At 44.0% G+C, this 288,358-nt stretch overlaps 6 protein-coding genes across 8 annotated transcripts; 4 read left to right on the top strand and 2 right to left on the bottom strand.

Moving 5' to 3' along the window:
- Window positions 1-12,924: 12,924 nt before the first annotated feature.
- Window positions 12,925-17,654, top strand: LOC134398240 (GTPase IMAP family member 1-like). The gene is made up of 3 exons (XM_063125492.1): window positions 12,925-13,078; window positions 16,831-17,054; window positions 17,374-17,654. Exons 1-3 carry the CDS (start codon window positions 12,925-12,927, stop codon window positions 17,557-17,559), a joined length of 564 nt encoding a protein of 187 aa, XP_062981562.1. The 3' UTR covers window positions 17,560-17,654.
- Window positions 17,655-122,004: 104,350 nt separating this feature from the next.
- On the top strand, window positions 122,005-158,343 carry FERMT1 (FERM domain containing kindlin 1). Of its 2 annotated transcripts, XM_063125860.1 has the most exons (14): window positions 122,005-122,201; window positions 125,407-125,640; window positions 132,456-132,596; window positions 134,988-135,201; window positions 137,119-137,221; window positions 137,551-137,658; window positions 139,380-139,511; window positions 140,247-140,296; window positions 148,895-149,019; window positions 150,216-150,322; window positions 152,923-153,144; window positions 153,999-154,123; window positions 157,044-157,185; window positions 157,859-158,343. In XM_063125860.1, the coding sequence occupies exons 1-14, from the start codon at window positions 122,051-122,053 to the stop codon at window positions 158,030-158,032; spliced, it is 2,028 nt and encodes a 675-aa protein (XP_062981930.1). In that variant the 5' UTR covers window positions 122,005-122,050; the 3' UTR covers window positions 158,033-158,343. The 2 variants fall into 2 exon arrangements, with proteins under 2 accessions (XP_062981930.1, XP_062981931.1); XM_063125861.1 differs by lacking the exon at window positions 152,923-153,144.
- Window positions 158,344-169,914: 11,571 nt separating this feature from the next.
- LRRN4 (leucine rich repeat neuronal 4) lies at window positions 169,915-179,913 on the top strand. Its single transcript, XM_063125859.1, has 5 exons — window positions 169,915-170,065; window positions 172,062-172,799; window positions 174,670-174,874; window positions 175,860-175,997; window positions 178,511-179,913. The coding sequence occupies exons 2-5, from the start codon at window positions 172,100-172,102 to the stop codon at window positions 179,802-179,804; spliced, it is 2,337 nt and encodes a 778-aa protein (XP_062981929.1). The 5' UTR covers window positions 169,915-170,065; window positions 172,062-172,099; the 3' UTR covers window positions 179,805-179,913.
- A 2,435-nt stretch (window positions 179,914-182,348) lies between these two features.
- LOC134398096 (DNA helicase MCM8-like) lies at window positions 182,349-221,439 on the bottom strand. 2 transcript variants are annotated; one of them, XM_063125308.1, is made up of 23 exons: window positions 221,295-221,439; window positions 221,027-221,101; window positions 218,210-218,292; window positions 215,824-215,973; window positions 213,599-213,702; window positions 212,308-212,506; window positions 211,672-211,757; window positions 210,798-210,949; window positions 208,675-208,873; window positions 207,054-207,084; window positions 206,295-206,435; window positions 205,929-206,070; window positions 203,713-203,908; window positions 203,229-203,448; window positions 201,721-201,930; window positions 201,128-201,204; window positions 199,949-200,138; window positions 194,022-194,159; window positions 192,582-192,711; window positions 191,472-191,557; window positions 187,442-187,510; window positions 185,696-185,787; window positions 182,349-184,684 (listed from the first exon to the last, which is right to left on the bottom strand). In XM_063125308.1, exons 1-23 carry the CDS (start codon window positions 221,437-221,439, stop codon window positions 184,597-184,599), a joined length of 3,003 nt encoding a protein of 1,000 aa, XP_062981378.1. In that variant the 3' UTR covers window positions 182,349-184,596. The 2 variants fall into 2 exon arrangements, with proteins under 2 accessions (XP_062981378.1, XP_062981379.1); XM_063125309.1 differs by lacking the exons at window positions 182,349-184,684; window positions 185,696-185,787; window positions 187,442-187,510; ... (1 more) ...; window positions 192,582-192,711; window positions 194,022-194,159 and adding an exon at window positions 198,091-199,291.
- Window positions 221,440-225,373: 3,934 nt separating this feature from the next.
- Window positions 225,374-241,437, top strand: TRMT6 (tRNA methyltransferase 6 non-catalytic subunit). Its single transcript, XM_063125307.1, has 11 exons — window positions 225,374-225,496; window positions 231,471-231,598; window positions 232,264-232,373; window positions 232,977-233,068; window positions 233,160-233,243; window positions 235,409-235,533; window positions 235,910-236,262; window positions 237,757-237,842; window positions 238,852-238,954; window positions 239,032-239,118; window positions 240,553-241,437. Exons 1-11 carry the CDS (start codon window positions 225,390-225,392, stop codon window positions 240,715-240,717), a joined length of 1,440 nt encoding a protein of 479 aa, XP_062981377.1. The 5' UTR covers window positions 225,374-225,389; the 3' UTR covers window positions 240,718-241,437.
- A 3,751-nt stretch (window positions 241,438-245,188) lies between these two features.
- Window positions 245,189-271,542, bottom strand: CHGB (chromogranin B). The gene is made up of 5 exons (XM_063125306.1): window positions 271,418-271,542; window positions 256,158-256,204; window positions 255,022-255,115; window positions 250,653-252,394; window positions 245,189-245,593 (listed from the first exon to the last, which is right to left on the bottom strand). The coding sequence occupies exons 1-5, from the start codon at window positions 271,470-271,472 to the stop codon at window positions 245,510-245,512; spliced, it is 2,022 nt and encodes a 673-aa protein (XP_062981376.1). The 5' UTR covers window positions 271,473-271,542; the 3' UTR covers window positions 245,189-245,509.
- Window positions 271,543-288,358: the final 16,816 nt, after the last annotated feature.

The following is a 288,358-nucleotide window of genomic DNA, read 5'->3' as shown; positions in this document are numbered from 1 at the left end:
AGGGGATCCCGGGAGCAGGGAGGGATGATCCCTCCCTTTCCCAGGGATACGGCCCTACACTTCTATCCCAACTTTTCCTGTGGTCTCAGGATGATCCCAAGGCCATGGGAGGTGTGGGCCACCATCCCAGCAAGAGCAGGTTGTTGTTGTTGTTGTTTAAAAAACTTACTTTGGTGTTCTAGCACTCGTGCACTCATTTTCAGTTTTAAAAAAATGACGGCGAAGTCCTCCCTCGTCCCAGGACGTCGAGCGCCACGTGGAGACTGAGGGGGAGGATCTCACGATCAGCATATTGTGAGATCTTCCCCCTCCATCCCTCTGGTCTAGACATGCCCTTCGATGCACAGGAAGGATCCTGGGACAATCCCGGGGGGAAAGGCAGGTGTATAAACGGCCAAGGTGTATGGTGAAATGTTCTAGAAGTGAAAGCAAACTCCTTGCACACAGGACACAGCTCTCTTTGGTAGAACAACCCAGCTTGGGCCATTTCTACACCAGCCCGATAGTCCAGGCTGGTCACGGCTGAGTCCCTGTGCGTCCAAATGATGCACAGGGACTCCCGGGGGCAGGGGGGATGGGCATGGGTTTTCCCAGGGATAAAAAAATGCTGGGAAAACCCGATTCTTCCCTCGGTTTTGGGATCGTCCCAAGTCCGCGGGAAGTGTGTGCGCCCGTCCCGGCTTCTTTCCTCCTCCCCTTAAGTAGCAGGGGTCAGCAGAGGGAAGGAGCCGGGCCAGGAGAAATGCAGGGACATTGAGGGGAGTGGGGCTTGCCCTTTTCCCCCCTTAGTTTTCGCTGGAGCGCAAGCGTGCTCCAGCTCATCTTTTTTTTAAAAAAAAAGGTGGCTGCAACAGGCGCAACGCCCCTACCCCCCTTCCGGGATGTCATGCTGGCAACTGGATGCCCTGGGACGATCCCGGAAGCAGTTAAGTCTGGGATCGCCCCCCTCTCTCTACACCCTTATGTATAGAAAGGACCTTAGTAAGAAACCACCTATTAGCTTCCCTAATCCAGAATGCATGTTTTTACTGCACAGATTCCCAGATGTGGGTGGCTTTAGCAGATACAAGGAGCACAACGTCAACATCTCCCGTGTTCTCTCTGGTCTAGCGCGCTGTTCCTTTCAGGTATTGTCCAGTGCTTATGAGCTGGGTTATTCTGGTTGGGTTCATGTTTTACACAGCATCAGATTTAGGCCTGGAATTAATATCCTGACACTGCCCACTTAATATATGGTAGTGGACTGCCTTCTGATTGGTGTATTTCTCTAAAAGAACATAAGTAAAGAACATGCAGGATGAGACCAAAGGCCTACCCAGTACAGTATTATGTTTACACATTGGCCAACCAGATGCCTATGGGAAGCCCACAAGCAGAACACGACCACAATAGCACCCACCTGTTCATGTGTCCCAGTAACTTGTACTCAGAGGCATACAACCTCTGATACTGGGCTAGTATATAGCCAAAATGAGTGGTAGCCATGGGCAGCCTTATTCTCTTGAATGAGTAGTGTTAAAATCTTAAACATTGGTCACTTGCCTGTGAATTCAACATGGCAGCTGCCACAAGCGCACAATAATTGAAGGAAGGAGAATATTCCTTTTGGGGATAAGACCCCAATAGAGGAGGTGAGCAGCGAAAAAGAATTGACATTAAGAATAGCCGCATTTCAGTCCAATGTGGTTTCCCTTGTTTATATTGGTCTCCCCCAGCTCTGACTTCTCATCCTAAGGAGAAATGAGTCCATTAATAAGAAGGCCCAATAAGTTTCTTTTGAGCCAACAGATTAACCAAAGGCTGAAGGGTCAATACATATGTTGGTTCCACTTATTTTCCCAAACGAATTGGTCCTTAGGGTGTGCAGTTGGGATGTGGATCCAGAATTGATTTTCACCTCTGCTTACTGAAATCGTAGCCCTAAAAACAGTCTTTCCTGTGGAAGGGGGCGGGACTTCCAAGCCCTGCTTCTCTAGGAATGCATGAATAACCTGGGTCAGCTGCAGACCTACACGTATGGCATTTCATGTGTTGCCTGTGCGGCACTGTGAATGTATCAGATAAAAACACGCTAAATTCTGCCCTAAGTGTGTGCCCTACATACCACACCCTTGTCAGGTCACAGGAAGTGGAGAAATATAGAAGAAGGTAGCTTAGGGAAAGTGGAAGGCAAAAGGAAGAGGGGCCAACCAAGGGCAAGATGGATGGATGATATTCTGGAGGTGACGGACTTGACCTTGGGGGAGCTAGGGGTGGCAACAGCTGACAGAAAGCTCTGGAGTGGGCTGGTCCATGAAGTCACGAAGAGTCGGAAGCGACTGAACGAATAAACAACAACAAGCTTGGTAAACTGGCTCAGCTGATCCACTGAGGGCCAAATGAGATTCATGACTGGGGCAGCCATGGGTGACTGGGTGGTTCACTTGCCTGACCTATTTATATATAAAGTGGGAGGGGTCAAAAGGGATGCATGGATGAGGATACACCCTCTCCCTGCTCCCTTCTTCTGCTCCGTCTCACAGAGACTTTGAATTCTCCTTGCCCAGATCCGATGCCAGAAGTCTTTGACGGACAAAGTAGACATGATGTTAAACTGGTCACTTACAGTTGAGTTAGTTTTAAAAACAACAACAAGGCAGTGGTGGTTGATTGGAGTCTTTCATAAGGACAATGTATGGGCGTTACTCTTTCCTTGCCCACTAGAGTTCCAACGCCTCCAGCCCTGCTATTTGCTATTAGCACAGCTGCAGTACCAATGGAAGTTTCACTTCCAGGGTTAATAACAGCTGGGGGGGCGAGCGTAATTTTTATTGGGACCATAGTGGGGGGGGGGAGGGAATGGCTAAACCCCTCTCCATATGTCATGCTCCTGACAAAAATTAGTGTCCTGTTTCCCCCCCTCCATGACTGCTATTAACTGTTGGTTGTTGTTGTTGTTGTTGTTGTTGTTGTTGTTGTTGTTGTTATTCTAATGCAAGTGACAGGTTTAGCATCCCATCTAGGTTGGCTGTAAGTAAAGAACAAGCTGAAGAAATCAACCTTTCAATCTTCCTGTTTCCTGTTTCAGTTCATTTGCATGAACATTAGAACATTTTGAAGATGATGATGATGATGATGATGATGATGATGATGATGATGATGATGATGATTTATTGCATTTATATACTGCCCCCTAGCTGAAGCTCTCTGGGTGGTTTACAAAAGTTAAAAACACTGAACATTAAAAACAAATAGACAAAATTTAAAACCATAAAAAACATAAAATACAAACAAAAACAGACAATATCCATTGTTTGTTTAGGTAACATCTTGGACCGTTTCACACAAAGTAGGGAGGGGGGAAACCTTAATAACTGAGGTCCAATTAATGGATGTAATTTATCTATTAGCTGTGAAATTCACTTTTAGGAGCCAAAAAGATTATTTCAGGAAATTAAAACTGCTTCTGTTCTCAGAATGGAAATGCTGGTTATACTTTCAGAGATATTAGCTAGCCTTATGTGGAATGTTCAAAGGTGCCCTGAGTAATGTAGATAACTGTTAGAGCCTTGTATCTAGGTAGATAATCCTCCCCTTGAAGAAGTCTGCTGTCAAGACACTGTTTCCCATAATACCAAAGAATCTGTGGTATCTTAATTGCTGATAATAAGAATTTAAGTTCTGCAATACCAACACCGCCCGTACCAGCTCCGGCCCTGGATCTGCTGTGGCAACACTAAGAAACTAATGACTCAGTCATACTAACAAGGCCTCATTCATCTGTACATCTTCCAGAAACATTTATATTAGAAGGCATCTTACCTGCCAACAGTCAAACAAGACAGTCAAACAGGAATAAATTCAGGGTTTGGTATACTGGATGTATCTCTAAAATATAGCTTGCAAAATCTAATTTTAGCATTGAGCAAGCTGGCTTCTGTGACAATGTGACATGTAAAAAATTTCAAAGGAAGCAAATTTGCATATTGATGCCTTGCTCCATTTCTGCTCATCGGGAGGGACGAACAGCTATGCAGGACATAGACCAGGCCCCCATCTTGATGGTGGTGCATTGGTGCCACAAGGCCTTGGGCTCCTGCATTTGCACTCCTTCCCGGCATCTGCACGGGAAGGAAAGCAAGTGTGGAGTTGCCACCACAGCTGCTGCTGCACTGAGCACCGGGAGGGATGGGGAGGAACAAGGCATCCAGAGGAGGATGAGGAGAGGGACACAGGGTGCCCAAACCCCCTCTCCTCCCTTTGACCAACCACTAGCTGCTTGTTCCTGTCCCCCCCCCATTTTTTTTATCTGTATCTGCAAAGCTTCGCAGATTATATCCCAGGGGGGAGGAATGGGCCCCATTCCTCTCCTCCCCCGTTTTCTTTCTTCTTCTTTTTTTACAGGGACACACATGGGGCTCTCCTGAGCTCCCAGAGATCCACCCCCTTCCCTGTCCAGGTGATGGCAACCAATCAGAGGGCGCCATCAGTTGTGACATGCCTCCGCAGCCAAAAAAAAGTCAGGGTAAGTGCCCAAACTTTTTTCAGCGGAGTTTCTGGGGTTTGACCCTGGATGGCTTTGCAATGGCGGCTGCATCATGTAGATGACACTCCAAATCCACCCTGGGGCGAACCCTTCGTCAAGACAAGCCCCAGAGGAAATCCTGTTCAGTCCCCTCCATCCCCTGCTTCTGGAATTGTGCCACATATCATCACCCACCCATTTTCAGTGGTACAGTGGAGCCAAGGCACCTGGGGATGAAGCACTGGAAGTTTTTCCTTATCGGGGTGTTGATTTCATCAGCTACCCCAACTTAGCTGGCTATGGGGGCTGTCATGATGAGAGCCTGTACTTCAAAACTTACTACTACACCACTGCATGCTTTCAAGTTTGTAACAGCTCCTGGTGGTTCCACATAGACCCATCCTCCGATTGGAGTCCACCAGGGGAAGAGCCTTTAGCGTGGTGGCCCCCCTCCTATGGAATTCCCTGCCTCTGGAGGTCAGGCAGGCGCCAACTTTGTATTCCTTTCAGCACCTCCTGAAAACATCATTATTCCATGAAGCCTTTCCTTAATGACCAGCCACGGTTCACTGTACATTTTGCTTCTTTTAAAATCTGTTTTAAAGGGTTTTATTCTGATTTTATTTTATCTTGTACACCACTCTGAAATTTTAATGGGGAGTGGTATATAAATCTTGTAAATAAATAAATAATAAGCTTACAATGCTCTTTTTAAAAAATAGAAAATAAAGCCAAACTAAACTTTGCATCCAGTAACACATTGCACTCTTGCACAGTGAAACTATGGGCTTGTGGAATTCAAACAGCTTTTCACAAATTTGATCTTTTGTTTTTAATTTCTCTATAAAATAAAGAACAAGTGAGGGACGTGTTTCAGCGTTCATGACCCATCTGTTTATCACCCCGTGATTACTATACTTAAGCCCCCATTTTGTTTATGTGTAAACAAAATAATACAAAATTATTATTTTGTAATAATAACAATTATAAGGCAGTTCAATCAAACAGATTAATAACGTCAATTATACAGGGGTTCAATCAAACAAGCACTTCAATCAAACAACGTAGAATAGGGAGTCAAAATGAGTTCCCAAACATTACATTGACCACAAAAATAACAGGAGTCCGGATTCGCGTGTTTTTTCGTACGTACTACTTCTTTAGATATAAAGTTGTTTAAGAGTCACCTGTATGAGCATAAGCTGTATGGGTGTAGGCTGGAGATGGCAAGTACAAATCTCCTTTTAATTATCCAACGCCTTCCTTCTACAGGAATTTCTCTTTTGCCCCGGCTAAGAATTTATTAGCTTCAAGTCGGCGAAACATCAATTGGCTTTATTGATCCTGGTCCTAAGCCACTGGAGGTCAAAATCAGCAGTTTGAATTTCACTTGGAAATTGCTTGGAAGCCAGTGCAAATGATGTACTGGCATAATATCATATAATTGCTAGGGCCAGCTCAATACATTTTGCTGCATGAGTCAAAGGACAAGATTCCGCCTACGCCTTTCCACTTAGGCTTGGTTCACATGTCACAACAATTCCTGGTTATTATGAACAGAGCAGCTGCCTGCTTGCTCCTGCTGCAAGTAGGAGTGGCTAAATAACCCAAGGATGTTCCGTCCCTTGGCTATTTGCCATGATATGAGAACCAGGAACTCTGGGTTGTATCTCCCCTTAACCATTGTGTTCCAAGTCTGGCTCACAGGTGACAGTAAACAACCGATGGACCAAGTGTCCCTGGTTTATTTTACTACTCCCACTTGAAATGGGATTAATTCTGGGGTGGGAGGAACGAGGATTTTTTAAAAAAAAAACAACACCTAAACTTTTGCGCACGAGTGCTCATGCACCCTTCTCCAATTGAAAACAAAAAAATGGCGGGCGCGACGTCCTCTTCCTCCTGGGACATTGCACGCTGCGTGTAGACGAGGGGGACGATCTCGCGATCATAAAATTGTGAGATCATCACCCTCAAACCTCCTCGTCTAGCCATGGCCTCAGATTCAGAAAAATAAGACAACCTTCCCTCCGTTGTAGGGTACTCTCTTCCATTAAACTAGGGGTGCACAACTTCACCCTGTGGGGAAGAAGATGCGAGGGAGACTGGAGCAGGCAGGGACCATCAGAGCCTGCTTCAGTTGGACACACACACACCCAGGGCTAACTGCCATCTTCACCCTGTGGGGAAGAAGAAGGAGCTGTTGGTTTGCCCCTCCATTGGGAGATGAGAGTGTTAGAAATGGATAGATATGTTACTTTTTCAATATTTCAATGCTTGGCATAAAGAAGGATAAGATAATTAATAGCTGATTAGAAATGCTTTAAGTGTATATAATTAATGGCTGATACGTTATTAAAGGTCAGCTCAAAGCAACATTATATGCAGCAGTTGTAAGGACTTTTTTTTAGTTGAAGTAAAAAGAACAACACGGAACTTGTGGTTGGACTTGTGGTGAGAAGAGATGATAAATAGAACAAAACTGAAACACACATCTGTTGTTTCTAAACTCATGACCTTGTGGTTACATGATGGGAGGGGGGATAATAAAGAGTGATTAAGAAGGTGTGCTCAGAGGAATCAAAACCAAATATGGACACAAGTAAATACAAATGGGTGGACTATCAAATGAGAGGGGCATAGAGGTAAACAGGGGAGGAGTCAGCAGGCGTACCGGGATAGGCTGTAACACCTTGAGTCTCTGACCAATGGAATGATAGGGGAGGGACCGCTTCGGCCGGGCTAAAGGATAAAATAGTTTTGCTCTAGCTGGTAGGTGTGCCTACCTGCCTAGGCACCCAGACTTGCAAGTTTGCTCAATAAAACAGAGTGTTTAAACTTTCACCATTTGTCCTTGAATCTTCATTTCAAATTGTGTTTCTAACAAGAGGATGGAGCAGGGCCTTCCCACCAGCCTAAACAGTCTCCTTAATTTCTTTTTATTTTCTCCCTTTTCCCTCCCCATCCACTTTTCCTTGTGTGTCATGTCTTTTTTAGAATGTAAACCTGAGGGTAGGGACTGTCTTCTTTATTGATAAATTGTAAGCCGCTCCGAGAGCCTTTTGGCTGAGGTGCGGGATAAAAATACTCTAAATAAATAAATAATAAATAAATAAACTAATGGAACTAGGGGTTGTGGCCACATCTGTTGTCACCATGAACCCGGGGGGCACATCTGCAGGCACACACACCTACAAACACAACAGGGATGGGGGAGGCTTTAACTTCTCCCCTGTCCCATGACTCCTGCAGCAAGATTGCTGGGGTGGGTCTTTGAAGGCTCCCTCATTGGAGAACCCCTCATTTCACTGAGATCCCCATATTTGTTACATCTATGTTATATTTAACATTCCCTTTTTCAGGTGCACTTTTCCATATTAAGTAATGTTGGTTTCACTTTTCATGTGCATTGCATTCCACCAGTTCCCCTCATTTGTTATAATTAAAATTATGTTTAAATATGTACTTTTAAATTGGTTTCCCTCCACCATTCATCCCAATTAGGCAATTTAAGCTAATTTTCAAAGATAATTCACATTAAGGAATGCTTCTCTCAGATCCCCCTTCTCCACTCCACTCTAGTATGTAGATTACTTTTAAAGACGGTTGTCTGTCTCCAGCCAGCAGCAGTAGCAGCAGTCAGAGCTTCTGACAGAGAGCAAAGAGTCATAGAGCCCTATAACAACAGCTGCCAGATAGCCTTCTAGGAGACTATTTAGCAGCTTCTCATAAAGGGCTGGATGGTTCCTGCCCTCTGGGTGTGGAACCCTAGAGTGTCCTCTCAGAAGCAGGAAGATGCTTCAGAATCATAGAATCATAGAATAGCAGAGTTGGAAGGGGCCTAAAAGGCCATCGAGTCCAACCCCCTGCTCAATGCAGGAATCCACACTAAAGCATCCCTGACAGATGGTTGTCCAGCTGCCTCTTGAATGCCTCTAGTGTGGCATTCAACCTCCCTAAGTAACTGGTTCCATTGTCGTACTGCTCTATCAGTCAGGAAGTTTTTTCCTGATGTCCAGTTGGAATCTGGCTTCCTTTAACTTGAGCCCGTTATTCTGTGTCCTGTACTCTGGGAGGATCGAGAAGAGATCCTGGCCCTCCTCTGTGTGACAACCTTTTAAGTATTTGAAGAGTGCTATCATGTCTCCCCTCAATCTTCTCTTCTCCAGGCTAAACATGCCCAGTTGTTTCAGTCTCTCTTCATAGGGCTTTGTTTCTCCAAGACCTGGAGTAGACCCCTGATCATCCTGGTTGCCCTCCTCTGAACATGCTCCAGCTTGTCTGCGTCCTTCTTGAATTGTGGAGCCCAGAACTGGACGCAATACTCTAGATGAGTCCTGACCAGGGCCAAATAGAGAAGAACCAGTACCTCGCATGATTTAGTAGCAAAATAGCATTTGCCTTTCTTGTAGCCATATCGCACTGTTGGCTCATATTCAGCTTGTGATCTGCAACAATTCCAAGATCCTTCTCGTTTGTAGTATTGCTGAGCCAAGTGAAAGAGGCAGTGTGGTGTAGTGGCTAAAGTGTTGGACTGGGAGTTGGGAGATCAGGGTTCTAGTCCCCCCTCAGCCATGGAAACCCACTGGGTGACTTTGGGTCACAGACTCTAAGCCCAGCCTACCTCACAGGGTTGTTGTTGTGAGGATAAAACGGAGAGGAGGAGGAGGATTATGTACACCGCCTTGGGTTCCTTTGAGGAAAAAGGTGGGATATAAATGCAATAGATGATGATGATGATGATGATGATGATGATGATGATGATGATGAAGAAGAAGAAGAAGAAGAAGAAGAAGAAGAAGAAGAAGAAGAAGAAGAAGAAGAAGAAGAAAGGAGCAGGGAGGTGGGGGGGATTGACAGCAGTGTGGGAATTTCTCAGTGGCAGCGTCAGTGATTGCTTGGTGATAGCACAGTAGTCTTGGCAGCAATGGGTGCTCTGTTGCTGCTGCTGTTGTTGTTTTTCCTGGCTGCACCGTTTTGGTAATGGCAGGTAGTGGACTTGGAAGGCCACATGAGAGCGTTGGGGCGGCGTGGGTTGTGCACCCTTGCATAAAACTAGTGCTAGCCCCTTTTCACTGAATTTAACAAAGCTGACTCCAGAGACTTCTTGCTTTTTTTCACCTTAAGGCCTATACTGGAGTTGTCCAAGGATAGCCCTAGACCTGAGGGTAGAATTGAAATGCCAGGCAATGGAGAGACACGTTCTCTAGCACTGTGGGAGAAGGGTGTTACTGGGGGAGGGGAGAGTACTGGGAAGGTAGATTTATGAGCTAGTGGTGCTCAGGCCAAGGTGAATTCCATTACAGCAGCTTGGCTGGGTGCCTGGATGGAAGCTGAGGAGAGGTAGAGAAGGAAAGATGGATGTGTTGAACCCTTGACTGAGGCCTGAGTAGGGAAGTCCTGGTCCAACACTCCTGTGCACTTTGTTGAATCCTGCCACAATTCCACTATAAGAATTTTAACTGAATTGCTCTGTTCCATAGAAAAGTAGACAAATCAGTTGGTTTGTCTGGATGAGTTATGATGTGGCTAATGCCTAAAAGCTCATAATACATGTGGAATACACAAGTGGAACCATTTTGCTAACCCTAGGCCGTTTTCTTAGTAAATGTAATGCATAACTTCATACCAACATTTAGAGAACAGCGGATGACATCAGGACTTTCAAGAAGAGATTGCCAAAAGCAGTAATTACTTTTGACTTGCACAATTCCAAAACTAATTTTTCAGCTTGTTTTTTTTTTTTTTTTTTTTGCCTAAATATGGAAACGGGTCACGAAGTGTTCTTCTCTTTCGCCATTGTATCATGAGGTTATGAGCAGACCTGGAGACCTTCAAGCTAATTAGTGGTCACTTTTTGCCCTGGTCAAAGGTTTGTGGCTGTAGCGTGTGGGAAACAGGAAAGACAAATGAAAAACTGAAATTCAAGTGGTGGGACTTGTGGAGAAGGGCTACATTTTGACAACTCTTGTCTGTGAGAAAAAGAATTTGAGATGTTGATGTTTCGTGCTCTTGGAAACAAATTGAACTTCTGAATATTTGTTCCAGTTGTAGAAGTGCTGCACAAAGTGTTTGTACAGTCAAGCATATTAAAACAAAAGCACTGAAATAATATAACTCTACAGCTGCACTTTAACCGGGATATACTGTTGAGATCGGGGGAGAAGAAGGAAAGTCATTGCATGCCAAAACATCTTTGACATGTATTTTGATTAAATGCTATTTTGCTAACTTTGACTTAGTCTCTCTCCTAATGACAAATCAGCTTAATCTTTTGCTGCCGGCTCTGCTTCACACACTTATCTTTGCCAGCATGCAGGATTCTTGTCAATGAGTCGGCAAGCACAGATGCTAATTAAGTTTGACAGAAGGCAGATATTGAATGATGTAAGAGCCCATTCCCACATTATGTTGACCACTTGATTCCTCCTTTCTCCCTTCTACACACAAAGAGACACACACATGGATACATTGCTGCATTAGTGACACAAGAACATAAGAACACAAGAAGTGCCCTGATGCTGGATCAGACCAAGGGTCCATCTAGTCCAGCACTCAGCTCACACAGTGGCCAACCAGCCATCGGCCAGGGATGAAGAAGCAGGACATGGTGCAACAGCACCCTCCCACCCATGTTCCCCAGCAACTGGTGCACACCGGCTTATTGCCTCAAATACTGGAGATAGCACACAACCATCAGGGCTAGTAGCCATCGATAGCCTTTGCCTCCAGGAATTTATCCAACCCCTTTTTAAAGCCATCCAGATTGGTGGCCTTCACTGCATCTTGTGCTAGTGAGTTCCATAATTTAACTATGCGCTGTGTGAAGAAGTTTTCCTTTTATTTGTTCTGGATCTCCCACCTATCAGCTTCATGGGATGACCCCGGGTTCTAGTGTTTTGAGAGAGGGAGAAAAATGTTTCCCTGTCCACATTCTCCATACCCTGCATAATTTTGTACACTTCTATCATGTCTCCCCTTAGCCTCTTTTTTCCAAGCTAAACAATCCAAGTTGATGTAACCTTCCCTCACAGGGGAGATGCTCCAGCCCCTTAATCATTTTAGTTGCCCTTTTCTGCACTTTTTCCAGCTCTATAATATCCTTTTTTAGGTGTGGTGACCAGACCTGTACACAGTATTCCAAGTGTGGTCACACCCTTGTATAAGGGCAGTATGATACTGGCCGTTTTATTCTCAATTTCTTTTCTTATAATGCCCAACATGGAGTTTGCCTTCTTTACAGTGGCTGCACACTGGGTGGACATTTTCATCGAGCTGTCCACCACAATCCCAAGATCTCTTTCTTGTTCAGTCACCGCCAGCTCAGATCCCATTAGGTTATACTTGAAGTTGGGTTTTTTTGCCCCAACGTGCATCACCTTACCCTTGCTTACATTGAACTGCATCTGCCATTTGGATGCCCACTCTCTCAGCTTGGAGAGATCCCTTTGAAGCTCTTCACAACCCCTTTGTGTTTTAACAACCTTAAATAATTTGGTGTCGTCGGCAAACTTGGCCACTTCACTGCTCACTCCTAATTCCAGATCATTAATAAACAAGTTGAAAAGAATTGGTCCCAATACCGATCCCTGTGAGACTCCATTATTTACTTCCCTCCATCAGGAGATTGACCATTTATTCCTACTTTCTGCTTTCAGTTCTTTAACCAGTTACTGATCCATAAGTTACCGAAGAAAGGGGCTTGCATTTACAACATCCATTCCTTTTGGAAGTGCTCCATTGTGTTTTCATATACTTTATTATTTGTTCTTCTGTATTGCCTCCAGCAGTGGTCAGCGAATGTTCACTAGTTCCAGCCACCACTGTGGAACAATTGAAAGGGAGGAGAATTCCGGCCCTGGCCAGCTCTCATCAGGAGCCTAGGAAGCCGCCTTACAGCAGGTCAGACTATTTGTCTGTCACCTACCTAGGGTGGCCACTCCTGAATTGCCAAAAGAAGAGGACATGCATCACCAAAAAAGAGGCCAAAAGTTGGTGGCAATTTGCATAAAATTTCCACATGCTAATTTATATGCATAGATGCAAATTTTAAAACAATTATTATAGTGTAAATAGGACTCTTGGTCACTCATCTTAGCATATTGTGGAAGGCTGTGTCGAGGTGACCTATGTGCCGGCCTGCTCAGTCTGCTGTCCAGGCACTAACTGTTGATGGGCAACAGCAGTCCTGGTGGTTCTTTCTGTTAAAACCCAACTTAGAGAGGACAAGCCTTCACACAGAGGATGCTTTCATACAGAAGGCAGTTCTCCAGCAGACCAGCAAAGAGAGGACTGTCCTCTGTAAAAGAAGACACCCTGCCAGTCTACAATCTAGCCCACTATTGCCTACACTGACTGGCAGCGGCTCTCCAGTGGAGGTCATTCACATCTCTTGCTACCTGCTGATTTTTTAACCAGAGATGCCAGGGACTGGACCTGGGACCTCCAGCATGCAAAGCAGGTTCTCTACCATTGAGCTCTTGCCTCTTGCCACGCACCGGCACCATGCAAACATGCAGTTGCTGACTGGCTCGATACCCCTGGTGTGGGAGCGGGCTCTGGATCTCAGCAAGGGTAGCTGCCTCATCAATAATCACAAGTTTGCCTGTGTGATTATTGAGGTGCTCCCTGCCTCCTTGGTGGCAGTGAGAATTCCCCTCCTTCCACTCAGTGGTGGTTGACAGCATATTCTTATGAACCACTGCACTGGCTGCTGTTAACTCTCGCCATGCAGATTTCATGTTAAGGGTTCTGCAGCTATGAGGCTCCTCAGTCTGGATCCAATAGCAGCAAGGGGGCGGGGGGCTCAGGTGTTGTTAACTCTTCCCAGCTATTCTGTTTTCCTGCTGAAAATCAGCCATGGAAACAGGTTTGCCCCAGCTAGAACAATGTGTGCTGCCCTATGTCTGTTTTGCTTTCCAAAGCATGTGTCAGAAAGGAAAATCATGGGATTGACCATCCCCATATCATGGGCTTCATTTTCTTTCAGACATTAACAAGTGGGGAATGCAACGAAGTCTATCCTCCTCCCTGCGCCCCCAGCCCTCCCAAAATGTGCTCCTGTTCCAGCCAGCCATGCCTTTCTCGAGCAGGCCATTCCACCCCCTCCTTGTTTCAATTTTTCTTTGTGCATGTCTATGTTGGGGTGAATTTTCTCCACAGAAGAAAGAAAGGACTTTAAAGAGTTAAAGTGCTTGGCAGATTTGTCTCTGGACTGCAGCAGGTGTTCAGACCTGGCGGTTTTTGCCTACGTGCAAGACCTGGAGTAGAGACAATTGGTTAATTGAACCAAAGGAAAAAGTATTTAAGATGTCCCTGTTTAAAGGCATCTTGTTGTCATTTTGTGGTGACTGTTGTCACTGTTATCTTTGTACTGTCTGCTGCTGTTGGTGAAGTGTGCTGTATATATTGATGACCATATGCAAAGGAAAGTTTGTTTCAGTACAGTTATTCTTACTGACAAAATCTGTGAGTATTGACTTTTCCTCAGTAAGTCTCTCAAGTCAGAAACTTAGAGCCCGTCTACACTTGTCTAGATGAAACGTAACAAGTTGGCAGAGATGACGTCAGCAGTCACGTGATGCTGTTGTTGTTACGTTTCTTCTGACTTTTAAAACCGTTCCACTTTCTGTTAAAATCGTTTTAAAACTAACAATGTGCTCCAACCTCTCGTTGTATTCAATGCCGTCTTTCAAAGTCATGTCTCATGACCATGGTCTTTGCTTCCTGATTAGGACAAGTGAGGGCTTTTCTAGGGGAGGGAGAGCTGGCACAACGTGACGAGGGGGAGGGGGAGGGGGAGGGAGGGCGGTGAAAGAGGGGACAGAGGCTTAATTTTTTTAAAAAAAACGCTTATCTTTCGGGGCGCACGTGGCCCCTTTAAGACGCTGCAGGGCTTCCCTCGTCCCTACGCGTCTCCCCGCCTCCCTGCCGGCTTATCCCGGCAGGTCTAGCTCAGAGTCACCGGAAGAAGGAGGTTTACTTCAGAGCCGGTATGAGCATAATGAAGAACGTTCTAAAGAAGAGTGTGCCGGGGTAAAACGATAGAAGAAAAGGTATTTCGATTGACTGGGCTCAAGTTGCATTTTGTAACGTAGCAAGGGAGGACGCAACAATGCACTTAAACAACGGTGTAATGAATAGTGTAGATCCTGCCTTAGTGAACCCAGCTATCGCATGTGCTACGCACTCTGCAAAGTGTTCAATTCCACAACTGTCTAGACAATGCCTTATCCTGGGAATCTCCCCAGGATCATCCCTGTGTGTCCACATGATGCACAGGGGATCCCAGGGGCAAGGAGGGATGATCCCTCCATTTCCCAGGGATGAGCAGGACGGCTTTTAGCCAGATTTTTCCCGCGGTCTCAGGATCGTCCCAAGACTGCAGAAAGTGTGGGCAGCCATCCCGGTTTCGTCCCGGCTCCTCACGAGTAAACGTGAGGAGCCAGGAACCAGGCACGGGGCACAGAGCTCTTCAGGCACTCTGTGCCCATTGGGGGAGGGGAGCGGGAGTGGGGGGTTTTGTTTGTTTTACCTTTTAATTTTTGCTGGAGAACTCGTGCACTCCCACTCTTGTTGTTGTTGTTTTTTAAAATGGCCGCCGCGATGGGCGTGATGCCCGGGACATTGTGCGGCCCATGTGGACTAAGGGGGAGGATCTCCCCTGGTATAGACATGCCCTTCCTTTCTTTCCAGTTCATATTCAACATTCCATGGCAACTGAACATGCTTGGTCCTCAGTGGACTGGTTTTTGTTTGTTTCTTTTGCCCTCTTGGAAGGAAAGGAACCTCTCGTGCAAGCACTGAGTCATTACTGACTCTTGGAGAGACACCAGCCTTCACTGACATTTTCTTGGCAGGCCTTATAGCGGAGTGGTTTGCCGTTGCCTTCCCTGGCCGTGATTACCTTTCCTCCAGCTAACTGGGTACTCATTTTACCGACCTCGGGAGGATGGAAGGCTGAGTCGACCCAAGCCAGCTGCCTGAAACCAGCTTCTGCTGGGATCGAACTCAGGCCGTGGGGAGAGTTTCAGCTGCAGAAACTGCTGCTTTAGGGTTCCCCCAAGTATGCTGATACCTCCCTTGTCTTTCTCAGTAGCCCTGTTTTGCCTCCAATCCTATCGGCACCTACCACCTGAGTTCACTATTACTGGGGCTGATACTATTACCCACCTCAAAAATAAATGTGGTGTGTAGCCATGATTTCCCTCCTTATCTAAGGTTCTTGCCTGGGAATGGGTTGAATGTGAGATTCTATACACTTAAAGCAGTTGACCTTGTGATGGCTTGCAGAACTACAGTTGGCAACCTACGCTTAACCGTGATAGAGACAAAGCAAGAGAAAATAGACTGAAACAAAGTGCCGAGTGTCCTAAATGCCTGAACAAGGCCACAACAAGATTGCTTTCCCCCCATCAACAAAAATGTACATGTCTATTTTTAGCTAGACCTCTAAAAAAAAAACGTTTTTGGTTTGCCAACCTGGAAATGAGGCTAAATTGCATTGCTGCTTGAATAAAATTCCCAAAGAAACCCTTCAGAACAGAAAACCAAACTTTATTTTTCTTGCTCCCTTCTTTTAATTTTGGTCTGCTTTAGTATTTGTGTGGCGCAGAGCGGTAAAGCAGCAGTTTCTGCAGCTGAAACTCTCCCAACAGCCTGAGTTCGATCCCAGCGGAAGCTGGTTTCAGGCAGCCGACTCGGGTCGACTCAGCCTTCCATCCTCCCGACGTCGGTAAAATGAGTACCCAGTTAGCTGGGGGAAAGGTAATAATGGCCGGGGAAGGCAACAGCAAACTACCCCGCTATAAGGCCTGCCAAGAAAACGTCAGCAAAAGCTGGCGTCCCTCCAAGAGTCAGTAATGATTCAGTGCTTGCACAAGAGGTTCCTTTCCTTTCCTTAGTATTGAGTCTACCTTCAGTAATATGTTTTTTTTTAATGTTGGCTTTCTGCATGCCCTACTGGCAAAGAACTCTAGCTGAGCCAAAATTGGTGTTGGAGGGAAGACCTGGTTCCTCCTAAAACATTCTGGCATTTTTTTTTCCACCAGGGACGAAGATGGTGGTGAAAATATTCAATTCCTTTACAGTGGCTGCATCATCCATTTTAAAGGAGGGTGGTGCTGAGCCCCATACCTGCCCGCCTCTTGGCAAGAGCATTACCATGACAGGGGGGTAGATACAGTGGAAGTTGGTTCCTCTCCATCCCTCCAAAAAATCTTTCCCCAAAACGGCACATTTTGCTGTAGGGGGTGGGGAGATGAACCTTGCATAAATTAAGCACTGCTGTAGTGTGACTTCTCCCGTATTTAAATATAAATGCTAAGGTTACCTTCTCACAAGAAGAGAGCTGTTGTGCCGTGAGATCAAGCCCCTTATTGACCTCTCCAGGCCCAGCCCTCATGCGCTGGTGTCCGTGACCCAGGTGGGCTGCTTCATGAAGGAAGACGAGGCGGTGGTGAAGCACGTCCAGGATGTGTTTGGAACAGAGGCCACTAAGCACATGATCGTCTTGTTCACCCACAAAGAAGATTGGGCTCATCTACACCAAGTAGGATATTCCACTATGAAAGCGGTATATAAAAGTCAGGAGCCACACTACAGCTTTATAGTGAAATTGAAGTGCACTGTTTTATAGTGCGCTGACAACTGTTGGGGCCCATGGCGCGTCTACACCAAGCAGGATATAACACTATGAAAGAGGTATGAAAGCAGTATGTGGTCCGTGTCATGGGACCCAACAGTCGTCAGTGCACTTCAGTACCACTATAAAGTAGTAGTGTGGCTCCTGCCTTTTATATACCACTTTCATAGTGGAATATCTGCTTGGTGTAGATGAGCCCTTCGAAGAGGGCTTGTCCTTTCTGGAGGATGTCAAAAAGTCAGATAACAAGGCTCTCCTGGACTTGATTAAGAAATGTGGGGACCACATCAGCGCTTTCAATAACAGGGCAGCTGGAGAAGAACAGGAGGGGCAGGTCTCTTTGCTGATGGAAACAGTCCTGAGAATGGTTCATGAGAATGGAGGGAGGCATTATGTCAATGAGTTGTACTAGGAGGAAGTACTTAAGGGATAAACACATTAATGTTATATGGCAGAGAACAGAAAAGCCAGAAGAATGGCAGAAGGTGCTTGGTCTTTGAAGATGAAATTGTTGTTGTTGTTTTCATAGAATCATAGAACAGCAGAGTTGGAAGGGGCCTAAAAGGCCATCGAGTCCAACCCCCTGCTCAATGCAGGAATCCACCCTAAAGCATCCCTGACAGATGGTTGTCCAGCTGCCTCTTGAATGACTCTAGTGTGGGAGAGCCCACAACCTCCCTAGGTAACTGGTTCCATTGTCGTACTGCTCTAACAGTCAGGAAGTTTTTCCTGATGTCCAGCTGGAATCTGGCTTCCTTTATCTTGAGCCCATTATTCCGTGTCCTGCACTCTGGGAGGATCGAGAAGAGATCCTGGCCCTCCGTGTGACAACCTTTTAAGTATTTGAAGAGTGCTATCAGGTCTCCCCTCAATCTTCTCTTCTCCAAGCTAAACATGCCCAGTTCTTTCAGTCTCTCTTCATAGGGCTTTGTTTCCAGACCCCTGATCATCCTGGTTGCCCTCCTCTGAACACGCTCCAGCTTGTCTGCATCCTTCTTGAATTGTGGAGCCCAGAACTGGACACAGTACTCCAGATGAGGCCTAACCAGGGCTGAATAGAGAGGAACCAGTACCTCACGTGATTTGGAAGCTATACTTCTATTAATGCAGCCCAAAATAGCATTTGCCTTTCTTGCAGCCATATCGCACTGTTGGCTCATATTCAGCTTGCAATCTACAGCAATTCCAAGATCCTTCTCGTGTGTAGTATTGCCCATCTTGTAACTGTGCCTTTGGTTTCTATTTCCTAAATGTAGAACTTGCATTTATCCCTATTAAATTTCATTCTGTTGTTTTCAGCCCAGCACTCCAGCCTATCAAGATGACAATATCCATTTAAAAGTGATAAGTGATCTTGATAGGCTGGAGTGCTGGGCTGAAAACAACAGAATGAAATTTAATAGGGATAAATGCAAGTTCTACATTTAGGAAATAGAAACCAAAGGCACAGTTACAAGATTTTTATGCTTTTGCTGGTTTTAAATTTGTGTATATTTGTTTTTAATGCCCACTGTTTCTAACCTTTGTAAACCGCCTGGAGAGCTTCGGCTATGGGGCGGTATATAAATGTAATAAATAAATAAATAAATAAAATAGTCATCTCTATACACTTTCAGAGAGACAATGAAAATGTAGAACAAATATGTACACTGAAAGAGGTGAGAGAAAGTTCTTGCACTCTTAAAAGAGTTAAAGCAAAAGCTTTTTTTTTAAAATTAAGAATGTGGCCTATAAACATTTTCAAAGGGTGGTTGTGGCACAGAAGCAGTGACTGGAAAATCTGTATAAGAACTGTTGTCATAGTGGATTCCCATAGGGATTACTTTAATCTAGGGAATCCATTAAAGACAGTGCCCTGGCTGGAGAACCTCGGCCTCTTTTTCTCCAGACACATACATCAAACTCTATATTAGGCTGTCATATTATCTGCAAAGCTTGTTGAAGGTCTGAAAGAAAACATTTGATATTGCCTTGTGAACTGTTACATGTTATCAGTATCAAGGCATTAACAACCCAGTAATGAGCACAAGACCACAGTAGATAATTATTCCATCCACCTCTCAAATCCTTGAAAATGTTGCCAAGTGCTTCACATACAGCAGCCAGTGTCCATAAGGTACAAAGGCATGAAGTTTCATGGCCAACAAAGGAGCCCACCTTGTCAGGAAGGTCTCCTGCACAAGCCCAATTGAATGTGTAGCTTTCATTCATTTCAGCGTGGCTTGCATGGAAGAAACTCCCCATTGAATTGCACCCCAAATGTATGTGTGCAGTTTCACAAGTTCACACTTGCAAATATAGAAGAATAAATAAAGTTGGAGGCTAATTAACTGTAGTTTATATGGACTGGAGAGGCAGTCATATTTTCCAGAGTAAGATCTGAAGTAGCTCCTTGATTTGTGGAATACCCTTCCCAGGGCAGGTGCTGACTTTCTGATCTTTTCCGTGACTGTCACTGGTCAGAAAAACGTTTTGATTTTGATTTTTTTTTTTCAAATTGGCACAGGCATTTTAAGTCATTGTGTGGGGGAGGTACATTGGCCAGACTATTTCTTGTTTTAGCTGCCTATTATAAAGATTTTGTTTTATTGTTTTACGTGTAAGTTAGTTTAGTATGACTTGTTTGGGTTGTTATTTATTTATTTATTTATTTACAATATTTATATACTGCTCCCCATTCAAAATTTTGGAGCGGTGTACAAGATAAAATAAAACCAAAATAAAACACTTTAAAATAGATTTCAAAAGAAGCAAAATGTACAGTGAACCGTGGCCGGTCATTAAGGAAAGGCTTCCTGGAATAATGATGTTTTCAGGAGGTGCTGAAAGGAATACAAAGTTGGCGCCTGCCTGACCTCCAGAGGCAGGGAATTCCATAGGAGGGGGGCCACCACGCTAAAGGCTCTTCCCCTGGGGGACTCCAATCGGAGGATGGGTCTATGTGGAACCACCAGGAGCATGCCTTCAGATGACCTCAGGTTGGTAGGGGAGAAGGTGCACTCTCAGGTATCCTGGCCCCAAGTTGTTTAGGGCTTTCTACACAAGTACAAGAACCTTAAACCTGGTCTGGTAGCAATAGGCAGCCAGTGCAGCTCCCTCAGCAGAGGAGTTACATGCTGGAAAGGGGCAGCTCCAGACAACAGCCGAGCTGCAGCATTCTGTACTAGCTCCAGCTTCCGGAGCAGCTTTAAGGGCAGCCCCACTTAGAGCGCATTACAGTAATCCAATCTTGGGTTACCAATGCCTTTACCACTATGGCCAAGCTATCCCTGTCCTGGAAAGGCCGTAGTTGGAGAACCAACTGAAGCTGGTAAAAGGCACTCCAAGCCGCCATGGCCACTTGAGCCTCCAGCGACAGAGATGGATCTAAGAGTACCCCCAAACTACGAACCTGATCTTTCAGAGGGAGGTATCCAAAAACTGCCCTGGTATTCATAAAGATGAAGGACAGTTTGAAAATACTTTAAATAAATAATAAATAAGTAATAACAATAATAAATAATTAAAGGACAAACATAAATAATTAAAGGACAAACATATGTGGCTTTATTTAAGAAATCGTATTTTTCTTAAATAAATTCATAATTTTTCATAATTTTGTCAAACGCGCTGTCTTGATCAATATTGCCTTGCTTTTCCTTCAGGACCTGCCACATCTGGTACAATTGCCCTGGCTATACACTGTCCCAGGAGCTGCCAGATCCAGTTGGTAAAGGTAGGCCTGAAATCTACAGCTTTACAACTATTTATGCGTTATTGTACCTTATGATTTTGTAATAGGACACAAGAAGGAGAGATTGATAAGGAACAAAACACACCTGCTTTGTATCCTGACTGGGTATCCTATTCTGAGGGACACAGGAAGACAGGCCACAATAGGGCAGGGCCTACCAGTACTACTGCCCCAATCAAATTGGTGCACATGCACACATGCACACGCACATGCACACCCAAACAACCTATGGTCACTAGATGCAAAAGAGGACATGGCTCCTGCACTGTTAATAGTGATGTAGAAGCTGGAATTTCAGTAGATGTAGCTTGTCATGATGAAATACCCTCTCCAAATCACAACTATTAAAAATGCAAAAGCCCCACCCCTACACCGCAGCTCCATTTGTAAAAGACAAACAAACCCCAAAACATTGGGATATCCGAGTCACAGATCTCCTGCAACATGTAGTTTGGCCCCAAAGCCCATTGCATGAACTTCTGAAAAACCTCCACTCATTTTAGCCTCAGAGCCAAGGCATGCCTTTAAAAGAGATGAATGGAAACCAGAGGAATCGTGAGCTTCCCATTCACTTCTGCGTAGCTGGGACTTTAAGTAATGTGCCCATTTTCTCTCAACCATTGTTCCCTTAAAGGCGCCAGTCAGTAGTGCTGCATTCATCCCATCACACCTCTTCCCGATGTCAAATTCCTTGAAATTGGATTTTCAAGAAGGTCGGGTTAGTGCAGTGAGAGGGTCTCTTGTTTCCCAGCCATGCCCAGTCCCTCTCCCCTTGCCCCTTCCATTTCTAACATTTTCCAGCTGCAGTTGCTACAAACTGCTGAATATTTGAACACTCTGGAACAAAGTTGCTGTAACCACAACTCTTCGAATTCCATATACCTCAGGACTCTTAACAGATGAACTTTGTTTCGTTCATCCTCGAGGGCTGAACAGCAAACCAGTTTGAAGCTGTTAGATTCAAATACTTGCATGAGTTCAGAGATTCCACTCCAAACATGGTGGAGTATTATTATTTTTTTGAAGATCTCTACATACTAAATACCAATTCTCAACCCACTCGCCTGTGCAGATGGGACGTTAAAGCACTTACAGAGGTCACAGAAGGACCACAGCTTTGTTTAAAACCTCGCTGCCTGCAGTTGTTGTTTGGGGGGGGGGGTGAACTAAAGAGATAGTAAAGGAAAAAGGAAGGGCCATAGTTCAGTTGTAGAGCTTGGCTTTAGCTAGACCTACCGGTTAGCCCAGGATGGAGGAGGGAAGATTTCCCGATGTGTTTATCGCAAGATCCATCCTCTGTTTACATGCGATGCGTGACGACCTCAGAAGGAGAGGCATTGCGCCCGCCATTTTTTAAAACTTAAAGCAGAGCACGAACACTCGTGCTAGCATTTTGGGCCCTCCCCTTTTGTCTTTGCCCACCCACCACTGGAATGCTGCCCACAAGAGGTGCTACGGATTTGAATTCAGCCCTCCAGCTGAAAGAGGTTCAAGACACATAGGCAAGATTGAAAGGAAGTAAAACTTAGCTAGTGTCCTGTAGTGTGAGCTTATTAGAGTTGTAGAGGGTTACACAACAAAAGGCTGCAATTGCCGTTCTGGCAGAATGGAAACTCTCAATGAGAGATCTGCATTGACCATATCAGACACACAGTTGCGGAATGCAGTGTCATCCGCAACCTAGAAGTGTATCCACGGGGCTCACAGCAATTTTGTGCATGATAAACGAACTCAAGTCCTGCCCAACTGAGTAAGCCAAAATTCAACATTAATTTAACAGTATTTTTAAGTGGTCTGGAAACATCCCAAATTTAACTGTTATGGCTAATACAACACAATTATTTTCAGGGTGGGTTTTTATGGCTATTATACGCAGAGGCAATATATAAAGCTAGGATGAATTAAATGCCCCAAAACTAAAGAAGTTTAAAATGGAGGGATTCTTGCTCTCAGTCATTAGCACAGTAGTCTGTGCATCAAGTTTGCATATTAAAATCATAAATGTGCTACAAAAGTCGAGAATTAGGCATGTTCCACAAATGGCCCTCCTCCACTTTCTCATAAAAAAAAATTGCATTGATTTTAGTTCAATTCATGTGCACTACTTCATTTTCACATATTACTTAATTAACATGTCCTCCCCTCATTTAGTAAAGAATGTGCTTATTTCACTGTCTTCTGCCTTACCAGTTGAGACAGCGTACTTGCCATGTTGTAGAAAGGAACATATTTTATCCGTTGATTTAATTATTTTCCTTATTATCTTGCCTTGCTTTCGAGCCACTGTTATTGTTACAAAAGTGTAAATCCTACACAAAGCCTTTTCCTTTTTAGAAGTTACAAATCTCCAAAGGCTTGTAAGCCAGTGTGAAATACTGGTTTAATTGAGCAGTGTACTTTTGATTTACTAAAGAAGCACAAATCCTCTAATTAAACTGACACAGAGATTTTCCAGAGATTATCAAATCTAAAATTCATTATATTCCAAGGGGCTAAAACCGTTTGACTGTACTGACACTATACATAAGTGTGTGTGTGTGTTTGGTAGAAGGAAAGGGAGGAAGGTGGTGGTTATCATATAGTTCTCTGAACATCTCATAACTCCTTTCCTGTCTCCCACAAACAAAAAAGATTCACTAGGGGACGAATCCTATGCATGTTTAGACAGAAGAAAATCCTACAACCCCTAGCATGCCCCAGCCATGCATAGGATTGCACCTTAATTATTTGTGTAAACAGACACTATATTTTCATTGGCCACAGCACAGATTTATGAGTTTAGGCCCCTAAAACTATGGGATTTAAATGCACCTAACTGGATTGTGGCAATGGTTGTGAGATGTCACTGTGGTTGTTTATTTGTTTTATTTCTATAAGGCCCCATTCCTTTTTTTAAAAAAAAAACTATATAGCTGGGATGGGAGGCGGAATTGGCAGAAGTAGCTTATCCCATTGCAGTGTTCCAGTAAAGGAAGAAGGAACATCAAGTGAGCTTCTCCCTTTCTTGCAGCCATTAAAGACAGGGGGCAACTTCACAAGAATTGTCAAGCCTATACTTAATATAGTAATGTTAAAGTTTCCCAATTATTATCAGAAAGTGGGATAGTATGTTCCAAAGATTTTAGGGCTTTAAAGGCCATTGCCAGCACTTGTGAGCCAATGGAGTCTGAAAAATGTCAGACTAATATGGTCCGAATAACTCACACCACTGACATACTCTCAAGTTCAGTGTACCTAGGACTGCAGCGCAGCCTTAAGAATTGCTGCAAAAGCTGCTTGTGGTCTAACTATAGTATGCATGTTAATCTTATAGCTGCAAAGGCTTATTGCTTCATCACACCTACACATTTGTCCTGGTTTTCCCTCGAATTATCCCACTTCGTTTCCATAGCGTATGAAAGCTTGCAAACTTACACCTGTGCACTTGTAAGTCCTAAGCCTCTTTACACCTCTCCTGTAGCGCATTGCTGTTATCCCACTGAGGTCACTCCCACATGCCATCACCTCCACCCATTGATCTCCTTTGTACCTCCCCCTACAGTTTATTGGTTGTTGGAAGTTGGACAACTCCCCCTCCATTCACCTTTGGAAAACCTCTCTCCCCCCACCCCTTCCATGAGCTTTCACATTACCGGAAGAACTGGACTTTCCACGCACCAAAATATGTCACTAAGAGGGTACCACAATCACAGCAGGACATGGTCGGCATCATCGGAGTCCTTTGCATGCAATTCGCCGTGACAGCAGACTATAACTCTGGTGTGATAGAGCTCATAGATGCTGGGAAATCCCAGTACCAGTTTCCAGCTGAATAAAAGTCAAGATACCTTACTGAATCATATGAAGTTATGACTTGCAGTATGTCATGAGAAAGAGCTGTAGTTTAATGGTAGCAAAGCAAATGACCCCAAAGCAAAAGAGCAGGGAGAGGATGTGTGTGCATACACAAGCCCCATCGCCAATGACCCCACATGCCTGGCTGCCATCTAGATCTTCATAGTTAGTATGGGAATGGGAAGACCCAGGTTCAAGTCCCAACTCAGCCATGAAGCTCACTGGGTGATTTTGGGCCAGTCACTGACTCTCAACCTAACCTACCTCACAGCGATGTTGGGAGGATAAAATGGAAAGGAGGATTATGTATGCCATCTTGATCTCCTTGGAGGAAATTGCAGGATATAAATTTAACAAGTAAATAAATAAACATACTCACAGAATTCCTGCAGTTGGGAGTCCTAATAAGGCAGGTTTCCCGATCTGTGCCTCTGATACTGATGGTGGCATGTAGCCATCAGGACTAGTAGCCATTGATAGCCTTCTCCTCCAGGAAATTGTATAACCCCCCCCTTTTAAAGTCATCCAAATCGGTGGCAGTCACCACGTCTTGTGGTAGTGAATGCCACAGCTTAACTCAGTACTGTGTGAAGAAGTACTTTCTTTTATCTGTCAATTTTACAACATTAGCTGCACTGTTCATAAGAAAGAAAGAAGTAGAGGTACGATCTAGATGTAAAACTATTTTTCCTTTCAGAATAATAGCCATTGCCCTGGAATACCCTCATCTAAAAAACGGACCAATTCCCAAGCTTGAAGCACTTTTCAGTCTCATTTATTTCAATAGGAACTATTTCAGTATGTGCTAAATCAACTCTTCCATTGAAATAATGTGATTTAAAACTGCTCCCTTTTGGCAGGATCGTGCCCAAACTGACCATCAGTTTGACTTCAGGGTGACAAGATTGCCTTGAACCTTGGGCTGTTTAACTGTAAATGAACAGCAACACAATGGTGTTTCAAAATCTAGTTTTAGAAAATAGTGTGTAGGCCAGTCACTATCTCTCAGCCTAATTTACCTCACAGGATTAAAGATTAAAATGGGAGGTGGGAAATCGTGTCCGTCACTTTGAACTTCTTGAAGTAAAGGTGGGATATCAGTGTAATTAATAAATAAATAATTTTTAAATCTAGTAATTCATTCAGTACATACATATATACTGTTTTTCAGATACATGCCTTCATAAAGCGGCTTACAAACAAGCAAAGGCATTGGATACAAGCACATACAAATATACAAAGGCAGCATTATCCAAATTGAGGAAATTAAATCACGTTTGAGGTTCTTGAGAGCAGAAAGCATGCCAGTTTGAACAAATAGGTCTTTAAAGCTTTCTTAAAGGCTTGCACTGAAGGTGTAAGGCACAAAGCAGCAAGAAGGGAGTTCCATGATTGAGGGGCCACCACTGAGAAAACCCTGTCCCTTCTATTTGCTATTCTAGCTGGTCTAATGGGGGTGGGGAGGTGGGATGGCACATGTTCAGAGTCCCTGACCATGACCTAACTGTATGGGCAGGATTGTATAGGCGAAGGCAGTACTTTAGGTAACTTGGTCACAAATTAACAGACTATAACCCAATTTAAGCTAAGACCCATCATCTTTTTGCAAAACAATAGAAATTAGGGGTGTGGTCCTATGAACCAATTAGGTGCTCACAGAAAAGGAAAGGAACCTCTCGTGCAAGCACTGAGTCATTACTGACTCTTGGAGGGACGCCAGCTTTTGCTGACATTTTCTTGGCAGGCCTTATAGCGGGGTGGTTTGCCGTTGCCTTCCCTGGCCGTTATTACCTTTTTCCCAGCTAGCTGGGTACTCATTTTACCAACCTCGGGAGGATGGAAGGCTGAGTCGACCTGAGCCGGCTGCCTGAAACCAGCTTCCGCTGGGATCGAACTCAGGCCGTGGGGAGAGTTTCAGCTGCAGAAACTGCTGCTTTACCGCTCTGCGCCACACGAGGCCTTGCTCACTGAATGGGATTATGGAATGTTTGACTTTTTATTTTTGAATTTTATGTGGTGCCATGAACTGATTTTTAAACTCCCTTCATTTTGCTTGCAGCAGCCATCTGCCTTGTGTTGCTGTGTATGTGGTAGGGATGATGGTATTTCTGTTTGATAAAAGCAAGTCAGGTGCCCTCTTCAGCTAACAAAGGGGGCATAGAGCACTGAGAGTAAAACTCACATGCTGCATGTATGGAGACCCCAGGCTCATTCCCTGGCATCTACAGTTGAAGGATGTCATGTAGCAGGGATTGGCAAATACTACTGTTTGAGACCTTGGAGAGCTGCCACCACTCAGAGTAGACAACAAGGCTGGACTAGATGGGCCAACGTTCTGACTCAGTATAAGGTAGTTTCATACATTTACAGGCATAGTTTCATGGTTCATTGGATCCTCGCCTATATCTAGGTTCACGTCTTTTACAAAGGAAAATGAAACCCTTCTTCTTCCAGCTCATCTACACCAAGTAGGATATTCCACTATGAAAGCGGTATATAAAAGGCAGGAGCCACACTACTGCTTTATAGTGGTAATGAAGTGTGCTGACAACTGTTGTGGCCCATGACACATCTACCCCAAGCAGGATATAACACTATGAAAGTGGGATGGAAGCGGTATATGGTATGTGTTATTGGCCTCAACAGTCATCAGTGCACTTCAATATCACTATAAAGCAGTAGTGTGGCTCCTGCTTTTTATATACCACTTTCATACCACTTTCATAGTGGAATATCTGCTTGGTGTAAATGAGCCCTTCATCTTCATCATCATCATCATCTTCCTCCTCCTCTTTCTTCTTGCTTTATTATTTATTTATTTATTTATTTATTACATTTTTATACTGCCCAATAGCCGAAGCTCTCTGGGTGGTTCACAAAAATTAAAACCATAATAAAACAACCAACAGGTTAAAAACACAAATACAAAATACAGTGTAAAAAGCACTTTACTTGTTCAGTAGAAAGTATGCAGAAATGTGGAGGCCAAAAGACTTCCAACCGGTAAACATTAAGATAAGGCAGGGGGACATGTGTCTACGCAAACATGCATCTGAACATGGATCTACGCAAGGAATGGAGTAGAGGTACATGTAGGGAGAAAGCAATAGGCAATCTAGTTAAGGGCCACTCAAATAGTTACAGTAATTCTGGTTTAGGCTTTATTTATGCTGCCAAATTGTTTTGTCATACCAGATTATTTTAAGGTATTTCAGTTTTTGCTAATCTCTGGAAAATCTATGTATCAGTCTAATCAGAGGATTGGGGGATTCTTTCCTGAATCAAAAATATAGTGCTCCATTAAGTCAATATGTCATGCTGGCTTATGAGCCTTTAGAGTTTCAGACTTGTAGAAAGAAGTCCCCCCCTCCACCCCCCTGGTCCCCCTTTCATGTTAGAGTTAAGCTTCTCTAACCACCGGATTTAAAACAATAAAAGAATCTGTCTAAATACAATGGCATCCAAGCAGTTGGTTTACACACTGATATCTGAGATGCCCACACTCTTAGAACATAAATCCATTCACAAAAAGGCTATGCAACACATTAATAAATATGGGACACACCTCATGACCGCTTCAGGCAAAATGGGGGAAATGGAAACAGTGAATGTTTCCATAGTTAAAGCAAATCTCCAAGACTACAATGCTTGCTTAGCATCTGTTACCACACAACTATTGAAGCATATTCAGTGCCAGCCCTCCAAAAGGTCAACCCTGTCCAAATAGGGCGGGCATCAAGGGTAGGCATGGTTCGGCATCTGTCAAGGGTCCACACCCCAGCAGGGGCCCACTGACAAGAAGCCCCTGGAGTTATCCCTCCTCTTCACCATTACAGCCTGCTTGTTCACCTGCCTCAGACAATGTTGGTGGTCCTGGGCCGGATCTACACTACTGCTTTAAAGCGCTTTATAACAGTTTTATAGTGCTTTAAAGCAGTTAAAGCGCTTTATAACTGTTATAAAGCACTTTAAAGCAGTAGTGTAGATCCTGCCCTGGTGAGAAGGAGGAACAGCAAGAGGCCTCCTTGCTTGCTGGCTCTCTGCCTGTCGAGTTAGCAAGTGGTAGCAACATGGAGAAGGAGCAATAACAGCTGGTGACAATGGTGGTGAGAAGGTAGTGGCTTGCATCCAATCAGCAAAACAAGACAGATCCTACCCATAAGCTTACAATGTGAAAAGACACGACATACAAGAAAAATGGAATAGGAAGGGAAGAAAGAAAAATGGCCTTTCAGTAGAGCTGTGGTAATGGCCCTGCTTCCGTTTTCATCTCCCTCAATGGAGTCTGCTGGAATGGCTGGTGGTTGGGACCCTGAGGGAGGAGGGGCCTTTGCCCACTTATCTGGGACTAAGCCCCATGGAATATAATGGGACTTACTTCCAAGTAAATATGCGTAGGATCAGGCTACACAGAGTTACTTTTGGACTGAGCGCATCCCTTGAGGAGTGATTGGTAAAAACTGGGGCCTCAGCTAGACCTACAAGTCTAGCGTAATGGAGGGGTGAGGATCTCGTGATAGTTGTATCGTGAGATCTCCCCGTCTGTTTACACGTGGCACGCAACGACCTCGGAGGGAGAGGACGTCTCGGCCGCCATTTTTGTTGTTGTTGTTGTTGTTGTTAAAGAAGAAGAGTGCACAAACAGTCATGTGCAAAAGGTAAGGTTTTTTAAATTTTAAATTAATTTCCCCACTCCCCCCACCCCACCCCCAATGGGCGTAGAGCTCCGGAGGAGCTCTGTGTCCCGTGTGCGGGTCCCAGCTCCTAGTGAGGAACCGGGACAAACTGAGATGCCTGCAGACACGTTCCACAGTCTTGGGATAAGCCCGAGACCATGGAAAAAGCGGGCTCTAAGGGGAGGGCGAGATCCCGGCGCAAGGGAGGGATTATCCGTCCCTACTCCTGGGTTCCCCTGTGCATCATGTGGACGCACAGGGATGATCCCGGGGGAACGCCCGGGATTTTGCCCCATCTAGCTATGGCCTGGGATGCTCAGAAATTGTTCTGGGCCTTTAAATTCCAAATTTTCACCTCACAGATAGGCTTCTCTTGAAGATGTGGCTGAAACAAAAACTATCCATGCTCGCTGTTTCAGTCCAATCTGCAGTGATGAGCTGGCCACTGCCCCAAATCTCTGATTGTCTTCTTCCTCCCCATCTAGAGCATTCTAGGACTGTGTTAGGCTGCGTCCACAGAATGGTCTTTGGCAAGATTTAGTTGAGTGTCTGTGCCATTTGACACCCACTTGTGGATTTGAAAAAAAGATGCTTCTGACATTAGGTCAGTTATCTCTTAACTTCTTCCTGTGAAATGTCAACGGTACCTTCTCAATGTAGTATGACCCTGTTAAAGATAGGAGCTGTGACTTCTTTAATGGGCTATGAGGTCATAGCTCCTGCTTTGTAAGTAAGTGTGGGTGCATGCAGATAACTGTAGAGAAGGGCTTGAATAATTTTATCTTCCTAAAGAATACATATACTGTGAAGTCTGACTCTGTGTGTGTGTGTGTGTGTGTGTGTGTGTGTGTTTCTCCAAGTGTACACACAGTCCAGACCAAAAGTCCTTTCAGAACTAAACGTTTCAGAATGTCTCATCCCCCCAGTCTGAACCTCTGATGTCTGTGCCAGGTTTCCTCAACCTGATGCCCTCTGGATATGATGGACCACAACTCCCAGAATCCCTTAGCCAGCTATAATGGGGATTCTGGGAGTTATGAGCCATAACATCTGAGCACACTAGGTTGGGGAAGGTTGGTCTATACAAAAAGAGAGGGAAACAGCTGACAGGTGCTTGGAGCTTTGGAAAACACAAAGGTCAACCATTTATGAAACTTGGGCTGCCCTCATCTCCTTCCAGGCAGGGTGGGTCACAGTGGCAGCAACAGTGTTGGAGAGAGAGCTCCATGAGATTTTCAATTTAATTTTACTGTTTCTTGGGAGCTGAACATATGAGTCCCCACTTTTGAAAAGGAAGCCCTAACTTGGAAGTGACAAATGTTTAACGTTCTCTCTTGTGGGGGGGGACTATATATAACGTTGACAGCCATGTTTGTTTGCTCCTATGTCTCCCGCGTTTGCAAATATAGCTAGGGTGGGTGTGGGGCTACTTTTAACAGCAAGAAGGATTCTATGGGTGAGGAGAGCTGAATCCACCCCACAGCCCAGTGCCCAAATGCCTTTTTTACCCACCTTGTCTCCAATACTGCAAGTATCCAGGCTGGGAGAAAAGTGCCTGAAGTGTTGGATTATGGGAAAGTATGCTTTGGCTCCACCCCCACTCCTTTTGATATTAAAATTAGACTGTCACACTCTCTGGTTTATACATGAACAGGCTCATTGTGCAAATGTGACTACCTACCACCTCATCATGTCCAGTCTGGCCCATAGCTGGGCAAGTTGATATGTAACACTATTGCCTTAAAATCAATCAACACTGCTTAATGGTCTTTTTTTTTAATTAAAAATGCATCTGTTGAAATCAGATTTACAAAACAAAATTTGAAAGTTTAATAATTAAAATCCCAAATATGTGGTCAACTTTCAAATTTGTACCAAAAAAATGCCATGTTGCTGTGTAGGGTACTGGTCTATACATTTTCCAGATGAGTAACTGCATTTGTCTGTTGCAGCAAAAACAACTGAAGAGTCTTGTGGCACCTTAAAGACTAACGAATTTCTTCTGAATGAGCTTCCGTGGACATGCCCACTTCATCAGATGCATCTGATAAAGTGGACAGTGTCTAGGAAGGCTTGCGCTTTTATGTCTTTAAGGAGCCTCAGGACTCTTTCTTGCTGGTCTGTACGTGTGTTCAACATGTACAGGAACTGGATTTTCCCTTCTCGGGCAGGAGAACCCTATGTGGACACCTTTGAATTTGCTGCAATCCAATGCACATTTATGTGAAAGTAATGTCCATTAACTACTGCAGGACTTACTTCTGAATAAATATTCATAAAATTGGTCTCTGAAGCACTCAGGCTAAGAGATGAAAGCCCCTGATGAAAGGGACAGAAAATTGGCTAAGTGCATTTAGTAGATTGTCTACTTTTTCAAATGCTTTAAGGGTGCAATCCTATGCATGTTTAGACAGAACCGAGTCCTGCAATTCCCAGCATTCTGGGTGTTGTAGGGTTTTTTTCCTGTCTAAATATGCATAAGATTTCGCCTTTAAAGTATTTTAAAAAGTAGACAATCTACTAAATGCACTTAGCCAGTTCTCTGCCTCTAAAAATGCTTTCATCAGAGCTTTTCATCAAATATGCCTTAGATTGGGATAGAAGCAGGTTTTATTCTTAGAAAATGACACATTAGGGAAGGATCTACGCTACTGCTTTATAGCAGTATTGACAACTGTTGGGGCCCACGACACATTCCATATACCATTTTCAAAACATTTTCAAAGTGTTTATATACTGCTTGGTGTAGACCTGGCAAGGATGGGTTAGTTATCATCTATTCTTACAAAGCAATGTTATGTGGACTGATGATTTCAATCCACATTAATGAGTGAAAAAGACCATGTGGTAGTATTGACTGAATTCCATATTAATTAATAATAATAATAATAATATTTATTTCTTACCCGCCTCTCCCTTTGGATCGAGGCGGGGAACAACATTAGAACAGAAATCAATACATCTTAAAAATTCTTGATTTTACATTGATCTGGATAGGCCTGCCGGAAAAGGCTAGTCTTTAAAGCTGCCTTAAAATCACACAGAGAGTTAATTTTACGAATCTCCTCTGGCAGGCCATTCCACAATCTGGGGGCGACAGAAGAAAGGGTCCTCTGGGAAACTGATGTCAGCCTAGTTTTAGCTGACTGAAGTAAGTTCTCCCCAGAGGACCTGAGTGTGTGGGGTGGACTATATGGGAGAAGGCGATCCCGCAGGTAACCTGGACCCAAACCATTTAGGGCTTTAAAGGTAATGACCAACACTTTGTACTTTAATGTAATCTAATGTGTTGGGGAATGAGTGAGGAAGGGTGAGAGTTGGTTTGGGACTGTTCAGGCAAGAACTGATTAAGGATGCAGTCCTATGTATTTTTAGAAAAAGAAATCCTACAACTCCCATCATGCCCCAGCCACCTCTCTCTCTCTCTCTCTCTCTCTCAACATACATAGGATTGTGCCCTTGGTTTCTGATCTGGGAAACCGCTTAAAAAATTATCAACTATTTCATGTATTTTTTCAGTACAGCCAAAATTCAGCTCTGATTTTCAGAATGAGCTGAGCTTTTTTTTTTTAACCGACGTTACAGCTTGGTTCTACTTGTGACGAAGGATATAGCGAAGTGTAATTCTCATCTTTAACATACATGGACCTGATATTCAGTCCACAGATCACTCCCTCCATACTGGAATTGCAGCCGTGCTTCTGAAACGCAACGGACAGGAGGAGGGGAATTTCCGAAAGTGCAGGAAAAGGAAGCCCTTTTATAAAAAATCTCAGCTGAACAAGTTAATGCTTGACAGCTTGAATTTATGTGAGCATTAACAAGGCTGATAATTCAAACTCTTGTTGCCCTTGGTAACATTCCAGGAGTAATGTTTTCACAAAGATGAACTATTTTTAGACAGTTTCTCCAGTGTATGAAAAACAAACAGGCTTTCCCCATAAATTCAGGAAGGCATGTGTCCGCGTTTCAGTTCTTTTCAAATGGTAACAATATGTGGTTCACTCCAGCAAGCGATGCTGCTAATGCAACAGCCATTCATAGAATCATAGAATATGATTGGAAGGGGCCTACAAGGCCATCGAGTCCAACCCCCTGCTCAATGCAGGAATCCACCTTAAAGCATCCCTGACAAATGACTGTCCAGCTGCCTCTTGATTGCCTCTAGTGTGGGAGAGCCCACAACCTCCCTAGGTAACTGGTTCCATTGTCATACTGCTCTATCAGTAAGGAAGTTTTTCCTGATGTACAGCTGGAATCTGGCTTCCTGTAACTTGAGCCCATTATTCTGTGTCCTGTACTCTGGGATGATCAAGAAGAGATCCAACCCAACTCTATGTGACAACCTTTCAAGTACTTGAAGAGTGGCTAAACATAACCACAATTTTAACATGCTCACTAACCATTTGCTGTAAAAGGGTTAGTAGCTTAACCATGGTTTAGCATGTTGTCTGAACAGGCCCATAATATCCACAGCATTTCCACAGGGAGGTTACCCGATCAAAAAATGAGATCAGATCACTCTGTCAGGATTTGTTCTTGACAAATCCATGCTGGCTTGTAGTAATCACTGCATTGTTTTCAAGGTACTTATAGACTGGCTTCTTTATAATCTGCTCCAAAAATTTCCAAAGGACTGAAGTCAGACTAACTGGTCTGTAGTTCCTGGGTTCCTCCTTCTTGCCCTTTCTGAAGATAGGGACAACCTTAGTCCTCCAGTCATTTGGCACTTCACCTGTCCTCCATGATTTTGCAAAGCTAATAGACATTCACTTCACTGGGCCTAGTGTGCACATTATCAGTGGTATCCAGTGAAGATATCATCAAAAGAATGCAACAAACCTCAGTAGCAATAATTTCTTTCATTCGCTTGGAGGGTCGCTTGGCACCTACGTTATATGCTTTTAGACGCCAGGTGAAGACCTTTTTATTCTCCCAGCATTTTAGCAGTCTATAAATAAATTTTAACTTGGTGTTTTAAATTTGTAATTTTGCATTGCTGCTGTTTTTATCTGGTTGAGCTTTCATATTGTATTTTATATTATGGTTTTATACTGTTGTTTTATACTTTGAATGTTTTTTTTAATTTTTGTGAACCGCCCAGAGAGCTCCGGCTATTGGGCTGTATAGAAATGTAATTAATAAAAATAAATAATAAATTCTTTCATTTGTTATTTTCTTTTATTCTCTCTCTCTCTCTCTCTCTCTCTCTCTCTCTCTCTCTCTCCAGAGTCCAATGACTCTCTGTGGGAATAGCATTAGTATGCTGCTTCCTGCTGGAGAATCATGAACATAACTTGTTTCTGTCCTCAAGTCAGGTAAATTTGGTGACTTTATGAAAAAAATAATGATTGTTATAAGGGTCACTGTGTCATACACTGTACTCAACTATAAATATTATTTCAATTGGCTGTGCATAAATATCCATGCACAATATCACATGTCTCCATATCGGAAAATGATCCGTAAATTCTATAAATTTGGTGCTTTTCTTAAAAAAAAAAAAAAAGAACCCTAAAAAACAGATAAATTTGGTGCTTTTCTAAAAAAAAAGAGAGAACCCTAAAAAACAGATAAATGCATGATAGCTGTGAAAAGTTGAGATATGCTACTTCATTAAAGCCGAATCATTAACAACTCTGGCCTTCGCTAGTCCTAAGGATTATCCCAGGCAAATGGAGGCAGGGCCGGTGCAAGGCTTTTTTGTGCCCTAGGCAAGGTGAGCTGCTTTCACCACCACCACCACCCCACCGTATCCCCACCCCACCCCAGGTAGGCGGAGACAGGTTACCTGTCCCTCGCCCGAAGTCCTCCTGATTTGGTGGGACGCTGCGGTGGGGTGGGCGGGCAGCTCCATTTCCGTCTATTCACCACCGTCCCCCTGCCCCCAGCATCCTGGCTTGTCTTTGGCTCGGAGCTCCCAGCCGAAGCCAAGCCGGGACGCTGGGGTAGGGCAGTCAGACAGCTCCACGTTCTGACGTCCAGCGCGCGCTGGAAGGCAGAACGTAGAGCCGTTCCTTTCCCCCCCCCCTCCAGCATCCCTGCTTGTCTTTGGCTTGGAGCCCCAGCCAAAGCCAAGCCAGGAAGCTAGGGGAGGGCAGTCAGACGGCTCCACATTCTGACGTCCGGTGTGCGCCGGATGTCAGAAAGTGGAGCCGCCTGCACCCGCCCCCCAGTGTCCCGGGTTGGCTTCGGCTGCTGGCGGGCGCCCAGCTGAAGCCAAGCCAGGGACGCTGGGGGCGGGGTGGAAGGCTTCAGAACAGAGCGCCTGGAAGCTGCCCTCACTCAGCCAGAGCAGCTCTGGGAGTGGGAGGGTGACTTCCGGGGGCACCCCCTTACCTTGGCGCTCTAGGCGGCCACCTAACTGGCCTCTATGGAAGCGCTGGCCCTGAATGGAGGGGCTCCTGGGATGGCCTGTGTGTGATTTGGATGCACAGGGATGATCCCGGAATGATCCCAGGATATAGGCCTGGTCTAGCCATGGCCTCTGCTATAGTTCCACATGTTGTCTCATAAATGAATGCTTAACAGCTGAAGTCCCATCCGAGTCAATTAAAATTAAGTTGTAGTATTAAATATGCTACTATTATCTGAAAATATTTGTAATGGCAAAGGTTGGTTACTTGCATAAACCATGCCTGAGAAAATTGCCTGATTATGTGGTAGATAAGTTGTATCAGAGAGGCTAATTATAAAGCAGCTATTGAGGCTTTAAAGAACTTATCAGTAATTACAGCAATACTAGGACTAGATTGTGGACCACAAATACATCACCACTGTAATCATACTTAAAGTTTACATAGCACTTTCTAACTTCAAAGTGCATTACAGCCATTAACTAATTAATCCATAAAGTCTTATATCTTGCACATCTTTTGCTGACATAATATATAAACACTGCTTACACTGTCCTTAGGGAGAAATTTTCCTCCAAAACTACATTTGCAGGAACATTAAGGTGGGGCACTTTTTTACCTTTTTTTGTTGTTGTTCTCTGCAACTTGTTGAAATCAAAACATTGAATTGGTGAGATGATACTGGCCATTGCTAGACCAGGCTATATCCTGAGCTGATACCCGGGATCGCCCCTGTGCGTCCAGATGACGCACAGGGGATCCCGAGCTCAGGCAGGGATCAACCCTGCCTGGCCCCGGGATATAGCCTACCCCTTTCAGCCCGCTTTTTCCACAGTCCCGCTGCTTTTCCCAGCTATTTGTGGTTACTCACGTGTAGCCGGGAGAAGACGTGCATGGGCCGCAGCTCTCCCCAGGAGCGCTGTGCCCATCGGGGGCAGGGTGGGGGGAGCAAGAAAATTATTTTTTTTTTAAAAAAAAAAAACAACTTACCTTGGGTCACTCGTGCGCAGCAGGCCCTTTAAGATGAAAAAAAATGGCGGACGCAACGGGGCTTTCCTTCAGCCCATCGCATCTGATGTGTAGACTGGGGCAACAGCCCGCGATAGTTGTATTCTGCATATATCTGAAAATCCTCCTGCGTCACGGATTTTCAGGTAGGTCTAGCAAAGGCCACTGTCTATTCAATCAACCAGCATCTTTTAAAATGGTGGAACTTTCGACTTCCATAGAACTCTTCATATGGCAAAAATAAATTGGTGGGACAAATTTTAAAAATAGAATAAATGTGTATATGCCCATTTGATAGACAGTGGGGTCTGTTTCTACATACACAATCTAATTAGATTCCCTATTGGCTACAGAAGAGTGATTCATTACAGATTTGGGAGATTCTCAAATAAAACAATGGACTCTCCATTGTAGTGTTGATCAATCTTTTGGACTGACACACCCACTTCACTGAGACAGAAATCAAAGAGGCATATCTACCTCCGTTCAGTGAACTCATGATCACCTGTGGTTGTAGGCCCTGCCTGGGTTGGGCTTGGCTGATACAATATTTGACAGATTTCTTCCTGCTACAAAATTCTCATCTGGATACCTAAATGAGAAGGTCTCTTCCGTAGTAGATGAAACAGTTGATGGGCATACTAGGCCTAAAATGGATTCACAAGAGCTTATTCCGCTTCTGAATCGCACCCAATATTGAATTATGTGAAGCTTTCGGTGGGTGAAATCCAACATAAGTCCTACTTAGCATAAACTCATTGAAATGAATAAGTTAGTCATGGCTTAACTTATTAAATTAGTCAAGACTAACAGGTCCCATTCATTTCAGTGGTTCTATTCTAAGTAGGACTTACATTGGATTTTACCCAATATCTTTAAACTACACTTTGTTTCCAAAAGTGATATCTCATTGCTTTCATATCCCAGTTTTGCAGAGATTCCAATGAAGCTACTAACAGTTTAAACAAGCTATTAAAAAGTCCACTATTTTGTCGGGATTTATTTAACAGGTGAGGGGGCAGTACACCTAATCCTGTAGTTTTATACGTTTTTAAAAAATCAGACAACAACATTTGCATTCTACTGACAATCATTTCGTTCCTTTTCTTTTTTGGGGTTTTCCTTCTTACATGCATGACAAAATGGATGGTGCCTGCAGTGATTCTGCTCCTACCCTCCATGCTATGTAGTATCTGCAAGCAAAACATCAAAGATCTTAGTGTAATCCAGCAGTAGTACAACTCCGACAAGTATATGAAAGATCCTATTGTAATTTGTGGTCTTCTCTGTGTTCTTGTGCTGCAGAAGCTGATGACATGCCAGTGTGAGCCAGCTCATCAGATGGGCACAGATTCTCTCCTTTTTTTAACGTCCTCCGTGAAGGTGGCAGATAAAAAGTAGGGCATTCAAGCAGCTGACAGGGTAACCTGTAAGTGCCTGTCTTGAGCAATCTACTTGTCAGCTTTACTGGCTAAGAGAGCAAACACAAGCTTCAGCTGTCAGCTCTGTGTATTCCCTTCCCTCTGTCTTTCATCATTCTTAGTCCCATGAATAGAGGTCTTATTTGGGGCTTACTTAATTTATTTTACCCAATGCATGGAGCAAAGCTCTCATTCATCCTGTTGTTGATGATACAATCCCATGTAATGCAAAAAAGTTCGATTCTGGCAATCAGCCGAGTAAATCCAAATAGCATGTGTGTATCTACATCTGGGTTTGGGGGTGCAATGCCAACTCCCAAGTTTTTTTTTAAGGGCCATTGGGCAAGACACCCTCAATGGGCCTCCTCCCTTAGTGAGCTTCCATTCCTGTCACTATTGTCACCAGCTGCTACTACACCTCATCTTCTTCGTCACCCTTAATATCGCTTGGTTGCTTGACAGGCAGAGGGCCAGCAAGCAAGCAGGTCGTGGCATCTGCTGCTCCGCCTTCTCACCACCACCATTGCCTGGGCAGAGCCAGAAGAGAGCCAGAAGCTCATGAACAAGCAGGTTGTGATGGTGAAGAGGCGGAGCCACTCCAGGGGCCTCTTGTCTGCTTGCCTTTGCTGGGGTGTTAGCCCTCAGCAGATGCCCGACCATGCCTAATGTTGATATCTCCTGGACATGGAAAGCTTGGCCACAGTGGTACAGGAATTGGTAAACTCAAGTTTCGATTACTGCAATGCGCTCTAAGTGGGGCTGCCCTTAAAGTAGAGTGACCATATGAAAAGGAGGACAGGGCTCCTGTATCTTTAACAGTTGTATTGAAAAGGGGATTTCAGCAGGTGTCATTTGTATATATGGAGGACCTGGTGAAATTCCGTCTTCATCACAACAGTTAAAGCTGCAGGTGCACTGCCTCTTTTAAATCTGGTCACTCTAGTATAGCTCCTGCAGCTTTAACTGTTGTGATGAAGAGGGCATTTCACCAGGTTCTCCAGATATACAAATGACACCTGCTGAAATTCCCTTTTCTATGCAACTGTTAAATATACAGGAGCCATGTCCTCCTTTTCATATGGTCACCCTACCTTAAAGCTGCTCCAGAAGCTGGAGCTAGTGCAGAATGCTGCAGCTCAGCTGTTGTCTGGAGCTGCCCCTTTCCAGCATGTAACTCCTCTGCTGAGGGAACTGCACTGGCTGCCTATTTGCTACCAGGCCAGGTTTAAGGTTCTTGTACTTGTGTACAAAGCCCTAAACGACTTGGGACCAGGATACCTGAGAGAGCGCCTTCTCCTTTACCAACCTGCCCGGTCACTGAGGTCATCCGAGGGCCTGCTCCTGGTGGTTCCACATAGACCCATCCTCTGATTGGAGCCCACCAGGGGAAGAGCCTTCAGCGTGTTAGCCCCCCCTCCTGTGGAATTCCCTGCCTCTGGAGGTCAGGCAGGCACCAACTTTGTATTCCTTTCAGCGTCTCCTGAAAACATCATTATTCCAGGAAGCCTTTCCTTAATGGTTCACTGTACATTTTGCTTCTTTTAAAATCTATTTTAAAGGGTTTTATTCTGTTTTATCTTATTTTATCTTGTACACCACTCTGAAATTTTGGACTGGGAGTGGTATATAAATATTATAAATAAATAAATAAATATCAGCCCTGTGTGTTGATGTGTGTGTGTATGGAAGCAGATTGGAAGAGCGTCCCAACCGTTAACTTGTCTAAATGTCGTTATGCTTTTAATGATGTATTGTTTTGTCATATGTTTGGAATTGCTTTGGGATTTTCAAAAGGGGAAGTGGTATGTAAATAAATCATTCCTGAGGGAGGGTTGTCTGTAGCAACAGCAGTAATTGAACATAATACCCATATGTCAGTACACGGTCTACCAAATGAGCTCATGAGTTGCTTTCTAAAACCTTACTGGAGTGGTCTGGATGCTCCCACAGAACTGCTGGCAGTGTATAAACTGGATACAAATCACGTCCTATCTCTAATTCAAACCAGATCTCTCATGCTACCAAATATATAGATGTTTAATTTGTCTAAACTATCCCATAATGTACCTACATGCTTCACCTATATATGGTGGACAGGGGGGACGGACCTATGGTTAGCTTGCTCCATCCATCTCCACTTTTACTTCATACATTGCTCTACTGCAGATAAGATGCATGCTTGAAAATTATTCAGATAAGAGGATACAGGGGTAACAAATGGCCTATGAACAAGTCATATTTCTAGAAAGATGGCAAGTGTTCAAAAATTCATCTACATTTATTAAAGAAAATTATATGTTTCTGGAAGCTATTTTCAAAGAGGTAGAATGTGTCAGATATATATCGCACATTTTAAAACTCTTATCAAGTGAGCAAAGTGTCAGCTGTTAAGCTTACCTTATAAAAATTAATATTCTCTGGCAAACTTGGGAAGTAGTTACTTCTCATGAACATTATTTAAGGTAGGAAAAGATATATACATAAAAGTGACATTATATGAAGTAGATGTGCTCCCAACTAGAGCCAATAACATATAATACAAAATATTTCAGGATGAAGAAGAAGAAGAAGAAGAAGAAGAAGAAGAAGAAGAAGAAGAAGAAGAAGAAGAAGAAGAAGAAGAAGAAGTTGTTCTAGATCTCAGAGTCTCCAAACAACTTGATTTTATTTCCACATTATAGATATATGCATTTATTTAGTATCCAGCTTTCCTGCAACAAGCACAAAGTGGTATACATGCCCGCATCCATTTTATCCTCACAACAATCTTGTGAGGTAGGATAGTCTGCAGGAGGAGGAGTCTTCATGAGGGAGGTCTTCAGCAGGTTTGGTGGAATGGGCCTGCTCTCCCTCTCATCTCCATCAGCTGAGCCTGCTGGAATGGCTGCTGGTGGTGACATTTGAGGGAGGAGGAGCCATTATGAGGGAGGCCTTCAGCAGTGAAGGTGGAATGGCTCTTCTCTCTTTCTCATCTCCTTTTGTATGGACAATCTAATCTTAGTTTCCCATTGCCCTCTAAGGGAATACCTAGGGTGACCATATGGAAAGGAGGACAGGGCTCCTGTATCTTTAACAGGTGCATAGAAAAGGGAATTTCAGCAGGTGTCATTTGTATATATGGAGAACCTGGTGAAATTCCCTCTTCATTACAACAGTTAAAGCTGCAGGTGCCCTGCCCTCTTTTAAATCTGGTCACTCTAGTATAGCTCCTGCACTTTAACTGTTGTGATGAAGAGGGCATTTCACCAGGTTCTCCATATATACAAATGACACCTGCTGAAATTCCCTTTTCTATGCAACTGTTAAAGATACAGGAGCCCTGTCCTCCTTTTCATATGGTCATCCTAGAATACCTACCACCCTTCCCAAGTTGGCTCTATGATGGTTTCTCATCCCCAGAGGGTGGTTGCTAACTCTCCAGTGGCCCCCGTTTCAGTTAGTGAGGCCCGAGGATGTGGACAAGGTGCTTGGCCAAGTCCGGTCGACCACCTGTGTGCTTGACCCTTGCCCCTCGTGGCTCATTACATCAAATAAGGAGGGGATCGCCGGCTGGGTCCAGGAGGTTGTAAATGCCTCCTTGAGAGAGGGAGTGGTGCCGGCCTCTTTAAAAGAGGCGGTAATTAGACCACTCCTGAAGAAGCCTAATCTGGACCCGGAAGATGTTAACAACTACAGGCCGGTGGCTAATATCCCTTTCCTGGGCAAGGTGCTTGAGCGGGTGGTTGCAGGACAACTCCAGGCACTCTTGAATGAAACGGATTATCTAGATCCATTTCAATCGGGCTTCAGGCCTGGTTTTGGAACAGAAACTGCCTTGGTCGCCCTGTGGGATGACCTCTGTCGGGAGAGAGACAGGGGGAGTGCGACCCTGTTGGTTCTCCTGGACCTCTCAGCGGCCTTCGATACCATCGACCATGGTATCCTTCTGGATAGGTTGTCTGAGCTGGGAGTTGGAGGTACTGCGTTGCAGTGGTTCCGCTCCTACTTGGATGGCCGATTCCAGAAGGTGGTGCTGGGGGATTATTGCTCTGTGCCGTGGCACCTAAGCCATGGGGTTCCACAGGGCTCTATCTTATCCCCTATGCTGTTTAACATATACATGAAGCCGCTGGGGGAGGTTATCCGGAGATGTGGACTGAGGTGTCATCAATATGCGGATGATACCCAGCTCTACCTTTCCTTTTCATCAAACCCAGGTGAGGCAGTGGCTGTTCTGAACCAGTGCCTGGGCACGGTAATGGACTGGATGAGGGCTAATAAACTGAAACTCAATCCAGACAAGACGGAGGTACTGTTAGCGGGTGGTTCTTCTGTCCGGCGAGGTGATGTTTGCCCTGTCCTGGACGGGGTTGCACTCCCCCTAAAGGATCGGGTCCGTAGTTTGGGGGTGCTCTTCGATCCAGAACTGTCACTTGAGGCACAGGTGAACTCAGTGGCAAAGAGCACCTTTTATCAGCTCAGGCTGATATACCAGCTGCGCCCTTATCTGGACAGAGATAGCTTAGCTACAGTTATCCATGCTCTGATAACCTCTCGTTTGGATTACTGCAATGCGTTATACGTGGGGCTGCCTTTGAAAACGGTCCGGAAACTTCAACTGGTGCAAAACAGGGCAGCAAGGTTATTAACAGGGACTGGCCGGCGAGATCACATTACGCCAGTCCTTTTACAACTTCATTGGCTGCCAGTCCAGGTCCGGGCCCAATTCAAAGTGCTGGTATTGACATTTAAAGCCCTAAACGGTTTGGGGCCAGGTTATCTGAAGGAACGCCTCCTCCCATATGTACCTACCCGGACCTTAAGATCATCTACAGGGGGCCTTCTCCGTGAGCCCCTGCCAAAGGAAGTGAGGCAGGTGGCTACTAGGAGGAGGGCTTTCTCCGCTGTGGCACCCCGGTTGTGGAACGAGCTCCCCAGAGAGGTCCGCTTGGCGCCTACACTGTACTGCTTTCGTCGCCAGCTGAAGACCTTTTTATTCACTCAGTATTTTAACACTTAATTTTAACTTAAATTTAAATTTTACTGTTTTAACTCTGTATTTTAATCCTATATCAACTTTGCTGTGTGGTTTTATCCTGGTTGCGCTTTTTATACTGTATTTCGTAATTGTGTTTTAAACTGTTGGGTGTTTTACTGTGGTTTTAATTTTTGTGAACCGCCCAGAGAGCTTCGGCTATTGGGCGGTATAAAAATGTAATAAATAAAATAAATAAATAAATAAAAATAAATAATTCATTACAGAAATAATAATAATAATAATAATAATAATAATAATAATAATAATAATAATTTCTTACCCGCCTCTCCACTTGGATCAAGGCGGGGAACAACAGTGAATATAAAACACATAAAAACTTATTAAAAACATAGTATACATGATTAAAACATCCTAAAAACATCCTAAAATTTCACTGGATAGTCCTGCCAGAATAGATCAGTCTTTATTGCTTTTTGAAATGCTAAAATATTGTCAAGTTGACTGGCATGGCAAAGGCAGACATAGCATAGGAGGCACTATCAATGGTATTAGGGAGGAATTAGAGGGTAGTCATCTCAAAAAAGCTTTGGTGAACAGTGGGGCTTGTTTGAGGAAGTGCAACTTGCATTTGAGAAGGATGGGAGAGTAAGTAAGAAAGTTCAGAAATCCAGTCTGGTCCAAGGTGCAAAAAGCACCTTCCTCATGAAAGTGGTTGGCAATGTGTGATTATGAAGGGCAGTAGACTGCCCTTCCTTGAAGTGGGAGCAGTTGTGGGAGGTCTATTGGCCAGTTTGTCTTTCCTTTAACAGGCAGCATCTGCATGAGGGCACATTGGCAAGTCTACTCTTTATATGCTGGCAGCATCAGTGTGAGGCCAAATTACCTGGTCTCTCTCCTTCAGGCAGGCACCTCGCGTATGAAGCCACAATAGCCAGTCACTTTCCTTCAGATAGGCAGAATAAAGTCATGAATGACTTCAGCATGAAGTCACAACATGGACAATCTGCCCTTCAGGCTGGGAGCATCAGCACAAGGTCACAATGGCCGATCTGCCCTTCAGGCTGGGAGATTCCTCATGGGGTCACTATGGCCAGCCTCCCTCTTTCAGGTAGCCAGCATCAGTGTAAGGTCAGTGGCCAGTCTCTCCCACTGAAGCAAACAGCAGGCTGTTGTCACTGTGTTTTTCTCACTCCTGAGGCAGTAGAAGCAGAAGCATGTGGGCACAGTCCCTGCCACTGAGGTGGGCAGCAGCAGCATTTGAGGACAGCAGCCACTTCTGTGTCCCTCACTGAAATGGGTAGTAAATGGAAGAAACTTTGCAGGTAGGCACCTCAGCTATTACAGGGCTTGTACATACAACTACCCCAGCCATGGTTTGATGCCCAGAGAGGTAGAGATAATGGAAGCAAGCAAAGGAATGTTAGCAGCACCCCATGTGTAAAGAAGGGACAACTTTCAGAGTCTGTTCTAGCTGGGCACAGTTTGAGGGACAAACTGGCAGGATAATGAACAGCAGGCACTGGAATGACAACAGCGGGGGTTCAGCTTTCAGAGGGGTAAGTTAGGAAAGAGTATAGACAGGATGGCGCCAGGTGGGCACAAGAGTAGTAGAGAGAAGAGAGGAAGACTGGTAGGGGACAGCCTGTGTTTGGGCAGGAGGAGTTCAGAGGACAGAGAGAGGGCATATGGGCAGGAGTGTAAATATTCAAACTGGACTTGTGTGCTACATACACCTCATGTCTCCGAGCAGCTCAGGGAATCCCAGCAACAGAAGGTTAGTCGTTAGGAATACCACTGGCTAGGCAACGGAAAGGATTAGGAAAAACATATGACAAAGAGACTGGTGCCTTTATCCTGCAATCACCCTGACCTATTCATGGAATTTCAGACAATGATGTATTCAACTTGTAATTTTCGCCTGTTTTCCCATCTCTCCTTCCATCTTTTTTTTCTTTCCACAATGAGTTTGTTAAGAAGTGAAAGTTGCATGATGCCTTTTATTGGTTAGTGCTAGGAGCCTTCCATCTGAGACAGAGGTAATTAAAAATGAAAATGGAACGATGTAGTAAAAACAAAATAACACCTGGGTAAAACTGAGGAATAACAGGTGAAACCCAAAGATGAAATGGGAAGGGGGGGGAAACAAATGGATTTGGAATTTGGGAAGCAAACACTGGAGAGAAAAGAACTCCCCACGGGGTATTACCTAATAGGGAAGGGTTCACACAATATGACAACCCATATCCAAGGTTGAGTATGGGTTGAGTGTGGGTTGTCTTTGAACTGTGGGTTTTGAAACATGTTTTATGTTGTGTGAACCCAGCCATGCTAACAAACCATGTTTTGCTAACCATGGACAACCCAAGAAGAGTACCCATGTTTTCTTGTTGGGTTGTGTACTGTGGATTGTTCATGGTTAACAAACCATTATCTCTTAGGACAGCTGGGTTCATACAACACAACAATCCTTATTTCAGCAACAACCCACGATTCAACTACTGTGGGTTGCCATGTTGTGTGAACCAGTCAATGTGTATTGCAATGGAGCCTGATGTTGTGGGGATGCCTATCCTCATGGCCCTTGCTCTCCCCATCCCCTCCTTATCTCCCTCCCTTTGGCTTCAACCATTGGGCTCCTAGCCTTATGGCAGGCAGCTATTAGCTTATACTAAAAGTATGTTTTATTTGGTTTCTATTTAGTTTTAGTTAATGCAATCACTAAAGTGAAATGGACTAATTTAATTTTAATGACTGTATTAATTAAAACTAAGTTAGGTTTGAGAAAACCAGAGTGAAGTTAAGCTGGGTCTCCCAGCTTATGGGAGCTGGGAGACCCATAATCAAATCCTCCTTCAGCCATGAAACTCTCCATCTCTCAGGGATAAACTACACCCTGTGTTAAATATGTAGCATGCAGCTGCTCCTCACTTTCTTTTTTCTTTTTACCTCAGAATAAGTGTGTGCAGCTTTGGTACAGAATAGGAACACTTTGTGTGGGTTGAAGAGGAGGGGCCCCCTGTGTGTATGTGTTTTGGGTGCAGAGGGTATGTTTTGGTTGTGGAGTGTTAATGAGTTGTGGGGTGGGGTGCTCTTGAGAAAAATGGGTGCCTGGGTTGAGTAGATCTTGTGTATTGTGAGTGTGGAAGTATTGGGGATGGGGAATGAGCCTGAATGAGGACTTGGTTTGGGGCTCAGAACTCACTTCTGTTATGTATTCAGGAAGTTGGGCAAGTTATCTTTTAGCCTTACCTTCTTCTATGAGGAGAGTACCTGACAGACTTTCTGTGAAATGGGTGTTTTTGATGGGCTGTGTCCACTATGGCAACCATTTTGTGATGGTGTTCATGATACGTTCTCAAAATTGCAAATGTTCCCACCAGCCTAAATAGTTGGAGAGAGGCCCCAGCTATTCCAACAGCCACTAGGATTGCCTCTCCAGATTCTCAGGTGGAGGGCTTTCCAGACCTGCTACCCACAATCCTTTTCATTTGAATGTCAGGGATTAAACCCAGGTCCTTTTGTATATAACGCATGTAGCCCTTCCTGCTAGTATGCCTAAGAAACATTACTTTCTCTCTCCCTCTCCCTCTCTCTCTCACACACACACGGAGCTAACATGGGATTTGTGGAACAGTCTTGCCTCAGGACAAATGAGTGTTTATCACATGCTTGCTACTGCCCACTCACGGTTTTTCACACATCTTTAAGAGGATGCCGTCCACCTCCCGTGCGCCTTCTGCTCCTTCACAAAATGGACCCCTTTTAATCCAACTCTTTTTTAGGAAACAGAATGTACCCCCATTTCCTGCTGTGTGCAGGAAAAGCGGCACAATAAAAACGACCCCTGAATGGGCCATGTGGTCTTTGTTTACTTCCTTTTTCTTCTTTGGAAGAAATAGGAAGTATTGTGGGACAGGAGCAGGGGCAGAGAAGCAACGGTAGGGAACCGCAATCCCCCACCCCCACCCTGGTCTGATGACACCCTCAATGTGCCTTTTGGATGGGCTGCTCATGCCATCTTGGTTAAATATTCTTGGATACCATTAGACTAGCAGGAATAAGAAGCATATAGACAGGTATAGCCCCCATGTTGGTTGCAAATGTCAGCTCAGGCACTGCAACAGGGGGAGAGGAGGGCTTCTGTGTGCAAATTCCAAAACTGGTGGTGGTGAGAGGAGGATTCAGCTTTCTCCTTGGTGGCCATTCTGAACTGTTTTCACACTTGGCAGAGCACTTAAGATGGATCGCTTTATGGCTTGTCTCTTTTTTGTACTGCTCATCAAATAGCATGCTAATATCTTCTTTTTCTGAAGCGCCTCAAAGCAAATATTTCAAAGGCAGGAAGAAGGCAGTACCTGAAGCTGTGTAATTATAGAGCTGGAGCTATGTGTAGTGTAGACTATTTAAACAAACGATACAGATGAATTATCAAGAAGGGGAAAACTGGGCTGATAAACCATATTCAGGACACTAATCCTGATTGTTTGCTTGGCATTTTCGAACCTTTTAAAATGACAGGTTGTGATCAACAGCTTCCCCTTAGAGGCTGGCAAGGTTCCTGCACTAGCATTTAATGTCTGTTTGATGTTCTTGACTTTGTGTCAAATGTACAAACTACTGTTAAGATGTTGAGATATATAGCTGTGATTAAAACAATTCATCCATCTGGTTATAATTAAAGGGCCGAGTTAATTGCAATGATAACTGTATATAGCAAAGCAAGTTCTCATCTTTGAAAGGAGCCATGTACTGTCAACATTGTTCCTAATGGGTGATGGGCTATTACAGTACAACCTTTAACATGACAGGAAATTAATTGTCATTTGTTGATAATTAAAGCTCTTTAAAAAAAAAAAAAGAGAGACGGAGAAAAATGAAGAGTGAGAGAAGCATTGCAGTTGGCTAATTTCTTAACTCTTGTATCGCCACCACATGCAAGCCTTTACTAATTTTGAGAACTTCTGGATCTAATTTTCCCAATGTCTGACAACCACAATTGTGTCCTTCATAACTTTTGTAGCAACATCCTATGTCTAATGATATGTAATCTTATACTCTGAACAATTCCGTAAGGTTACACTGAAAGATAGTAACTTGCTGAAGGCCAACCAGTGAGTTTTGTGGCTAACAAATAATTTGGATTTGGGACTCTTAACCCAAGGTAAACTGGCTCCATGCTTGCCTAGGGAGACAAAAGAGAGAGTAAAATATAACTCTAATTCAAATGACAACTAGCTGAGACCAAGTGATCCAGTCATAAATAAGATTTACACCAGCCTTCCCCAACTGGCATGCTCCAGATGTGTTGGACTTCATTTCCCATAATCCTCCAACCAACTATGCTGGCTTGGGAATTATGGGCTTTATAGTCCAACACATCTGGAGGTCACCAGGTTGGGGTAGGCTGATTTACACATTCAGGTTCCTCAGTAAATCTTTGACTTACTATGAGTTTACATGCTGAAAATGTCTCCTTAACTTGTCTCATTTAACTTAATTCAGTTGATTACAATGACTGCAGTGGGATCCTATGTCCTGACTTCAAGAGAGGGAGAATCTTATATTAACATATATCATAATTAATTTTGCTGTATTATTCAGCCTTCTGATTGAGTTACTGTATTTCTTCGATTGTAAGACGCCATTGATTGTAAGACGCACACTAATTTCAGTACCACCAACAGGAAAAAAATCTAAGACAAACCCACAATTTTAAGGTGCACCCCATTTTTAGAGATGTTTATATGGGGGGAAAAGTGTGTCTTAGAATCGAAGAAATAGGGTATTTGGTCTTTTTAGTCAGTAACTATTCACAGGAACTCTTCTAGTGAAGATTAGATAAAGAAATGCCAACAACAGATAAATACTTAGAATGCAGTCAGGGCCTTTCAACTTTGATGTATCTATTTGATTTATTATACCCTGCCTTTCTACCAAAAATGGCACTCATGGCAGCTTACAAAAACAATTTAAAATAGATTAGAACAATAAAACACACTGAAAAACATAACAGAGAATAAAAAAACCAGCACCTAATCCATAAACCCACTTATAGGCCAAAGGCCTTCTTGAATAAAGTAGACTTTGCCTGCCGTTGGAAAGACAGCAGAGAAGGAGCGAGCCTAGCCTCCCTTGGGAGGGAGTTCCACAGCCCGGGAGTGGCCATCAAAAAGGCCCTATCTAGTGTCACCACCAAATGCGTCTCTGATGGCAGCAGTCTCAAAGGAAGGGCCTCCCCAGAAGATTTTAAGAACCAGGCAGGCTTGCATGGGAGAAGGCAGTGTTTCAGGTAGCCTGGACCCAAGCTCTACACGGCTTTATACATCATAAGCAAAACACTTTGAATTCTACCTGGAGACAGTCCAGTAGTCAGTGCTGTAACAAGGGAGTCGTGTGCTCCCTGTAACCAACAGTCAACAGTCTGGCTGCAGCATTCTGTACCAGCTGACATTTCTGAACAGTTTTTGAAGGCAGCTCCATGTAGAACAAGGCCACAGCTAGACCTCAGGTTTATCCTGGGAGCATCCAGGGTTCGCCCCTGCCTGAGCACTGGATCACCTGTGTGTCACCTAGATGAACAGGTTTGACCCCTGGACGATCCAGGGATAAACCTTAGGTCTAGCTATGGCCCAAGTTACCAAAGTCCAAATGGTGTATAACTAAGGCATGTTTGACCATGGCTAGATCAGATGTTTCTAGGAACTGATGCAGTTGGTGCATTAGCTACAGCTGTGCAAACAACATTCCTAGCCATCACCAAGACCTGGGCCTCTCAGTTCCATCTCAGGCAGATGCCCCAGAAGTATTCCATGATTGGTATTGCAAGCTACTGAAAGGTGCAATAGAACCAGTAAGGACACATTTCTCCTGATCAGTTCTAGTGTACATTATCCACCAAGGTGACCAAAACAGACTCTATCCCATAACCAGGCCTGAAGCCAGATTGAAATGGATCTAAATAACCTGTGTCATCCAGAAATCCTTAGATCTGAGAAGCCAACATGTGGTCCAACACCTTCCTCAAGACTGGAATATTGGAGACCAGCTGGAAATTATCTAACATATGGCGTATTATTATTATTATTATTATTATTATTATTATTATTATTATTACCACTTCCTTTAGTCATGAAGGAATCACACCTGTAAAGTGTAAAGAGATGTTCACCACTGCCCTTACCCACTCAGCCAGCTCCCACTGACTGCTTTTATATGCCAGGAAGGGCAAGAGACCAGGACAGAAGTGGTAGCCTCTCTTCTCCAAGGATTCTGTCTACATCCTCAGGCTGCACAATTTGAAAAATATCTATTGTAACTGGATAAGCAGGAGCCAATGTTACATCTGCTGAACCCCTGGATCAACTATGGCATCCATGTCTGTATGGATATGATCAATTTTATTATTATTATTTATTACATATTATTATTTTATTTTATTATTTTATTATTTACTACTTATCTGCACAGTGTCGCACAAATTGATCAAAGCAGGCTATTGAGGTACATGTGGCAGACATTCTCTTCTCCTTTAATATTTGAATGAGCTATAATCTGAAAGCAATTGTCCCAGTGTAGAGGAACAAATCTCCATGCAAAAAAAGAAGAAGAAGAAAAGGTTTCTGTGCTGAGATCAGCCACTCTAATACCAGAAATAGCTTCTGTTGAGGAATACATCTAACCCATGATCCAGCCCTAGGGCACTCCTGCACTGTGTACACACCACCTAACAAATTGCTGTCAGATCTGGCAGCAATGACCATATCTTTGCAAGAGGGGAATTCTGCAAGGAAGGAGAGTATGCAGACTTCTGTATTTATGCTTTCTTGATCAGGACCAATTTAGCGAAGGCCAGGCTAGGGTGACCATGTGAAAAGGAGGACTGAGCTCCTGTATCTTTAACAGCTGTATTGAAAAAGGAATTTCAGCAAGTGTCATTTGTATATATGTGGAGGGAACCTGGGGAAATTCCCTCTTCATCACAACAGTTAAAGGTGCAGGAGCTATACTAGAGTGACCAGATACAAAAGAGGGCAGGGCTCCTGCAGCTTTAATTGTTGTGATGAAGAGGGAATTTCGTCAGGCGATGCATGCATGCAAATGACACCTGCTGAAATTCCCTTTTCTATACAACTAGGGTGACCATATGAAAAGGAGGACAGGGATCCTGTATCTTTAACAGTTGTATTGAAAAAGGAATTTCAGCAGGTGTCATTTGTATATATGGAGAACCTGGTGAAATTCCCTCTTCATCACCACAGTTAAAGCTGCCCTCTTTTAAATCTGGTCACTCTAGTATAGCTCCTGCAGCTTTAACTGTGGTGATGAAGAGGGAAGTTCACCAGGTTCTCCAGATATACAAATGACACCTGCTGAAATTCTCTTTCCTATGCAACTGTTAAAGATACAGGAGCCCTGTCCTCCTTTTCATATGGTCACCCTAATACAACTGTTAAAGATACAGGAGCCCTGTCCTCCTTTCCATTTGGTCACACTTGGGTAGTATTTTCCTTTGTAAGCCACCTTCTATGGATCCTGAGCTCTCCTAACTAAGCAGGGCTCTTGACAAGATCTCAGCATAAACTATAATAAATTTGAGGTGCTAGATAGGGATGGGTGAATCTAACAGTTTCGGTTTCTCTCAGTTTCTATTTTTTCCAGTCATAAGTTTGGTTCATCCTAAATGCTGAGAATTTTTCAAATCTTAAATAACAGTTCATTTCTAAAGTTGAGAAAATAGTTTGCATGAAAATTCATACACATTTTGTGTACATTTTACACAATACATGCACTTTTGCACACAATTTTACTTAATATACATATTTTTGTAATCAGTGTTCCTAACTGAATACATCTTTAATGTGATTTACACTCATATATGCATTTTGTGTGCCCTTTTCCTCAATGCGGAATTTTTGTATACATATTTCGAAAGGAGAACTCTACTGCAAAATTTGGAGATGTGCAAATTGCAAAGGATAACTGAGTTTTGCTTTGTGTATTGGCTCAAAGGAGCAACATTAGGTAAGTTCATATGAAAATGCAAACAGAACGGATTTCTCCCCCAGCCCACCTGCTAGATAGTTGCACTCTTCTTACAAGCTGGAGACGCCTAGCACAGGCCAGAGTAGAAGAGAGGCTTAAATGTTCTGTTCAGCATTAAAGCACTATAATATGAATCATCTTTTAAAAATTCTTTGTAGTACATGTAGAAGTATATCATATTAATTGTATTTCAATTATCCTGTTTGCTATGCATTTATTTTCATAGGAAGCATAGGAAGCCGCTGTATACTGAGTCAGACGCTTTGGTCCATCTAGCACAGTATTACTAGTACTGACTGGCAGCAATAGATCTCCAGGGATTCACGCAGGAATTTTTCCAAGCCTTACCTGGAGATGCCAGGGATCGAACCTCAGACCTTCTGCATGCAAAGCTACTGGCCCCTCCCTGTGTTGAGTAGCAGAGAAATGGGCATGGAGCAAAACAAAAGGTCTACACTATGTGGCCCCAAATGCTGAACATGTCCTTGGTTCCTGGTATGTATGTGCGCATTTACAATATTTCTATACCATTTCCTATCCAAGGATTTCAGAGCAGTGAACAGATGAGGTAAAAGAATAAAAACAGAATAAAAACACATTAAAATACATTTTTAAAAGAAGCAAAGTGCAAATGAAACCACGGTTTCAAGAGGCGCCAGAAGGAACACAAAGTTGGTGCCTGCCTGACCTCCAGAGACAAGGGCCCTTTCTACACCTAAGGGTTATCCCAGGAAAATGGAGGGATCGTCCCTGCCTGCTCCTGGGATGCCCTGTGTGGCATTTGGATGCACAGGAACTATCCTGGGACAATCCCAGGATATAGGGCTGGTGTAGACATGCCCTTGGAATTCCATAGGAAGGGGCCCACCACACTGAAGACTCTACCAGGATCTAACCTTTCAAGGTGGGAGCTGATGCATACAACATTCTTCCCTGCTTTTTCATGGCTGGCACATGCCCAATAGTCATCATGTGACTAGGCCCTTAAAATCTGTGTCAATAAGTCAAGAAGTTAACTAAGGGGGCTTCCAAAGAGACAGCTTCTAGCACTACCAATCAAAGGGCGTTGTGCAGCTATTCCATCATTTCATCTTTAACCGATTCTTTGGTATTAACAAAAAAGACCAAAGAAGGAGTGGGAAAACACAGGGGGATTACAAAAGGAAAACCCTATCAACTTGATCCTTCGTTAAAATCTGTGTTTGAAGCAGGGTGATTGCACGATGAAAGCCTCAACTGGAAGCACCCTACATACACAGTGCGGTTCTCGAATAAATTTACTACTTGGATTGTTTTTTTAAAAAAAATCGTTCAAGATGGACAGCTTCAACCAGTTAAGAGAAACATTTTTTCCAGGGGATTAGTTGCTTAAAAATAGAACAAAAAACCTACATGCCTTTTAAGTGTTCCCAGGCCCCCTTGAGTCGAGACGTTTTACATTTCATGTGGGGAGAAAATAGGCACCATTCAGATGTAATGATATTTGGCTCTTCTAGTATTTAACAATGCTAAGTATATTGGAATTGACCTGCATATAATATTATATATATTTAACAAGCCAACAACATAGGTGCTAGAGGCTTGAAATAAAAGGTTTAAGGAGGACTTTGTTCATATAATAAATTTAAGCGTACCTTTTATAGCTTTTTCCCCAGCTCCCACCCACCCTTCTGCCAGTCCAGACAAGATCTCTGTACGCAGTGTACAGCATTTGCTACCAAGCTCTACTGGAAGGAGTCAATTAAGTGCTATTTTAAACAGTCTGATATAGTTAATATTCCTATGTTCAATGTGTGTGTGTTTTTCTTGTAACTCAGAAGACCACCTCTCTTGTTCACCCATTTTAATAAATTCAGCATGCTGTATGAAGCTTTTGCCAACGAAAGCACTGCCGCTCTCCTGTAGAAGGAGGGGGGGAATCCTTCCCATCGGAGGCTGCAAACTGCTGCCATGGAGGAGAAGGAGGGGGCCTTCCCAAGGCAGGTGAGGTGAGACATTGAGCTTCATCACACCAGCTTTATACTGTGCATTCACTGCAAATTACATGCAAAGGACTCTGATGTTTTCTGCTTTATAATCTGCTTTTATTGTGAAGTACTCCGATGCATCCTGCTGTGATCGCACTGCTTCCCTAAAAGAAGCACCAAAAATAGAATCGCGGAAAGAGCGACTCTTCTTACTCCCCCACAATCCCAAGGCTAATTTTAACATACATCCTTGTCCTTCTCTGAGCGGCCACTGGGGGCACAGAAGGATGATTTTTAAACTTCAAATTAAACAAATGCTTATATCTGCATAAGTTTTAAAGCTAAAGTCATCAAAATTGGCACAGTAATAGATATTAAGGAGGGCTTTCAGACTACCAAATTTGAATCGAATTGGGTCATCAGTTGATTTTTTATGATTTTTTACATTTACCCCTTAAACCCTTTTCCTGGTATGCAAAGGATCTTAGGAGCGCTGCCGCCCAGGTTGTGATTTAGCTAACAACAACAACAACTTTATGCTATGGGGATAATTTGAGGGAAACGGGTACGCGGGATGAAGCTCATTATACGCCTTAAACATTGTTTCTCTAAGTAATCCAGAACCCATCCATTTCTCTTTCTACAGATTCTCTGGGTGTTTCTCCTAAGCAGGAACCTCCAAATTTCCCCTTAGACTTTCACTTTACGTGAAATTCAGTGGCAGCAACTCTACTCTTAGACCTAACTGACATTGCCCCCTGAATGGAGACTTTCTTCACCTGCTTAAGGCTGCCATCCTATACACACGTACCCGGGTGTAAATCCCATTGAACTCAGTGGATGTTCCTTCAGGGTAGATGCATGTACAGGATTTTACTGTAACACTCCTAACAGGACATGAACTGCTGAGAGGTAGAGGATTATGACACAAAACAGCACAACTTGGTCTGGATTCATGTTTTCTGCGGATTCCTCTCAGTTACAGTTTTTGAGGAACATAAATGTTGCTGGTCTTAATCAAAGGTCTTTTTGCTTCCCTCAAAATTCCTTAGGCAGTCCACGCAAACAGAAATATAACACCTATAAAGCCTTACATGGCTTGGGACCACAATACCTGACAGAACACCTCTCCCAACATGAACCTACCCGTACAATGCGCTCAACTTCAAAGGTCCTCCTCCAAGTGACTACTCATAGGGAAGCTCGGAGGACAGCAACAAGAGGGGGGCTTTTCTGTGGTGGCCCCCCAGTTATGGAACAATCTCCCTGATGCCGACATTGTTACCTTTTTGGCGCCAGGTCAAGACTTTTCTCTTCTCCCAGGCATTTAGCAATATGTAATTAGCCTATGTTTGTTTTTGTGGTTTAAAATTGTATGTTTTTGTGATTTTAAATGTTTGTATATTGTTTTTAAGTGTTTTTATCCTGTAAACCACCCAGAGAGCCTCAGCTATGAGGTGGCATACAGATGTAAATAAATTAATAATAATAATAATAATAATAATAATAATAATAATAATAATCAGAATTTGCCTCAAAACTCAATTTATGGCAGAGGTGGGCAACAGATGGCAGGCAGGTCGCATGTAGCTACCGACCCACCCACCCCGCCCTCAAATTCGGCACCTGCAAAAATATGTCTTCCCAAAAAATGGTGGCTTCAGCACTATGGAGTGCTACAAAGATCAAATTTAGCTTTCAAGCAAGCTAAGTTTAACTCTTGTAGTGATCCACGGTACTGTGGAGTGATTTGCTGACCCCCCTTTTTTTTTTTTTACATTTTGGGGTACCCGCGTACCTTCTGTAGTTACTCATCCCCTTGTTAGGTGGTAGTAACTCAGATGGTTCAGGCAAGTTTTATTTTTAAACCAAAGCAGGACTCAGTACCATCGCTTTTGGAATGATCGTTGAATGCATAGACTCCCCATTCACATCGCTTTTGACATTGTTCGATTACTACCCCGCCATCCCCCTCAAAAAAAGAGACTGAAGAATTGCCTGCCTCAACGGTGAAATGTGGTGATGAATACCAGAGAAGAGAATGGGAATCTGACTTTTTCAGTTACTTCTATGCGGAACAAGGAGGGGATTTACACTAGTCAAGTTAGAACGTGTCTTACCGTTTTTAAGTGTGCGTTTGGTAGTATTTCGCCACATGATGTTCAGTTTGTGACGTTTTATTGTTGTCTGTTCTCTGGTTTTTATTTTGAACTTCTCTGAAATAAGTCATTCTATTTGGTATGATGTGGCTGATTTCATCGTATTAAATGGGTTTCCTGTAGTTCTTAATTAGCCAATCGCATTCCTGGGGGCATGTTTATGTAATTTCCATGCCCAAAGTTGGAGCTGTTTTTTTCTTTCAAGCCTCTTTTTTGCAGACACTTTTAGTTTCACTTTTGGGAGGCTGCTTGCTGGATCATTTGTAAGTGGAGGATTCTCGGAGAGAAGAGGAAGTGGGAGGGGAAATTGGAAGACGGGGAAAAAGAACAAACGGATTTATTTTCTTAGTGTGGCCAAAAAGAATGCATTCCCACGGAAAGAGAAAAGTAAGTAAACGTTTTAAAAACTGCTATGTTTTAAATCATTCAAAAACAAAACATTCAATGACTGTAAAAACAACGTTTCATATACTAGTGTAGATCCCCTCTAGAAAAAGGGACAGGGAAAATGTTTCCTGAAGTCTGTTTCAGCTTTATAAGAGATGGTCAACACAGAGTTTCAGACCTGAAATTAGTTCGTTTCCCATTTCTTTCAGCTCCTCCATCCCATCCCTTTTTCTCTCCCTCTCTCTCAGCCTGAGAAGGATGGCTGTTCCAGAAGTCTTTCAGCATCTCTTATCAACAAGGAGACAGGCCTACAGCTTATACACTCGGTATGTAGCCTACCAGAGGAATATAGAGAAGTATCAGCCAGCAACTTCATGTTTGGCTCATTTAAAAAGCCAGCCTGTGTTCTGAAGTGACTGGATAATGATACAGAGAAAGAATTCTGATGTGTTGGCTGGCTGTCCAATTTAAAGAAGATACAAATATTGGTGCATGGAAGAGAGGGTAGTATTCTTGATACTAAACCACAATTAATTCCATCAGTTGATGGAATTCAGCCTAGGTGAGTGCAGGTATCTATCTATCTTCCGTAAAAAAGAAGTCCATGGCTGCTCAGAAAATTACTCATAACACCATAATTAAAACTAGGTAAAGCAAAATAAGCTCAGCAAATATGTTACCATAAGATCAAGGCCAGTGCTACCATAGAGGCCACTCAGGTGGCCACCTAGAGTGCCAAGCTAAGAGGGGCACCGGGCACAGCGCAGCACTCACGCGCGTTGGCTGTGAGGATTCAGCTGGGCCTGGGCAGGCAAGATGGCGCCCCGTGCCTGCCCAGCTGAAACGAAGCCAGGGACGCTGGGGTGGGGGTGGGGGCGGCTCCACGTTAGGACTTCCGGAACACGCCCAGAAGAGAGAGAGAGAGAGAGAGAGAATGTATGGGTGAATGGGGTGCATCATGGGGTCTTTGAGTGAATGCATGTGTTCATGTGTGTGTTTGTTTGGAGTGAGTGATGCTCTGTGTGTGTGTGTGTGTGTGTGTGTGCGCGAAAGGGGGGGTTGGGAGGGATGATTTGGAGGTGATATTCCTCTTAAATAATGCATTTTAGACCCATAGACGTTCCTTTCCAATTTATTTGCTATAATTGACATGACGTATTTCTTGCACCTTAAAATAAATTTAGCAGTTTCAAGTTTTGTGCTTCTTATTTTTTCCAGGAAACATATGTTCTTAAAAATCAAAGTTGCCATTTTTTTGGAGGGGAGGGTGAAAGTAGCTCGCCTGGCCTAGGGTGCAACGTAGTCTGGCACCAGCCCTGCGTAAGATAGTCACAGCCAGCAATTGTTTGGGACCTTTCCATAAAGAGGGCTCCTAGCGCTACCAATCTACAAACATTGTGCTGCAATTCTATCTCCTCCCCGCAATGGATTTTTTTGTGGTACAATAAAAAGTTGGAAGATGCTTTGGGAATACAGAACTGGCAGACGATGCTGTGTGGACTGCCGCTACCCCAATATAATTCCGTGAACGAGGCAGTGAGATTCCACGACAGAAGTTTCATTTGGAAGCACCCTGAGAAAGTGCCTGTCTAATCAGAAACATTTTCACTTGCCATCTTTAATATATGGATTGTATTTATTTATTTAATCAATTTATAGTCTGCTTAACTATAGACATGGCTAGAAGGGAGTGATATCCCGGGGATTGCCCCGGGATCAGCCCTGTGCGTCCACATGATGCACAGGAGATCCCGGGAACAGGGAGGGATGATCCTTCCTTTTCCCAGGGATATGGCCCTACACTTCTATCCCAACTTTTCCCACGGTCTCGGGATGATCCCGAGACTGCTGGAGGTGTGGGCTACCGTCCCAGCTCCTCCAACTTCCCCCACCCCATCCTTGATGTGCACGGAGCTCTATTTGGAGGACTGTCCTATTCAAGTCTGTTTTTAAGGGAACGAACCCTAGGAAGTGAGAGCAGGAAGGGACCTTGAAGTTGCCCATCAACAAATAGGACTTGGGCAGCAGATCCAACAGGCACACAGGTCCCAAGATCATACTCTTCCCTACTAGGGTGAGATATATCATATTTCTATTTACATTCTAGTAATTATTTCTGTATTTGCATCCATATGTATTAATTAGCATACGCAAATTCATGTCTTCTTTTGTGTTCCTTTTCTTTTTCGGTGATACATTTCTTCTTTCTTGACAATGTGTAAGTGGCCACCCTACGGCTTATGATTCTGGCCTGTTAGGAAAGGAACAAGCCAGAGATCCTGGTTCATTGGTAATGGTAAACAAACCATGGATGAAGGTTTCCTGGGTTGTTTAGCCACTCCCTGCTGGCAGGAGGAGACAAGAAGGAGCGATCAAGCAGCATACACCAGAATACTTGCTTATTCATGGTAAGCCAGAATGCTCAGCCATTCTGGCTAACTGTGAGCTCCACCACACCAGCAATTTATCGCACTCTTGCCATGTCTGGTATGTGTTTTTGCAGCACAATACTCACATGACGTCATCCCTGTCTTGCGCTTATCTCACCTCTTCCCCTCCCTTTTCTGTCTTATTTTGGAGTGGGGAAAGTCCAGGTTTTTCCCTCCGTGTGCAATAAAGTTGCTCCTTCATGCCATGTGTTGCTGTCCTTGCGCTATATCAGGCCATCCTGTTTTTTGTTGGGGGGGGTGTCGACGGGCGGTGTTGCTGATGAAAGAGGAGGGCGGGGCAGGGCGGGGCGTTTCTCTGCTCAATGGCTCAACCATAAAGGGGGGGAGAGAGAGGGCTCCCGAACACCTAATGGAGAAGGCAAGCGAGGCCACTGCTAGCCATGTCTAGGACTCGGTCCCATTCAACGCTATGGTTCTTACTCCTGAGTAGGCATGCCTAGGTTTCCTAACCAGAACAATGTCAGCTTCCCATTGCCATACCGACATTGACCACAAACTTCTCCAAAAACTAATTGTAATACCTTCTTGTCATGTACATTGTTTACTATGATCTTAGGGGAAAGCATAGTGTGTTATTTTAGCTTAATTGTACAGTTTCAGGTTGCCGTACTATTGTATTTGCACAGGGGAAGGAGAACATAGGGGGCGGGGTGAGAGATTTTGCCAGCATACATTTTGTGGGCAAAGGGCCAGATTGGAACACCAAAAGGGCCAGGTTTGGCCCATGGGCCTGAGGTTCCCCACGCCTGAGTGATATTATAAAATAAATGTCAATAAGCAGAATTCTATTTAAGTCTTGTGGAACCAGTCAGGGGTTGTGGTTTGGTGGAGAATCCTTCATTGTAGAGGGAAGTTGTTCTAGTGCTTCAGTGCCACAACCATGGACAAAAGATTCAACAATATTTACCTCCCAAGTGCATACATTGCTCAACCAGCTGCCTCCTGCTCTGTTTGCTGAGGAATTCACTGATAGGTCCATGACCCTTCTCTCATCTGGCTTGTCAACACCAGGTAACTTGCCACTGTCCCTCCTTCCCAGATCCAAGTGCTAAACGGAGGCAAGCAGGAATTGAACTTTTGCTCTCAAGAGCACCTGGCTTTGCTATCTCTGGCGATAGAGGGAGCAACTACAGACAGTATCAGCCCGTGCCATGTCCCGACACTTGACACACAAAGTGGCACTGGTGTTCGCTCACATCCCGATGCAGATAGTGGCTGTCAGCAAGGAGCAAAGCAGGAATGGAAAGGAAATGGAAAAGGGTGCTCTCTGCTTTGGAAAAAAGTGTTTCACATGGCTCAACTCTCATTCTTTTCTCTCCCATCCCTTAATGCAACGTCTAAGATCTCGACCAAATTCTAAAGGTCTTTCTGTGGGGTCACGAATTAAAACCAAATGCTTCATTCAGATACCTGTTAAAAGCAGACTAGAATAGCTTATCACCCCAACTTGTTGCCCTCCTGTTGTTTGGGACTACAACTCCCATTGGCCATGATGGCTGGGGCTGATGAGAGTTGAAGGCTCCAACCACCAGAGGGCACTAGGTGGGGAAGCCTGCATTAATACATCAAAAAAACCATCACAGCCATCATGATTTAGACCTTGTAAGATTGCGGGCTTTTCTAAATGAGCGATTCATAGCACACTCATGACTGGCCACTCAGGGAAGTTTGGAGGTCAGTTTCATGACATTGTCAGCAAACAGGATGTCCCGTCCCCCCCCCCCCGTGTGTCCCCCCCGCACCCTTATTCTGTTTTTAAAAAGATTAGAGATAATCTGAAATAAACCCTAATGGCACAAAATTGGCAGTGTGTAAGGCTGGTATTGAGCTATGAACTTGCAGAGGAAGGACTTTCCCTGCTATTGGAGGGAGAAGAGGGTAAAATGCCTCCCTGCAACAAAGGGAGACTGAACTGATCCCCCACCCCACCAAGAGCACCCCTTTAAGTTCAGTGGGGGCTTACTCCTAAGTAAGTGTGCCACAAGAACATGACCCTTCATGCTAGATTACAGTTGTGCTAGGTTTAAATCCAATGTGATTCTTTTTATTTATTTATTCTTTCTGTTGGTTCCCCCACGTGTCTACTCAGAAGTAAGTCCCATTGTGGTCAATGTGGCTTACTCCCAAGTAAGTGTACTGAGGGTTGCAGGCTTAGGCCAGATCTACACCAAGCAGGATATAGCCCTATGAAAATAGTATGAAAGCGGTATATGGAGGCAGGAGCCACACTACTGCTTTATAGCAGTACTGAAGTGCACTGACAACTGTTGGGGCCCATTGACACATTCCATATACCGCTTTCATAGTGCTATATCCTGCTTGGTGTAGATGTTTCATGGGCCCCAACAGTTGCTAGTGCACTTCAGTACCACTAGAAAGCAGTAGTTTAGATCCTGCCTTAAAACAGATGAAAATCAAGCCTCCCCCTCCTCCCGACATGCCAAGGTGGGAGGGAGCAATTCCCTCGATTCAAACGTGTCTACTGTTTAAAAGAGCTCCGCCTTGTTACCCCTCTCCTCCCATGTAATGCACCCTATATCAACCGCGCCAAAGAACCAGGAAGCACAACAGCCCCAGGTAAACAATGCAATTTCCCTTCATGGTAGAGACACTCTGCATGTGCATCATAGTCTGGGCCATGAAAAATCTGCTCACAAAGAAAAGCTGAAGTACATGAGATCTTTGCAAACATATGCTCTGAAAGTCATGTTTCCCAAGATAACCAGGATCCAGAGATAGGAGGGACACTTAAAGGGAAGGATTGCTGGGAAAGAGATCAAGATGCTTAGCTTCACCTGAGCCCACCGGTCTCCCCTCTAAATGTCCTCTTGAGACTGTGCCTGACAGCTGCACCTATAATTTGGGAGCCTGACTGTGTGTGGGGGGGGGGGGTTTTCTAAAGCCTGGGGGAGGAATTTGCAGGAGAGAATTGGTGCAGGAGTTAAGCACATAGGAGCAGAGCCCTTTCTTTGCATGCAGAAGGTCCCAGTTTTAATCCCCAAACATCACCAGGAAGGGCTAGGAAAGAATCCTGCATGGAACCCTGGAGAGCTGCTGCCAGTCAGTGTTGACAATACTGGGCTAAGTGGTTCAAGGGTCTGATTTAGTATGAAGCTGCTTCCTATGTTCCATCCCCTTCCACTGATTTTGTCCTACTAGTGTCTCCCCTGGCCCTCACTACCTCACATACCTGGTTGTCTAACTCAAAAGCTTAGGATAATATATGTAGGGATGGATCCAGGATCTGCCTCCCATTAGAGGAAGGTCCCTGTCGCCAATCTGTGGGGATCCCCCTTGCCCACATCACATCTCATCCCATTCAGCAGGGTCTCCTAACTCAGTGTAGCACTTTCAGGAGGCTTGAGGGGCTGCCGTTAGAAGGAGGGCCCCGGGATGTCCGCTCCCATCAGCGCAGTTGATCCAGCATAAATCTGGATCCAACCCAGGTTTGGGAGCTCCCAAGGTCTAGTTCCACTCTCCGTTTCTCCCCGAAACACCATCATTAGGGTCTGCAATGTTGTCAGAGCGCCATGCCACCTGCTTGAGAACTTGGGGGTGGGGGTGGGGGTTCGGCTGCTAGTCAGAGTAGATCATACCGGGCCAGATGGCTCGGCTCGGCATGAGACCACCGTCCTACGTTCACGACGCGCTTCCACAGTAGTTGTTCCTGAACTGGCTCTGCCCCCTGACCTAGAAAGGGAGATGACCAGCCAGTCCCAAAGGGAAGCCGGAGCGCTGCGGCCAAAGCACCTGCTGCAGAGAAAGTTCCGTTCCCCTAAGAAGCCTCCAAAACTGTGGAGGCATTTAGTGGCTGCTCTTTTATCAGCGCAGCTGCAAGTGACAATTCTGCCTTCTCACTGGCCTGGGCCTTTGTTCCTGTGGAGCTCCCAATGCCCCCCAAATCCTTTCTTTGTACCAGGATTATATGCTTGAAAAGAACTGAACAAATTGCATTTAGAGTGATCCAAATGGTCCATTTCCCTTATTGTGCTGCCTTAAAAGCGGGGGAGGGGGAGGACTGACAGCACTTAGGAATCAGAGCATAGTTGGCAACTAACAGCATTAATGCCCGATAGAAAGATTGAATCAGCTTTAATTATCACATGCAATTACCAGAGCAGATTTCTCCAAAAGACAAGAGCCTGCTTTCCCACAACCTCCCCCATAGGCACATCCTTGGCCTCCGTGCAGTCACCTCCAGAATCATCTCACATGCCTCGGGACACACATTAATTTTCAGTAACAGCTTCTTTCAGCAGTTACTGTGGCATTTTCTAATGCCATATACCTGCTATACACAGGGAAGGCTTCATCGGAAACATGGCTCATTCATGGGCAAACACAAACTCATTTGGCCCATGGATACTCTCTCTCTCTCTCTCTCTCTCTCTCTCTCTCTCTCTCTCTCTCTCTCTCTCTCTCTCCCATTCTTTCAGAAACATCAAATAATGCATGAATGAAAAAAGGTGAGGTTTTCACGTCTTTGTAGTGCCAACATGTGAAGAGAAGGGATTCAAACCCTCCAGATGTTTGCAGGAACTCAGTGCAATTAGCTGTTTCCATTCCGCTAGCAAATGGACAGTCAGATTCAACTCATGATATCTGTCAGGTAGTGATCAAATTGATGTGCTAGTTCTCAGGGGTCTGTCTATATGGCTTATTTGCCCTGCGGTGGCTGTGCGGTGGCGCTGCACCGGTTATATGACCCAGCTCCCAACTCACAGCCACCACGGGGCTTTCTCCCAAAACTCTGCATTTAAAAAGTCAGGGACTTACCCTGACTTTCCCCTGTAAAGCGAGGTCACCACAGTCCTTCCACTGTGTAACCAAGCTCCAGCATTGGGCTCAAGGCATTCCCGGGTGGATGGTGACCGCGGATTGGTCGCTGGGAGCTGAGCAGAGGGCAGGGGTAGGCTCAAGTACCCAGATGGATGCTAGAAAACCCTGCCCTCCCTCCTACCATGGGGATTTCCCGCCCCCACCCTGCAAACAGTAGGGTTTTCTCTAAAGCAGTAGCAATGGTGCTGTGAAGGCAACCCCAGGGTGGTGAGACCATCTCTACGTCTCAAAAGCATAAGATTTTTGCTTATGTAGCCAAAACAGCACCTGCTCATAAGAGAGATGTGTCACAGCAGGCTTGGGGAACCACACGTCTTGCAAATACATATTCACACATACTTTAGGAGAAATAGCCCTAAGGAGTGGGGGGAAACAAAACAGGTCAATGAGGACTGGAGTGTGCAGGGCCAGTGACAGACTATTTTGCACCCTAGGCAAGGCAAGCTACTTGCACGCGCGCACACCCCGCCCCCCCAAAATTGCCAACTTCGATTTTTACGAACAGATGTTTTGTAGAAATAATTAAAAGCACAAAACTTGAACTTATTGTGTGTGTTTTCTCAAAACAGCTAATTTGTATAAAACTGTGACTCTTAAAGGTCAGTACTGCGCCCCTCTGAGGTCTGTGCCCTAGGCGGCTGTCTAGTTGGCCTGATGGTAGTGCTGGCCCTGGGAGTGTGTGTGTGTGTGTGTGTGTGTGTGTGTGTGTGTGTGTGTGTACGCATGCGCACGCGCAATAGAATGGGCTGACTGCAAAGTTGGAGCATCGTACAGCTCTGTTTCCTTCTGGGAATTCAATGATGTTTTCATGCTTTCCGTCCTGTCCAAGCTAGGTGATTCTAGAAAAAGAAAGGTACTTCCAGGAAAAGCATTTGTTGTGCCACCACCCTGCCTCCTTTGTGAGATTTTACAGGGGGATCCAGATGGTGCCCTCTTACCTTTGTAACCCTCCTATGTATTCCCATTACTCCTTCCATCTTTTTCTCGCCACTGAGATTTGTTAAGTCAGGAAAGATGGAATAGCTGCACAACGTCTAGCGCTAGGAGCACTCTGTCTGGGCAGCAAGATCTAGAAACAAATGCAAATGACTCCTTTGGGACATCTCCCTGAATCGTACATCTCTGACGTATTCAGAGTTAGGCATGCTGGTGAAATCAATGGGCTGAACTGTGTTTAACTCTGCATTCAATGGGAGTTGTTAGATGGTAGTCCTGTTCTGTCCAATGTAACAATGTCCTGAGCGCCAGTCCTCCATGTCCAATGTTAAGTAGTAGGCTGAACGGCAAAAGAACAAGGCTTTATTCTCACTGAGGCGTTCCACCTGTTCTGAGCTGTATCATTCCAAGGCTGCAGGTAGAGGCTGTCATGGATGAATGTTGTCCCATCGTTTTTCAATTGATCAGGCCACACAGAAAACCAGCAATGGTGAGGAGGAGGGTTCTAGCCTGGCCTTCTTCTTAATATACTAATCTTCTATATATGCAGGGAATATTCTTGTATAGAGGACTGTCCAGGGTGAGAGCCCTTACCTGCAGTCTCACAAACAAACATAAAATAAAAGGTCGTCGTGTTGACTACAAGGAAATTTCCAAACCCCATATTGCTGTGAGGCCAATCAAAAGTTCACACCAAAAATTGTGCAAGCTTTTGAGATCCCCAGATCTCTTCTTCGGGCAAGATGGTATAAAAAGTGGGATGCAGAGAGAGAGAGTGAATAGATGGTGAAGTCACAGACTGCCGGTTTACTCAGATGTGGAATGGGGAAATAACCCACTGTGGCTTATTTCACTCGCTGTGATCAAGTGAACCTGGGTATTCAAAGCCCCACAGTGGCTGCAAATCAGCACTGTGTCAGTTATATAACGCAGCCACAGACTCACAGCCACCATGGGGCCTCTCCGCAAAGCTGCGCGGTTAAAAAGTTGTGGATTTACCACAATTATTTCATTGGAAGCAAGATCACCCCGGTTTTAGAAATTATTCAGATGCCATTTTAACGCTTTACTTAGCATTACGATTAGAGGGATGAGACTAAGGCCAGCTATATGTTGGATAGCTTGGGACTGTAATCTAACAGCCCCGATTCTATGAAGGGTTAGGCGCCAGGGTGGCCACTTACATATTGCCAAAAAAGAAAAAGCATCACCAAAAAAAGGGGGGGGACGTTGATTAGCATAACATTTAGAAATGCTAATTCATAGATGCACATATGGAAATAGTGACCATAATTTAGAAATACATCACATCTCATCACAGTGGGGAAGACTGTGACTGAGGCCTTAGCTAGATGGGGTGAAATCCCAGGGTGATTCCCAGGATCATCCCTGTGCAGTCGCATGATGCACAGCGGATCCCGGGATCAGGGAGGGATGATCCCTCCCTTGCCCCGGGATCTTGCCCTACCCTTTGAGCCCAGTTTTTCCGTGGTCCTGGGCTGAGCCCGAGACCACGGAATGTGTGGCCGGGCTTCACGGTTTGTTCCGGTTCCTCGCAGTTACTCCTCAGGATCATTGCGCCCATTGAGGGTGGGATGGGGGGAGTAGGGATTTTTTTTAAAAAAAAACCCTTACCTTTTGCGCATCGTGTGCATCTTCTCCTTTAATGAAAAAACCCAAAATGGCGGGCGCAATACCTCTCCCTCTGAGGTCGTCGCACGCCGTGTGTGAACAAAGGGGGAGATCTTGTGATAAAAATATCACAGGATCTTCACCCCTCTGTCCCACTAGACCAGTAGGTCTAATTAAGGTCCAGGTGACCTGTGCGCCTTGCTCAGCTTGTTGCCCTGGTACTGTAGATGCCTTGATGGACAACTTCAAGTTTCCTAAGCTCACTGTCCCTTCTTATGGGGCTTTAACATTCAAACTTGGGCTAGGTAGCCTTTCCAAAAAATGATGTCTCTAAACAGAGGACTGTCCTCTGACAGCCTTTCAAATAAAAGACAGTAATATCGAACACACATGGGCACCTTGCGAGACACATCTAAAGCCATTGATTTCAAGGCTCTTAGTTACAGTATGCCTAGCTCTGCATATGACTGGGCTGTACGAATCAGGGATAACTCCAAAATGAAACATTTTCATTTATCCACCAGATCTTTTCACACCCAGGCTTACACTACCTCAGTGAAACTGGGGCCCAAATTATTCCACAGCGAGAAAGTAAAAACACCTAGCACTGGTCGTGTAAATTGCCTGTACGTGCCTCTTCAACTACACTCCCTTCTACTTCAAACTGGGGTAGGCTATATTCTGAATAAGCTGCTAGAAGTAACACATGAGCTCACATTCAGATGACTGCTTGTTTCTAGGGGATTTCCAGGAGAAGCGTATTTGGGGAGAGAACTCTCTACAGCAAGTGCCTGGGCAGTCTTCAGCTGGTTATGGTAGTGACTCCATTTCTGCAGGGAGAGCAAAAGTCTGTTTGGATAAGCAACCTTTTCCTCGTGGGGAAAACATTTTTTCTTGTCAGGTTATATCACACAACACGCCCACGGGATGCGCCCCGCTTCCCAAACCACCACTTTCCCCAACAGAACTGTTGATGTAAATTAGTTATGCTAACACAAGTGCAGGAGAAGGTTATGTGATTTTTGGACTACTTCTGAAGTGAGTAGTCAGTGATCCAGGAATGGAAAGGAGAGGGGGGGGGGAGAAACACTCATGCCCACTGTTTATTTACTGAAAATCCCTGTCATATTGCTGCCAAGAGAGGCTGAGCTCTGGTTTGGCAGATGATCAGCTACCTGTATATGCTAATGCCAGGGAGAAGGGCCGAGCGACTTCTCTTTGAAGTGCTCTGGTTCTGTTGAAGTGAAGGGCTCTTAGTTTTTCTGTTGCTGGCCCTCCTTTCCTCTAGTAAGTGTTGTCACGGGGGAAGGGTGGGCGAAGCAGTAAGCATATTTAATAGCCAGCATTCATTTTTGGCATAAGAAGTGATGCTCTACTTTCAAGAACATCACTGTGATTATGGGAGAGAAGTTCTTTCCAATTTTGCGAGGAATATTTGAGGAGGCTGTTGAAGGAGGGTGCGTAGCTCAGCAGGGCCCTTAGCTCAGTGCGATAGAGACCCTGCTTTGCATGCAGAAGGTCGCAGGTTCGATCCCTGGTATCTCCAGATAAGGCAAGAATCCTGACTGAAACCCTAGAGGGCCATTGCTGCCAGTCAGTGTTGACAACACTGGGCTAGATGGACCAAGTGAAGGGCACTCAGTATAAAGCAGCTTCTTCCTATAGTCCTATCTTCCAAGGAAGCCTTGCGGGCAAGGCAGCAGTGCACTAATTCCAGTGCTACTTATGAATCGCCAAAAAAGAGGCCAAAGGTAGATAATGATTTACATAAAATTTGCATATGTTAATTTATATGTATTGATGCAAATTTAGAAATTATACTTTAAATACAGTTTAACTCACAATAGTGTGGAAGACTGTGACAAGGTGAATGGTGGACCTTGCTCAGTCTGCTGTCCAGGTGCTGTTGATGGGCACCTTCAAGGCCAAGCTCTTTCTTCTGATGGTGCTTTATCTTTATATTGGACTTGGACTGGACATGCCTTAAGAACCTAAGAAGTGCCCTGATGCTGGATCAGACCGAGGGTCCATCCAGTCCAGCACTCTGTTCATACAGTGGCCAACTAGCTGTCAACCAGAGACCCACAAACAGGACACAGTACAACAGCACCCTCCCACTCATGTTCCTCAGCAACGGGTGCACACAGGCTTACTGCCTCTGATACTTGAGGTGGCACATAGCCATTAGGACTAATAGCCATTGATAGCCTTCTCCTCCAGGAATTTATCCAGCCCCCTTTTAAAGCCATCCAAACCGGTAGCCATCACTACGTCCTGTGGTAGTGAATTCCATAGTTTAACTATGCACTATGTGAAAGAAGTACTTCCTTTTATCTGTCCCGAATCTCCCACCAAAAAGCTTCATGGGATGACACCACTGGGCTCCTGTATTATGGGAGAGGGAGAAAAATCCACATTCTCCACATCATGCACAATTTTGTACACCTCTATCATGTCTCCTCTTAGCCTCCTTTGTTCCAAGCTGAACAATCCCAGATGTTGTAACCTTCCCTCCTAGGGGAGATGCTCCAGCCCCTGGATCATTTCAGTTGCCCTTTTCTGCACTTTTTCCACCTCTACAATATCTCCCCGCCCCCTGCACAGTACTCTAAGTGTGGTTGCAAAATAGAGGATTGCACTCAGTTTGACATTTGTCCTTCATTTTTAAAGTCAGTGACATTAACTGTAGAGTCCCTGAGCTATGGAAGATGTATGATTCACAGATCTGCAATGGGAGAGCAGTAGGATCACAAGATGAGATGTCTGCCAACAGAAAGGATGTGGCATGGATCTTCACAAATGGGCCAAGAGATGATGTATCTGTAGAAAGCTTCTTCCTCTCTGTTGACCAAAAAAAAAAAAAAAACCACAACCCTGTCTGTTGACAAAAAAAAAGATATTTCATGTTTCAAAATACTGCAGATGCAAAGTAAAATGCTCTTAAACTTTATTTATTTCTATAGGAGATATTGGGATATACTTTATTCTTTATCATTGAAATCAATGGGACTTCAGAGTGCTTAACTTAGTCTGGATTGTGACCTGACGTGTGTTTTTTAGGAGGGGAGGAGGAGGACTGGTGTGCCACAAGCTACAGTTGAACTGGCTTATCCCCAAAAATTTAAGCATGGTATTTCCATTTTTGTGTGCATTCCTTTTACTTTTGTTTTAATGACTTGGAGGCATTAAACATTGACATAGTCAACCTTTTCTTTTCAGCCACAAATGGCTTGGGCTATTATTTTTATGTGAACAATGAGATTCTTGAAAATGTTGGCTTTTAAAGAGCAGTAAAATAATGAGGTACACACACACACACACACACAAAGCTGCCAGAGTAAGCAACCTTGCCATCAGCTGTGAAGTGACTTCCAATTTGCCAATCAGGATGGGCTGGCAAGCTTTGCTCCACTTAATAATCTTCACCATTGTCCAGCATAAGCAATCAAAACCTTGATCCCAACTCAGCCCCCCTCTGCAAATGGAGCACTGCAGCCTAATAAGGGGAACCGTATTTAGGAAGCCAGTTCCTAACAAAGATACCATCTTTTCACTTTACCCTGTCAAGCTGAAGGAAGTTAATGCTGTGGAAAGCAAAATACAACCTGAATCTTGGACGTATGTATCAGGTATGCGTTGTGTGATACAAACAAGTTGGCCCAATTTGTGATTTATCAAGTCAAACATGACCCATCTGCCCTGTGTAGGAAGGCAGATGTAGGAGTCCCACCTGGGACTCAATGAGCCTGGCGTTGTTATTTTTTGCTGCCTCCCCAGGATTGTAAAACAGGGGAATTGTCAAGCACCTGGTAAGCCACCATACCCTGGCTGGTTGGCTGAAGTCAGGTTAGCAGATCAAAAATTGTGCAGGCATTATAGCAGCCACTAATGTATTGCCAAAAAAAAGAGAGGAAAACCTCCTCCAAAAAAGGTGGATGAAAGAGCACGGCAATTTGCATACAATTGACATATGCATATTGTGTGAATGTGCATGCATGTGTGCTCACTTGTGTGCAAATTTAGAAATAACCATCATTTAAATCGGGGGTGGGGGCAACTTGTGGCCCTCCAAATGGTTTGGCCTAGGGGTGTGCACGGACCCCCCACTCCGCTTCACTTTAAGATCCGCCATTTTCGGATCGGCCCGCTCCGCCCCGCCCCCACTCCGCCTGTGCCCACTCCGCTCCGCTCGGAGCTCCGGATCCGGATCGGAGCTCCGGTCCCCCCCCATGGGGGGGTTACCGGGCCCTGCCGCCATCGCCACCCATGCGGCGACGGCGGCAGAGCCCGGTAAGGGACCAAGGGGGAGGGGGCCTTACCCTCCCAGCAGACTTCCTGCTGGAACCACAGGCTCAATTGGAGACGCTGACGGACCGCGGACGGAGGCAGGTAAGGGAGAGGAGGGCGGGGGGCGTTACCGGGCCCTGCTGCCGTCGCCGCATGGGCAACAGCGACAGCGGCAGGGCCCGGTAAACCCCACTTACCTTTCCGGTGGAGCTCCGGATCGAGGCGAAGGATCCGCCTTCACCTCGATCCTCTTCGCCACGCTCCACCAGCCCCCCAATCCTCTTCGCCTCCGCCTTAAGGGCAGGCGAAGCCCCCCGCTCCGCTACTGCTTCCCCGGTCCGATTAGAAGCGGAGCACATCCCTAGTTTGGCCTACTACTCCTAACAGTTCTATATAGCCAATGCTAAGGGATGAAGGGAGTTCTAGGCCAAAAGATCTAGAGGTTGCCCAGTCCTAATTTAAACAGAAACCCCATAGTGGAGAAGACCCACTAGGTGACCTGTGTACCTGCTGCTCAGTCTGCTGTCCAGGTGCTGACTGTGGACAGGCAACTTCAAGGCCTCTGCTTGCTCTTCTTTCTTCTGGTTCTTTATCTTTAAACTAGACTTGCTGGACAGCCCTACACACAGAGGACACCTTCAAATTGATGACTGCCCTCTGCACCTGGCCACCCTCGATGGCAAACATGAATGGGATGAAACACTGGAAACGTGGGGTGTAGATTCTAGTTCTGCCACAGTGAGGGCTGGGCAGAGGGGGGGCAGTGGGGGCAGTTGGCATGGGCCTACAATTTTGAGAGGGCCTACTCTGAGTCCCCCTGGTAGAGGCAAAGGGGGACCCTTTCGTAAAGATTGTTACAAAGTAGCTCTCCTGTGAGAGAGCAGTACTAACTCTATTTTGAGACAGCCAAAAAGCCAAGGTGTCTTCATCCCCCATCTCCAGCAGAGATGAGACAAAAGCACGTAAAGCATTTCTGAATGTGAAGAAGTTATGTCTTATATGCATCTTGAATAAAAGTACTTGCCATTACCTTTTTAAATAAATCATGCTAGTTCATATGTATTTAGAACTGATTAAAAAATATTTAATAAGTAGTTTGAAATGGGGCCTGCATTTCCTATCTGGCCCAGGCCTATTACCAGCTTTGCCCGGCCCTGGCCACAGTCTGGCTTTAAGATCGATGGGCAAGTCTCTGGCCCTGTTCAGACATAAAGGGAAATCCTGATTTCCCATCATGAGAATGGGCTACTACAGTGAGCCTTGGGTTCATACACTTCCCAACTCCTTTGAGTGCGAGGGAAGGAAGTTCCATTTGCACTTTGGAACAATTAACAATAAGAAAACCAGGACCGAAATTAAACCAAGTGCCTGACAGTAGAGGAAGGTCTTAAACTGTCACTGAAAAGATAGCAGGGTTGGCACCACATGGGCCTCAGTAGGGAGACTGTTCCGTAATTGGGAGGCCACCACTGAGAAGCCCTTCCCCCTTGTTTCCAGCTCCCGTGTTTCCTTTGCGGGAGGCATCTGAAGGAGGGACTTTGATGATGGATATGGATAGTTTCATGCCGGGAGGGGTAGCAGGTATTGCAGTCCCAAGGTGTGTACGGTTTTACAGGTCAAAATCAGCACTTTGAATTGGGCATGGAAACATACAGGCAAGCAGTGCAAGTGGGTTCAGATCTATGTTCAGCTCTTCTGGCCCCTGTTATCACAAGCTTCTGAACTGACTTTAGCGGCAGTGCCACCTCCATGTTGCAATAACCTGACTTGGAGGTTACCAGAGCACAGCCTACTGAAGCTTGACCTCCTCACCTGTATTTAGGCTTTTACGACCTAACTATATAACTGGAGCTAGCTGTTTTCACAGTCAGTGCTGTTTTATCTCGTTAGTTCCTGGTTGTATTATTACTATTATTCCAATTTATTGCTCTGTACATATTTTTATCCTATTTTATTTTGAGCTGCAAGGAAACAGGTTATAAATATCATCAGTCAATTGATTCCACTGCAAAGGAGATGCAGGTTATAAGTTTACCTGAAATGTCTTCCTATGACGCTGGGAATTCCATAAAACGCTTACGTTCTGATGGCCATTTCTTGCTTACAATATCTTGAATGTTTGCAGAGGCGTGATTACGAATGACCAAATTGACTTGTATATATTTCTGGAATAGCTGGAAACAACAATGTCCCTGTTGTTTTGGGAAATACAGATGCTTGTTTAGTTGGCAAAGCGCACCACAGCGATCAATGAGAGCAGCTAAACAACTATGAGTCTGCAGTGCCACCTGTTGTTTGAGTTGGGTATTGCTGGCAATCTTAATCTTACTTGGTTGGAAGTCAAGGCTGTTATATCTGACTTAAGGGACCAGTAAACTAGGAATGGGGGGAGAAATTAGTTCCATTCTCATGTTTATGCAAACTGACTCATTCTGCCCTTTCGGACCACTGTGTGAATCAAAACTCAATTACATTTTGAAAGTTACGCTTCTCTGAATTTTGTAATGGGATCAATCTACACGGTGGGTTAGAGCACAGCGAAAGTGCATTGGGGTCATTGTGACAGGTGACGCTGTCGCCAACCCACACCAACCTCATACTTTACCTCTGGAAAAGGCACATTGTTGCAAAGTCATTTTTAGTGTGTTGTTTTCCTTAAATGCGTCTTCCACATGTTTCGGCTGCAGTGTGCCCCGTCCCCCTGAATTAACTCCTGGGTATGCCTTGGGATGTTTCTGTGATCTGGTCAAAGGGTGGGGCTGCCCCCCCCAATTCCCTCTTTTTCCTCATGCACAGTAGGGCACTTTTGGACACAAGATTTCCCCCCACAGCACTACTTTGCAGTAGCACAGTTTCAGCCTCTCAGTGTAAAGCAGTAGTACTATTTTAAGCTTTCACCATAGCACAGTAGCCTGCTTTACCCATTCACAATATGTAGCGTGGTTTTCCCATTCACAATAGAGAAACAGGGCTGGTTTAACCATTCACAGTAGCGCAATAGCACTGTTTTTAAAATTCACAATATCCTAGCAGCACTTAAAAAAAAATATTTTACAATATTGCAGTAGCAATCTTTTAACCTTTCACAATATCCCAATTGTGGACAGGGCCGGTGCCAGACTATTTTGCGCCCTAGGCAAGGTGAGCTACTTGCACACACACACACACACACACACACACACCAAAAATTGCCAACGTCAATTCAGCCGTTCAAGAAGAGTTTCTGAACTATTATATTTTCCTTTATGTTTTTTTCTTAAAACAGCTAATTTGTATAAAACTGTGACCCTTGAAGGTCAGTACTGCGCCCCTCTGAGGCCTGCACTCTAGGCAGCTGCCTAGTTGGCCTAATGGTAGTGCCAGCCCTGATAGTGGATGAGAGAGGAGAGGTGTGGGGTAAAATACAGGGGCTAAATTCAGTATTTCCATTAAATTTCCTTGACCAGAGGAGCGTTGACAGGGGCAGGGAACAAGCCTCTCTCATTCACTGTACAGCACCTACATGGTTGATTACCTTCAATTCTACTCACTGGACTCCACCCATCCAACCCCAAAGTAGGGCAGCTTCAAGTGTTATGTGACCCATGAATAAAACACAATATTTTTTTATATAAAGAAAAGAAAGAAAAGACTGCATAAATTCTCAAAGTTCAAGGTAAACCAAATTTAAGACTGGGAAAATGAGAATCCATACTACCGTATTTCTTCGATTGTAAGACGCCATTGATTGTAAGACGCACACTAATTTCAGTACCACCAACAGAAAAAAAAAACCTAAGACACACCCGCGATTCTAAGATGCACCTCATTTTTAGAGATGTTTATATGGGGGAAAAGTGTGTCTTCGAATCGAAGAAATAGTAGTAACCTATTATCCTCAGACTTGTTTTGAGGCTTGTAGCTTCATCCCACGTACCTGTTTCCCTCAAATTATCCCCTACAGTGCTAAGCTGTTGTTGTTGTTGTTCACACCCCCAGCGGCAGCGCTCCTAAGATCCTTTGCATACCAGGAAATAGGTTTAAGAAAGGAAATGTAAAAAACATTAAAAATTCAATGGATGACCCAATCCGATTCAAATTAAAGCTCTCAATATCTATTATTGTGCCAATTTTGATGTCTTTATCTTTAAAGCTTACGCAAAGTAGCTGGCTTGCGTAGCTAAGAGCTTTATCACACCAGCATTATACTGTGCAATCACTGCGAATTGCGTGCAAAGGACTCCGAAGTTTTCCAGCTTATAATCTGCTTTTATTGTGAAATACTCCCAGGCATCCTGCTTTAATTGTGCTTCAAAGGCAAAAGCCTCGTCGTATTTTGCTACTAGTTTTCGAGCGTATCATTTGTTGTTTTCCGAGCGGCCACTGGGGTGCAGGAACAGGATTTGAAGAAAAATTAAACAAATGCTTACATCTGCGTAAGCTTTAAAGATAAAGACATCAAAATTGGCACAGTAATAGATATTAAGGAGAGCTTTAAGCATACCAAATTTGAATCAAATTGGGCCATCCATTGATTTTAATGATTTTTTTACATTTCTCCCCATAAACCCATTTCCTGGTATGCAAAGGATCTAGCCGCCCGGTAGCAACAACAACAACGGCGACAGCTTAGCACTAGGGGATAATTTGAGGGAAACAGATACATGGGATGAAGCTCTAAATTCATCGATTCTTTTTCCCTTTATAGCACAATTAAAGCAGGATGCCTGGGAGTACTTCACAATAAAAGCAGATTATAAACTGGAAAACTTCGGAGTCCTTTGCACGCAATTCACAGTGATTGCACACAGTATAACGCTGGTGTGATAAAGCTCATAATGGGTAGATGTTAAACAATCACATCATGCTCGCACAACCCATGACCCAGCAATCCAAACACAGACTGTCAACTATGTTCTGTAGCCAGCCAAGGGCTTAGCAGCCCCACTGATTGGGGGACCTAGAACAAGCATTTAAAATTAGAAATGTTGCTCAAACCCAGTGATCATCCTGCAAAAAGCCCTGGAATTTTGTGTGTGTGTGTTAATCACTTGGAAAGACTCAGAGGACATTTTTTTTTTTTTAGTGATTGATACTGCTAAATCTTGCTGTTCCTGCCCCATCCCTGTTGCCCCCTTCCCCAAGCCAAAAAGGCTGATGGGGTAGCAGGTGGTGGAGATCTCCCCCCCCCCAAATATAGGAGGGGCCTGAAGGGGCCTGTCATTGTCCAAAACTGGAACATAGGGCACCTTCCCCACCCTGGGATCATAGGTCGTTGTGATCTCCATCAACAAAAACTTCTTTGTGAATCTTTGCTCCCAAGAAGAAGGCCTCTTAACTGCAAATGATGTGTAGACATCTTTTCTGCATGGAGCTTCTAGTCAAGCCCCATGATTCCCAGCATGAAAAGACAATCTGCTCTTCAGTTGACACCCAGAAAGGGGGAGGGGCTTCGGTTTGTAGAGCCTTTCACTAGATCAAATCCACATCTGCAAATAATGGAAGGACAACTTCAGTTTGTGAAAGGGCACCTTCGTATATTCACCACCAAATAATCCATTGGAACCTATTACACCAGTATTAGTATATAGGCCATAGCCTGGAAGATGCAATGGCCACTTACTTGAATCTACAGTAGGTCCAATTTCCAACACATCTTGTAACTTGTATTTCAGCAAGGGTCTATTGTTTTGCTGTATGGGATTAGCTATCCCCCCAGCAAAATTATAGTGGCTGCGTTCAGATATCATGCTCAACATCATGCTGTAGTTTAGTGTGATGAGATTAAGAGCTTTATCACACCAGTGTTATACTGCGCAATCACTGCGAATTGCGTGCAAAGGACTCCGAAGTTTTCCATTTTATAATCTGCTTTGACTGTGAAGTACTCCCATGAATCCTACTTTAATTGTGCTATAAAGCCGAAAGACCCGACCTATTTTGCTACTAGTTTTGGAGCGAATCATTTGTTGTTTTCCGAGCGGCCACTGGGGGCACAGGAGCAGGATTTGATACTCTTAAGCTTCAAATTAACAAATGCTTACATCTGCATAAGTTTTAAAGATAAAGACATCAAAATTGGCACAGTAGTAGATATTAAGGAGAACTTTAAGCATACAAATTTGAATCTGATTGGGTCATCCGTTGATTTTTTAATGTTTTTTTTTTTTTTTACATTTCCCCCCTTAAACCCTTTTCCTGGTATGCAAAGGATCTTAGGAGCGCTGCCGCCGGGGGTGTGAACAACAACAACAGTTTAGCACTGTAGGGGATAATTTGATGGAAACAGGTACATGGGATGAAGCTATAAGTCTAGCTTTCCCCAGGCTTGCATGTTCCCCCACCCACCCATGTCTCCTCTAAAGCAGCTGTGGGGAATAATTTGAAAGCCTTTACTTCCGGCTTAAGTTAACTTCAGCTTCTTGTGTTATCCAACTCAACAAACTGAGGTTAATCTTAACCATGGTTTATTTCATAGAATCATAGAATAGCAGAGTTGGAAGGGGCCTACAAGGCCATTGAGTCCAACCCCCTGCTCAATGCAGGAATCCACCCTAAAGCATCCCTGACAGATGGTTGAAACAAGCCAGCTTCAAAACATGGGTTATGAAGCTGGTTTGTTTAAATAGACCATAGTCACTTCAGCCTCATCCTAGGATGCGGTGAATTGAAGATGGAAGCATTTTTTTCTTAGACTGCTGTACTGAATAGCTTGTGATGGTGTGCGTTCTCACTCTTTGGTTTGTGCTTTCGCTTTCTTTCTCTCTCTTCTTAGGTTACTGAGTCACCTGACTCAGACTGCTATTATGGTTTATGGGGGGGGTGTATGGGTGTGTTTTACTGAACTGCTTTTTAAAACTTGGGCGTGGAATTTTGGCTGCTGGATTACTCAACTCATCCTGCTGCCATAAAAGCCTGTGGCTTGTGAGTGGGGCTGCAGTCCACAGCTGGGGTTACTCAGAGTAGTTGAGCTATGTAAGAAGTCTCTTTGTTTCCCAGGAGAGAGCAAGCAGGGATCTTTGGGTGGGACTGCTCTAAGAGGCCACTGCGTTGTGGCCTGTTTGAAGTTTGCTTTTTCCTCGGTCTTGGTTTAGGCTGCTGAGTCACCTGACTCATCCTGCTAATGATTCATCCCTTTCCTTGATTAGTCTGCTCACTCAAATCTGATTCAACCTGCTGGCTTTTTTTTAAAAAAAAAAAAAAGCTTGAGGATGGAGCGTTAGCTGCAGCAGCACCTTACTCAGCCAGCTGCTATTAAAGACTGTGGCTTGTGGGTGGGGGCATATTATACAACTGGGGTAATTGGAACAGGTGAGCTCTGTAGGAAGAGTTTCTGTTGTTTAGGAGTAAGTAAGGTGAGCAAACAAGGGGGCATGGGAGTTTAGTGGGGAAAGTTAAGGGGGAATCCTGAAAATGGCAGAATTCCCTCCTCCTCTTGTCCCTCCTCCGTTATGGACCAGGACTCTAAACCCTCATCTTCAGAGGACCCTCACCTCTTGTCCCCCAAGGAAGCTCCAGAGTTCAGAGATCAGGAAAAGGATTTGGTCACGGAAAGACATCACAAGGCTTACACGTCCCCAAGGCCAAGTCCCCCAGTAAGGCCCCAGGGATCAGCTTGGCTGTGGCCTCTGCCGTCTTCGGGCTCTGAGGACTCTAGCCATAAGGACATCCCCATGCCACATCCACTCCCATGACATTGCAGCTTAAGGCTAAAACAGGTCAGCCCCCTTTAAGGAACCAAGCCTCAGTCAATAAAGAGCCAACCAGCCTAAAAGCTCAGTTTTTATCTGCTGCTTCTTGGAGTAACATAAGACACCCCTGAGTGGCTTCCAGCCCCAGCACCACTCTGAACTTTCAGTGGTAATGGTTTCTTCCCATCTCGCTTCCCTAGGGTGACCATATGAAAAGGAGGACAGAGCTCCTGTATCTTTAACAGTTGCATAAAAAAGTGAATTTCAGCAGGTGTTATTTGTATATATGGAGAACCTGGTGAAATTCCCTCTTCATCATCACAGTTAAAGCTGCAGGAGCTATACTAGAGTGACCAGATTTAAAAGAGGGCAGGGCAACTGCAGCTTTAACTGGTGTGATTAAGGCGGAATTTCATCAGGCTCTCCATATATAGAAATGACACCTGCTGAAATTCCCTTTTCTATGCAACTGTTAAAGATACAGGAGCCCTGTCCTCCTTTTCGTATGGTCACTCTACGCTTCCCTGACCCTTGCTAACCTCCCCATAGCAGAACACTGCAAACCAGGCTATATCATCGAGCATCACCAGAACTCGCTGCCGAGAGGACCCTGTATGCCCTCAGGAGGAACTCTCAACCCTCTGGAGCATATCTTGAGGTTGTGAGAAAGAGGAATCAATTGCCCTTCCCGTTCCACCAGTGGAAGCAGTTCCATCAGTAGAAGGAGTTAATGGGATTCCACCAACAATTTCATAAACTTACGTCTCATTCTCTGAGACCAATGCAATTGCAACTATTTGGATCATTCAAAATCATGTCATGCTAACCAATAAGGCAAACTCCCCCCAAGTCTTATAAAATGAGAGGTGGGGACAGTAAGCACTCATAAATGTGGCATGTAATAACGTGTTACAAACAGGAGCAAGCTTCTACTAAGTTTTAGGCGATAGTTTCCCATTGGAATTAAGTTATTCGCCACAGAAATTCCTCATTTTTTGAGCATTCCGGGTCGCTTTTATTTTGTGGTCTTAATGCTACGATTGAATATTGTGTTTTAAGTTAGGAACATCGAGTCTAATCCAACACACAGCCTACCGAGATGAGGTCACTCGGTATTGGTTCTCAAACATTATGAGAGGCTAGCTCAGTTTGTGAGCTTGGTGTTTGATTGCATATTCAAAGCATCCATTTCCTTCCTGTACTAGCTAGAACAGTAAATAGTGGAAGTGAACTAGATTAACCCATATTTTCTTTCATTGGATTAAGTATAGAGATGTTTGTGTTCTCATGCTTTGAAGAAGAAAAACCAAAACGGAAGAAATTCCAACACTTAAAAAAGTGACTAGGAGTAACAGTAAGAGACTCCAGAGTTAAGGGGGAAAGCCACACCCCCATCACGGTATGCTGATTTCCTTTTCAAGTTTCCTTTAATTTTCACAACATGATGATTGCATCACACAATCAGGTTTGAACCATCTGAAATAAGAGTCTAATCCCCAGTCGTCTCATTGAAATGAACAGAGAGTCTGTCTTTCATTTCATTGGTGATCAGAAGGCTTAAGGGTACAAATGCTCCTATTAGGTGGGACCTCTCTACTAGAAGTCTGGCAGGGAGTTTAGTGGTCTCAGTGTCGGTAGCAAATTAAGGACGGTGACCAGCAGTTGTTCGTGGGGATCTTGTGGTTGCTGGGGCTTGCTGAGAGGCCCAGATGGGAAGGGAGGAGCTGAAAGCTACACTATGCTCGCTTTTTCCCTCTTGGTCACTGTTGTTAAATTTGACTTCATACTAAGGAACGTACTAGATGTGGCAATAGCAGCCATGTTCATGAGTCCAGCCTATCTATGTATAAAAAGGAAGGGGGTGTGTGTGTGAGAGTGAGTGAGTGATATTAACATGAAAAGGTGTGTTAGTTACACTCCCCCTGAAGACACAGGTCTGCAGATTGGGTGTACTTCTGGATTCAGCCCTGAGCCTGGATGCCCAGGTTTCGGTGGTGGCCAGGAGTGCATTTGCACAGTTAAAGCTAGTGCGCCAGCTGCGCCCATTCCTAGAGATGTCGGACCTGGCCACGGTGACACACGCCTTAGTTACATCCTGATTGGATTACTGTAATGCGCTCTTCATGGGGCTACCTTTGAAGAGTGTTCAGAAACTTCAGCTGGTTCAAAGAGCTGCAGCCAGATTGTTGACCGGATCTGGTTACAGGGAGCACACAACTCCCCTGTTAAAACAGCTCCACTGGCTTCCAGTCTGTTTCCAGGCACAATTCAAAGTGCTGGTTATGACCTATAAAGCCCTATATGGCTCGGGTCCAGGTTATTTGAAAAAACATATTCTCCATTATGAGCCTGCCCATGCTTTGAGATCTTCTGGAGAAGCCCTTCTTTCAGTCCCACCATCTTCACAGGCGTGCTTGGTGGGAACATGGGAGAGGGCCTTCTCGGTGGCTGCTCCAGTGCTCTGGAACTCTCTTCCCGGGGAAGCTAGGCTGGCTCCCTCCTTGATGGGCTTTCGGAAGCAGGCTAAAACTTTTTTGTTCAAGCAGGCCTTTGGAGAATAATCCAGCCCTCCATCTATGTTAATGTCTTATAATTTTGTTGTGTATTTTAAACGTTTATGGTTTTGTTCCGTCCCTCCCAATGTATGTTTTAAACTTTGTAAGGCCGCCTTGAGGCCCAGCATTGTGAGGAAATGAACCCTACTCCTATTTATTTTATTTATGTATTTTATTTTTTGGACCGCCTTCCTAGACCAATCAAGGGAGTTTATAAAAGATCCAAAACATAAAAAACCATAATCAGATAAAAACCTAGTAGAAGAGTATCCAGCTTTTACCCAACATCATTTTACCCAACATTAACCTACATTACCACCTTACAATAAGTCAATAAACTTTTTACTCATCTCCAATATTGGAAGTGAGATGGGCTGGGAGAAAATGGCCCTGTGTAATGGATCATGAAGAGGAGAAAATTCTGTCCCCCTCCTTCATATGCTCCTTTTGACGTTAACATTTGAACCCCACCCCATCTTCCTTTAAACATGAATGTGGTAGACAAATAAACAAATGTGGTATCCACAACTGGGTCTACTTTGGCTCTCAAACATTTATTGAAAAACATCCCATACAGACTGGATATTAGCACATTTTAAAGGTTCCTCCTAAACACCAGCCATAGAAATGATTGCCCATATGACAACTGCAAATATGGCAACTATGTGAGCCCAATGTTGTAATGTCAGTCTTTGAGCTGTCAAAATGGTGCAGAGAATCCATTTGCGCTAGTTGTGCGTTAACTTCCAGGAAGTGGTAGATAATTTTTAAAGGACGTGTCCATTGGCGATTCATACGTATAACTGTAAGTTTAGGGGCTAACTATTGATGTGCAACTTCAAGGCCCAGATCTTCCTTCTGATGGTTCTTTGTGTGAAAAAAGAGGAAGCTGTTTGTCCCTCCTGTGGGATAGAAGCAGGAGGAAAAGCGACGGTAGGGAAACATAATTTCCCCCATCTGATAATCCTCTTAGGCAACAAATACATTGCTCACTGAGGACTTTTAGATATGTTGGGTGAACCCCATCTTGTGCTGGTTTATTGTAGCTTGAGTGATGGCTGGTTTTGTTTTACACAGTTGTAAGCAGCCCTGAAATCTAATGACATAGGGTGACTTATACATTTTACAAATACACAAATAAACAAAATTCCTTGTGTCCTGGGTCCACAAATAAAGCATACAATCCCACCACCAATTATGCATAGGTAAGAAGAACCATTGGATAGAATCCAAAGAGCTATTTTAGGTGCATCCAAGATGCATCCCCAGTGAGATGATGATGATGATGATGACGATTTTCCTTTTTGCCTTTAATGAACAGCAGACCCCACCAAGCTGTGCTACAAGATGCCTTTGGAAGCCCCTTCAGTTTCAAAAGCAGTATGGAGGGACTGATGTTCAGGAACCGCAAGATCAGAACCCCTTTGTGTGCATGGAACTAATTATGTGGTTCCTTGGATCCTGGCCATTGTCTTCAGTAGCACACACACGCCCGCACACACACTTACATATACACATAAAGAAAGCAGGATTGCACTCAAACGGATTAACCACCTGCATTCTTTCAGGGCGCTCTTTACAGTTTGGTTGAAACAGCGTTTGCTCATAAAACCAACATATTACATTTCGTTGGCAGTATAACACACACACACATACACACACACACCACTATCCATATAGATGTACACCAGCAAACAGGCTAACCTCATTCTGGCATGAACGAAAACACTTTCGAAGTGGTTAGAGTTTCTAAAACAGAATCGACATGCCATAAACAGAACTATTCCAATGAAATTGTTTGCACATGTCCCTCTCTGCGTCCTTCCTTTTATATACCATCTTTGCTGCCAACATGTTACTCCGCAGCCCTTTCTGTGTCTCTATCTGTGATTTAAATGTATCATGACACATTTTCAAACAATAGCAGGAAACCTCACTTATTACTTTAATTATGAATATAATGTTATAAAATTATATCCACATTTTACCGTTGGCAATCTTGCTCCGACACGAGCAGCCCTCCCGATTTGCTCTTTGGACGATTTCATCGCTTACTGTGTGTAATGGATATAAAAACAAGAGGTTTAGGAAGCAGATATTGGATCATGTTAAAAGAGGCAGCCAAGCTCATAAATGCAATCATTCTGGCTATGTTACATGCCAAGAGAATTAATAACATACTTTGGGGAATAAGTGGAGGTGGTGGTGGGGAGAATCTGCGTAGCTTGCTACAATTTAAATACAGTCCTCCATGCCTGTGTTAATTGCTTGGCTTTTGTATTGATGCCTCTGCTACACTTCACAGCTACTTCCAATATTACTCTGAACACTGACATACAGTGGTGGCCAAAATGGTGGACACTTTTTGAAATGTTCACGTTTTGCAAATTTGCATGCTTATAGAAAATATTCTGTTTCACAAAATTCAAATGTTTATATATCAATTGAAAGACCTGATTCACATAATACAGCAATCCCGCTTCTTTTCCTGGATGTCCAATCAACTCTTTTCTTTGTTGCCATTCCTCTATTTATGATGTACGTACGTACACTTTTAATTTGAGAAATACTTCAAATATTCACACAATCTCCAATTGCGCTTCAGTTACGGAACAAAGAGCAAAACTAACTTTCCCCAACTTGAAACATGATGTATCGCAGCTACTGCCATGTGATTGGTCCCCAGAACAAGGACTGTGATTGGCCAGTAGGGTTTGCAATTCCAATCTGCTTCTTCACTCAATCACACCTGTGTTTGTTTTTAGACTAAAGTAAGCATAACTCTTTTTTTTGTACTGCAGATAGTTGCATTGTTTTTTGTATTGAATTCAGCATTAAATTCTCTTTCAATTGATATATAAACATTTGAATTTTGTGAAACAGAACATTTTCTATAAGCATGCATAGTTGCAAAACATGAAAATTTCAAAAAGTGTCCACAATTTTGACCACCACTGTATGTGTGTGTTCGCGCGCATGCAACTTTTAATTTTATATTATTGTTGTTGTTGTTGTTGTTGTTGTTGTTTCGCAAACATACATGACATAAAAGCATTACATAGAAACATTACATCCAGGGAAAAAGAAGAAGAGAAGAAAACACACACACAGGTTTATTATTATTTATTTATATAGCACCATCAATCTACATGGTGCTGTACAGAGTAAAACAGTAAATAGCAAGACCCTGCCGCATAGGCTTACATTCTAATAAGGTTAAGGTGTATGTTCAGCTCTGTACATGTGTCCGCGTCCATGCAACTTTTTAGTGCTACATACACGACTACTAATTCCTAAATCATAACCTGACTTTGGGCACTACCCTACACTGCCTTCGCACTACTGCAACTGACAGGAACTGCTAGTTCCAGATACACTAGCAGCTGGTTTCGCTGATGGAACAGAATTAGCGGAACCTCTGCAGCAGCATGGCATACTGTGTCTGTATTACAAAGAATTAGCACTAATACATTTAGCATGATCATATGAAGAGTCTTGAGTTCTCTTTTAAACAATTCAATGATTAATCATAGTAATTCCATGCTAAGTTTATAATCTGCCTTACTTGTAAGGGCTCAAAGTAAATTAGCTTTTAAAATAAAATAAAAATGTATGTATATAAATCATGGATTTAACTTCTTAAATACACAACTGATTGACATTTGTATAGCAAGCATAAGTTGCTAAAATAAGCCCTTGCCTATCCCTAGCCACTAAATACCATCCTAAATAATAAGGACTGCCTTTAATCCGACAAAATGTTTATGCTTTGGTTACTTTCAAGTGGAAAGGGAGTTCCAGAGCTAGGAAGCAATCACTAAGAATGCTTCTCTACACGTTCTTGTTTGAACTTGGCTCATGGATAACATTCTTACTAGGGTTCTCTCTGACAAAATCAGAACGACATATCCTTTGGGTGCGTAAGGCTCAAACTAAGGACCCAAACCATTTAGGCCTTTTCTGGCCCAAACCAGTGTGCTTTCAACAAAGTAAAAAGTTTGAATTAAACTGCAATTGACACATTAAAATAAAATTACAAGTGTAATTGTATAAAAATAACATGTGTTGTGAATAGGGATGTGCTCCGCTCCGCTTAGAATCGGAGAATCAGAAGCGAATTGGCCTGATCCGCCTTGCCCAGAGGCGGAGTAGAAGCGAACCGGGGTCCTGGAGAAGCATGGCGAAGAGAAGCGGCCATAGGAGAAGCGCTTCTCTTTTCGTGGAGCGATCCGACCACCATTTTGGATAATTTCACCCATAGGATTGCATTGTGGAAAAGATTAGGGGATAACTGTGTTGTTTTTAAAGCTATCTTTCTGAAATTTTGTGTGCTTAGAGAGTCGTGGCTGGGGGTCATTTTGAGCCTACTCTCAGCACTCTGCATAGTGCGGTTCGCTTGCTGTATTTTTTTAAAAAAATAGGGTAAAAAAAGCGGGAGAGGTACCTTTTTGATGTTCTGAGAGGCAGATTCAACTCCCAATCCTGATGAGAAGTGATGACCTCATGAAGCATCCCCCAATCCCAGCGTTGGAGGGGGGACTAAGGCAGAGCCACCCTGAGAGCTTTCTGCTTTGTGTCTCTTTGTGGGTTGGCATTCGTGGAGAGAGGAGTTGGTTATAGGTGCTGCTGCTGTGTTTGGAGTTGGAGGAGATTAGATTAGGATTTAGCTTGGGTTGTGTGTGTGTTTGTTTGCTTGTTTCTGTTTGCTTAGTTTGCTCTGTGTTTTTCCCTTACTTTGATTTTATATAAACTTTATTTTCAATTTTTGGAGTGGTTGGTTGGTTGGTTGGTTCTCCCCCCTTCCCCCTCTTAAAGCCTGACTGTGTTTCATCTTCCTTCTTTCTTCTACATAAAAAAAAATACAAAAAAATACACCAAAAAAAATATTCTCTATTTCTTCTCTGTGTGTGTGTGTGTGTGTTACTTGGACTGTGTGTGTAACTGTGTGTTATTGTGTGAGTGTGCTGTGTGCACTGCTTGTGGAGTGCAAAAAAAAGCCAATACAGTTTGAGCATTTCAAATCCAGTTTGGGCAAAGCATACACACTTGTCCCATTTCCCGAAATATATTAGTAGTATTAGTAGTAGTATTATATTATTATCATCATGAGAAGAGGGAGCAGGCGCACGTCTGTGGCTAGGCGTGCTGAAAGCAGTGGTGGTCAAGGGAAGGCTCAGACTGGCACCAGTAAGCAGGCCGCCTCTCCTGCTGTGAAAATCAAACGGTTAAGTCCGTGGTGGGGCATTTGCCGGGACTGACTCCCCCATACTAGATCTATGGCGTATCTCTGCCTGGCTCTCTGCCCGCCTGTCCTCCTCCCCTGCCCGCCTCACAGGGATGGTTTGTGTGTGTCTTGCTTTGTCTCAGGGGACAAATCGTTCCTGCGCTCACTTAGACTTTTTGAAGTTCCAAATCAATTTTTCAAGTGTGGAAGAAGATTCATATTTAGGGTTATCTACTCCCCAATTCATGGCATGTTGGGATTTCCTTTAAAATGGCCCCGTTGAGCTGTCTGCAGCTTTAAATCCCTGAGATACTGGGGTGTCCGATTTTCAAAAATTCCCCAAAAATCAGGGGAGGCTTGGATTGGCTTGAGTCTTGGCAAGCATGTGTATACGTGCATGAGGTGTCATGGTGCCGAACTTGAGCTTTCCAACTTGAAAATTGACGGAGATATAGAAAGGGGTGTGAATTGGGGTTAGGGGTGCTGCGTTAGAGGTTAAAGCCCCCCCAAAATCAGGGGATGATGGAATTTGCTTGAAACTTGCCATGAATGCGGATGTGCCTGCTTCCAAGTTTTTATCTGTCAAAATGTCAGAGAACAGTCCATGTCTGAAAATGGGGTGTCCGATTTTCAAAAATTCTCAAAAAATCAGGGGAGGCCTGGATTGGCTTGAGTCTTTGCATGCGTGTGTATACGTGCATGTGGTGTCATGGTGCCAAACTTGAGGTTTCTAACCTTAACAGAAAAAAAGTTGTAGGCTTTTTTGTATTTCAATTAGGGGTGTGCACGGACCCCCTGCTCCGCTTCTCTTCCAGATCCACGATTTGCGGATCGGCCCACTCCGCCCCGCCCCCGCTCCGCCTATGTCCGCTCCGCTCTGCTCGGAGCTCCGGATCCGGATCGGAGCTCCGTTTCCCCCCCCCATAGGCTTGCATTAAGCTAAAAAAGTATACAACTTTTTTTCTGTGAAAGTTAGAAACCTCAAGTTTGGCACTATGACACCTCATGGGGGTATACACATGCATGCCAAGTTTCAAGGCAATCCCATCATCCCCTGATTTTTGGGGAATTTATGAAAATTGGGCACCCCATTCACACCCCTTTCCATAGCTCCGTCAATTTGCACGTTAGAAACCTCAAACTCACCACCATGACAGCTTATCCAGGGATACATACGCACGCCAAGACTCAAGGCAGTCCCATCATCCCCTGATTTTGGGGGAATTTAGGAAAATCGGGCACCCCATTCACACCCGTTTCCATAGCTCCGTCAATTTGCACGTTAGAAACCTCAAACTCACCACCATGAAAGCTTATCCAGGGATACATATGCACGCCGAGACTCAAGGCAGTCCCATCATCCCCTGATTTTTGGTGGGGCTTAAACCTGCAGACATCTCAATGGGGCCATTTCAAAGGAAATCCCAACATGCCATGAATTGGGGAGTAGAGATCAACCTAAATGAATCTTCTTCCCCACTTGAAAAATGGATTTGGAACTTCCAAAACTCTAAGTGAGCGCAGGAAGGACTTCTCCCCTGAGTCAAAGCCACACACACACAACATCCCTGCGAGGCGGGCAGGGGAGGAGAGAGGGAAGGCAGGCAGGCAGCAGACATTTCTGGGGGCATAAGGAAGTGAGCCAAGGATAAGCCAGTAATGCATATAAAATGGAATAAATAAATAAACAAAGGAGGGGTGGAATTAAAAGCAGCAGTGTTGCTGAATAAACAACAAGAAAAACTTTTTTTAAAAAGGCTATATCTGTCTTTTACCAGCAATAGGGGGACGTGCCCAGGGGAGGGGGAAGCAGCTGCCAGTTCAACTCATGAAAGCCATTGCTTCACCAACAGCTCTGAGGAGTAAACGCTCACTTCAACTCATGATAGGCATTGCTCCACCACTAAGAGAAGTAGAATGCTCACTTCAACTCATGATAGGCATTGCTCCACTGGGTTACTCTCTTTGGAAGGCTCTGATGGCCTTCCAAGTACAGGAGAGAGTGGGGGCACGTCCACATGGGATGCCCTAGGGGAGCTCATCCCCTTGCACCACATCTTTTCAGTTGTTCCCCAAAGTTAGGGTGGGTAGCAGTGCTCTCTTATTATTGGCTTAGTATATGATTTCAGGTTGTGTTTGTGCATTTGGTGGGGCTACTGTTTTAAAAAACACTAGGAAAAGTCCGTTCAGACTAAGAAAGAGAAGTTCTCAGAATCCCAAGTTACCCATTTTGCCTATCCCCTCCTCCAACTTTGGGATCATGTGATCATGACCAGGAGTTGACTCTGCCCCTCAGCCCTTCGAAAAAGGTATTTTTCCCGCCGATTTTTTAAAAAATTCTAGCGCGCGACCCGCACCACACAGAGAGGTGAGAGTAGTCTCAAAATGACCCCCATCCATGACTCTCTGAGCACAAGAATTTTCAGAACGATAGCTTCAAAAACAACACAGTTATCCCTGATTCTTTTCCACAATGCAATCCTATGGGTGAAAACCGCCGTTTGACCCGCGCTGTCCCTGTTTGTAATGTTTGTTTACCCGATTTTTTAAAAAATATAGCACGCGAACCACATGACACAGAGAGGTGAGAGTAGTCTCAAAATGACCCCCATCCACGACTCTCTGAGCACAAGAATTTCCAGAACGATAGCTTCAAAAACAACCCAGTTATCCCCGATTCTTTTCCACAATGCAATCCTATGGGCGAAATGTTTCAAGATGGCGATCGGAGCGGTCCGCCTGAAAGAGGAGCTCCGAAAAATGGGCGCTTCTCTTCGCCTTGCTTCTAGCGGTCCGCGGTCCACTTCTACTCCGCCTCTGGGCAAGGCGGAGCAGGCCAATTCTCTCCTGCTTCTGCGCTTCTAATCGGAGCGGAGCATATGCCTAATTTCAATGCAAGCCTATGGGGGGAAGAGGAGCTCCAATCCAGATCCGGAGCTTCACAGTGAACCGGAGCGGACTATAGGCGGAGCGGAGCGGAACAGACCTGATCCGGAAGTTGCGGATCTGGAAGAGAAGCGGATCAGGGGGTCCGTGCACACCCCTAGTTGTGAATATCCAGAATCTTTGAGAGAAGGGTGGAGGCTTTGGAAGGGTGTATTGAATAAGGCAATCATAGACTTCCTTATAAAAATCTAATAAGTGTGGCGTGATTAACAGAGTATCAAACTAGGAGGTGTGGTTTCAAATCCTTCTTCAACCCTCATGCTGACTAGGTGACTAAGGGCCCAGTCATTACCTCTTGGCTCAACCTACTTTATAGGGTTGTTGTGAGAATAAAAGGGGGTGGTGAGCTATGTATGTTGCCCTGCACTCCTTCCAAGAAAGGTGAGATGCAAAAATTAATAATAATATGAGAAATAATATAATTTAAGAAGAAAGACAATTAAAAAATCTATGCCAACCCGCTCCCGTTTTGTAAGTGGTGGTGGGATGGGCTGTGCTCCTGTTTCACTGGAGAAGTGACTTGAACGGAGGTAAAATGGGCCTTTCCAGGGCAATTCCCTGGATGTGGGGAGCAGAGTTTGTGCCCTTGTACACTGATCATTATAAAAGTGTGCCATAGTTCTAACTTAGAAGTGAGGGCTCCTCTACACAAGGCTTTTATCATCTGCTCATGATTGGACACTCACAGAAGTTTGTGGGTCTTTTACATGATATCGTCAACCTCCAGTGACCAATATCGCGGCTTTTCCCTTAATGGAGAAAATCTGAGAAGCGCAACATTGCTGCATGTAAGTGTGCAATTGTGCTAAATCACAATGCTATCTAGTGGCTGTTTAATGAAATTTGTAGAACTTGCAGCAGATGGAATTGGAAGGGGAACAGCACCCTGTTGGGTACCGCTCTCAGGGCATGTCTGCACCAGCCGTATATCCCGGGATCGTCCTTGTGCATCCAAATGCCACAAGGAATCCTAGGAGCAGGCAGGGACAGTCCCTACATTTTCCTGGGATAACCCTTAGGTGTAGAAAGGGCCTCAGTCTTCAAAGGATTAGATCCAGACTTAGTCATAGGTAGAATTGAACCCATTTAAATCAGCGACTAATATAAGTCCTGTTAATTTAAATGTCTACTCTAAATCTGGATCCAATCCATAACCAGGGTTCTTTTTGTTTTGTTTTACCTCATAGGCTATATTTTTTCCGTTTTCTTTTCAAATCATTGCCCGTCTCAGTCTTGTGAACATGATGGGTTTGATTTGTCTTAATTTGATTTATTCTAATTTAAATCTTTTTATGTAGTTCCCCATAATTCAATTAGCCACATTTCCATTTAACAGGTTTATTATTATTTCTGCAAAACTGAAAATGAATCTGACAATAACATGGCAACTAAAAAGTCTGTGTCTCTTTTAGTCATGTAACTGACCTAGAGCACATGTTGTATTCACAACTAATCATAGGCTAAGCATCTCCAGTGTTGTGTCTGAAGTAGGATTCCTGTAAGGATTTTAAGCAAGAGAAGTGTCAGAAATGTGTCCTTTTTATACATGTGTTCCTATATATGTGTTTGGTGAAAAATGCTCTTTTCTCCAGAATTCCCATCCATCAACAGTCTTCTTTCTTCTTAAGTACTCACAATATGATGCCCGAGGGCAATGTACCTTGTCATATGAGTTATGGGCTCCCTGCTGGGGATGTATATAGGACGCTGGTGTGCTTTTTGGGTCAATAGGCTCAAACAAAATTTTGAGAGTGTCGTGGGCACTCTCACAACATGGCTGCCATGGAAGGCTCACTTATTCATGAAGTGGCTGCCATGGTGAGCATGGCCAGCATAAAAGACTTATTTCCCAGAGGGCAAATTGGTGGGACTAAAATAAAAGTAATTTGCCCAAGGACCTAAATACAAGGCTGAGGTGCAGCCTGAGCTCTAAGACAGAAAATCACTCAGCTGAACCCAAATAAAGATGGTGCTGGGGGACAGCACTTTGCTCTTCGGCATGGCAGTGTCCCAGGTTTTTTTTTTTAAAAATGAATTACTTAAGATATTAAATTAAAATTGGGGTGCAGAGAGCTTGATGGCTGTCACATTGATGTATGCCCATGAGCTTGATGGGTGCCCATGAGCACCACATTGGAGAAACCGGTCGTACACTCTAATGTGGTGATGTGGGTGGAGAAGAAGACGGAGGTGGCAGTAGTATTCTCCCCTCTCTATTGAGATCCGTGAGAGGATTTTTCATACGCTAGCTCAGCATAATTTTTCAGGGTCTGAAGGAATATAGGATTTGGTGTAATTCTGTTCCTCCTGTTTTGTCCACATTCCACCCATGTCACTGTTCCATAATGGCAGCTGCAGAAACAGTGGCATAGTGTTGTGCTAGCATATTTCCAGTGGCAGAAGCATAAATTGAGTTTTGTTGGTATAGCAGGTCTTCCACCATATCCTATGGCCATTTGAGGACATTTGCCCCCCAAAGTTAATCATGTTTCTGTCATGACAAAACGTGTTCTCCTTGGTGTGGGGGAAGGAGTTTCAGGCTATCAATCAGAATCAGATTCTGAAGCTGAAGAAACAGGACTAGAAACACCCCAGTTAACACAGGAATTGGGGCGGTGATTCTCCCAGGCTCTTCACAAGCCAGGGAGGAATCTTCACCAGACCTTATCAGTGAAAACGTTAACAACTCACAGTCTGTGGGAACTCAGGAATCCTCCAATGGGGAGGGGACTTCAGAACTGGCGGATCCCAGGGTCCGCTGTAAGTTCAAATGGGTGGAGCTAAAGGTAGGCGAGAGGCAGTCAGCTCAACTAGCCTCTCGCTAAAGCCTTCTTCCAAGAAATCCTTCTTGAAGTGAAAGGGTGTCAGGGAAAGGCCCTTCTTCCCTTTTCTTGAAAGAACAGTTGTCTTGCTTCGTTTAAAGTTCCTAGGCTTTAAACTCTCTTGAGGTGCAAAGAGATGTTTATTTACTGAATAAAGCTTGGTGGATTACTTGGCAGACTTCTTTATTGTCTCGTTCTTCAGCAGGAGGGCAAGGAAACCCACCAGTTTCTAAGACTGAATTGATTGCCTCAGATATCATTTTCAAGTGTCTCTGCCAATGCATATTTCCACTAATTATGAGCAAAATGTAATGGAAAGAGAAGATGAGGTGAAAATGGCAGAAGAAGACATGAGAGAGATTAAAGGAACTGAAAAGAAAGAAATAATTTGGCAGAGATAATGTTTGAGCTGAAGTTCTGAAACAAGCAGGAAACGACTTCAAAACAGATATCCCTAAACCAATCAATGATATGTACAAAGTAAGGGTAATGTATACGTCTCTTGACTTTAGGCAGAGTATAATTATTCCTAATCCCCCAAAAGGCAAATACAGACGAATTCAAGCATCCTAAAAAAAACACCCTACAAGCTTATGAATTTGTGCTTCAAAAATATGAAATAATACCAAAAAAGTGGAACTGAAATTAGATAAACAATTAAGTGACAATCAACTTGATCTTCGGTTTTCTTTGTTCATTTTTGTTTCCATTCTGATAATCCAAATATTAATAAAAGATGTATTGGGAAGGACACCAATTTATTTATTGTCCTACGGACAGCATTGACTGGAATAATATTGTAGAAGAAAGACTATTTCTTTTTCCTGCTGACCTTTCCCACTTCTAATTTTCATTATGCTATTACCTTTAATTTCCTGTTACAGGTATCTTATAATGGATTGCTTGAACTCCGACAAACTGCATAGATCTCTCAAACTGCATTAGCCCATATGGAAAGTATTTCCAATTTTTCACCAAGAAAATATAATTTCCCTTTCATTGAGAAAAGGACAATAACAGTACATAACTTTAAAAGTATTGCAAAGGCCTAAATAGAAAATCACTTCCAAATTTCATTCAGTAGAAAGATAAAACTGCTACTCTACAGTAAGGGGATTGTTCTAATCCCAATGTTTTACACATTGCCCACTTACCTTGCACAAACCCAATGTATAGGACTCAAGTGGTTAAAATGGTAAATTAAGTGAAGTGCATAAGTGAACCATGACTATAATATTGGCTGATAATAATGGCACAGTACACCACCTAAGAGCTTGGCTAGATCAGACCGAAGGCCTATCTATTCTTTTATTAATTCCACCTTTCCATCCAAAAATGGCACTCAAGGCATCAACCAATATTAAAACCGGGATTAAAAGGAAAATTTAATTAAAACGTAACATAAAAGCAAATGAATTAAAAACACAATTAAAAAGACAATAAAAGAAATAAACAGTATACAACCGATCTAGTCTGGTATTTTGTTCACACAGTGGCCAGCTTAGCAGCCACCATGGGGCTTCCCCACAATGCTGCGGTTTGAAAAAGTCGGGATTTACCCTGACTTTTTCATTCGGAGTGACATCAAGATAGTTCCGGGGCCAGCCCAGAGTAAACCCGGTGGTGGTGCCTGGTGGAAGGTGATCGCTGATTGGTCGCCTTCCACCAGGAAGAGGGGGGGCAGTTCCAATATCCACATGGCCGCCCAGAAACCCCGTGCTCCCTCCTAGGCGTCAGGATTACCCACCACTACCCCGAGAGAGGGGCAGCACCAACCTGGTGCTGTGAAAACAGCCCCAGCTCCCTTCAAGTTCACTGGAGAACATTGTCCCATCATTAGCATTGGAAACACATTCATCTGCCAGTCCAGTCAGCCTTTGTTCACGGAATAGGAGGGGGTGCCATTTTATCCTTCGCCTCAGGCAACAAAATGTCTTGGGCCAGCCCTGCATCTCAGCCTTATGGAATGTGTCCCCTCAGGGGCTCATTTAACCTGACTACTTGCCTGCTTCCAGAGGCAGGCACAAACATTTTTTGGCTTGCTGAGCTTTGAAGAGAGAAACCTCAGTTAACCAAAGCTGAGAACTGAATATCTGTCTGCTGCCATTTTTTATCTGTTTCACTGGATTGATTGATTTTGACGGATATTATGATTATTGCTATTATTATATATCTATCATCATCACCATAGTCATTGTTGTTGACATCATGAAATTAGTTGTCTTTAATACTGTAAACTGCTTTCTGAACCATTATGACAAAGGGGTATGCAAATTCCACAAATAAATAAATAAACCCTTGCCCCACATTCGATCTGAGGCCCAGAGAGGAATTCTTTCAAAACACCTCCACTGTCCTTCTCATATAGCAAATCACAACTCTGCATTTCTACATGGAAAGTAGCAAGATGCGCATAGCACAAAGATATTGGCACATAGGCTGGGATTCAAAGATCTACTTTAGTTTTGCCCAAGGGTTTGAATACGGCCACTGGCATTTATTTATTTATTTATTTTACTTTCCTTTTATGGAAAACCTTCCTCCCTCTTTGCATTACATCATAAATTTGTTATGAAACTGCCCTTGGTCTCAGACATGGCTTGCTCTGCGCCATGGGAAGTTGCTCTATGGAAATGCAGAATTAGTCGTTCCTTGGACCCAGTGGTGTAGTGGAGCCAGAGTTCACAGGGACACAGTGCTGGCACTTTCGGATTAGCAAAGATGCTGACCCCTGCTAATCTGCCACCCCCTTCAGCCTTCCCTGTTCCCTCTTAGCTTAGCTGCAGTCCTCACAGTAGCTGTGGGAGGAGACGGAATGAATTTCCCCCAGCAACTCTATGAGCTTTATCACACCAGTGTTATACTGTGCAGTCACTGCAAATTGCGTGCAAAGGACTCCAAAGTTTTCCATCTTATGATCTGCTTTTATTGTGGAGTACTCCCAGGCATCCTGCTTTAATTGCGCTTCTTAACCAAAAGAAGTGCAATATTTTGGTACTAGTTTTCAAGCGGATCATTTGTTGTTTTCCGAGCGGCCACTGGGGCGCAGGAGCAGGATTTGAAGAAAAATTAAACAAATGCTTACATCTGCATAAGCTTTAATGATAAAGACATCAAAAATGGCACAGTAATAGATATTAAGGAGAGCTTTAAGCATAACAAATTTGAATCGGATTGGGTCATCCGTTGATTTTTTATGATTTTTTTATATTTCCCCATTTCCTGGTATGCAAAGGATCTAGCCGCCCAGTAGCAACAACAACACTGACAGCTTAGCACTATAGGGGATAATTCGAGGGAAACGGGTACATGGGATGAAGCTCTACGTTGTTTCTGGTTGTAGTGCAAAGTATTTTAGGGTGGCTTGCTCTTGAACGAGCAATTAAAATCCATTAGCTTTACAAAAGGCCTGCTTCTGTTGGAGATGAAAACTGCTAGAACTGGTTTGCTGATATGAATCAACACAGCTGCCTGCATTTTTGGACTCTCTTTGGGTGGGTGCGGCTATGGGGACTTCACAATGAGCACCTGCACTTCGGAAATGACCACTACAATGCCGTTTGGATCTCAGCCATTGCATTTTGTATCATTCAGAAATAAATTACTTATGTGGAAATACTTGCTGATTCCTAAGGGCTGTCTATAGGTGTGGAAAGTCCTGTGGCAGCGGCAGCGGATCTGTGCTGGGTTGGTTTTAGATGCAGCCACAGCTTCACAGCCACTGTGGGGCTTTCCCGCAAAGCTGCGCATTGAAAAAGTTAGGGACTTAGCCCAACTTTTTCAATGGGAGCAACATCAGTACAGCTCTTCCGCTGTCTGACGTCACTTTGGGGCCAATCCAGGTCCCTGGTGGAAGGCAACCATCACTTGGTCACCTTCCACCAGGAAGAGGGGGGGAGTGAGTCCAGTATCCAGATGGCTGCTGGAAACTCCATGGCCCCTCATCACGTCAGGATTACCCAACACCACCCTGGGAGAGGACAACCGTGGGAATTTGGAGGGAGGCGGTGCCAACCTGGCACCGTGAAGACAGCACCCCCCCGTGTGGGTAGAGGCAAGAGGTTCCCATCAGCACTACTGCCTGTAAAGTAAAGCTGCACATATAATTTGTGACATAAAAGTCGTCATCACTATTGCGAACTGTGCCAGTGGGAGGCAAAGCTGGCTGCGTTCTGATCAGTTCTGTGATCCCACTTGTATACTTTCAGGTGGGAATCTCACCAAATATTGGCATGCCACAGCAGCTTAGCCCTGATTTGCCTTTACTCTATTCAGACAGCATCCTTGAGATGGAGTGGGGGTGAGGGGGAATCCCCAACACCTGGAGAATGACTATATTGTTTACGAAGGAAGCAGAAACCAAATGCACAACAAGAGGGCTGTGAATCAGTACTACTGCTACCTCCCACTCACACACCCAAAAAGCTGCTAAGTGTCTGGGCTTGAAAATGAGGCACATGCATATGGTGGAAAAAATCAGAGAATTAACATAAGGAAAGAGGCACTTTTAAAGGGGAGAAGGCAGGGAGACTTAATGCTTTGTTTATCACCTTCCACCCTTTTCAGTCTGGTTTGTTTTAAGATACTGGGGCTATTGCTGAACTGCTAAATTTGGTCATAGCTCAGTGGCGGAACACATGCTTTACTGATTTATTTTAAATATTTATATAACACCATTCATTATCAAATTACAGGACAGATACTTTACCTACAGAAGATTCATATTGCTCTTAATACAAGCAGGCAGAGTGGGTCTAGCCTAGGGTGAAAATATGAAAAAGAAGACAGAGCTTCTGTGTCTTTTAACAGTTGTAGAGCAAAGAGAATTTTAGCAGGTGTCTTTTGTATACTTGCAGCACTTGGCGAAATCCCCCCTTCATCGCAGTAGTTAAAGCTGCAGGAGCCATGCCCTCTTTTTTATCTGATTCAGATACATTTGTATGCTGCTACATGCCTAAAAATGACACCTGCTGAAATGCCCTTTTCTATAAACTGTTAAAGATACAGGAGCCCAGTCCTCCTTTTCATATGGTCACCCTAGTCTAGCCTCCCTTTTTAATGCCCCTCCCCAGTTAACAGTTGGGAGAGTTAGGCAGCAGCAGCAGCAGCAGCAGCTGTGTGTTTCATTAAGCACCCTTCTCTCCTTCCCATAATTTGAGAACTGGGCTCTTATATCCGTTGGAGCCAGAGTGCCCTTCCTTTGCAGGAGTTCTTGGATAGATGGTACAACTACCCAATAGCTAGGGTGGCCACTGACATGTTGCCAAAAAAAGAAAACACTGATCTGCATAAAAGGTGCATATGTAAAAAGTCATGTGGACATAAACTGTGAGGGAACGAACCAGGCAAAACTGCAAGATGGCATAAAACCATTGCATTCTCCCACACAAGCCTGCCTAGAAGGAGAAGCCCTTCTCTCAGTCCATCTCATGGGGTCATGAGAGAGGACCTTCTCTGTGAGGGTCATCAGACGAGCATTTTACAGCATGCTCGTTACTGGCCCTTCACGGATTTTCACAGGTCCTTTTCATGACACCATCCACCTCTTGCTCCTTCTGGTCATTTTCCCATTAAAAAAAAAGACCCTGGAAAATCCGATTTTTTTCTCCTACAGCAAAATGTGCCACCATTTCCTACTGTGTGCAGGGAAAGCAGTGCAATAAAAATGCCCACATGGTCTTTGTTTACTTCCTCTTTCTTCAGTGTGTGAAGAAAGAGGAAGCTGCACATTCCTATCCTGCATGACAGTAGCCCAAGGCAAAGCAATAGGAGGGAAACGCGATCCCCCACCACCATGGTGTCTGAAGAAGCTCTGTGCCATTCCCAGGCACTGGAAGTCCCTGCTGAGAGAGGCTAGTTTGGGGCCCTCTTTGATGCCCTTCTGCCAGCAGGCAATATTCAGACAGGCCTTTAGCCTATAAACTGGTCCATAGCTGAAGAAGTTTTTAATTGCTTGAATGCTGTTCATTTCTTTTATTATGTCTTTAATTACTTTGTTTTTAAGTTACATTTGAAATAGGATTTTGCTTTTAATCTGTATTTTATGTTAGCCACCTTGAACGCCATTTTTGGTGGAAAGGCAGGACATTAAATAAATAAAATTAAAAAAAACTATTTTCTCAAACTAGTTCCTCATCCTCTCCAAGATCTCTCTCTCTCACTCACACACACAGCACACATGAAATGTGACTTACAAACTGCTTGTTCAGTAAGGAAATTTCTAACAAGTCACTTATCACAGAATGCCCAAATAAACCTGTCATCTGAGAGAAGTCGCAAACTACTTCTAAGTTCTGCAGACATTTCCTGATCCTCTGAACTCTTAATCTCTTGGCATCTAATAAAGATGACATCAGCTCTTCGGTGAAATCTGTCACCTACCACCTGTGCACTCCTTTCCACAGCCGTTTCCTATGAGCATCTGAATGAATTAACATCCATTAACTTCAAAGGGAGTGACACTCAAGGTATGGTAAAGGAACCGTGGAATATATATACACACATACATACATACACACACACACACACTTTATACCAAAAGCAAGACAACCCAGAAGAGCTGGAGCCATAAACAATGAATAGCACAATAAGGGTACTGTCCTATGCATGTTTAGACAGGAAAAAAAGTCCTACAATTGGGAATTGTAGGACTTTTTGTCTGTCTAAATACGCATAGGATTGTGCCTTAAGACACAATGGTGGGAGGGAATCAGCCACGTTGGGCTTGTGATGGTCCCTGTCAGCAAAATCAGCCATCAGGGTTCACTAAAGACAGAACCAGTGTAGAGGCCTGGGGGGGGGGGGATCTACACTACTGCTTTTAAAGCGCTTTAAAGCACTTTGAAAACGTTTTGAAACCCGTCTATGCAGTGTGTCCTGGGCCCCAACAGTTGTCAAAACTGTTATAAAGCGCTTTAAAGCAGTAGTGTAGATCCCCCCCTGGTCTGTGGAAACTGGTAATGCTCCAGGTCTTTTGGCTGATTCATACAGCTCTCCGGTCACTACACACGTGAATTCACCTTCACAGATCAGATTAAAACATTCTTATCGCCCCAAACTGAATGCTTTTCGGTGGCATCAGTTCACGCATTCAGCTGTGAGTGACTGTTGAGTAAGCAAACGATACAAAGTGAAGAACCTGCCATTTCCCACCCAAACCCACTGCCAAATTCTCTTTTAAGCCTTATCTGATCATGGCACCCTCGACAAAATTCAGTGCTGATTCTAGATGTGAGTATGGTGACATCTCCTGGCCATAATACAGTAGCACATACTAAGTGTACTCAATGAATGCTCCCCCCCTGCCAGCTTTGCAATGACTTCACTGCATGTTCATATTTCCTGCAACGTTGTCCCGAAAATAAATATTTAATGATTAAAAATAGTTTGAAGCTCAGAATTCGAAGAACAGCATTGTTAAGAAAGCAAAATGACACCAAAGATAGGCATTTGCAAAACAAAGATGCAAATACAAGTTTGTTCTCTATGTACGGGCGTTTAGAGAAAACATAATGGCTGGTACTTTCCCAAGCTTCATGTACACAAATATATATATCTTGCCATAAGAATTGCCTAGATGAGATGCAGTGAAGATCTGTGAATTCCCTTGTGGCCTTAATAAGTGACTAATTGCACTTCTATGCATGTTTAGACAGAACAAAGTACTGCAACTCCCAGCGTTCCCCAGCCAGCCATGCTAAATTGCACCCTAAACTACTAACAGTATTGACATAGGGCTCATCTACACCAAGCAGAATATTCCACTATGAAAGAGGTATGAAAGTGTTATATAAAAGGCAGGAGCCACACTACTGCTTTATAGCGGTACTGAAGTGCACTGACAACTGTTGGGGCCCATTGACACAACTACACTAAGCAGGATAGAACACTATGAAAGTGGTATGAAAGCAGTATATGGTATGCGTCATGGGTCCCAACAGTTGTCTTTTTTTAACTTTTTATTAAACACAATAATATAAAATAAACATTTGATAACATATATTCTAGCTTAATTCTATTAACATAATCATACTTAACATAAAAGTGCTCCCCCCACCCATGGGATCTTATTCATGTTTCCAGAATCTCATTGCTTCCTCTGGAGGTGTTTTCCCTCTCCCCTTTGATAAAACAAATTCTAGAAACTGTTTCCATATTCCCTCAAAATCATTCGTTTTTATCATCCCTCTTCTAACTTTTATATTACATGTTAATTTATCGTTGATAGCAATATCCCATATTTCTTTATACCAATCTTCTATATGATAATCCCCTTGAACCTTCCAGTTTCTAGATATCATTAATCTTACTGCTGTTAACAGTTGTCAGTGAACTTCAATACCACTATAAAGCAGTAGTGTGGCTCCTGCCTTTTATATACCACTTTCATAGTGGAATATCTGCTTGGTGTAGATGAGCCCACTGTCTCACAATCAAGACGTTGTTGTGATGACTAAAGCAGTGGACACCTTTTTTTTCAAGGCCATTAAGTCTGAATAATATATGTATTCATACACAGAGACATTGGTAAACCGGAAGGAAGTCATGAATCACAAAAACTAAAAAGGCAACACCCACCTTCCCTAGTCTATATGGTCTCTGCCAGCCTTCTCCAGTTGTTACCCTCTAGATGTTTTGGATTACAACTCCCATCAAACCCAGCCACCATGGCCAGTGATCAGGAATGCAGGGAGATGTAGCCCAAAACATCTGGAGGGTACCAGGTTGTGGGAGGCTGGCCTATGTGCCCACTTCATCACAGCAACTAAGGAAATGTACTGCTTTAGGCTAGCACTTATCCCAAACAGTGTCCAAGCAATATTTATTTTCCATGGGGAACATGCCCTTCAGCATTCTCTTACCTGGTGTTGTATTTAATAGGCAACTTGTAACTCCTCCCAAGATTCCTGACATGAGTATTGGAAGTAAATCTATTTCTTAGTGCAGCCATCCTGACAGAGCTTTTGCCCCCTGTTCAATCCACCTTAATGGGGATCAGCAACATGTCATCACAAGTACAATGGATGTAGTCACAATGGACCACTGATGACTCTGTTTCCATGGACACTCAGACCCCAACATTTTGGTCTGGAGAGGTCAGAGGCCTTCTGGCACCAGGAAGAAACCTACAGATCACTGAGCTGCTACTGCTCCATGTCATGAACCACTGCAGCTATTTATTTATTTATTTATTTATTTTATTACATTTCTATACCACCCAGTAGCCGGAGCTCACTGGGCGGTTCACAAAAATTAAAAAAACATTCAAAGTATAAAACAACAGTATAAAACCATGATATAAAATACAATATAAAAGCTCAACCAGATAAAAACAGCAGCAATGCAAAATTACAAATTTAAAACACCTAGCTACAATTTACTTATAGACTGTTAAAATGCTTGAGAATAAAAAGGTCTTCACCTGGCATCTAACGGCATATAATGTAGGTGCCAAGCGAACCTCCTTAGGGAGCTCATTCCACAGCCAGGGTGCCACAGCAGAGAAGGCCCTCCTCCTGGTAGCCACCTGCCTCACTTCCTTTGGCAGGGGCTCACGGAGAAGGACTCCTGAGGATGGCAGGTACATACGGGAGGAGGTGTTCCTTCAGATAGCCTGGCCCCAAGCCATTTAGGGTGATGGATACTAAACTGTTTAGCTACAGGGTGATGGATACTAAACTGTTTCTAGGCCCTGGAAGTTTTTCACCCACCCAGGCTGGCTATTGGCTCCTCCTGACCTTGCCCTCATCTTCATGACTTCACTAATGCTGCGCCCAGTGGCACGAGCTGTGGCACAGACGCTCCTTCCGACCATCTACATCAGAAGGAGAACAGTTGCGGGCTTTCCCGACGCACCCGCCCACGCGAGCACTCACGCAGACGGTCCGGGGGTGCCTGGGAGCATCCGTGCCCCCTCTTCTAAGGGTAGAGGTGTTTTGTTTTGTTAAAATGGGAGTGACTTGTTGTTTAAAAGCTGTAAATGTGAAGGATTTACAGCTTTACAGGCAGGTAGGTCGGGCAAATAGAAATCGCAAAAATTCAAGAAACTGCTGCACTGTTCCTTTCCTTTATTAGAGCTTCATCCCATGTACCTGCTCCCCTCAGATTATCGCTGGAGCGCTAAGCTTTCGCCATTGTTGTTGTTTTTGCTACTGGGTGACAGCGATCCTTTGCATACCAGGAAGTGAGTTTAAGGGGGGAAATGTAAAAAAAATCATAAAAAATCAACGGATGACCCAATTCATTTCAAATTTGGTATGCTTAAAGCTCTCCCTAATATCTATTACTGTGCCAATTTTGGTGTCTTTAGCTTTAAAGCTTATGCAGATGTAAGCATTTGTTTGAAATCCTGCTCCTGCGCCCCAGCGGCAGCTCTGAAGATACGCTCAAAAAGTAGGGGCTAAATATGGCGAATCTTTTGGCTTTATTGCACAATTAAAGCAGGATGCCTGGGAGTACTTCACAATCAAAGCAGATTATAAGGTGGAAAACTTCGGAGTCCTTTGCATGCAATTCGCAGTGATTGCACAGAATAACGCTAGTGTGATAAAGCTCTTACTCTCATTGCTGTCAGTGCCATTTTGGTGCTACAGAAGCTGGGTAGTTAGTGCAGGTGTTGACTCTGCTTGTGATAAAGCTATGACCTACTGGACTGACCACATGCACAGATTGATTGAGAGTTCATGTTAAAATGTTTTTGTTTTAAGTCATGTCCACCACCACTGGCCAGACTTAAGAGTCAAGTTGGCAGGCAGGCATCAAGGGTAGGAATGGCTAAGCAACTCCGAGTATGGCTGGCAAGAGCCACCTGGAGTTCCTCCTCCTGTTCACCCTTGCAACCTGCTTCTTCACCTGCCTCTCACTCTGGCCCAGGTGAGAAAGAGGAACAGTATGTGCCACTGCCTAACTGTTCACTAGCTCTCTGCCAGTCAAGCCAGCAAGTGGAAGAAGAAGAAGAAGAAGAAGAAGAAGAAGAAGAAGAAGAAGAAGAAGAAGAAGAAGAGGAGGAGGAGGAGCAATAGTCGCTGTTGACAAGGGTGATGAGAAAGTAGACTTGCTGAGGGTGAGGCCGAATTGAGGGTAGCTTGCCCAAAGGTCCTCCAAAACCTGGATATGGCACTATCTAGCAGGATAGAACAAGCTGGCAGGATTGGTGTTTGCTGCAAAAGTACCAAGTCATCACTTACATTTCCCTAGCTAAGGTTAACTGTTAGAGAGGGTTACTGACCTTAGCGGCTTCAAAAGCCCAACTGGTTCCACAGGTCTCATAGATGACTGGACAGAAAGATGCTTTAATGTTTGCTTAGCAGTGAAGGTTCTGTACTAATTATTGCATTAAAATACCTGACCAATTTTGTCCTCAACAGCAGGCCCAAAGCTATTACACATTACCATTTGAGAGACCGGAGGAAAGCATGTGCTTTTTCTTTGTCCAGCACTGGTGTAGAGTCGATATGCATGTACCCTAGGACATCTGGCAGCCACCTTAAATTCATTTACCCACTAGCTCATCCTTTATAGCAGAGGATATGAGTGGTCCTCCAGATGCAACTCCCATCAGCCCAAGCCAGGACAGCCAATGGTGAGGAGCTGATGGGAGTTGCAATCCAGCAACATCTGAAGGTCCTCACACTCCTCATCCCTGCTTTAGGGTGACTGGGAAGCAGTTTGTGTGTAGCAATTACTATGTACCAAAACATGGCTGTTTCCATGCCACCACAAGCCTACTTAAATGTGGGTCAACAGCGGTGTGCAGAAAGGCACTCCACATACAGAACTGCAATGTTCTGTGGCGGCTGGGAATTTACTTATGAACATTCCCTCCATCCTGGTGGTGTGACATTTAAAGTGAGAGTCCCCCAACTGGGCTATTAACAGCTGCTGACCTTCCTTCCACCTTTCTTCACAGGACAAAATAATCCATATTATTCTTCCCATTCCCAAAGGCTCACGGAAACGCCTAGACAGCTTTGGCTATTGGAATAAATGAATACATAAGGAAGCATGGCTCTGCTTTGGTCTAAGGATGTTTCCTAAATTTGACCAGTGATTCCCTCCTCCTCAGGTCTGCTTGCCCCAAGGCATGATGGGGACTGAAGCAGAGCACACCAATGGACAGACAGCCTCCTTACGACTCTTAATGAAACCATGAAGAGGAGGAGGAAGAGGATCATGGGAAAAGACATTTAAACAGGAAACTCTGAACAATCCTTTCCACACTTGTGCAACAGAGTGTTCCAAGGGCTCAGCTGTCCCAGCAAGCTGTGTGCCAAAACTTCAAGCCGAAGCTCCTTGGCTCCTTGCAACCTTTTGTCTGCCTCTCTCTCACACACACCCAGCCACAATGGCTCCTTCCCTACGTTCCTCCTTTGGCTAGCCTCATGACTCCGTGCTCAGCATGCCCCAGCTTGCAGCCCAGATCAGTGAAGCCCTTTGGAATGATGCCGCCTGCTCGTGCGTATTTCTCGCTGATGTTGTCATCAGCAGCTTTGGGATATTCAGGGGCTCCTCCGACTCATCGCAGGTAGAGGAGTGGAGGTTGTTTACATCAAGAATGTATTTTTAACATATGTGCATGTGCAACTGAGAAAGGTGTACATGCCTCGCAAGTAGTATATATGTACTTAGATGTTTATAAGTCAGGGTGGGCAACTTATGGGCCTCCAGATGTTTTGGCCTACAATGCTCAACACCCCTCACCTTTGGCTATGCAGGATGATGGGAGTTGTAGGCAAAAACATCAGGAAGGCCACAAATTGCCCTCCCCAAAGTGATTTCATGGAAAATATAAGTATATGCTTATCATGACATTTATATGATGAGCAATCTTCTCTGTCTTGGGAATTGTTCACGGACATCTTGCGCATCTGACGATGTGGGCTTTAACCTATGAAGGTTTATACCACAATACATCTTAGTCTTTGGGTGCTTCCAGCTCCAAAGGCTATTTTGAAATCGCCCAGCCTCATTCACAGAATTCTACTGGGGTGCGGTGCGTGTGTATGTATGTATGTGTATGAATATAGATTTATCTTTCTATCCTGCTTTTCTATCCCCAAAAAATGTGTTTATGGTAGCTAATAGTAAAATCCAGATGAACAAAATCTTAATTAAAAGATAGCATAAAACAAACAAAAAACCCAAAAATATTAAAAACACTACAAACGAAACAATTAGGACCAACCAATAAAAACCTCCTTTTTTCCATTTGTAACTCTCCCATGTTTCCCCACAGTTTCTTCCATCTTTTTCCTTCCCACAAAAAATATCTGTTTAGGAGGAAAAGACAGAATAGCTGCACAATGCTTTTTGATTGGTAGTGCTGGGAGTAGTCGGTCTGAAAACACCACAGGTCTCTTAGGGTGCAAATCTAAGCATTCTTAAACAGGAAAAAAACTACTATAACTTCCACAATTTTAATGGTTTGAGGGTGAGGGTTTTAATGGAATTGTTTTAATGTGGATTGTGGGTTTTAATGGAACTGTTTTATGTTATTGTAAAGCGCCTCGATGCCGGAAATGGTGAGGCAGCGCTATAAAAATGCTTTAAATAAAATAAATAAATAATAACATATGAGGAAAAAAAGTACTACAACTCCCACAATTCCCCAGCCAGTATGACTGGCTGGGGAATTATGGGAGTTGAAGGACTTTTTCCTGTCAAAACATGCATAAGAAAAAAAAAGTACCACAACTCCCACAATTCCCCAGCCAGCATACATAGGATTGCACCCTTAATTAGCCTGCAGAATAAGCTGTGCAAAGAGCACTACTGTAATAAGAACGTAAGAAGAGCCATGCTGGATCAGACCAAGGGTCCATCTCTAGTTGAGCATTTTATTCACCCTATGGCCAATGACCTGCCTGTGCAATAGGCCCCTCCTGCTCATGTTCCTCAGCAACCTGTATACACAGGCATCCTGCCTCTGATACTGGAGGCAGCATAGAGCCAGCAGGCCTAGTAGCTATCGATAGCGTTATCCTTCATGAACTTGCCTAATCCCCTTTAAAATCAAAAATGGGGAGAAAAGCACCCAAATCTGGTGGGGGGAAAAGGGAGAAGCAAATTCTCAGGATGCTTATTTATTTATTTATTTATTTATTTATTATTTATTACATTTTTATACCGCCCAATAGCCGAAGCTCTCTGGGCGGTTCACAAAAATTAAAATCATCATAAAACAACCAACAAGTTAAAAACACAAATACAAAATACAATATAAAAAGCACAACCAGGATAAAACCACGCAGCAAAATTGATATAAGGTTAAAATACAGAGTTAAAACAGTATAATTTAAATTTAAGTTAAAATTAAGTGTTAAAATACTGAGTGAATAAAAAGGTCTTCAGCTGGCGACGAAAGGAGTACAGTGTAGGCGCCAAGCGGACCTCTCTGGGGAGCTCATTCCACAACCGGGGTGCCACAGCGGAGAAAGCCCTCCTCCTAGTAGCCACCTGCCTCACTTCCTTTGGCAGGGGCTCACGGAGAAGGGCCCCTGTAGATGATCTTAAGGTCCGGGTAGGTACATATGGGAGGAGGCGTTCCTTCAAATAACCTGGCCCCAAACCGTTTAGGGCTTTAAATGTCAATACCAGCACTTTGAATCGGGCCCGGACCTGGACTGGCAGCCAATGAAGTTGTAAAAGGACTGGCGTAATATGATCTCGCCAGCCAGTCCCTGTTAGTAAACGGGCTGCCCTGTTTTGTACCAGCTGAAGCTTCCGGACCGTTTTCAAAGGCAGCCCCACGTATAACGCATTGCAGTAATCCAAACGAGAGGTTATCAGAGCATGGATAACTGTAGCTAGGCTATCACTGTCCAGATAAGGGCGCAGTTGGTATATCAGCCTAAGCTGATAAAAGGTGCTCTTTGCCACTGAGTTCACCTGTGCCTCAAGTGACAGTTCTGGATCGAAGAGCACCCCCAAACTACGGACCCGATCCTTTAGGGAGAGTGCAACCCCGTCCAGGACAGGGCAAACATCACCTCGCCGGACAAATGAACCACCCGCTAACAGTACCTCCGTCTTGTCTGGATTGAGTCTCAGTTTGTTAGCCCTCATCCAGTCCATTACCGTGCCCAGGCACTGGTTCAGAACAGTCACTGCCTCACCTGGGTTTGATGAAAAGGAAAGGTAGAGCTGGGTGTCATCCGCATATTGATGACACCTCAGTCCACATCTCCGGATAACCTCCCCCAGCGGCTTCATGTATATGTTAAACAGCATAGGGGATAAAATAGAGCCCTGCGGAACCCCATGGCTTAGGAGCCACGGCAAAGAGCAATAATCCCCCAGCACCACCTTCTGGAATCGGCCATCCAAGTAGGAGCGGAACCACTGCAACGCAGTACCTCCAACTCCCAGTTCAGACAACCTATCCAGAAGGATACCATGGTCGATGGTATCGAAGGCCGCTGAGAGGTCCAGGAGAACCAACAGGGTCGCACTCCCCCTGTCTCTCTCCCGACAGAGGTCATCCCACAGGGCGACCAAGGCAGTTTCCGTTCCAAAACCAGGCCTGAAACCCGATTGAAATGGATCTAGATAATCCGTTTCATTCAAGAGTGCCTGGAGTTGTCCTGCAACCACCCGCTCAAGCACCTTGCCCAGGAAAGGGATATTAGCCACCGGCCTGTAGTTGTTAACATCTTCCGGGTCCAGATTAGGCTTCTTCAGGAGTGGTCTAATTACCGCCTCTTTTAAAGAGGCCGGCACCACTCCCTCTCTCAAGGAGGCATTTACAACCTCCTGGACCCAGCCGGCGATCCCCTCCTTATTTGATGTAATGAGCCACGAGGGGCAAGGGTCAAGCACACAGGTGGTCGACCGGACTTGGCCAAGCACCTTGTCCACATCCTCGGGCCTCAATAACTGAAACTCATCCAATAAAACTGAGCAGGACGGCGCTCTGAACGCCTCTACTAGTGGTGCTGCATTAAGTGTGGTGTCCAATTCATGACGAATCTGAGCGACTTTATCTTCAAAGTGCCGTGCAAACTCGTCACAGCGTGCTACCGAGGGTTCAACTATCTCACGCCCTGGCCCAGAGTGTAACAGGCCACGAACCACTCGGAAAAGCTCCGCCGGACGACACCGAGAAGACGCAATGCTGGTGGAAAAGAACTGCCTCTTTGCCACCCTCACCGCCACAGAGTAGGCTCGATAGTGAGCTCTAGCCCGTGTTCGATCAGACCCAGCACGAGTTTTCCTCCACCTGCGTTCTAGCCGTCTCCCCTCTTGCTTCATCGCCCTCAGCTCAGGTGTATACCAAGGAGCTGACCGGGCTCTGCTCAGAGGGAGAGGACGCTTGGGCGCGATCGTGTCAACCGCCCGAGTCATCTCTGCATTCCACAGAGCGACCTGGGCTTCGACAGGAGCACCAGCCATATCAGCAGGAAAATCCCCCAGAGCCCTCTGGAATCCATCGGAGTCCATTAGCCTCCGGGGGCGGACCATTTTAATAGGCCCCCCACCCTTGCAGAGGGGAAAGGCCGCCGAGAGTCTAAACCTCAGTAGGAAGTGATCCGACCATGACAAGGGGGTAGATGTTAGTTCCCCCACTTCCAGATCACCATCCTCCTGTCCAGTCGAGAAAACCAGATCAAGTGTGTGTCCCTTTGCATGTGTTGGGCCGATGACATGTTGAGACAGCCCCATGGTTGTCATGGCAGCCATGAAGTCCTGAGCCGCTCCGGATACAGCAGCCTCGGCATGGAAGTTGAGATCCCCCAGAACCACCATCCTGGGGGTCCTCAACACCAGGTCCGAGACAACCTCCGTCAGCTCAGGCAGGGAGACTGTTGGGCAGCGGGGTGGACGGTACACCAGCAGAATCCCTAATCTGTCTCGAGTACCCAACACACAGTACAAACACTCCAGACCAGCACTCGACTGAACAGGAAGCCTAGAGAGGGAGATTGTATTCCTATAGACCACGGCAACCCCCCCTCCCCGGCCCTCGAGTCTGTGCTGGTGCTGCACCGAGTACCCAGGAGGGCAGAGCTGGGTGAGAGCAACCCCACCCAGTTCACCCACCCAGGTCTCAGTGATGCATACCAGGTCAGCCCCCTCATCCACAATCAAATCATGGATGAGGGAGATTTTATTCTGGACTGACCTGGCGTTCAGCAGCAGCAGCACCAGACCTGAGAGCAAGCTGATATGGCCACCAGGAACTATCCGGTTGGGGTAGGAACCAGAAGAGGGAATAGCTGTAAGGAATCTATCCCCTCTTCTCCTCATCTGGCCTGTTCCTCCCCTAGCACCATACCTCCCCCTACCCGTGACCACAGTTATGTGGGCATCCCCGTATCCCCCAGAGCTCCCCAGGCACATATTAAAAAGTAATTAAAATGTATTTTACAATTTGCTGCTGGTTGGCTGGTTGGAGATCTTGCAGGTACAGTAGTATGGTATCTCCTAAGTGCGCCGCCAAGTGCGCACTCGGCGCCGCACTCTGCGCGTCGCCGAGGCGCAGCCTCTGGCAGGCTGCAGATGTACCTGTTAGGGAGAGGTGGAGCACTCAGTCAGCTGACGCCCAGCAGGTGAGGGGAGAGACTGCAGAGGGAAGCCCCAGCAGTCCCTGTTCTTCTTTCCCCCCCCACCTTCCCAGCCTCTGGCAGGCTGCAGATGTACCTGTTAGGGAGAGGTGGAGCACTCAGTCAGCTGACGCCCAGCAGGTGAGGGGAGAGACTGCAGAGGGAAGCCCCAGCAGTCCCTGTTCTTCTTTCCCCCCCCACCTTCCCAGCCTCTGGCAGGCTGCAGATGTACCTGTTAGGGAGAGGTGGAGCACTCAGTCAGCTGACGCCCAGCAGGTGAGGGGAGAGACTGCAGAGGGAAGACTGCTGAACTTTTTATTTGTAGGTTGAAGCACCAGACGCGTTTTGGCCTGTATCTTTTCAAGGCTGCCTTCAGGGGATTGTAGGAAGATGTCTGCAAAACACTTCTTATCAACAGAATGTCTTTCTGAGATTGTTAATAGCGCTATTAACAACCTCAGAAAGACATTTTGTTGATAAGAAGACATCATCCTACAACCCCCTGGAAAAGATACAGGCCGAAACGTGTCGGACTCTTCAACCTACAAATAAGAAGTTCAGCATCCTGAGAATTTGCTTATCCTCTGTAAAAGATATCCAAATTGGTAGTGGCAGATTCTATTGTTTAGCTATGCACTGTGCGAAGGAGTATTTCCTTTTATCTGAGCTGAATCTCTCATCAATTGGTTTCATGAAATGACCCCGGATCCTAGTATTATGCGAGAGGAAGCTGACTGTGGCACACTGGAAGTTGAAAGGCTCTTTTCTGCACTGGACGGGTACTAAGCATTTTATGAACCATTCTAGAATGGATTGTTCCTGACTTTACCTAGCCTTTGGGTGCTTCTAGGTGAGGCTTCTCTGGTGCAATTGCCTTGCCTCAAACATGAAATTTTACCATGGGACGGAGGGTGGGGAGGCATCAGAATTTTCCATTTGTAACCCTCATTTTCCCACTGCTGCTTCTGCCTTTTTTCTTACAAGTAAATCAATAAAGGAGGGGAGGGAGGAGACGTGACAGCTCTACAATATCTTTTGATTGATACCACTAGAAGCCCATAGATCTGGAAGTACCTCAAGACTTTTACAGCGCTATCCCATATAGCCTGTCTCCTCAGAAGCAAGTCCCACTGTATTCGGTGGGGCTTACGAGTCTGTGTAGGTATGTCTGGGTCAGTGTAACCTTGACAGGGTTATTATGCATATATCTTTCAGTGCCAAGAAACGCTTTCAGAAACATGCAACTGAGCGCTGGCCTGGGGACAGAAATATATTTGTCTCTTGCCGTTGTGAAATTCCATTGGCGCACATGCAGTGAAACTCATTAAAAGAGCCAAGTCATAACACTGGTGCCACTAGAGAGCATCCTCATCTGGAAAAAAAACACATTTTGATTGACATTTGAGCGGCTCAATAGAAAAAGAAAAAGGAAGGTCTTAATGGGATTGCAAAATGTTTGTTGTTGGAAAAGTAAACACTAGGAAGTGGCTGGGAAAGAACAATGTTCCCGTCTTTGCTCAGTCCACAGGTAAGGGAAATCACTAATCCAGTTTGCTGGCCTCTGTACCAATGACTCCAGACATTTTGCTGCCTGAGGCAAAAAACAAGATGGCGCCCCCTCCCATTCCATGTACAAAAGGATTGGCGTCCTTCTCCACATCTGAAGGCAGCAGGCAAGCCTCTTAGCACACAGCTCTCTCCTCCAACATGGCCACCTCTTGCTGCCTCCCACTATCTGTTGCCTGAAGAAACTACCTCATCCTGGCTCTGGCTGGCCTGTCACAACCTACATTTGCCCACTGAAATCAAGTTTTTTGTACAGAGCCTGCAGAGAATAACCAGTAGCTCTTCATTGTCTCCTACATGAGTGGGGCAGGAAACCACCAAACAAACAGTGGCTGGGGGAAAGAAGTGAGGCCATGGGGAGGGTGTGTGGCTACCTTGGGAACTCCAGAGGGCTTCATTGGGGCCCCAGGAGGCCCAGATTTGGCCCTTAGGCCTGAAGTTCTACATCCTGTCTTGTTTGGAATTGTATACGTCCTCTCTCTGCGAGCTTCATGTACTCCATTCACTTCTGATTAACTTTAATGAGACAGTGCCATCTAGTGGTGTAACAATACCCCTCCATCAAGTTTACATACTGGGAGATCACACGATTTCCAAGATATCCCTACATTATCTGTTTTTAAAAACCTGTGATTTCCAGGGGATAGCATAGGAGGGCCCCCGGATGCTGATGACATTGTGTAATGGATCTGCAAACTTCCGTGAATGGCTAATCATGAACATGCTATAAATCACTTGTTTAGAGAAGCTCTAAGTGGAAGACAATAAGTAGGCTACTACCTAAGTTCCTGCCATAATGCCCGTTAGTCTAATGAGCACGTACATTTCCCCCTTTCTATTATTGCAGACTAATATGGAAAATCTTACAGAAATTATTCATAATTCCTCCCACCCTGTTTCTCCAATATGTTTCCTGTTCACCCTTCAACTCCTACCCAACAGAAATAATTTTCTCTTCCACTGCCTGCCACCAATCAATGACACCTTAGTGCAGGGATAGGCAACAATGAATTCCCAAAGCCTTTCTTGGTGTCCACAAAGGTGCCCTATGTATCCCACGTAAAGAAATCAATTAACACATTTTCTCACCAGCAGCTGGGAGCCACATGAAATAGGTTTCCGTTGTTGTGAAAACTGGGTTCAAAGGAGTTGTTCATTGTGTTTGGGCTCAGACTCCTCTGCCTCATACTCTGTCTTTGGGGCAGGTTACTGGTCCTTTGCCATGCCTTCCATGGTGGCCATTTTGTGGTGGTGTCCAGGACAGTTTCTCAAATTGTCAAATGTGCCTAAGGGGCCAAACAGGTGGCCTTCCCCTATCTTAGTGGAAGCTTTGCAGGAAGCTTACTAGATTGGAGAGTCTTTCCAATCTAATGGGATCCAAATTTGGGGATTCATATTTGAAAGGATGACAAAGACCTGATTCATTACCCCAGACTTTGCACAGGACACTCCACACTGTTGTGATCTGTTTCCTGTATTACTGATCCCTTTGAATCAGGATACGAATTTCACCTGCCCCTACACATCACATGATTACTCACTGATGGTGGGGGCTTGGAGCTTGCATGACTTCATGCAAACATTTCTGGGTTTTCATTGGTACTGTTGCCATGTTATTATTTGCCTTTCAGGTTCAGGCATGAGGCAGTCAGTAAGGGTGTGTTGTGCATTGAAATCCTAACAAATGTGTACCTTGAGGGCTTCAAACTGAAACAAAGTGACAAGAGCAATGTTGACCTCAAGTTTCTTCTTATGGGTGGGATAGGATTGTGCCCTAGTAAAACATACAGTAAGGTCTGCACAGTGAATTTGCACACTGGCATAGTAGTACTGTGAAATCAGGGCTGGGCTACGCTGGTTGAAGCTTCATACCTGGTGCCCTGAGTATCATTTATCTGGGCACCCTACAAAACTGTACCCCCTGTTCTCAACTATCCTGTCCCTGTTTTGAAAAATGGAGGTAAGTTGGAATCCTTTAGCTTCTTTTAGGTTACAATCGTATGTATGTTTAGACGGGGGTAGGGGGAATCATATAATTCCCAGCATGCTGCAACCAGCCAGCTTAGCTGGGGCATACTAGGAGTTGTAGAACTTATTTCTACGTACATAGGATTGCATTCTTTGTTACCTTTGTTTTTAAGCTCCTTACATTTCTGGCTGTCTGATTTGTAACGTTGTGTACTCCTCATGCCCTGCAGGTGGTAAAAAGTTCCAGTGGTGGCGCGGGGAGCAATGTTACCATGGGCTGGTTTCCGTTGGATGAAAAGAGAACATTGCAATATTTCCTTTATTCACATCTATATAAGCACAGAATACAAGGGAGCAAAGAGATATACCTACGAAGCATCAGGTATGGTACCCTACATCAGGTCCGTGGAAAGAGATATACCCAAAGGTTCCCCATCTTTTTTGGTTCAGTGTGGGCACATTAGGAATTTTGAGAGTGTGGCATAGGTGCTATCACAAAATGGCTGCCACAGGAGGGTTGCCCATTCATAAAATGGATGCCATGGTGGGTCAGGCCAGTCACAAAATACTCATTTCCCATTAAACAAACCGGTGAGACTAAAGGAAAAGTAACTTGCCCAAGAATAGAAGTACAAGGCCAAGGTGGGGTGTGAACTCCAAAACACAAAACCACTTTTTTGAAGCCAAATAAAGATGGCACTGGAGAACAGGCCTTTTTGATTTAAAAAGATCCTTATAAATAAAATAAAAATCAGGAGAGGCAGGGAACCTGGTGGGCTCCAAGGGAGCTGTCTCCCTTGGCACTAACGTTGGTTGAAGACTCACACTGGAGCTGGAGGGACCGGTGGTCTCACTCATAAGGCAGCTTCCTATGTTTATTGGCTCCAGGTGGGCCCTCTTGAGAAGGGCATTCCACAGCTGGGACACTACAGCTGAAAAACCTCATCTCAGATAGGACGGGCACATGGAGAAGGGCTTCAACAAATGATCTGAAAGGTTCAGCTAGGAGAACGCACTTCTTCAGGTCTCAAACCAATGTAAGGCTGTGAATTGTTTTAGACTGCTGTTTTAAACAGTTGTTTTTATTGAATTATGATATTGTGCTTCATGATCGTTTTATGTAAGCCACCTTGTGAGGGCTTTCACCTAAAAATACTCAAAAGTATTTATTTATTATGAACATTTATAAACTGCCATTGTTGCTGTTGATCCTGCTAAAAAGCCATCAAGGCAATGCACAACAATTTAGAACCATAACGTGCAGGCCATTAAAGCAATTGCCAATTACATTATTTAAGAGACTAATTACAGAGATGTGTCTTCACACCCTTTCTGAAAGTCAAGAGAATGGGGGCCAAGCATCATTTCTGAGAGAGTGCATTGCAGTTTGGGACCAACCCAGGAGAAATCCCTTTCCGGTGTGCTGCCTCTGCAGGTAACAGTTCCCTCAGAAGGGCCTCTCCCACAGAGGTAAACAACTGGACAGGTTCCCAACAAAACAACACCTTGAACTGAGTCACAGACCTACAGCATTTCATAGGCTTTAAGTGCTGTTTGTAGCAGAAAAGTTGGGTATACACTATAATACTAATAAATAATTTACTTTTCCCCCCTTTGTATGTGGATGTGATATACCTGCCACCTGAGGATAATGCTTCATGCATCTGACAAAGTGGTTGCTTATCAACCAAAGCTTATGCCAGAATATATCTATTGGTTTTAAGTTGTTACATCTTCTCCTCTGGAATTTGTTCTTCTCTTTGTGTGCAGTTCCACTTTACCTAGAAATACCACTATCTCTTGCATTTTACAGCCTTTGAGTGCTGCTGTTTATTTATTAATTTATTTATTAATTACATTTCTATACCGCCCAATAGCCGGAGCACTCTGGACGGTTCACAAAAAGATAATAACAATGGCAGATAATAACAATGAAGAATAATTCATTTTTCATTTTTTCCCCTGTGTGTATGTGCAAAATATATCTGGTAGCTGTGGGTAACACTTCAAGCATCAGTGGAAGTGGGCTCTGGACCACGAAAGCTGTTCTCCTATGCACACTTTCTAGGGAGTAAGGCCATTTAATGCAATTGAACTTACTTGTTTAGCTTGGAAAAAAGGAGGCTAAGGGGAGACATGATAGAGGGGGACACAATTATGCATGGTATGCAGAATGTGAATAGGGAGACATTTTTCTCCCTCTCTCAAAATACTAGAACCCAGGGTCATCCAATGAAACTGGTGGGAGATCCAGGACAAATAAAAGGAAGGATTTCTTCACACAGCACATAGTTAAATTATGGAATTCACTACCACAAGTTGTAGTGGTGGCCACCAATCTGGATGGCTTTAAAAGGGGGTTGGATAAATTCCTAGAGGCAAAGCTATCAATGGCTACTAGCCCTCATGGTTGTGTGCTATCTCCAGTATTCGAGGCAGTAAACCTGCGTGCACCAGTTGCTGGGGAACATGGGTGGGAGGGTGCTGTTGCACCATGTCCTGCTTGTTCATCCCTGGCCAATGGCTGTTTGGCCACTGTGTGAACAGAATGCTGGACTAGATGGACCCTTGGTCTGATCCAGCATGGTACTTCTTAACCATTTTGAGTAATCATACACATAGGATCTGTTAGGGTGGGCCAAAAGACCCCCACCAAAGACCCCCTTTCTGGGGAAAAGTGTACACCAAGCACTCCATGCTCAGCCCTCCCTTTTCCCCTTTCCATTTCCAAGAGTCATCGGAAACGCAGTCAGCAAGTTGCTCAAGGTTGCCCTGTACTTCTCAGGAACACAAACAAAGGCCTAATCTGCCTGGTTAAAAGTGGCAACTTACGACACCACAGCTTCTGAGGCTTGGATCCTAGATCCATGTATCCCAGACACCCTGGCGCACTTGTGCTTGTTAGCTTCGCCTGCCCTTGCATGGGGCGGGGGGGGGGGGCCTTATCTGTTACAGTAAGTCACATAAACAGGGCATAGTTGTCAGAATATGTATTGTTAGTTGTTGGAAATAGTCTCGTTTATGGAAAATGTATAACTCTGCAATCAATAAGGGATGGGAGGAGCATGAGCTCATTCAGGAGGGGCCTGGAATGTTATGTTGGTTGTGGATGATGGGTAGAGAATCTTGCTTTCGATCTATCGAGGGTGAGTTTCCTCCTACACCTGTAGTCAATAAAGAAATAGTCACTGCATCTGAACTTGTCTGAGTTTTCCTGTTCCCTCCCCTCCGGTTGGGGATTTTCCCTAACAGATCAGATTGAAGATCTGCTAGGGGTGTATCCAATGTTAGTTCTACTTACAGTAGACCCATTGAAATGAATGGAACCTAGCTTAGTCATATAGGACTAACATTGGATACAACCCTTGGAGCAGGAGGAAGCTCTCCAGATGTTTTGGACCTCAACTCCCAGAAGCTCTTGCCAGTGTGACCAAAGGCCAAAACATCTGGAGATCTACATTCTGCTAACCCCTGCCTTACATCCAGGGCCAGGGCCAGACTATTTTGTGCCCTAGGCAAGGCGAGCTACTTGCACACACCCCAATTGCGCGGAAGTCCGAACATGTGCGCCGAGTGGAGAGCTGGGACTGGCTCACTTCAATTTGGGACCGAGCCATCTGGAATTCATCAGGACTTCTGTGCAAACGCAACCCGCTATGCAGCCTGGCGTCCCAATCCCCTCCGCACGTTTACTCGGGGGAATAAGGCTTCCAAGTAAGGAGGCATAGGCGGATCAGGCCGCACTGGTGCCTCCCGATGCAACGCTTTCTCGGATGCAAGTCCCGTTGATCCATGCGCACTGGATCAGGAAGCAGGAGAGTTTGCCTTGCGAGGAGTCCACAAGTCCCTAGCTTTCCTGAGGGAAGGGAGAGGGAGTCCCGCTTGCCCACCTGCCTGGACATCACGGCCTGTTTGAGGAGAGAGGTGAGGCGACCTGGTGCCTTTTCCTCGGGAGTAAGGCAGAGGCTGGCTTGGGCCAGGGTCGAGCTCGCCACGTTCTTTTTCTTCTTCTGGCGGTGGCAGCCTCCCGGCTTTGGGAGGGCAGCTTCCGGGTGGCTCGAGCAGCTCTGGGAGGGCGGCTTCTGGGCGGAAGTCTGTACGTGGAGCTGTCCCCCCACCCCAGCGTCCCTGGCTTTGCTTCAGCTGGGCGAGCGCGGGGCGCCCGCCCAGGCCCAGCTGAATCCTCTGGCCTGTCTGGCCCAGCTCACAGCCAACAATGCGCATGAGTGCTGCCGGCTGAGTGGTCTCTATGGTAGCACCGGCCCTGCTTGCATCACAATCCTTCCTATGCATGAATACTCAGAAGTAAGTCCACTGAGCTCAATGGGGTTTGCTCTCAGCTAAGTGTGCGTAGGTTTGTGCCTGCCGTAGAGAGGGGGGAGCTACAGGGGGGCTGCCCCCTAAAGATTTTTTTTTTTTTTTTACAAACAAACAAAAGTTTACGATTTTGCCTTTAAAAGCCCTACTTTTCTGCCCTCCACCCACCCCCCCGCGCAACTTCTAGGCTGGCTCCGGGCTTGGCTCTCCTCCTTGACTCAGCGAGGCCCTCGCTGGGCGGGAGCCGAGGGCGGCGTGCGGCGAAAGCGCCCCCTGCGCTGCTCGCTTGTTCTTACCTGCCCGCCTGCAGGTGCCAGACAGGGCGGGGACTGACTGGCTGAGGGATCTCTAGCCGCCCCAGCCAGGGCTGTGCCGGGGGGCGGCTCTCCGACAAGCGGAGCGAGAGGCGGATAAGTGGGGCCTCTGCTGCTCCCTCCCGCTCCAAGGGCCCCGACCACCTTGGAGGGTGGGGCTGCCTCTGTCGGAGGGGAAGGCACCTCCTCCTCCCCCTCCTCCTCCCTTGGTGCAGGAAGCAGCTTCCTTGGGACGGGAGAGGCGGCGGCGCTCAGCTCAGGAGGAGCCTGTGAGTGAGTGGTGGATAACTTCAGCATGAGCACGAAGCCTTGCCAGGTAGGGAACCTCAGCCTGGGCCAGCCTTGTTATTGCTGTCAGGGCCTCCCCGCGGATGCTCGTCGGTGCGCTCTCCCTCTCATTGCGCGCAAGAAACTTGGGATAGCTCAGGTACGAGCAGATGTTGCGGGGTTGATTCCGGAGAATGGGGTGGGGTGGATAAAGTGTGGGTGAGAGAGAGACTCTGGGAGCGTTCCCCCAACCTGCTGCACCTTTAGATGTGTTGGACTACAAGTCCCATCAACCCCAGCCAACGAGGCCGTTGCTTGGAGACAGTGGGAGCTACACTCCCAAACATCTGGAGGGGCGCTAGGGTGCAACAAAAGCGGCAAGGCGTCACAAGGAGCCCGGAAAATGCCGCACGCTTTGCTTAAACCGATATGTGTGTTTGTGTCTGAGCAGGTAAGCCTTGGAGGCAGGGAATTCCTTCCTTCCTCCGGCAGCAATAGGAAGGCGTCGTTTCTCAGCTCTAGAGAACTTATTTATTTATTTATTTGCTTAAAACATTTATATCCCGCCCTATATCAATAAGATCTCAAGGCGGCGTACAGGTAAAAGCATACAGTATATATACATGTATTTATTTATTGCATTTATATACCGCCCCATAGCTGAAGCTCGCTGGGCAGTACAAAAGTTAAAAACAGTAAACATTGAAAGGAATATACCAAGTTTAAAAACATAAAAAGCATAAAAACACAGTATCCTCATAAAAACAGCTATTCGGGGGTCCTTTAAAAACAAACAAACTCAGCATATGTTGTTAAATGCTGTTAAATGCCTGGGAGAAGAGCCCAAACATGGTTTTCCCAGTGCAGGTCGTTTCTTCCGCTAGAACACTTTAAAGCAACGCAAAACAAAGAGAATAATGGAATGTTGAGTCCTGGGGGGGGGGGGAGGGGGTTTTTTAAAAAGGGGAGGGAATTTAAAAAACACGCACACCAGGGACTCAAAAAACAAAGGGCATTTAAACATTGACTGAGGTAGAGGAATTGTTGAGAATTTCTGCTTCTGTAGGTGTGTTTTTGTTTCATGAAGCTCCCTGGAATCAAATTAGGACAACTTTCTGCAACTTGGTACCCTCCAGGTGTGTTGGACTACAACTCCTAGAATTCCTCAGCCAGCTATGATGGTTGGGGGCTTGTCTATACGGCTTGTTTACCCCGACCTAAATGCACATATTCGCATTTCAGGACACATGACCCAGCCGTCCATTTGCCGTAGTGCCGAGTTTTTAACGCGATAATGCGTATATTCATATTTTTGATTTACCATGACTTTTGAATCACGTCTGAGTTTGCACCGCATTATGGTTGTGTCTTTGGGGGAGTTAAATCGCATTTTGACATGTGGGTGGAGCTTTGAGGGTAGGGCAATGTGATTGGCCGATTTCTTGATTTCCCACCTATCGGCTGCCTTGTTCCTCACCCCACTCCGCTCAGGGTTTGTCTGTTATATGAATCTGCGGAGCTCTACGTATAAAATGTATAGCTTCTATCGTCTCTACATCGTAGCATCGTATATGCGCATGTGCATATTTATAACTGCACTGTAAAAACAAATTCAGCAAATAAATTGTTGTTGCTGTGGCAGTGTGACGCTCTTTACCTAGATTTGAATCAACGAAAATTTGGGTTTATATTTAATGAGGAGCAATCCCGTTGTCATATAGATGGGAGCTTTGAGATTCTGGGAGTTTGTTTATTTATTACAATTATATCCCACCCTTTTTTCCTCCACAGAACCCAGGGCAGTCTACATAATCCTCCTCTTCTCCATTTTATCCTCACAACAGCTCTGTGAGTTTGTGAGGGTCTATGGATGAGTGGGGACTATGATCTAGATCTCCCGACTCCAGTTCAACACAACTGAAGGGCACCAGTTTAGGAAAGGCTAATTAGGGGGAGTGGAGGGAAAGAGAGATCATGGATTCTACCTGAGTAGCTGAGATGTACCCACAGAATCTCTATCTGAACTCCCAAAAAGACATCCTCAAAAAAATCTACCACCTGAAGAATCCTAGTACCATCTCAAAAGAATGCAAGGGCTGTTCCGTGTTTCTGCAAAGCATCTTCATGGCAGGGCTACTAGCTCAATTATAACAAAGAGGTTTGTGGCACTTTAAAGACGAATAGTGCATTACTATCATAGGAACATAGGAAACTGCCTTACACTGAGTCAGACCATTGGTCCATCTTGCCCAGTATTGTCAACACTGACTGGCAACAGTGGCTCACCAGGGTTGCAAGCAGGAATTTTTCCTGCCCTACCTGGAGATACCGGGGATTGAACCTGGAACTTTCTGTATGCAAAGCAGATGCTCTATCACTGAGAGACATCCCCTCCCCCAATTGCACCCTCGATGATCAGAAGCCCCCAAACTCTGAGGATTCCAATCATCAAATGCAGGGAGAGAGGAGCAGCAGAGACGATCTTCACTTCTCTATCCTCTCGCCCTGCAGATTTAGCTCTGGCGCTTTGGAGGAGGAGGGAAGGAGGCTGGCAGAGGCTCAGGATAATTCGTATCCTGGCTTCTCCAATCTCTTCCCCTCCCCACATTCTGAAACACCCCGTTTCCCCCTCTCCGAGGTCATGTTTCTGACCTTGGAGGGCAGATGGCTTGGATCCTCCTGCACCGGCTATGAGGGGGCAGAGGAGGGTGGTCAGATCTCCAGCTCCCACTTCCGAGGTCAGAGTGCTGTCTCCAACCTCAGAGGAAGGAATCCCCAATATCCCATGGCCCCTCAGACATTGTCTAGGGGCCATAGGACTGTTCCCAACGATTTAATTTTAGCCCTTAAAGCAGTGGTGGGAAGCCTGTGGCCCCCCAGTTGTTGTTGGACTACAACTCCCATCATCCCTGATATTGCCCATGCAGGCTGGGGCTAATGGGAGTTCCAATCCAACAACATCTGGAGGGCTACAGGCTCCCTAGCCCTGCTTTAAAAAGTGAGCACTGAGAGGTGAGCGGTGGTAGAGTATAATTTTTTTTGCTAGATTATAATTCTGAAAAAGTTATTAAATACTAACAGATTTATAGTGGCACAAGCTTTCATGAACTGCCTCCTGTTTTCTGAAAGAAGACCCTGGTTAAAGTATCTCTACTCTGTTCCCTAGAACAGGGACATGGTATCCAAATAGGGTTCCAGTATTCCAGATGAAGCCTAGCTAGTATTTAAGAAGTGGAGTAGTTATCTTGAGTGTGACGTTCTAAAGAAATTCCCAGAGAATTGGCAGGATTGTTCAGTGGGGATTCCAGACATCACACAAGTGTTCGTGTGATTCATGTCCAGAACCACACAGGAAGTGAGACTACAAGTTCAATTGTATTATGGTAGTTCCTCATCAAACACGTGGTGGAATAACTGATGATGTCACATCAATGAAGCATTTCTTATTAATATTCCCTGACATGGTAATAAGTTGGCATTCACCATATAAGAGGAAATTGTAAATAGGAGCGGGCGCCAAGCTGAGAAATATTTTTTTATGAATGCCCCCAATGTGAAATTCAGGAGCAGGGCCAGTCCTATCATTGAGCAGAGTGAGGTGGCTGCCTCAGACGGCAGATTTGGGGTATTAAAGGACAGCAAATGGTTAATAGTTTTAACTTGTTCTATTTTTACTATGAGGGAGTGGGAAGAGGTACTTGTGGGATTTTCTGCTTTGGGTGCCAGTATAACTTAGCTGGCCTCAGGTACTGTGCACCTTGACCTGGAGTTGATGCCATTTGCTGCTCTGCCTCAGGCATCAAAATGTCTTAGGCCAACCCTGTCAGGAGATAAAATCAAATTGCACTGAGTCCTTCAGCACATCAAAAGTGAATGTGAAAGTCGGATTTCTGTCCTTCATGCCATCAACCATGTAATGGATGTCAGAAAAATGCATTGACTTCTTTTCCCTCCAAACAGACGTTGAGTTTTCTTCCATTCTTGAGTCTGTTGAATTCTCAATAGCGGTATGATGTCTTCAAATGAATATGGTTCCAGTTCCTGGGAGCTCATTATCACTATTGATCACCAATATGGAGGAGAACAAAAAGAGAGCAAACTTCAAGTATCGGGAGACCTTCACATTGGAGGGGTGATGCTCAAGCTTGTAGAACAAATTGGTGAGTAAAAATATATTTCTACTTTCCCATATATGGGTCTTTTAAAGGTACCAGAGTGGCACATTAATTAACAACCCCATATAAATTCAATGTATATAATTTAATCCAATATTCTCCAACCTAGTGCCCTTCAGATGGTTTGGACTACAACTCCATCATCCCTAACCAGCATGACAATGAGCCTGTTGTCTAGGATGATGGGAGTTGTAGTCCAGCACATCTGGAGGGTGCCAGAAGGCTGATCTCTTAATATGGATAGGTCATTCTGCTGTCCCTCACTCTGTATATCTATACCTATCTATCCATCTATCTATACACAAACATCAAATGGGAAGAAAACTATAGTGTGCAAACAGGTGGCAGAGGACTGACCATCCTTGGAAATATTTGAATAGAGCAAATGGTGATGCCACTCAGTTCCCCATGGCTAGTGCCCCTATCCCTCTACTGAAGAAGACTCCTTGCAATCTCCAACAGATTCTTAGCAGGCCTGTTCGCAAAAGCACTGCAGTCCACCATAGCTTATTTAAGCCATGGTGGGTTGCAGCATGTGCCAGTGGCTGTTTTGAATATTCACCACACAGCATGTGGTTGCTGTGGCTTATTGTGTTATGAGAACCAGGCGAGTAGTTTAAGCAAAGGTTAAACAACCCCCACAGAATCCTAGACTAGCTCACTATTTAACCCTCACGTAAGTCACCTTTGCTGGGTTCGCACAACACAATAAGCCATGTTTGAATACTAAAAATGGCAGCTAGCATCCAGTGGGGTGGAGTGATTGTGCGAACCCGGTCAGTATGTTGAAGTTTGGAAGGGAAGCAGCAACGGCAGGTGACATTTCTGCTGTTTTTTCTCTCCCTCAAACTGAAATGAAAGTGAAAGCAACTCTTGTCCTCCCTACCACCACCATGTTCAGAGGGTTTGAAGGAGGAAGGAGAGTCTTGTCTCGCTTATGTAGAGCTTTGGATAAGTTAAGCAATACTGGTATATTTGATGCCAAAGTAGAAGGTGTTTTGTTGAGTGTGGGGGAATGTCCAAATTATTGGGTGTGAGGAACTTTCATGGATTCTCCTGGGCCATTACAGAGGTTACAGATATATCATTAAGTGGCCATCATAAATCAAGCTATTTCTCTTTGCTCCCCTTGATGTACTAAACAAGTAGTGGGGAACATATGGCCCCATCAGCCCCAGCTAACATAGCCAATAATAAAGGATGATGGGAGGTGCAAGCCAACAATATCTGGAAAGCCACATATTCCTCATCCCTGTTCTAAATAGTAGTAAGCAATAAGAGGTTCATGGGCCCAGTCTAAGCTTTATGCAGGTCACTCGAAACATGATAATAGTACAGGCGGACCAGGGGAGGAGGAGCCTTGGCAGGCTAGATACAGCCTTCTGGCCTTACAGTGCCTACATCCAGCCAAGGGTGCCCTCCAGATGTTTTGGACTGCAAGTGTTTTGTAGACAGATCATTCCTGAATTTCACTCCTGCAGTGGTTAGAAATCTCCATCTGTTGTTTATCCTTCCTTATCTTATCTCTCCTTATCATAACTCTCCTTTAGCGGGTCTCTATCCATAGGGATTGAGAAGGGGAGGGGCTAAGATAATTAGTTCCTAAAGCAGAGAGAAGACAAGCAGAAAAGCAACCAGTGTCTCCTCCTTCCCTGTGTGTTTACCCATGACCAGTCGTGCACTTAGGTAATTTTAGACTTGGGACTTATTGGTCATATGGGGTGGGAGGCGGGGGCTTCTTCATAATGTGTACTACTTAATACGTATTACTTCACTTCCTCCAAAATGTGGGAAGTCAATCCTGCTGTGTTTGGGGGTCCTCCTGCTCATTCCACTGAGTGGCACCTTGGACGCCTCCCCAAATTCCCACCCTGACAGGACCCCCACGGGGGGAGGGGGCATAGCTTGGTGGCAGAGCACCAGCTATGCGTGCAGAAGGACCAAAGTTCAATCCCTGGCTGGATGAATCTGTGTCCCTATGTTGCATCAGCAGTATTGTGATTTGTTGCCATTCGATTCTGCTGTAAGATTATATTTTATTTGTCTTTATTATCCTTGTATATATATATTTTATAGTGGCAGTTGCCTGTTCTGCATTTATTGGCTGTATTGTGTTCTTTTGCTTTTTGTTGGATCTGAAACAATAAAATTGAGGCCATAATCTTCAGTGCTGGAGTTAGCAACAGTTTGTGAAGTTTTTGACATGCCTGTGCAGAGTTTAAAGTTATATGCTACACTATCATGTTAAAAGTCACCAAATGAGGGTAGGTGGGCCTCCGCTAGAAGCAGGGACTTCTCAGCAGTAGCCCTCAATGCTCACCCTGATGGGGTTTGCCAGGCCCCAGCACTTTCCTCTTTCAGGCGTTTGGCTGAGACCAGGCTCTTACAGAAAGTTTTTGGCTGATACGACCCTGTTTTTAGACATTGTCGATGTTAAAAGTGCCAAGGCTCAGTGGCAGAGCTTGGTGGCAGAGCTCCTGCTTTGCATGCAGAAGGTCCCTGGTTTGATCCCCCGCATCTCCGGGTAAGATTAGGAAAGACTCTTGCCTGAAACTCTGGACAGCCACTGCTAGGAAGTGTCAACAGTGCTGAGCTAGATGGAGGAATGGTCTGACTTCATGTACAGCAGTTTCCTATGACAGCACCGTTGCCTCTGACAGGGGTGGGCAACTCGTGCCTCACGGATTAATTTCACGTGGCCCTCGGCCTCCTCTCAAAAGCCCGCCGCATGTGAGCACTTCAGACCTCTGTCGGGAGCCATCTCTCCCTTCTGTGGCAGCCCGCTCAGTGGGAAGGAAGGAGAGCGAGAAAAGGGGGTGGCAGAGAGAAAAAAAGAGGTGACCATCCCATTTTTGGCTGCCCGCCACTGGCTTTGGCACTGCCCACTACCAGCATGTGGCCTCCAACAGATTACCCGTGAGGGACTGTGCCCCACCAAAGGGGAGGAAAACGGCTACCCGCTCTTGACTTTGCAGGGCCTGTGATCCCTCCCACTTTCTCTTCCTGTCCATAGGAGAACTTCAGAATTCTCGACTGTCTGAACTGGCCTTTCAGGTGGCTGCTTCTGATGTGGTGAATGTAACGCGTAGCCAGTCTCTCAGTCTGCTGGTGATTCCGAAAGTCAGACGGGTGTTAGCTCTGCTTTAACCAGTGCTCATGCTTGCTTTGTTGTTGTTGTTGTTTCCCCCAGGGGTCACACAGGATTGGTCAGACTACGCCCTCTGGTGGGAGCAGAAGCAATGCTGGCTTCTCAAAACGCATTGGACGCTGGATAAATACGGGGTGCAGGCAGATGCCAAGCTGCTGTTTACCGTTCAGCACAAAATGCTGCGCCTTCGCTTGCCCAGCATGAAAACTGTGAGACTGAACATCAGCTTCTCTTCGGTGGTGTTCAAGGTCGTGGGAGACATCTGCAAGACCCTCGGTGAGCATGGAGACCAGTGCCTTTTGAAGGTTCTGAACATGAGGAGAGCTGTGCTCATACACTCCTGGGGGAGTGCTGGGGAACGTGGGCCAGGAGGGTGCTGTTGCACCATGTCCTGCTTGTTCATCCCTGGCTGATGGCTGGTTGGCCACTGTGTGAACAGAGTGCTTGTCTAGATGGACCCTTGGTCTGATCCAGCATGGCAATTCTTTGTTGTTGTTGTTTATTCGTTCAGTCACTTCCGACTCTTCATGGACCAGCCCACGCCAGAGCTTTCTGTCAGCCGTCGCCACCCCTAGCTCCCCCAAGGTCAAGTCTGTCACCTCCAGAATATCATCCATCCATCTTGCCCTTGGTCGGCCCCTCTTCCTTTTGCCTTCCACTTTCCCTAGCATCAGCCTCTTCTCCAGGGTATCCTGTCTTCTCATTATGTGGCCAAAGTACTTCAGTTTTGCCTTTAATACCATTCCCTCAAGTGAGCAGTCTGGCTTTATTTCCTGGGGTATGGACTGGTTTGATCTTCTTGCAGTCCAAGGCACTCTCAGAATTTTCCTCCAACACCACAGTTCAAAAACATCTATCTTCCTTCGCTCAGCCTTCCTTATGGTCCAGCTCTCGCAGCCATAGGTTACTACGGGGAATACTATTGCTTTAACTATGCGGACCTTTGTTGTCAGTGTGGTGTCTCTGCTCTTAACTATTTTATCAAGATTTGTCATTGCTCTCCTCCCAAGAAGTAAACGTCTTCTGATTTCCTGGCTGCAGTCAGCGTCTGCAGTAATCTTTGCGCCCAGAAATACAAAGTCTGTCACTGCCTCCACGTTTTCTCCCTCTATTTGCCAGTTATCAATCAAGCTGGTTGCCATAATCTTGGTTTTTTTTGAGGTTTAACTGCAACTTCTTTTGTTCTTATATTCTTTGTACCTGGTCCCCTAAAGCGCTGCTGCTAACATAATTGGAACTCACGGACCGACGTGTCACTTGGACATGGTTGTGTTTGGGCCCTGATGGAACCACTATTGCAAAGAATGGAGGCTGCACTTGATGAATTTTACTCCCGTGTCATTTAATTAAGGCTGGCTTGAGCTATTAGTTAGCATTTTTTATTCATTAATCAAGAGACTTTTGCTTCAGCATCTACATCACCTACATATATATTAAAAAATGCTAAAATCTATATTAACATAATACCTTTATAACATAACGGTCACAAAATATGGAACAAGCTTTTGAGTTCTTGGGGTAATCCTGTCAGTTAATTGATATCCTAATACTAGACAAAGTGGCCACCATCATGGAACATAGGAAGTTACTTTATACTGAGTCAAGCACTTCAAACATCTAGCTCACTGTCGTCAACACTGACTGGCAGCAATGGCTCTCCAGGGTTTCAGGCAGGAGCCTTTCCTAGGCCTACCTGGAGTTGCGAGGTATCGAACCTGGGAGTTTCTCTAAGCAAAGCATGTGCTCTGCTGCTAGTCAGGCCCTTCCCTTTATCTATGCTGCCTTCCCCCACACCTTATGCTCCAAGGCTTTTCACACACACCCCTGCCAACTGCATCTAGTAATCGACTTTTCATACAGCCAAGGAACCTCTTATTTTTCTGAATAGCATTTCATTTTCCGCCACCCGACAACTGCATGGCAGGCCGACTTTTAGGGGTGGTGAGAGATGTGTCCTCTTTCCTCCCCATCCCCTTCTTTTTTATTTTATTTATTACATTTATATCCCACCTTTTTTCCTCCAAGGAACCCAAGGCGGCATACATAATCCTCCTCCTCTCCAAGTTATCCTCACAACAACAACCCTGTGAGGTGGGTTGGGCTGAGAGTCTGTGACTGGCCCAAAGTCACCCAGTGGGTTTCCATGGCTGGGTGGGGACTAGAACCTGGATCTCCTGACTCCAAGTCCAACACCTTAGCCGCTACACCACACTGGCTCTCCTTTTGCATTGTGACTTTTTATATCATAAGGTTTTATTGATTATACATAAGATGCTCTAGCAGCCTTTGGAGCTGAGGAGTAGAGATTAAAATGCTTTAAATCAATCAATCAATGCATTGCCAAATGAAGGACGGAGTGTCCCCCACCCCACCCCAATTATATGCACAGAAACTGATTGGACTCCAGTTGAGTCTTTGTTCAACACTCTCCACTGCTAGGGTGGACAGCTGTAAGAGGGCTTTTGCGCCTCTAATAGTTGTGTAGAAGAGGGAATTTAACGTAACTTCTCATGCAACCTACATCTGCTGGCAGGGGTGCTTCTAGGTACTCAAAAGACCTAGGGCATGGGCCCAGAGGCACAAAATTGTATAACATTTGTATATGTTAATATGTATATACATGAATTTAAAAAAATACTAGGATTTAAATTTCACAAAGGCAAATGAACCATGATAAAATAGGGGAAAACTTTATGGTAACTTATTCAGCAGAGTCTGCTGGATTAGGTTGACTCTGGTCTGATGCAGCCAGGACCAGAGCATAGATGAGGATCACTGCACACTGGTTATGCATTAACTGTTCAGAGATCCCGAGTCTGTGTTCTTGCTTTGTAAATGTAAGATAGGCTGGGTATCTAGTAAGAAGTAAAGCATGCAAGGCGAAAGGCTACCCAGCCTTTGTTTCATAGGTAGCTTGGCTCAGCCGATAATTTCACCGGGTGGCTTGAGAATGTCCCATTCTCACCTTATGTTAGAGGTCGGTGCAATGTAACAGACCTTTACACTAGGCCCATCGCCTAAACCCTCCTCAGGCCAAGCGCCACCACTTGAAAACCTGAGGGAGGCTTAATTAAAACCTTTCCCCTAGCTACGAGGGAAACAGGTTTAATTCAGGATCTGCTCTAAATATACTGTGGGAATACTCTGGTGTGGGTGTTTAATAACCGTAAGGCAGGTAAATAATGCCAAGCTGACACGTGGTATTTGGTAGCTAACGTAATAATAATAAGTTTCTTGTTATTTAAAAGCTTTACATCAAAATATAATACTTTCAGTCTTGCCTGATCTAAACTCTCCACACACAAACCACCTCACTGTCTTCACACTAATCCTAAGTCCCTAGAATCCAAACTCTTCTTACTCTTCTCACACACACCCAAACTCACACGCATTATTATGTATTTATATAGCACCATCAATGTACATGGTGCTGTACATAGTAAAAGAATAAAACAGCAACACCCTGCCACATAGGCTTACATCCCTCACAAATGCCCAACACTCTCCTTATATACTCTCCCCCCTCACCACCTATTACATCATAAACCACAACCACTCAGTTCTAACATTCTATATTTACCAGACATACTAATCTAGACATACGCAAGATACTCAATTTTGGGGGGTAACGCCACAGTCGGGAACCTCTTTCAGCCCAAGGGTGAATTCCACTTTGGGGAAGCTGTCAGGGGTTCCCAGGGGCCTCGTTCCAGTGTCGGGTGGGGCCGAAGGCTAGAGGAGGGTGAGCCAATGGCAAAAGTAGCAGGGCCAAAATACAAATAAATAATAATAATAAAAATCCAGGCTGTTGTAGCTTAAAGCTCTCACTGCCAGTAACTAAGCACTAGGAGAGGCACTTCAAGCCTTTAGAATTGGGCGGGGGGATGCAGAAAATCTGGGAAAGTACCAAACCATCACAGGTCAGGGGAAAAGAGGCGTGGCCATCTGGGGAATCCCAGAGCCCAGTAAAATGGGAAACCCCACAGGAGATATCAAAAAGCAATAGGGTAGACAAAAATGTATTCAACAAAATGAATTGTTCCAACATGTTTCAGACCGCATAAAAGTTCTTCAGGGAAATCTGAAAAATGGTATGCAAAATGTATAGACTTAAAACTAGTCCCTGCGTTCAAAAATAGACAATGTTAGGAATGCAATTATTTATCACAATTTTTAAATCTAACACAACTTCAAAATCTAAAGAAAGAGAGCCCCTAAACAATCCAGCATTCCTGGTTTGGATGACACTCTCAGTAACCTACAAAGTAGCCGCTTGTGGGTTGCTAGTTAAAAGCAGAAGTGGCAGGTGACTGGGATGCAGCATGCTTGCTTTCCCATTCATCCCTGACAGCCCACAGATTGTTTAACCCATAGGCTGTCATGTCATGCAAACCAGGTCATAGTCTGCAACTTCAAAATCCACCTGAGTTCTCTTTCTAAAAGAATCCCATCTATCTGTTTGCAACTGGTCTCTGTTATCCAGAATGAAAGATTTCTTATTCTATGGGATTCATTTATCATTCTGATATTGAACTAGCAGTGCTCCCACATTTCCATGTTTAATATTGCTGGTACATTCTCCTATTCAAACACTGAAATTGCTTGTAGCTTTACCTACATGCAATTTGTTCCAGGGGCAAAGTGTAGCCTATACTACAAACTTACTATTACATGTTGTGAATTCTCTCAGCATATATTTTTCCCAACTACAGGATTCAGAAAGTGTCTCAATCTTAGACAATATTTACCGTGCCCACAATGAAAATTTGCAAGATAAGTTGTTGGTCAATGAGGTCCCCCCCCCCTTTTCTGATGTATCACTTCAGACTACCCAGTCCCTTATATTCCTAGATCTTTTGTAAGCCGTATATGACTTTTCTTTGCATCTAGCACTGTCTTTTACCAAAAGCCAGTATTGGATGGACATAGACAGACACTGATTTTATTCAAAAGAAAATTACATATTCTGCTTCTCAAAGACTTTTGTTTGGGTGACAGTAAAGAACTATTTAAATTATCTACCCTCTTTCTGGTTCTTTGTAATATTTTCTCTGAATACCCCCTCCATATACAGGATTGATGCAAGTTATCAGATTCCCTTCTGTAATCTGAATCTTTTGTATAGTTTCTCCTATTTCTTATGAATTGTCCACAAGGAGTATTTTCTCTGATATGTCTAGGATGTACACTGTCATATCTGAGAAATTTGTTTCAATGTGTATTTTTTCTATAAAGGGTTGTTCTTAACCTTCCTGCCTCCTTTTTCACTAAATATATTTGGCATGCATATGGGACAATTTGGAGAAGTGTACGTATATTCTCCTGATAGTCCATTTAACAAGCTCATTAAACTCTGGTGCAGATGCATAGATGACATAACGTTGATCAGGCAAGGAAATATGGATAAGCTGATTTTCACAAGTGGATAAATGTTAAAACTGAAAACATCAAATTTGAGATGACCCAAGACTACCAGAATATCAATATTTTGACAGCTTCGTGGACCATCCTCAGATTGTTCTCTGGATGTGAAATTTCATTAATAGGGTTTGTGCTGATGTGTAGCAGTTTGAGGTTAGCCGGCTCCCAAGAAGCCTGCTTTAAGGCCATGCATTTCAAAATTACTCCAGTTTGGTAGTGCATATCATTTGCATCTCCACTGGTATGTGAATTAATGCACCCACTCCCTGGGAGTGGAGTTTGTCACCCCAAGCCATATTAACAGCTGTGCAATTCACTACCTAAATTCCAGGCACATGACTGCAAACTTGTCTTGAGCATTACAATTACTATGATGAAAGAAAATTGCTCAACTAGAATTTGGTGCTTGAGTATTCCTAACCACAAATAAATAGTTATGGAGCTGATAAATTAGTTGAGCCTCCAGGAAGTATATATGAATGAACAGAATAAAGGCATTGTTTTCTGTAAGACTATAATTAAAGAATGGGAAGAGTAGGAAGTCCATAACACAACTGATGATGATTTTTTTAGTCCTATGATACTTCTACAATACCAGCAGTTCGTTCTGTTGCGTGAGCTGAGGAAACAAATCATGACCATATATATTTGGATCATGGTCTTTATTCGTGGGCACAGATGCAGCCCTGCAAACTATCATCTCAAGCAGGCAGACAGAATGCAAGGAGTTGCTAGGAAAGGGCTAGAAAAATAACACACAGTAGTACTGTTTGAATTGCTAGCTAGTAGGCAGTTAAGATTTGTTTTATTTTAATTTATTTTCCTGATTTATACGTGTTAAAATAACTGTAACTGATATAAAAAAATAAACCACATGGCATCAGTGTAAATGAAACCAGCATAAGGTTTATATTTATTTATATTTATAAATATTTCTAGGGTAGCTTACAAATAAAGCATTGTAAGCTTAGACAGCTCCCCTGGGCCAAGCTAATCCTGTAGGGTTGAAGTGTCATTGGTTTGGTTTATTGTTTATTTGGCAGGAGGGATCGTGATTGGAGGCCAAATAAGGCTTGATTAGCAGCAGGTCTGTGTGGCCAGGTGGTTCACCAGCTGCAGCCGGATCTAGAGGAACCAGACCATGCCTCAGTGACACATGCTCTGGTTATATCTAGGCTAGATCACTGTAATGCCAACTGCATGGACTGCCCCTTTAAGGATGGCCCAGAAACTTCAATCGGTATAGAACACTTACCCAACCTGGAGCTCTTCAGAGATGTTGGACTACAAACTCCCAATATAACCTAGCCAGAACTTCTGTAAGGCACCAGGTTGGGCAAGACTGGTCTAAAATGTGTCAGAAAGCAAGCTTGTTGGTGCCAGATGGTTGGAACATATTGCCCCCATCGCTGAATCTGTTACATTGGCTGCCTGTTTGTATCCAGACCCAATATAAAATGCTGGCCTTTTAAGCCTTGATCAGTGCGAGTCAGTTTATCGAAAGCCCACCAGCACTTATACGAGCCTGTCCAAACTTTGAGATCTTCTGAAGCTGTGCTGTGCTACCCAATAGAACCCAATCTGTCAAAGAAAAGGAACCCATAGTGAACGAAACCCTCGGTCTTTTCTGTCCTTTTCTTGTTTTAAGATGTTTGCGTTTTACCTTGCAGGTATTAGACGGTCAGAAGAACTTTCTCTGCTGAAACCACCCGAAGACACAAAAAAGAAGAAGAGAAAAGAGAAGGACAAAGAACCAGTCATAGAAAATATTTTAGATTTGCACAATTCTCCAGTGAGTTTGGGATTGCCAGGTAACATTCCAGTAGGTAGTACTGTGTTTATTTATTTTGCTTATTTCTTTGGCTGCCATCCCTGGCTTACAGAGGAGAAAAAGAAAAGTCCCTGTCCTGAGGAACGTAGCATCTACAATTCAGCACAGGTGAGGCCGTAGCAACCTTGGGTCCCTAGATGTTGTTGGACTACAACTATCACCATCTCTGACCATTGCTCATGCTGGTCAGGTGTGATGGCAAAGGCTGCCCTAGAGAGAGGAGAGGCATATGCACTCATTTCAGTTACATATATTTAGCCTTAGTAGGGGATGAGCACCAAGCGGCTGTGCCAAAGGAGTGTTTTAACTTCTTAAACTCTTTAGGGACAAGGAGAATGAAACAGCTCTTCACCATTTCCCGCTATTTCAAAGGATTTAGGCCTTCAGAGGAAACATAGGTCAAAACTCCAATCTCTTCCTTAACTCACACAGGCTTTCCCTTTATCTTCAGCATCTGGGTGGAACTCGTATATTAAGCTCAGTGGGCTGCTTCACATGTAATGCTAGGTAGGATTTAGCACTGCATCTGCAATACAGGGACAGTGATATTCACCTACCCGGGTCCGGCCTTACCATGAGCCACACTGAGCTACATGGATCAGGGGCTGATGAGAGTTGTGGTCCAACCTACAGGGCTGCCCTTTGCATCTTCCTCTCCCTGGCCAGCCAGTGCTGCTGCCGATGAGCCGTGGAGAGCTTCTCCTTTTGCTGCTGCTGCTGCAGGATTTGCCACTACAACTAAGTGCCTGGAGCAAGGCTTGTGGGGCTCTCCAGAGTGCCCGCCTCATGCCTCAGTCTGTAAAAGGGGTCCTTCCTTGGAGTGTGGCATTGTGGGTGAGGTGGCCCCAGAGAGTGCCTGTGCCACTATCACTTTGTTGCGATGGCAGCAGATACTGCTTAAAGTGACTTACTCAGAGAGCGTCATCACACGGGGGGGGGGGGGGGGAATCACGTTTGCTTACCGTCACTTCTCCGCCCACGTGTTTGTCCCTCATTGCTTCCTCTTTTGAAAGAAGAAGTAAACAACAGGCACATGGCCCATTCAGTGGGCCGTTATGATCGCGCTGCTTCTCCTGCACACAGCAGGAGATAGCGGCAACTTCCGTCTTTAACAATAAGTCGGACTTACTGGGGTGTTTTTTTGTGGCGTGAAGAAGACTAGAAGGGGCGGGAGGCGCGCAGGAGCCAGACGACATGAGAGGGACTCGCGGAAATCTGTGAGTGCCCAGTAACAAGCGTGTAATAAAACCCTCATCTGATGAAGCTCTCTGTGTGGCATTGTAAGGGCAGGGGGGATTTAACCCAGGAGCTGCCCTTCTGATGACACACACAGCCTTGTTACATGAGCAAGATATAGAGAGAATTGTTGAATACGCAGTTCTACACATGGTTTGTAGAACTCTCTGCCATCAGAATTAGTTATCGCCATCAATATGGCAAAAGCAGGTTGTGGGAGGACTAGACAGATGAAGAGTAATAACAGCTTATGGATAAGAGGCTAAAGATAGCTGTTCTGATGCACAGCGACATCTTTAGAGAGGCTGGGGTGGGTGACAAGGAATGCAGTAGTGCAGGCTTCCCAAACATGGTGCATTCCAGCTATATTAGACTGCAATTCCCACCATTCCTGGCTAGTGACTTGCTGGCAGGTGCTGATGGGAGTTGTAGTCCAACCAACACATCCAGAAGACACCAGATTGTGGAAGGCTGCAGTGCTGTATCAGTTCCGTACGATGTGCTCCATAGGCTTCGGAATACTGGGCAATGGTAATTGGTCTTACTTCGTAATTTCATTCTGCTCAGTGATTCAGCTGAAGTGAACCTAGGTAGCTACATAACCTTGGAAGCTTGAGTACAGCTCATCTCTGTAGCTCTACTTGTACAGATTATGGAAGTGGCTTTTCAGTTCCCAGTATCGGGCTGATCTTTGGGGGCTGTCAAAGCACCGAACGTTATCTCTGTGGATCTTAGTGCCTCATAAATGGCTGAATTTATGCCCAGAATCTGCCCCAAAACCCTTTTTCAGGACCACTACTGGATTCTGGAATATATGAAGCCTTAATAAGAGAAGTGTTCTTGTCTTACAACTTCAGTAAGCCTCTAACCCATCCTCGCAGGCCTAGAATCAAGGCAAGGAGCAGGGCTTATAGGGCAGATTGAATTTGGCTCCCTGTTGAAGCTTTTGCCCCTGCAACTCTTTGGAAGCTAAGCCCCAGGAAGAAATTCAACTCTTAATTCTTAATATAGACAGTATCTATTCGTATGCATATATAAATTTATTAATCTGTGTATAGATAGGAAAACTGGCTATTTTGATACTGGGTGATGTTGTAGACTGATTTTTCTTTCCTTCCTGTCTTCAATATTTTAGCTAGCCCAGGCTTATATAGTAAAACCATGACTCCCATTTATGATCCCGTCAGTGGTACACCTGTCTCTTCTTCCATCACATGGTTCGGCGACAGCCCTCTGGCGAAACAGAACTGGGGCAGCCTTGCTTTCAGCCACCCCAACTGCACACCGGAGACGCTTGCCAAAATGTACCAGCCTCGGACATTGGTCGACAAAGCAAAACTAAATGCCGGGTGAGGGCCACTACTGTTGAGCATCCGGATTTGCTAGTTTTGACATGCCAGGAACAATTGTGTGTATATGTGTGCGTGTGCTTATACAAGGAATTTCTGAATGATATCTAACCTACGGCTGCAATCTTGTTCACATTTACTCAGGAGTAAGCCCCCTTGAACTCAGTGCGATTTATTTCTGAGAAAGCATGTGTAAGATTGTGTTGTTCCAAAACATACGCTGGGGTGTTCCGAGTGAGCAATTATGTAGTATTTAAAAGCAGCAAAGATAAATGCTTTTAAAAAGATAGTAATTCTTTGAAAATTCCAGATCCTGGCATGCTGGTCATCTTCAGGCTGCTTTGCACATTAGGAGGCCAATGTGTGATGATGTACACAGTGCCATCAGTGTGCACGACCCATTAATGTGGGACATCACCCCAAAGGGAAAAGGCAGGAACCTGCCCTAGATTTCAGTAGAGCAGGCAATAGAAGAAGGGGAAAGACGAGTGCAGACATGAGAAAATCAAAACAAGAGAGCGAAGGAATGGGAGAGGCCCAGGTAACGGGTGAATCAGAGCAAATGCAGTCAGCATGCACTTTCAGTTGGTTTGAGAGGAGAACGAAAGGCTTAAACCAAAGGTTCCACAGAGAAGTGAGCCTCAAGGGGGGGGGGGTGAAAGGAGAGGAAAGTGGTGCCACCATGTAGGAGTTCTGGAAGGGACCTGTTAACTTGCCAGCTAGGCAAAGCTCCCGCTTGTGTGTAATTTTCTTTGTACGTCATTTGGTTACATCTTCAAAACACACATTTGTCTTTCAAATCACATAAGTGTTTGTCTCCCTTGAAATTACATTCTTAGTGTGTTGAGTGTGCTAAAGATGCAGCTATCCTAGATTGTCACAAGTTATCAAGAGATAAGTTGTCGGGGGTAGGAATTGGTTAGACAGGAGCAGTAACATTAGGTTGACCATATGAAAAGGAGGACAGGGCTCTTGTATCTTTAAAGTTGTATAGGAAAGGGAATTTCAGCAGGTGTCATTTTTATGCATACAGCACCTGGTGAAATTCCCTCCTTCATTATAAAAGTTAAGGCTGCAGCAGCCCTGCTCTCATTTGTATTGGGTCACTCTAGTATAGTTCCTGCAGCTTTAACTGTTGTGAAGAAGAAGAAATTTCACCAGGTGCTGCATGCATACAAATGGCACCTACTGAAATTCCCTTTTCTGTGCGACTGTTAAAGATACAGGAGACGTGGCCTCCTTACCACAATTATCCTTTCGCAGACCTCATGTGCACCTGTCATCTTTTCGGCGCCAGTTAAAGACCACCCTCTAATCCCAGGCTTTTAATGGTATATGATGAGGCATCTATGTCTGCTTTTTTAGAAAAGGCCTATTGTTTATTTAAACAACATTGTTTATTTACATCGTTTTTAGCTGTTTACATCGTTTTAATTTTTCTACAGTGAAATGTTTTAGACTATTTTTATCATGTTGTACTTTTATAAATTATTGTAAACTGCCCAGAGAGCTTCAGCTATGGGGTGGTACAGAAATGAAATAAATAATGGTAATACTAATGATAAAAATAACAACAACAATGTTCTCATTCCTCTATATTTCACACAGTGCCAGTGGTGAAACTGAAGAGCTTTCATACAGTGCTGTTTTAATATCTTTGACACATTTGTTTAATGTAGGCAAGTTTGCCCGTGCAAAAATACTACGGGACAATGGAGGGCTTTGTCTTCTACAGTCATCGCCTTGGTGTTAAAAAATGTACACAAACATTTAAAAGTGGCAATTTGCTGTATGCAAATGTCATTTGCAGGGTTATAAGCTAGGCCCTGTTCACTGTTGCTTCCAGATGCTTCACAAATTCACATTTTCCTTCCTGCTCAACACAGTTGAAAGCATGTGCTTTCCCTCTTCTTTCAGGTGGTTAGATTCCTCTCGGTCACTTATGGAACAGGGTTTCCAGGAGGATGATCAGCTTTCGTTACGCTTTAAATACTATTCTTTCTTCGATTTGAATGCAAAGGTAAGAAACTCTCAAGACTAGTCTTAATCGTCTGTCGTGACTGATGACTAGGGTTGTACTCATTATTTCGGTAATCCACAGCTCAAAGTTTTAGCCTACAACTCCCAACAGCCCTAGCCAGCATAGCCAGTGGTGAAGGATTATGGGATTTGTAGGCCAAAATCAACAACAGCAAACCACTGAAGCGCTACAAGTTACCCCTAAGGGGTAAAACCGCTTCAAGGTATGTGTGGAGGTGTTTGTACTGTTTGGCTGTTTGACGTGTGGTGGGCCTGCGTCAACTGTTGCCCACCTCCAACTCAACGTACCGTTGCTTCTTCTCTCTGCAGTATGATGCCGTGCGAATCAACCAGCTGTACGAACAAGCCCGGTGGGCTATTCTGCTGGAAGAAATAGACTGTACGGAGGAAGAGACCTTCATCTTTGCTGCACTGCAGGTATGTACTTGATCTTAAGTTGACAAACCAGTTTTCCCTGGCACCTGCCAGGACATGAACACAATGAACAGAGCACCGATTGATTGTTCCCAAGTGAGGTCTTTTGCCCCCCCCCCCCGCCCCCACTCATTTCAGTAGCAATTAACTGGTTTGCTGTTTGAAACTCTGTTTATTCCTACATCAATAATTAACAGGAGCCCTGACGTTTTACGGCAGCAACCGGTTGTTAAAGTTTTGTAGAGCAAAACTACTGGATCCCTGCCTGCCCGAAAAGGGATTGTTCTGCTCTCCTGGCTTCCAAGCAATGGAAAATTCCAGCTGTAGCCCTAAGGCAGGAGGGCAGAACTTCTTTCAGTCCAAGGGCTGAATTCAATGCTGGAAAAGCTTTCAGGGGCCGCATTTCCATGGTGGGCAGGGCCAAAAGCAAAGGGGGCGGAGCTGAAGGCAAAAGGGTGGGGCCAAAATGCAAAAAAAATGCCAGTGTATTGCACCTAAAGCTCTTCCTTCCAGTTAACTAAGCCTTAGGAGAGGCATCTCAGCCTTTTAGAATGGGGGAAATGCATCAAAGCCAGGAAGCTACCAAACTATTGGTAGGGGGGGAGGAAGGGGGGACCAGCACCATGGGCATCTGGGGAGACCCGGAGGGCCAGGGTGGGACCCCAGGGGGGCAGGATTTGGCCCCTGGGACCACGGTTTCCCCATTCCTGCACAAAGGGGTTTAATTTCTTTTGGATAAGAGAAAGCACTGGGAGACTTACGACATCTCTGTAAATAAGTCCTTTATTTACAAGTATGCAAGCAGCAAACAAGTGCAAGCCAACAGGCACTTCTGTAGCCTGCAGCACGTCTGTTGATCTCTGCAAGAGATCCCCAGAGAGCAACTTGTGCCCCGCAAGACTTCACCCCAATTTCTTGCTGCTAACTCCAGCTAGAACCACCCAGTTCTAGGGGGGACTGCGGAAGATATCCTGTTTGTTGACAACGTCATGAAATCGACCCACAAATTTCAGTGAGTGGCCAGTCACGAGCGTGCTTTAAATCGCTCAATTAGAGAAGCCCTTCATCTCTGTTCACTGCTCACCCTTGTTCTGCACATGCAGAGAGGCTGAGGGCAAAACCAGAGGGCACATGGCACAATCCCATTCACCCCTTCCCATCCATGTATTCACATTTACTGATACGTTGCATGAACGAAAGCTATGGAAAAGAAAGAAAACAGAGAACACACACACAAACACACAGGGAAGGAGGGAGGTGGGAGATTGGAAGGAAAGTGAAAGCAAAGACGGTGTAAGGCTAACTGCTCTGAGAAAGAAATCTGTGAAGGGAGTCAAGGAAGCCTCTCCTTGGCCTGATCTACACCAAACTGTTTATAACACTTTAAAAACATTATGAAAATGGTATAAGTAATGTGTCCTGGGCCTGAACAGTTGTCATAACCATTATAAACCATTATAAGCAGTAGTGTAGATCTTGCCCTTATCTTACGAGAGAGAACCAAGGGATGCAGCCAGCCAGCCAAGAGCACCATCACCAACCAGTTGTATTTTATGAATGTTCTGAGCCATTTGGGGGACTGGTCAAAAGGTGGATACAAATCCAATCCATCAGTAAATCTCATTTCAAAAGGGATTGCGACACACATACTGCAAATTCCTCCTGGCTATGTGGAGTCCCCTCAGGTCCACCTCCGTGTCTTTGTCTTGCTATCTTTATTGTAGTATCACGTCAGCAAGCTGATGGTATCGACAGGGTCGCAGGATTTCACAACCGAAGCTGAAACGGATGAAGTGGAGGCCGCTCTTTCTAATCTGGAAGTCACGCTAGAGGGTGGGAAAACAGAGAGTATGTTGGTATGTCACGCACATGGCTGTAGGGCTCATAGGTTCAAGACAAGGTGGGCAGAGGGGTGAAGGGGGCGGTGGTTTGTCACTATGCGTGTCTCAAGCTACATCCGGTACATCACGGTTGGGCAACTTTTGGCCCTCAAAATGTTTTGGCCTACAGCTCCCATGATCCCTCACCTTTGGCTCAGCTAGCTATGGCTGATAGGAGCTGTAGGCAAGGAAAGACTCCTGCCTGAAACCCTGGAGAGCCAATGCCAGTCAGTGTTGACAATACTGGGCTAGATGGACTCAGGGTCTGACTCAATCAGGCAGCTTCCTATGTTCCTAACTTCTGGAGAGTCAAGCTGCCCACCCCTACAATAGAGGTAGCCCCTCTTGTAATCATATTCCACGTCTCCTATAGTTGCGATTCTCATAATGAAATCAATGTTCTTAGCGGGGCGTGGATTGTGCTTGACTCAGGCTCAGCTGAGATTTTCATAAAGAAAAACGTTTGTTGGCGCGTTATACTCTGGGACACAAAACCTCTCCCAAATTTAAAAGGCCATCATTGGTTGGTTTGTGGCATGTGAAAATGTAAATTGGTCCATTGAGCGGGGATTAAAGAAATATTATAGAGCAGGGGCAAAAAAACATCAAGCAGCCAGCTATAATAGGGAACATAGTCCACACTGTGATCAATATATGTGCTAGATAATACCTAGAAGTGTCTTGTATTAAAATAATTCTGGTTGTCTGTAGGAGGATATCACTGACATACCAAAGCTTGCAGATAACCTCAAGCTATTTAGGTAAGTGAAAAAGAAGTGACGCAAATAACAACACTATTACTTGGTTTTATTTAATCGTAACTCTACAGAAATTAACTGTGCTGTAATATGAGCACTAATACGAGAAGAATATCTCACATGCCTGTGTAAAAAGTGGCAGAATTCATGTATTCTCTGATTTGGTGAAGCTCTGTCTTTTCATTGTATCAAATGTGATTTCAGTAGGACTGGAAATGTATTTATGTATGTCTTTATTTAGCACATGTATATGCCACCATTCTATTTGAAAAAAACTTCCACGAAGCCTCACATTATTATTATTATTATTATTATTATTATTATTATTATTATTATTATTTCTTACCCGCCTCTCTGTTTGGATCGAGGTGAGGAACAACAATAAGTATAAATACATAAAATTGATTAAAAACATAGTACACATTATTAAAACATCCTAAAATATAATTTAAACAATAAAATAATATACAGTAAAGCTCCGCAATTAAAATCCATAGAAAGCAATATTGCATGAAGAGTAATGTGTTTTCTCATGTGGGATTTTTTATTTATTTATTATTATTTTTTTATTGAAATTGACTATATGTACACATAGAAATTATTATCCAAAATCTTGTTTAAGGGTGAGATTCGCAAGTGTTTTGGAGGAGCAGGAGGGCCAAGTGTGCAGCAAGGAGGAATACTATCAAATGTCAGGCTGGACATCAGGAAAAACTTCCTGACTGTTAGAGCAGTACGACAATGGAACCAGTTACCTAGGGAGGTTGTGGGCTCTCCCACACTAGAGGCATTCAAGAGGCAGCTGGACAACCATCTGTCAGGGATGCTTTAGGGTGGATTCCTGCACTGAGCGGGGGGTTGGACTCGATGACCTTATAGGCCCCTTCCAACTCTACTATTCTATGATTCTATGAAATGTGATGATATTAAACTTTAAAGCTTTAACCTGTTTCCATGCCACATCTCAAGGACCATCTTCTCCCCCATAAACCTGCCTAAACAGTAAGTTCTTCTCCTAAGACCCTCATTTGTGTCTTCCTGCATTCAGAAGTTGGCAGCGGCCCTGTTAGGGTGGCCACTTATGCATTTCAACAAAAGAGGATGCACACCACTGAAAAAGAGGAGAAAAATGAGTAGGCTAGTTGGAATGCATATGTACAAATTTAGAAATAATTACTAAAATTTAAATTTTAGAAGTGGCAAGCCAATTAATTCCGCATCCAAATCATCCCAAGTATATTCTTCAATTAATCTGCGTGCCACCACCCATCACCCAAATTAGTTGTTCTTCCATTAATTTACCCCAAGTTAATTTCCCACCTGGGGGACCCAGATCCAGATGAAAAATCAATTTCATTTCAGTTAAAGTACCTTATTAATGAATTATGACATCATCCCCCACTCCCAATTATATAGAGTGTTCCGTTAACTTGACACAGGAAAGAAATTGTGAAGTTGGGGGTTGCTATGAGATAACGTGGCCAGTGATATGGCTGTCTCTGTATTTTCTTTTCTTTTTTCCTTAATAAGCCAAAGGCAAGCTGGAAGCTTCTTTTTTTAAAAAAAAAAAAAACCCAGTAAAATGACAGCTGGAAAGGGGGTTCCACTCAGGAGGTTCCAGTGAAAATCATCCCCCACAGTCGTAAAAAAAGAAAAGAAAAAGTTGTTGCTGAAAACTATTTATTTAACGGAATGTGTGGTTTGACTGTTAGACTGGCTCAAAATGGAGGAAAATGCCTTAAATTAACACGTATAAAAAAATAGCTATGGATTCCGGAGAAATCCACAATGGATTCAAGTGAGTTCAGGTTTCTGTGAATCCGATTCTGCAGTTAAACAGCTTTTCCCAAGCTGTGTGGTTTCCACAGAAGTGTGGACTGTTGTTGTTTTTACTTTAGTTGAGGGATTTGTACAAATTGGCATTTACACAAGTTCACACTCGTGCTAATCTACATTTGCAAACAGGAACGAAATTGTCATACACCCTAAAAAAATTAAAATCCAGTTATATCAATAAGTGAATTATGGGACGAAAAATGCCTGACAATCCATGAAACACAGAACTGATTTAACAAAATCTGTACACCCCTAAACAGAGCACCCAGGAACAAAATTCCATCTGATTTACAATACAAGGGTAGGGTGTTTCAGGCTGCAAGCCTAAACAAGTTTACTAGGGAGTAGCCCTCACTAAACACAGTGGGACATGCTTTTGAGTAAACTTGCATGGGATGCTCTATGAATTGATTAGTATTAATATAATGGTCTCTTTTCTTGTTCATGGCGGGTTTTCTAGACTGACATGATGGGCTTTTCCAGGTCATGCTGTCTTTTGCTGATTCAGGAATTTCCTGACAATTTAGCATGTATGACTGCTTTCTGGATGTTGGTGCGAATGTATTTTGGTAGGCCCAGTTTCCAAAGGTTTTCTGCATAGTTTTTTGATGTGATGCCAGTGACTGATGTGACATCATCATCATCATCATCATCATCATTATTATTATTATTAGCCTTGCAAGGAACCCAAGGCGGCTTACATGCTCCTCCTCCGCTCCATTTTTTTCTCATAACAACTGTTAGACTGAGAGCCAGTGACTGGCCCAAAGTCACCCAGTGAGCTTCATGTTGAAGTGAGGACTAGAACCCGGATCTCCCGTGTCCCAGTCCAATACTTTAACCACTGCACAACACTGGCTGTCTAAGAAACATTATTTGTTGTAGAAGGGATGTATCCAGTGGTTTTTGTCAACCAGTGGATTCCCTCTCCCATGTGGGGAAGGGCGGGGGCTGTCACGTTCCCCAGCCTTGACTGGTCCTCTGGCTCTGAAGAGGACTTGGAAGCAGAGAAGACTCCCTCCACTAATCCAGCCCCCGATAGGCCAAGGATCCTGGCTCAATCCCTGGCATCTCCAGGTAGGGCTAGGAAAGGATCCAGATGGAAACCCTGGAAAGCTACTGCCATTCAGTGTTGACAATACTGGACTAGATGGGCTAATGGTATAAGACAGCTTCCTGTTTTCTGCCACATTCCATGAAATCTGCTTTGGAGGGTTGGGGGACCCTCTGGACAGACTTGGGGTCAGGGAGAGGAAGCCACATTATGTACATTGGATACCTTATTGCAGTTTGAAATCGTTCACACCTGAAACAGTCTAACCTTACGTGTGGCGCAATCCTCCCAGGACCACCCCTACCATCAGGGCCGGCGCTACCATAGAGGCTACTCAGGCGGCCGCCTAGAGCGCCAAGGTGGGGGGGCGCCGAACACCGCACCCAGAACCCGCTCTCCCACAGCAGCTCTGAGAGGGCGGCTTCCAGGCGCGCCGTTCCGAAGCTGCCCGCCCGCCCCAGCATCCTGGTTTCGCTTTGTCTAGGCGCCCACCCAGCCGTAACGAAGCCAGGACGCTGGGGCGGGCAGGTGGCTTCGGAACAGCGCGCCTGGAAGTTGCTCTCCCAGAGCGGCTTCCGGCCAGGCGCGCCATTCCGAAGCTGCCCGCCCGCCGGCCCCCCCCACCCCAGCATCCTGGCTTCACTTCAGCTGGGCACCCACCCAGCCAAAGTGAAGCCCCCCGCCCCTGTCCCCCAGCGTCCTGGCTTTGCTTCAGCTGGGCGGGCGAGATGGCGCCCCGCACCCAGGTACGCTGGGGTAGGGGTGGATGGATGAAAGCAGCTCACCTGCCTAGGGCACAAAATAGTCTGGCAGCTGCCCTGCCTACCATTAGGCAAAGTGAGGCAGTTGCCTTAGGGAACAGGTGCTGGGAGGTGTCAGGAAGGTGCTGGTTCTAACAAGGGAACATTGTACCTGTTGTTATTTGGATTTTTTCCCTAGTGAACCAACACAGCCGCCTACAATTTTTGTCTGCATGGTTGTAGGTGTATCTTTAAATGAGTATGAATTACAGCTGTGTGCAAACAAAGTATCCACTTACGTTATCAATTGTATGTGTTCATAATCAAACTGAACTTTCCAAAGATTCAAATAAAGTCCCATTATAGGTTGCTTTATTTGCACTGGCGCTAGTTTTTGCTTCCATTGAAGTGACTAATTCAAACCTTTATTTCTACGGAAGGCTGAGATAAAAGAACATAAAGCTTTGAACTCTGGTTCAAAGTGTTTGCTTTTACTAATAGGTCATGACATTTTCCGCAGAAAGGAAGGGGTCTCTTCAAAGGGGATTGGATCATTTTCAAACCTCTAGAAGATCATTCCTATTCAAATGCAAGTGACCAAGAATAGCAAATATATGTGAAAGATTATGTGACAGCTTTGAACATCTGTTATTTATATATCAAGGCCATATAAAAGCAGCTAACCAGCCCCAAAGATATCACTCCTAAACAGCCAAGTTCTAATGTATATGATGAAAAGATGAAACGCATGTTGTAAAATGGGTCCTCCTGGGCAGGGGATTTCAAGGAACAAAACAAAACAAAAACTGGTGTAAATACCAAGAAGATCCTGCTCTGAATCCCTACCAGTCTCAACTCTGGCAAGCAAGGGGATCTGGAGCAGAGAATGGGGAGGAAGGAATAGGTAGGAAAAGTGTTTGTCCCTCTTTAACTGCTCTGGGCCTAAGCCATTTAGGTCTTTAAGGGTGTGAATCCTATGCTTGCTTAGATACAAAAAAAGTCCTACAACTTCCAGCATGCCCTAACCAGCCATTCTGGCCAGGGGATGCTGAGGGTTGTAAGACTTACTTATGTCTAAACATGCATAGGGTTGCACTCTAAAGGTATTAAACAGCACCTTGCAGTAGGCTGAGAAATAAGCTCTCGTTCTTCCCTTTAAAGATCTTTATTGACCATTTTAAGGCTAATATCTGCCAGCTGGACTTAATTGCATAGGAATTATACATTTTAAGAAAGGTTTAAGACAGGGGTGCAGAACCGCTCAAGCCCACAGGGTGAATCAGGCCCATCTGGGGTCCTAATCTACCCCCCTCGGGGTCCCTAGATGGCCGCATCCCCTGACCCCACCCCCTTTCCTCCAACCACTGATGATTTGGTGGTTTCCTGGCTTTTGCATGATTTTTCCCCCTCCTAAAAGGTTGCAATGCCTTTCCTAAGACTTCCTGGCAGGTAAGAGCTTTGAGCTAAAAGATGCTGGTGTTTTTGGTATTTCAGCCTCACCCACCATTGGAACGTATGAGCCCCTGGGAAATTACCTGAAATTGAATTTGGCCCTCAGGCTGAAAGAGGTTCAACTCCACCCCTCCCCCAGTTGTTAAGAGGAGAACAACTGATTATTTATTTATTTATTTATTTATTTATCATACTTATACCCCGCTCCTCAGCCAAAAAAGGTTCTCGGAGCGGCTTACACTTAGCAAAAAAGACAGTCCCTGCCCTCAGGCTTACAATCTAATAAAGACATGACACACAAGGAAAAGGAGTCAAGGAGGGAGGGAGGGAGGAGAGAGAGAGAGAGAGAGAGTCCAGCAGGAGCAGGTCCCGATGTTACTTCTGCCTGCTCCTGTCCCCTCGGTCCTTCTTCTTCCCCACAGGGCCAAGATGGCAGTTTGCCCTGGGGGGGGGGGGGAAGAGTCCAGCAGGAGCAGGCCCCGATGTTACTTCTGCCTGCTCCTGTCCCCTCGGTCCTTCTTCTTCCCCACAGGGCCAAGATGGCAGTTTGCCCTGTGGGGGTGGGGGAAGAGTCCAGCAGGAGCAGGTCCCGATGTTACTTCTGCCTGCTCCTGTCCCCTCGGTCCTTCTTCTTCCCCACAGGGCCAAGATGGCAGTTTGCCCTGGGGGGGGGGGGGGGAAGAGTCCAGCAGGAGCAGGCCCCGATGTTACTTCTGCCTGCTCCTGTCCCCTCGGTCCTTCTTCTTCCCCACAGGGCCAAGATGGCAGTTTGCCCTGTGGGGGGGGGAGGAGTCCAGCAGGAGCAGGCCCCGATGTTACTTCTGCCTGCTCCTGTCCCCTCGGTCCTTCTTCTTCCCCACAGGGCCAAGATGGCAGTTTGCCCTGTGGGGGGGGGGAATAGTCCAGCAGGAGCAGGCCCCGATGTTACTTCTGCCTGCTCCTGTCTCCTCAGTCCTTCTTCTTCCCCACAGGGCCAAGATGGCAGTTTGCCCTGTGGGGGGGGGAGGAGTCCAGCAGGAGCAGGCCCCAATGTTACTTCTGCCTGCTCCTGTCCCCTCGGTCCTTCTTCTTCCCCACAGGGCCAAGATGGCAGTTTGCCCTGTGGGGGGGGGGGGAATAGTCCAGCAGGAGCAGGCCCTGATGTTACTTCTGCCTGCTCCTGTTCCCTCGGTCCTTCTTCTTCCCCACAGGGCCAAGATGGCAGTTTGCCCTGTGGGGGGGGGGAGGAGTCCAGCAGGAGCAGGCCCCGATGTTACTTCTGCCTGCTCCTGTCCCCTCGGTCCTTCTTCTTCCCCACAGGGCCAAGATGGCAGTTTGCCCTGTGGGGGGGGGAATAGTCCAGCAGGAGCAGGCCCCGATGTTACTTCTGCCTGCTCCTGTCTCCTCAGTCCTTCTTCTTCCCCACAGGGCCAAGATGGCAGTTTGCCCTGTGGGGGGGGGGAGGAGTCCAGCAGGAGCAGGCCCCAATGTTACTTCTGCCTGCTCCTGTCCCCTCGGTCCTTCTTCTTCCCCACAGGGCCAAGATGGCAGTTTGCCCTGTGGGGGGGGGGGGGAATAGTCCAGCAGGAGCAGGCCCCGATGTTACTTCTGCCTGCTCCTGTCCCCTCGGTCCTTCTTCTTCCCCACAGGGCCAAGATGGCAGTTTGCCCTGTGGGGGGGGGGGAGGAGTCCAGCAGGAGCAGGCCCCGATGTTACTTCTGCCTGCTCCTGTCCCCTCGGTCCTTCTTCTTCCCCACAGGGCCAAGATGGCAGTTTGCCCTGTGTGGGGGGGGAAGAGTCCAGCAGGAGCAGGCCCCGATGTTACTTCTGCCTGCTCCTGTCCCCTCGGTCCTTCTTCTTCCCCACAGGGCCAAGATGGCAGTTTGCCCTGTGGGGGGGGGAAGAGTCCAGCAGGAGCAGGCCCCGATGTTACTTCTGCCTGCTCCTGTCCCCTCGGTCCTTCTTCTTCCCCACAGGGCCAAGATGGCAGTTTGCCCTGTGGGGGGGGGGGAATAGTCCAGCAGGAGCAGGCCCCGATGTTACTTCTGCCTGCTCCTGTCCCCTCGGTCCTTCTTCTTCCCCACAGGGCCAAGATGGCAGTTTGCCCTGTGGGGGGGGAGGAGTCCAGCAGGAGCAGGCCCCGATGTTACTTCTGCCTGCTCCTGTCCCCTCGGTCCTTCTTCTTCCCCACAGGGCCAAGATGGCAGTTTGCCCTGTGGGGGGGGGGGGGGAATAGTCCAGCAGGAGCAGGCCCCGATGTTACTTCTGCCTGCTCCTGTCCCCTCGGTCCTTCTTCTTCCCCACAGGGCCAAGATGGCAGTTTGCCCTGGGGGGGGGGGAAGAGTCCAGCAGGAGCAGGCCCCGATGTTACTTCTGCCTGCTCCTGTCCCCTCGGTCCTTCTTCTTCCCCACAGGGCCAAGATGGCAGTTTGCCCTGTGGGGGGGGGGGGGGAAGAGTCCAGCAGGAGCAGGCCCTGATGTTACTTCTGCCTGCTCCTGTCCCCTCGGTCCTTCTTCTTCCCCACAGGGCCAAGATGGCAGTTTGCCCTGTGGGGGGGGGGGAGGAGTCCAGCAGGAGCAGGCCCCGATGTTACTTCTGCCTGCTCCTGTCCCCTCGGTCCTTCTTCTTCCCCACAGGGCCAAGATGGCAGTTTGCCCTGTGGGGGGGGAGGAGTCCAGCAGGAGCAGGCCCCGATGTTACTTCTGCCTGCTCCTGTCCCCTCGGTCCTTCTTCTTCCCCACAGGGCCAAGATGGCAGTTTGCCCTGTGGGGGGGGGGGAAGAGTCCAGCAGGAGCAGGCCCTGATGTTACTTCTGCCTGCTCCTGTCTCCTCAGTCCTTCTTCTTCCCCATTGATTAAAGAAGTGTGTTTAGATTATCTCTTAGATATTAATGATTACTTCAGTACAGATGTTCCCAAATGTTGCCTTGGTGAGCACCTGTTAACACCCACTAGGCATTTAAGAACCTTTGCTATTGAGCCATTGCGTTAAGAAGAAGGTGATGTTTATGGCTGGTTATGGTGCGTTATGTGATGGATAGAAATGTATGAGATGTAAGGACAACAAGTTTGGAATGAGCATGGACTGCACATTCCACTCAGTACCACTATAACAACTGCACCAAAAAACACCTGCATTCTGCTTGTTACCTATATTGTGGGTGCCTCATTTTTCCTGTTCAACTCACAAGTGTCAAAATTGGAAAATGGAAAATTGCTTGCCCTGAGTAGAAGTCAGACAGCCGTGTAAACTGCCTAGATGGTTTGATAAATAGGAGGTGTTTAGTTGGCCTGTAGTTCTACCAGGAACTGCGTTTTGAGGTGTAAAATAATTGTGCTTTAAAATTACTTGGATTTTGTTCCAAACTGTAAGGATGTTTGCTCCTCTCCGTTAAAGCAGCACTGAGAAAAGCCAGTCAAGTCAGCAAGTGACACCCTCGAGAGCTTCCCTAATATGCTGGGCAATAAACTCTGACTCAAGGTGTTGGTAAATAGTCTAATTAGCAAAGAGAACTGATGCAATTATTCTTTTACTTGCAGATCCAAAAAATTGACACTGAAAGCCTTTAAGCAATATTGGTTTGTCTTCAAAGACACCTCGGTGTCCTATTTTAAAAACAAAGATGCTGAATATGGAGAACCCATTGAGAAGCTCAGCCTCAGAGGTAGGGGTGGCATTTTCATGTGGCATTTCATATCATGCAGCTCCTTGTACACGGGGAGGGGGGATCTCCTGGCACAATGCACAGGACAAACCTGTCAATGTCAGTTTCTCCCAGTTCCTCATTTTTATAGTCTTATGTATCTACTACCCCATTTCTGCAACAGTTTTTGATTTTTTTAAAGAAAAAACTCCACGCAACAGTTGGAGCATTTTTCTAACATGCACCTTGTTGTAGGTATTTTTGCCTAACATGCACATTTTCTGCAAGCCGTTTTTCTTTAATTTCATGCTGTTTTGTATGGCTTTCTCACTAACGCAGGCATTTTGTGTACGGTTTTTCCTAAGAGATGCATTTTTTTCTGTGCAAATATGAAGGGATAACTGTGTTCCATTTGCATATTGAAAGTGCGCATTTGGTAAGTTCTTATCAAAATGCGAACTGAATGAAATTCTCCAGATCTCTGTTTGTGGGATGCATACACATCTACACAATGATGTGTATGCATCATTGCATACACATCATTGCTTTTATACAATGCTTTGATTTAATCTACTTTCTAAATCATCTTTATTGCTTTAGCACTGCTTATTCCCAAATGATTTAAGGATGATAACGTTTGTGATGACAGTGTGATTTGCTTAATACCTGTTAGATCTCTGGGCAGCCCTATGACAAAGCAAGTGGACAAGGTGACACTGAGGTTCTATGATTCTATACCAGGGATGGGCAACTTTTGACCCTCCAGATGTTTTGGCCTACAACTCCCATCAGCCCTAGCCATTAGTGAGGACTGATGGGAGTTGTAGGCCAAAACATCTGGAGGGCCACATGTTGTCCACCCCTGTACTAGAAGATTGCCCCTGGCCTAAAATCTTATTCACTTCTTCAGTATAACAACAAATTCCATGTATTGACATATATACCATGTAGATGAACCTAACCAAATTAATTTAAGTACTTCCAAATTCAGGGCTCTGGTAATAGATACGGGATGAAATGCGTCCTTGTCTTTTAGCAATATAGTGGTTTATACTTTTAAGAAATGGTCTTATTTCCTGTTTTATATGTTGGTCTTTTTTTTTTTAATATACTCTTCTGATTTCCTTTCAAGTTCTCCTATCATCCTTGTCACTCATCTTTAAAAGCAGATAAAAGTATAACCTCACTTATGACTTCTCATGTGTTCTGTCATTCAGGATGTGAAATTGTCCCCGATGTAAGTGTGTCAGGGAAAAAATATGGCATTAAGTTACTTATCCCTGTTGCTGATGGAATGAATGAAGTACACTTGAGATGTGATAACGTGAGTAGCAAAATAGCTGACTGATCCTGAAGGAGGGTTTGCTCTGCTTTGGGTGCGTTATAATCACGCGTGGGAAGTGGACTGAAGGTCCCTGGGCCTGGCTGCCATTGGAAAGCACATAAATATTCCCAGTCAGTCATGGCATGTGCACAGTAATGGGAACTGGGCAGGGAATGAAGTCACAATAAAATAGAAACAACCGTAAACCAGACCTCAGGTTGACTTGCATGTATCGGCTTTGATTTATATGTCCTTGCAATGCAGGCAGGGAGTGGGGATATTTCAATCAATTATTATTTATTACAGTCGCAGACCAGCAAAATCATTATAAAACATACAAGGGATAAATAAGATGTGACATAAAAACAAAATGCAGCTTTGTGAAGTTCCTTCTCTCAGGAGGATTGCAACGTTGTTTTTCTAATTTGTATTGAGGTCATAAAAAACTTAGAGACCCTTTCAGTAATATGGGAGGACACATCCCTTAAACAAATTAATACCAAAGTTGTGGGGTTACATCCAGAGAAGGCTGTTAACAATGAAAAGATTAGCTTCCTTCTGCATGCCTCACACATGTTACAATGCAAAACGACATGTTCGACAGATTCTGTTGCTCCAGAGCCACAGGGACGTATCCGTTCATTAACCGGGATTTTACTAAATCGTCCTTCTAGTAGTGCTGATGGCAACACATTAAAGCGAGCCAGGGTAAATGCTCTTCTAAAGTGGGGATATTCATGTGGAGGCTCTATGTAGACAGAAGGATGAGGACAGTGTCTGGGTGGAATGGCAGCATTGTCTGATGGGAAACATCCAGAGCAGCCTTCTCCAACGTGGTGCACTCCGGAAACATTGGACTACAACTCCCAGTATCCCTCCGATCAGCCTCACCCATGGGATTGTATCAAACCCGTGCAGCCCCAAACTCTGTGAAATTGCACCGCAGAGAAGCTGTTCCCTCATGGCTGCAGGTACATGTGAAGTGGGAGCTTAATATAGGTAATTTTCTCCTGCCTGGTATAATTTATTTCAGTGGCCCTGTGTTGAATTTCTTGGTCACAGACCTTAGAAGGGATTTTAAGAGCATAATACCGAGCTGCCAGGAAAAGGCCTCCAGAGGATGGAAACTGTGTGTGCTTGACTGCAGCCTTCCCCAAACCTGGTTCCCTCCAGATGTTTTGGACTTCCAGCCAGCATGATTAAGAGTCAGGGGTGCTAGGAGTTGTAGTCCAAAACGTCTTGAAAGAACCTGGTTGGGGAAGGGTGCTTTACTGTAACTTTTGAGGCACTGCTTCAAAATTAACGCTGAGGTGACGACATTATGCCCCTTCCCACTCTCCAGCCTGAAGCTTTTGCAATTCATCTCCCCCAACCTTCCCCACCCCCAAATGTATTGCTGGATAGATCCTAGATCCATCAGTAATTCTCCCTACTATACCAAACAGTAACTACATGAGCAGTGGACAGTTTCAGGTAATCTACAGTGGTTAAGAATGATACACAAAGGTGGATGCCATCTGATACCAGCAAATTGGGCCACGGGTAGCTCTCTACCAGCCCTAACCATCATAGCCAAGGGTAAGGGATGATGGGAGTTGCAGTCCAACTCCTAGAGGGCCACAAGTAGCCCATCCCTGAACTAGACTAAGAACATAAGAGGAGCCTAGTGGTATCAGACCGGAAGTCCATCTAGGCAACTATCCTGCTTTCCACAGTGGCCAACCAGATAATTCTGGGAGGCCCACAAGTGGGGCAGGAAGGCCGAAACCCTCTCCCAGCGTTGTCCTACAGTGGCTGGTATTCAGTTGTTCTACAGGAGATCCCAATCTCCTCTTCGGATCCCAATCCTGCCCTCTGGGAGTCCCGAAAGAGCCCTTCCCCTTTCCCCCCAACCACTGGTGGTGTCCCGACTTTTGTGCAGTTTTCCCCCCCATTAGAAACAGAAGAAGCTGCCTTATACCAAATCAGACTCTTGCCTAGTATTGTCAACACTGACTGGCAGCAATGGCTCTCCAAGGTTTCAGGCTGGAGCTTTTCCTGCCTTCCCTGGAGATGCCGGAGATCAAACCTGGGACCTTCTGCATCCAAAGCAGGTGCTCTACCACTGAGCCACGGCCCCTTCCCTAAAAGGTGAAAGTGCCTCTCCTCAAGCGTAGCTACTGGCAGTAAGAGCTTTCAGCTAAAATATGCTGGCATGTTGGCCCCACCCCCTTTTACCCCATTCACCAACTGGTTATGCAGCCCCCCAGGAGATTCTCCGAAATGGAATTTGGCCCTTGTGTTGGAAGAGTTTCAACGCCCCCTCCTGCTGTGACTGGCATTCAGGGACATTGGGCCTCTGAACTGAGGGCTACTTGGCCTCATGGCAAGTAGCCACCCATAGACCGATCCTCCATGTATCTAACCCCCCTTTTAAAGGCATCTAAACTCAAGCATGGTGGGAGCTTATCCCTGTCTGGTGCTTTCAGAAATGGGGGCCTCCTAACTCAAGAAGCTTGATTGACATCACAATTTAAATGACTGAAACAACACAAAACACCCACACACACACAAGATTTGACGCAAGGAATTAATGCTGCCCCATTTCCCCTTTCTTACAGGAAAATCAGTATGCCCGATGGATGGCAGCTTGCATGTTGGCTTCCAAAGGAAAAACCATGGCTGACAGCTCTTACCATCCTGAGGTCCACAACATCCTCTCCTTCCTAAAAATGAAGAGCAGAACAGCTGCTCCCCAAGACGTTTCTGATGTAGAAAGCCTGGACATGAAGCCGGAGTGCTTTATCTCGCCACGCTATGCAAAGAAATACAAGTCTAAGCAGGTAATTGGGAAGCGGCTTTAGGATGACCGGCGTCTGGTTTGTGTGATTCTTGCTTCACCAAGTAGAGAAAGAAAAGAACCCGAAATTCCAAGAACTCCAGTTCTTTTTCTTCAGCAAGTCCTTGATCTAGGAGCTCTGCAAATAAATCCAAAGTGCCAGCATGATCCAGGGCAGCAGGAGTAGGCAGGCCATATTCCCCCCCACCTGAATTTCAAGCCATTCCACGTATAATTTCTTTTGGGGGAGGATGTAGGGCAGGAAGGAAGTGAGGCAGGTGGCTACCAGGAGGAGGGCCTTCTCCGCTGTGGCACCCCGGTTGTGGAATGAGCTCCCCAGAGAGGTCCGCCTGGCGCCTACACTGTACTCTTTTCATCACCAGCTGAAAACCTTTTTATTCTCTCAGTATTTTAACACTTAATTTTAACTTAAATTTTACTGTTCTAACTCTGTATTTTAATCTTATATCAATTTTTGCTGCGTGGTTTTATCCTGGTGGTGCTTTTTATACTGTATTTTGTATTTGTGTTTTTAACCTATTGGTTGTTTTATTATGGTTTTAATTTTTGTGAACCGCCCAGAGAGCGGTATAAAAATGTAATAAAAAATAAATAAATGTACAGTCTGAGAGGTGAAAACAGACCTCTGATCTCCCATTGAGAGAGGCCCCTTCCCTGCAAGCTACAAGCCCTGCTTCGGCTAGCATTCAACCCCTGGCATTCAGTTTCCTTCCTTAAGGTAGTCGCAGTGACGCTTGCTCCCTTTGACCACATGCACAGCCCTCTGCCTAACGCCGTTCTTAATTTCCTGCATCTGCTAGCCAACACCTGTATTTCTCCCCTTCTGTGTTTTCTTAGTTGGCTACCCGCCTTCTGGAAGCTCACCAAAACATCGCCCACATGTCTCTGATGGAAGCCAAATTAAGGTTTATCCAGGCGTGGCAGTCCCTTCCTGAGTTTGGCTTATCGTACTACATCGTAAGGTAAACATAATATTATTCTGCCTTACTCTTTTAGTGGCAAAAGATTCTCAGAGCCGTTTCACCACATTTTTTTTTTAGCTAACATGCGGCAGTTGCAACATAATTCTGGCAGCTCTGACTCTGTAAGGTCAGTAATCCATTGCATACATTAATATTCCAGGTGTGAATCAGAATTGTTAATTCCTCCAGGTACCACTTTTCAAGTTGGAAGTGGTTAAACCAAACCACCTTATTTTCTAGTCTTTGTTTTATTGTGCAGCATCTAATCCAAGCCCACAGCTGTCCTAAAGCTCCTATGGGATTGCAGGTTGTCACTGAGGGTGAACGAGAAGAGAATGAGGTCGCTCTTGCTTCCAAGAAGAATACACACATGTATCTGGGGCATCTATCCATCTACTCTTGTGTGTGATGTACTACAAAAAGAGAAATGTCTTTAATCAACTCAGTTGGTCAAGTCTCATAGAAATAAGTGTTATGTTTCTGAATTCTTTTACCCTTGTTATTTTCCCAAGTGTTGGCTGTTGTGGTATACTCTCCCAAGAAAATCTGTTGTCCTGTTGTTTACATACATTATCAGGGTTTCCTAGTGTTTCTGGCCTGCGGCTAGTTTCCAGACTGGAATGTCACAGGGTCATATCTGTGGAGTTGGGGGGACATAGCGTGGGGTAATATTTGATGCCCTTCCCTGAACTTGAAATGTTCATTTTATATCTAGCCCACTAGCCCTTTTATTGACAGAAGTATAAGGAAAACTATGCAGGTATTATTTAACCTAACTGACCAGCAAGAAGTAAACCTATGCCTATTTTCTAGTGTTCTGACCAATTGTTGTGCAAAAACAAGCACATGTCATTAAAAATAATCTGATATAAGCAGACTACTTGTAGTTAGAATACAGTTGTTTCGTATTAAATTACAACATAACCCATCCTCCCCCCCACCCCGTCCCCTGCCACACTATACCTTTAAGCCCGCTGAGAGTGCCACCACAGAATTCATAATAAAGAACCCGGAATGTGCTCATGTTTCCTTCTGACCAGTCCCTGGACAACGGGGCTAGTACTTAATGGTCCCACTTGAGCCACTTAGCAATGCTGAGTTGAGCCCTGTTTGTTCACCGAAAGCAAAAATTTCTCACATTCCGAGCTGATGAGACCAGGAAACTTGACCCAAGGCCCAGTTCTGTTCCTCAGTTCTAGATTTCACCTGCATGTTGAAGACATGTAAACATGGCCTGCACAGAAGAATGTGAATGCTATTAGCAATGAAAACCTGCTACCTCTGACCTGCTTTTTGAAAACTTTTCCCTGGTTGAGGTGGTGATAGGGAGGTTTACTATACACACACACACACACACACACACACTTGTGTGCTGTGCACACATCTCTGATTTTAGAAATAAGATCTCAAATACAAGCAGAGCTATCAACCATAATAGCGCTATTCCCCCTGCAAAGTAATAATAATATGTGTGTACCTTTGTTGTGCAGTACATTATTGCAGTGCTCCCATTTGATGAGGACTAGAGCTCAAAACTGTTCTTCATGTTAAGAAGAAAAGAACCCTCTATTTTTAATCTTCTGGAAAAGCCCCGAGAGCCTTCTATGGGTACTTCCTTGGAAATGGTATAGGACATTGTTTGGAAGCGCACACACACACACACACAGACACAGACACATATATAATTCTGTGTTCGAGGCAGGGCAAGAGCATAGTCACGGCCTCTTCTGGGGGTGCTTCCAGATAGACAGCTCTTAGCACTAACAATCAAAAGAAAATGTGTAGTATTCCATCTTAACAGATTTTCTTTTTAGTGGGGGGGGGTGGGGAAATGATGGAAGAAGCGGTGGGAAAAACACAGAAGGGTGACAAGCTGAAGACCCCCAAAAAAGTCTGTGAATGAGGCAGAGCAATCAAAAAGCCTCACCTGGAAGTGCCCTACATTTTGGCAATAAAAGTTCTCAAAGCATAGTTTAGTGTTTCTATTTGGCCAGTAGGGGGAAGCATCATTCCACCAAGTTTTTTTAAAAAAAGAAGTTTTAGAGATGCACAAGAATTTCGATTCTGTTCGCAAACCATGCGAGCACGTTCCCCAAACACAAACGGAAGCAGAAATGTGCATTTTTAAAGAAGTACAAATTTTCGTGTTTTAGTCAATGGGGAAGAGTGCTCACTTATGAAAAATGCACACAAAGCTGCACACTTTTCCCATTTGAAATGCGCCCATTTCCCAATTGAACCAGCAGGAAAACAGTTCAAAAATGAGAATGGGAGCTCGAATAGCCCTGTTTTTCCAATCCTGAAGAAGTTTGTATTGTCATTTGAGCCTCCTATTCCTCTCCCTCCCTTTCTTTTATTGACTTGAGATGGAAGGAAATATACCCTCTAGTACCCCTGTGATAGGCGATATGAGTAAGAGGAAAGCCTTGGTACCACTTCCATGCTAAAATCTGCCATCTAACCTGCTGCCATGGAATAAATGAGGGACAGAACGAGCCCCAACCACACTTCACCCACCCCCCACTTACAGCAGCCTAGGTAGCTCTCTGCCCATCACTGTGCCCACCAGCCCCCACGAAACAGACATGAGAGGCTGCTCTGGAAAGAATGGAATCTCTCTTTGCTCTTGCCCTATTCAGCTTCCCAGTTGGGTTCTCAAAGGTGGAGAAGGGTGTTCAAGCACAAACAGAGTGTGCCCCCCAAATGCAAAATCCTGTTACATGCTTTCAGTTAATTGAACTTCTGAAAAGGGCCCCAGTTTTCTCTCCCCCAGCCCCTTGGTCTGGGTGGAGCAGGTGGCTGCGAGTGGGAATGAATTCTCCTTACACGGTCATCATGGATAACTGTGGTTGTTGTTACTGTAGCTGGTTTGAGAGAAACATTCTAAAGAATTAACTGGTTATTAATTCCCTCCACGTAGATTTAAAGGGAGCAAAAAAGATGATCTCCTGGGGATTTCTTATAACCGCCTAATAAGGATAGACACAGCCACTGGGGACCCAATTACAACGTGGAGATTCTCAAATATGAAACAATGGAATGTCAACTGGGAGATACGGCAGGTAAAGTCCAATGTTTCCTGGAGCACAGCTATTAAATTTTACTTTTGTAAAAATGTCTTTAACAGATGATGATGATAATAATAATAATAATAATAATGCTGCAATTTTTCGGATGTACGTGGGACTGCAGAATAAACACACACCATGTGCACATATTCAGCATTATTGGGCTGTTTTTTAGTATGCACCTGCAACTTGGATTTCTCAGGGTTGCCTTATTCACCATGACTTTTATTTGGGGCTTGGATATTAGAGGTGTGCAAAAGTAGGCATGGTGAGGAGAAACTGCATAGGGAGATGTTTTTCTCCCTCTCTCATAATACTAGAACCCGGGGTCCCCTCCTGCCATTTTGTCTACTCAAAATGGCCTCCTCCATGCTGCTTTACTTCCTGCGAGGAAGACGTTACGGCTTGTCTAGTTTTCCCCTGGGGCAAGAGTGTGCAAAAGCACCTGAAGGTGGGTCGTTATGAACTTACAAATGGCGAGAGGGGACTGTTTTGTGTCTCCTGCATCACACCTAGTTTGGGCCTCCAGCTTTTGAACTCCGTGTAGCTCTCTTTATAAAATAATGAGTGTCGGGAGCTGGGGAAATTGCAGTCATTGCAATTTTGTTCCATTCTTGGAATTTTAATTAGATTTATTTATTTATACCCATTTGCATTTCCCTTTCAGGTTGCAATTGAGTTTGATCAGAACGTATCTATTGCGTTTGCTTGCCTGAGCGCAGATTGTAAAGTTGTCCATGAATACATTGGAGGCTATATTTTCCTGTCAACTCGTTCCAAAGACCAGAATGAAACGCTGGATGAAGATTTGTTCCATAAATTAACTGGAGGATGGGAGTGAGGCGAAGCAAGAAGCTGCCTCTGAACTGCATAGGCTCAACAAGACTACAGAGAAGGATGTCTCCTGCGTATGCATCTATTTTTAAGCTGTTCTAATCACTCCGATGCAACTCACTGACCTTTATTATTATCATTACGTAGCTTATCTCAGGGGTTATCCAAGTTAAATTTAAATACCTAGGGCCTACTTTAGTACAACAAGCTATCTACAGCAGGGATAGACAACATTTGGGAGGGGGGGCATGGACACATTTAATCAATTTGAGAAGGTGCCCTAGGCAGCACCACAATATGGCTGCCACGGGAGGCATGGCAAAGTCATCTGCCCAAAATCTTGAGTACAAGGTCTGAGTCCCAACACACTTAACAACTCCTTTGAACCCACAGTTTTCAGCACTAACTGAAATCTATTTTACAACAATCCCAACTGCCGGTAAGAAAATAGACTGTTTCTTTGTTGTTGCTTCTGGGTTTTGTTTTATTTTTAAATGAGAAAGGTAGAGCACCTTGGTGGGTGTCAGGAAAGGTGTCTGAGGGTGCATGGCTGCCTGCGGTCGCCATGTTGCTTGCTTGGTGTCTTTCAGTGTGTCTGTGTAGCACACCTTGTTTGTTCCTCCGTGATCTTTATTAACACGATGCAATCAGCGTGTGAAAACCCATTAAGATTCTAATCCAACACAATCTAGTTGCTCTTTGCATCCTCCGTTCCCCTCCCCGTGCCCTTGTGTGCTGCCATGACCTCATTTTCCCATTTGCAGTCCTACAGAAAGTGGACAACAGCATTGCCAGAACACCATTGCACTACACGTAATGGTGTACATAGGGGACGGCAGAAGGGGGCGTAAGGGCATGCACAGTAGAGGGGGATGTAGGGGAATGGATGGCACCTGGCTAGTTGGTGGAAGAAGAGCCTATCTGTTCTTGGGGCCTCATGGGCAGAGCATATTTTTCTTGATGACTGTGTGCACTGTAGAGAAAAGCCTCAGCCTGCAGCTGTTGAGCGTTTTCATTTCCTATGTATGTCTCTGAGCCCGGTCGTGCAGCTCAGAGGCATTCGTGGGAAATGAAGATGGCTACGTCTGGAGGCCCTCACTTTGCGTTGAAGTGATCCCAGTTGCTGGTAAGTAAGCATTTTGTTCGAAAGAAAAATCGGGGAGAGGGCAGGGTGTCTCAGTGGGCGCCAAAGGTGTCCGGAGATGCACTGGTAGCATGGCTAGCCACAAAGGACAAGTCTGGGAAGGATCTAAGAGAAAGGAGGTGTAACGGAAGTCAGGGTCCACCTGACAACCCTGCAAGGTAGGCTCCTGGACCAAACGTCCTAAACTCCCAAGTAACCCGCCTCCCTGCCTTGTCCACAACCGGGACAAGCCAGATATTCAAGGGAATAACACAGAGACACACATTTAGGGACCAAAGCAATTTTATTGCAATCACTAAAACTAACACGTAAGGTCTTGGTCGGTAAAACAGCCTCTTAAAAAGGGAAAGGGAAGAATAGGGGGGAAAGGAGATGTGGAAAAGGGGGAGTGAGGAAAGAAGGTGAGGGAAAGCTCTAATACTTAGCCATTACCCCCAAGAAGCAATCATATGTCCCCACACCCAGCTGAGACAGCGGCTGGCCTTCTCCAGAATACCCACACACGTTAAAACATAAAAATACCTAACTCCAGGCAACCCCCTCCTGGTTGCCACGGACCTGATCTTCCCACTTGACATACGCATGCACCTCCAAGGAAGAAGATGGAGGGCTTTCTTCATAGAGCTTTTTATCTCCTTTTGAGACCCCCTGTCCATGACCTTAGCAAACCAACCCGTGCCCTTCCTGGGCTTTTGCCCACCCACCCCCCGAGAGGGGCCAGGCCCCCTCTTTTTCCCACAGCTGAATCCCGTTGGTTTGTCCACCACCCTGATAATCTCCAGGTGCCGGTGGGCGTTGGACTGGCTCAAGGCAGGAATGACCTTGGCTGGCAGCCACCAAAGCCTGCCACAGCCAGTTTGAAACAATAGACCATAGATCATACATCGGGGCAGATTTTATAACCCCACAGCAACAGCAAAGTTAAAGGCACAGATTTGCACCCCTGTCCTTCACAGGAGGTAGCACTAATAAAACCATACCAAGGCTACCACAAATATAACTCTAAGGAAGAAAAATGGGTTGGATCCAAGTGTGCCATTTTATACTCCGAAGGTATTTTCCGCTTACAGAAAGTGTGTTTTATACCTTGGACTAGAGCACTGCACAAGAAAGGTGAAACTCAGGGTGCTCCCAGCATCAAAAGGCACTGTGCAGCTGTTCCATTTTTTCCTCCTTAATGGGGTTTTTTTTTTTCTGTTAAGAAAAGCAGTGGAAGAGACAGTGGGAAAACATAGGAGGGTTACAAACAGAAGATGATGATGATTAGAACCCCTATAAAATTATGTGGGTTGTGTCCAGGATCTGCCTCACAGAAGAGGGAAGGGACCTACGGCTCACGGAAGGTCTCTCTGAGTGATATTTGGGGACCACCACACGGGCACGCACGCACGCACAGTGCAGCTCACCCCATTTAGCAGGGTCTCCCAGCTCTGTGTAGCATTTTCTGGGGACTGGCATAACTGCTGTGGGAAGGAGAAGGCACTTCCGTCACCACAGTTGATACAGCATGAATCTGAATCCAACCCACACTTTGGAGCAGGCCAATTGCAGGATAAAAGTCTCGCCTGGAAGCACACTCTGGAAGGGTTTGTGGAAGTATAAGAACACATGCAGAACCCAACTATTCTATAGGGGCGTGCGAGCTCCAGCACAAGCTGTTTTGCAGCATTTGAGGAATTGCGCTAGCGGTTATTTTCCTTCTGCTCATGGCTCTTTGGATCTACTATTATTGCTTGAGAAATTATCTGGAAAGGCTCATCATACTCAGGTAATTTGGTTTCAGTTGTGATACAAAGAGCCCCTTGTGCTCACCTAAAGCACGTTGGCACACACATGCAACTATATGGGAGGTGGGGGTGGATTTTTTATTTTTTTGCTTCTAGTCCTCATGAGTGGCTTTTCAAAAGTTGCTTTGGGGAAGAGGCGCACACAAAAAAGTATCTGTGCAGGCTCATACTTAATTTCACGGTTCTTTGATTCCTGCCATAGCATACCCCAGGGATGGGAACCTGCAGCCCTCCAGACGTTGGACTACAGCTCCCATCATCGTTGGCCATGCTAACAGGCTGATGGGAGTTGTGGTCCAACAACATCTAGAGGACCACAGTTTTCTCATCCCTGGTATACATAAATATAAAGGCAAGGGATACAGTTGAGGCATTCTTTGCCTTGGGCTTCAATCCTGTGCCTACTCATTTGAAATTTATGGAATTTGCTTCTAAGTAAACATGCATTCTGAGTGCTAGTCAAATCCAATTTTTGCCCAACAGCAGTTAAGCTGTTGATTAATTATGGGCCCTATAAAAGTCTCCTGTTATTCATTCTAAACATCTACAGAACAAAAGGGTACTAAGGCAGCAGAAACAAAATATGTAATATATGCTGTGTATTCATGTCTGCAATGTATGTAAATTTTTATAATGTTATCTGTTAAGCATGTCTTCTATTCTTCTCAAGTAAATCTATGATTGAGATTTTAATTTTTTAAAATTATTTTTATTTGGGGGTACTGTTAAAACCAGGCATTTATTTCATTTTCATTAAAAGGTTTTTTTACGAAGTCTTCCCAGGGTTTGGTTTTGTTCTTTCTTTTCTTCTTTCTATTTTTCATAAACCATTTCAAATTTAAGTATAAAATAGCTGCTTCTTTTGACAGCGTTCTTACCTTTTGCAAGGTTTTGTAATATAATTACTAGAAACTTACTGTAGGAAAACAGCATTTTTAAAAAAATTGTGGGCTTAACTCTCTCTTTTAAAATAATGTCACTTTTAAAATGCTCTTTTTGAACTTTTCAATAGTTTTAACACCTTATTTCAAAAATGTAATTGTTCAGAATATGGGACAAAGCAGAAAGACTGCATATTCCTTTCCTTTGGGGTTTGTTTTGTTTATTTTACTCAGTTACAGATCAGTCTGATGCAGGGGTCTAATTCTGCCAGGACAGTATATCTCTGTCCATATTTTTTCAAATTTGGGTTTGAAGATTAGTTCTTCAACATTTGTTGAATAGTTCAATCTTTATAATTATTGAGGCGTGTGGGGAGGGGCTCTCATCATTTGCAAGAGAGGGTGAGGGAGGAATTCATCTCTGAAGTGCGGTGCCATCTCCTCTTAGGACCGTTCTGTTCTGTTTATCTTCTATGTCAGTAAGGAATTTAACTTTCAGTTGTAACATTCCAGACTGAATGATTTGCAGCTAGCACTGATTCAACCCATAGGAGAGAGAAAGGTGGGGCATGTGTTGGTTAAAGCTTTCCAAGTGATGCTTTAATGTATTTACACTAAATACGCTTTAGTGTAGCGTCTTTATATCACAATACTGGAACACGCATAAGACCACTGGGCAGTGTTAGTGTTTGGGTCTTGAGTACGCCAACTAGAAAACACATCCATGTGGTTACTCTAGAGCTGAGGAGAAGCAATAATTCAAACAGACAATTGTGAAATGGATTGAGCAATACAGGAGAAACCCTTCCGTGAAATGGCCCTTTCCCCAGCTTTGTTCTCTGAATCATTTACATGGGTGTATGCATTTCTCATTGAACTCAGTGGGACCTACTTCTGCTTAGACGTGCATTGGATTGCATTGTTATAGCTCTGATTCCACACACACACTGGCATGGATACATTTTAAATCCTTGGGTCTGCTTTTGAATTAAAGCATCATTCAAGCTTTTGCGAGATGTTCTATTTTTTTTTTTTTTTAAAGAAAGAAATCCACACATAAGCAACATTTCCCCTGATAATTCAGGTTTAAATACTGGATTAGACGGAACAGCTCACTGTGACTTTATGTTTTTAACAAGTTTCCTTCAATCTTTGCCCTTTCTTTGGAGAGGTACTTAACCCTATACATCAGAGGCCTGTTCTGAGCCTGTTTTGGCATTTTTCAATGGGAAGCAGTATATAAATATTCTAAATAAATAAAATAAATAAATAAACTCGACTTTACCCCTCAGTGAGGGTAGCTGTTCTCCCATAATAACTGGGCCACAATCTTATGGTCCCTGGGAGGGTGTCCTAGGAAACATACGATTTTGCAGATCTGCCCTGAGAAGACTCCAAACAGCAGCAGTTAAATGGGGTCAATGGGAGGGGGAAATCTAAAAAAACAAAAACAAAAAACCCCAGCAACAAACAGGGCCAGGGAATTTACCTGTGCCCCTTTTCTGCCCTGGTAATGCAAGCTCTGGTGTGGGCTGGTCCATGAAGTCACGAAGAGTCAGAGGCGACTGAACGAATAAACAACAAAATGCAAGCCTGAGAGGTCTTCGGATTTGACAGTTTGTCCACAATGGATTCTTTCTCCCCTGCCACCGTTGACTTGCTCTGCCCGCTGCCTCACTGATACTCATATAATAAGAGGACAAAAAATGGGAATAACTATTTCTATTTAACTCCTGGACAAATTGGGAGGGGGGATCTAAAGATGTGTATATGATTATTTTTTAAGTTTTGAACTGGTCTGGGCACATTTGTGTGGAAAAGATAAATAAGAATACGAATATTCTAGCATAATTACAATCTTCCTTTGTAAACATGAATTCATAATAAAGTGGGTGTATTTCCCTCATCCCTTACTTTTTAAAGGAACTGGCTGTGCATTTCCCCGTTTTATCATCTGCATATCTGCACTTCATTCTAACTTCATCAGTTGCCATTTGATTTAAAGTTTATGCACATTACACTTGCACGTTCGAACCTTTATCTCTTGAGAAAACAAGCCATGGTTTGTTTGATTGTCTTCCAGACTAACCCAGGGTAGGGCAACAGACCAAGAGTTAAATAAATCATGGGTTAGTGTTATGTGTAAACCAGGCTAGAGAGTTACTCTAGGAAAGCTACCAGCTCTCAGCTTGAATTCTCCAATGCTACGTGGGATTATAAATCTAGCCTCTCTTACAGGATTGTCGTAAGGACTGCTGCGATACTAGGGTATGTGAAACGCTTTGAGCACTTAGGCAAAATCCTTTACTGATTTTGATAATTTTCCAAATGAACTGTGCTTAGCTCCTTGAGTGCAGCAGACCTTCAAAAATATCTTCCAGACTACCTTCCCTTAAAGCAGGGTGGGCAGCATGTTTGTTGTTTATTCGTTCAGTCGCTTCCGACTCTTCATGACTTCATGGACCAGCCCACGCCAGAGCTTTCTGTCGGCCGTCACCACCCCCAGCTCCCCCAAGGTCAAGTCTGTCATCTCCAGAATGTCATCCATCCATCTTGCCCTTGGTCGGCCCCTCTTCCTTTTGCCTTCCACTTTCCCTAGCATCAGCCTCTTCTCCAGGGTATCCTGTCTTCTCATTATGTGGCCAAATTACTTCAGTTTTGCCTTTAATACCATTCCCTCAAGTGAGCAGTCTGGCTTTATTTCCTGGAGTATGGACTGGTTTGATCTTCTTGCAGTCCAAGGCACTCTCAGAATTTTCCTCCAACACCACAGTTCAAAAGCATCTATCTTTCTTCGCTCAGTTTTCCTTATGGTCCAGCCCTCCAGATTTTTGGCCTGTACTGGCATCAGCCCTAGCCAGTATAGCTAATGGTGAAGGATCATGGGAGTTGTAGGCCAAAACATCTGGAGAGCCACAAGTTGCCCCTTTGCCTTAAAGTGTTTTTACCGTAAAATGTATTAACATTTTACTTAAACCGATTCAAAGTGCTGGTATTAACAGCTTGGGGCCAGCCCTAAAAAGCTTGGGGCCAGGTTATCTGAAGGAACGCCTCCTCCCATATGTACCTGCCCGGACCCTAAGGTCATCCTCAGGGGTCCTTCTCCGCGAGCCCCTGCCAAAAGAAGTGAGGCAGGTGGCTACCAGGAGGAGGGCCTTCTCTGCTGTGGCACCCCGGCTGTGGAATGAGCTCCCTAAGGAGGTTCGCTTGGCACCTACATTATATGCCGTTAGATGCCAGGTGAAGACTTTTTTATTCTCCCAGCATTTTAACAGTCTATAAGTAAATTTTAACTAGGTGTTTTAAATTTGTAATTTTGCATTGCTGCTGTTTTTATCTGGTTGAGCTTTTATATTGTATTTTATATCATGGTTTTATACTGTTGTTTTATACTTTGAATGGTTTTAATTTTTGTGAACTGCCCAGAGAGCTCCGGCTACTGGGTGGTATAGAAATGTAATAAAATAAATAAATAAATAAATAAATAAATAAATAAATAAATAAATAGGTGCAGTGGTTCATGACATGGAGCAGTAGCAGCTCAGTGATCTGTAGGTTTCTTCCTGGTGCCAGAAGGCCTCTGACCTCTCCAGACCAAAATGTTGGGGTCTGAGTGACCATGGAAACAGAGTCATCAGTGGTCCATTGTGACTACATCCATTGTACTTGTGATGACATGTTGCTGATCCCCATTAAGGTGGATTGAACAGGGGGCAAAAGCTCTGTCAGGATGGCTGCACTAAGAAATAGATTTACTTCCAATACTCATGTCAGGAATCTTGGGAGGAGTTACAAGTTGCCTATTAAATACAACACCAGGTAAGAGAATGCTGAAGGGCATGTTCCCCATGGAAAATAAATATTGCTTGGACACTGTTTGGGATAAGTGCTAGCCTAAAGCAGTACATTTCCTTAGTTGCTGTGATGGAGTGGGCACATAGGCCAGCCTCCCACAACCTGGTACCCTCCAGATGTTTTAATTTTTGTGAACCGCCCAGAGAGCTCTGGCTATTGGGAGGTATAGAAATGTAATAAATAAATAATAAATAAATAAATAAATAAATAAATGTTTTCCCCCCTCAAGTGACTTTCCTAATATGTTTTTGTTTATGTGATTCTGAGCTGTTCGTTGTTATTGAAATTCTTTGTTTTCCCTCAGACCGATGAAGAAAAGTGCTGCCTCTTCGTAATTTATACCAATGGAGGGATCTAGTTCAGAGGATCTATGTATTCTCTATATTGTCTTCTATGTATTTGTGAGAGCATGGCCCTAAAAGGCAGCCTATCGATACATTAGATAAATAAATAAAAAAATGGAATTTTCCAGAGTATCTAATAGAATTGGCTTAACAGCTATTAATGGCTTCTGCAGCGGCTAATGTTTCCTCCAAATGAGTTTATGGTCTGCAGTACCTCATGCTGTGTGCTGTTTTACCGTACTGTGTACTCTAAGGTCTTGTGCTAAGGGAGAAATTAGACTTGGTAACAAGTGAGTTGTATTCATGGGCGCTGAACAGCATTGGGTAATACCTAATTACACAATTTGGCTTAAAAAAGGGTTTTCCAAAAGTACATGCTGGTCTGTTTACAAGGAGGGAACAGAACCACAATGGCTCCAGACAGCCCCATTAAGAAATCTTTCTTGTATCTCTGGGAAGCCTCAAGTCTCCCTTGATACTGACTGACACGTGGAAAGATAACCCCAGCATAATTCTCAAGGCCCTTGAGAAAGCATAGCCTTATTTGTTATGGCCGTTTTGTGGGGGCACACAAATTCTGAGCTTCATCTGCTTGGAATAATGCTACCTGCTGTTTCACATTACTCTTAGGTGGCCATGTGTCCTACTTTGCAGAGGACCGACTCTGTTTGAAAGGTTATCGGAGGCCAGTCCTCTGTTTGAAGGGCTGTCTAGTCCAGGGCCTCATCTACACCAAGCAGGATATTGCACTATGGAAGCGGTACGAAAGCAGAATATGAAAGGCAGGAGCCATAGCAAGCAGGATATAGTGGTATGAAAGTGGCATATGGTATGGGTCAATGGGGCCAACAGTTGCCAGTTCATTTCAATACTGCTATAAAGCAGTAGTGTGGCTCCTGCCTTTTATATACTGCTTTCATAGTGCAATATCCTGCTTGGTGTAGATGAGGCCCAAGTCTGGTTCAAAGATACAGAATCATAAGAAGGGAGTGTGAGGTTGGGGGCCTTGAAGTTGCCAATCACCGCTTAGTACCTAGACAGCAGATTGAGCAGCAGGCATGCAGGTTACCTGATCACTGTCTTCACCGCTATTTCTGTTTAAATTCTGTTAGCTATGCCCAGACAGAAAAGTTGTAGCTGCGGTGCAATTCCGCGTGAATGTTGCGCAAGTGGTAGTGCAATGTGAACTGATGGAAATCTATTCTTATGGTTCTTGAAGTAAGAGTGCATGACATATTGCACTACATGCGCAAGACCCTAGTGTTCAAGGAACCCTAGTCTTTTGGATCAGGATCCTAGCGTTGGCGGAGCAACATCGCGCAACGGGGGAAAAGTCATTACGGATGCAGAACATGCCTTCTTCTTGTGTAGGATGGGATCTGTAGCCAACCCAATATTTCTAAATTTGCATCAATACATATTTATTTATTATTTATTTATTTATTGCACTTATATACCGTTCCCATAGCCAGGGCTCTCTGGGCGGTTTACAGAAATTCTAAAATTAAGATAAAAACGAGTATACAAAATTTAAAATTCTAAAACACAGTACATACACACATAAAGCATTAAAAACCGTTTAAAAAACTAAACATGGGTGATTAAGATGTGCCGCCATATGCCTGGGCAAAGAGGAAAGTCTTAGCTTGGCGCCGGAAAGATAGTAGCGTTGGTGCCAGGCGAGCCTCGTCAGGGAAATCATTCCATAGTCTGGGGGCCACCACCGAAAAGGTCCTGTCCCTCGTTGCCACACTCCGAGCCTCTCTTGGAGTAGGCACCCGGAGGAGGACCTTAGATGTTGAACGTAGTGACCGGGTATATTCACGTCGGGAGAGGCGTTCCATCAGGTATTGTGGTCCCAAGCCATGTAAGGCTTTATAGATCATATACATATGACCTATATACATATACATTAGGGAACACAATATTTACACAATACGGCTCGGGTCCAGGTTATCTGAAAGACCGTTTACTCCCTTATGAGCCTGGCCATGCTCCCAGATCTTCAGGGGAGGCCCTTCTCTCGGTCCCACCACCATCACAGGCACACCTGGTGGGAATGCGGGAGAGGGCCTTCTCGGTGGCTGCTCCAGGGCTCTGGAACTCCCTTCTCAGGGAAGCTAGACTGGCTCCCTCCTTGGTGTGCTTCGGCAAAAACTTTCTGGTGAATAGTCTGGACCTATGTTTATGCATTGGACTTTTTAAAATTGTTGTTTATATTTTAAATGTTTAAAATGTTTTAATACTGAAGCACATTAAACTATATTTTTAACTTTTGTATCTTTCTATTTATAGGTTTTAATTGTATACATTTTAATTTTGTAAAGCCGCCTTGAGGTCCAGTACTGGGGGAAAGGTGGGATGATGATAATAGTAATAATAATAATAATAATAAGAAGAAGAAGAAGAAGAAGAAGAAGAAGAAGAAGAAGAAGAAGAAGAAGAAGAAGAAGAAGAAGAATAAGAATAAGAATAATATCTGTATCCCTCATTGTCTTCTTTTTTTGGTGAAGCATTTCCTCTTTTTTGGCAGTGTGTAATCCGAATTACTTTCAGTAGGGTCATTTATTTGCTTATCCCCCTTACATGTTAGGTTCACTTGCCTTAAACTGAGGAGCAAACTAAACAAGGCAGACAAACAGTAACCAAGTCCTGAGACACTGCTTACTCTTCTTTAACAGAAAGTAGTTTCATGAGGAGGTGACTTGGGTATTGTAGTCCCGTTTTGTCTTATTTATTTATTTATTAAATTTATAGACCTCCCCATAGCCGAAGCTCTCCTGGCGGTTTACAAAAGTTAAAAACAGTGAACATTAAAAAGTATACAAAATTTAAAACCCTAAAAAATATAAAAAACAGCAGTATAAAACAACAGTATCCATTTAAACAACAACAGTTCTGGGGTCCATTAAAAAAAAAACAACTTAGCAGATGTTGTTAAATGCTGTTAAATGGCTGGGAGAAGAGAAACGTTTTGACCTGGCGCCGAAAAGATAACAATGTTGGCGCCAGGCGAGCCTCATTGCGGAGATCATTCCATAATTGGGGGGCCACCACTGAAAAGGCCCTCTCCCTTGTTGCCAGTCTTGTCATGGCCAATCTAAATATTGCATGCAAATGGGTATAATGGTAGACCCAATGGTCCTTTGGGTGTGTCAGTGTAGGAGTTAAAGAAAAGGGACTATTTTGAATGAAGGAGATAGGACAGGTGAGAGCATGCCACTGGTGGTTGTTCTACTCCAAATTATCCCCACCCAAATTACTCCTTCCCTATGGTGTTCCTTATGGGTAAACGTTCTGGGGCCCTGCAAAGGGAGCAGCATGGGATCAATTTTGAGGGGGGAAATGGCTAGCTGGTTAAGGGTTGGGCACTCCTTTTTCCTCCCCTCCTCTCCCGCCCTTCAAAATCACAGCCTCCCAAGCCCTCTTCTCTTTTCTTTTCTTTTAATTGTGGGACTTCATTACATGAATGCACTCGCAGAGAAGTTGAAGCAAGCCATGGGGGAGATTTTTGTCTGTTCCTTGAGTAAAAGCCCTTGGCCCTACTTAGCAGCAGACCAGCACCTCCCATGAACTTTTCCTCATTACTGAAAGCAATTCTCTCCTCCTCTTCCCAGCAGCAAAAGCCAGAGATGTTGCTCTCACCCACTCACCCCAACACACACACAGAGAAACACATCTCCCCACCCCTCCACACAGGGAGAAGCTGTCAAACAGTCCATTTGTGTAAGCTGGGAGATAAATCAGTCCACCTACCGTATGTGGTGCAGCATTGAGAACAGTCCCTCCCCTTCCCCAGCAAAGGTGGGGTGTGGGTGGGTGGAAACTGGCATAGGGGGGAGAGGAGAAGAGATCTCTCTCCACCCGCCCACCCCCCGAAACCGTGGTTTGGGTGGGAGAGGGCAGGGACCAAGAGAGCAGGCAGGGTCTCATGCTTTAGCTCTGAATCACTAAGATAAAGTATAAAGCAAGTGCTGGAGAATTCAGGGGCCCTGACAATGAACATCTCCCCAAGAAACACCTTGCTGGGTAAGTAGAAGCGGATGTTAACGGGGAGAGAGGGGAGACGGCTTATTCTCTCTTGGAGGGGTGATGTTTCTAATGTTCCTGAACAAAACGGGGACAGTTCGGTGTCGTGCGACAAAGGGAAGGATTTTACAGTTGAGGCTGGATGAAGCAGGGCAGGTGGGCTTGGCATTGCCAGCTTCAGACGCAAATGGGCTCTCCTGAGAGTTGTTGTTGCTGTTTTTCCATGTGAAAGTGGGGGTGTCTGCAAGTCTGGCTTCTTCTCTTGCTGCAGGACTGTTCATGGGTGATGCCACATGGGCCAGGTGTTTTCCTGGGCCTCGGCTACTAAAGCCCCCAGATCGAGCCCTGTTTTGAATACGTAGTCAGCAATTGAGTTGGCTGCTGTTTACCTTTCAGCCTTAGAAGTCCACAAAAATATATGTTTAGGTAAAGAGGAGTTCTTTTTTCCTAGGTTTGCAAAGTGGTGCTTAGGGTGCTTCTGGATGGAGGGCTCCTAGCGCTACGCAGAAGAACATAAGAAGAGACCTACTGAATCAGACCGAAGGCCTATCTAGGCCAGCATTCTGTTTGCCCACTGGCCAACCGGCTGTCTCTGGGAAGCTCATAAGTAGAACATGAGGCCACTCATGCTCCCCAGCAAGAGGGATACAGAGGCAAACTGCTTCTGAGACATTGTGCAGCTTATTCCACCTTCCCTTCTTTAACAGATTTTCTATGTTAAGAAAAGAGATGGAAGAAGCAGTGGGAAAATGCAGGCTAGAAGCGGAAGACAGTGTTGTCTGAACTCCCTCGGAAATGAGGCAGGGTGAGTGAGGGTTCTACTCTTAAAGGCAGCCTTAAAATCAATTAATATGAAATAAATTAAAAAAGACTCCTCTGGCAGTTCGTGCAGTCAGTTTTTAGGGTTGCAGTGGCGTCGTGTTAGGGTATAAACTCCTGCCAGGCTATATTGCCCGCCTCCGTGCCAGTCTTGTCTCTGGTGCTGCTGGCCTTGACGTAAGGCAGACCTGCCATAAAAGGACACTTGCTTGGACCTGCCTGGTAGTCAGGGGTCAGGCTCCCCTTTGAGGTAAATATGGAAGATTCCAGCCTTCAGTTATATGGTCAATCCCAGGAAGAGGCAACCTGGTGCCTTCTAGATATTTTGGGCCACAACTCCCATCAGGCCCAGCCAACATGGCTGATGGTCAGGAATTATGGGAGTTGTGGTCCAAAACATCTGGAAACACCAGGTTGCCTACCTCTGGCCTACCCTGTTCCCCACAGCTCAGTGCACCCTTTTCTTAACCTTACTACTGTCCTTTGAAGCAAGACTCACTATTGCAGTTTGGCACCCATATGAGACTGGCATTGCAATCCTATATGTATCTACTCAAACGTAAGCCCTGTATAGTGGGACTCAGTGGAGGCTGGTGGTGCCAATTTCGGTGGGGCTGCGAACCCATTCTGGGTTTCAGTCAGACCCAGCCATAACTCTTAACGGAGCTATTCAAGGAGCTGAGCCCAATCCCCAAAATACCTTGGATAGCTGCTTTAGAGTTCTGGCTGGTTCTGACTAAACCCCAGAATGGGTTCGCAGCCCCACTGAAATTAGAGCCACCAGCCTCCACTGATGGGACTTACTCCTAAAATAAATGTGTACATCCGGGTCGGGCAACTTGTGGCCTTCCAGATGTTTTAGCATTCAACTCGCATCATCCTTTACCATTGACTATGCTGGCTAGTACTGCCAGGAGTTTAGACGAAAACTTCTGGAGGGCCACAAGTTGCCCATCCCTGGGCGTATAAGGCTGCAGCCTCAATGTATGAATTGTCTGTGGCCAGCGAAGTGAGCCTCTGGCTGACCTTGGGGTTTGAACCCAAGCGTATCCTTAACCCTCTTTCCACCATGTTATCCTGAGCTCAGCTTCTGTTGAAAGGTTGATTCATTTGTGAGAACGAATATTTGGTGGCACTTGGGATTATTTTCCTTCTCTTGCTTATTCTCTGAAAACAGGCTTCATCTTTTAGTGGAAGGTGCATAAAAGGACCAGAATGTTCTGCCTCTTCCTTGCCTACCTGGTTCTGCTTGGAGGGGAAGTGCCAGCCAGGCCAATAGAGGAAACTGGTCCTGTTGCAAGGGGAGATGTGAAAGGGATTTTCCAACTGCTTAAGCAGAATGTTTGGGAGGAAAATGTCAAGCTGACTAACCTGTCCTGCGGGGAGCAGAGTAACCAGACCTGGACCATATTGAGCCTGAAAAACCAAAGTCTGGCTTCCTTCCCTGCATGTCTGCCTGAAAGTCTGGCGCATCTGGATCTCAGCAACAACCTCTTGCCCCAATTGCATGGCCAGGATGTGGCCTTCCTGCCCAAGTTGCAAGTCCTCACCCTGAGGCACAATCAAATCCAACAAGTGACGTGGACAACCGGGAGCCTCAGCAGCCTCCAAGTCCTGGACCTGAGCTTCAATTTGCTGTCATCCGTGCCTGCGTGCAGTGCCTCCACGTGCCTGGACAATCTCAAGTGGTTGTCTCTAGCTGGAAACCCCATCACTGAAGTCCAGCCCTTGGCTTTCTCCTGCTATCCCCAGCTGCATTTCCTGAATCTCTCTTCCACTTGGCTGGGAAAGGACAGCAAAGAGGCGATTAGGGAATCTGCCTTTGCAACGGACTTTCTGCACGTTGGAGACTCCACCAAGAGTGCTGGGAATGTTCTCACTGTGCTTGACCTGAGTGCAACCTTTCTGGAGAGGAGTAAGTGCTAAAACCTTGCTGGAAAGCATCACATTCCATCAAACTGAGAGGGTAGGGGGGCAGTGGCTGTGTTTTGCCAACAGAAAGAAGGGTTTAGAAGGCAAGCATAACACTAGAGTGACATTGGAATTGGGAACACAGCATTTACATTCAAATTTAAAAGTCTGAATATAAAAATGGAAAATGGAATTAAGAGTTTGGTGGAAATTTTCCATTTGGGAGATTTCCCCCCCAAAAACTTGATTGATGGGATTGGGTGTTTGTGTGTGTTTACACACTGAAATTTCTATGACAAAACATACATGTCAGCCAAAAAAGGACTGAGAAATCAGATTGTTAAATTCAATCATAAAGTTTTGAATTAATTATATTTGCTAACATCAATTCGTGTGAAATTTCAATTAATTTGCATGAATTTTCAATTAATGTAATTAATACTTATTAATTAAAAACAATTTCTAATGCACCCTGTAATGACATTAAAATATTAACAGTGCAATTCTCTACAGGTCTATTCAGAAGTAAACCCCATTGGGTTCAATGGGGCTTACTCCTAGGTAAGTGGATACAGGATTACTATGAAAAAAAATTAAATGTTGAAAATCAAAAAACGGCCTAGGGTGACCAATCAAACCCTCACAAGGATTCTAAGCAGTCTTTAAAATGAATACTTACATTTTATTCCAAGCAATCTTACCAGATTCAGCATGAATATTATAAGTATGACCAATGGGTGGTGTACTGAGCACCATGTTGTTTGTCCTACTCACAGTGTAGGGACTACTCAGTTGTTTACTATATGCCCATCCCTCCATTCCATGCTGTTGTCTTCATAGCAAATTGTTTTCCTCCTTCCCAATTAATCAGCATGCAAAGTGCCAGGATCCTCCTTTCTTAGCTCAAGATCATACCATGCTAATGCCATAATTAATAGGCAGAGATTCACAGACATGTACAGTATGGTCTATGGCATAGTTTCCCAGCAGCTCCACGCCTCCCATCCCATCCTAAAAGGTTGAAATGCCTCTCCCAAGATTTAGTTATTGGAAGTAAGAGCTTTAAGCTAAAATATACTGGTATTCTTGTTATTTTGGCCACGCCCCTTTCCCCCCCTCCCCCCAAATGTGGTCTCTCTCCATGAGTTTCTCCAAAATGGAATTCGGCCCTCGGGCAGAAAGACATTCAACATTCCTATTCTAAATAAATATGAATTGGCAAATATTAACTAAACATTCAATTTACAGGATGCAAATTCAAGCTACATTTGGGAAATAACCAAACTCATTAAGGATGCTGGCTAAGGAACCAAGGGTCTTTGAAATAGGAATTAGGTCCGCCCCAAGTCACAAAAGCTTCAGATGAGGCACCACCAATGATGGAGGACACCTGCCTGATGGCCTGGATGCACAATATGGGACAGGGCACACTGAGGTGTAGAACACTTCGAGCTGTTCCAGTCTGGCCCTCTGGAATTCCCCAGAAGGCCACACCCTTTTCTCCCAATCACAAGTTGTTTAGTGCTTTGCTGGCTTTTCTGCAGGTTTTTCCCCCTTTCTGGAAGGTTCAGGTGCCTCTCCTAAGGGCTTAGTTACTGGCAGGAAGACCTTTAAGATAAATAAATAAATAAATAAATAAATAAATAAATAAATAAATAAATAAATAAACGCTGTTATGTCAGCCTCATCCCTTTTGCCTTCAGCCCTGTCCCCTTCGGCTTTTGCCCCCACTCTTCACCAGAATGCCCCCCACCCCCCCACCCATCACTTCTCCAGAATGGTTCTCCCCTTCTTGCTTTAGAGTCAGCTCCATCTCAAGTAGAGTCTCCCTTTCTGGAGGCAAAGCCCTGCTCATCTTTCGTTCTGTTCTTCAGTTCATCAAGACTGGATCAAAGATCTGCCCAGACTCACATCGCTGTATCTAACAAGAATGAACCGGCTGCGAAGCCTTGATGCGGATGCTTTCTTGCATGTGCCCAAGCTGAAAGAACTGGACTGCAGAGATTCCCATGCGCTAAGTCTGGTGAAAACGGAGGCATTCAGCCACACACCACATGTGGCTTCCCTCATATTCCAAAAGTAAGTTTTCCTGCGTCTGCTTGCTAGCAGAGCTGTATCTAATTCAAACGGCTCTGCCCTTCACAGGGCAGGATCTACACTGCTGTTTTAAAACAGTTTATAACAGTAGTGACAACTATTGAGGCCCAAGACACACTCCATGTGCAGTTTTCAAAATGTTTTCAAAGTGTCATATCCTGCTTGGTGTAGATCTGGACCTGGTTAGCGTTAGTGAATATTATTTATGTATTTATTTATTTATTTATTTATTATATTTCTATACCACCTTTTTTTCCTCCAAGGAACCCAAGGTGGCATACATATCCCTCCTCTCCATTTTATCCTCACAACAACAACCCTGTGAGGTAGGTTGGGCTGAGAGTGTGATTGGCCCAAAGACACCCAGTGGGTTTCCATGGCCGAGTGGGGACTAGGAACCAGATCTCCCGACTCCCAGTCCAACACTTTAGCCACTGCACCACACTGGCTATTGTAAGGGTTTTGATTCAGTGGTGGGCCTGTGGTGTAATCCTCTAGTATATTATTATGACATCCAGTGCATTGATTCTCAGATGGTGGAAGGGATCCCTTTGGAGTTCACAGAAACCTTGACGCTGACAGAAGAGGTGGCTGGGACAAAAAGAGCCTGTTATTTCTGAATAAGAGTTAGGGAATGATTTCTGTATGATGAATGAAGACAGAATGACATTGGCGAGTCTTTTGTCAAATTGATGTAATACTTATACATGTAGATTTCCTACTTCTGGGTTCCCACCTGAATCGCCTATGCCGTTCCCACAACGTATAAATTCGGTTTATAATGCATTTTTATTGTGTTTTACTTTAGCATGCTTTGGGCAGTCAGGAGACAAACTGGCTTTAAAAAAATACATGACGTAAATATACGACCCTCCTCTTGGAGAGGACTGAAAACTGCATGTTATATGGAGAAAGAATAATATGTGATTCGTACATTAGTTGACTCTATATATTTCTCTTGCTCTAGCTGCAACTTGAGTTCTTTCACTCCGTGGAATCTTAGCTCATCAAGCCACCTTGTTATTAACCTCTATGGAAATCCGTTGGCCTGCCATTGTGCGATTTCCTGGCTGCTTGCCAACTCAGACCAAATAATTCTACAGAGGTAAGACGAGTTACAAGGATGAAGTTAGTTCCAGGTTGATGACTGGCATTCCCTGGTTTCACACAGAGTTAAGAACATAAGAAGTGGCATGCTGGATTAGACCGAGGGTCTATCTAGTCCAGCACTCTGTTCACAGTGGCCAACCAGCCATCGGCCGGGGTGAACAAGCAGGACATGGTGCAATAGCACCCTCCCACCCATGTTCCCCAGCAACTGCTGCACACAGGCTTACTGCCTCGAATACTGGAAGTAGCACACAACCATCAGGGCTAGTAGCCATGGATAGCCTTCTCCTCCAGGAATTTAGCCAACCCCCTTTTTAAAGCCATCCAAATTGGTGGACATCGCTACAGCTTGTGGTATCTGTACATCTTGCCTATGTAAAAAGCCAGGCATTTTAATGCTTCACTGTAAACCAGGGGTGCAGAACTAGTTTCAATTGAGGGGCCGGTTGATCTTCCACCTCACCCAGCTTCCGTGGGCCATATGACACCAGGGTGCATGGCCACACTCGCTTAACATCATTTGCTGCCCGTTCCAAGTGCCGGGTGGATCTTCGATCTTGACTTTGCTAAGCGAAGTAAATGGTGTTACATTCTCTCCCCTCTTTTGATGTAAAATAAAAGTCTAACCCTAGTGGTGGCCAATGGAAATTTGAAAACATAATGGCAATAAAACAAGTAAAAGAGATTGTTTAAAAGACTTCTCAAATCTTGTGATGTCTAGTCCCATTTCACAATTTTTGAGGAACTACCGTATTTCTTCAATTGTAAGACGCACACTAATTTCAGTACCACCAACAGAAAAAAAGCTTTGATTGTAAGAAAAAATAAATTTCTTAGAATATCTTTTAAGAGTAGAAAAAGATCCCGAAGGATCCCGCACGTGCCCAGTGTTTGGCCTGGGTCGCTTTGTGTGGATGTGAGCGGCACGTGCGGGCCGCGTTTGGGACGCTCCCTGCCAGCGTGAGGCACCGGGCGCCCACACCATGAGGAGTTAGCCAGCACATGCAGCAGGGAGAGGCACGGCTTCGCCATTAGCAGCCCAACAAAGCTTCAAGCAGCACTTGGGGAGCACCTGGCGCCCCTCTTAGCTTGGCGCTCTAGGCGGCTGCCTGAGTGGCCTCTATGGTAGCGCCAGCCCTGCACACAACAGCAAAGGATCTAGAGCTGAGCAGGAAACTGCAGCTTGTACCTACAGACAAGAGTGGAAAAGCCACTCAAAAGGGGGCGCTTCTTCATTCTCTTGCTGTGATCGGTAGAAGCGATGAAGTGGGGGGGCGACAAGGAAACGCACGCCAGGCATCAGAAGGCATCGATTCGTTAGTTGTGGCTTATTGTGGTGGCGGTGCTGATCTGTGGCAGACGGATGGTGCCATCTGCAAAGCGCGGAAATTTTTTTTAAAAACCCTGCGATTCTAAGACGCACCCCGTTTTTAGAGATGTTTATATGGGGGAAAAGTGAGTCTTAGAATCAAAGAAATATGATAAAGTTTTCACATTTAGTATCACCTCTAGGATAAGCACACAGATGTCCATCAAATATGGTCTGGCTTTCATCACACCTATCATGACCATGAAATGCAGGTTAAGTAAATACACTGGTGATACAAAGGGCATGTCTACACTAGCCCTATATCCCAGGATCGTCCCGGGGTCGTTCCTCTGCATCCAAATGCCACACAGGGGATCCCAGGAGCAGGCAGGGACGATCCCTCCATTTTCCTGGGATAACCCTTAGGTGTAGAAAGGGCCACACATAGACTGGGATATTGGTGATGAGGGAACTTCAGGTAGGTTCCAGTTCTCACTGAGATGGCCAACCTGGCACAATGACCTGGAACATTAGTGTTTAGTCAAGCTTATAAATAAAATCCACCCACTTACTTACTGGGCCAAAACACTTAGCAACCACTGAGAACATACAAATCTGAATCTGAACTAACTTCAAATTGGTTTATTTTCATTAAATGTGTTTATTTCACTTTAGTAATTGCCCTGGATTAACCTTTTTATTAATCCAAATGAAAAACTAAGTTTTCCCCAATTCATACATTTCTAGAAATACAGGAAATAGGGCATGCATTTCATCTATCAATTCTGAGATTGTGAGGTAGCAATATTATAGTAGCAGCAAGGGACAGTAGTGTGGGTTGAAAGTGCTGCTGAGTGATTCAGTCCTGCTTACTTCTGAGTAGCCTTACTATTGGTAAGAATTACATTTTGTCCTGCCTGCTTTGCCTTTGGCCTTGCTAACAGACAGAATGCAGTCCCCAAGGTCTTTGCCAGGTTGCAATGGGGCCTTTGGACCGAAAAAGGTTCCTTACCCATTTTCTAGAGTGGAATCTTAACCAATAATGTGAGAAGCCAAACAGAACCTTTATGCTGGGAGTAAAATTCTAGATGCTGCTGCCTCAAAATATGGAAACACTACTGAATGGTATAAGGTTATTACAAAAATTCTATATGGTATCTTTTCACACCTTCTACCTTGGTCTCTGCCACATATCTTAGGGTATCAGAAACTACGTGCTACCCATCCCCAGAAGAGAGAATAGGATCTGTATCTGGACCTATGCTGCTGTCTGAGCTCTATGAGGAGTGCAAAACATGGAGAATTGCCCATTCAACCCCAGCATTGACTCTGGGTGAACTTTACAGTACATCTTCCAGTTTTGCCACAGACACACTGTCAGACTCCAGTGTTTTGCCTCACGAATGGGGCAGCAGTTCTTTTGCTCCCCAGAGCACACATTTGACTTGGGAAGACACCACAAAACAGAGTCCAACCAAGGCGGGCATTCTTGTTTACAAAAAGGAAGCCGTTTACGGATCTGCAGACCACCCACCATCCCTAGCAGCTGTTAGTACAACTTCCTCAACAGTTCTGCAGAAACTCTCTACCGAGCAAACCCTAGTAAGCACAATGGAAATGGATCAAGGGAAGCAGGATGCCACAACAGTGAATTCTATTGTCTCCCCAGAAGGAACACTGCTTCACTTTGCTCTGCTCAGTCCTACAACGGAAGCAACAGAACTCAATTCTTCCCAGGTTTCCAGTGGTTGGTTTAGCCCACATAGCACAGCCCATTCAGATGAGACCACCCCGCCCCTGCAAAAACCCACCAAGGCACTTTCCTTGCCAAGTCTTGGAACCACTAACCATCCGATGTATTATAAAGATGACTATGACTATGAAAAAGAGCAAGAGGAATCCATCATGAAGATTGTTGGGCTTTGTGACTATGACCCATGCAGACACCTTCAGAAGCCTTGCCCTGATCTCCAGGCGTTGTCTCCTTGCTTGTGCCCAGGCATAACTGATGAATTCACCGTCCCAGAGCCACCAAGGCTCCGCAAAGTCTCTGAAATGAGGGACACTTCAGCCGAGATCCACTGGTGTGCCCCAAGCTCAGTAGTAAGGTTCTACCAGCTCGCCTACCGCCCAAAAGGCAGCAAGAAGAATTACACCATTTCTGGGGAGATTTATGCAACGGCCAGGCGGTACACCCTGAACAACCTCCTGCCTAGTTCAACCTACCAGGTATGCATAATTGCTTCAAACAAGGCAGGGTCAAGCCAGGCTACAGAACAGAATGCACGCAACGCTCCATGCAGCACCTTTGCAACACAGTCCAGCTACAAACCTGTCTTGGCTGCCTTGTGTGCGACAAGCGTCCTCTTTCTCATTTCTACTATATTATTGTCAGTGTGTCTATGCAAAAAATGTAGAGCGCCTCACACCGAGCAGTATAGCACACATTTAGTCTCTTACAAAAACCCTGCTTTTGATTACTCCTTAAAATAAGAAAGATGAATGAAATTGAAAAGAAGTTGTCATGACTGCAAAATGTTTAACCTTTTTGATGATGGAATTTCTTTTTTGCCTTCTAAAACAGCAAAGTATATGTTGGGGCAGGGGGAGTTACAAGTTTTTCCTTAATACTTTTCTTTCCCTGTGAGTTTTCTTTCCTATTTAATTTATATATATATATATATATATATATATATATATATATATATATATAATTGCTATCAATAAAAGGGTGGGGAAGAAGACAATAGGAAAACATTTTTTTTCTTTTTAAAACTGCTTTTAAAAAACTTAAGTGGTTATGAAGATCTTTTAAACATTGTGACTGAAAATTAATTTTATATACACAAACACACACACATGTGTATACACACACACACACACACACACACATATATATAGCTTGGATCTAGCATTTCCTTTCACTCAGAGGGGCACACTCAGGTAGAATTCCATTGAGGAAGCCCAGCCGGCTTAGGCAGTATGGTGTGGAGGCGGAAGAGATCTTTGCCAATTCCCCCTGGCCCTACAGGCCTCAGTGCCACTTCCCAGGTGGTTTTGTAGGATCTCTCAATCCTCCAGAGCAGATTTGGGGGGCAATAGATGACAGCAGGAGGGAGAATCTGCAACGATTGCCTTCCTCCCACCATTCGAATAGCAGAAATGCTCTCACTGGATCAGAAGCCTTCTATGGATGGAAAGAGCCCTTCTATCTGCAGAAGGCACATTCTGGATCCAACCCATTAGCAAGCAATCTATCAATTCTTTTGGATAAGGATGTATGTCAGGCCACGAATTATCACACGTCCTTTCAGCATGATGCTGAGTTGTGATACACCAGGGCACAATATATTTGCCTGCATCTTGCGCAAGAGACACCATTGGGCTCAACAGAACACTTTTCTCTCCTTTTTCTCTTCTGGATATGAGCAAACATTAGGAGTAATCCATGTGGACCTCATCTGTGTAAATCCTGGTGTGCTGCTCCTCTCTTCCTTGAGGCCAGAGTAGTTTTTGTGTGCAAATCTTTGTTTCTGGAGGTTAGCACTGTGTTGAATGCCAGAGTGGGAAGAAAAGCAAGGTATGTATTTTTTAAAAAATCTGCATTTGTCATGGCAACCTACCAATGAAAAGCTAGCACCCTGAATTTTTGCCATGCTACATTTGTATTTGTATTACAAAATGCTGAATGGAACTCTTCCATCTGCTCATTGAGCAAAGTAAACGTACATACAAAGTTGTCATAAACAAGAATTCAGTTTTGGCCTATGTTAAAGTGATCCTCTGTGTCCCTATTATCGTTGCTCTGCTCATGTATTATACCAATGATAAAAACTAGCATTTTGGTGCTTCAGGATCTGCCAGCTTCCCATAGCACTAGTGGTGGGTCCTACTAGCAGGTGAACAGTGTTGGATACTTCCTTCTATGTGTGTATATTATATCTATCTACCTCACCCCTGTTTAGTAGAAGTGACGTATCCATAATTTAGGCTGCAATTCTATGCACGCTTCAACTCAATAGGATTTACTTCTTAGTACAGTGCCAGAGGGTTGCACTGTAAACATCATTCTGATTCTAGGTCCCTTTGGTGGGCCTAGCCCTGCATAGATTAACAGCTGAGATCGCTTGAGTATTTTGTCTGATTTCAGAACAAAGTACATCACATGTATATTTGAGGATTTTAAAAATTGGGGAGGGGGATTAGAACTAGACTGCTAAATGGCAGTGCAAATGTACGGCTAGAAACAGACTTTTTTCTGGTCCTTTATTTTTAATTGAACAATTTTAATTTGCTTTTTTAGTATTTTTTCTCTTTATTGTTTATACCTATGTATACCTCTGAAATCTTTTTTAGATATTGCGTGGTATAGAAATATTGTAAATAAATAAACAGACTAACTTGACCAGGCTAATATTAATATTTATTTATTACATTTATATCCCACTATTTTTCCTCCAAGGAATCCAAGGCAGCGTACATAATCCTCCTCCTCTCCATGTTATCCTCACAACAACAACCCTGTGAGGTAGGTTGGGCTGAGAGTCTGTGACTGGCCCAAAGTCACCCAGTGGGTTTCCATGGCCAAGTGGGGACTAGAACACGGATTTCCCGACTCCCAGTCCAACACCTTAGCCACTACACCACACTGGCTCTATTGATGCTGCAAGAGGCAACAACAGCCTGCATTAGCATCAGGTGATAGTTCCATCCAGTACCCATTTCCGTATGAATCCCTCTGTAAGAGATTTAGTATTAAATATTAAACATGTAATTTTTCACTCTAGTAGCTGGCTCATGCAAGCTGAAAGGCCTTTTGCATGGTAGTCATTTCCAGTTTTATCCCTATTTCAGCTGCTTTGATGTTGCATAACGTATCTGATGACATCTGGCTAAACTAGCGGTTTCCAACGTAGTGACATTATTCAACATTACTGCCCTGGTGCAAAATCTTGGCTATGATTGTGTGGTAGATGCTAGAGCAACACAAGTTGTCAGACTGGAAGAGGACACACACACAACACAATTAAGGCATAGTCAAGGCATTGAAACGATTTATTTTGAAAGTGCAGAGGCACAGACTGTGGACAATGCTGCACATTCATTCATGGTTCAGTAATGATCAGAGATGCAACATTCCAGTTGAAGGAATGTACCTGAGTAGCTTCTACAGTATGTCACGTTCTATTTTGCCTTGGTAAATAGGGTGGGAGAGTGGAGAATCCTCTTTTTAGATTTTTTAGGGGAGGGAGTTTAAAGGGGGGGGAATCCTGTTTTTTATACTGCAACACAATTCAACCATAGTATCCTGAGGTTGCATAAAGTATCAAAGATCTTTTCAATGTACACTCTCTATACAAGTTCAAATATATAAAATGTACTAAAATTGTTCCTATACATAGATACAATCCCAGCTCCCTCCATTGCACCAGCCTTTGTTTCCACAGTAAATCAATTCACTTCTGGTGAGATAGCAGCATAATCCAACATGCTCAAGTTCAGTTTCAGTTTATTCATCCCTGCACAGCTTAATACCTTGCTTACCACATGCAAAACATGCTACGTGCCTCCATACACTTCTGAAATCTTTTGTTTTTATCCCTATTTATGCAATTTTAAATAAGAAATGTAAAAAAGAAAAAGACTTGTATAAGTTGCACAGTTCTGCTATTAAGAGAACTGGCATAATGATTCAGACCAAGCACTAACATGATAGAATATTTGCCTGTGTTTAACTTCTAGAAAAATCCTAGGTTTTAACAAAATCCTGTGCATGAGTTTTGTATTCCCTAATGATTAGTTACTGAGGCTGAATTTGTAAATCCCTTTAAGACTTTAATCTCAGTGAACTTCTCAACAATGTATAAGCCGATCAGACTGTAGTAAGAAATGCTTTCTTTGGTTTCGACTTAACTAGCTTTGTTTTTATAGTTTTCTTGTGTTATAGTATGAACATCTCCAAAAAATTCTCCAACTTCCTACATCAATTTTACTAATCCAAAATCTCAGCATTTTCCTGTCTACTAACAGTAGTTTATACAATAGTGTATTAGATATTTTTAAATTTTATGTAAAAAAAATGTCAGAAACTCATAAGGACTAGATGCATTAAACAACTTAGGGCACAACTTGATGTTTAGATAGAAAAACATCCTATAACTTCCAGCATTCTGCAGCCAGCAAGGCTGGCTAGGGAATGGTGGGAGTTGTATGACTGTTCCTGTCTAAACATGCATAGGATTGTGCTACTAAGCATAAATCTTGATAAGGTAGGTAACAAGACTTCACATTTAAGTAACACTTAGCATTCAAAATGCTTCAAAGGTATTTGGTGTAAGCCTTACAAGTTTGTAAGATAAAGTCAGTATTAGCCTATACTTCAGATAGAAATCTGAGACTGAAAGATCCTACTCAGTGAAGTCTTGTCACGAGCCAAGATTCAAAATAGGTACCAATTCATAGCTCATTTTATTACCCACTATATCAGCCTTTTCCTTATTTAAACACATTTAGCAATTATGTCTAATTTATGAAGAGAACCTTTATATTTTATCTTACCACAAATACTTAGGGTTCAATCAGCAATTTGATTCTCAACATTTGCACTACCATTCTAGCGCAGCACGACTGCATGTTAGCATAATGACAAGATTCATCCTGTGCTAGCATAATTAAGGATTCCTTTCCTTAAACGCTTTCATGCTAGCACATCAACTCCTAGGATTACGCTGTTGGGAAGAATTGTATTTTAAATGGCCTTGTCAACACTGTAGGGCACATCAACAGGACCACATAGCAACAAAGGATCGGGATGCTTTTACTACCTGCCATGTTACATCAACACGCTGTGCCAACAATTGCTCCCATGACTGGATTACACCCTAAATACAATGAAACTGAATTGGGCTCTGCTTGTGCCAAGTATTCCATAGTATCTTTTCCAATTCAGATGCATCAAAGGGTGTAGTGCATGCATCAAATCCCAAGTACACTAAAAATAAGTGCAAACTTCTGAAAAGCAATGACCAAAGCATACAATATTAAGGTGATGACTTCTGCATGTGTTTAAGTACATTAAGGTTAAAAAAAATTATTTGTAACAAATTGAAAAATTACGTTGAAAATTCTGCATATTTACATAATCAAAACTTCATTTTAAATTCACTGTGAAGACATGGTTTAATTGAGGCAAGCTATCAAAAGAAAAGTTCTTTATCCATAATCCAAATATGGACTATACCATGCCAGCGCTGGACCAAGAGTTGAGTAATCACTCTGCAAGACTTCATTTGTTGTTCAGCACCTGAACTGTTTTCCGGCCGTAATAATAGTAACTATACGCAGATGTTGTTGTTGTGAAAGCAGTGATGCACCTTCAGGAAAGAAACAATATTAGTTTCTAAACAAAAGATAGGAAAACTGAGCCTAAAGCATCACAACTTTCTACTACCAGGGGACACTTAAAATACATTTGTGCTATGGCAGCAAAGACTTGATTTGTAAGACACGGCTGCCTGGAAGCTCAAATGAAAACCTAGTTACGCCAAAATATGAATCCACATGAGTCAGACCACTGGTCCAACTAGTCTCTGCTGCAGCTGTCATACAGGTCTTTCCAACTTGCTGCCTGAGAACCTTTTTAATTGGAACTGCTGGGGACTGAATCTGGGATTTCCTGTATACAAAGCACCTGCTCCCCGTAACAGTACTTAGCATTCATATAGTCCAATCTTCCCCAAACTGATGCCCTTCATATGTTTTGGACTACAACTCCCAATATACTTAACCACTGGCCATTCTAGCTGGAGCTGATGGGAACTGAAGTCTACACCACCTGGAGAGCACCAAGTTGGGGAAGGCTTATGGTCCTTCAGAATGTTCAAAGTCATTCATATGTATTATCTTGTTACAATCCTTACAACAACCTTGCAAGGTAGGTTAGTACTGTACCACCACACACTGCAAATGGGTGCCGAGGCTGAGCAAGGCCATCTAGTTAGTTCATAAAGAGAGAGGATCCCATTTTTTAAAACAGTACCACATACCAGCTCACCATAAATAGAAACTCAGTCTATATGGATGTAATCCCATTTATTTTACCATTCCTGGGGCTGCAATCTTATGCACATTTACATGAGAGTAGATCCATTGAACTCAGTGGCACTTGCTTCCAAGGGAAAGTGTTGCAAACTATTTCAGTTCTAACTGCTAATTTGTTTGTAGACTGGTTGTTTATTAACCAACTTGTTGAGCTAACCTGATTTAAGCAAACACAGATCTATAACCTCTAAACTGCTCAGGCTCCCATTTTACACATTTATCATATTCTTTCTGAATCAGCTGTTTCCTCACAAATTAGAAATATCACAAAAATTGCGACATACCATAAGGTCTGAAGATACACACTGTCCACATACTTGAAAACTGGAGCTGCTAATGAAGCTGCCACTAAAATGAGCTGCACTGCCGTGTTCATCTGGTAAAAGATTAAAGGAAAACTGCAGTCTTACAACACTAGCATTACTTTCTCGCATTGAAACCAATGACACAAAGTGTTTAACTGGACAGTACCCTCAGATAAGCAATGCAAAGAGTGTAAAGTCAAAATATAGCATTTAAGAACTGCAGTAGTTTTACTTTGTCACCACTGAACCATTCCTAAATGCTAGTTTACCATTATGAGAATGAGGTTTAGCAAACCTAAGGCTCATGTGCTTCCCCTGTTCCTCCTCTGAAGGATTGAAAGCTTCCACTTTCAATTTTGAATAAGTCTCAATTACATCCAAATTTGGGAAACTGGCTTATTGTAACTATTCAAATAAATCAGCACCAAACTGTGGTTTCAGGTTCTGCTTTGTTTGAACTCACCAGTTTCCCAGGTTTGGACATAATGGAAAACTCTGGTTTATTCTATATTTTAAGTGGAAGCCTTCAAATTTATTTATTTATTTATTACATTTCTATACCGCCCAATAGCCAGAGCTCTCTGGGCAGTTCACAAAAATTAAAAACAAAGTATAAAATAACAGTATAAAACCTTAATATAAAATACAATATAAAAGCTCAACCAGATAAAAACAAGAGCAATGCAAAATTACAAATTTAAAACACTGAGTTAAAATTTATTTATAGACTGTTAAAATGCTGGGAAAATAAAAAAGCCTTCACCTGGCGTCTAAAGGCATATAATGTAGGTGCCAAGCGAACCTCCTTAGGGAGCTCATTCCACAGCCAGGGTGACACAGCAGAGAAGGCCCTTCTCCTGGTAGCCACCTGCTTCACTTCCTCTTTCACTTGAGAAGGAGAGTCGGAGTGCACACGCCTGAGACTCAGTAAGGCTCATATAGTAATGCTAAAACATAGTTTAGCATTATATCAGAATCAGGGCATGAGGTCAAGCCATGATTTAGATGTTCTTCGTAAAAAGTAGATATAACACTGGGCTGGCTAAAGTGAAGTTACTGACAGCCTGTACGTCTGACATGAAGATTGCCTCAAATGGAATATGGCCCTATATGTTTTGTATATGTGTTTTTATTAGATGCAGTGTATTATATTGTTAGTTAAGTATGTGATGTTCTGTTATGCTTTCTTTCTTTGCTTGTTTTTTTTTAATTCTTTGTAGAAAATAATAAAATTGTTAAAACCAGGAATTATTCAGCACCGAGACAGTGGAGAAATACTCAAAGTATCCCCATTCTGGTCTTCTCACTACAAGAGATTTCAGGTGCTTAAGAAGCTAACCCATACTGCTAGATCAGAGCTTAGAACGCCCCCCCCCCCCCGCTCTCTCACTGATGGCCTTACAGGCCTCTTCCAACTCTACTATTCTATGATTCTACACAACAGCAATGACAAGATGAACAGGGAAAGCAGGATGGCAGCCAAGCCCTTCCTCATAGTTGCCTTGTGGTTGGTTTACGCCAAAGTCCCTGTCAGAGAACAGAGCACTAAAGTCCACTTGCAATCTGGTAGTCATTTATTTGTTACAATTTCCATTCACACTTTTATAGCAGGGGATGAGCCATGATAGAGCATGCACATCTCTTGTTTCTCTGGAGACTCAACAATGCTGCAGGATGACATATTCTGGATGCCAAACGGATGGCAGGATGTATAATCACTCTTACCTTGCTGATAAATGTTGGCTTTAACTGAGCAGTGGCATAACATGGATTGAAATATCTACTAAGTGTTTTCTGTGAAAGATAGAAAGTTAATACATTAGGGGGAAAACACTCCTATTAACATGTGAGCTGATAAAACAGAACTAATGTATTCAGAAAAGTAATACACTCATTTTTCATATTTATACGTGGCAGTGAATTTATTTAGCACCATGTGCTTTAAAATAACAGGTCCCTAAACCAAGGGGCTTATGATCTAAAATAGTCTTAGGAACTTTAAGGAAATAAAGGAGGTGGAGGGAGACAGTTCCAGGCATATGGGGCAGCAAGAGAGAAAAGCTGGTTTTATTACAGGGAGCAAGGGACTTTCTGATGGTGGGACTCCAGAAGCAAAGATCACAGAAAGAAGAGGCCATGGAGGGCTTTGCAAGTAAGGGTTTTGAAGCTTGGGAAGGATTTGCAAGTGATCAGGAAGTGTGTAGGGATTCACATGCTGGATGGGTGTGAGCGGATCAAGGTGAAACAACAGACAATCAGAGAGAAAAAGGCTGCATTACTCTTTGCTGAGAGGAGAGAAAAGAACAGTCTTATTTTTGTAATGTTGTAAAAGGAAAAGTGACATTATTTAGCAATGGGCTTCAACATGAGAGGCAAAAGAGAATAGAGTCCAAGAGAAAACCAACACTTTGTGCCTGATCAACAGGGAGGATGTTGATGTTGATTGAAAAGAGCACTGAATTAGGAGAGGAAACACGTTCTGGGGTTTAGTGATAGGGATGGATGTTATTAATTGAAAGCCATGCAGTGTGAGGAAGCTATCCAGGGACAATGTATATATGAATAGTAGTGAGCAAAGTAAGGAGCCCTCAGGGACCACCACAGGCAGAGGGAAAGCAGAGGAAGGGCGTCATCTCATGGAAACATGGAGGGACTGATTAGACAGGTAGAAAGAGGATCAGCTGAGGACAGAATCACAGCAATCCAGGGAATACATTAAGTCAAGCATGGGAGAATGATCAAATTATTAAAACCAAGTTAAAATACAATTTTAAATGCAAGGTAGTAAATGCACTACAAGATGTTAGCCTTCTAGGTTATTGTACAACCATTACACATCTTTTCAAGTACCAAAGTTTATCTATTTAAAAAAAAATCTACCATCTTGAACTCCTTAATATCATTAGGAGCTCTTATGGTACACTATTTGTGATAAGCCAAAACTATGTTATGTGTATCTATGTCTATAAATAGAGAAACCTCTAGATTCTTGACTCCATAATCCTAATGATGATTCTGAGGGATCTCAACTTCCATGCTGAGGCTCCTGTATCCAGGGCGGCTCAGGACTTCATGGCCACCATGACAACCATGGGGCTGTCTCAACATGTCATCGGCCCAACACATGCAAAGGGACACACACTTGATTTGGTTTTCTCGACTGGGCAGGAGGATGGTGATCTGAAAGTGGGGGAATTAACATCTACCCCCTTGTCATGGTCAGATCACTTTCTATTGAGGTTTAGACTTTCGGCGGCCTTTCCCCTCTGCAAGGGTGGGGGGCCTATTAAAATGGTCTGCCCCCGGAGGCTAATGGAGTCCAATGGATTCCAGAGGGCTCTGGGGGAGTTCCTGCTGGTATGGCCGGTGCTCCTGTCGAAGCCCAGGTCGCTCTGTGGAATGCAGAGATGACTCGGGCGGTTGACACGATCGCACCCAAGCGTCCTCTCCCTCTGAGCAGAGCCCAGTCAGCTCCTTGGTATACACCTGAGCTGAGGGCAATGAAGCAAGAGGGGAGACGGCTAGAACACAGGTGGAGGAAAACTCGTGCTGAGTCTGATCGAACACGGGTTAGAGCTCACTATTGAGCCTACTCTGTGGCGGTGAGGGTGGCAAAGAGACAGTTCTTTTCCACCAGCATTGCATCTTCTCAGTGTCATCCGGCAGAGCTTTTCCGGGTGGTTCGTGGCCTGTTACACTCTGGGCCAGGGCGTGAGATAGTTGAACCCTCGGTAGCATGCTGTGACGAGTTTGCACAGCACTTTGAAGATAAAGTTGCTCAGATTCGTCATGAATTTGACACCACACTATGCAGTTCCACTCGTAGAGGCGTTCAGAGCGCCGTCCGGTTCAGTTTTATTGAATGAGTTTCAGTTATTGAGGCCCGAGGATGTGGACAAGGTGCTTGGCCAAGTCCGGTCGACCACCTGTGTGCTTGCCCCTTGCCCCTCATGGCTCATTACATCAAATAAGGAGGGGATCGCCGGCTGGGTCCAGGAAGTTGTAAATGCCTCCTTGAGAGAGGGAGTGGTGCCAGCCTCTTTAAAAGAGGCGGTAATTAGACCACTCCTGAAGAAGCCTAACCTGGACCCGGAGGATGTTAACAACTACAGGCCGGTGGCTAATATCCCCTTCCTGGGCAAGGTGCTTGAGCGGGTGGTTGCAGGACAACTCCAGGCACTCTTGAATGAAACGGATTATCTAGATCCATTTCAATCGGGTTTCAGGCCTGGTTTTGGAACAGAAACTGCCTTGGTCGCCCTGTGGGATGACCTCTGTCGGGAGAGAGACACGGGGAATGCGACCCTGTTGGTTCTCCTGGATTTCTCAGCGGCTTTCAATACCATCGACCATGGTATCCTTCTGGATAGGTTGTCTGAGCTGGGAGTTGGAGGTACTGCGTTGCAGTGGTTCCGCTCCTACTTGGATGGCCGATTCCAGAAGGTGGTGCTGGGGGATTATTGCTCTGTGCCGTGGCTCCTAAGCCATGGGGTTCCACAGGGCTCTATCCTATCCCCTATGCTGTTTAACATATACATGAAGCCGCTGGGGGAGGTTATCCGGAGATGTGGACTGAGGTGTCATCAATATGCGGATGATACCCAGCTCTACCTTTCCTTTTTATTAAACCCAGGTGAGGCAGTGGCTGTTCTGAACCAGTGCCTGGGCACGGTAATGGACTGGATGAGGGCTAATAAACTGAAACTCAATCCAGACAAGACGGAGGTACTGTTAGCGGGTGGTTCATCTGTCTGGCGAGGTGATGTTTGCCCTGTCCTGGACAGGGTTGCACTCCCCCTGAAGGATCGGGTCTGTAGTTTGGGGGTGCTCTTGGATCCAGAACTGTCACTTGAGGCATAGGTGAACTCAGTGGCAAAGAGCACCTTTTATCAGCTTAGGATGATATACCAGCTGCGCCCTTATCTGGACAGAGATAGCCTAGCTACAGTTATCCATGCTCTGATAACCTCTCGTTTTCATTACTGCAATGCGTTATACGTGGGGCTGCCTTTGAAAACGGTCCGGAAACTTCAACTGGTACAAAACAGGGCAGCACGTTTACTAACAGGGACTGGTCGACGAGACCACATTACACCAGTCCTTTTCCAGCTTCATTGGCTGCCAGTCCAGGTCCAGGCCAGATTCAAAGTGCTGGTATTAACATTTAAAGCCCTAAACGGCTTGGGGCCAGGCTATCTGAAGGAACGCCTCCTCCCATATGTACCTGCCCGGACCCTAAGGTCATCCTCAGGGGTCCTTCTCCGCGAGCCCCTGCCAAAGGAAGTGAGGCAGGTGGCTACCAGGAGGAGGGCCTTCTCTGCCGTGGCACCCCGACTGTGGAATGAGCAACCTAAGGAGGTTCACTTGGCACCTACATTATATGCTTTTAGACGCCAGGTGAAGACCTTTTTATTCTCCCAGTATTTTAACTGTATATAAATAAATTTTAACTTGGTGTTTTAAATTTGTAATTTTGCACTGCTGCTGTTTTTATCTGGTTGAGCTTTTATATTGTATTTTATATTATGGTTTTATACTGTTGTTTTATACCTTGAATGTTTTTAATTTTTGTGAACCGTCCAGAGAGCTCCGGCTATTGGGTGGTATAGAAATGTAATAAATAAATAAATAAATAAACCTGGGGTCACTTTCTAACAAAGATTACTCATTATATGTTGGCTTGCTGCCTCTTCTACCTACATCCTGTCACCACACTTAAAAGGGAAAAAAATAAAATGAATACTTGCGTACTTACTGGTGGAGGAAGAGTTTTGTATCGAACATAAAAAACAGCAGCAATTAATGCAATGTCCCTTAAAATGATCAGAGATGTAAGAGGAACTGGGGAGGGAAAATCAAAATTATATGTCAATATATCTGCATATACATAGTGAGAGACAATTCAAACCTATTACAAATCTACACCTGAAACATCCAAAGACACATTAGCATATAAAGAGAAAACAAGAACCACTTGGTTTCTTCCATTTAGTAGTAAATTAGTGGTATTCAATTTGCTGCCCACATATTCACCAGCACAAGCATAAACACACAATATATTGGGGACACATGCCTCATGTTATGATTTAAACTAAAACAAACTAAACAAACGGATTCTTTGAGACTTTTTTTAACTCTGGTTATAACCAGTCAATAAATAAATCTCTTACAAGTTCTACATGATCCCATTTATCTGCCATGTTTGCAGTTGAATATGATCCATTAACTCGTCTATTTCTATAATTCTGGATCCAGATGGTTGGAAATTCCTCCTCCTTGAGAGAGAGTGGGAGTGGTACCAGCCTCTTTAAAAGAGATGGTAATTAGGCCATTTCTGAAAGAGCCAAATCTGGACCCAGATGATGTTAACAATTATAGGCTGGTAGCTAACATCCCCTTCCTGGGCAAAGTAGTTGAGTGGGTAGTTGCAGGACAACTCCAGGCACTCTTGAATGAAGTGGATTATCTAGATCCATTTCAATCAGGCTTCAGGCCTGGTTATTTAATGGAAACTGCCTTGGTCGCCCTGTGAGATTATCTTTTCTGGGAGAGGGTCAGGGGAAGGGTAATTCTCTTCGACCTCTCAGCAGCTTTCAATACCATTGACAAAGTATCCTTCTGAATAGGCTGTCTGGGCTGAGAGTTTGAGGCACTGCACTGCAGTGGTTCTGCTCCTACTTTCAATATGAATTTAAGCAAAAGGTTAATTAGCTTGAGTCATGATGGCACGTCATCCAAGTACTGAATTGTGAGAGCAAGTTGGAAAACTATTACCATTAGAAACATTACTTCTAACGCTTAACAATTATTAGCTCTCTTTGAGCCATTCAACAAGAAACATTTGAAATACAGCAATTTTGCATACCTGGAATAAGATTTGCATAGGTCAGGCTAATGTACAGGATACTTATAAGAATTTTATCAGCCAGAGGGTCCAAGGCACTCCCCAGAGCAGATTTTTGGTTGGCCCAATTTCGTGCAATAAAGCCATCCAACTGAAAAGTTAAAAGAGTGAGTTAGAAAAAAGCAATTCTTTTAACGCTATTATTGACCTAAAATCTTTGTCCAGGATCCAAAGAATTTTAAATGTGCCCAAAGACTTGAGAATATCTAGGGAAGATTTTTTGGCTCTCCCCCCGCCCCCTACTTTTAAGCAGCACACCCCTGCTTAGGATGCTTTTGAAAGCCTCTTCAGTTTCAAGAGGCTGCTATGAGACATAGGGAAGCTGGAGGGTGGGGAAGGTTTGACAAACACAAGCCAAAACTCTCACAGGCACATGGACTACTTTTCGGATCCTGACCCTTAACAATGAACTCCAGCCAGATTTCTAACAAAAGATACTATCATATACTTTTTATGTCACAAAGTTGCAGAGCTGTGCGAGCACATGCCAAATTGGGAATTGAATTAGAATGGATTTGATTAAATTGTCTCCAACTAGTGTAAATGGCTATTTTACTGTATATGCAATACATTCTTTTTCATTCCCTCCAACAGCAAACTCAGGAGGTGAATACCTATACAACTGGAGCCAAAATGAAGCCACTGAAAAATAAGAGAGAAGTATTAACGTGGCTGGGAGAACTGAATAAACTGCTACTGTGATCATGAAAACTGCTGCTAGATGAGCCAGTTTGCTTGTTAAATACATTGACCATGTTCAAATGATACACGAAGCAATTATCTAGGGAGGTCGTGGGCTCTTACACAGTAGAAGCATTCAAGAGGCAGCTGGACAATCAACTGTCAGGGATGCTTTAGGGTGGATTCCTGCACTGAGCAGGGGGTTGGACTCAATGGCTTTATAGGCCCCTTCCAACTCTACTAATCTAGGATTCTAGGAACTCCAAAGTCTGCAGAAGTACTATAGTATATTGAACTAAGCATGTTCAGTAGCCATGGAATGTTGAGTGTCAGTTAGAAGAGATAAATGGAAAATGCTGGGGTTAGGGGATATAATGGGAGTGGGGAGTATAATGCCCCAGACAACTTATAATGGCAGACTATAATGGGATATACACATGTATATTTGGGAAATTGCTGTGTATTAAAAGCACCCTTGAAAAACAAGTGTCTTTCACAAATGCTCTTAAAATGGGGCAGAGATTATAAATTTGTTCTCAAAACTTAAAATAGAATTTTTAGCATGGTTAATAACGTAGTCAGTCTCCTTTATCAAACTGTACATCAAAGAAATGAGAAAACCCTTCTATACATATTGAACCATTATAGTTTTAAAATAAATGCATTGAAAGCTTTTCTCCTGTCTGTAAAGCTTTTCAAAACCGTATTACAATGACTTACCAGATCCGTTAAGCCAGCCAGAGCAAACACACCCAATGCAATATTGAAATCTTCTTCAACAATCAAGTAGCCCAAAACTGGTGCCAGTCCAATCCGTACCATTGAAAGTAAGTTAGGAATCGTCCAAGGATTCTCATACTGAAAAAAACAAAAAATAGCAGGAATTTAAGGTTATTAAAAATCAAGCACACTTGATTTTAACCAGTTTTATGTATTGTATTGTTGTATTTAATGTTGTTCCCCGCCTCGATCCAGAGGGAGAGGTGGGTAAGAAATAAATGTATTATTATTCTCCAAAAAATTGAAAAAATGAACAGCTTTAGTTTATGAAATATTTTCTTTTAGAATTTAAGACAAAGTATTGATATATTGTTTAAGAAAAACTCTGTCCCCACAACTAGTTGCTAAGCAAGGATCACTAGATTGTTTTTTGTATTGTAATCTGTTTTAAGCCTACTTGGGAACACTTATTCAAAGGCATGGCATAATTTTTCAAACTAAATAATGCTTAAAACTAAATATTAATTATTTAACACATCTGAAGCTCTTCCCAAACAAGCCAGAGTCATAAGCCATGGTTTGTTGTTGGCTTATGACTGCGGCTTGTTTGCGGAGAGACAAGCCAGGATCCCCAGGTTGGACATCATGGTAAAGAAATCACAGATTGAGGGGGTTCTGTGGTTTGTTTAGCTGTTCCCGCTTGTATGAAGAGTCAAGTGGGAACAATCTGGCCATGCCCAGAATCGAGGGCAGAATCCTCTCATAATACTGAACACCTGTTTTATGTAAGGAACTGGTTGTTCAAAAGGCTTGATTCACACATGCCCTTGTTTTCTTTCTGATTCAAAGCTAAATGTGTGACTGGGTTCCACTGAAAAACAGTGCGCTTGAGGAGAGGCAAGACAACATTGCATATTTTATATATTGATCCCATGTTCAAGCCACTACTTAAATGTTGTAGATATGAATTTGTGCAGCCAAAGCTGCTTGTAAAGAAACTCCTGGGCAGAGCTTTGCTCGTCAAGGTGTATTTTAATCAATCACAATTAGTCTACCACTTCATCCAGTTTTTCAAATCTTCATACAGTGGCAAAGTAATACACTCGACTAACTCTTATAACTAAGTGTTCACAGGAGCTACATTCATAATAATAGTTACTCAAAATGCAAAAATACAGGAAATTGCAGAAAGTACTTCTCAGACCAGAAAAATTGCACTATGCATTTTTAAATGGAAAGTTACTACAATCCTGTTATGTCCCCATGATACACTGAAAAACAAATACAAAGATATTGAAAATATAACTACTGTACCAGCCCTCACATGGCTATAGAATAGTTTGGATTTGTTTTGCCTGTGGATCTGTGCCCGATTGCCTATTGAACATCTGAGTTTCCCAGCAGCATGTGTCAGTCCCTCTCAAGCGATCTGGCAGACCCACATGGGGAGCTATTTCAAGCACAGATGGAAGTGGGTTATGGGCCTCAAGATTGCAGACCACAGTACGGCAATTTCCTGATGAACCAATCCTGGACCTTAGTTTAAACATGCACAGAAATGACCAGGGATGGGGAGGGAGGAATGTTATTCTCTAAGGCAGAAAGAAAAGGCATTTTCACTTCCTCAACCACAGTGGCCCTGTTCAGAAGACACCTTAAACCAGAGCTTTCCAAACTGTGTGTCGCGACACATTAGTGTGTCGGCTGCAGTGTGTAGATGTGAAAGGCGAACGTAACGAGAAACCTCTGAATTTATGTGAAATAAGCAATATCAACTTGCATGCATTTTTACGCAGCAAAGGTGCCGATTAGTATGGTGCACTAGTATATTCCCCTTCTGATATATCCATGTATGCACACCATGGTTGAGGGATCATACAGGTACTGCGCATGCACAGTATGCGTAATTGGGTCGAAACAGCTGATTCCGCGTCACTTCTGATGACGCGGATGCACCTCAAGTGACGCATTCGAGAAATTCCATGGGTCCAGTTTTTTCATAGAGCACTGTCTCAACCGCCGCTCGATCACAGCTCAACAAAATTGGCTAAATGTGAAAAGTCTTGGAAATGTATATTATCTTGCAAATCATATATTTTTTAAAATATAAATGAAAGGTTTTCATGAGATATGTTGTGTCCCCAACATTTCGTTATTACAATTTATGTATGTTTCCGTATCTCTTATAAGGGGGTTAGTTTAACGTCCTGTTTGCTAGTAAAACTGAATTACTGTGTCACAAAATGATGCATGTCTAAAAAGTGTGTCACCAACATGAAAAGTTTGGAAAGTGCTGCCTTAAACCATGGCTTTAAACATGGTGAATAAAGTAAAAGGCCTTATTCACTGTGGTTAAAGCTACGGTTTAAGGTGTCTTCTAAACGGGGCCAGTGGGATGATGCCTAAAAGAGAAGTTAGCCTCTTTCTAGATCGTACCACATTTTTCCCACTCGACACTCCCCCCGCGCACATCCACACACACTTTCCTGCACATAGAAAACTAGCATGTCAGGGTAAAAAATAATAGCGGAACCTTCCTCGTTTTCTAACGGGGAATGTCTTTTGGTTGTTTGTAGTGGAGCAGCATTCAGCCGCCCCGAGCACCATTTTTTGGTAGAAAACGGAGTAAAAACCAAATGAACGAATAAGCCCTGTGAGGCCCCACCTGACGCCCGTGGGGCTCAGGGCGGCCGCCTCAGCCAGAAAGAAGGGGAGAAAGGGGAGGGGACGACTGCCACTGCCCGCCCCTACCAGTTCAGCGTATCCACCGCGCTTCGCGCCTCCAGGGCTGCGCTCCGAGGAGCCTGCGGGCTGCCGAGGCGGGCCCTCGTAGCTGGCGCGTGTGCGGCACGGCTGTCCCGGCCCGCGGCAGGAGCGAGAGGAAGAGGGGGCCCATGCTGAGGCGAATAGTTGCTGGGAGATGGGCGGGCGCACGCGCAGTAGTTGACGACGCTCCACGCGAGGCGAGGACGGAGCCGCCGCGAGGCCGTTCGACGAAGGGGCCGCGAGCGCCGCGCGGGGGTCGCTGCTGCGCGCGCCTCCTCTTGGCCTCGCGGCCGCTACGGTGGCTCTAACGGACCGCCCCGGGCTTATGCTCCTCAGGAGCCCCCACCCACAGGCGCTGCCTTTGACCAACCAAGCCGCGGCCAACATGGCTTGGTGGGCGCTGGGGGTGGGGAGACCTCTTCGCCCGCTAACAGGACTCCGACGGGGAGGGGCAGCGGCAACATGCCCCTCCTCGCCTGCTCCCCCCGCCGGTGGCCGCCGCCTCACCTTTCCCCATTCAACTTAGCCTAAGCGCTCTTTCTGCCTCAGAGCAATGCTTTACGTGGCTTTTGCGACAACTCCACCGTGCTTTGCGGCGAAGCTAAACCCTCTTATTAAAGGGGCAGGCAGCCTATTACTTACGTTGAAGACGAAGGTTAGCCGAAGTCCCTCACTTCCTCTTCCCTCAACTGGGCCAGCAGCAGACCAGAACAGTGCTTTGCAGTATATAGCCTCCACAAAACACCCGTAGCTTATGTCCTATTAGATCTTTCTAAGCACCTGTTCACTTCTACGTGGTTTTTAAAATAAACAATGTAGGGTGCAATCCTTGCACATTTAGATAGCTGTAAGCATTGTTTTCTGTCTAAACGTGCATAGAATTGCACCTTTTGAAGTTGCCCATTATGTTTATTAACACGTAACTGAATGTAATAAAAGCATTAAAGACCATCAGTGAAAGACTATTACCAGTTTTATCTCTTATTAACAGGGATGTTGCATGAGGTTTAGTATTGCTGTTGCTTTGTCCAATGTAAAAGATGGGTGGTAGAAAATATTTCACTGCAGTGCGTACCGTATAGCTAGAGAGTTCTAGGCCCTGAAGTTATTTAATGATTAAAAAGTTCTCATATCTATGCTAAAAGTAAACTGAACTTGTGACTTGCAAATAGGACGAGTTATTTCCCTGCTCCGTCCACCTTCAGCTAAGTCTGAGGGAGATGATGCCAGAAACAGATATTTGTAATATATGTACCACTTGGATTTGCCTGCCCCCAAGCTGCTGCACCAACCATGCGACATATAAATCCTCTTGGCAAAATACAATATAGATTATATTCCAAAGTCTTCACAAAATATGCACTTTGTACACATAACTGGAATTTAATACATTGACTTGACATGTTACATGACTATCAATCAGCACATTCGATAACGTTTGATCATTGTTTGTGCCTGTTTTAAATAATAACCCAACATTGTACACTGTTTATGGTATAAAGTTAGCTTTGCAGTTTTACTCATTCAAGAACGCTCATTCACAATACACTGAACATATACAAATGAAGACTGATGTTTCAGTTTAAAATGTTAGTTACAATATATTATGAAAATCTGGAAGACTATGAACAAAATAGTTTGTTACATTTAAGCAAAATCTCAAAGGGGACAATTTGAAACATTAAATTATGGCATTTGGCTTTATTACAATTAGTAACATTAACTTTAAGGAGCTGACTACTAGTACCTGAATTTTCATAACTGACATGTTAATAGGCAACAAATAGAATCAGGAATGAGTTGCAGACTTCCACTTTCCCTTCTTCCCTCTAACACATGGCATAGCTTCCCTGTCATAATTAGTGCAATGTCTTAATCAGCAAGCTGCAATTAGAACTAAAGAAGAAACAGAGAAGGAAGTTGCATGCAAGAGAAAGCTCATGTGCACACTTGTTTCTGCTTGTCTGAACTGAGTTGGGTGTTTCCTGCACTATGCACCATGAAAGTCTACCTAACATCTTAAATTATTGCAATTGCAATTAACATCTGATTGTCCTTTGACAGGAAAGGTATTAACATATTTTCTTGCAGCTCCTTCTGAAGGTGAAATTAACAAATGCATCAGTTTCTCTCGTTGGCACTTCCAGCACTTCCTAATACAGCCAAGATCATTTCCCCCATCATGGTCATGACAATACTTTACTTGAGTAGTTTTAGCACTCATTATGTGCAATTATGCTGCTTGGATTAAGTTGATGTACCTGAAGATACTGATTTTTAAAAGGGTCTTTCATCTTAACCTTAGTTAGCTATGAGATATAATAATCCTTAACACAGCACCATGTTGTGTTCCATTGGAGCGTTTCCAACATATCAGTCACTTCAATGTTTTCTTCAATTGCCGAGTTTATTCACATCGTCTGAAGCTGATATAATCTTGGACCTTTTTTCAAGAAATAACCCTGATCGTTTAAAGATCCAACAAAGTTTTCAAAATCAGTTACCTGGAAGAATAAAACAGTAGCTTTTATTCATAAAAGGAAAAAAAATCTAAATGAAATAATTCTCCCAAATCTAACTGCTTCCCTGGCTGGTTTCCTGCTTCTGATATATTTAAAGAATGCTTTATTGTTGGCCTTCATATCCACAAAATGTTTTTTTTTTTCATCTCTTATTATCTGCTTGCATCACCTTAGTGTAAGCTCGTGCTCCCTTTTATTTTCCTCACTTGGGCAAGACTCCCATTTTCTGAAGGGAGCCCTCTTTTCTACAATAGCTTCCTTGACACTGCTTGTTAACCGTGCCGGTGACCTTGTGGACTTGGTGCTCCCTTTCTTGACTTGTGCTGTACATTCTAGCTGAGCTTCTATTTTTGTAGTTTTGATTAACTTCCAAGTATTTTGAATGGATTTAGCTCTCTTCAACTTCCCTTTTAACAGTTCCCTCATTTTAGAGAAATTTCTTTTTCTTTTTTCTTTGAAGTAAAATGTGACTGCACTGAACTTCCTTGATAATTTTCCACTTAAATATAAATTAAATTTGACTGGGTTCTTCTGATCAATGGAAGTACAGATACTGGAATCATAACTTTATTCTTTTCAACTGATAGTGCCAATAGCTAATTTCATTCTTCCCAAATATACATTTTTACTTTGACTTACTTTTATGTTTACTTCCTTTGCAATCTGCCGAAGCTGTTGAAGCTCAAAGAGGTTGTTGTATGTTCTTTCTGCAATACTATGAAGGGCAGAAACAAATCTCTTTGCTTGTGACCTGTTGCTCATTCCAGAACCGTGCTGAGAACGTTCAAAATCCAACTTCCCAAACTCATCAGAGTAAGTTCCTAACATGCTTGTGGAAGAGAACATCAAAACATACATGATCAACAAGTAATTGTGACAACAATGCAAACTAAACGAGGAACCACATTTGGAACAGTTCCGTACTTAACCACAGTACAGATGTGAAACATTCATTACGAAAAAAGCTTACACAGTTTGCAATTCTATTCACCAGGTTCAGCACCTATCGATATTTTCTTCTGCCTCCATAATTTATGCTAAATCTTAAAAAAACCCAAAAAACTAGAGACACTCAGTGAGCATAAACTTTTCAATATAAACACTCATTGGACATTCATCACTAGGTTGAATGCAGAATGTATTGGGCAGTTGTTCTTAAGAGCACATAGTTTATTTTGACTTACAGACAAATTTTTCCCTTGATAAATGTTTTTTTAAAAACACGTACAATCCCAACAAGTGCATCTGTATTTTTGTTCTTTTAATGGGTTAAGCACCCCCAGGCTACTTCTTTGTTCTAATTTTCCCCTCTTGAAGCTGCTATGCTAAAAAAACACACAAAAAAACCTAAACAGTCCTGTAGCACCATTATATACATTAGCATGTAATACATAGTAAGGCACTATGTGGTTACAACCAAGGTCCAAGGCTTGTTTCTTAGACTGGGAAGGAATGTTATAACTTGCTCCTCACTATTTCCCAATATATGGGGCAATAATATTCAGCACATAATGACCTTTCGGGCATCATCACACTTCCCCCTTAATGTCTACCATGTAATAATTAGCTAGTTTGCATGAAAAAATACGCTTAATTATTTACATTAATCCAGGGGTTCCAGTGTGTACACAGACCACCAAGTGGATAAGGGGTATTCGTTCATTCTAGTGTAGGAGACAGTTCCACATACCCAAAGGAGGTGTCCACAGAACAGAGAAGTAAATGAAAACAGCACCTGCTTTTAGAGAGCTCCAAGTGCACACTGGAACCCCACAGACATTTGGTTTGCTATAACTATGCTTTAGCCAGTGTATTTACCTGTATTTCATTATTTCTATTACATCTTCAGCATCTTCTTTGGTGGCTTTTTCTCTTAATTCTAATCTTGACCGTGCCTAAAAAGCATAACTAAAATTAAGCTAATATGTTGTTTCAAAACCAATTTAAGCTCCTCCCTTATTTAACAAGACCAGAAAGGCTATGTGAAAAGAGTCTGCACTTGGGTATGAAGAACAAAATAGATTTATCTTCATTCCACGGTTTTATTTGCACTTTGTTTCTTTTAAAAATGTAATTTTTAATGTGTATTCTTTTATTCTATTTATCCACCACTCCAAAATCCTTGGATGGGGAGCATTATATAAATATTGTAATAAATAAAACTTTTAACATGCTCTACAGTAATCTTTTATTTGCACAAAAAATATGGCGGCAGCATCAAAATATGGTGCTGATGGCATCATTGTTAAAATAAATTAGAATAAATCAGGGTTTTTTATATCATGGAAGTATAAATAAAAGAATCTTTGTACCCCAACTTCAAAATCCACTAATATCTCAGAAGTGTGTAAATTGTAAATACCTGCCAACTGTAAAACTCCTAGTAACAAGAATATGGAATGAAAGGATACCTCAGTAAGACGGATCAATGACTCTAGCTGTCGTGTGGTAATAGGTGTACTATCTGCTCTTTGGCTGTGTTGTCGGAGCTCAAGATAAAATTCCTGGAGGACCTGAGCAGCTTCCGGAGATATTCTGGGATGTACATACTGCCGAGCATAGCCAACATATTTCCTTAACAGTTGGTGTGGAATTGGGTCAAAGTTTTCTCCTGGAATGACCTAACAATTAAAAAATATGGTTCAGATACTACAAGGTTCCACTTCACTTGGAACAGCAAATAACACCATTAGATACTCAGCACAGTAGTTTTCATGGGTAAAGAGTTAGACCAGGAATAGCCAGCTTGAACTCTCAGCTCAGTCATAGGTATTTCTGCAAGTCATTCGGTTGTAGGTCGTGTTTGTTACATCCATTTTCACAACATCTTGAACACAGCAGTGATATAATAAATTAAACTCAATGGCTAGAATCCAGCTCCCCACCCTGAGCGCAAGTGGAAAGCACTTCTGTGCAGGTAGGGAAGGGGGAATATTTCCTTCCAGTGACAGCTCTTTGCACCTCATAGGGTAACACTCCAGAGAGCACCCTAACCTAGGGGCTTTTAGGAGTCTGTTGCTGAAAAGGGGAAGATGAAAAGCTGTGATGCACAGTCCTAGTTATTACATAAACATCGAGATTCAGGACAGTCTATGAACCAGTTTTAAATTTTAACAAAAACGAATTCAGAACCAGGGGCAGTATCCAATGGAGACCGCCCACGAGTGGCTAGCTTCGCAGGATTCCTTCCACAAGTGGCACCCACTATTTGTGAAACAGGGATTTAGCACTTCCAGTGGCAACCTGAAACAAGCAGAAATGCCAATTCCAGGAACAAGCATTTCCGCTTGTTTTGGGGCTTGCCCCTGGAAGTTCAAAATCTGTATCCTGCAAGCAGTCGATGCCACTTGCAGAAGTGAATCGGCAGGGCTGGTTGCTCATGGAACAGAAGTGGCAGTGGGCCCACTCGCGGATGGGCAGCATTGGATACTGCCCCAGATGTGAAACCCCCATTTGGATGTACTGTCTACAAAGAATTCCTAGATGCTTTAGAAAAAACAGTGAAGAGCAGTTGGATGGCAAAAAAAAAAATGTGGGAAGCAGGAAAGGAAAAGGGAGGCAGGACATGACAATTGACGCAGGGCACAAAATTGGAGGAAATGGGAAATAAAGGAGGCTTTATGGTATCAAGAGGTTTCACTGAAGCTTAGAAGAATCACTAGTAGGCAAGTGAAGTTTAACCCAAAAAGGCATGAGGGATTACTGATTCCCCACATTACTATACCTGCTACAGTAGGGGAATTGGTAGGAGCTGGAGAATGTTTAAAATAACGGCTAAGCCACCCCCCACCTTCTCATTTTCCATATGGAAGGCAGGACAAAATATTGCTAAAGCTTATCATCTCTAAGAAACCAGTAATCATTCCGTGGGGATATGAGACAATATTAAAAAAGGAAAACCATGGAGAGAATATGTTACCTTTAATCTTTCCGACAATGGTTTGTCTGAAACAGCTTCAAGGACAGATACATTTGAATTCTGAGAATTCCCACGAGTCACTACAGCACTGCTGCATCCAGTGTGTTTTCCACCTCTCATTGCCATCACATGTTCAGAAAGCAAGTGGTCGTGATCTTCGTTTGGTATATCCAGCAGTATGAATACCAAGTCAAATCGGGACAATAAAGCACTTCCCATTCTATATAGGAGAAAGATCAAATACAATATATCTATGTCTAAAAGTTGGGCACAGCCTCTGTTTCTCTCTCTCTCTCTCTAAGCCAAACATTTCTGAAAACCCAGATAGCGTAAAGATTTCAAATACATGGAGTCTCTTCAAAGAAAACTATTATATATGTTTAAACCAATTCTAACATTTCTGAAAACTTTTCATTAAAAAAAAATCACACCAAATTCACAAAAATTAATACATGAAAAATGCCCCACCTTTAGAAGTACTTACTTTAAATTCTCAGATACTGTTTTGGCCTTGTTATAGTGTCCCCCAACTGGATTTGCTGCAGCTACAATTGATGTCCTCGCTGGCAAACTGCAAACAATACCAGCCTTAGCAAGACTGATACTTTGCTGTTCCATAGCTTCCAGCAGGGCTTGGTGCTGGCTCCCCATCTTATCAAATTCATCTATTCCACAAATACCTAAAAATAAATTTACAGAAGTGAAAAAATGGCAGAGACATCTCTCCTGAACTTTTGCAATTGACATGTCAAAGGCATCGAAGGATTCTATTAAAATAATATGCTGAAAGCTGTTCTCCAAATCAGTACTTTCGATTCCAACTCTTTTGAACTACGCAATTTTAATTTATTTTTAACGGCTGCTTCTCAAAATACGTTAAAGCACCCATCAGTTTTGATGGCTCAGTTCAGACAACACGTTTCTCAATAGTGGTTTTAGAACTTCACGGTGGAGTTTTTACACCACCGTTGAGAAACGTGTTGTCTGGCAGGAAAACACCATGCAACATTGGAGTCTTCTTTGGAAAACGCTCCATGCAGAATATCCATGCTGTGCAGAGAAGAGTTCCTGCATAACCGTTGTGTTGTGTGGCGGGCTCTGTGGAGTTGCCCATTGCATTGACTTGACTTTTCCCATTGGCTACAGAGTTACCTCGCAAGAGCAGCGAAAGGAGCAAGTGCCGCCTGGATTGGTTTTTTGCAGCAATGGTTGATGGAATACTACTGGGAGGACTGGGGGAGGAAAGAGGGCGGAGGAACTGTCAATCAAATGTTGTGATGGATTTTACTCAACTCCACGGTAGTCCACAGACACACAACGGCGGAGTTAGAACACGTTGTGTAGGGAGCACTCCCTATGAACTAAATCGTTAAGTGGAGTTTTCACACTGCGTTGACTAACGTGTGGTCTGAAATGAGCCGATGTGAGACTTTTCTAGAAAAACCTGTAGCATTTAACTTGAGATCCACATGCAGAGCAGTTCTGCATGGCCAACAGATGATCAGTGCTGACAGCTTAGACAGTGCTGAACATCTGCTTGAAAAGTAGATTCAGTCCCTACCCCAAATAGGAAATTGGTGCGATCAAAGACTACCGTGCCAACCATCTGCTCAGCACTTACTTGTGATGTTCCCAATTTAGCATCCCAGAAAATGAATGCATAACCCTCTGTTGCACTACAGAAAGCGTAAATCATATCAAGATTTGTTTCCACCCACGCCTCCCTATTTCTAATTCAGGGCAAATACATATTGCAAAACTAATTTTCAAAACTGCACATGAGCAAGCCAAGGCACTTAATTCTGTTCAAAGATAAGTCATAGAGCAATCCTACGTAGGTCTACTCACAACACAAAAACATAAGAAGAGCCATATTGAATCAGACCAAGGGTCCAGTCTCTGCGCTCTGTTCACAGTGGCCAACCAGCTGTCAATCAGGAACCCAGAAGCAGGACACGGGTGCAACAGCACCCACCCTCCCATGTTCCCCAGCAACTGATGTATATAGACCTACTGCCTCTGATACTGGAATATATATATTTTTGGGTGGGGGGCATTTTAGGGCACACCTCTCAAACCAAAGAGAAGGGGCATAAAACAATTTGGCAGAAAAATGACTTACAAGTATGTGTGTTGGAGGACTTCTTACTTTTTTACTTTATTTTTAAAAATACATTTATTTATTTATTTATTACATTTTTATACCGCCCAATACCCGAAGCTCTCTGAGCGGTTCACAAAAATTAAAACCATAATAAAACAACCAACAGGTTAAAAACACAAATACAAAATACAGTATAAAAAGCACAACCAGGATAAAACCATGCAGCAAAATTGATTTAAAGCTTCCAATGCAACAGCAGGAGTGTTCTGGCCACTGCTATTCTTTAGTGGCAACCAAAGCTCTGTTGCCAAAGCCATGGTCTTTAAAATGTATTTAAAAAGAAAAAAAGGGAGGAAGATAAGAACCCCACCACAACACACACACACACACACACCAATTGTAAACTCTCTACTCCCTCTTGAGAGCTGTAAGGACTGGGCAGGGACATAAAGGGTGAAACAGGGACATAAAGGGTAACCTGGCCCCAAGTTGTTTAGGACTACACTTCATGCTTCCAAGTGAAGTGGATCATGGTCCATGAAACCTTATGCCATAATAAATGTGTTAATCTTTAAAATAACACTTTTGTACAGTACCTAGATCACCAAGCACGAGGGCACCAGCTTCCAATGAAAAATCTCCAGATGAACTGTCTCTAGACAGAGTTACAGTCAGGCCAGATGTTGTAGTCGCATTGCCACAAACATAGACACCACGAGGCGCAATATTGCACACAGCCTAAAGAAACAAATGGAAAAAGTGAGTTTTGCAAACTATAAGTCAGCTACCAGTTATACTAAAAAGAACAAAATACCCAAGGGGAGAAGCGTATATGGCATTTTCTTGCACTGAAATTAATACAATAACCTAATGTTACAATAGACTTTTAAAAATAACTTTGAAGGTTAGCAATCCAAAAAGAAGAAGAAATAAGCTAGATTGATTAGTAAATGAATCCATACTTGCAACATCTGACTTTTCCCTAGTCCTGGATCTCCAACCACCAAAAGGTGTGGGTCTCCTCGAATAGGAATCCTGTTTTTATCATCCACATACTTCTGACATCCTCCAAATAATGTGAGCACTAAACCAGCTTTCACAATCTATTCAATGAAAGAATGACACATAACATATTTGAAACAATTAGCTCAAGGTGACACAGCACAGTCTGCTGACACCTGGCAAGAACTTGAAAATTCTACCCTTCAGAGGTAGAGATGAAAATGCAATGGGGAAAATACTAAGCATCAGAGACAAGGCAATTAAAAATATGATGTGTTCATTGTTTTAAATTCTCATGTTAATCCAGTTTATAGAAAATAGGAACAACAATCTCAGATAAACTCCTATAAAAATAATTTAAAAACCTTTAACTGTCACATTATAAAAGTGATATACACATTTTAATAATAAAAGGCAGACAATATGCAAGTTGTTAGCTGCCCTGCAGTTCATTATGTATTTTCATTGTGGACTTCGGAACATGCCCAGATCAAATCATATGAGGAATTCAGGAATCTATGTTTAATGCCAAGTTAACTGATTGAATTCAACAAGTGGCAGGGGAATACAGGAATAATGGAAGCCCCTACCTTACCGAGTGCTATTCTACATTGCTTATTTTTAATTGTCAAAACGTAGCCAATTGAAAAAGATCCGTGTGTTTTCTGGTAAGCATTTAGAATACAGACCTCAGAATTTTTTTGTTGGAATGGACTTACCTCATGACCATAGATAGTAGGACAAAGCGAGCTAGGAGAGAGAGAAAAATGCAATATTAACAACATAATATCGTTGCTCTGGAGAGTTGAGGAACCCTCTGGAACATTGGGGAAGTTGGTGCTGGGGGGCTGCAGGAGGAGGGGAGAATTGAAGAAAATCACCTTCCCCCACGTTCCATGAGTGGGAGTGATGTGAGCAGAATTCCTCTTGGCAATGCCCCCACTGGCAGAGCAAAACTCTGGATCCAACCCATTGATTTCAATCACTACATCTCTTTGATTGAAATGAATAAGACATATGCATGATTAACTTTGGCTGAACGGGGTTGAACTGCTTAATATTAGGAAGCATTTATAGATACTTTTAAATGTATAGTAGCTACAGAAAAAGTACCTCCACTCACTGTCTCTCCTAACAATGTATTAGATGCTTACTGTTCAGCTGTGCTATAATCTGAACAATATCCTGGACACCCAGGACTGTAAAGTGAGCGTTTTAGATTTCTTCCCTAATAGCACCTCAAAATCTGACTCCATCTGCTTTGTGTTCTGCACTTGACACTCATCTATCCCCTCCTAGTCACAAGTAGATTGGAGAATAGAAGAAGTTGTTCTAGCTGAATACATCAGGCCATTTTAGAGACTGACAACTTTAAAAAGAAGACTCTTCAGTAGAAAAGCAGATTCATGTGCCCTTTTTAGCACAGTCACATAGTGGCTATGGTGAATATGTCCCTGTCTCTAAGCAGAGTGTTTGTGAGGTCACAAATGGAGCAGGTGACATCATCTCCTACCTCTGACGTTTTCCTAAGAAACCATACAAGTAGTACCAAAGGGACATGCTGTCTGTCTAGGATACTCCCAGCTGGAACTCCCAGCATCTTTTTGTTACATTTCTACAGCTATGGTGGGTTGGCAGAGTTCTTATTACCACATTTTAGCACCTGGATTGGTCTTGGTTTTGCTATTTTATGCACCTCTGATAACAAATGTGATGGATCTGGGGGGGAAAGAGACTTTCCATTACTGGCAGACTCCCTTTTTGTGACACTAATACAAATATGTATCTTTCTCCCCGCCCGCCCCCCCCCCCCCCAAGGAGCTGATAACATAAAGAAATGTGCCTGACTTTTAGGAACATAGGAAGCTGCCTTATAGTCAGACCATTGGTCCATCTAGCCCAGTATTGTGTCAGCACTGCCTGGTGGTGGCTCCCCAGGCTTTCGGGCAGGCGTTTTTCCTGCCCTACCTGGAGATGTCCAATATCGAACCTTGGACCTTCTGCATTCAAAGTAGGTGCCACAGAGGCAACTTTGCATACATTCCACCATAAACTCTGGAAGTGCCTTCTAATGGGTCAAACTTTAACAACAACAACAAAACCTTGATGCTCCCAAATGTTGCATTCAAATTTTGAAGCATGCAAAGAATATAGAAATTGCTTCTTAATTACAATTATGCCTAACCAGTACTGCTGTTGGTCGATTAAATAATCTGCAACACACTTTCTCCCAAAAGGTGATCCTGTTTTTAATTTTTTCATTTGGATTGGTAGTTTGGAGTGCTAAGGTACAATGGCAAACAAAATATAATATCCACTGACATGCAAGAAATAACATACTTGATAATCAACTTGAACAGGTTCTCTTCAGCTTGAATTTCCCGGACACCATAAAGATCTTTAAGCGAAAACTCCATGCATGCTTGATGATTTATTCCATTTTCGTCATTCTTGACTTTCTGGCCTTTAGTATTACTGACAGAGTTTGCTTCGATATATAATAGGAAGACACATTTATCATTTTTATTTCTAGATGCTCCTGTTAAATTATCAAACCAACAGTCATGTTAATATCTCTGTATAGGGACATAATATACAGGATCTCATAGTAAATATTAATCTAGTTTTAAATAACTGTTAAGAGCTAAACACAGGATGACAATTCATTAATATCAGAAGCTATCAGCTTATTCCACTCCAAGGGCCAGAGTAAGCTAGATACTGGCAATTAATATGCTTATTTGTGAAGACACATTGTCTCCATATCCTGGATGTGGGGAACAATTGATGACGTTAAGCACATCAACAGTATTGAGCCTGTTTTTATCCACTGACAGGAATTCAGCTCACAACACTCCTGCTTGAAAAAAAAGGGACAAGAGGATATTTTTGTTGATTCTTCCCTTCTTCTGTAGCACCCAGAGGCATCTGTAGGGACCCCCAAGCCACTGAAGCAGAATTTCAGGGAATATAAGGTATTGTAGGGTGATGGGGAAACCCTTCTCCCCTATTAAGCAAGCAGAAAATCTCCGAGGAATCAAAAGGCTCCTGCTGACAGGATACCTTTGTGAGACAATTTTTATAGATCCAACCCTAAATCCAACATCAGGCAGGTGGTCTACCACTTGAGCAACAGGAGTTCCCCTTCCCCTCTTCCCCAGTGCAGTCCTCCCGCACACTGCTCCAAAGGGGCACCCATCCTTCCAGAGCAGATTTTGGACACTTGCAGGGGGCTGCATTGGGGAGGGGGGAGTTCAGCTCACCAGTGGTAGCCATTCTGCTGGCAAAAGGACACTACTCAGTACAACCCCTTATGCCTAGGATGTGTACTATACACATTGTATCCTCACAAGTGGACTTGTACGTAAACCTTTCCCCCAATAAGGCTTTAGATACAGGAGTGACTTTCACAAGCACACTACTAGTATTACTATTACTAGTCTATTTGTGCTAGCTAGTGTACAGAATACAAACGTTCAACAGTCTGTCTTCAGTACTCTGCTTCTCAGTACTCCACAGACCTAACGAGCCTCGCCAATCATCATTCCCCTTTTCTCTCCCATGGCAATTGCTGTAACTTCTTTCTGTTAGGTACAGAGGCTGCTAGTATTTCCACCCTAGTTGCCATTGGTCCTGTTGCTTTTCGTTGCATTTAGTTGTTGTTTTTTAGCTTGTTGTTACAATACTTTTAAAATTATATATTGTTAGCTTCTATGGTTTGTCATTTGACAAGAATTTTGAGATATACTTAAAAAATTGCCATTATGACCCTATATATAGACCTAGTTCTCACTGAGGTAGTAAATTTGTGTCTCAATTATACTACATCAGACTATGGGTGTGGGAGTAGGATTGCACCTACATACAAAAAATTCCCTTCACACAGGAAACTAGCATGTCAGGATTGCACTTCATGCAAGGCTAGAGTTCTTCTCCCTGACATGCTAGTTGTCTATGCGCATGAACGTTTTGTATGGAGAAGCATTCAATCATGTGCAGTCGGAAGTGGTATAGTCCTGCAGTCTGAAAAGGTACAGCCTGGACAGGTTAACCACTTCAGTCTGAATCAGCCTTAAATGTATGGAAGAGACAATAGTCCCAGAGTGGTCAGGTCCATACAGTTTCACTAACTCAGATTGGTAATATACTAAAGGCTTTGCTTAGTGTGTGAGCAGAGGCCGATACAGAATGACTTGCCTGAGGTCATCTCGTAAGTTCAAGACAGATGAGAGATTTGAACTGGGGATTTGTAGCCCAACCCCTTTCTACATCAGCTCTCACTAAGATAATTTCTCATTAGACTACACAGTCATGCACACAGATAACTGTAAGAGTTACTATATTAAGGCAGGTGTCTTTTACCAGCTTACCAATTTCCTTAATTGTATACTTAATAAATTCCCAAAAAGATGAACACCTGCATAAACATCAACTCACATAAGCAATAGACAGATATAGTGTACCTTCCTCAGTGTTTGACACCTTGACAATTCCTGCAATGGTAATCACATCTCCTGGAACACAGCTGTCTACAAGATCCTGAACCAATTCACACTCTATTGTGCGAGGAATTCTACCAGCTTCTCGATGATCATCTGACATAAGCTCTTGAATCCTAGAATACATGGTACAACAATTTTGTATTTAAGATAGTACATAAAGATAGTCTGAATTTATACTCCCAGCCTAAATCAGAAAAAAATAGCTATGTTAAACAGCTGTTTAGGATATTGTTATTCAAACATAGGATCCCAATTTGTGCATGGAAAACTATAGGAATCATTTTGGATCCTGGAGCACAGGCATAATGTGCTTCCTGGTAATTTATTCCCTCCAATGAAACATATACATGACCTCTCAAAAATTGTTTATATCATTCTACTCATATCTGATTCAGATAAACTTCAAATTAAGGATCTGACTATGACGCTTCCTTTCAAAAAAGCAGCACTTTATTCAGGAAGAAGAGTACTTGGTAGCCAGAACTCAAACCAAACCCCTCTAAGTGCCAAATCTGCTTTTTATGGCATGTGGAGTAGAATTGCTGACTTTGAATCAGGGTGTTTTTATTGTGCAAAACCAATATAAGAGGCAAGGAACGGAACAGTTCATTTAAGAATGGGATTTATTTTTATTCAATGCAACTTCAAAAATAGTGTTATATAGCTTTTAAAAGGTGATGTAGTCAATTATTAATTTTCTCAACAACACAGAAAAGTTGCCCTTAAACCTCAATTTATAAAAAATGTGAGTGTTCAGAGCAGAGTTTATCAACAATTTTTAATTAATTATACATCAGATATATCACAATTTAAAAGAACTGCATTGTGTGCTTACTTAATAGACTGCCAGTCCACTGTAACAGTATAAGGAGAACTTCTGTCTGCAGTGAATGATCGTCCATGGCATTCAGGCAAAGGACACTAAAAACACATTATATTCAAATTTAGTACAAAAGCAAGTTCATATAGCAACACCTAAAGTTGTTCCATTTCATTTTTCTTTTTGCTGGGGGAATCAAATTTGTTCTGATTTTCAGAAGATTCTTCTTTCCTTCCCCCATGAATAATACTAATATGAGTAATTCTTTAGTTTTAATAAAAACAAATGAGCCATGTTCATCAACCTGTTAGTAAACCAGAAAGCATAACAAAAATTTAGCCTAATTTTTCAAAAGTTTTCCCTTAAATGTTACTGTTTTAGGGCATTATCCAACTATGTCATTGAGTTAGGAGAAACTAGGTTCCAAATTATGCGCAAGAGGAGAAGTCAACTAAAGCTATTTTGGGGCAAGTGCAGTTGTGCAAGTGATTGCATATTACACATATGCAACGTAAAGCTTCTGCTGAGCTCCATTACCCATATCTGAGTTTGCTGAAAGATCCCGTTGGATACTGCCCTTAGTGTTTAAAGTCTTACCAGTCTAATAATGAGAGGTGGCTGGAAAAGTGTTTGAATTACTAGAATAGTTACCTTTGTAGGGAGAGTATATTTTCCATCCGGCAGAGGAAAACTCTGAGTACTCCCACAAGCACTGCATGTAAATGCCATCTTAGTACAGATAGGCCTAATGTTACTGACACGCACAACAGTCCCACGCAGAGCAACGTACTTCCCATAACAATTAGCTCGAATATTCTTAAGTTGAGTAAGTGGATCATAGTTATACACTCTAAAAATAACGTTCATAAAGAATAAAAATTACTTAATTGTGCATTAAATACAAGGACCCCAATCCAGAGAGATCATGCTAAAATTTACAGTGCTACACACACTTCTGTGGGAATTATTTCTGTGTAAACATGCATAAGATCCCATTGGAAAATTAAGTAAATAAATAAAACTTAGTCATAACTAAACTGTGTCATTGATTTCAACAGGACCTAACATGACAATTTTTGTCTAGATCAGGGTCAATAGTTTTAGTAATAATTTGTGCATAGCTTTACAATCCCAAAAAACATTCCTCTTCTACCTGGCATACTGCTCAAACTTCTGAATTACAGCTGTAAAGACCTCAGCATTTCTAATAATTCACCTCCGCAAGCTACACTGCAAATTATTCTAGAAGACCAAAATTCAGAACAAATATGACTGAGTGTTATGTCGTGGGGGTGGGGGTGTTAACAGGATTTTATAATTAATCAACATGAAAAGTTTAATCCTAGGAAACTTCCTTTTTGTTAAGTTATTCTTACATACTATAATGAAATATTTTCCAGATTGACATTGGCCAAGTTCCTAGAGTTATTATGCATTCCAAAAAAATGGTCAGGCCTCTTTCTTAAGAGTAACCCGATGGAAACCAAAACAATTATTACTGGAAGAATAGTTCATGAAATATTTAGCCTTTTACCCAAAGAACATAGTAGGATCGTTCAAATCATAATACATCAGATATCCAAGCCATGTTGCTAATACTTGCACATAGACTCAATGAAAACAAGTCTTCCACTAATTCAATATACAGAAGTTTCAAATTTTCTCTCCTATGGGATGCATCCATGTAGCAACAAAGCAGAGTTTAGTACAACACCTGAATGATGCCAGTAGTAGTGGTGGTATTACTGCAGTTGCTACCTCCACCCACTGGTTATTGGTGGAAGGTTAATATTAGCATTCTCTGTGTACCCTGGGAGATTATTATAGCATTCCCATTTTCTAGTTTTTCTTTTACAACTGTATAAGAATTCATTTATGCTATCTAGCATGCAAATGCAGAACCCCTTTTTAAAATGCAGAGTTTCATCCTTCTAGTAACTACCTTGCATGAATAAATGGTACATTTATTATGGGTTCTTCATCAATAGACAGCCCTTCTTGCTCCTGCAGTTCTGCTGCATGTTTTTTGAGATCTTTGCTTAGCACCTATAAGATAATAAAAAGAGATAAAATGATGTCCATGAAACTCTACATCACTTAGACTACAAGTAGGATAATTGATATAACTTTTAGATCTAAGCCTTAATTCCTAAAGGTGCACTTGCTCACTCAGAAGGTGCTTTCTGCTTGTGCAATGAAGGGGGGGGGGGATATACCGGCTTATTTTCCCTTTTGACTGCAGCTCCCCCATGCCACATCCTGCATTCTTCTGTGGAGGTGGGATGGGCAAGCCATCAGGCTTTTAGGAGGCCTCTACAAGGGGAACTCCACTCATGATAGTTAGTAGCAAACCCACTTTGTATTCTGAAGCATAGCAAAATAAGCACAATATACAAAATTTACACACTGCTTTATATTTTATTTATTTATTTATTTATTGAATTTATATACCTCCCCATAGCCGAAGCTCTCTGGGCAGTTTCAGACCTTCATGAGTTGCAGTTTCACAATCAAATAGAAGATAATAAAAACTTTACTAATGGAAAGAGCCTCATGGGATTGTGGATCTAACCACACTGATTTTGCAGACAGCTTTCAAGAGTCAGAACTCTTCATTCTTAATATCCACTCCTAAAAAAATAAAAGTTCATTTTCTAAACTATGTGTTTTGCATGATGCCAGGATGAGCACTTACTGACTGTAAGAGCAGCTTTGTTCAAGCCAAGTGAGATTAATTCATTTGCCAGCTTTCACTATCAAATATACATAAAATTCAAATTGCAGCGCAAGAATATACTGCAAACCACTGAAACCAAAATAAAAAATGTTTCTTCTCCTGATTTCATAATTTTCATATTTGGGCCTAAGGGCACAATCCTATGTATGTTTAGACAGAAAAAAAGCCCTACAACTCAAGCATTACCCAACTAACAATACCAGCTGAGGAATGCTGGGAGTCGTAGGATTTTTTTTCTGACTAAACATACAAAGCATTGCATCCTAAGGAACTTCACATGTAGCAAAGTTGGAATCTGGGAAGCCTATTAGCAGCATTCTCTACTGAAAAGACACTCCAGCTTGCACTCCTAGAAACTTACTTGGGATGAGTTTTATTGGATTTACTTCCGAGTGAACATGCATAGCACTACACTATCAAAGACAGCAACAGAAACTAAATGTGTTTCATTTAGATTTCTAGCCAGACAATTATTGGACTATCAAACACAAGACAACCATGCAGAAGAGAGTTCCCAGGTCAGTTCTATTGTTCATGGGACAAGTAACCCAATTTAACCTTAAAAACAAAAAGAGGCAGGAGACTGGGGTTGCAATCCTATGCAGATGTACTTGAGGGAAAGGCCTATTAAATGATGTAGAACTTACAAACAAGTGCTGTTGCAAGTATGGACAGTATCTTTACCTCCTACTTATACTTGTTTAAGGAACTATAAAGCTGCAATCCTATGCACACTTACCCGGAAGTAAGCTCCAGTGAATTCAGTGGGCCTTCCCTCTAAGTAGACATGCATAAGATTGTATTGTAAGTGACATTGGTTGCGTTCAGACAACACAATAACTAACGATGGTTTAAGTAGTCAACCATTAGTTGAATAGTCAACGGTTGGTTATTGTGTTGTCTGTCAGGCAAAAAACACCCCACGGTTGAAAATTTCCCCAAAATAACCAATAGAGAAAAACAACACTCTGCAGAATTGACTAGTTGCACAACCGTTGGTTAGCATGTTGTCTGTCAGGCTATTTTACCCCATTGAATTGACTATTGCAGCTGCCTACCCAGTCTTCCAGCAAGAGCAACCAAAACAGCAGCTGCCACTCTAATCCAGCCAGCAGAACTTGCAATGGCTGATGGGATACCAGCAGGAGGACTGGGATGAAGAGAGGGTGGGGGATGTGTCAATCAAACACACAGCTGACTAATAGTCAACTCAACACTGGAGTTAATCCACTCCATGGTTGATTATAATCATGTTGTGTGGGGAGTACCCCCCTGATAATCAACCCTGGAGTTGACTATTAACCCACTATTGACTGTTGTGTTGTTCTCCCAACACAGCCATTGTCACACCAGATCTCATCTACAATTCATGATTATTTTTTTACACTCAAAAATCGACTGTTCTACAAATCTACTGTTGATGTATTTACCTGATGTATAGCCAGGCCCATGCAGTCCAATATTTTCTGAGGCATTTCCCTGAATTCAGAAGCAATATCAGGTATTGATTCCACTAATTCTTTATCATTTGTCAGCTCTTTATAATCCACAAGAATACTTCCTTTTCTTTCTATTTCATCCTAAAAAACGGAACTGTGTGAAAGTAAATTTGTCATAGAATTTTAAAAGGTTATACCTCAATTCTTTTTACTGGATTATATTTTATTTTAATCATATTTGTACACCGCACTGATATCTGCAAGGATGAAGGACGATTCTAAAATGTTTAATAAACAGCTTAAGTGTATTAGCCATACTGCTAATATTGTTCTCACAAAACTCCAAGCCTTTATTAAACAGCGTTCATTAACCCAGAATATATATGTTTTGGCTCATTCATTTGAGCCATCTAGTTAAACAATTCCTTGAATCAGGGAAAAACCTCTGCATTATGCACACTGCTTTTCCACTTTTGGCACACTATAATCAGAGTAAGGTAGAGTAAATTGAGTGAAAACTAATATATGATGTGCATGTAATTTAGCACTTGAAATACAATGGCTGAATTCTCATATAACTCCAAGTCAGCCTTTCCAACCTGGTGGCCTCCAAATATTTTCGACCAACTCCCATCAGCTGGAGCCACCATGGCCAATGATCAGGAATGCTGGGAGCTGGTCCAAAACAGGTGGAGGCAACCATAATGGGGGACGGCTGCTCTAAGCCCTGGTGTATGTTAACTATGGTTTGTTGCTTTAGCCATGAATTCTCTTTCAGACCAGCAAACTAACTGTGGCTTGTTTTCCCGCTTTCTGTTTTTTCTCTTCGCCCCATTTTGCCAACCTTCAGAGTGGTTTCATTTTCAGGCTGCTTTTAGTGGGGGCATCTCCATTTTAAGGCAGATAGCAGCACAAACAAGCCAGGGATAAGCTGCCGTCGTTGGTTCAGATATCACTACTTTGCCATGGCTTAAACAAGCCATATTTCATTAGCCAAAAACAAGCTATGGCCTGGTTCGCACAATACAATAGCCTACCATGGAACGGCACAGGCTGCTTATTCACTACCGGGCCAGGTTTAAGGTTCTTGTACTTGTGTAAAAAGCCCTAAACAACTGGGGACCAGGATACCTGAGAGAGCACCTTCTCCCCTACCAAACTGCCTGGTCATCGAGGGCATCCGAGGGCCTGCTCCTGGTGGTTCCACATAGATCCATCCTCCGATTGGAGTCCACCAGGGGAAGAGCCTTCAGTGTGGTGGCCCCCCTCCTATGGAATTCCCTGCCTCTGGAGGTCAGGCAGGCGCCAACTTTGTATTCTTTTCGGTGCCTCTTACAAACATCAGTTCCAGGAAGCCTTTCCTTAATGACCAGCCACGGTTCACCGTTTACTTTTCATTTTGCTTCTTTAAAAATCAATTTTAAGGTGTTTTATTGTTTTTATTGTATTTTATCTTGTACACTGCTCCAAAATTTTGAATGGGGAGCAGTATATAAATATTGTAAATAAATAAAATAAATAAATTTACCTGTGAGGGTTATCACATCATGCTAGGCACCTTATTTGAGGGTTATCTAACCTTCAAAGAACCCCTGCTGCTTGAGTTCGCATGACACAACAAGCCATGGCAAGCCTGGACACCCATGGGCACCATGCAAAAATGGGGTGTGTGGGCACCCAACACAACAGCCCCTGCAGGTAAGCCACAGTGGGCTATTGTGTCATGCAAACCAGGCCTATGGCTTTAATTTGCGGTTTACAACTGATTAAGAAAACATAATTTGTTTGCAGAGATAGGTTCATACACAGTGATAACCCAGATTTCAACAAACCTCACCTTGGCTTAGGGTTATGTGAACCATGCCTTTATGGATGTGGTTTAGCACATGAAAATGCTGTCAAATCAAGGAAGCTGACTAGAAGGTATTCAGCTCCCTTCCAGCGCTAATGCTGCAAAAGTCACCACATTGTATTAGTACCCTGGCTTTCTCCCCACCAGGGCCTTCAAAGTGACAGCATAAACATAATATCATAAGAATATGCTTATGAACACTATAAAACATAGTAAGAACCCAATAAACAGGGAACAATAAAATGCAATCAGTGGTAGGGATCCTAACTAAAGCCACACTATCACATCAAACCCGAAAAGGCCTGTTAAACAAGTTTTTACAAATCTTCCAAACGACCCTACAGAACTGGTCTGCCAAGTATTTCTAGAATAGGCACCACAATGGAAAAGGCTCTGCTACTTGCAGTTGTCAATCTAGCCTCAGATAGCAAATATATACAAAGCAAGATATCACTTTGAGGTCACAGCATAATCGGGGCAGAATGAGAACGAAGAATGAAAAAAGGTCACATAATAAAGCCTTACCTTATCATAAAGCTCTATTCGAGGCATAAAAAACTTTTCAAATGCTTCAGTCTTCTGAACAAAAGGAGATTTGTCATCATATGCTGAATTGGACAATTTAGAAAAGTTAACACTGATATTTATACTTCTAGGTAACCCTGATCCTATACTCTAAAAGCATACACGTTTATTAGTAGGTATTGTTTATATTACAAGCCAACCCTTTAACTGACTTTTTTGAAAAAAGGAATCAGTGCCCTTTTGAAGTTTAACAAAAAACAATATTTTGCTGCATATTTATTTATTTTTGCTTAGGACTTAAAGGGTTGTATCCAATGTTAGTCTAATTTAAGTCCAATTAATTTCAGTAGGTCTCCTCTCTGTAGATAAATTGGATATAACGCAAAACACTCATTCAATCTTCTCTATTAGCAATTACTTTTCTGCAAAGTAGTACTAGATCAATCAGAAAGAAGACCCATTTCTCCAAAACAAAACAAAAATCCTATAAATAGGCCTATTAGTCCTGATGCCCATGACTGTCTCCTTTTTCTACAGACATTAAAAATGTATTGGCTGTATAATCCTAAACAAACTTAAAACAGATTTACTCAGAAGTAAATCCCACTCTGTTCAATGGGGCTTAATCCCAGGTAAGTGTACATAGTATTGCAGTCTTAAAGCCTTAGGTATGCCAAAACCCAATAACTGCCTAACTCTGCATAGGATTGGGTTGATATTAGAAGTCCCATTCAACTCTGTTGGATTCACTTCACAGTACACATGCATAGGATTGGATTACATGACAAGGAAGTTGATTAGAGCATTTACTACTAGCACTTTTGAGAGAAGCCAAAATTAGTTTATCTTTGAGAAACGCAGGATATAAATGGTTTAAATTAATTAAATAATTGAAGGCATGTTTATATAAAGTATCTGGTCATACTGTGAAGCACATGTTAAAAGCATTTCCATTTGAAAGGGAGAATTAGCTTTAGTCCCACAGATTGTAGACTTAGGCCAGAGGCATAGCTACACCTTCCTTTTTCCCCGAGATCATCCCTGCGCGTCCACATGATGCACAGGGGATCCCGGGAGCAGGGAAGGACGATCCCTCCATTTCCCCAGGATTTCTGGGACCACTTTTTTCCCACCATCCCAGGACAATCCCGAGGACCGCAGGCAGCGTGGGCGCCCATCCCAGTTTCTTCCCTCCTCCCCATGAGTAGCGAGGATCAGCAGAGGGAAGGAGCCGGGCTGGGGGGAGTCCAGGGATATCCGGGGAGGGGGAGCAGGGGAGGGGTTTTATTTGTTTGTTACTTACTTTTTTGTTGGAGCGCAAGTGCACTCCAGCTCCTGTCTTTTTTTAAAAAAAATGTTGGGCGCAATGGTGCGACATCCCTTTTCCCTTCCAGGATCGTCCTCACTTCCTCCCTGCTTCCCTCTACACCCTATGGTGTAGACATGCCCCAGATCTACACCAAGCAAGATATAGCACTGTGAAAGCGGCATGACAACAGTATAAAAGCGGTATGTATACAAGAGGCAGGAGCCACACCAAGCAGGTTATAGCACTATGAAAGAGGTACAAAAGTGGTATATGATATGTGTCATGGGCCCAAACAGTTGTCGGTGCACTTCAATACCGCTATAAAGCAGTAGCGTGTCTCCTGCCTTTTATATGCTGCTTTTATACCACTTTCATTGTACTATATCCTGCTTGATGTAGATCTGACCTTAATGCTCCCTTCAACCTACTATGTCTCACATATCTGCAAATGCATATTCACTTATTGCCCCAGGGAGCACAATTCACATAAAACATTTATTTATAGATTTAAAAAAAAAGTTGGGTTTGTCAATACAAAAATTCCATGATCAGGATACTTTTACTGGGACTAGCCAAACTGCACACAATTGTGATCAAGCTTTACAGAGCTTGGTCATATATTTTTTTAATTTTTTTGCATTTATTTATGTAGCACCATAATTGTTCATGGCACTTTACAGAGTAGCAAACAAAACAGGCCCCTATTCTGAGGAGCTAAAAGCCTAAAAAATATGTACAAGTAAACCTATTTACTTATATAACCATGTATTTTATCACTACAGCATCAAGACTTTAGAATCACACTTTGAGCTGAAAAGGAGAATTAAGTGCAAGCCAAGACGTTTTCCCTTCTCCGGTTTTCAGTTCAATTTTCTTAAACTAGCTGTACCCAGTGTAACATACACCGTTGTAGCATATCTTAAAGTTTATTAATTAAATATCATCGCGGGGGTGGGGGCTGCTTGGAGGCCACCAATACAGCGCCGTCTGGCAGACCTGGGGGGCAGAGAGGTCGGGGGAGGGGAAGCAGGTGTTCCCCTCTCCCCGGGGTTCCTGTCAGCCTTGGGCCGCCCGCCCAGTTCACATGAGATTAGGCCGGGGCCTGGGCTCGCAGCAGGCGAGCGGCCTCCCACCCGGCCACCAAGGGCCCCAGCCGTGCCTCGCTCATGATCCAGACCCTCTCCCCGGGGTTCCTGTCAACCTTGGGCCACCCGCCCAGCTCGCATGAGAATAGGCCGGGGCCTCAGCTCGCAGCAGGCAAGCGGCCTCCCACCCAGCCACCAAGGGCCCCGGCCATGCCTCGCTCATGCTCCAGACCGTGACGCTGCCCCCTTCGTGGCGGGGGGAGCAAAGAGGCAGAAAGTGGGGTAGGATTACCTTGGAAAGCCCGGAGGAGTCGGGCAAGGGGCTTAGCAACCTGTATCAGCTGATGTTACATGTTGTTACTGTTGCTTAGCAACCTGTATCAGCTGAAGCCTTTACGGAAACATACCTAAGCGTTAGCTCACCTTCAAAGAAATAAAGTTTCCAACCTTTATAAGTGGTAACCTGATCCAATGTTGTCTGAATGAGCTGAGGAGGAGCTGAAAAGTATATAAAAATGTAAATCAGTCTTAAGAAATTTATGGTAGGTATAGTTACAATTTACTCCAAAGCAGTAATAAAAATGACAATCACCTGTTACCCACATCCCAGCAGTTAACCTATTCCAAAGAAAAAGGCAAACCCTAACAGCAAAACACAATAAAGCAAAGTCACCTTGCAGAATTAACATACCAGAAATGGCCTTTCCAGCAGCATTTTTCCAGTCTCCTCTCTGTCCACGACCTTTTCCTCTCCCTTGCCATCCTCCTCTTCCTCTCCACCTCTGAAAGCCACTGCCTCCACGTCCAGAACCTTTCCCACGGGACTCACTGCTCATTTCAGCACTCTCATGCCTTTGTTACTCCAGTTAAACTAAAGGACAATACTGTGAATCCATTTGTGTGGCAAGTAACATTACATCTTGCAAGTAATCATTTATTAACATGGAAGAAAACAGAAGAGCTACAAAAATCATGTATAAAATATGACTGTATATAGTGCCTTATTATTTTATTTCCAAGATCTTTAAACCACTTTTCACTGCTGCTCCTAAAGTAAAACAAAACATCTTAAATCTCAGAATAAAAATTAATATCAAAACTAAAATGACAAGCACATTTTAAAACGATGAGTACCTTTTAAAAAAAGAAAGAAACAGAATGGTCATTAAGCCTTAATGTTTAAGGGAGTACATGGTAGTAAATGTAATTTCTTGAGAGCAGAGGATTTTGGGTACAGATTCCTAGAAAAGCCTTTATTTGCTCTGTGCTATAATTAAAGTAGACAGATATTTACAGAAGTTTAGACCACAATGAAAAACATTGGCTGCATTTGGACAAATGATAAATTACTGTTACAGGAACCAGCTTAGGATTCATGCACCCATCCTCTCCTTTCTTCATCCAAGGATGAGCTTCAAGGACAAGATCAGAAACTTAAACCCATACTTAGTCTTAAGTATGGTTTACTGAAACAAGCCAACTTTAAACTGTGGCTTACAAAATTGTCTTGTTTCCATGGTTTTTCACAATCACAATAAAAGATGGTTTAGCATGACAAGTACAAAGTACAGAGAGCCTTGGATAACTGCACTCCCCCCACCCTCACGCAGCTGGGTGGATGACTTTGAAAGCTTTTAGTTTCAATTTTACTTAACTATGTCTTCCTGATTCATCCAAACTCGACATCATGCTTTAACACTAGTATAGTTAGGTTAAACAAACAGCTTTAGAACCCATGGTTTGAAGCTGGTTTGTTTTGAAACTGACTAGAATTAGTTTTAAAATATGATCCTCAGTTGAAACAAAACAGGATCCTGTACTTGTGAAACTAAGAGTTTCGAAAGTTCTCCTCCCAGCAGGAAGAGAAAAGAGGAGGGAGCGTGCAAGACCGGGTTGTGATGAGCGACAATGACCTGGTTCCCATGACATGGTGCAATTCATTATGGATTATTTAGTGTACGACCTCCTGCGGTGCCCACAAGCACTGGTTTGCATATCCAACTCAGCTCAGGATTTTTCATGATGTATGAACCCAGCAAGCATGGGTTATGTGAGGGTCATCTGTTCTAGGGTTATGAGAGGGTTGTTTAACCCTCGCTTGTCAAATTTGCACAACATAACAAGCACCAAACGGGGCTTGGATATGCAAAATCCAAGTAGGGCTATAACTCGGTAGTAAAATACATATCCCATATCCCATGTTTAATTCCAACACCTCCACCTTCAAGCTGGTGAAAGCCTGAGACCTCAGAGAGCCAACTAGAGTAGATGGATCAATGATATCACTCAATACAAGGAATCTTAATGTACATTTTAAAATATTATACATTTCCTACATATCTGTGAGAACACCTTCAGGCTGTAGAATCTAATGGCCACTATAGAAGATGAAACACTGAGCTATCTCTGGGGTGAGTCAGCAGGGCAGTCCAGTGTTAGTTGAATCCAACACACTGTGAACACAGTATAGATAAGAATAGATTTAGGTTGCCATCCAATACAAATGTATTTGGGAGTAAGCCCCATTGAATAGACTGAGACTTCTGAGTAGACATGGACTAGATTTCACTGTTAAAGCATAAAGTTCAAAGGCACCACTTAGTACAAGACCAAGAAAACATTTTTTTGTTTTAAAAACTCTCCAAAAAAACACTAGATCACACACATATTTTTTTTTCTGGTTGAGGGTAGTGCTGTTCATTGTCATTTCCTCTTGTGATGAGTGACAACAGCACTCTTTTGACACAGAGGATTGTTACTCTGTAGGACATAGTACGATCTTTGTCACTTTTGTGCAGGACTCACATGACTGAATGCACCTTCACACACACACACACACACACACACACACATATATATATATATATATATATATTTAGCAGAGACACCACACTGACAACAAAGGTCCGCATAGTTAAAGCAATGGTATTCCCCGTAGTAACCTATGGCTGCAAGAGCTGGACCATAAGGAAAACTGAGCGAAGGAAGATAGATGCTTTTGAACTGTGGTGTTGGAGGAAAATTCTGAGAGTGCCTTGGACGGCAAGAAGATCAAACCAGTCCATACTCCAGGAAATAAAGCCAGACTGCTCACTTGAGGGAATGGTATTAAAGGCAAAACTGAAGTACTTTGGCCACATAATGAGAAGACAGGATACCCTGGAGAAGAGGCTGATGCTAGGGAAAGTGGAAGGCAAAAGGAAGAGGGGCCGGCCAAGGGCAAGATGGATGGATGATATTCTGGAGGTGACAGACTTGACCTTGGGGGAGCTGGAGGTGGCGACAGCCGACAGAAAGCTCTGGCGTGGGCTGGTCCATGAAGTCACGAAGAGTCAGAAGCGACTGAACGAATAAACAACAAATATATATTTAAAAAATCCCTATTCATAGAAAACTAGAGAAAACCAGACTAGGCGCTCATCTACACCAAGCAGGATATTCCACTATGAAGGTGGTATGAAAGCAGTATATAAAAGGCAGGAGCCACACTATTGTTTTATAGCGGTATTGAAGTGCACTGACAACTGTTTGGACCCATGACACATCTACACCAAGCACTATGAAAGTGGGATGGAAGCGGTATATGGTATGGGTCAATGGGCCCAACAGTTCCCAGTGCACTTCCATACCGCTATAAAGCAGTACTGTGGCTCCTGCCTTTTATATACTGCTTTTATAGTGCAATATCCTGCTCGGTGTAGACGAGTCCCATATCTCATCTCCCTGTCATTTCGCTTTTGACGGGCAAAATGCACTAAGGAAAAGAAGGCACAATAGCAGCACAATGCCCTCCCGTTGGTCGCGTCTTTAAGCACCCAGACTCCCCTCCCTCCTGTCTCAAGTGGGACGAACCCAGAGCAGACCGACCACCTCAGTGAGAACTTCTCCGAAAGAACCGGAAGATCCCCCAAATGCTACTTGTTTTGCCTGGTTGTGCTTTTATATTGTATTTTATATCATGTTTTTATACTGTTAGTTTTATACTTTGAATGGTTTTAATTTTTGTGAATCGCCCAGAGCGCTCCGGCTATTCGGCGGCATAAAAATGCAATAAATAAATAAATAAACTTTTACCTCAGAAGTGCCCCCAACCAGCGCTTTTCCGGTCAGTTTACAACCATTTTCATTTTGGCGCGGGACTATCAGGTTTCCCTCCGCGTCCGACACCCAGAACCAATAAGAGGCGCGCACTGCCCCATTGCCATGGTTTCATTGTGACGCCCACTAAAACGTAAATAAAAGGAAGGGGGGAGATGAAGTGCCGATGCGCATGCGCCCGGTAACGGTCAACAGCGCACAGAGACGCCAGCCACTGTCTGCCAGTAGAGGCTGGTGCCTGCGATTTCAGTGGGGCTGTAAATCCATGCCGGGTTCCAGTCAAAACCAGCCAGAATTCAAAAGGAGCTATCCAATGTGCTGAGTCCATTTTGAGGATGGGGTCCAGCACCTTGGATAGCTCCTTTACAGTTCTACCTGGTTCTGACTGAAATCTAGAATGAGTTCACAGCCCCACCGAAATCTGAGTCACCAACCTCCACTGAGGAAACTCCTATTCTTTGCACCGGAAGTTGGGAAGTCTTTTCCCTCTTCAGGACAGTAAGGGAGGGGGAGGAAAGGTCAGCTTCCGTTCCGACAGGGCCTGTTGCTCATGCGTGCGGGAGGAGAAGAAGCAACAGCAAAATGGAGGTGAGAGGCGCTGGGTTCCGCCTCGTTGGCGCATGCGCAGCCGTTCCTCCCCGCGCGAGGCTGATGTTTTAACCGGCCGTTATCGGCGCGCGCACAAGTCATGGAGGCGAGTCCGAGGCCGGCTTCCCCCTATGCCATCCGCGAGGGGGACTGGGCTGTTCTCAAGCGGGGTGAGGTCTTCAAGGCGGTCGCGGTAGTGAAGCGAAGGTGAGGCTCCGTTTGACACACAGCCTCGCTCGGTCCCTCTTGGGTTTCTCTCAAGGCGCAAATCCTAGGCAGGTTTAGACACAGAGAGAGAAAAAAGACTCCTACAACTCCCAGCATGCCGGCTGGGGCATGCTGGGAGTTGTAGGAGTCTTTTCTCTGTCTAAACATACGAGTTACCCCCTTGGGCTGCAATCCTAGGCACACTTACCTGGGAGTAAGCTCCATTGAATTCAGTGGGACTTCCTTCTGTATAACGTGTGGGCTGTCAGCCTTACATTTGGGGATTGTCGCTTGGGGAGGTAAAGGGAATGTTTGCCGGTCTCCTTTGCGCCAAGTCTGGGTAGATTCTGATCCATCATATATCCTTAATTCTTGTTATGAACAATTGTTATGAGTGATATGGTGCCGTCCTGTATCTGACCAAGTGTACCCACTGGGCCACAGACCAAAATTCATGTGAAAGCAACATTTCATGAAGAGTGATGTGTTTTCTCATGTGGTATTATTATTATTATTATTATTATTATTATTATTATTGATATTGTCTATATGTATACTTGGAAATTATTATCCAAAATCTTGTGTGAGGGTGAGATTCGCAAGCGTTTCGGAGGAGCAGGAGGGCCAAGTGTGCAGCAGGTGGGATAACTGTCAAATGTCCAGCTGGACATCAGGAAAGACTTCCTGACTGTTAGAGCAGTACGACAATGGAACCAGTTCCCTAGGGAGGTTGTGGGTTCTCCCACACTAGAGGCATTCAAAAGGCAGCTGGACAACCATCTGTCAACTATGCTTTAGGGTGGATTCCTGCATTGAGCAGGGTTTTTTATTTATTTATTTATTTATTTAAGTATTTTTATGCCGCCATTCAGCCAAAAAAGACTCTCATGGCGGCTTACAAAAGTATTTCTTGACAGTCCCTGCCCACAGGCTTACAATCTAAAAGACATGACACAAAAGGAAAGGGGATTGGGAGGGAGGAGGAGGAGGGGGAAAAGGAAAGCAAACTCAGGCACCACAATCTTAGTTGGAAAGTTCAGCAGTTACAGGAGACAGCAGGAGGGAGGGGGCTCTCAGCTGGAGCTGGACTCAGGCACGGTGGAGAGGTGCCTGGCTGCTGCTTCCTCCCTCACTGGTGGCCTCTGCAGAGACAGTTGGTAGCAGGAGGGAGGGGGCTCTCAGCTGGAGCTGGACCCAGGCATGGTGGAGAGGTGCCTGGCTGCTGCTTCCTCCCTCACTGGTGGCCTCTGCAGAGACAGTTGGTAGCAGGAGGGAGGGGGCTCTCAGCTGGAGCTGGACCCAGGCATGGTGGAGAGGTGCCTGGCTGCTGCTTCCTCCCTCACTGGTGGCCTCTGCAGAGACAGTTGGTAGCAGGAGGGAGGGGGCTCTCAGCTGGAGCTGGACCCAGGCACGGTGGAGAGGTGCCTGGCTGCTGCTTCCTCCCTCACTGGTGGCCTCTGCAGAGACAGTTGGTAGCAGGAGGGAGGGGGCTCTCAGCTGGAGCTGGACCCAGGCACGGTGGAGAGGTGCCTGGCTGCTGCTTCCTCCCTCACTGGTGGCCTCTGCAGAGACAGTTGGTAGCAGGAGGGAGGGGGCTCTCAGCTGGAGCTGGACCCAGGCACGGTGGAGAGGTGCCTGGCTGCTGCTTCCTCCCTCACTGGTGGCCTCTGCAGAGACAGTTGGTAGCAGGAGGGAGGGGGCTCTCAGCTGGAGCTGGACCCAGGCATGGTGGAGAGGTGCCTGGCTGCTGCTTCCTCCCTCACTGGTGGCCTCTGCAGAGTTGAGGTTGGACACGATGGCTTTATAGGCCCCTTCCAACTCTACTATTCTATGATTCTATGTTGTTGTGGCTCCCTTGACGTACCTGGTACTTGATTGAGCAAGCCAAAAAACAAGGCAGGTCGCTGCCAATTATTTTATAATCTAAAATTTGACACAGGAGAGAAAGACAACGAAGGGAAAGCTACAACTGAAACTTCCTTCCAAAGGAGGTAGACCCCTTTCCTGTTTCTTTTTAAAAGAGTTTTTACGACTTTTGGGGAAAAAATAACCAACTTTTTATTGAAAGAATGAGTTGGATTTTTAATGGTAATGTGATTTTTACTGGCCTGATTGGAAATTGTACTTTTACTTTAGTTTTGAATAACTGTTTCTATGACATTAACTGTAAGCTGCCTTGAGAGCTTTCATTTCGATAGATGATATACACATTCTTAAATATAGACTTCTGGTATTTTTCATGTCCTTTGCTTTCGATTATCAGGTTGTCCCATTCTGTAGCCTCAAACAAAATAGATTCACCATGCCATACTATAGCGAAAGCCACAGAAAGATAAGTAAATAGCAGTGTGAAACAAGGACCAAGGCAAATACGTATGAAAAAGAGCAACATGCCCCCACATAGGAAGCTATCCCATTAGGCTGCAGAGGAGAAGGAGAGAAAGGAAGCAGGGCTATTTCATCACCTCTGCTGAGAAACCAGCTGCTTTTAGTTCTCCAATTGTCATCTAGCAGCAGCCATTCCATCAGGCTACCTGAACTGTTTCTGTCCTATCTGGTTATTATAAGAAGTTTAACTTTAAGAACTTGTGCCTGAGCTTGCTTTTTTCCTCCTCCCGCCCCATCCCTTTTCCCTTATAGGCCATATCTTTTAGATTGTAAGCTTCAGGGCAGGGGCTTTGTTACCTACCCTTACTCTTTAAGCCAAGCAGAACTAGAGGAATGCTTCATCAGCAACTACAGGGAGTGTGGTCTTGCACCCAATGTACCATTTGGTATACAAGCTCTCCCAAGTAGGATGCACCCAAACACATCTTACAACAGTGCTGTAACAATACTTTCATACAAAACATAAGGACTTAAGATATCACCAGCCTGAACCTATAGAAGTAGGCCTATTAGGCACGTTGAAATTCATGGGCACAGGCCTTTCAGGAGGTGTATTTAATTTCTAGAAGATTCTTATTGAGAGTCTGAGAACAAGGAAGATTAGTTTTCTCACATAATATTGCTTTTTATAAATACTACTTAAACCTTTTTATACCAAAGCTGTATAGGGTCAGAGAGAACTGTAACTTTGTTTATATTTTTGCAGTCACACTCGCTGCTATTTCTGGGTCAGTGTTCTATTTCCTAAGCTTTGTTCTTTAGCAGAATAATTTATCTATTCTCCGGGGGGTGGGGGTGGGGAAATGTGCTTCAGAGGCTCAAATTGAAAATTAGATTTTTTTTCTTATAACAGCAAGTTACTGTTAAACCATTTAAGTGACTGAACCAGTACTGTTGGTTCTTTCTTACATGGCATGTTCAACCACCTAGGAACCTTTGATACACTGGGTTCATTGTAATTTATGAATACTTTTTTCCTGAAGATTCCAAATAAGAGTTTTAGGCTGCAATCCTATACCCATTTATCTGAGAGTAATTTTTATTTATTTATTTATTGCATTTATATACCGCTCCCATAGCCAGGGCTCTCTGGGCGGTTTACAGAGATTCTAAAATTGAGGTAAAAACAAGTATACAAAATTTAAAACTCTAAAACACAGAACATACACACATAAAGCATTAAAAACCGATTAAAAACTAAACATGTGGGTAATTAGGATGTGCTGCCATATGCCTGGGTAAAGAGGAAAGTCTTAACCTGGTGCCGGAAAGATAGCAGCGTTGGTGCCAGGCGAGCCTCATCAGGGAGATCATTCCACAGTCTGGGGGCCACCACCGAAAAGGCCCTATCTCTCGTTGCCACACTCCGAGCCTCTCTCGGAGTAGGCACCCGGAGGAGGACCTTAGATGTTGAACGTAGTGACCGGGTATATTCACGTTGGGAGAGGCGTTCCGTCAGGTATTGTGGTCCCAAGCCGTGTAAGGCTTTATAGGTCAAAACCAGCACCTTGAATTGGGCTCGGAAACATACAGGCAGCCAGTGCAAGCGGACCAGAGCAGGTGTTATATGGTCAAACCTTCTGGTTCCCGAAATTAATCTGGCCGCTGCATTTTGCACGAGCTGCAGCTTCCGAACCGTCTTCAAAGGCAGCCCTACGTAGAGGGCATTGCAGTAATCTAACTTGGAGGTTACCAGAGCATGGACAAATGAAGCCAGGTTATCCCTGTCTGATAGGGGCGTAGCTGGGCCACCAACGGGAGATTGTAGAAGGCACTCTGTGCCACTGAGGTCACCTGAGCCTCCAGTGACAATGATGGGTCTAAAAGAACCCCCAAGCTACGGACCTGCTCCTTCAGGGTGAGTGCAATCCCATCCAGAACTGGTAGAACACCCCCCATGCTGTCAGCGGAATCACCTACTAACAGCATCTCTGTCTTGTCTGGATTGAGTCTCAGTTTATTAGCCCTCATCCAGTCCATTGTCGCAGCCAGGCACCGATTCAACACATCCACAGCCTCTCCTGCTGAAGATGAAAAGGAGAAATAGAGCTGCGTGTCGTCAGCATACTGATGACAGCACACTCCAAAGCTCCGGATGACCGCACCCAGCGGCTTCATGTAAATGTTAAACAACATGGGGGACAAAACCGATCCCTGCGGGACCCCATACTTGAGAGTCCACGGGGCCAAGTAATGTTCCCCAAGCACCACCTTCTGTATCCGACCCGCCAAATAAGAGCGGAACCACAGTAAGACCCTTATTTCTGAGTAGTCATGTATGGGATTGCACTGTTACCGTATCAACTATTATTATTATTATTATTATTATTATTATTATTATTATTATTATTATTATATAGCACCATCAATAGCAAGACCCTGCCGCAAAGGCGTTTACATTCTAATAAAATCATAATAAAACAATAAGGAGGGGAAGAGAATGCACCAAACAGGCAGTATAAAAGTCAGAACAAAATCAAGTTTTAAAAGCTTTAGGAAAAAGAAAAGTTTTTAGCTGAGCTTTAAAAGCTGCTACTTTTCCACTTGACCTCTTTTTCTTTCTCACCTGCTGTTTGTTTTTTAAGTTATAACTTCTGATTAGATCTCAGCAATGCCTATAATTCAATATATTCTAGAACAGTATTCCGATAGTATTTCCGTGGACACACTACTTGGTTATACTTCTGTTCTAATATGTTTTCTATGTGTAAACATTGCCAGCATCATAACCTGAATCGGCTTTACAGATATATATGTATTTGTTTGGTGGTTATCCATCATCATCTCTTTTTTACTTCTGTATTCTCCGCTCCCTGTACCATATCCATCACCAACATACTTATCCTTGGCTGAAGTACAGACTTATGGCAAATGTATATTAATGCACTTGTAGCCATAAAAGCTAGGCTGATCTTTCCCCTGGCCCATTTATGACCATGAGAGCAATTACTTGCATATTTTGTTCAGTAGGTTGAGATTATCTCAGCTGCTATTTAACTTTGGCAGGTGATAAATTTTGCATGTAGGAATGCTTATATTCCATGTAATGTAGGATCTCTCAACCCACCGCTTTCGTAAGTCTAATTTTTAATGGAAAGAATGGATGCTTAGTTGTGTTAACACCTAGAGGTAATAGAACGTTAGCAATTTTCACCCAAGCCACAGCCCTAAATAATTAGTCTGTAGTTTCCCCATTAATTTTAATGGCACTCTTGACTCGTAAGTGTAGTAATTCCTCATCCACTGGAAAAGGAGTTCAATCTTTATTGAAACTTTTATTAGAACCAAGGCAAGGCAGTTACTAACAAGCAGAATAGAAAGTGAAACTTAAGCAACTGCTTAGCCCCTAATGAGCCAAATCAAAATTACTAAACTGTATACCTAGGAAAACATTCCGGAAATGCCCGCAACAGATATTCCTCCTCACAATAAAACAACAAGCCATTTACTTGTGTCTACTTGCAATTTAATCTGGGCTTGAAGACATTGCGTTTCATGTCTGTTTACTTCTCGTGGCTTTAGCAGGCTTTTGGAGGGTAATGTTATGATTGTTTGTGGTACATTGCTTTTTCATTTTTATTTTCAGAAAAATTATTTTTGAAAAACAGTGGTTCTGCCTGGACAATGCCATTGGGCATATCTATGGAACAACATTTGAAGTGAGCAGTGGTGGGAGCCTTCAGCCAAAGAAGAAAGTGGAAGAAGCAGCTACAGGTAGGAGGCCACATGGTTGTATTAAAGAGGTGGGGAATATGCGGTTCTGGTGCTATAATTCTGGTACCTTTCTTGACCAAACTGCAGCATATTTGGGGGTGGGTTAATCTCAGCCCTGCTAGAATTAGAAGTTAAGCAGTCAGCATAGGCCATCTAGTTTTCTTATGTGTGTGTTGTATAGAACTAGCATTGGTCCAACTCTGTTATTGGGCAAAAAATGCTTCAAGTTGGAAAAAGCCAAGAGAAAGGAAGCTAGTTGTCCAGTAATGAATGATTATCCCGTGGAAGGAATATCTGCTGTCTGGTGGCATGGCTATTTGTGATAGCTGAGCAGATTTTTGATCACTGGCGCTTCCTTCTGAGATAACTAAATAGACTTACTGGTTCACATGATTGTGGCTTGGTTTAATAAGCTGTATATGAATGAGCCTTTGCCCCATGCATGTAGCCCCTTTGCTCCTCCATTCATAATAGATGCAAGCTGGAAAACCTCTTAACTATCATTTCCTGTTTTGTCTGAACCTGCAAACTAGGGTTACCAGTTTCAGAACAAGTTAGGATATTAAACCATGTTTTTAAACGTTCTAGGAATTGTTCTCGTAAGACTTAATATTCTCACCGTTCGCCAATAATGTTTGACAAATCTATGTGTGCTTTTTTTCTAGAAACAAAAGAAGCAGGCACAGATAATCGTAATATTGTTGATGATGGAAAGTCTCAAAAACTGACTCATGATGATATAAAGGCTTTGAAAGACAAAGGCACGAAAGGACAGGTAATTGACGTTTGTGTTTTCTGCATCTCTCCTATGGCTGGCTGTCGCACACTTCTCACATTTTAAGGCTGGACGGTTTGCAGCATGTAATGGAATCTGAGCAGACTACATCCTTGTGTCACAAGGCACAGAGGACCCTCTAATGTATCATATAGTCTAGTGACCTATCCCAACCTGCTGTCCCCCATATGGTTTGGATGTCAAGTATCATCAGTCCCAGCCATGCTGGGCAATAGTTAGGATTCCTGGGAGTTGTAGTCCAAACCATTTGGAGGCCACCAGGTTGGAGAAGGCTGATCTGATGGCTCTTCTCGTTGGGGCTGCATGGTATTCTCAGTTGGCACACAAATAGTCTGCCTGCTGGTGATTTGGGGGATGAGCTCAGTCCCTGCATTGGTATGCTTTTTTTGACTAGATATTTGCCAAGTGCATTTTCCCTCCAGGACAAGTATATGCTGCCAAAACCAAACCAAACCAACAGGTAATCCACAAAAAGACTAACTTTCTTTAGGGTCTGCTCACATACTTTGCTTTTAAAGTGAAACATTTTCCCATGTAATTATAATGCAGTAGGAAAAATGATTAAGCATATTTCTTTTAAAGGAAATAGTTCAACAGTTGATAGAAAACAGCACCACGTTTAGAGACAAGACAGAATTCGCCCAGGATAAATATATCAAGAAAAAGAAAAAAAAGTAAGTTGGCTTCTAGAAAGCAAAGGGAATACTTAGTGGCTCACAATTCATCATCGGTGCTTTTAACACAATTGCTGTGCTTTGCTTACAGATACGAGGCAGTTATTACAATTGTCAAGCCATCTGCACGTATTCTGTCAACAATGTATTATGCAAGAGAACCAGGAAAAATCAAGTAAGGCTTCATATTTCAGTTATATGACAAACCTGGTGGGTGAAACCTTAGAACGTTCCCCTAAAATGACATAATCTCTGCATTTCTGTGTGTTCATGCTAAAAAATCACAATACTCTTATTTACCTGGGTATTGACAAATTCGTCCTCCTTTGTAGTAGGTTCTGCAAAATTAAGAGTAAACCTTGTTAAAGTTTGTGGTTTGCATCAGTTACAGTGTTTTCTTGTAACCACATTTGTTCTCTATGTTGTTTATAGCTTGATTTAGCTGCTGGCTGAAGCAATGAGTCATATAAGGCAGCAATTGTTATATGTTGCTTATTGCCTTTGAATTATGGTGTTGGAAGACCCAAAAATGCAATTTAGCCCACTCTATACTGTGAGCCAGGACTGGCCATTCATCAGCTCCTGCATAGAGCAGAGTGTTTTAACCTTAACTCATTGACATAAATCATTGAGAAAACAGAATTTATATCAGTGACTTAAATACTCTTCTGTTCAGTCTTAATGAACCATGCCACATACACTTTCTGTGCTGTTCTGTGCTTCTCAGCGCAAAAAACATGATTGCCCCTGGCAAGTGCACCCAATCCCTGCTCAGAATTGGGTTGGATCCATAGTTGGCCTTTTGCAATTAGAAGGACTCCAGTGGTGGAAGGAACTAAGATCCATTGGAGGCTCTCCACTGAAGAAGAGGGTAGGCTGATGACTTTGGCAGATTCCTCCTTCCCCCAGTCCACAACCTCCAGAGCAGATTTTTGAGGGCAAAGGCGGCTGAAGGGGGAGGGGGAGGAACTAGCAAAAATTGCTTCTCCTCTCAACCCATCTACAATACCATCAAGTTCAGAGTTCTGCTCCTTGCAACTTTGGATCCAACCCAATGTATCTGAGTCCTATACATAGAAAATTAAGCTTTTAACTAAAGTATATTTGAATATTTAATAGAAAGCCAGAATATACAAATTTTGGTAATAAAATAGAGGATCATGGACCAAGGAATTGAAGATAAATCTCCTTGGAGAGCCAAGCCATATGTCAAAGGGCAAGTTGTGTGTGGAGGAAAACATGTTCTTACGGTCTAGGGCAGGGAGTGCAAAACCTCAGGCCCAGGGGCCAAATCCAGCCCTCCAGGGTTCCCCAGATAGTATCATCCTTTTCCCTGCCCCTCTTCCCAACAACCCACTGTTTTTTTCTTGGCTTTTGTGCTGGTTTCCCCATTCTAAAAGGTTGAAATGCCTCTCTGAAGGCGTATCTGCTGACAGAAAGAGGTTTAAGCAAATGTATGCCATTATTCTGGCTTCATCCGCCACTGGGGTACAACCCCAAAAGTTTCTCCGGAATTGAATTCGGGCTGAAGGAGGTTCTGCGCCCCTGGTCTAGGGTCTGAGGGCTGTTGATGCAGACATAGGGATTTCAGATGTTAAAGGTAAATCGTGGTGAGAATAAATCTAATATCTGTATTGTCACCTCATGCAATCTTGCAACAGTTTCTATAGATTTTGTAATTCCTGTCAAGCTAATGCTTTCTTACTTGGTCAGCTAGAGTGTAAGGCAGTCTCCCCCAACAGGATGCCCTCCAGATACTTTAGACTGCAGCTCCCATCAGCCCCATCCAACATAGCCAATGGATAGGGAAGATAGTTGTAGTCCAAAACATCTGGAGGGCGCCATATTGGCTAAGGCTGACATAAGGCAATGTCAACAACAGGTAACCTTTACATTGTAAAAGGATAGGCCATGTCAGAAGCAGGTAAACTTTATATTGTAAAAGGACAGGCTGTTATTAAAAAGGATCCCTATGACTCATGACCGAGAAGACTGGGTTAAGAATCAAAGGTTTTGTGTTGAAATATTTAATGCTTATTTGTCTTCTTGTTTCTGGAGGCTTAGGAAATATTATCACCATGTTTACTCTGCAATCATACATGCAACTGTACTAGGCACTAAGGGTTTTAGCATTATGAAAAGAAGCCACATGTCTCTCACAGTGCTCAGCAACCACTTACAGAGTTCCTATATCTTTACAATCTAATACTTTGTCAATATTTCTTTACCTACAATAAACTATAGCCAGGAGTCTGTATTTCTAATAAATATAGTTTATTGTATTCATTCACATTTTAAAAATTGTCATCGTGAGCATAACATAGATCTTTGTTTTTCTAGCTATTTGCGATATGATACTCTAGCCCAAATGTTGACCTGGGGAAATGTCCATGCCGGCAACAAGATGATCGTAATGGAAACCTGTGCAGGATTGGTGCTGGGCGCCATAATGGAGCGAATGGGAGGTAAGAAAAGCAGACTTCATGGTGTGCAGAGCTTGGTTTCTTAAAAACACTTAAACATGAATATTTCTGTGATAGCATATGTAGTCGACCTTTTAAAAACATGATCTTTTATGTTGTATTTAAGGAGTTCGTGCTGGAGCAGCATGTCCACAAACAAGATATTCTTAACAAAATGTAAAGCCCCTCAAAGAGTACAACAATAGGAAGCTACTGAATAACAGTTGTTTCCTCCAACCCGCATACAAATGTATTACTCTACATTGGATACCTGATAGCCTCCAAGTTGCCTGATTGGATTGTGCCCTTATTTAGACTGTCACTGTGTGGTAGTGTGAGTCAAGATGCTTGCTATGCTGACTTCCATCTATACTTGCAGGTTATGGATCCATTATTCAAATGTATCCAGGAGGTGGACCTGTTAGAGCAGCCACAAGCTGTTTTGGGTTTCCAGAATCATTTTTCCATACACTTTACGAGTTCCCTCTCAGCAAAGTGGGCAGTGTTCTCTCAGGAACGCTTTCTTTGAAGACGCTGCCTTCAGAGTCTGAAGAGAGTAATCCAGTGGCAGATGACAGCAACGGGGCAGTGGATGACAAGCAACTTTCCATACAAGAAGCAGATATGGGATGTGGCACTGAGGTAGCTATGGAGAGCAACCAACCCGAAGAACAAGAAATAGCGGACATTCCAGCCGAGGGTGAAGCATTTGACAATAAAGCAAAGGGAATGGTAAGATTCTACTGGCTAACTTCTTAGACACTGTAAACAAGGAAACATCATTTAAGAATTGAGCCCAATGTTTTAATTTGTGTTTTATTTATTTTAGTTATTTGGAAGTTTTCATCCTCTGCCCTCAGCTTTGGAACGTCCAGAGTGTCTTAGTGACCCTCTTCAGACAACCAGCTAAGCCATGGTGGTTAAAGCATTTTGAGCTGAACGTGATGGCTTAGTGTGTCATGTGAACCGTGACTAAACGTGTCATGTGAACCATTCCTAACCATGGTGGCTACATAACTACAGTTTAAACATGCTCAGTAACCATTTGTTGCAAAAGGGTTAGCAGCCTAACCGTGGCTTAGCATATCATCTGAACAGGCCCACAGTTTCGCAAAATCTGCCTCAGAGGCACCTTTTAACTTCAGTGACTAGTTGAATGTTTGGTTAGTTCATTATGCATGTTAACAGATGATGACAATTGTCATGGCCTTTTGATATAACTGAAAAGTTCTCTAATAATGTGTTGAGGTGTTTATTCACACTTACGAGTATTTAGGATCCCTAGGTTTATCAACAGCAACACAATGATGATGTGCTGTGGCAAGCCCTGTTACAGTATTCTGTTATAGTTTACTCACTTGAATTCAGCTGTCAATCATAGTCTAAAGCAAGGGTGAACAACTTTAAAGGACCAGGGGGCTACATTGCCCCATGCAACCCTGTGGGGTCCTCACCCTGCTATTAGTGGCCAAAATCCCAATGATTCTACTTGGAAAAATTGCACGTCTGCCTCATTTCCTTGCAGAATTGGGCTCCCTGCAGTCTGCCAAACATCTGTTTCATGGGCTGTGAGGAGTCTGGTTGTAGTGATGACCAAATCACCAAAACAGCCCAGGAGCAGGGGAAGGGATGCAGCCTGGGGCCTATGTGTTGCCCGTACCTGGTCTATAGCTTTTATGTGTTGGAATTGTGTGTAGGGAAGCTCCACGCCAATGCTTTTAATGATGCTAAAGTGCAATCCTATGCATTTTTAGACAGAAAAAGTCCTTCAATTCCCAGCATGCGGCAGTTAGCTATGCTGGCTTGGGCATGCTGGAAGTCATAGGAGTTTTTTCTATCTAAACATGCATAGGATTGTGCTTTGAACAACCTGTATTTTGTGACTACTAAAGTTTTTGGGAGGTGGTCTAGTTTAATACACTTTAATATAATGCACTGCGAACAGATGTGCATTTGGTGACAGATTGACATTTCGCGATTCATTGAGGGTGATCCTAGTGAAAAGCCCTGGAAAACGTTTTATTTTCCACATCACTTCTACTTTGTGTGAATAGCCTCTTAAACTGCCCTTTACATTTAAAGAGCTTGAAGGTCAAACCGTCCTGCAGATGATTTGTCTACTGTGTACTTAGGTGAAGCTGTGTAAAATGGTATTTCATTAGAACACCATGTTTGTAGTTAAACCTTTAAAACCACTGAAAGCCTCAAAAATAATGTTTTTCTCAGCCATGTGACAAACTAAAGAAGCAAGAGGAGAGGAGGAAAAAGTTAATGGAGACGGCTGCCTTGTTGAAAGACAAAGATGCTGATGGGTGAGTTTAACATCAATGGACAACTCAACATTGACAGAAGTGCCTTATTTTGTTATCAGTTACTTTCAAAGAGAATTTGTCATTATTTGGAAGGAGGTCACTAAATAGTTTAGGGTTTGCTTAATCACGAGTTGAGAGATAACATTCATCTCTTGTTGGTTATCCTTTTTCATCAGTCTGTTAAATATCTATACTAGATGAAAAGCTAAGAATTGAAAATATTGGTAGCACTTAAAATGGGAGTTTCATACCAGTTATTCCTATTACACAGGAATCATATAGATATCATATAGATATATAGATTTTACTGAATGGCTTAGCTTATCCATTGTATTATAGTTAAACTCACTGAGCAGTATTCAACACTACTGCTCTGCTAGCAGTATTGATGTACCACTAGTGTAAGTGACCTCTAGTGGTATGCCAGTCGCAAAGGCATGACAGCTTTCCCTTGTAAGATAGGAGAAGGCAACCTGGTGCCTCTCAGATATTTTGAATTACAACTCCTATCAACCCCAGCCAGCATAGCCATCGGTCAAGAATTTCGGGAGCTGTAGTCCAGAACATCTGGAGGGCACCAGATTACATGTCCCTGCTTTAAGACAACAGTTTAGAACTTAAGATACGTTAACTTGAGGACGTTCATCTCCCTCCTGCAGTTCTAAAAGCCTCTCTGCAGTTTTTGGGGGATGGACGTGGTCCTGAACCAATGTGTGATGGGGCATGGGTGGAGGGGAATTGTCTCAAATTGGATAGACTTTCACCTGACTTGGGGCAGTTTCCCCCGTAGCCACCATCCCCCAGTGCTCCATCCCATATTGTTCAAAGAGAGTTTTCAGGAAGTGGTAATGGAGAAGAGACATTTTCCTTCCATGAGTTATCTTAGGATCCAAGCTGATGTTACATGATTACCTTTTCTTATTTCAATGCCACTTGCACAGCCAAAGATTAACAGAACTTGTGATGATTTCAGAAACTCAGCTAACCTGTGTACAACTTTCTGTTGCAGTTTAATTGTAGCCAGTCGATTTCATCCATCGCCTTTATTACTCTCATTACTAGAATTTGTTGCTCCCTCGAGGCCTTTTGTTGTCTACTGCCAATATAAAGAGGTGAATCCAGTACATTTTCTTTTTACTACCTTTCTAAGCCTTTCAGTAAGGTCATTAACCAAATTTTCTTCTCTTAGCCATTATTGGAATGCTACACAAAACTAAGAGAGAGAGGTGGTGTCATTAATCTGAATCTTTCTGAAACATGGTTACGAAACTATCAGGTAAGAATTTCAAAATACAAGTTTGTACGGGGAAATGTTAATGAAAAAACTTGCATGTTCTTCTCATCCTGTTCCAATCTCTCAGCTTTAACACAGATAAAATATCAAAATCACAATCACACGCACTGATATTTAATTCAGCACCGCTATCAGAAATTGAATACTACTTTCTAAGTAACTAAAATGCTTAACTAGATAATGCTCATCTATCTTGTTCTGTTTCGTTAAGTATTTGGGGTACGAGTGCTAACACGGATATCTCATTCTAAGCAAGCCGATACATGTTGTCCAGTAACTAAATCTCAATCGGTCACTGCTCTTTTGCATTGGGAAGCTTCCTCTCATCAATAAAGAGCTGTTATTCCGTGGAATGCTAATTCATAGTAGAGGACAAACATGACAAGAGATAGGACCAGCTCACATGTCACAGAGGCAAATATGGGGGTCATTAACCCACAATTTGTTGGGATGTGCACTGTGCATCATCCACTTCCTGTAAATAAGATCATAGGTTGTGAGCACGCACTCTAGTTTGTTTAACAATCAAGAATTAACTTAATAACAAATTATAGGTTGCGTGTGTCTGCAAATTTGCTGCCATGATTTGTGAACCAGCTCATAATGATTTAGTGGCTGTGCTCAGCTTACGTGCTTAAAGTATCTTGATTTTAAAACATGGTCCTAACAAGATGTTTACAAGGTGATTATAATAACCCATTGCATTATAAGATGACTAATAAGATATTTTGTCAGCTGAAAGCCTAAAATATCATTCATGAATCTTCTAGCCCAATCTCTTTCCATGCATTTTTAGCAGTTCATGCTGTAAATAAAGGGTTAAGTGCAATTTTTAGTGTCAGACTTTCTTAGAACTGTTCAGGTGTATCCTGACCCCAGTTTCCACATAATGGCAACTTATGGTTTGTCAGGGGTGGGAGTGAGTGAGTGTGCTGCCTCCCACTCACTTGCCACTTCCATTTTGCATCCAATTTAGTAAACAGTCTAGGAATGCCCTGTTCTTGGGTTGTTTGGCATGGCGTGTGAACCTGGAACTCTGGGGTTTTGAGGGAAAAACAACCCAGAGTTTTAACCCATGGTTTATTGTTGGGTTAAAATTGTTTCCGCCTCAACAACCCAGAGTTCCGGGTTTACATGTCACACAAATCAACCCAAAAACATGGCATTCAGAGGTTGTTTTCTAAACTGGGTGCAAAAGCCATGGTTTGCAACTGATCTAGATCAACTCATGGTTGGTCATTTCATGCCTGACATTTATTGCAGTGCTTCCCCACCCCCCACTATGTAGTATAAATGCACTTCTGAATTCTTTTAAAACCATGGAACCCATTAAACTTGCAGAATATATGTGCTGTTGCTGCTTAAGCTGTGCCACATAATCATGGCGATGTATGTCATTTCTTGTTCTTTGTAAAGGTCTTGCCAGATCGAAGTCATCCGAGGTTGATGATGAGTGGTGGTGGTGGTTATCTACTGACAGGCATCACTGTTCTAAATGAGAGCATAAAAACAGGTCATGATTCGGAACAGAAGGCTGACGAGCCAACGTCTAAAAAGCGTAAACTTCAAGAACACCGCTGACACACGAAGAAGCTTGTTTATCTTAGGACACAAATGATCCTTGTGTTCTGTTGCTAACTGTATTGAAGAGCACAGAGGCGGGGACTTTGTCTTTCCGTTGCCGCCAGCAACAGACTGTACTGCAGAGAAAGGTGATCCGTGTAAATGAGACTGAAAAGAGAGCCTGCGGTGGGAATCCTCTGCTGTCATAACCAACCCACACTTCAGTAGTGCCATAGCTTCAAAAATGTATTCTAAACTTCTTCTACGAAAGCGTTCAGGGTAGAACTTCAAGAACCACTCTTCCTGGGGTCGTTACAGAAATGGGATGAATCTCTAGTCCTATTCTGTTCCAGGGTTTTGCCTTTGAATTCAAATCACATGTTGAAAATAATTCGAATCTAATCTCACTGCAGCTTCGCTGGGTTAAAAATGTTGTCCTTCCTGCCTCTGATTCCAATAGTGAAACAGAGGTTTCAAACTCATGCTATTTTATGACTGGTGGGAAAAACAAGACTGCTGATGCTAGAATATTGTATATTTACTGAACAGAAGAACAAAGGAACATCAGATGTATGTTTGTAAATTTTAAAATACCAATAGTTCACTTACTAACATTTTTTTAAAATGAAAGCTGATTTCCATCTTTCCTTTTTTTAAAACATGGCAACTTTATATTGCTGTGTAGAGTTTATGATTTGTAAATCTGCGTTTCAATAAATTATAAGATTTTTTTTTGTATTACAAGAGATTATTTTTGTTCTGAGAATGCAAAATATGGAAACATGAGGTTGTATCCAGTGTTGTCATTCCATCACTGGAAGGGAGCCACTGGTGGAATGGATTTCCCTTCACTCTTGCATCCCCCAAAATCTGATCCAGAGGTTTGTAGAATGCTCTGGAGCACATCTGGTGTGTGCATGGAGGGCTGCGGTGGAAAGGATGGGGATGTTTTGTTGTGTGAGTGGACTTCCAGTCAAGTGGAAACCCATGAAGGTGTTGGCTGTGGGAACGTAGCACCTGACTTCTTGGAAACAGAACTCTTTCTAGCGCCATCTGGTCATCTGCACATTCAAATTAATCCAGCCACAGTGGCTATTCTGAGTCTGCCTGCTTAACACAGCGGCTGCAAAAGCAGATTTAGTATCATGCGGTACTATTTTCAAAGTGAAAGAGCCCTTGGACAATGGATTGGTCATGATTTTAACCATGCCATATTAGCAGCCGCACACTCATGACTTCAGTCTTCACTGTTGCTGTCACAGGTCTGGTGTGGGAAGGGGAGCAGATGGGTTTAACCCTGGCACAGGTCGCCCAAGAGTTGTAGACAATCTTGCAGCCTATTGGTTGATCAGAACTACTAAATGGCGTGGGGGGGGCTGTCATGGCTGACAGAAGAGGGGAGGAAGCCCTCCTTTCCTCACTTTGTGGCAACTCACAGAGAAACTCTAATTTGTCAGCTTAGTTGGCCCAGGAACTCACCTGCCCAGGCAGGTTAACACCAATTTTTGTTCTGAGAAGAGACAAAGTTTTAGTCTCCCATACACACTCTGCAGCATGATTTGGTGGGAATGAGAGGCATCAATGCTATTTCCACCCCCACCCCAGCAAGTCTTCAGAGGTCCCAGGCTGCTATGTCTGGTGGTAGGGGATTGTCTTAGTATATTATTATTATTATTATTATTATTATTATTATTATTATTATTATTATTGCTATTGCTATTATTTTGAGGCCTAAAATAATGAGCTTAGCTATATGGAATCTTTGTATTTGTCCAAACCCACAATCCATTAGCTGCTGCAATATGTGGCTTGCTTGAGATTGCCTACAGCTAATTTCAGGATCACTGTTGAAGGAAAACTTGGAAATGGCTCAGAAGGCACTACAGAAATTGGAACACAACTGCACCAGTCAGAGGTTCTGACTTCAGTGTCCAGCTTCTTCTTGTCTCTCAAAGGTCACTGCCCCTCTACAGCTTTTTCCATCCCACTGTGCCCCATTTTAAATTGATTTCTGGAACCTCAGGCTTTGGGGGAGAGAGAGAGAGAAATCTCGTTTTTAAAGAATATGAAGATTTGATTTAGAACAAACAAGGTTGTGTGTGTATATGAGAGATAGTAGACATGCATGCTTGTTTGTATTATTTATGTTGAGCAAAGAATTTGTATCTCTCCGCTCCAGAAAACATGTCCCCTGTGTGTTAGAAAATGAAAGGTGGTCATTATTTTTTATGGATCCTCGTGTTTCAGGTTTTGGAGTATAAAATGGAACTGTTCCCTTTAACAAGGATTGAGGCTTGCTTTATCGATGATGGATTTTGATGGTCCATTATGACTAAGTAACAACTACTAAGGTTACAGGTTCATCTGAAGCCAAACTCCACAGAATAGCCTAATCTAATATGCATTTTAATAACTCAATAGCCTGAAAAGAAGTCGTACCTTTGTGTGATGGCTGCCCATCAACTAAAGTCTATACAAGCGTACAGCCCGTATCTAGCTATATTTATTTATCAGTAAGTTCCAATGAAAACCCATGGTACATTCTTGGATAAATATGTTTAGAATACTTTGTTTTAGTCTTGGATCTTCCTAATCCTGATTTTTATTGTTACTTTTCTGTAAGTTTTAGTGAATAGCATTTGTGTGTTCTTTGTGTGAGCTCCTTTGTCAGGAGTGGAACTCTGGGGGTGTGGATAGCCTCATCTATATAAGAATAAGATAGTGTATGGGTTATTACTTGAGATCTACCAGACCAATTTTGCTTATTTTTGTTTTAAACCGGAGCTTGAGAAGTGTAGACATGCAGAAAATTTAAAAACTTCGGAAAGGTTCAATGCTTGAGCTTTGGGCAGCTTATGAAAGCAGGGAAAGACTACGGAAGATTTGGTGCATTCTTTTTTGCATGGTGCCCCTCCCTCCCCTTTGCCTCATGGGAAATGTAGTTCCTCAATGGTCGACACAGATCTCTGTATATACAGAGTAGAAGGGTGGAACAGGTTGAAGTCTTGCACTGTGATCTTCGGAAGCCATGCAAGAATGGCTGCTCCCTCTCCCTTCCCACGTGATGCCTGATGGGAATCGTACTTCCTTCTCTTCTCCGTAGTCCCATCCATTCCAGTTGCAAAGGAAATGGACAAGTATATTTTCATTCACTGGTTCTCAGACTATTGGCGATACAGGATTTACACTAGTAAAGAAATAGAGACAGTATTCCTTTGAGGCAGAGCTCGTCGTAAAGGAATATTGAAAGACTTCATATTTTTGATAGATGCATATCGTCTTTTGATAAGTCGGAATGTTCAGTTTTTCAGGGTTACAATGAAACCTGACAGCAAGGCTGAACCCTATGGCGAGGAGCTGGCCAAGCAGCCTTGGGGATGTGTTCTGTCTTGTCTGAAGCGTCTCAATTATGTTAACAGTTGCAGTTTTGTTTCCAGACACTTGCCAACAGAACCTGAGGGTTGTTATACCTTACTGCTGCTGCTGGCAGATCTAAGAACGGGAAGCAGTGGACAAAGTGTCAAATATCCCAAGTTGTGAAGCTTTAGTGCTGTAGTGGAGGTGTCATTTTACACAGCAAGACAACAAAACCACAGGATGCTTTGGGCTGCTAGATTTTATTTTCATTGTGGGCAGCGTTTTTATTTTCCACACAAGCACTTGGACTTCTGGGAGACTGGGGTACATGTGATGAATTGTCGTATTACAACTTTTGCAGGAAGTGAGGGCCACACTGGATATGATGTGAGAGGGTCTCTCCTTGTGCACGTGCACAAACACAGTGCCTACCTACCTCTCTGCTTTTCTCTTCCTGGGGGGAAATGTGTTAGATTTGGTGCTTGCTTCCCCTGCAGGAAGCAGGAATCCGCCTTGGAGGTGCTTGTTTTTTACCAGGAAAGCAGCCCATGAGGAAAGGGTTCACCCGGCTACTTCAATCAGCTGTGTTATACTAAGAATAAAAACCACAGGGAGAAACTCTGCATGTCTCTCATAGTCCCATTTATTTTGGCTCTATAATAGCAGATTAGGTGTGTTTATATTCACATGAAGCAGTATTTTTAATGCACAGTAGGTGGCATAATGGGAGCTTGGATGGTGCAATGCTAGTGATGATAACCTATCTATAGATGCTACTACTACCCAACTTTGGCTTTTCTTTTTTCTTTCTTTGGCTTTTTTACTTAACACATCAACACCATAGTTCCTTGGAATAATTCCATGCTCAATAACGGGTTCTGTTTCTGGTGAGTTCCAAGATTATGGGTCTTCATCATCCCCATAACAATATGTTACACTGATGTTGAGGAGATGTTGCTGTCACCTCTCCAAACCCACCACTGGCTCACTAAGTTAATACATATTATGAAGTAGTGTGTATAATGCAAAATCCAGAATTAGCTGTATAAGTGTTTTCTTTTCTTTGATCAACACGACACTGCAAATCAATATAGGAGATTAACAGAAGGCAAGCATGTGATCTCATGGACAATGTAATGGTCTTTTTTATTTCAAACTAAGACAAAACATATTTCTGAAGAACACAAACACAATTATTGTTACACACGTTTTGAAATGTCTGCCTTGCACATTGGTCTTCTCTATGCTGGAATTCATGCTGATCTGATCTTCCTTGCATATTTGGAATGTAAAGATGCTTGCCCCTGCTTAAATCATATTCAGTGGATAGTAAACTGCATTTCAGATTAGGAAAGGAAGGGGAACAACACCAGTGGCAGTGACTTTACCAATAAATATAGGATACTGTAAATAGAGCTCTGATTTACCATGCCCATATTAGGCTGGGCAGGATTCATCCCCTCCGGTTATTGTTGAATTTCTCGGCTATCTTCTGCAGTTCCAAATCCATAGCAGCCAGATCTTCCAGTTCTTTCTCCTGTGAAATATAGAAAAGCAAACCCTGGTAGACCATGCGTTTACACGCTCAGATTACTTTTTATTATGAACATTTGTGTGGCAAATTAATGTAATGGTGTTATTTAGCAATTGTCAGTTACATCAAAAAAGTGTTGCCACCCCCTTGGTGGGAAAAACACATCTGATTATGGTTCATTTGCACACCTTAATTTCCTCACAGCGTGACTTCCTTGGTTTTCTTGAGTTCTTCTCAGCACCCTTCAATACCATCAAAACCTTCTGCAACCCACCTGGCACGACTGGGAGTAGGTGGCACTGCATTACAGTACTTCTGCTCCTGCCTGTCTGGGAGGTTGAAGGTGGTGGTGTTTGGGAATCAACCTTAGCTAGAATAGTCCATGTTGACCTTGTTCAGACGACATGCTAGGCCACCATCCCTCCCAACTGGCCATGCTTGCTGAGCCTGATGGGAGTTGAAGTTAACTTTTGGAGGGGCCCAGATTCCCCAGTCCTGATCTATGTGAAACTAGGCTGTGCAGAATTTGGAGTTGTATCTTAGCTCTTCTTCAGAACAATAGGTCTGGTTCAGAAGTACGTCCCATCGAGTTCAATGGGGCTTGCTTCCAGGTACGTGGTTAATGCATTGAAACCTGGGAGGCCTAGGCAAATAAAGTTTCCCACCAGCTTGGCACCCAGCAAACCTTCCAGGGGGATGGAATTTCAAACACATATTGCCACAACTGAAATGGCCTGGAGTGGAAGCCAACTTTACCGGAGTGGAAGTCTGCTCGTGATTCCATCCCTCTGTAGCCTTCCCATGCACCCTGGAAATCTGCTACGGAAGGCCCCCAAATCCCCAGAGATTATTTTGAGAGCATGCGGGGCTGCAAGGGCAGGGGATCTCCTGATGGAAGCAATTCTTTCAGCCAAAAGACATAATTGGATTCTACCCTGTCTCTAGTCACCCTCATCTTACTCCAGAGGGTGGACATCAGGGTACAAGATGTCAAGACCTGGATTGGCTCCTGTGGGAAATGGCAGTCCATCAGGTAATTTGGGATTAGTGATTATTTTTCAATTTGCTATTTTATCTAAATTATGTTTATGCATTTAACTATTGTTTCAAATTGTCGTGTTTTAATGCACACAACTGAGAGCACTATTGGGGGCTGAGAATCTGCAAAATAAAGCATAGAAATAAATAACATTTGTCAGTTATCACTTATTGAACTTTTTTTTTTAGAAGCTGAAGCAGAAACTGCCCACGGGAATGCACAGTGGTATTTTACAACTTTAAAAACCAAGCGTAGTCTATTTTGTTATATTATTAGGGATTTGTAGGTACAAATAATAACTTACATTGTACTTATTTGCAAATTGCTGTCCTGTGTTGATTGTATTTTTTAAATTAATTCTTTGGCATTTATTGTGTTTGATTTCACAGTATCTCAGGGATGATTGTTTTCATTTTATGGAAATTATTCCCATTTTTTGGATAGAAAACTAAGGTTGAGGTGATCCAAAGGCCTTTCAATGGTCCATGCTGCTCAGAGACTTTAAAGCCAGGTCTTCTTCCTCCATGTCCAGCTTTGTCCACTGAAACACTGGTTACTTATTAATAAAGCAAATCCCAGACATTTCTCCCAAGAGAATTGGGAAAGAACCCCTCAGTGCTGTGCAGGTGCTTTATTATGAAAACAACCGAGGCATTTCATGTGATGGTCTTCTGCAGGGGGGACTGTCCAAGATCCACACCCAACTTTTCTATCTGCTGAAGCACATTAGTTATTCCTAGACAGAGAAGCCAATGTCTTCCTATTACACTGTGGGAATGTAATGTGGGTCACTGTAACATTTGTCTAAGGTCATGTTTTGTGACTTTGTTGTGGTGTAATTCTTGGTACACAGCCCACAGCTATGTGGAGGTGTACTAAGTCTAGGGAGCAGTCTGTAACAGGCAACAGGCTGCAGCTGTTGATTAAATTTTGCCAGATTATTGAATTTCATGTTAAAGTTTTCATGCTTGCTTCCAGATCTTCAACATTTCCTGGCATCAACATATTTAGTATCAGGAATTCCTGGCACTGTCCAACCACTTAGGTCAAGTAATGCAGATGGTGAGTTGTTTCAGGCTAGCAATGTATAGTATGGTGGCTATGTCATTACCACCCACCCACCCACAGCTGCTTGTTCAGTGATTTCAGAGAAACACACTGTACTGAACCATGTAATATTTAAAGTTGGAATGTGCCACCCCTGAGAAACACATGCAGACTTGCAGAAACCTCATCAGTCCTATAACAGCAAATGTCACAAGGCAGGAGGTACTGTACTAAAAGGAGACTCACAGTTGTCCAAAAGTGCAAAGTTTATTAACAAACGTTCTTCCAGTTAAAGATCGGATTGCTCTTGGTATGCTGAAAAAGTATCGGGTATCTCTCTGTGTGTCTGTATGATTATAACACACTCACACACATGCTATATAGGCTGGCAGTGGTTCAGCATATACTCCATACCCAAACACCCCAGTAAATTGGCAGTAATCTATAGTACAGCCCAATAAGAAATCAGTAGAATTGAGTACCTTGAGAGAAGTTCCTGAAGAACTAAGAGAAAAAAATATTGACAGCACAATCCTATGCATGTTTACTCAGAAGCTAATTCTACAGGTTTCAATAGGGCTTATTCCTAGGTAAGTGTGCATATGTGCATAGGATTGTAGCCTAAGGACTTGCCTGGTTCTGTAGTGTGAATTGCTAACCATATGCATACACTGTTAATTTAAAGAGAGGGACGGGAACTAGTATCCTGCAGCATGACACCTTGGGGCAGGGATGGTCAACCTGCAGAAGCCTTTGGGCCACATGCAGGCCTTGGACTAATTTCAAAAGGCCTCTGCAGCCTTTTGAAATTGGGGATGAGGGTGTCAGAGAGAGAGAGAGAGATGTCAGAGGGAGAAAGGGGTGTCAGAGAGAGAGAGAGATGTCAGAGGGAGAAAGGGGTGTCAGAGAGAGAGAGAGATGTCAGAGGGAGAAAGGGGTGTCAGAGGGAGAGAGAGAGATGTCAGAGGGAGAAAGGGGTGTCGGAGAGAGATGTCAGAGGGAGAAAGGGGTGTCGGAGAGAGATGTCAGAGGGAGAGACAGAGATGTCAGAGGGAGAAGGGTAGAGGGAAAGAGAGAGATGTCAGAGGGAGAAAAAAGTGTCAGAGGGAGAGAGAGAGATGTCAGAGGGAGAAAGGGGTGTCAGGGAGAGATGTCAGAGGGAGAAAGGGGTGTCAGAGAGAGATTTCAGAGGGAGAAAGGGGTGTCAGAGAAAGAGAGAGATGTCAGAGGGAGAGAGAGGTGTCAGAGGGAGAAAGGGGTGTCGGAGAGAGATGTCAGAGGGAGAGAGAGGAGGGAGGAAGCAGCAGCCAGGCACCTCTCCATCGTGCCTGGGTCCAGCTCCAGCTGAGAGCCCCTTCCCTCTTGCTACCAACTGTCTCTGCAGAGACCACCAGTGAGGGAGGAAGCAGCAGCCAGGCACCTCTCCATCGTGCCTGGGCCCAGCTCCAGCTGAGAGCCCCTTCCCTCCTGCTACCAACTGTCTCTGCAGAGACTACCAGTGAGGGAGGAAGTAGCAGCCAGGCACCTCTCCATCGTGCCTGGGTCCAGCTCCAGCTGAGAGCCCCCTCCCTCCTGCTGTCATCTGTAACTGCTGAACTTTACAACTAAGATTGTAGTGCCTGAATTTGCTTTCCTTTTCCCCCTCCTCCTCCCTCCCAATCCTCTTTCCTTTTGTGTCATGTCTTTTAGATTGTAAGCCTGTGGGCAGGGACTGTCAAGAAATACTTTTGTAAGCCGCTGTGAAAGCCTTTTTTGGCTGAATGGCGGCATAAAAATACTTAAATAAATAAATAAATAAAATGTCAGAAGGAGGAAGGGGTATCAGAGGGAGAGACAGAGAGATGTCAGAGGGAGAAAGGGGTGTCAGAGACAGATGTCAGAGGGAGAAAGGGGTGTCAGAGACAGATGTCAGAGGGAGAAAGGGGTGTCAGAGGGAGATGTCAGAGGGAGAAAGGGGTGTCAGAGAGAGAGAGAGAGAATAGGTGTCCCCACCCACTTTTGCCTCTAGCCCTGACCACCACTGGCTTCGACCCTGCTCACCCCCAGCATGTGGCCCCTGAGAGCTTACCTCTTGAGAGAATATGTCCTTCAACAGAAAAGAAAGCATGTGTCTCCTGCCTTAGCCCTTAGGCACATTGAAATCTCACTGAAGTCAACAGGACCCAGGGTGGGCATTTTTGAACATGTCACTAAACAACACATTGGAGACTCTTTCGGCCTTTTTTGTGTGGTGCCCAATGTGAATGCTATTAATGCAAGATAGAAAGATTTAAAAGGAATGTTAACATCAAATGCACATCTTAGCCCATGCGGGCTTCACATTCAGATGCTTGATAAGCCATTTAAGCACAAACCAATTTAGCAGCACAATCCTCTACTTGGAAGTAGGTTCTCTTGTGCCCAATGAATCTTGCTCCCTAATAATTGTGGCTTAACATTTTCTCCCAAGCCCCTGAGTGAAAACAACCTAACAGTGCAATCCTGTGCATGTCTACTCTGAAGCAAGGGCTTTTTCCCAAGTGGGTATGTATAGGACTGCAGCCAAAATCTGAACATTCAAGGCTCTTGGGTTTCAATACCCAGCGCTATTTTTTCCTTAAGAGTCTGATTTTGCTGACAATTTCTGCAAGGTAAACATGGAGCGACTTCAGGAGGTTCAGTCATTCCACTGAGGCACAGATGTAAATGATATCTGGGGGTAGCTAAGGACTAAGAGAAAGCTGGCCAAAGCCAGATTATTAACTGGAACACAGGGATGGTTCTGTACGCTATTTGGATGTGAAGTGTGAACGGACAGGGCTTTGCAGTGCCCAAGTCGATCACACTATCAGGCTGCCAATCTAAAGCTTTGGCAACGGTGGCAGTGAATTGTGCGTCACTGTCCATTGTGACGGTCATGTTGAAATGTGAGTTTGAGTGTTTTAGTAGCCAGAGTCATTTGTATTTGCCTTTCTTAGAAAATTGTAAATAAATTACCTCTTCTTGTGTCAGAGGCCTCTGACTGAGTTTGCCCTCGCCATTCCTTACGACGTGGCCCCTTTTCACGTCTTCCTTGGAGCTGTACAATTCTGGAAATTCTGCCGATTTCTTCCGGTAGCTCAGAAGGTGGGCCAGCTCATCCATCCGATTGTACTGCCTTTTCCCATCAAGTTTGTGGCTCCTTTCCAGATGGTTGTTCTCATTGCGCTTGTGGTTCAGGCCATCCATAAATGGCTTCTTCTCCCACAAGTCGTAGTCGCTATATTCGGGAAAGAAATCTCCCTCGTTCGGGCGGGACTTGGGCTCTTCTTCACTCTCCAAAAACGGATCAGTGGCCTCGTCTTTCTTTTCAGGGTGTCTGCTCTTCCACTGAAGCTGTTGGTAATACGGGATGTATGGAGGCACAGCTCTTTTCACATTTTCTACAAGGTAGTGGCTTCTTGGATAGCCTTCCTCCATCAGAAGTGTCCTTTTATTACCAACATGCTTTTCCCTCTCATTGTAGTGCCTCTTTTCTAGTTCTCCCTCACCGGCATGCCCACTGTGCCTTTTTTCTTCTCTGGGCTGTTCCCCTGGGTTGTACAGCCTTTGTTCTCCTTCTTCCTTCTCTATGTTCTGTTGCTTTGGCATCTCCTCCAGCTGTGAATGTTGTCGTTCTTTGTCATGTTGAGTCCTTTTCTCATCCCTACTATCATAACTTTGTGGCTTGCCTTCGTCTTCACTTCCTTTGCTGTGAGGTGTCCTTTCCTCATAGTTGTATCTCACCTCACTTTGTGGTTCATCAAAGAGTCTTTTTCTCTCATAGTGGTGCCGTTTCTCTTCATTCTCCCTGCTGTGATGCCTCATGTCTTCCTCTTCATTGTCCTCTCTGCTGTGAGGCCATCTGTCCTGATACTCTCTACTCCTCTTCTTTTCCTCCATTTCTTCAGAGCCATGCATCTCATCAGAGTTTCGCTTTTCCTCAAAAAGATGTCCCGTCTTATAATAATGCTTTGGGTCATGGCTTCTTTTATCCCAGAACTCACTTTCCTCCTCGCTTGACTCTTCAGATGATGCCTTCTTCTCACGATTATGATGTCTCTTGTATTCAGAAGTGTCCAGCCTTGATTTCCGGTGGTAATGTCTTGGTTTGCGGCCTCGTTTCTCAATGTCATCTTCTCCCCTCTCAGAAGAGTCTTCATATTCTTGGTGAAAACTGTGGTGATATTTTTCACTGCTCTCCTCTTCATCCTCTTCAGTATCTTCTTCTTCCTTGCTTTCTTCTTTTCCCTTTTCTTCACTATGTACGATTTCCTCCAAGTACCTTTGCCCCCCGGAACGCTTGTAGTCCTCTTCAGCCACCTTTCCTGCTGTAGGAAGGGACTTTTTTTCTAGAAGCTCGTGCTCTGCCTCTTCATTGTGTTTCTTTGCTTTGCTTCCTGCTCCACTGTGGTTTATCCATTTATGACTGCCATCCTCCTCAGCCCTTTTATCATCATCATTCTCTTTTTCTTCTTTATGGGCTTCATCAAAAGAATGGGAGGTGCCTTGTGGGTGGCCATTTTCTGCTTGTTTTCCTCCCGCCAGATGCCACTTCTCACCTCCTTCGGCCTCTCTTTTAAATTCTTCTTCATTCAGATCTTGTTCTTCCTTCACAGTCCCTTCCAGTGGTTTCCCTAACTCCTCTGATTCCAATAAGTGTCTTGTGTTGAGTTCCAGGTTTTGGCCTTCATTTTGCTCTTCTTGCTTTTGGTGATTGCCTAAAACAACAAAAACAAGCAGCGGATTCTTTATGAGGATGTCATTTTGTTTGCACCTTCTGCCTGGGCTGTCTTTTATCCTGGCTTCTTCCTACTCCAGTCCTCCCCTACTGCTCATCTGGAAGGCTGAAGGCCAGAAAGAGAGGATCAATAAGCCTGGACCATTTCCCCTTATGGTGAGAACTGCCTTATGCTTGCCTAACAATGGGGAGTGATGAACTTGCCACATCAGCTCCTTCCCCCACCAACTGTCACCAGGCAACAGCCATTCCATCAGGCCCCTCCCTCCACCAACAGTCACCAGGCAACAGCCATTCCATCAGGCCCCTCCCTCCACCAACAGTCACCAGGCAACAGCCATTCCATCAGGCCCCTCCCTCCACGAACTGTCACCGGGCAACAGCCATTCCATCAGGCCCCTCCCTCCACCAACAGTCACCAGGCAACAGCCATTCCATCAGGCCCCTCCCTCCACGAACTGTCACCGGGCAACAGCCATTCCATCAGGTTGCAGCAGAGGGAGAGATGAGAAGCAGCACCATTGATTCCAACAGCTCTGCTGAGAGACCAACTCTGTGAGAATATTCTGTTAGTCAGCTGAAAGACCACCAATGTTTGGCTCCTCCTCACCTTGAACTGTTTCTATTTCAGCAGGTTGCTGTCATGTAAACTAACTATAGAACTTTAAGAACTTTGTAATTATGAACTTTATAACTAAGAACAAATGCCTGGGATTGCTTTTTCCCTCCTCCCTCCCAATCCTCTTTCCTTTTGTGTCATGTCTTTTGGATTGTATGCCTGTGGGCAGGGGTTGTCTTATGGTTGGTCTTTCTAAGGGACTCTGGGAATCTTTTTCAGCTGAAGAGTAGAGTAAAAATGTTTCAGTTAAACAAAGAAACAAACCAGCTTAAAGCATCCTCCACATGGACAAAGTTATTTAAAATAACCGGTGAAATACCATAACCACAGATGTATTGAAAGAAGATTGTAATCTTGGGTTCCTAAGGGAGGCACTTCTACTGTAGCTCCTTACTCATAACCCTATCAAGCTACTACTGTTCCCCATGGGGAGAGATTGTAGCTCAATGGTAGAACAGCTGCTTTGCATGCAAAAGACCCGAAATTCAATCCCTGGAATCTTCATGCAGGGCTACGAAAAACACCTGCCTGAAATTTGGAGAGCTGCTGCCAGTCAGAGTTGGCAATACAGGGCTAGAAATCTCCCTTGATCCAGGAGAGCCACTAGGTGACCTTGGGCCAGTTCCTATAGCTTCCAAATCGCGTGAGGTACTGGTGCCTCTCTATTGGGCACTGGTTAGGCCTCATCTTGAGTACTGCGTCCAGTTCTGGGCACCACAATTCAAGAAGGACGCAGACAAGCTGGAGCGTGTTCAGAGGAGGGCAACCAGGATGATCAGGGGTCTGGAAACAAAGCCCTATGCGGAGAGACTGAAAGAACTGGGCATGTTTAGCCTTGAGAAGAGAAGACTGAGAGGAGAAATGATAGCACTTGAATGGTTGTCACACAAAAGAGGGCCAGGATCTCATCTCAATCCTCCCAGAGTGCAGGACACTAAATAATGGGCTCAAGTTACAGGAAGCCAGATTCCGGCTGGACATCAGGAAAAACTTCCTGACTATTAGAGCAGTACAACAATGGAACCAATTCCCTAGGAAGGTTGTGGGCTCTCCCACACTAGAGGCATTCAAGAGGCAGCTGGACAGCCATCTGTCAGGAATGCTTTAGGGTGGATTCCTGCATTGAGCAGGGGTTTGGACTTGATGGCCTTATAGGCCCCTTCTAACTCTACTATTCTATGAACCTTACCTACCTCATATGATTGCTGAGAGAATAAATGTGGAGAGGAAGCATACTACCCAGACCTCCTTGCAGGAATGTTGGGATCAGAGGTAGTTCTATACTGGAGGCAAGTGGGCCTGTGTCCCCCCCGACACTAGTGGCAGAGATCCTCCCAAAACCAGGTACATGTGCAGTTGCCAAGTGCCACACATTATCTACTGCCCTCCTCTGGCAATCTCAATAGAATATTGAACATCTGCCCTGTTCTCCACTCAACCAGCCTCAATAGGCACCAGCCACCCCTGGGTGGGTATTGAAGTGCAATAAATAAAATCTCATCCATGCATTTCAAAGTTGGGGGTGGAAATCTGCCATCCTTTTCATCATACCACTCTGATTGTTTCAAGTGCAATGGTGTGTGTGTGTGTGTGTGTGTGTGTGTGTGTGTGTGTGTGTGAGAGAGAGAGAGAGAGAGAGAGAGTGAGTGAGTGAGTGAGTGAGTGAGAGAGAGAGAGAGAGAGAGAGAGAGAGAATGTTTTGAGGTAGTGTATGTTGAGATCTTGAGTGTGCTTCTGTAGAGAAGAAACAAACACTTTTGAGCTCCTTTTTCCGGTTAAGCTGTTAATCCTCCTAGTCCAGCCCTTCTCCTGCCTTCCTTGTTACAAGTTCACTGCACTTGATAAAGGGGCAGCTCACTGCTAATGGGCTCTTGTTGCAACTTTGCTCACCAAACAGTCACGTCTGCCAATCCATGTTGTTAGGGAAGGGCAGGTGGGCGGGCAGGCAGAGACCAAGTTTGTCAGATTACTTTAAGAATGCCACTTACTTTTCTTCAGAAGCTCCTTGCACTGTGGATTGATGGGTGGAGCACTGGCTTTCGACAGACCATTCAAAAGGACCTCTACAATGCACCGGGTGAGCTAGGGCAAAAGAAGGTAAAAGGAGATCAGAGTATTTCCTTTCTTCCAGGGGTGTCAAACTGCTTTCAGCCTGAGGCCCATATTCCATTTCAGAGGAGCCCCGAATGGTGGGTGGGACCAAAATTGCCGGCATATTTTCATTTTAAAACTCTTGCTGCCAATAACTAAGCCTTCAACCATTTTGAATTGGGGGCGGGGGGGGGAGAGCACAAAATCGGAGAAACCACCAAATGGTGGGTGGGCCAGATTTAGACCCAAAGCAAGCCATAATTATGCTGAACGTCTGAGATTCAACACCCCCCTGCTTCATGCCTTATTTTTTGAATATTCCATTCCCAATAGGACCTTCAAGGGGGCTAAAGGGGTCTCATATCCTTCTCAAAGAAAACAGACAGAGATTCTTTACCTCAGCCCATGTTCTTTAATTGTTCAGTAAACAGCCATCGGGGTTGCAATAGGCTGAAGAGAGGAGGGGATTCCTCTTTGCATGCGCACTGCTTTGGATACGACCCTTTGTGCACTGTCATCCACTTAAAGCTCCATCCCACGAGCGTTTTATTGCACACACGTTACTGGGCACTCACGGAGTTTGATCAGGGCCCTCACATGACGTCGTCTGCCTCCCGCCCCTTCTGGCATTCCTCACGCGACAAAAAAAAACCCTCCTTAAGGCCAATGTTTTTTTAAACACGGAATTGCTTCTCTCTCCTGCTGTGTGCCAGGAGGAGAGAGCAGCGCGGAGCTTTGGGGCTTTGCCCCTGGATCCCTTCGGAGTGGCGGCTGCATCATGTAGATCACCAGCTGCCACTCCGAAGCTGTCCCAGGGCAAAGCACCCTGCTCACAAGAGCTCCCTTCACTCAATTAAGTGGGCAGTTCTGATGGTTCCTTCCTTTGTGGCCAAGGAGCTGTCCTCCATTGAGATAAGTGGGGATACCTGAATATGGAGGAGCTACATGTGTGCCCTGAAGCATGCGAGGGGCTCCGCTAATCTGTGAAGGGTAATTTAATTCATTTCACCTAGATAGGAGTTTTTCCACTCACCATTTCTTCAACATGGCCATCTTTTTCCACTGGTGCTGAACGAACCCCTTTGAAGAAGAAAAAAAGACATTTCAGACGTGAGCGACATGGAAAACACGGCAGAGACTATAATATTATGGCTTGGGTGAACACAGGCACATTGTGGCAGTCAATGCTTTGGCTTTGATGAACGTATGCTGCATTCTAAGGCATTTTTATTAATGATTTGGACGAGGAGGTGCAGGGAACGCTTATCAAATTTGCAGACGGCACAAAATTGGGAGGGATAGCTAATACCCTGGAAGACAGAAACAAACTTCAAAGTGATCTTGATAGGCTGGAGTGCTGGGCTGAAAACAACAGAATGAAATTTAATAGGGATAAATGCCAAGTTCTACCTTTAGGGAATAGAAACCAAATCCACAGTTACAAGATGGGGGACACTTGGCTCAGCAATACTACAAACGAGAAGGATCTTGGAATTGTTGTAGATCGCAAGCTGAATATGAGCCAACAGTGCGATATGGCTGCAAGAAAGGCAAATGCTATTTTGGGCTGCATTAATAGAAGTATAGCTTCCAAATTGCGTGAGGTACTGGTTCCTCTCTATTCGGCCCTGGTTAGGCCTCATCTAGAGTATTGCGTCCAGTTCTGGGCTCCACAATTCAAGAAGGACGCAGACAAGCTGGAGCGTGTTCAGAGGAGGGCAACCAGGATGATCAGGGGTCTGGAAACAAAGCCCTATGAAGAGAGACTGAAAGAACTGGGCATGTTCAGCCTGGAGAAGAGAAGATTGAGGGGAGACCTGATAGCACTCTTCAAATACTTAAAAGGTTGTCACACAGAGGAGGGCCAGGATCTCTTCTCGATCCTCTCAAAATGCAGGACACGGAATAACGGGCTCAAATTAAAGCAAGCCAGATTCCAGCTGGACATCAGGAAAAGCTTCCTGACTGTTAGGGCAGTACGACAATGGAACCAGTGACCAAGGGAGGTTGTGGGCTCTCCCACACTAGAGGCCTTCAAGAGGCAGCTGGACAACCATCTGTCAGGGATGCTTTAGGGTGGATTCCTGCATTGAGCAGGGGGTTGCACTCGATGGCCTTGTAGGCCCCTTCCAACTCTGCTATTCTATGATTCTATGATTCTATGGTTTCCGTTTAGAAAACATGTCACCAAAACCTTGGCAGTGGTTCCTCATCTTTTTCAATAATGGCACCCATCAACAGAACCTTGGATTTGATCCAGCCAAGGTTAGTTGCATGTAGTTTCCCTGGACATCAGTGGGACTGAAGCAGTGGTGTAGTGGTAAATTTTTGAAGTGCAGACGTTCATTCTGACAGTCCCTGTAGCCACACTCCCAAGGAGAGGCCAAGAATGCAGGCAAACCAGTTCCTGCAGTTTTCATTTCCACAAGCCACCACAAAATACTTTGAGCTCACAGCAATGTATTTTTGCCGGGGAAATCTGTTTCCCTCCAGCTATTGAGAGGACTGCAACTATGCTCAGAGGGAATAGGGAAGATTCTGTGTGTGTGTGTGTGTGTGTGTGTGTGTGTGTGTGTGTGTGTGTGTAGCAGATATCATCATTGTCCCTGCTAATCAAAGAGTCCCAGGGCATGTCTATACGGCTTCTTTACCCCGACCTAAGTGCGCATATTCGCGTTTCAGGATACATGACGCAGCCGCCCATTCGCCACAGCGCCAGTTCTTTAACGCGACAATGTGCACATTCACATTTGCAATTTATTGCGACTTATGGATCAACGTCCAACTTTGCACCGCATTCGAGTTATGTGCCCTTGGGTGAGTTAAACCGCATTTTGACATATGGGCATTACTTCCAGGACAGGACAAAGTGATTGCCCGATTTCCCACCTTCCCACCTATCGCGTCCTCTCACTGTCTTGTTCCTTCCCACTGTTTTCATGTCCAAAGATGGAGCTTTTAAAATTAAAACAAAGAGGTGGGAACGGGCAGCGAGAGGGAGGAAACAGTCCCACACTCGCATCCTCGCCTGCTCCCTCGTTCCTTTCCTCACTCAGCTTTCCTCCTATAAGGGGAACGGGCAGATACAGCTTTTAAAATAAAAACAAAGAGGGGGGAACAGGCAGCGAGAGAGAGGAGACGTGTTCAGTTCCCCTCTCGCATCCTCTGCCGCCTCATTTCTTTAAGCCCTCCATTTTCCTCTTCTATTAATCTGTGGAGCTCCACAGATAAGATTTATAGCTTCGCTCGTCTCTACTCCATAGCATCGTATATGTGCATGTGGGCATTAACTGCACTATAAAAAAATTCAGGAGATAAATCGCTGTTGCTGCTACAGTGTGATGCTCTTTACCGAGATTTGAATCAATGAAAATTCGTGTTTATATTCAATGAGAAGCAATCCCGTTGTTGTATAGACGGGGTGGGGGGTGGGGAGCAGTGTTTTGATCCCGTAAGCCCTGGCTCCACGACAACACTAGACTTAAGTCATGGCTAACTTGTCCCATTGGAATCAATGGGACATAAGTACAAATTACCTGGGTTAGATTCAACCCTCTGGCTGGAGCCAGTGTTTTTATTTGACCTCTAAGCTAGGGTGGCCTTTTTTCTTCAGTGGGGAAAGCATTCCCACTTAATTGGCCATTATTTTTCCTGCAGTGCCACACCAAATGTTGACATCATTTGGACTGCTGAACATGTAGCAGAAATGCACTTGAGCATTCAGGTCACTTACAAAATTAGGAGTCTTGTATACATTTCTCAAGGAAAGCTCCCTCCTCCACTTCTCAGTGTTGCTTACAATATCTCCCCTGGTTTAACTCTGAATTCAGATTACACACACACACACACACATACACCCCACCACTTCACACTTAATGCTTGCTGTTTTCCATAAGCAAGAGGAAAGTAAGTGAAAAAGGAGGCGAGAACACTATATTAGGAAGATGAGATGAAAATAGGTTATTATTTAGCACATGGTTCCAGGATGTTTCCATACAGCACCATGAGGACTCCAAAGAGGTGGGTGGCTCAATCCATCAGAGTGACACAGACTGACTTAGCCCTGATGGGAGACAGTTGGTCTCACTAGATCTGTCCAGTTTCAGATGTTGTTTTTTGGTTGCCATTGCAAATCCCCCAGGATGGTTCAAGTGTGTGAAGTGGTAACAACCACACCCCCTCCGTTACATCATGAATGCGTGGCGCAGGGCTGTCTAAATCAAAGTTCATGTACTGGGAATCTTCTGCAAGCTGTAGAGCTTTGGAGCATGAGGAACAGTGTAGTGCAGTGGCTGAGGCATTAGACCTAGGCCTCATCTTGATGGAGCCCCCAGACCCCCGCATTTGTGCTTCTTCACATCATCCACATGCGAAGGAGCACGAGTGCGGGGGTTTGCAAGCGAGGAGGAGCACTCAAGCATTCGCCACGGCTCCTAGCATTCCTCTTGGTTTCCTTTTTTAACTTTTGTTTGGCTTCTCCTTGTGCTGGAGAAGCGCAGAGGCAGGGCAGCGGCCATTCAGCTCACTGGCCCGCCCTCTTCCCCCTGTCTGGGTAGATGGTGACCAATCAGGGTTCATCATCTGCTCAGACACACCTCAGAAGCGACTCCGAAGCAAGGTGACAGAAGGCAAATGCGCGTCTGAGCCTTGCTGAAAGGAAAAAGCTGGGGTAAGTGACTGACTTTTTTTAAAGCAGAGTTTCGGGGGTTTGCCCCTGGATGGCTTCGCAATGGTGGCTGCGTCATGTAGATGACCTGCTGCCACTCCAAATACACTCCAGGGAAAACCCTTTGTCAAGACAAAGCCCTAGACAAGGGAGAACCAGGCCCAAATATGAAAATGTGTGTGTGTGAGAGAGAGAGTAGGGGTCGGGGGAGAGAAAGAGATCTTCATCCAGTTTCTCTCTCTGCCTAACCTGACTTTCATGGTTCTTGGGAGGATAAAGTATGTGTGGTGGAGACGCAGGGCTGTGTGATTCAGCAAAACCTGAGCTCTCCAAATACCATCTTGAAGCTCATTCCGACTCGAGTCCGAATCAGGTCGTGAGCTGTTTTCCCCCCTTTTAGCGTGAAAATCTGTGCAATTTTTCATGAGTGTTTTTCTAAATGTATGCATCAGTTTTGCACATCTTTGAAATGTATACATTCTTTCCCCATTGACTAAAGTGTATTTGCGCACATTTTTCATGCCCATTTTTCAAATGCACGCAGGCTGTTGAATGCATTTGGGGGCATCCGGAAATGTACAGACTTCAACCACAGATTGCATCCGAGTCCGTATTCAATTCGGAAGGTATGAAATGGGTAAATCCTGATAAAAAATGAACTGAAACAAAATTCTCATACATCTCTAGTGGAGAGCCACACTGCCCCACCCCCCACCCCCAGACTTTGTTAGGGTGCATTTAAAATGCAATCATAAATAAGCACGCTTTACAGTCTACTTGTGGTTTTCAACTTAAAGCCTCTGTTGTGACTGCTCCTTGGAGCCCTTAAATAGGACAGAGCCAAAAAGACTGAACAAATGTCAGATTAATCTCCCACATAGTGGTTTTATGTGCTTCTGATGATTCATGCAGTTTGGGTCCAGTGAGCGTATTCCACCATTAACTCTCCCCTGTTTTGTTAGCTGCTGAGTGCTTGATTCAACCTTACCCAACCTGGTGGCCTCCCAATGTGACTCCAGCCCCTATCACCCCCACATGAATCCTGGGGATGATGTGAGTTGTAGTGCAACCCATGTGGAGGACACCAGGTTGGGGAAAGCTGCCTTGGTTATTTTGGGTTTGTTTGTTTATCTTGGGAGATAGTATTGCAGTACATGAATATGAATAAAAAATTAAGCTTTGCCTCGCTCGTTTTTTTTCTGGACAGATTTATGTTCAGCATGAAATACACATTTAATATCATGATCCTCCAGCATCGATACAGAATATCATTTTTTCTGCCCGTGGGTGTTGCTTGCTTGAAGTAAGCCTTTTCTTTTTAAATGTTCCCTGAATTCAGATGATGACAATGAAATCATCATCATTATCATTATCATCATCATCATCATCATCATCATCAAAATAAATAAATTGGGATGCATGGTCATCAAGGGTGGGATAAAAATGTTTTAAATAAAAAATCAATATAATTTAAAAAATATTCACATTGTGTGTGAATTATAAAAATAAATACATTCATGAAAGAGTCACATGGTGGCAGACGGAACAGCGCTTTCGCCACCTCTATGTGTCGGGCAGAGCAGGGCCTCCGTGAAAATGCCCTTCCGTCTGATTCAGATTTATTCTCACGTCCATGAGTTTGCCTGACTCATCCTGCAACACAGCCTCTTGGAAAAGAAAGAACATAACGCCATTCGCTGCACCGTTGCAAGCAAACCATTTTGCCGACGCAGGTTTTTTAAAAAAATAATGAATGAATAACTCAAATCCATGGCAATCCATCTGAGACAAGGCTAATTTGCTGTGCAACCTTTGTCTGCACGGCAAACGCTCTGCTCAGAATATTAGATGCCATCACTTCCAGGGGACCCTCCAAGGTCAAGCTTTGAGACCAAAACGGCCTGAAGCGTTCCTTCTGATTGAAAGTGAAAACTGGATTGACTGCCCTGTTGCATAATCCCGAAGCTCCAATCTCTTCAGAAGAGCAGTGTTTATTAAACAATATTTGCATGATGAGGAGACACGATATTCGATACCTAACAAAGGAGGCAACAACAATGTCAGAGCAGACTGGAAGCGCTCTGAATAAAACATTGGAACAACCCTCTTAGGGTTGGTACACACATTCAATTTTTTTGAGCCTTTAGCCTTGAGTAAATTAGTTTTATTTCAAGGTATCTGTCACCCATCATCACATTATGCTAGTAGTGGGATGAGGCTATATCCCAAGGCAAAGATTCTAGTTTACTTTCAGTAATGACATCTAGCATCAGCTTAGAGCAGATGTGGAGAGATTTCTTTGTATGGAGGGGTCTTTGCAGGAAAGAGCTTATGGTCTGGCCCAAAACATGTACACATCTACACAAGCGTGCACCCTTTTACCCATAATGATCTCTGTCCTCTCTATTGCTCCCTTGAGCTTCAGCCTGGGGTCTCCAATATGGCACCCACATACCCCTCTCTTGGTGACTACAAAGCCCCCTGCTCATTTTATAAAGAATGGTTGTTGTTGTTTTTAACTGGCAGACTCGCCTGCTACAAAGCAAAATGCTGCCCTGGTCCAATGCCATCTTTATTTGGTTTCAAAAGAGTGTTTTGTGTGTTGGAGCTCAGACTCCACCACTGTCTTATAATTAGGTTCTTGGGTGAGTTCCTCGGCTGAGTTCACAACCCAACAACAAGCCATGAGTTCTCTTCCTGTGTTGTTCATAGTTAACACTCCATAGCTAAACCATAGTGCAAGTTATTCATGGTTAACAACCCATGATTAAACAAAACCCCATGTACTGGGGTGTTGTTATGTGAGAACCAGGGCTAGGAGATGATGATGATGATGATGGTCTCAAAAGGGGAGTGCAAAAAATGATGACACATCTGTGTGATGGGAGCTGCCACATGTGGGAATGGTCATTAGCTTAGGGTCAAAGGTGATATGATGCCAACATTTTAAAAAAAGCAGTTCTAGGGCCCCTGTGGCTCAGGTTGTGACCATGAGACTGGTGGGGGGAAGGGAACTTAACCCCTCCCTCATGCTCCATTTTCCCAATAGAAGTCTCCCCCAAGCTACTAATACCCTCACTTGGGGGTGAGGTAGGGTGACCATATGACTGAATTTGTCCGGGTTTTTGATGGCAAATCTGGGAGGGGGAGGGGAAATCAGATTTCCCCCCCCCCAAAAGAGCAGCTCTAATGGGAATTAACAAAAATGTTATAACCCGGTCATTTTTAAAGATAAAGACATGAAACTTGGCACAATGGTAGCTCTTAGGAAGGGCTTTAGTCATACCAAATTTGAAACAGATCCGTTCATCCATTGATTTTTAGGGATTTTTTAAAAAAAATTGAGGTTTTAAAATTATTATTTTTAAAATCGTCATTTTTAAAGTTAAAGAGATGAAACTTTGTACCATGATAGGATTTAGGTAGAGTGCTTTAGCCACACCAAATTTGAAACAGATCTGTTCATCCATTGATTTTTTAGGAATTTTTTTAAAAATGAGGTTTTAAAATTATTACTTTTAAACTGTCATTTTTAAAGATAAAGAGCTGAAAGTTGGCACCATGATAGCTTTTAGGTAGAGCTTTAGCCAAACCAAATTTGAAACAGATCTGGGGCCAGTAGCAAACCCTGTTAACAACAACAGCAGCTTGCAATGAGTGAAGATACAGTCAGAAAAGATATTTGAGGGAAAGGGAGAATGTAACACACAGAGTATAGCAAAAGCTTCAAAATACAGCATAACCTACAAAAGCAGGAGTGAGTGAAGTTAATTTCAGATACATTGAATCTCTCACTTGTTCTTTATTTCAGTGATTTTAACATTAAGATGTTATGTAGAACAGATTTGTCTTAAATGTGTGCTGTAAAATCAGACATGTGACCAAGGCTATGTTCAGGTGGGCACGCCCCCTTGGTACTGGACATGCCCCCTTGGGGGCGACCATGTTGTCCTCCTTTTTGGTTTCCAAAATATGGTCACCCTAGGTGAGGAGAGGCAGGTACAATATGGGCACATGGCCGTTCCCCACCCACAAGCAGACTTGATAGCAGCTAGGCAAGGGGATGACTTTGATCAGGCTAAAAGTGTGGGGGTAAAGGGTTAGCGCCCCCACCTCAGCACCACGGTCCCAATCCCTCCCCCCCAAGCTACTTTTAAGCTTTGACAAAAATGTTGGAAGATCCAATCATTGATTTCCCATGTCCTCTTTCATGGTTAGGCCTCATCTTTAGTATTGCATCCGGTTCTGGGCACCATACTTCAAGAATGATGCAGACAAGCTAGAGGGGTTCACAGGAGGGCACCAAGGATGATCAGGGGTCTGGAAACAAAGCCCTGAAAGAACTGGGCATGTTTAGCCTTGAGAAGGGAAGGTTGAGGGGAGACATGATAGCACTTTTCAAATACTTGAAAGGTTGTCACACAAAGGAGGGCCAGGATCTCTTCTCGATCCTCCCAGAGTGCAGGACACAGAATAATGGGCTCAAGTTACAGGAAGTCAGATTCTGGCTGGACATCAGGAAAAACTTTCTGACTGTTAGAGCAGTACGGCAATGGAACCAGTTACCTAGAGAAGTTGTGGGTTCTCCCATGCTAGAGGCATTCAAGAGGCAGCTGGGCAGCCATCTGTCAGGGATGCTTTAAGGTGGATTCCTGCACTGAGCAGAGGGTTGGACTCAATGGCCTTATAAGCCCCTTCCAACGCTACTATTCTATGATTCGGCCTTTAAAAGATGTCTGTCAAGAACCATGGAAAGTAAATGGAAGAACAGCCAGAGTCAGAGGCAGTATACGTCTGAATGCCAGTTAGTGGGGAGCTCTCAGCACACACAGGGTATGTGGCAGCGTTGCCCTCGGGGTTTCTTCTGGCTTACCTGGAAGCATCTAACTAGCCGCTGTTTAATCAGTGGAAGCTGGTGGGTCCAATTTCTGTGGGGCTGTAAATCCATTCTGGGTTTCAGTCAGAACCAGCCAAAACTCTAAAGGAGCTATCTAAGGTGCTGAACCCTACTCACCCCCAAATAGGTTCAGCACTTTGGGCAGCTCCTTTAGAGTTCAGCCCCATCGAAATCGTAGCCACCAGCCTCCACTGCCTCTGATCTGGTCCAGTAGGATTCCTCCTCTGTTAACCAGACTCTCAATTTTGCTGCCTCCTTGTGACTTGCAACTGCAAAGGGGAAACTGAATAAATTGCAATGTGCTGCATACTGTTTGCAACCGAGAGCCATTCCATGATGTGCCTAAAGTGGCAACGACATCAGGAAGCCATTTCCAGTACTGTCAGTTTTGCTTAGTTGCTCCCTCGCATCAGTTTAAGCATTAAAGGGGGAGGTGGGGAGCTGCCAACAGCCAGCTGGCAAAGGACCGCAGAGGGCCATCTGCTTGCACGGTATTCCTGGAGCGCAAGTCAGTCTTCCCCCCCTCTCCCCTCACATGAACTCTGCAGCAAGTCTGTAAAGATAGCTGCTTAACAGCCACCCTTGTACGCTGGTTCTCTTTCCTGGATCATGCCTCCTGCACCTTTTGGGAAACTAAACAGGACTGGAGGAGAACCAAAACTTCTGAGTTCAGCCATCATGTAACCCTGTGGTGCATCTATGGTCATCTCCTCTCGCAACAGATATCAGAGATAGGGAAGATACAGGTAAGGATAACTAACAGTGCAATCCTATGCATGTCTGCTTAGATGCATAGGATTGCACTGTGGCAGGGGACACTGAAGGGGTAAAGTATATTTCTAGGTGGGTGAGATGTGTCCCATATACTAAGATCTCTGAAAGAAAAATAATGGGACATTTCAATAATTGTACACATTAAAACTTCCATCCTAAATATATTTCTGAAATAAATGGGGAAAGCCTACAGCATAGAAGAGGAAATTAATTTCAATTTTGAAAATCCATCTAGTCCAGCACTCTGTTCACACAGTGGTCAACCAGCCATCGGCCAGGGACCAACAGGGCAGGACATGGTGCAACAGCACCCTCTTGCCAATGTTCCCCAGCAACTGCTGCACATAGGCTTTCTGCCTCAAATACTGGAGATAGCACACAACCATCAGGGGTAGTAGCCATTGATAGCCTTCGCCTCCAGGAATTTATCCAACCCACTTCAATTAGTCCAAAATATCTCAGCCAGGCTGGTCACTGGTACACCTAGGGGTGACCACATTACACCAGTTTTAAAATCTCTTCATTGGCTGCTGATTAGTTTCCGGGCAAAGTACAAAGTGTTGGTTATTACCTTTAAAGCCCTACATGGTTTGGGTCCAGGCTACCTGTGGGCCTTCTCCCATACAATCCACCCCGCACACTCAGGTCCTCTGGGAAGAATCCACTTCAGCTAGCAAAAACTAGATTAACAACTGTTACCCAGAGGACCTTTTCTTCCGCTGCTCCCAGACTGTGGAATGGCCTGCTGGAGGAGACTCGTCAACTTGACAGTCTTTTAGAATTTAAAAAAGCAATAAAGACTGATCTATTCCGGCAGGCCGATCCAGTGAAATTTTAGAATGTTTTCAGGATGTTTTAATCATGTATGGTATGTTTTAATTCGTTTTAATGTGTATTTTATATCATGTTTTTATACTGTTTGTTTTATAATTTGAATTGTTTTAGTTTTTGTGATCGCCCAGGGAGCTTCGGCTATTGGGCGGTATAAAAATGCAATAAATAACAACAACAACAACAACAACAACAACAACCCCCTTTTAAAGCCATCCAAATTGCTGGCCATCACTATATCCTGTGGTAGTGAGTTCCATAATTTAACTAGGCACTGTGTGAAGAAGTCCTTCCTCTTATTTGTCCTGGATCTCCCACCAATCAGCTTCATGGGTTGACCCTGGGTTCTAGTATTTTGAGAGAGGGAGAAAAATGTCTTCCTCTCCACATTCTCTATACCATGCATAAATTTGTATGCTTCTATCATGTCTCCCCTTAGCCTCCTTTTTTCCAAATATGGTCTCCCACACCACCGAACACTAGATGGGCTATATGCTTATTTGTTTGCCAGAGTTTGTTGTTACAATTTTGGGCTGTACCCAATCCTAGTCCTACTTCGAATAGATCCATTGAAAGGAATGAGTCTTAAGTTATACTACCATTGGATATAACCTTTAGCATTCAAAAGATGTTCCATTATAAAATGAGTTGCTACATCTCAGCTTTGAAAAGCCAATATATGGCCATGTGATATTGTGCAAGCCCATGTACATGACAGCCAGCATTAAGTTGTTCTAATTTGATTGTGACAGATAGGCAACAGTGCAGGATAAGCATGAATCATACATAGTGCGATAATATTGGGGGGCAGGAATTCATGTGCAAGATGCATAGTGAGCATGAACACAGGAGCCTCAGGTTCCGATCTGCACTTATTCATAGACCTCTCTGGTGGTCCTGGGCAAGTCATAGGGTTGGATCCAGATTTGGTCATTCTTAGAATAAACACATTGAAACCACGAAGACGTAAATTAGTCATGACTAACTTAAATCCTATTGATCTCAATCTCTCTGTTCCACAGATGACTAATATCTGGATCCAACCCCTTATTTCTAAGCCTAACTGAATTCAACGGAATACAAAGGGGATAAAAATGGCAAAATGCAATGCCCATGGGGAAGTGTTAATGAAACACTGAGATAGACAAGTTATCCATCTATCTGCCAATTCTCAGCTTGTATCATGTACTTTCTGGCACTTACATCATGCTAAAGTTAGAATGGGGTGTCACCTGCATCACTTCCCCTACATTCCAAGCCCATCATAATTGAGTCGGAGGAGGCATTGACCTTGGAAGGCAATATGAGTTCATGCATCCACAACATTTCCCATAACACTCTTCAGGGATATCTGAATAGCATTTATCCCCATCAGCCTTGAACATACAGCAGTACCTCTCATGTTGTCTGCAAGGTCCTATGAAAGCAGTTCTGTCACTCTTACAGCTTCCACTGACTGAAGGGATGGGAAACCTCCCCTGCCCTTGTTAGCAGTAGTGTTGTGTTCAGGGATTCCTCAACAATTAACGTAGCATTGTCTAGAGAGCAGCTTGATGGCAGCGATACTGGTGAGCAGGATGCTAAGTAATACCTCTCTTGTTGTTTTGAGGTCAAGGAATGCCAGATGAATGAGGGGAAAGGGAAGGAAAAGATTTTTGTATCATGGATGTAGAATGAAAGGATTCTTCCCTCCAGCGTATATCCACCCCTCAGGTCTGCCCATCAAACTGGCAAGCGATTAACAACAATAAGAAGATAACAATAGGATATCAAGGAGGAAGCCGTGCAGTCAGAGGGCCCTTACAAATAACAGCATTGTGACTCTTTCTCTCAATCCAGTCTCTAGATACTCTAGATACAAGTATAGGAATAACAGATCTAATTTAAGGATTACTGAGGTTCTATATGTGATGTCATAGAACCATAGAATAGTAGAGTTGGATGGGTTCTATAAGGCCATCGAGTCCAACCCCCTGCTCAATGCAGGAATCCACCTTAAAGTATACCTGACAGATGGCTGACCAGTTGCCTCTTGAATGTCTCTAGTCTGGGAGAGCCCACAACCTCCCTAGGGAATTGGTTCCATTTTCGTACTGCTCTAATAGACAGGAAGTTTTTCCTGATGTCCAGCTAGAATCTGGCTTCCTGTAACTTAAGCCCATTATTCATTGCCCTGAACTGTGAGAAGATCGAGAAGAGATCCTGGCCCTCCTCTGTGTGACAATCTTTCAAGTATTAGAGTGCTATCACGTCTCCCCTCAGTTTTCTCTTCTCAAGGCTAAACATGCCCAGTTCTTTCAGTCTCTCATCATAGGGCTTTGTTTCCAGACCCCTGATCATCTTCATTGCCCTCCTTTGAACCCCCTCCAGCTTGTCTGCATCCTTCTTGAAGTGTGATTGCCAGAACTGGATGTAGTACTCAAGATGAGACCTAACCAGTGCCGAAGAGAGGGGAACCAGTACCTTGTGCTATTTAGAAGCTATACTTCTATTAACACATCCTAAAATAGCATTTGCTTTTTTTGCAGCCACATCACACTGTTGGCTCATATTCAGCTTGTGATCTACAACAATTCCAAGATCCTTCTCACTTGTAGTACTGCTGAGCCAAGTATCCTCCATCTTGTAACTGTGTATTTGGTTTCTTTTTCCTAGGTGTAGAACTTGGCATTTATCCCTATTTAATTTCATTCTGTTGTTTTCAGCCAAGCGCTCCAGCCTATCAAGATCACTTTGAAGTTTGTTTCTGTACTCCAGGGTGTCTTTGGAATACTTTGAAGTTGTGTGTGTGTGTGTGCGCGCGTGCGCCTATGTGTATACCTAGACACTAGGTGTTCTTTTTCTTCTGTGCCAGTTCATGCTTCCTCTTTCTCCCATCAAAGCAAAGACATCATTGCAAGGGGATTTTGGCAGCTAGAAATCATTAGAGCTGGCAACCCTTCAACACAATGAGAATTAAATGCTTTGAGGGGGCCCTTGTGAGTCAGTACCCCAGAAAGCTAGTGTGGCATAGTGGTTAGAGTGTTGGAATTCAGGAGATCCTGGTTCAAGTCCCCACTTGGCCATGAAGCTCACTGGGTGACTTTGGGCAGTCACTAACAGGGTAATTGTGTGAATAAAATGGGGCTCCTTGAAGGAAAAAGGCGGAATATAAATAAAATAACTAAATATGGTACATCTCTTAGAATTAAGTAAGAAGCTGATGGAATGATACAGTCAGAACTTTTTGTTGTTGTGCACCATCACAACAAAAATGGGAGTTTGTTGATCTATAGAACTGGTGTGTGATTTTGTACAGTGAGACCAATAATATTTCATAACGGCTGTACAAGCCAATAACCTATTGGCAATTTCTCTTGGTTTCTACTATCCTAGATCTTTACAGAATTATAGAATGAATCTACATTATTAAATTACTTGACTCCAACTTACAATGCAATCTTACACATGCCTACTCACAAGTAAGTCCCATTGAGTTCAATGGGACTTACTCCAGGTAAGCGTGTAATAGGATTGCAGTCTGAATTGTCCACCAAGGTGGTATAGTTTTGCACTTACCTTTATTGGGCAGTAATACATAAATAAATATTATAATTATTTATAGCAGTGCATAGCATTTAGCTGTCACTCATTTTATACCATACATTTAATTTGGCACATATTACAATGCATGTCTGTTTTATGTGTTTCGGTTTTCCTTCTTGCACAACATTTCAAAGACCAATGCACAAGCAGAGAACATAGCATCTTACTTTTGGGGGAAAAAATAACCCTCTTAAGAATAAATAAATAAATACCCACCCTTACTATATAGCTCTGGAACTTAAAAAGCATTAATCCATGCACTGGCAAGCAAAGGGTTCCTCATGGGATTCAAGGCAATCATCAATCCAGTTGCCACAGGGATGGAGGGAAATGTTAACCAAACTTCAGCAATGGATATTGCTCTTCAATATGAAATTGTCATCTCTTAAAGGCAGGTGATTTTTACTCCAGAAGCATTTATGTTAGTAAGGTGCCTTATAATTAATTAAAAGAATAATTCCTTCAAAATCCAATAGGTTCTAGCTGGTGATGAAATTAATAACTTCTTTTAAATGATCCTTGTCGATTGATTTTGCCAGGCATTGAAATGCAGAGCTAATAATAAATGAATATGTGACATTGCTAGCTGTCACCTCTCTTGATTTTGTTCTTGTACATTTTAGAAAAGTATCTCTTCTTCAGCATTTGAGTAGGCTTATTTGTATTGTCTCTTTCACTACAGTTAAGCACTGAATGATTAAACCACAGGTGGGTGGGTTTGTTCTATGGTAAATTTTGTATACGCACCCAGTAACACACATACACACACACACACACACACACACACACACACACACTATCCATCTATCTATCCATATTATACCTTTTCCTGTTTTTATGAGTTTTTTCTTCCCTAAATACAGATAATGTGCACATATTTGCACACTTATGCAGTTACCCGAGCACAGGTAAATCCAATCCACTTCTTATCTGAGCAATAATGTAAAGCACAAGAGTACACTGATTTCCCAATCCATTCTGAGATGATGCTTCTGGTGGTCCATACTGGATCTCCCCCAAGGCACTGAACACACTGGAGCCATAGACTATGACATGAGTATGCCATCCATACACTCAGACACACTACCCTTCTTTCTCTGTGTGTGCACAATTAAATCGGGACAGCAGCTTTACAATATCTGTGAGATGGAATCCAAAGCCAGACTGATATAGGGCATTTCCTGCCAGAGGAGGCAGCAGGGATTGGGTGTAACTCAGTTCTTGGCTATGGTGTATATATCCTACCATAGGTGCTGGAACCACAGGACAGGTGGGAGTCGTGCATTACCCACTCCACACTCCAGCTTACTCCTGTCCTGCCTTTCCATCTGTCCCAGCCTTCCCCAACCTGGTACCTTCCAGATGGATTTAGATTACAACTCCCATTATCCCTAGCCATGCATGGCCGATGATCCGGGATGATGGGAGTCGTTGGCTTAAACATCTGCAGGGCACGAGGTTGCCCTGTCCCGGTAGCTAATGGATCCCCATCCCCGCGCCGCTGTCCGAGGTGCTGAATCGAAAAGCCGCCCGCACTCACCTGCCAGAGCTGCGGCTCCGAGGAGGCTGAGCAGCGCGGCCACGGAAGGCACCATGGCCGGCAGGACAGACCGACAGACCGGCTGGCAAGGGCTGAATGAAGCTGCTTCGCTCCCAGCTCCTTCCTGGCCGCAGCTCCACGCTATTTAAGGGAGGAGGGAGATGTCGAGGAGTGGGAGGAGGAGCAGAGGGAGGGTTTTGCGTCAGCGGTGGTCCCCAAGGGACCGGGGTGGAGAGTCCCTGGGACAGCCAGAAAGACCCTCCTCCAGCATCTGCCAGAGACAGACGCCCCGGGGCCAGAGTTCCCCCTCATTCACTTTCAAAACACATTGCCCTTCCCCCCCCCCCCCCCCACAACTCAAAACACGCCTCATGGTTGACAGTTTTCGCCCGGGGAGACTGGTGGCTCCATTTTCAGCGGGGCTGCGAGTGCGTTCTGGTTTTCACTCAGAGCCAGACAGAACCCTAAAGTGGGCTATCCAATTTCGGACCGATTTCGGCAGGATTCGGCACCTGGGACAGCTCTTTTCATCTTCTGGCTGTTTCTGACTGAAAACCAGAACGCACTCACAGCCCCACGGAAATCAGAAGCACCAGCCATCACTGGTTTGTAAACCGCCCAGAGAGCTTCGGCTATGGGGCGGTATATAAATGTAATAAATAAATAAATAAATAGGTTTGAGCACTATTGCCGTGAAACCTCCCCCCCCCAACTCATGTTTTATGAGGCTTTGACAGGTGAGTGTTCCTCCTCCCATCTTCAAGCCACTCCGTGCAACAAAGTCTCCCCATAGCTCTTGTTTCACACACACCCTGGTTTCCCCACGATGCCATGAAAAGATGTTGTTTCCAGTGCCATGCATTATCCTGACATCCCGCCCGCCCCCATTATGACAAAGGCTCCATCACAGGGACCCTTCCACACGCAGACACTCACAGACAGCACAAGGTACCTCCAGGAAGAGCCCCCCCCCCCATTTCCTTCTTGTGTCTGTAAAGGTGAGTGGCTGCGAAACGCAGGCAGACGGCAAGGGACCTGTCAGGGAGAAGCCTCCATTCTCATTTGAGGGCTTGGACGCGGAGGAAACTCCAGCTCTTGCGTGCAAAACAACCGTATTCCCCCCCCTCCCGCTTCGCTCTCAGTGGCACAGATGCGCCCACACACACTGCAGAAGTGTTTCTGTCAAATGAGCCCCATTTGCAGCCGTCAAGTTGGTTCGCTTCACCTCATTGCCCTGCCGATGGATCAGAGGAGCCAATAAAAACCGCTTAGCGCTTTGACGGGCAAATCTTTCACTGCAACATCCTCTTTATTAAGGCATTTGTTATGATCCGGGACCCTTCATGTAAGAACAGTCCTCCCTGCTGCTTGATTCCCCCGCCACCAGGGAGCCAGCATAGCAACTGGATCCACACCGTCTTTCCTCATCACAAACCCATAGCCTCTCACTCAAAGACAACTCTTAAATGGAGACGGTTGCCCACATAATTCTTCACTCCCTACTCTTGCCTCTCCCAGCTTCCTTCTGTTGCTTCCCACTGTCTCTTTTAGCTTGCCAGCTCCATGAGATCAATGACTTATCTATGCTGCCTGTGTAACTCTGTAGGACCTCACATACAATGGCCACGTTCAGAAGACACCTTAAACCACGGCTTTAACCACAGTGGCTAAGCCAGAAAGTCGGGCCATGTTCAGAAGACACTTTAAACCATGGCTTTAATCATGGTGAATAAGGCTTTTTGCTTTAGTCACCATGGTTAAAGCTGTGATTTAACGTGTCTTCTGAACACGGCCCAGCTTTCTGGCTTAACCACTGTGGTTAAAGCCGTGGTTTAAGGTGTCTTCTGAACGGAGCCAGTGATGTTGCAGTATATGCACATCAATCTTTCTGTTAATTGTTTACATTCAACGCAAGGCGAGGGTGGCTGTGCTGCAGTGAGCTCTAGTAAATCGAATCATGTAGATGTAGTGCATGATTTGTGGTTCTTTGGGCCAGAACCACTTCTGGCCCAAAGGCCATTCCAGAGGTGGGTGGGGCCAAAACAGAAGGGGTGGGGCTACAGTCACAGTGAGTGAGGCCAAAAGGTTTTTTAAATTTTGAAGTCAAATAAAATACATGTATTACTACTACTACTACTACTACTATTAAAAAATCCATGTATTTTATTTGACTGTTCAAGGGCACTTGCTCAGCTGAAAGAATTTTTTTAAAATATGCAGCGCTCGTAAGCATTTTAAAGGGCACTGCAGCTGAAAGCATATTTACACAGAAAGCAGAGGGAGCACTACTTTGTTCCATGCATGTTTACTCATAAGCAGGTGGTGCAGTGGGTATTAGTTATGTAAGGAGATGGGGAACACTAAAGATATTTACTAATTATAATACTTAATGCTAATGATGTTGATTTGTAAGGCCACCTTGTGTAGCTTAAACGTTTTGTGAACCGCCCAAGGAGCTTCAGCTATTAAGAGGTATAAAAATGCAATAAATAAATAAATAAATAAATAAAATAAACAGAACAATCCTGTACTTGCATTATGCTGGGCCTGAGATAGTCAGCTGCTGCACTGGCAAAATGGCTGCTGTATCCAGTGCATGCTCAACATGGGAGGGGAAAACACACCAGTAGAAAATACACCACACACTAGATGCCACAGCACCTGCCCCTACATCAGCCCCAGTGCCATGGTCAGCCCTACAATTAGGCAGAGTGAAGCAGTCACCTTAGGCAGCATATGCCGGAAGGCAGCAGCACGGTGCTGGAGGTGAGACCTGTATGCCATGAGGCCTGCCCTGTGCCCCCTAACTTATCCTGCTCCCTTCACCTACAGTGACAGATGCTGCCCTGTGTTGAAGACAGATTCATCTGCCAGTCCAGTCAGCTTTTGTACATGGAACAGGAGAGGCGCCCTCTTGAACTTTGCCTCAGTCAGCAAAATGTATTGGTCTAGCCTTGCCCAGTGACTCAGCCAGTCATTGTAAGTCCCCAGGCATCCCTACCGGGTGGAATGGAGATCCTCTTAGGCCTTCACAAGCCCTGTGTTAGAAGCACAGTGCACAAAGGGGAAGAAGGAGCTGACATACAACGGAGCAGCCAAATAGCTCCTTGGACAGGATATCTGCAGAGAGAACACACAGCCTACCTGGGGCAAAGGTTCAGGTCCCATCCTGGGTGGGTGAAGACTCTTTTGCCAAGCAGCCAAAGGGAGAGGCCAGGAGGAGGCCAGGACACACAATGAGTGCAGCCATAGACTGCACCAGCAGCAGCCACATGCCATAGGGCAGATTGCTGGGGAACAGGGGGTGGGTGCCATGATGGCCTTCTGTGCTCAACTTTTTGATGTACCTATTAATTTAACTGTAGCAGGGGTAGGCAACCTCTTTGTGCCATGGGCCCATATGGCCATTTGAGTCACTGTCCTGGGCACCACCACAAAATGGCTGCTATGGGAGCCATGGCAAAGGACAAGTAAAGAGCAAAAGACTGGTAAAGAGCAGAGGTGGGGTCTGAGCCCCAGTACACTGAGCAACTCCAATGTACCCACAGTTTTCAGCACCAACATAAACCTATTTTTCAACAATCCCAACTGCTGGCAAGAAAATGTGTTAAGTATGTTTTAAAAGTGGGAGGGGTAGGGCACCTCGGAAGATGCAAAGAAAGAGGTTGAGAGCATATTGGTGCCCACAGGCACTATGTTGCCTACCCGATCTGGAGAATGTTAAGGACATAATGCTTTAGGGTGGATTCCTGCATTGTGCACGGGGTTGGACTCGATGGCCTTGTAGGCCCCTTTCAACTCTGCTATTCTATGATTCTATGAAGAAGAGCTGTGCTGGATCAGACTAAGGGTCCATCTAGTCCAGCATTCTGTCCACTTAGTGGCCAACTGGCTGCCCATGGGAAACCCACAACAAGGCATGAATGCATCAGCACGCTCTCACCTAAGTTCCCCAACAACTGGTGAACGTGAGCATATTGCCTCTGATATTGGAGGTAGCATATAGCTATCAGAACTAATAACCATTGATAACCTTGTTATAGAACTATAGTGTGTGGTGGGGGAAGGGAGAGGGAGAGGAGGGAGGGAGGGAGGGACACACACACACACACACACAGAGAGAGAGAGAGAGAGATTAAAAACACAAGACTAATGGCAATTTTATTTGCCTGCTTCTGAACCACTACATTTTGTCAACTGGCTCAGCCGAACACTGTTATTGTTTTCTCCTGCCTCGCCCTCCACCGATTTACACAAACGATGTCCTTGCAAAAATCTATCTGCTAAGGGATGCTAATTATTTTTTATGGACTGAAAATGTTCTCCAGCTATTAGGAGTTTAAGTAAGTCGATGTGAACAGATGAAGCAAGGCCAAGTAATACTTAACAACCTTTTAAAAAAAAAAAAACATGAATGCATAAAATGAATAAAGATAACAGGGTAGGTTTATTACACTGAATGTCCCTGTATTAATTATGCCCCAAAGAGGTTAATGATTCAGCCCACCTCTTCACAGCCCTTCCTTAAGGTCATGGGCAAAGTCAGCAGACAAATGAATGCAATATGCCATATTTTCTAGCTTTTCCTTAAAAACAACAACCCTCTAATCAAAGATGTGGGCTCAGATATCCAGTCTACGTTGTAAAAACTGCCAAATAAGGCAGAGTATCTGGACACATCACATGGCTCTGGAACCTTCTACGAATCTTCTCCTGCTGGAGGAGATTCGTAAAATTAACTCTCTCTGTGATTTTAAGACAGCTTTGAAGACTAGTCTTTTCCAGCAGGCCTACCCAGATGAATGTAAAATCAAGAATTTTAAGATGTGTTGATTCCTGTACTAATGTTGTTCCCCACCTCGATCCAAAGGGAGAGGTGGGTAATAAATAAATAAAATTATTATTATTATTATTATTATTATTATTATTATTATTATTAATATCCTTCATTAACTTTAGTTCTTTATTAGTGTGTTCTAATCCTTAAAGGTGCAATGTTATACTGAAGATCCTTCCACTAAGGGCCTAGAGCAGAGTGGCTCTCCAAAGGTTGTTAGACTGCATCTCCCATCATCCCATCATCCCTCAACATTGGCTATGTTGGAAAGGGCTGGTGTGAGTTGTAGGAGAGCCACACAGTTCTGTTCCCACCCACCCCTCATCTTATTCTCTCTCTCTCTCTCTCTCTCTCTCTCATAAATTCAGAAATAATTACACTAATTTAAATAAGAATTCAATATATTTCATTATAGTGGGGAAGGCTGTGGCCAGGCAAACTGTGTGCCTGCCTGTTCAGTCTGCTGTCCAGATGCTGTTGTTGGACAACTTCAAGCCCCCTGCTTACTCTCCTTTCTTATAGTGCTTTATGTTTAAACCAGACTTGGAGCTCCATCACGCCAGTGTTTGATCACACTTTTGTTCTGCTTTGTTTACCATTTTCCCCTGCGACATTCACACAACATCGTCCCTGTCCTGTAGTCATCTCGCTTCTTCCCCTCCATTTTCCGTATTTTTCTAGGACGGGGAAAGTGCAGTATTTTTCTCCACGCGGGATAAAACTGCTCTTCCATGTATTTCTGTCCTCCAAATGACCTGCTTTTGTGGGGGCGTGTTTGTTGAAGGGTGGTCTTGTGGATGAAAGAGGAGGGCATGCTGAGTTGCTCGAACGAACGGGCTTGTGCTGAGTCACTCGAATGGAATTCTGCTGCACCAACACCACTCTCATTGCTCTCTCATTGCTATTTCTCCCCCTCGAAGGCAGAAATGGCACCTAATCGATCAATCGCTAAATCATTAAAACAGTCAACCACAAAAGCAGAGTGAGGGGGGAAGGTGCCCATGTCCATCAACCACAAGAACCAATGAACTGGAGGGAAAGGGGTGGGATGGGGCGAGCACAGTGGCGATACCAGGAAGCACAAGCTGGCGCAGGTCAAAAGGTAAACAAGGCAAAATAACGCAACAACGCATGCACATGAAAGTGACCAGCACTTGACGCGCTAATGAAACGGTGGTAGAAATCACAGATGCATACCTGGGGGGGAAAGCAGGTGTAGTGGAGCTCTTGGACTGTACACTGATTCAGATTGAGGACACACTGCTAAATAGAGGACTATCCTCTGACAGCCCTTCTAATACAGGCGTGTCTTCTATAAAGTAGGACACATGGCCACCCTAGGCAGGCCTCACTGTCAAGCATATATGGCAGACAGGGTGGGGAGGGTAGCACGTGGCTCCTTGCCAGCCCACTGTGCTGTGCACAAAATGGCTTCCCCAGTGACGTGTGCATGGTGTCTTGCATCCCTTATATTGCGTCCCTTCTGCAGCTGTAGCAATCTGTGTACATATCCTCTCCCCACACTGGTGCTTTTCTCCTCCCAATCTGCGGCATTCCCTCTATGCTCCAGTGTATTTTCTGGCACATTCTTTTGGCAAAAGTTCTGATGCCTGAGAATGAGAACCATGTGCTTCTTGTCTGTACACCTTGGTTCCTTCTATTGTCCTGGGTTTTCCCAACCTCTCTCTCTCTGGATGTAAAACGTTTTCCCTTCATGCTATTTGAATCAGTGCGTTTGAGAGAATGTGTGAGTTTGTTTTTATTCATTTACAACTGTACTGAGTCCATCCCCTTTTCAATAAGTGAGAAAGAAAGAAATCTCCCGTGTATATTTGTGCCTGCTTTGCAGAATGCACCACAAAGTTCCCTTGCTTGTTACTGCTGCCTGGTTTTATGCCTTCCTTCCATTGGCAGAGTGTGGGTGAGAGATAAATTGTTTTGCCTATACCAACAATTTCCTGAACATGCATTAGATTTGGCAACCGTTCTGCTGGCATTGCAATGGAATATCTCTGGTCCCAGCATAATACGAGTCTAGGTTTCCTCTGATGATCACTCCTTCTAGCAGAAGTCCCATTATCTTAAGCAGAACTCATGCCAATGTGCAATGCTTTGTTGACCTGGTGTGTCCCTATTCCTGTGTTATTCATTTGTAGCCTGATTTGCTCCAACAATTTCGAACAGCTTTGGATAGAGCTTATCAGCATCTCTTTTAACCATGTAACTTGAGAATCTGTGACCTAGCCACAGACTTGGTTGTCTAGAAAGGCAGAGTATGAACATACAGTAAAAAGCGCCATGCTGGATCAGACCTATCTACTCCACCATTTTGATCCACAGCTGCCAACCAGATGCCTACAGGAAGCACATGAGCATATGAGCACAATACCACCCTTCTGGCTCATGTTCCCCAGCAACTTCTGGAGTAGCATAGCCATGATGTCTCCAATACTGGAGGTAATATATAGCCATCATAACTAGTAGCCATTGATAGCCTTGTCATTCATGAATTTGTCTAACTCTTTTTAATGCTCTTCAAGTTGATGGCCATCACATTCACTACATCTTGAGTAAGCAAATTTACCTACCCAGACACTATATTCACCTACCCTGACACTGTCATCAGATGATGAATAAGGTAGGGTGACCATATGGTCAGGGCTCCTTTATCAGTTGTATAGAAAAGGGAATTCCAGCAGGTGTCCTTTGTATGCATATAGCACCTGGTGAAATTCCCTCTTCATCACAACAGTTAAAGTTGCAGGAGCCCTGCCCTTTTTGTAAATGGTCAAGAGGGCAGGGCTCCTGCAGCTTTAACTGTTGTGATAAAAGGGCATAAAACCATAGAGCCCATGGCTTATCCTAGTTCTGTGAGGTGTCCAATGGCACCATGGTGAAGACCCCAGCTTCTACTCTAGGTCAACTCATGTTGAGGGGTATGTTTTCAGTGAGAGAGGAAAACCTATCCTTTTTACAGCATTTAAAAATAATGGTCCATGCCTTTGGGAGTTCACTGAACTAAGAATAACATTACAATATTGCGTATTCTCAACATGTTTAACTCAGCGATATTTCTCATATGTTTTTCTGACAGGTCGTTGGTTGAGTTTGCTTTGCTTCTGGCAATAACTGTAACAATGTAACATCCTTATATGTGATTCTCAAAAGAAAGAAAAAGACCCACACACTGAGGTCTGAGAGTCTCCTTTGCCCCATAAAACACACCATAATGTGTTCTAAAAGGAGCTCTCCCTACCACATTAAAAAAACAAAAACAAAACTCATTTATTTATTTTTATTATTGCCTGACAGCAACTTGATGTGATCCCAAGAGTCTGCCTCACATTTGGAGTTGTCACTTCTGGGATCAATCAATGCAAATTTCCCCCCATTTACAACTCTGAAAGTGACAGATCAGGTTCTCTGTTTTCGAAAGAAGATGAAAACTGATCATAACCTGCCATGGGAAGCGAATGGAAGGGAACGTTAAGACAGCAAGAAACAGCAGCTTGAATTTAACACAGGCTCAGGAATACTCTGAAACAAGGCACATTTCCCGACAAGTGTGTACATCCTTGGAATGATGAGATTGCTTGAGAGGGATAGGGCCCAACTGTGGACTAAAGGACTTACTCTGAAGGATGGACGTTGTACCAAAACGGGGTGGCAGCATCACTTAGTGAGCCCCTTATTTTGTTTATCCCAGGCTACTAGAGATACATCATTTGCAGTTGTCACTTTTTTGTGTGGCTCCTTTGGTCGGATGCTGTTGTAGAAAAAAAGCAATTCAGCTAAGGCCAGCTGCAGTCCAGCAACATCTGGAGGGACACACATTCCCCATCCCTGCTCTAAATCGACAGCGTTAATAATATGCTACACACATCTTGTTACAGACCCACTGACGCCAACTCGTTTTTGTCTTATTAGCCAAATTTCTTCATGCATATAACAGTATGAACTCTTTAAAGTGCTTCACATACCTTATTGATTGATTGATTGATTTCATTTAGATTCTACCTTTCCTCAAAGGATATAAATGGGTGCAGGGAAGGACAACCATTTTTGCTCTCACAACAACCCTGTGAGGTAGGTGAGCTGAGAAATAATTACTGGTCTAAGGGCACCCTGTCTGCTTCATGGAGTGGTGGGAATTTGAGCCCAGGTCTCTCTGGTCCTAGTCTGACACACAAACTACTACACCACACTGTGTCTCAGTGTGATCATCTCAGGAATCCTTATACAACAACTATGCAAGGTAGGTCAGTATCATCACACACATGCACAGGGCAGATGGAAGTCTGAGGCTGAGTGGGTTTCCGAAGCCCACCTAGTGAATTTCTGGCAAAATTGTGATTTAAGCCAGGGACTTTACGTTGTATAGCTTGGTCTCCTACAGTCCAATTCTACACATGTCTACACAACAGTAAGTCCCCATTGACTTCAATGGATCTTACACCCAAGGAACTGGGTATAGAATTGAAACCTTAGCCACCACATGAACACGAGCAATGGAATCCTATAAGGACATAAGAAGAGCCATGTTGGCAGGTGCAGGCACCATGTTACCTACCCAACCTGTAGAATATTAAGAACCTAAGAACAGCCATACTGGATCAGACCAAGGGTCCATGTAGTCCAGCATTCTGTTCACACAGTGGCCAACCAGCTGCCCACTGGAAACCCACAAGCAGGACATGAGTGCAATAGCACCCTTGCGCTTGAGTTCCCCAGCAATTGGTATGCATAGGCACACTACCTCTGATACTGGAGTTAGTGCATAGGACTAGGAGCCATTGATAGCCTTCTCCCCCATGAATTTGCTCAGTCCCCTTTTAAAGCCATCCAATGTCTTGCAGTAGCGAATTCCATAGTTTAACTATGCACTATGTGATTTTGTACACCTCTATCATGTCTCCCTTTACTCACCTTTTTCCACGCTGTTGTAACCTTCCCTCAAAGGACAGATGCTCCAGCCCCTTGATCATTTTAGTTTCTGCACTTCTTCCACCTCTACAATATTCTTTTTAGGTGCAGCAACCACAACTGTACTCAAGTGTGATCACACGATAGGCTTGCATAAGGTGAGAATGATATTGGCATTTTTATTTTCAATTCCTTTCCTAATTATGTCCAGCATAGAATTTGCCTTTTTCACAGCCACCACACACTGGGTTGACATTTTCATCGAGCCCAAGATCTCTTTCTTGGTCAGTCACTGCAAGCTCTGATTCCATCAGTTTATACTTGAAGTTGAGATTTTTACCTCCATGTGCATCATTTCATACTTGCTTACATTTGGATCTCAGTATGGAGAAATCCTTTTGGAGCTCCTCTAAAACACTTTTTGTTTTAACCAACCTTAATAGTTTGGTGTTATCAGCAAACTTGGCCATTTCACTGCTCAGACCTAATTCCAGATCATTTATGAATAAGTTCAAAAGCATTGGTCACAATACAAATCCTTGTGGAACCTCACTGTTTACAGCCCTCCATTGGGAGAATTTACTATTTATTTCTACTCCGCTTTCCATTCTTCAAGTTACTGATCGTAAGAGGTCCTCTCTTCTTATTCCATAACTGCTAATTTTGCTCAGAAGTAAGGGACTTGTCAAAAAGCTTTTTGGAAGTCCAAATAAACAATGTCTAATGCATCACCCCTGCCCACATGTGAATAAGGTTAAGAACTTTATCTTTTGCTACCACTATTTGCCTCAGTTCCTCAGACTCCCTTCCTGAAAACATCAGTTCAGGCACAGGTATCTGTCCTATAGCTTCTGCAGTGAAGACAGATGAAAAGAATTCATTCAGGTTCTCTGCATTCTCCTTATCCTCCCTTAATCCATTGTCATCCAGGGGTCCAACTGCTTCCCTAGCAGCTGGTTTCCTGCTTCTGATATATTACTGGAATTCTTCATTATTGCCCTTGATGCTGTTAGCAATATGCTCCTCAAAATGCGTTTTTGCATTTCTTATCGTCTGCTTGCACTTCCTTTGTTCAAGCTTGTGCTCTCTTTTGTTTTCCTCATTTGGGGATGATTTCCATTTTCTGAAAGCAACCTTCTTTTCTTTAATAGCTTCCTTGACTCTGCCCATTAACCATGCTGGTGACAACTTGGACTTAATGCTACCTTCCCTAACCTGCAGTATGCATTCCAACTGAGCTTCTCTTATTGTAGTTTTGAGTAACCTCCAAGCAAATAAGCACCATTTAATTCATTTATTATATTCATATCCCACCTTTTTCCTCCTTAAAGAATCCAAGGCACTGTACATTTTCCTCCCCCTCTCCATTTTATCTTCACAACAACACCCCTGTGAGGTAGGTTGGGCTGAGAATCTCTGACTGGTCCAAAGTCACCCAGTGAGTTTCATGGCCGAGACTAGAATCAAGATCTCTTGACTTCCGGTCCAGCATTCTAGCCATTACACCACATTGGTTGAGTTCAGTGGGATTTACTCCCAGGTATAGGTTTGCAATCTAAGAGGTTTATTGCCTTGTAGGACAGCAGTTGCAAGAGTGTGGCTGGAGGGTAAAAACATGCCTTTCTTTTCTAGCAACAGAACAGTTCATTTAAGATGCAATCCTATGTATATTTAGACAAAAAATATCCTACACCTCCCAGCATTAACACACATAGGATTGTGCTCTTGTTGTAATTGCCCATGGAACTACAGCAAGGGTAGGGAACCTCTGGCATTCCAGAAGTTGTTGGACTTTGAGTCCCATCATCCCTGACGACCATACCCCCTGGGGTGCAGACAACAGTGATTTATCTATTAATGCCCCTGTTTCCCTATTGGTATTCTCAGCAACTTGGGCTAACCTAGCCACCTTAATAATTCACATATTTAAATATTTATAGTGCTTTAATTCTAAAGAAGGGCACTATTCAATTAAAAAAACAACAACCCCCAAATCACTTTGGAGGTTGCTCGCTCTGCTGGAAGATTCACAGAAGCTAATTTCAGTATCATAAATTAAATCTACCTTTACGTGAAGCAAGATATATTGACTCCCAAGGAGCTGTTTAGAGCCAAGTAAGTAAACATTAAACAAACACACACACAGAAAGAGAGAGAGAATGGGAGACTATCTCAATATTTATTTGCACATACTTCTGCATGTAAAGCACCGTGTTTTAAGGGCATTTCTCTCCATCATCTGTCTTGTTTAGAGGGAGGATTTTCCCTGTATTGATTTTTATGGATAACACTGTACATCATCAAAGTAATGGAAAGCCTTTTCAAAAGCATTTCATTCAAAAGATGAACGCACAGGCAGTTCTACCTCACTGTTCATTCGTGGTGGGAAAATCCCCTTGACATCCTGCACCAATGTGCCAATCTCTCTCGTCACTTGTCAGCAACACAACAAGTGTGCAAGGTGGCCCATGGTGAGGAGGGAAGCTCAGCAGTAGAGGACCTGCAGCTTTGCACACAGATGGGTCACCTAGCTTCAGTCCCTGGCACCTCCAGTTAGAAAAGGATCAGGCAGAAGGTGATGAGAAAGCCCTCTGCTTGGGACCCTGGGCGGCTGCTGCCAGTCAGAACAGAGAATATTGGGCTAAAACAGCCTTCCCCAACTAGGTGCCCTCCAGATGATTTAGACTTCAACTCCCATCAGCTCAAGCCAACATGACCAATGGTTAGGGATGAAGTGAGTTATTATTATTATTATTATTATTATTATTATTATTATTATTATTATTTATTTATTTATTTATATAGCACCATCAATGTACATGGTGCTGTACAGAGTAAAACAGTAAATAGCGAGACCCTGCCGCATAGGCTTACATTCTAATAAAACAATAATAAGACAATAAGGAGGGGAAGAGAAAACAGACAGGCACAGGGTAGGGTAAACAGGCACTGGGTAGGGTAAAACTAACAGTATAAAGTCAGAACAAAATCAAGTTTTAAAAGCTTTAGGAAAAAGAAAAGTTTTTAGCTGAGCTTTAAAAGCTGCGGTTGAACTTGTAGTTCTCAAATGTTCTGGAAGAGCGTTCCAGGCATAAGGGGCAGCAGAAGAAAATGGACGAAGCCGAGCAAGGGAAGTAGAGGCCCTTGGGCAGGCGAGAAACATGGCATCAGAGGAGCGAAGAGCATGAGCGGGGCAATAGTGTGAGATGAGAGAGGAGAGATAGGAAGGAGCTAGGCTGTGAAAAGCTTTGTAAGTCAACAGGAGAAATTTATATTGGATTCTGAAGTGAATTGGAAGCCAATGAAGAGATTTCAGAAGTGGAGTTACATGGTCAGAGCAGCGAGCCAAGAAGATGATCTTTGCGGCAGAGTGGTGAACAGAATGTGGGGGGTGCCAGGGCTTGGGAATGCTGCTCTAGGCACAGGATTAAGCCCATATCCAGACCTCACTGCACTGTGTCCACTAGGAAGGGGACATGGCTCAGTGGTAAAGCACTTGTGTTGCATGCAGAAGGTGCCTGGTTCCATCGCTGGCATCTCCAGGTAGAGCTAGGAGAGAATCCTGCCTGAAACCCTGGAGAGCCATTGCTGCCAGTCAGTGTCGGCAATACTGGGCTAGATGGACCAAGGGTCAGACTCAGTATAAGTCAGTACTGTGATGCTTTGACAGCAATGGTGCAATCGCATGAGTGCCTCAGCAGGCACCAGTGGAGGAAATGAGACCCAATCTGTGGGACAAGCAAGAGAGGACAGAGGCGCAAGAGGAAGAGAAAACTAAAATGAGGGCGGAGGAGCACTGAACACGGCAAGCTCCATTCTACTCTTGACCCTTCATATCAAATGGCGCACTTCCCAGAGGCTCCAGAAAGCACACTTTCCCAGGGTGGATCCATGCCTGAGTGCTTGCAGGCACTGGCAAGTGCTCGGCCACAGGTCCACCCTTGTGCTGGGCGTGTCCGGTTGGATCCATGAGGGCCAAACACGAGGGGGTCTGCTGCCCTTGCAGACCCAACCCTACCTGCATACTTTGCTCAGTCTGCTGTCCAGGTGCTGTTGATAGGGAACTTTAAAGCCCAGGTCTTCTTTCTGAGGGTTTGCTGCCTTTCAACTGGATTTGGACAGGAGAAGCCCTTTAAAAAGAGGATGTCTGCAAAATAGAAGACAATCATAAGAACATAAGAAGAGCCCTGCTGGATCAGACCAAGGGTCCATCTAGTCCAGCCCTCTCTTCACACAGTGGCCAACCAACCATTGGCCAGGGATGAACAAGCAGGACATGGTGCAACAGCACCCTCCCACCCATCTTCCCCAACTGCTAGTGTATGCAGGCAGCCATCAGGACTAGTAGCCTGCTGATCCATGATAAAGCTACATACAGATATTCCATATCATAATATCCTTCAGCAAGGACAAATCTGCCACAGTGTGTGTCTGTGTGGATAAATTTAAAGGGGAAAATGGTTGGGTGGGAAGGTTTAACATCCCCATAGTTGCCCCAATCCAGATTGGAGCCCACACGCTTACAGTATAGTTTTGTTTTGTTTATTTTTAATTAAAAAAAATGGAAGTCTCTGCTAGATGCTGCACGTTTAATGTATTATCTAGTTTAACCCTGAGTGGACAATACCGGGCTACATGGATCAATGATCTGACCCCCTATAAGATGTATCCTGGAGCATTGTGTCCAGTTTTGGTTGCCACCTTTTAATAAGACCAGCAGCAAACTGGAGCATGACCAGAGGAAGCTGACCAGAATGGTGAGGAGCCTGGAAACCAAGCCCTATGAAAGAGCTGGGTGTATTTAGCCTGGAGAAGAGAAGGTTAAGTGGAAACTTGATAGCGGTCTTCAAATATCTGAAAGGCTGTCATGCAAAACATAGCGCAGACTTGTTCTCTGTTGCTCCCGAGAGCAGGAGTAGAACCAAGGGGCGGAAATCAGAAGGAAGTAGATTTCAGCTTAACATTAAGAGAAATTTCCTAACAGTGCGAGCTGTTCAGCAGTGGAACAGATTGCCTCTGGAGGTGGTACGTTCTCCTTCATTGAAGGTATTTAAGCAGAGCCTGGGTGGCCATCTGCCAGGGATCCTGTAGTTGCATTCTGCATTGAGAAGGAGGTTGGACTAGATGATCGCTATTTACCCTTCCAACTCTACGATTCTACGGAAGTGAACTGCCTCAGAGCTCTGAAACTATCAGGAGCCCAGGTGTTGTTGTTTTTTCTGTCTAACCATGCATAGCATTGCACCCTTTGTTTTGATTAACATTTAAAGCTTTAAGAATGCTCATTCGTTCCGGGAATTGGCAATTTATCAATGAACATATAAGGAAAGCATTAAAAATAGCGATTACCTTCTGAACTAGCAGAACATGGTCTATTTTCAACAGATTTCTTTTTTAAAAAAAATATCCCACACAACAACCGCCCCACACGTAACAACAAAAGGGATACGTTTATGGAGTCCACAAGTTGACTGCTGGGTGCTCAGTTTAGCAACCATATGCTGTGAGATACTCGTGTGCTATAAAATGTTGGAAAAGTGGAGCTAGAAAGGGAAAGGGAGAGAAAGAGGTGACAATCGCTTCCATCAGAACATATGGTGCATGGTGCTGGAACACAGGGAGGTGTGGGGGGGGGGGGGAGAAAACAGCAGCCGGTTGCTTGCATGAGTCTATCTTTCCCAAAGAAGAAACATTGGGCAATACGTTGGCATGAATCAGTTCCTCTCCATTTCTAGAAATGTTACAGGGAAGCTTAAGTATTTATTGGGTGATTAGGACATTGTGGGGCTTGACTTACATAAGCAAAATATGTGTGCTACCAGTAGAGAAGCACGTGAAGGATGCAATACTAAGCACACACACTACAGCTGAGGACAACTTGTGGCCCTCTAGATATTTTGGACTACAACTCCCATCAGCCCTAGCCAGCATGGACAATGGTAGTTATAGTGAAGAGCTTCTGCCAGTCATTGCAGACCAGCCTTCCACAACCTGGTGCTCTCCAGATACGTTGGACTGCGGCTCCTATTATCTGACAGGGGACTGTAGTCTGACACCGCTGGAGGGCATCAGGTTGGGGGGTGTCAGTGAATGGGCCAATGGTGCAATTCAGTACAAGGCAGTGGCCCCTTAGATGCTCTTCGCTCATGGACAGTTTTTAAAGTACTTTCACCTAGTCACCTTTTTGTCCTCCAAAGGGAGAGAAAGTGCAGGAGAAAGAGGTAGGAATGGGCAAGAACATAAGAAGATAAGAACATAAGAAGTGCCCTGATGCTGGATCAGACCAAGGGTCCATCTAGTCCAGCCCTCTGTTCACACAGTGGCCAACCAGCCATCAGCCAGGGATCATAGAATCATAGAATAGCAGAGTTGGAAGGGGCCTACAAGGCCATCGAGTCCAACCCCCTGCTCAATGCAGGAATACACCCTAAAGCATCCCTGACAGATGGTTGTCCAGCTGCCTCTTGAAGGCCTCTAGTGTGGGAGAGCCCACAACCTCCCTAGGTAACTGATTCCATTGTCGTACTGCTCTAACAGTCAGGAAGTTTTTCCTGATGTCCAGCTGGAATCTGGCTTCCTTTAACTTGAGCCCATTATGAACAAGCAGGACATGGTGCAACAGCACCCTCTTGCCCATGTTCCCCAGCAACTGGTGCACACAGGCTTACTGCCTTGAATACTGGAGATAGCATGCAAACATCAGAGCTAGTGGCCACTGATAGCTTTTGCCTCCAGGAATTTATCCAACCCCCTTTTAAAGCCATCCAAATTGGTGGCCATCACTACATCTTGTGGTACTGAGTTCCATAATTTAACTATGCAAGGATGCCTGAAAGACCCTTCACATTAAATAGTGAGCTCTCAAAACCTTCCTACTAGGATATTTAGATGCCAAATGGATATGCAGCAAAACTTTGCAATGTGGAATGCCGCACTTCAGGATTCCAGCTACTTCAGCCATTTTCCCTACCCCCATTTTCTGTTTCTTCCCTGCAACAGTCAGCATTCCATGGTCACTGAGCATACTCAGTTCTAATTTGATTGTTTTGAGAGGAGAGGAGTGAGGGCCATCCCTGACAGGTTTTTTTCTCCCCCTAAAGAATTTTGTACTCCTGCAGTCCTCAGGGTTTCTCCAAGACTGCTGTTACTTCCCTCTGGAGGGTACCGTTTTGGTGGATGGT

This window comes from Elgaria multicarinata, chromosome 4, assembly GCF_023053635.1.
Source record: "Elgaria multicarinata webbii isolate HBS135686 ecotype San Diego chromosome 4, rElgMul1.1.pri, whole genome shotgun sequence".
NCBI lineage: Eukaryota > Metazoa > Chordata > Lepidosauria > Squamata > Anguidae > Elgaria > Elgaria multicarinata.
The sequence above is the reverse complement of the archived record's forward strand: the minus strand, read 5'-3'. Positions and strand labels throughout refer to the sequence as shown.

What these genes read in the sequence shown, in the direction of transcription:
- FERMT1 (XM_063125860.1), top strand. Translation starts at nt 122,051, where the DNA reads ATGATGTCTTCAAATGAATATGGTTCCAGTTCCTGGGAGCTCATTATC. An exon ending in TCTTCGATTTGAATGCAAAG is followed by an intron (nt 137,222 to 137,550) that starts GTAAGAAACTCT and finishes TTCTCTCTGCAG; the next exon opens with TATGATGCCGTGCGAATCAA. An exon ending in TCATCTTTGCTGCACTGCAG is followed by an intron (nt 137,659 to 139,379) that starts GTATGTACTTGA and finishes TCTTTATTGTAG; the next exon opens with TATCACGTCAGCAAGCTGAT.
- TRMT6 (XM_063125307.1), top strand. Translation starts at nt 225,390, where the DNA reads ATGGAGGCGAGTCCGAGGCCGGCTTCCCCCTATGCCATCCGCGAGGGG. An exon ending in ACAAAGGCACGAAAGGACAG is followed by an intron (nt 232,374 to 232,976) that starts GTAATTGACGTT and finishes TTTCTTTTAAAG; the next exon opens with GAAATAGTTCAACAGTTGAT. An exon ending in TCTACTGCCAATATAAAGAG is followed by an intron (nt 238,955 to 239,031) that starts GTGAATCCAGTA and finishes TTCTTCTCTTAG; the next exon opens with CCATTATTGGAATGCTACAC.
- LOC134398096 (XM_063125308.1), bottom strand. Translation starts at nt 221,439, where the DNA reads ATGAGCAGTGAGTCCCGTGGGAAAGGTTCTGGACGTGGAGGCAGTGGC. An exon ending in GAAACTTTATTTCTTTGAAG is followed by an intron (nt 218,293 to 221,026) that starts GTGAGCTAACGC and finishes TGTCCAATTCAG; the next exon opens with CATATGATGACAAATCTCCT. An exon ending in GGTGTCAAACACTGAGGAAG is followed by an intron (nt 208,874 to 210,797) that starts GTACACTATATC and finishes ATAATTTAACAG; the next exon opens with GAGCATCTAGAAATAAAAAT.
- LRRN4 (XM_063125859.1), top strand. Translation starts at nt 172,100, where the DNA reads ATGTTCTGCCTCTTCCTTGCCTACCTGGTTCTGCTTGGAGGGGAAGTG. An exon ending in TGCAACCTTTCTGGAGAGGA is followed by an intron (nt 172,800 to 174,669) that starts GTAAGTGCTAAA and finishes TCTGTTCTTCAG; the next exon opens with TTCATCAAGACTGGATCAAA. An exon ending in GACCAAATAATTCTACAGAG is followed by an intron (nt 175,998 to 178,510) that starts GTAAGACGAGTT and finishes CACATATCTTAG; the next exon opens with GGTATCAGAAACTACGTGCT.
- LOC134398240 (XM_063125492.1), top strand. Translation starts at nt 12,925, where the DNA reads ATGCCAGGGACTGGACCTGGGACCTCCAGCATGCAAAGCAGGTTCTCT. An exon ending in GGCTCTGGATCTCAGCAAGG is followed by an intron (nt 13,079 to 16,830) that starts GTAGCTGCCTCA and finishes ATAAATGCTAAG; the next exon opens with GTTACCTTCTCACAAGAAGA. An exon ending in ATTGGGCTCATCTACACCAA is followed by an intron (nt 17,055 to 17,373) that starts GTAGGATATTCC and finishes TCCTTTCTGGAG; the next exon opens with GATGTCAAAAAGTCAGATAA.
- CHGB (XM_063125306.1), bottom strand. Translation starts at nt 271,472, where the DNA reads ATGGTGCCTTCCGTGGCCGCGCTGCTCAGCCTCCTCGGAGCCGCAGCT. An exon ending in CGGAGCCGCAGCTCTGGCAG is followed by an intron (nt 256,205 to 271,417) that starts GTGAGTGCGGGC and finishes TCTTCTTCAAAG; the next exon opens with GGGTTCGTTCAGCACCAGTG. An exon ending in GGCCTCTGACACAAGAAGAG is followed by an intron (nt 245,594 to 250,652) that starts GTAATTTATTTA and finishes TATATTTCACAG; the next exon opens with GAGAAAGAACTGGAAGATCT.